Below are 271,396 nucleotides of genomic sequence, written 5' to 3'. Positions count from 1 at the left end.
GCAATGTTTTTGTGTGTGTTTTTTATTTTAAATAACATGTAGGAAGGCAGTTAGTTGTGTAAAAACACAGACCTTGCTCTTATCAATAGCTTTAAGGAAAGACCTTCAGATACTCCCACTGATCTTTGTTAGCACCCACCGAAAGCATTTGCTAAGAAGCTTTCAATCGTTATAGGTGGGTGAAGGAGAAGAGGGAGCCAAGTTTTCAGTGAAGAACTACTACTTCTTAGAAATTCAACAATTAATATTGTGACTAAACACACTGAAAGAAGGAGGCTCAGCTGGGCCCAAGCTCCAAAGCACGACATAGAAATGGTTTAGGTAGATGAAAGGAAGGAGAACAAATTCCAACAAATCCATCAAAATCTGACATCACCTCATTCCTAAAGGATTTACATCAGAGGCAAACTGCATGCAAGGATAAGAATGATTAATCTAGGCTCAGTAAGCTGACAGACAAGTTGGTCAGGGCACACTCCAATTTGTGCTTTAGGTACCCATCCACTTTTGAAGCTCACCAGCTTCAGTAACCTTATTTATTATCCAAAAGCTATACAGGTGCTTCAAACTTATCACTGATCTGCCTAAAAAATACCACAAAAGGTTTTATCTTGGAAAGTATTTTCAAGTAGCTGTTCCAGCTGTCTGTACAAATAGGTAGGTAGGTCCTCTTTTGTTGCTGTACTATCACAATGCTTTGTTAATTGTACATTAATGTTGTCATTTATGTAAATGTACCAGGATTTTATTAACAACATAATTTTAAAATACACAGCTGCTGTTATTTATTCTGCTTTTCTAACAACGAGAACAAACATATTTAAAGACACTTCTGTGGAAAAGGCAGTTGCAGATATATCATCTTAAATTTGGTTTGGTACATATACCTGATGTTATGCTTTAAAACAAGAGAGAGAGAGGCATTCACTTCCCCTTCCTAGGCTTAAACATTTTTGGAAGTAGTAAGTTTAACTTGCATTTTCCCTAGCTGAAGTAAGTTTACCTGCTTTTCATCAAAAAGCACTAGATGGTAGCAGCTAAGAAAAATCCTAATTCTAGGATTCTTCTCTGCAGCAGAAGAGACAGTGAGGGTTAAAGCAACTATGAACCTGGAGGTATTCAGGCAGCCTCAGTAGTTAAACATCTGATTCACTCCCTCCTAAATGCTACCAAGGAAAACGTGAAAAAGCAGGTAACGCTTCCTTTCTGAGTCACCTCCGAACCCCAAAGGCTCCGATGGCTCTGGCTGGTGCTTTGCTGTGGCAGTGGCAGGATTCATGTCAGAGCAAAGAGCATTTAAGAACACTCTGACAGCTGCCCAAAGTCAGGCATGCAGCAGTAGAGCAAGCAAGGGCATTTTTTCATCTGCGAGGTAAGAAGTATACAGGTTTAAGAGCAGGAATCTGAGCCAGAACTATGGTTTGTTTTTTATCCCTTCCCTAAGTTTACTCCATAAATCTTGCAGACCCCTACCACGTTTGGGGATAACGGCTGAGCTGTAACTCTGAATTTGGTGCTACCTCCACAGGACTGAAACGCTTTCTTGGGACGCTAAGCACATTTCAGGGGAAACCATTAATATAGCCAGAACCTGTACTTGGCTGCTGAGAATCTCTTCGTAATTCATTCTTTCCTTAAATTTCCCACCGTGCGTCTAAACAAAGGGACCTGTGCAGTTATCTCTCTGGTGTGGCAAGACCTGAAGTGCAGTTCTATAATAAACTACCGTCATAAGCATTTCTTAGCATTTGATTTACATGATCCCAGAGAAGTCTGAAACATGAAGGGTGCTTACTCTTGTGTTGTGCCATTGTACCAGCACGCTTGGAAACCCACCAGTACAAACACTGACTTGTTCTCAAGAATCATGGAATATAAACAAAGACCTAAGATTCCCCTTGGAACACTTTAACAAGTAGATTAAATATGAATTTCTTACGAAACTAGTTGCATACTGCCTCTATTTTATACAGTGCTGCCCTTGGCTTGCTAGAAAGTAACACTGCCGTTTGCTCAGCTTTGGGGAAGCACAAAGCTTTGCTGGCCATAATTACAGCATTTTGGGGAGCAGAGGAAATAAACGGAGCTCACGTATCTGCCTGAACACACTCAATGACTTCCAGCCTAAAACCTTCTTGGTTTACAGTAAGCCTTTGCACAGCAGGCAAGCACTGGCTAATGTAGCACCACGACTAACTGGCCCTTTGCCCTCACCAAATGCTGCCCAAGCCGCCAGACGTTGCTTCCTGCACCTGCCGTAACAGAGACAGCCAAGGAGACAGACACAAGAGGGAAAAAGATGAGAGCGGCGACTCCCTCGAGGAGCCGGGGCAGCAAGCTGCTGTCGCTACTGCCTGTGGCAGCGAGGAGGACTCAAAAGCTACACGTGCCTCCCCGAAGGGCGGTTTTCAGTGTAAGGGATCCATTAATCCACAGCAAAGAAAATCAAGTATTGCACGTGGCACTGTTTGCTCAAGCAAAAGACAGGCAGAGAAAAAGGTTTGTCTGATGATGAAAAATCAAAGCAGAGCAGGGCGAAAGGCCTTGCTAGCAGCAACACCCAGCGCCAGAGCTGGAGTCGGTTTGGCGCCGTCCGTTTTCCTACTGTTGGTAACTAGAAAACGAGCGGGCCAGTTCACAGCGGCTCGGCTACAGAACTGCGCTCCTTCACAGGGCAGTCAAAGCTCATTGCTTCACTGCACGGGTCGGTCACTCACTAGACCGAGCACAGGATCTCACCCAACACTCCTGTCTCCATATTTAGCTCAGGCAGGAGAAGGCTACCCTCACTACCTCTCTCCATCCTCCCCGATGGAGACGCTAACAGAAAGCAGTCGTCAGAAAACACACACCACGAGGTGCACATAGTTTTGGGCTCTTGCCGAGAGACAGGCTTGTGATTCAGAGACCACATAGGGAAGGAGTAGTGACACAGTCAAACAAAAATCCAGCTGTGGAAGCAAAAAGCCACTCCCAAGGCAATATCACGATGGCCAAATGGAAAAGACATAACTTCCCCTGCCCCTTCTATGCCTTGCCCTTATCCAGGCCACCAACCTTTGCCTCCCAGACAGCTCACTTCTCCCTCACGCAGCTGTGGGAGGCAAGACCCCTCCTGAAAGCACAGCCAGCTCACAGCAGCAGGGAAGATCCTCAGCTTCACTGGTTTTACTTCCTCCCGGATACCTTGCAGAGGTCAGCTCACTCCAGCTGTCAAAATAGCTCACGGGTCTCCAAGCAAGCAGGATGATTCCACTGACAAGTAGGTCACATCTATCCACCACCTGCGGAGAGCTGCTCAGCTATACGTGGCTTTCCCATTTCCCTCCAATTAGCCACAGCACTCCATCACTGCAGGCAAACAAGCTCACTTGGGCACAGGAGAGGAGGAGAACCTGCAGCAACGTGACAGCTCAGCAACCCAGGGAGCACCGAAAAAAGGTCATAAACTGACCTTATAAGTTTAAAACAGGACCCGAGACAGTGAGGCATGTGGTTACTGGGTTGTGCAAAGACCTGTCCCCCTGACTGGGAAGGACGCAGGGACAGCCGGAGCTGGCTCTGCCCGTGGTTAAATGCACGCGCTGCAATTAGCAGCACCGCCAGGCTCCTTCAAGCGTTCACAGCCCCATCTGCAGGGCATCCGCGTACAGAAAGACCAGAAACCTGCTCTGGTCAGAGGGAAGCAGGCTCAAAACGAAACAAACCAACTCACTCCTAAAAATCAGAGATACAGAACTTGCTCTCTTCTCAGCTCCTACGTCGCGTGGCATTTTCAGCGCGCTTCTGGCTACAGAAAGACATGCGTTCCTGCTTTGTTGTTGGATTGCATTCAGCTAGCCCTTACTTGAGCTGGAATTTTAAGCTAGCTTGACTGATGGAAAGCACAGACAGAGGAAAATGTGGTTTGACTAGACTTGTTAAAAAAATGAAAAATAAAAATCCACACCTCTCACTTATTTTAGTATCTGAGGGCTTTTTTCCACTTTGCTGCTCAAAGAGCAATAGACAGGCAGAGGAATCCAAAAAGCTGCCAGGAATCATAAAACGTACATGGAAAACCTGAAAAAGAACGGTTCAACTGTAGCAATAGCAAAATTCTCCTTAAATACAACTCCCACTCAGAAACGGAGGGGCACACACGCAGCTCAAGTCCTCCAAGTCTTTCACAACACCTACAGGACACCCAGTTCACAGACAAGAGCAAGAATTACCACAGCCTACAGAAAGCAGCAGAGGCAGCTCTAGGCAGACCTCAGCTAAATTTAAACTTTTTTCATTTAATTTAAACTTCATCTGCTCAAAGAATCGAGTTTAATTTTGCCTACTCTCTTCCTCCTTGAGTTACAGACAATTTACAAGAAGTCTTGCTGGACTTACAGATACTGTCACAGATCAGCTCCTAGCTAGCTGTCACCACGAATGCTTCCAACGTACTTTCCCCAAGACAGTGCCAGTAATTATGACTGCTGCCTTTAGCATGAGACCGTATTTCCTGAAACAACCAGGAACCTCAGGCTGAGTTAAGGCCGACACACTAACGGCTTCACCACAGCCACGTGTAGATGGGGGTCCCCTGGGCTGGGCAGGTCACAGCTTTGGCACAGTCCCAGCAGAAGCAGAGGACAGTTGAATTCTTTCACTGTTTTATAGCTATTTAGCACGGCCTTATAAATAAACAGAAACTTTGACATATTTTAATATAAATATGAACCTTTTTTGAACTTCTTGGCCATTTGATCCTCAGCTTAACCATTAAAAAACACAAACCACTTTCTGAACCCTAACAGCCCATGGGTGTTCTATAATAAAACTTCTCTTAAACCTTCGTTTTGAACCTATTAGTAGAACTAGAGTTTAACAGCCCTCCTGAGACACGCATTGTAATTTGCACCACTTCTACATTTTAAGGAAGTTCAATCAGCGTTTTCTTAGCACAAGAAGTAACGTGCAATAAAAAAAAAAAAGTCTTCTGATACTGTCACCTATTAGACAGTTAAGACTCAGCACAAGTAAAACACTGCTACACCTGGGTGAACAAATCCAGCAATCTGCATAGGCTAGAGAATCCAAAATACTTCCTGCTGCTGTATTAGTGCAAAGATTCAATACGCTTTAAAAGGATTCTAAAAGCGTTTAAGGCTTTGACTTGCAGTCTGTTAAACTACAGTCAAATCTTGCCAAGCAGAGCATGTGAAGCGGGCAAGCCAATGATATTCCGTCAGTAACCATTTGATACCAGTTCCTTACCTGATCACCACTTTACGAACACCTTTGTTGTCCCTTCCTCAAATGGCTAAAGGATGTGACCAGCTCAGGACAATCCATAAAAACCCCACCTTTTACTACAATAACCATCCTTCAGGCAAACGTGACCAACTTGAGAAGTTTCTGCATTGAGCTCAGCAAAACATTGGGAAACCACAGTCCTACAGGTATCCATGGGAAATGTGTTTTTGATGCTGCAGAGCCCTCAGGCTAGAGAACAGCATCCAGGCCCAGCCTTCCGACCACCACGCTACTCCTGTTTGTCAGAACTGCTCTCCTCTCCCCTGGGCAGGCAGTGCCCCTGAAAGGGCTCCGGCACTAGCTGCAGCCCCTCCTGCCCCAGCCTGCTGTAACATCTCCTGCGGTACAACTTGGTTCTTTTGTCTCTCAGGACCAAGTCAGGCACAGACAGCATCCAGACAGCAGCACGTTGAGCAGACCCTGTCTGCTAAAGCAAGGGGTCGTAGCACTTCACCCCTCTCACAGCAGGGCTGCCACTTACCCTATTTTTAACAATAACAACAGCAAAACCAGAGAGAATTCCCACTCACCTTTACTTCTGGGGACTTCCTGGGCAGCTGTGAAGACCCTCACGCCTCTTGCCTTCTGTGTCTGCTCCTTTCACGACTCCTTTAGAGCTAGTTCAGGGCAGCCAGCCACCACCTCACCCCTGCAGACTACCAGTGCTGCTCCTTCACCCAGCCGGGTGATAACAGGACCCCTCATCAGGCCTTTAAGGGCTGCAGCTGCAGATCGCCCTTCTCAGGGCTCAGCTGCCTCCAGTGCGGGGGATGTGCTTGTTGCCACTGACTCTCACTTAGTAGCCTGCTAACCCAAGGTATGCACAGGCTGTGCTGTGCAAGACCGATGCTTAATATAGATGCTTCATCAAACAGCCTCCTAGGGAAGAAATACTGCCTTTACCTAGGAAGAAACTGTTTCTTCAAGGATTTGCTGGAAAAAGGAGCTGTGAGATCTACAAGTAAATGTAATGCAGCTGTGTATCGGCTGTAGGTAGGTCTCTCTGTTCCACACCTGTAGGGCATGAAGCTGGAACATCAAGACAGTGCACCAGGGCACTCAGGTTTGGGACAGGGACATTCTGTGTCAAAGGTCTGCCCTGCTTTTGAAGCCTCTGGAGTCTGACAGGCAGCAGACCTAGAGTTCTGCAGTCACAGAAAGTCCCAGCTCCAGTCTGGTACATATTAATGCCAGTAGCAGAGCTGGGGAGTACAGTGGCTTGCCTTCTCAGCTGGCCCCCGAGCTCAAAGACCAGCCATCAGTATGATGGTGTCAATTTCCTGGCAACCTTAAAACAAAACTTACCACCAAAGCCAAGCAGCAACTCTAGGTCAGCAGATAACAGGGAGACAGAGCAGCCAAAGCAGCTTCCTCAGCACCTGTCAATCACACTACCCTGCTTCAGAACTAGGAAATGTAAATTGCTGAGCTACAAGAATGCTGAGACCTTGTAAGCAAGTGTGAATGCGAAAGAGCAGCCTCTATTACAGCTGCTTGAGGAGCACAGAAAGTCAGAACTATAGACTGCCTTCCAAAAGAGAAGTGTTCATTGTATACCCTGAACTCCTGTGAGCACGGACCAAATCATGACTGTGAATGGACAACATGGTTAGTGCTCACCGAAGAGCCAGCCTCAAATGAAAAGTCAGTTGTCGTTCACATTGAAAACTCCCTCAGGCTGTAAAGGAGCGGCACTACTGAACCAGTAGCTGCATGTATCGGGATGCGCCGCCATGCTGAACGGTACAGTCACATACCACAGCCTAACACATTTCTATCCTTTGTTGTCTGAACTCTTTTTTAATAAAGACGTCAACAATTAAGATGTGGGAAAGTTTACAGATTGATCTGCCCTCTTTGAATGGACACTCTGTAGCTGCTAAAGCACCCTCATAATATGCCAGTGTGTTGCACAGGGCACTGCTCAAGCTCTGCAGTCACACTCCATAAAAGTCTTCATGGACTGTCTCCTGGCAGTGTCACTGTACTTCCTGTAATATAAATAAACACTTTAAAAAAGCCTTTTAAGGCTTTTCCTTCCCTCCAGCTCTCACCCCTCAAAAGAAAGTCTTTTGACTTAAAGGAGAATAGTACTTCTTAAGTACAGACCGGTCAATTGTTAATTCAAGTTCAATGATTGGCTTTAAAGTCATTTCTTCCACTTCTGCTTTATATCTTTAGTCTTCTTAAATTTCTTCTGTTGCTTGGGTCCTCTTGCTGTTTCTAATTTTCTCTTCTTCTCACTGGGAAACAGGAATAAGATATCTGTTAAAAATACACTAGATTCCCATCCAGCTGGGAAATTTTTGTTGTCAAGGGGGGGTGAGGATCTACACAGAAATTTCTTCAGTCATTTAAACTGGTGCTAGATAAAGTACAAACGAGAGTATGACCTAGATTTTCTAGCGTCTTCAGATTCTCTAACTCGATTCAAATCTCTTAAGATCTTGATTTTTAGCTCTTGCCACTGCTTTCAAGACTTTATGTTATGTGTCCTAAAGGCAATTCATATAGGGCATCTGGAATTTAGAGTACTTAGAAAAAATATTACCACTGTTTTAAGTATACAATTTTGTTCCTGCACCAGATTCTGATTACAGCAAACATGACAGAGCTCTGATCTTCATAAGCACTGACAAGACTCTCTCATTTCTGTAAGGCTTCTGGAAACTCACAGCTTCCAGCATCCATGAAAAAAACCACGAATATGCAAAGGGTGGAATAGAGATCACATAATTACTTCAGCTGTCAGCCCCCCCAGAAAGGTGAAGTAAGCAAGCAGGCAAGTCCCAGCTATAAATCCCCAAGGAAAAGATGAGGAAAGACTCAACACTCATCGAGACAGAAGAAAGAAGATGGATGAAAAGGAAAGAACTGCAGAAACGCAGACTCAATATTTTGCAGGCTTAAGCTCACATTTGAAAGAATAATTCTTCTCTGAATTTGCATTTTCTCCAATGAGACTATCATAGGCTCCCACACCGTGTTAGCTCCCGAAGCAAATGGGACAGTTATGTGGAATGAGTTGTTCTTTAAAAGTGACCCAAGGGAGAAACAGTACCAACTTATGTGTGTGATCAGGATCAAGACTTAACTAGGTCAACAGAAAAAAGTTATGATAAGCAATTAAGTTACACGAAGACAGGACTACAGAGAAACACAGAATTCACAGCAGCAGTCTCACCATCAGAGGAACCACTGAGTACCCAGTAGAGCTCTTGGGTGCTCACACCCTAATTTCTCCAGGAATACTGATAATCTATTAAGGACACCAAGTTCATTTTATCTGCATTCAACTTTTCAGCTTCACTCTTTTGAAAAATGTTATAATAAAGCCAGCCGGAAAGACCAGAAAGATCTCTGTAGAGTATTTAAACTTCCTTAACCTTTTCAAACTGACGACGGAAGCGTTCTGTCCTGCTTTGCTCAGCACCTCATTCCATTCTTCGTCATCACCCCGGATAATATATCTAAGTGAAAAAGGTAAAGGAAAATCCAAGTAAAATTGCTAGCACAAAATTAAAAAAAAATAAGGTGGTCAAATTGTCAGGCACATGCTGGTCTACAAACAAGGCCATGCATCACCTGACCAAATCAGTATTTGGAAATACATACAAAACTAGAGTGGCAAAGGGATACAATAGCTTGTCACGACTCTGTCAGCACTCGCTCCAAACTAGGTCAATAGCAACCAACAATTGTCCCCATCCAATGCTAGTCAGTGTCGAACAAAGTTCTCTCAGGAGCCCCTATTGTAAACATGACAAAACTGTTCTATGAAAGCCTCTCGTCAGAAAAGTAGAGTGCTGAGTACATCGGTTATGAAAGCAAAAAATAAGGTCACAAAGGTTACACTTTCCATAGCAGTGGTGTACACTTCTACTTTGCCCACTAGATTTCTTAAAAGATAGACCTTCAATCACTACAGCTTTAAGCCTGACAACCATGATCAGATCTATATTCACTACATAGATTTCTTTATAAAACTTTGAGGGCTTTTCCTCTTTTCCCCCTCGCCAAAAAAGAGGAGAAGGATGGCTGCGGTGGTAAAGGAAGAGGATGCAAAAAGCAACAGCTTATAATGGAAAGTTAGCTAAATTAGCAGCTGCTCTTAGACCAGCAGTAAGCTTGAATGGTACGGTTTTTCTGCATCAATCTGGGAAAAACTGAAGATCTGCAGTCTTCTTTTGAAAAGAGAAATTACGGGAACAATTGCTATTCAAATAAGCTCATGTTCGTGCCCCTTGTCCGGGTGTTCAAGTACCCTGGAAGTTACATACAAATTTAAGTAGGTAAAGCAGTCATGTAGCAAAATTGAGTGGTTGCTCTCCATCTCACATTCTTGGAGACTTAGAATAGACTAGCCTTTGTTCATACAAGGCTGAACAATACCGGACAAAGCCTTTTCAAATCAAAAGCTCTGTCTCTTCTATTAGTTTTCTATAACCTGCATTGAAAAGTGTTCAAAATAGATTTTTGTCTCTCTGTCCTTATGGAAGAGAACAGAAATCTATTTCTGGGTGAAAAAAAAGGGAACGTGGTCCAAAATGACAAGCATTGTATGTAACACCATCAACTTTAAAAAACTGAATTAAAACTCAAAAAATTCTGGTTATTTGTTTTCCTAATGTGACTGACTTGCAAGACACTTCAAAACACATCCATTTTTATCCTTCTTTCAAACAAGACATCCAGAGATTCAAAGAAGCTTTTATTCCTTTTCTCAGATTTAATAGAGATTAATCTAGAGCCAAAACAGACTTTTCTGGGATGCCAGAATAGTAAATGGGATACATAAGACAAAAAGTGGGAGGAGGAGAGAAGGGAGAGAATCAGCGGCATGTGTAACCCCTGTTGGTCCAGAAAAAGAGACATCTGCTGACACTCCAAGTAAATTGCTGGTTCAGCAACTCAGTATCCTACAAATTGTCCAGCTATAAAGCAGTTAAAAGGCATCCGTGCACATGGTAATTAGTAAAAGCAGCTCTGGCTGGTTGTTCTTTTTCTGTTGGTTTTTGATTATTATTTTTTCTTGTTAAAGACGAGAATATTAAAATTAGCCAGGTACTATTCCCACTGGAGTTGCACACACAGCTAAGCGGGATAGCAGACAACAGGAGCTGGGTATCCTAGTTTGAGGAAACTAATCACTATTCGTAGAAGCATGGGAAGCTGTAAAATGAGAAATAGTCCACAGCCAGGCAGCTTGCTTTATTACTCCATATTATAGAACTATATTACTTCATATATGTACATACCGTACACAGCCAGGATCAAGACTGACCCATAGATACATAGTAAGAGCTACTGCCATGAATAATTTACCATTTAAGTGACAAAAGAGAACGGAGGTAAAAGAAGAATGTGCTCAAGCTCATGTCAGTGGCACTGGGACAGAGCTGAGAACTGATCCAGCATTCCTGTTTGCAGTACAGTAATGACGAGCCAGTGCCAACTCTAACAACAATTCGGTTGCACGGCTCCGCAGACAGACAGATCTCACTGCTGATCCGCTGAGACCCGCCAACTCACAAGCAACACGCAGCTTCCACCAGCACAGCAGCACACGCTTATCTTACCTGGCCACTGCTGAAAATACCCCCTGCTGTTTCTCATCTACTGAGGGTCTGGGATGGCGACAGTGCAACCACAGCCTTGCGCACAAGTCTCAGCAAGATGGGCGAGTGACCCGGCATTCAAACAGGTATCGGGGAAAACTGGATTTGAGACTTATACAGATAAATTCTTACTGTGTAAGGTCCATTTCTTTCAGCTTCCCCACTTCTTGCCTGTGTTTTTCTTGGAATTCTTTTGCAGCTTCTTCCTACAACAGGACAGCACAATAGATGCATTCATTAAGTTCTAAGTGCAACAGTGATCATGTAATGAAAGGAAAATGCCTTTCCCACTAGAAGAGAAGTACATCCCCTAAAACAAATCCCAGATGATCCCGAAAAGCTTATCTCCTTTATGTAATTACATTTTTATGTTATTTGTATACGTATACTTGTAATATATAACTCCAAGAATATCTTAGTAGGTTCTGCAAAAAAATCTATATTGCAGATTAACAAATCATGACTACAAGCATCTAACACGAAGCTGTCAGGTTTTAACTACTGTAAAGTGACAGACGTAATGTGGAATTCTTTCCATCCAAGAAAACTTAGATTACAAGGCTTCTACACCCATGGGAACTCCATGAAGTGTTTACACATGTATGAAGAAGAAAGTTCATAATTACCAAATCATCATTTAAAGATTTCAGTGTTGGCTCCATTACAATATCCTTTGTTGCCACCATCTGTTCCTCCACAGCTTTCTCCTGGACTGTGTTGAACAACTGTAAAAGAAGTAAGCCAACACATGTAAGACTTGCTGATGTTTCTTCAAGGTTATTGCTTTAAAATAAGAAATACTCTCTGTCCCCATGAAACTCTTCTAACCTTGCAAATATTATCAGGCAGTCATTTATTCCTGATGCATGCATTCCATCCTACTGAAATAAAAAAGCTCAAGGCTGCTTCCTGAAGGCAGAATTATATACAGCTTTTATAAAAAGTATAAAACTAAAATCAGTCAGCACTCTACATTACTCGCATAAATGTAGAGAACTCGTAGCTTACAACATACTTTATTAATACAGTAACATTTGGTTAATATTTGCAGCTAAAAGCTGCATATTATTTTTTTTTGTATGTTATTTTCTTCAATATAAGGTTGTTATGCTAAGCAAATCACCTCTCCAATGAACAACCTACGCTTGAATGCGGAAGCTTTGGTACCATATCCCAATTCTTGAGATGGTACCATATCCCAATCCTTGAGAACTGCAGGACCCAGACTCGGCAAGCAATTGCAAGCAGTTGGCAAGCATTCTGTCCATCTCACCATTTGGCAACTCATCATGTTATTCACTTTATCACAGACATTAGAAAGAAAGAAAACCAGACCCAGAACTTTCCAATTATTTCACTGGAATTCAAGTCTACCTCTAAATGACATCGGAAAAGTTTTTTTCAATAAAAGTTGAGATGCCACCAATCCAGTGAACAATCATAAACAAATGGCTCAGGCTCAGCTGGCAACATGGGTCATATGCTCAAGCATTTTGGTCAGGACATTGCAACATTCAAAACCAGAAGACAAGCAGTATTATTTGGGAAAACACTATATAAATCAATGTCATAAATACCTGCTTTTTCCACTGGGATTTTCCCATCTTACAAAGAAGTTTACGGTCAATTATTTGAGATGTGTTAAAGATGCACAGGCTCAGTACTGGAATCACTCTTAGGTCTGATACAACCAAGACAAAGCTTGCCATGATGCTGTTACCTGAACTACTTTGCGGACGATTCTGTTGAAGAGGCCCATCAACTGACTGCTGGGCAGCTCTACCTCCTTTTCCAGTTGGTCCAGAGATTTATGCTGTAGGCCAATCCCCAGAAAAAGGGCCTGAGGAAATGACATATATTTCAGTTACAGAGGCTTTGAGAGCAAACAGAAATACGCAAGATTGACTACACTCCCCACGTTTTACCAAGTCCTTGCTCTACTTGAGTAGTACAAGGCTTCTCTGGTACAAGCTGAAGTTTTGCTCAGATAAACTGGAACACTCTTAAATTATTCTGTAGGTAGCAGGTGCTGTTCCATACTTCCTACAGATAAATACTTTTCTCCTGAAGTACAGTTAAAGAGCCAGAAGATTTTGAGGGGTTTTGAAGCCACAGTTCACACCATATTACAAATGCACGGAGTACTTCACTGAACACACAACAGAATACGATCCCTACAAATTTTATTCAAAGCAAATGCTAAAAGTGGAAGAACACTACAAGCAGGAGAAATCACAAAGAGGACTACAAAACGAGCAACTAACTGAAGCAAAGTTTTTTTTTTAAGATGATATGAAACAGGAAACTAGTCCAAGTATACATTTAAAGAGAGGTGAAGCATGGCTTGTTCTCACAGTGATACATACCGACTGTGCAGCAGAGAGAGAGATATCACCCATCTGGTTGAGAAAAAACATCCTGGCAATGGTAGGTACCATATCCATGATGAGATGATAGTCCACCATGTTGCGAGAGTACATCTCTAATCTTTTCAGGTCATATGGGATGAAAACTGATTCTAATTCAGCACGGCTGATGGCTGATGGGTACAATAAGAAGATAACAATGTCAAGACTGTTCTTCACAGCTATCCAGGATCTCAGTTTTTTAACAAGTTCCTTTTCACATCATTGAGTAATGGCCAACTGCTATCCCATAGGTTTACTTCCCAACACCTTTCAGAATTCAACACAGTAGGTACAACACCGCTATTCAGACTGAGTTGGTTATTCAAAGTCTTCTCAGACAGACATACGTCCATATAAAAAACATTGCAACTGTCAAAACAGACCAGCATATCAACTCAAAGATGCCAGAAGGACTGAAAACAGTCAGGGCTGAGAAACAGAGTCTTCAACTATCTTACATTGGCTTTGCTGTTAAAGAGCTTCATTCCCTCGTAGCAGCAACCAAAACTCTTTCACCAAGACAGATACTAAAAACCCACAAGACACAGTTTACCAAGTTCTCTCAAGAGGACTCCTCTCTGTAAGGCATACTGAGAAAACAGCAATTTGCTTTTAAGTCAGAAGTGACTGTTAGAGCTGTACTGCCTGGCCCCTTTTTTTATACTGCCTGTGTGTTTCCCCCAGCAAGAGCTGCACTGAGCCAAATAACATGCAGTTGAAGTAAAGCCTCTGTCCTAGAAAGACATCACATTCCAACTTCCAAATTTCTGATGACAATGTTCTTCCTAAGATGCTAAGCAAGCTGCTCTGCCTACTGACCCTTGCTATTCAAGGCTTCCCTTTTAATTCCATGCTGGATTTGGCAGATGTCAGTATCCATCCATGTTTTGTCATGCACTTAGCTGTTACAGTCAAGAGCCCTCTAACTTTGGGTAACTTAAAACTTCAATCAAAAAAGCAGGAAAAAAAACAAAACAACACACCAAAACCCCACCACTACTCGTTTTCAGTGGCAGAAAATGTCCTCTTGGCTTTCACTTGGAAATACAAGCATTTTTCTGGATAATAGGGACAAAATGCAGTAACTGACCAAGATCAATTCACGGCATTTCCCAAGAGACATTACACAATGCATGTATTTGAGAACTCTGATAATACATAGACTTCAAACTGCAATCTAACTGTACATTGCGAGCCAGGGTACTCACGTGGTTGTGGCTGCTGTTTGATATTTTTGTTCTGTAGAATATTCAATGCCAACGAGGGAGAGAATGTGCTGAATTGGTAGGAAAGCAGAGAAAGGAACCGCCTCCTAAAATCTACAGGACAAGAAGATAAAATAAATTACTCCTGTGGACCTCTAGAATAAATATCCCAGAAGATTCTTCTAGCACTGGCAAAATCAAAGTTACCTTTCCAGAAGGCAGTAAGCCAAGTCTCCTCTTCGCTGTCCTCTTCATTCAGCGTCTTCAGCATGATGCACGAATGCTCACCAGTCAGGTCATTCTGACAAATAAGATATATTTCCAATGATCCCTGTGAATCTTTTGCACTCTATGCTTAACTGAAGAAGGCAAAGGTCTTTGAAATCAACAACAACTACTCTTGTATCAACTGCTACTGGTCACCACTACCTAATGTAAAACCTATGAACTTCTAGAATTTGATAAATCTCAATGCTGAGGGATTTTGGCTTCTTGAAGTAACCAGTAGCCACCAGTATTGCAAATTGCAGGTACAACTCAAAAGCCAGAAAAACAAAAGAAATATGCAGTGGCATGGGACAAACAAATTATTCTATCCAAAAGTACAACTGCTAGGGCTATTTTTTGTAAATACTTTGAAAACCAAAGAGCAGTCAGTTCAAGGGCCACTTGCATATTGTACAAATGACATATTCATAACCCTCAACAGCTGCACCTTTGCTCTAATTTTTAAGTGCAAACTACTTAGAAGAGCACATTCACAACCCTAAAACTTTAGCTAACTATAGGCCCAAAGAACAAAAATCAAACATAAACCAAACTCCCAACGTAGTCTCAGAAAACTTTCCTGTCCGAATCATATCTCACAGAAACTAATGGAAAGATGCCCAGAGATTTCAATTGGGCTGGATTTCATTCAGAAACAGTATGCTACTTACTGGTGTCTGCCTTAGATAAACTGGCACAAATCCAGCACGTTTCCAAAACCTGGGGAAAGGGAAAAGAGAAAATGTACTAAGAATTATGGAGCTACTGATTCTACAACCATACTTGTGGTTAAATGCAATCTCTCTACTGTACTGTACTGTCTCTAAGATATGCTTCCTCCTTTAAAACAGGGAAACGGGTTTTGACCAATAATATCACAGGTTCCTAAAGGAAACCCTGGGGATGGGCTGAGGATTTACAGTTTACTTCAGAGACTCTGCTCATCATGAGTGATGATTTTTCCTGGCAACTTCTAGGTTTCAGATAGTCACTTGTGGGCCAGAGAGAATCTCAGACTGATTAGCAAAATCCTGCTGATGTCCCTTCCCATCCTCCTGTTCCTTCTTGCATCTTAGTTGTGAACTGATCCTACAATTCATTTTGCTCAGTAAAAGAAGGACTGGTATAAAAAGACCTGCTGAGACCAAACATATGGCATCCCAGACAAAAGAAAGTAGCCAGGCCCCAGAACAACTGCCACTGGCAACCTTCCTCCACAGACTATGGGATGACTACTCATCAGCTGTGCAGGATATTGCAAATTTCAGCAGGAATCCCTACATTAGCACCTCAGGCTCTCCCTACCCCACTACTTGTCCTTCTTTTATCTATCCCACCACAGCAAAAACATAATTAAAAAAGAAATAGTGAAACACTTTATTCTCCCCCTCTGCCTAGAGAGGGATCGTTCAAATGAAGACAGACATGTGAACCATTGAACCACTTGCTTTATAATTTGCAAAGATTAAGACTATTTCACAATAACCATTCAGTTCTGATGCTCTCCTGCACATGAACTTTGCAGCATGTCTGCCACAGAACAAAACAGGCTGCAGTCTCTGTATCTGAAATGCCAAATGGCACCCAGGTGTCTTAACGTTGTTCCAAACGAGGCAGTCACAAATTGGCTTCCACCGCTCTTAACTTCTGTTGAACTCAGTCTCATGTGCTTGTACAGCACACTCGGTCCTCTGTAAGTTGGAGTAGGCCAGCAAGAAACCAAGGTTTTAGGTGATAAATGACTGCTGTGCTTTTAGGCTAGAAACAGGAAGAACCATAGAATCATTGGAAGGGACCTTAAAGATCATCTAGTTCCAACCCTCCTGCCATGTGAGGGGCTTCTGAATTCAGAAATTCTCCATTATTTTGAAACTGTCTCCAAAACTATGGATTCACAACTTCCCACACTGTGGCTGAGAAAGTCTCAGAAACCTATATTTTATAGAATTTGATAATATTAAAAAATATCACATTTATTATAAAATTGTATGTTTTTATAGGAAACTATGTTGTAAGGTGGAGATAAAACTTAAGAAAAAATAATAAATAAATTATTTACTGCTGCAGTTACTCAGTTCCTCCATGGTAAGAAAAGCAAGAAGAAGCTGCAGTTGCTGGTGAGAAACATTTACATTACTCAGGAAACTAACTAGCTTTGAAGTCAGCAGCAGCTCAAGCTTCTACAGGTCACAGGAAGTAGTATTTAACTTCTCCCTCTGTATTACGGGCTGTTCTTATTTCTCTAGCCTGGAAAAACTGAGCAAATAAAGCTAGTTAACTGTTTAGAAGGGTCACAGAGACAACAAAGGGTATGTGTTTGCCCTCACAAGGAGTTTGAGGAAAAACTACCCTAAAGGATGCACTTAAGATCAGCATCAAGATCAAGAAAACGTCTTACAGGAGAAGTGGGCTTGGACCTGTCCCAGTTTTATAAGCAAAGTGAAACACGCAGAGATAAAGAGAATGTCCAAGGGCTAAAATATCTGTATTTACATCTATATACATTATGTTATTTATATATATTATACATAATATATATTAATACATGTAATTTATACAGTTATGTTTTTGCACTGGATGTAACTAGCAAATAGAATAATGTCTTACTTGAGTAATCTTGGTGTTAGGCCATAAGATACTCCTAGATAGTCCAGGTTTTCAGCTTGTCTCTCGCTCAGTTTGAGAAGCAAAGGAGGCAAATCTTTCCGAGGTTTCACGACCTCTTCTAATAAACTGACAGTCTGAAAGAGAAAGTGGAAATGGGTAAGCAGCAATCCTCACAGAAATCTGCAAATTAAATCTCTTATTCTGTATAAAAAATAAATTAGTATTTCCTCCTTACACAGAGAAATCATTATTGAGACTTACAGTGAAAAACAAACAGCTTAGCATAACAGAAAAGACAAGAAATGCACTTAGCTCCATACCTCACTGCTTACGGTTGCAATTTCTTTTGGCTTTTCAATTGTTTTCTCTTCCAAACATGGAAATTTGCCTTCATAATACATCTGCAGTAAAGTCAGAGCTCTGCTGCCATAGCCCATCTGTGAAGTAGGAACAATATACTATAAGCAAAAAGATGTATCTAGTTTTTAAGACAGGGCAACAACGTTCTTTAACAAATCCACTGACAATCATCAGTGCAGAGATCCCTCATTCACTGCAAAAATGCATTTTCTTTGCTACATATCAGCTCCTGGAGAAGGACACTACAGAACCTGGATGTCCAAAATCAGAGAGCCCAGTTGGTAGTTCAGGACTGTGTAATAATTCCTAGTGCTTAACTCTGGCACTCAGAACATGCCGAACACCAGTGTGAACATTTGGTAATCTCACAATACATATCACTGGATCTTGATTGAATACTGCTGCTTGGGATGCTGGCATGCTGCAATGCTGCAGAGTAATTGTGGGAAAATAACTGGAGGGGAATGGGAGAACATTGTCCCCCAAAATTCAGCTACGTCTCAACATAAACTGTAATATCAGAGACACAGTTGCTGCTCCCAGGGACAAACAAGACCTACATAATATCCTTGAAATGTGGAATGGAGTGATACGGAGGTATCACGGCTCATCCTTGTTATCCAGGATAAGGAATAACAAATAAGGCCTACGTAATACCCTTGAAATGGGGAGTAGAGTGGTACGGAGGTATCACGGCTCATCGCTGTTATCAGCGATAAGGGGCGCCTGGTGAAGATGAAGATGAATCACAACTGCTGCCTCAGCAGTGATGGTGAAATCGTGTCCTTTAGCTACCAAATCACACCTCCACCCGCCTCTGAACTGCGACCACCCCTCACGAGAGAAATTTACACCAAGCCTAATCAAGTTATGTATGACTAGAGTCACTCAAGCTCCACCTAAAAGAAATGAACACGGTATAAAATGGCAAAAGACAAAGGGCATGTTAGGGAGAAGTCCTCCACCGAAACATCCGGGATCAGTCGACGGGCTGAACCTCTCTTCTCCCCACCAAAGGAACACCTATTGGGTAAGAACTTTGTGTTGTGCATATTTACTTACTAACACCTTGCTAGCTGTTTAGTATTGTCACTGATCAGTAGTAGTTTTATATTATCACTGCAGTATTTTAATTAAAGTTGTTTTTGTAGTCAGTCACTATCACTGGCTATCTACAAATCTATATTCTGTCATGAATGAAATATATATACACATTTCCGGAGACATGCCTCCTTATTAGGAGTTTGGGCCAGTATTACTGCTGTTAACCTATAGGTGGGCAAACACCCTCCGACTAACTGTGGCTGCCAAGGGAGGGCAAGGGGAGTTGGGCTCAAAGGTCTCGTGGCATTTGGGGAAACTGGTATACTAGCCAGAGTTATCTTCTTGTCTATTGGTGTTGAGTCTCACGCTCTGACTTGGGGCGCTGATAGACCAGTCTTTGACCGCTTAACCTAACAGTAGTGACAAGAGCACTGGTTTGCCACCCACCCAGAGGAAAGCAATGCCCCTCAGCCTGCTGTGCCATCTGTCCACTTCTGTGCATCTGAATTCACTCTGTTACTACCGCTGGCTCAGTCCTCAAGCTTAAAATGCTGAAAACTGGAGCAATTGCAATGTCTGCCCTGCTCTTGAACTCTGCCTGTACAGTCCTTCTCATGGTACTACTGCTGACTATTCACAATAACTGGGTTCCAAAATACTTTACCCCCTGATAATCCGGATGAACTGCAATACGAACAACACGCCCACCAGAGAGGCCCCCAAAGTCCGGATCTTGGAACTGCGTAAGAGACAAATGTAAATTTAAAAAACACAGATGGGTACTCTGGAAATAAGAAATAATGCTGGACTATATCTTGAGTGTAAGTACACAACCAGATCATTCACCTGCTCTGAAACGGTCCAGGGAATAAGATCACCAGAAGCTTTCTTTCCCCTAGAAAGGCTGTTCATGATAGACTGACGAGAAATCTCTCCCTCCATGCATACCTGCCACAAAAGGTAAAAGACCATTAATGGAGAAAAAGTGTTCTCTCCTTCAGTTACTTCACAACAGCAGAATAAAAATTTATAGTCAGTTGCTGCATCCATTATGCAGTATTGACATTTCATGTGATACCTGCTCTGCAACACAATGAGCAAACATCTGTGTGCCAAGAAGCATGCTCTGCTCCTAAAAGCTCTGTCTCAAAAAGCACAGCAGTGGGCCAGCCGGGCCGTGCTGACACACCAGGCATCACACTAAGGTGCAACAGAAGCCTGAAGAGATTAAAGCACAGAAAGCGCTCTACGCATTTTCTGTAGTCCATCAACAGCAAACATAAAACCTTGTCCCACCAACATTTCTCTTTAAATGTCATATGTTTTTAATGTAAATGGGAATTTCTTTTAAGAAACAGTAGATTTAACTAGCTGTATCAAACACAGATAATTAAGAATCTGTATTCTTAAGGAAGGAAGGAAGCATATAGTCAGATATTCAACAGTGAAGGGCTGAAATATTTCTACATCTCTAAGCATGTATATCTAAGGAGTCTGTATTTTTGCAGTTCTACTGCAAATAAAAGGTTTCTGCTAGAAACATGGGATAAGCAGAGTGAACCAGTGAACCAACTCTTCTTGCAGGAAGCTGAAACAGAGGACAAAGTCATCTCTTGAAACAGCAGTTCAGCTCCTCAGAAGGCTTCTCAGCACAAACACATTGTGGAGACTGGGAAGTCTATGCAAAAGGATCAGCATCACAACGTACTTATACAGCAATTAGTGTTAATGAAAGAAAGTAGAGGGGAAAAAATAGCCTTAATACACCATTGTAACACACAAAAAGACACAGCCCTAAGCTACCATCTACTCCTAGATAGTACGCTGCTGTCATAGTACTCTGATAGTATACACTTCTCGCAGCAAAGTACTGCTTCATCGTTGAAAAATTCACTTCATAGATACATGCTGCTCTCTTACCTGAACAACAGCAAGTACTTCTGGTAACGAATTCTGGGTAGGTGGAACAGGTGGCAAAAGGCAAAAAAGATGATGGGCAGGTGCATCAGATAACATCTGGAGGTCATTGGGTGAGTTCTGGTGGGTAAAGACATATCAGAAAGTTGAAGAATTACTCCATGAGAAGAGCTTCAAAGATCAGTAATGTTAGTAGCTGACTTCTAAACAATCCTCTATTTTCTGAATTTAGGGCTATTAATAAACCTGGAACTCATATAATAGTGATGGATGAAGACGCTCACAGGCAAGTTCACAGCTGTCATACTACCAGATAGCATCTGTTTTTCTCAAGTGAAACCTCTTGCTCTCTCATATGTATGGAACTGAACTTTCCATTTTTATATAGCTACTTATCTCAATCTACCACACCTTAAATAATTTTTTTTTTTTGAAGTGTCAGATATTTAGAATTTACGGACTTCACCACTCACATTTACTAGACTATGGTCTTCAAACCTTGAGATGAGTTATTACTCTTTCCAGTAATACTTCTCTTTTGGTTAATTTGAGGCTATTAGAATACAGTAAAGAGAACTGCAAAAGAGGTTCATCACTGATACTATTCTGACAAGCTTGTAAGCTCATCTAGAATTTAGTCTCCAGAATTTCTCAAGACAAAAATATTCCAGATATCTGTAAATGCAGTGTATTCAGCCAAGACCAAGGCAGAGATCTTCTCAGAGAAGGGAGAATACAGATCTGTATACAAGAAGCAACTGAAGCTGTTCAGAAAACCTCAGTTAGGCCAATTCAATTAGACTGTCCTAACAAGCACTGCTACCTCCACAAAATTCCTAGCTGAAATTTTGATAGAAGTTGCACAAGATTTACCTTGTAGTGTGAAGCCACATAGAGCGCCATCAGTCTCTGCAGAAAAACTTCGGATGCTCTGTGGTAACAAAAAAGCGTGTCTCTATTTACATAGTATCTAAACAGAGAGGTTAAGGAAACAACCTCCTTCGAAACAAGGAGAAAGCTTCGTGTTGGTTTAGGAGTAGTATTTTCAATACAGCGTTGAGTTACACACTGGCTTGTGCTCTGAGATTCTACAGCTCCATCTATGAGAATGAATGACTGGGCAGTGCTCATAGCTTTCACACTCTTCATCTGTAAAACTAAATCTTTTATAACTCCAACGAGGACTTCCCTTCATTCAGCCCTTCTTAAGTATTGTCTCTGCAATGTAACTGGAGTTTAGTAATGTCCTGGTAACACACACCATCAGACTCATAAGGCAGCAGTAAGAGCTAAACTCCAGAATTATGGTCTTAATAGACTTTTGCCAAAAGATCACGTCCTGAGGTTATCATTTAGCCAGAGAACCCACTATTAACCAGCTTGAAAAAGCCTCCTTCGCCTGAAAGCAATGTATTCTAACCAGAGCACATTTGAGTAAGGATACAGGTCACAAGCCTCAGGAAGCGGGCAGCCGGAGATAATTCTTGTGATGTTGAGACAGTCCAAACACAGCAGATCATTTAGCCACTTTTCAACTGGGTCACCAGGGGCATATCTGATTGACTCGTGGAGGGAGACTTCATGCAACGTACGAGCTGCAAACAGATTTCAGAGAAGAACATGTAGTGTTGGACGTTACAGCTAGCAAAGAATCCAGTAGGATCAGTGTCCTTCGAGACAGGAGACTGGAAAATCATTACTTGCACAGCTTTCATTCCTTAATAGTCTTTACATCTGAATATCATGAGGAAAAAACAGAGGACAGTTCCTTTATATTCCCATACCACTACCTTCCTACATCTGCAAAGCACATGGGATGCGTGGGACACCCACAGGGCTTGCCTGTCAGCAGCACTGGACATCATGGTTATATGCTGCAGTCTAGAACACAATGGAGTACCTGAGGTGAGTTTAGCTGTAGCTGTAGCTTTGTTCTCTGCTGTCAGGGTGACTTGGGTTTGTGCACTCTGTTGACGGAGCTGCTGAATGAGCTTCAGAGATAAGGATCGACCAGTACCCTCATACCTGAAATGCAGAAGACAAAAGTCTGAAGCAAATCACCGAACAGCTATCCTGAACCATGGGGAAGCTCCAGCACAGAACTAGGCTGCCCTCCAGAGCTATGTGCCATTCTCAGGCCTGTGATGGCCCCAACCATCTGTGAGAACCGCTGCTTTTTGATGTTCTTGCACACAGAGGACAGGGCAGCCTACTCTTTCACTTTCTTAGTCTCATCATATTGGAAAGAAGATGTCATTCTTCCCTCTCTCCTAACAGACTGCAGAATCCTGTTCATATATTTGCTCCTTGTAGCAGAACAGAAGAGCGTTAAGTCAAACATTTAATGAATCCAGAGTGAAACCAAAGGAAAGCAGCAAGTTCAAGTACTCACTCTTGCTTATTTTAAGTTATTTGACAGATCAAGAATTAGCATGACGTGATATAATAGTGTGTAATTTAAAAAGTACTGTAAATACAGAAATAGTCCACTGGCATTTGCGCGACTGCTTTCCCAAGGCAGACAGGTGCTGCTCAAGCCTTACCCGTTGATTGTAGAAGCCATGAAAACAAGATAAGGGCCTAGCAGGTTTTTCACCAGGGGTAGAGGAATGGCAGCAGCTTCATCAATCACAACAAGTTCAGCTTGACCCAGTTTCACAGAATCAGCGGGGTGTATGTACTGCAAGGAATGGGAGGACACCGTCATTGCCAACAGTTTGTCTGGAAATGAGTGAAATGTCAGAGCTGGCAAAGCTGGAGCCCTGAAAAGCTGGTTTTTGTCCCTGTTCTCCACAACCACCAAGCCAGAGACCCAAGACATGAAAATAAATGGCTGGGAAGGGGTTCATGTTACTCTAACAAGGACTAGGTCATACATCTTGTTTTGCACACGTCCATACAAATTTATCTGCAGAAATCATGAAAATAAAGGAAATCTAATCACTAGAAACATACGCTCTTCCTTCAGTTTCTTTCACCTTCCTTTGCTTTTATTTCAAGAAGAAACCCACAAGCAATTAACAAGAGAGCTTTGTAATCTACAAGTTACCCACAGAAAGAAGCAAGATACTTTGTGAAAGCCACTCACCAAGAAAAAAAGCCTGCTTTGAAGCAAAATCACTCAGGACAGTTATGTATCACATAAAATGAACATGCTTAAAATCAAAACAGCATCAGTAAAGCCAACATTTATGAACAAAAAGTAGAAAGGCAAGAGTGCAAAAGAGGCCAGTTACCTGAATAGTCTGTCTGTGCTCCTTGAACACATTCACTCTGACAACAGCCTTGTTAAACTCAGGATTTAAAGACTGAACAATCTCATAGTCCAGATGTTCCTGAAAGAAAACACTGTTAAACAGTATGGACAAGCCAAAATCTAAGAAAAATATCATCTACCATTATCATCAAAATAAGTTTGCTAAGAGTACACCGTTATTTCAGACTCTAGTTAAAAACTCTTACAACAAAAGCTTCAGAGGCCTGAGAACTTATGTTAAAAACTATTTCACAAAAAAAAATTCCCAACTTAAAAATAGAGAAGGAAACATAACTGTACTATGATTCACTTTTGCAGAACATTATTAAAAGGGCTGGCAGGGGCAAAAGCTGGTAGCTAATACATGTAAACAGAAATCACAGATGAGATGCAAAACCCTTCCTAAACAGGAATATTGTGAAAGCACTGTAAAATAGTCTGCTCTCCTTACCTGATACTGCAGTGCATCAAAGCCTTTAAATATGAACTCAAAAAGAGTGTGAAGGTTATCAGGGCTTGGAGATGTGACAAAGATATTGGAGTAACTGCACAGAAAAATAAAACAAGAGTTTAACTCTTTTTTCTAACGAATTCTACATACACATACTAAGAGGGGTTGATTTTACCTAATATCCAAAACACAGCAGATACCTTTAGACACTTAGAATCATAGAATAGTTAGGGTTGGAAGGGACCTCAAAGATCATCTAGTTCCAACCCCCCTGCCATGGACAGGGAAATCCTCCACTACACCAGGTTGCCCAAAGCCTCATTCAACCTGGCCTTGAACACTTCCAGGGATGGGGCAGCCACAACTTCTCTGGGCAACCTGTTCCAGTACCTCACCACCCTCAATGTAAAGAATTTCTTTCTTATATCTAACCTACATCTGCCCTCTTTCAGTTTAAATCCGTTGCCCCTTGTCCTATCACTACACACCCTTGTAAAAAGTCCCTCTCCAGCTTTCCTGTAGGCCCCCTTTAGATACTGGAAAGCTGCTATAAGATCACCCCGGAGCCTTCTCTTCTCCAGGCTGAACAACCCCAACTCTCTCAGCCTGTCTTCATAGCAGAGGTGCTCCAGCCCTCGGATCATCTTTGTGGCCCTCCTCTGGACTCGTTCCAGTAGCTCCATGTCCTTCTTGTGCTGGGGACTCCAGAGCTGAACACAGTATTCCAGGTGGGGTCTCACGAGAGCTGAGTAGAGGGGCAGAATCACCTCCTCCGACCTGCTGGCCACACTCCTTTTGATACAGCCCAGGACACGGTTGGCTTTCTGGGCTGCCAGCGCACATTGCCGGCTCATGTTGAGTTTCTCCTCCACCAGCACTCCCAAGTCCTTTTCCTCAGGGCTGCTCTCAATCCATTCTCTGCCCAGCCTGTACTTGTGCATGTACTTATCTCACTTTATCTGTGATTATTTTGATTTTTAAAGATTGAGGTTTTTTACTACTATAAATAGAAAAACTTGAATATTGGTATATGCAGCAACCAAAATATATAAGAAGAATAAAAAGGAGCGATGTAGGACTGGAAATAACTATATTCAGATCCTGTCTCTGTCTCTTTTTTTAAAAAAAAAAAAAACCCAAAACTCATGGATGCAAATAAAGCCTGGGGGGTAGCGGGGGATCACTCACCCAAAAGCTACTGCTCCAGCAATAGCCAGTCCCAAAGCAGCAGATTTACCACGTCCCCTGGCTGCTGTTAATGCCACAGTGCTCCGCAGAGTCTTCTCAGAAATGGCTTCAATAAATTTCAGAACTGCTTTTGCCTGATGATCAGAAAGGAATTAGAAAACAGAAATCAGCTGTGTTTATATTGCTTTCAGCATTACTTAGGCTAACCACTAGTGCATGTCTTCTTTCCTAGAACAGGAAGAAGGAAGAAAAAGACAAGATGGGAGAGCTGAACATTAAAACCCAGAAGAAAATTGCTGATACTGTCATTGAGCTACCCTGTCCAAGCAATCTCCAGGAAATGCTCTAAGACTGCACCCATCAACGTTCACACAGAGATCTGATTACATGTAAGATGAGACACAAACATCAGTACCTAAGGTGACCTGTCAAGCACAGAGTATCTCAAATTTAAACACCACACCAACCTGATCCAGGGTTTTGCAGCCATCCACCAAAACTCCTACAGGCTGTGTATCCTGCAAGCTCTCCTTCAGTTCTTTCAGCTCCAAGTCCTGCGGCTGGAGGCTATCTTCCTGTAAGTACAGGATTTACCATAACAGAATTAGTAAAGGAAACTTGGGCACCACTATACCTTTGTGATGTCTTCTGATATCCTTTATCAGGCAGAGAAAGATATTTGGAAGGAAATGTTACTACAAGTTGAATATATTCCCTACAAACAGAAAAATCCAAATGGACAGATAGATATTTAACACTATTATTTTAATACATCTTCAGGAGAACGGTTACACAAGAGGTGGGTATCCTGGCTCCCCTGAGCTTGGAGGAAAAAAGGAAAGGATTTTTCATTACGTGGTAACTGAAGAATGCCATTGCTAGGAAGAAGAGATGATAGACAAATTTTCTGAAGAATTTAATTAATTTTTCAGTCTTCAGGCTATGCCAAAATTTTATGATCTTTGTTATGCCTGTCATACGAGATGTACGTATTGCCACACAGCAGGAAAAACTAATGCAGCAGCAACAGATGACTTTAAAACCAATATCAAGATTTTCAAAGCCAAACAATAAAATTGAACACAAAAGCAATAAATTTTAAATAGGAATAACTTCTGATTTTCCTAATTGTCACTTAAAATTCCAAAGACATCAGTCTATCCATCCCACAGATAAGCATGTGTGCTGCTGTCGATATTGTTATAATGCTAAGGGGTTTTTGTTTTGTTTTTTTTAAAATCAGTGCTCTGTTAAAATGTTTTTACCATCTCTCACAAAACCTATGTTGATATTTCTTAGGCCACACAAAACAGTTCAAAAGCTTAAAGCTTTCTATTTAAAACTAGTTCCATTTGACGTTAGTTCACAACTGAAAGTGATAAAAGGATACATTCCTAAGAGTGTGAACTATACGTCTGGCTTATATTCAGTGAATGTTTCCCATGATGTGGCATGCCTAACTCAGAAACTGAAACAACTACCACAGCTTCTAGGTACCAGGTGTCTCCTAAGCTTGTAATATATGTACTTAAGAAGTGTTTTCCCACCCTCCAACCATCAAAAGGTCTTTTTATTTGTCTCATCTCAATCATCCATTGGCTTGAAACCTCTCTATGCTCTTCTGAAACAGCAACCACAGCAATTAAGCTCCACCTTGCTAGGCTAAACAGCAATACAGCAAACCAACAGACACAGACAAGCACAAAAAACAGCTGTGGCAGGAAAAAAAACAAGGAGGAAAAAAAAGACAGCTTCCCATGCTTTACCCATACCAGCTGTAATTTTTGCAGAACATTCTACTGCCTGTCTGCAAGATCATTATTTGATATAAAACAGGGTGAAAGGAAACCCTCCTCTCTTTTTTTTCTTTAACACACCGTGGTCAACTCAGACCAATTTCTCCCAAGTAAAAATGGCTGATGCTGCTTACTGACCTGCGACTGAGGAGGAACAGGTGTGATGTTTGCAACATGACTGGAGATGGGCAAGATATTCAGCTGATCATCAATCACGATGCAATTCTTGCACGAGGCCAGAGACAGGATGAACCTGAGCAGTCAAGCAAAGGCAACTCAGTAAGAGCGCTACCAACACAATTGCATTTTGGTAGTTAATTTAAGCTCTTTTCTAAACCCAGACACAGTATTTACAGCTACAGCTACTTACATTACTCACCATAAAATCAGGATCATCCATACAAAATCGATACCCACTTACCAGGATGCCTCCAAAGGAAAACGCTAACTGAAGACTATCTACCAAGAGAGCTAGAAAGTGACCTCCAGTGCTTAAGCAGGAGGTAGCTGCATAAAAGCATAAGACATGAATCCACAGCAATTGTGACAAACGCTGAACCCCAAAGACTGCAGTCAGTGCTGGTTTGTTCACCCTTCTAATTTCTGACTTCACATAACCACCTGCATGCAATTGTCCTATGGCTAGAGCTAGGGCTCACTCACTCAGTAAGAGCTGCTTATTCTACACAACAAAAGCAGAGAAAACACCTTTACAAGACAGTTCTAAAACCACAGAGAATACTCCACACTAAGCAGTTTTATGTTTTACAGCAGTGCAGTAAGTATCTGAACTTCGGTGCATCCGGAGCACATGTTTCTACAGAGCATTTCAAGAAAGGGACTCAGAATAGTTTACAAACTTGGGCCTACTTACATATACCCCCTGTAACGTATACCAAAATTTTGCATACAATTCCCCCAACAACAAACTGTATTCATTTCCAGAACAGTACATGAAAACTTCACTGAAGCAACCAAGAAACCCTATTCCAATGTAAACCTACATGATGTTTTCCTAATATGAGTATATGATGTTGCTCCAGATGCTTTTTTTGGGCGTACAGTCTAGATCCTTTACATTCTTAATAACTTACCTCTCATTAAACCGTCCTACTACGTCCTGGTGTGCTTCTGTTCTATATCGAGAGTGTACATCCTGTAACAAAAAGAAAAAGTCAAACTGGAGAAGCAACAACAGTAACAGTGACATTTACAAGATTGTTACTCATGGGACAACCCAACTTCTTTTCCACTCTTGCAGTCTCCCTTCCCATCAACACTGCATCCCAGGATTCTGATTTTCTGTTTGTTGTGAAATAGACACGTTTTCCAAATACTTGTTAAAAATGTATTTTTCCCACCAATAGTTTTCACAATGGTCTTATTTATTCCTGCCTGACTTAAAAGTCAATTCTGTCATGTACAGAACATTTCAAACACCTTGGAGATGCTAAGAAAAAATAGTCTATCTCTTTAATTCATCTACTAGCTTTATTACTAACGGAAAGAGTTCCTGCTCTAGAGGTAAGTATATTCAGTGTGAATAGGTCATATTTAGAAATATACAGTATTTGTGAAACTGATCTCACCTAGCAACAAGTCATAAAACACTCAAAAGGCCTATTTATTACTTCACTTTCTGTCAGATGGGCAGACAGCATAAATACTTTCCAAAACTATTGTTTTGGAAGAACACAGTTACATTTGCGAATGACGGGTGTTTATTCCTTGTAACTTAGCAGCATTTCAAGATGCGCAGGTTGGCAGAACTGCCTAAGCATAAGACACATTCAATCTGAGATGAATGAAGGAGCAGAAAAGATGATGGAAGGAAGATCATAGCCCATAACAACAGCAAAACATAACCACTTAGCATCACCACAATGTACCCGTTCACATAAAACAGATGCATTACACTGAGCATACCATGGTCATTGTATAGAGCTGCTTCAGTGAGTTCATAGTTCTCAGGAGAATCACCACGATTCCACCTCCTTCCACTGTTTCAACAGTTCTAGCTAGCAGGTTTGGAGTCAAGGCTTCAAAATCCTAGGAAATACATAAAACTTCAAAGTTGCCTAGAGTTCTCCAGTGCAACTAGCCTCTTCTAAAAGGAACAGAAAACCTAAAAACATTACTTCTCAAAGTTTAATTCACACTTAACATTTGCATTAACCAACGACCCTTTAAAATTCTACCAACAAGACTATCTCGCCCTCACAAAACTTTTAAGATATATGAGGCCATCGTAACTGAAACAACAGAAGCAACAAATACTATTCCTGCAGCATTTAAAGTGAAAGCAATTGATATGAGTGCAATGCCCTTTTTAAACCAAAAGTTTAACTCCTTACCTGAAGTACACACATGCCGAAAGTGTTACCAAGAATCTTATGAGTTTCATTGTAATAGCAGTAGCGAATGTTTGTGGCTGCTATAAATAACTCAAAAGGATCATCATCCTTTATGTTTAAAGTTCCACTTTTAATCTTCTTCTGTAGTTGTCTCATCCTCTTCTTCCGGTGGCTGGAGAACAAAATAATACAGAAGTTTTCTTGGAAAAAGGTTTCAGAAAAATGCACTCAGGCCTACGTTCAAGTCTAACTGGAAGTCAGAGCTCAGTCTCCAATGAAAAATACCTTGGATCACAATTGCTGCTTTCATGATATGTTCGCATGTGCCTTCAGCCCAAAGTAATGGATATCACACGGAACTAGCTCTTTTTGCAAGACACCGCTTGGTTGGAATCATGCAGTTTCACGTAAGGCTTCCTTCCTGACTTTGTGTGCAGACGGTAAGTACATACACAAATCTAAGAATTAAAATTTTAAAAGCTTTTCCAAAACGAATGAATTCTAATGCTTAATCTGCATTCAGTCCTAAATGTCACTGAGGCTAAAAAAGCTGAGAAATTAAAGTTTTGGCCTTTTAAGGTTAAAAAGGTGAGGGAGAGATTGGTCCCAGACAACAGAGTTAGCATTAGAGCTACAGAAAGAAACCAGAAGTATCTAGTGCCGATGTCAACTGTGTTATGAAAGCCAAATTTTAGTTCTTGAAGGCCAAATTTCCTGTAGCTGCTCCAAGAACTAATCTTGTTTCTCCTTACAATGGAATCACGCAACATACACTTAGCAGGCCAGTCATGGAGCTTTTGCTTCACGCAGAGCAGCAACTGCAGCATGAGACACAAGAGGTATCTTACCTGCTAAAGCCCAGCTCCTTTTTGTAACACCATAGGACAGAGGGTCTGGCTTTCACAGTTGCTTTAGACAACATATGATGAAGTATAACCACCTGCCAAAACACAGAAACGTTCATGAACAACTGTACTCATGAGCTAACACTGAAGAGCAAGACATTTTTCTATACTTGATTTTACAGCTATGTTTTCTACAGAGCAATCCTGTGCAAAATAGAAGGATCCCTTGACACGTTGTGAAGATTACATTCCTTTTTACACAGACCTCTGTGTCCGTGCCTTCTCCAGGGCTGCACGATATTGAAGACAATGAATTATACCTATCATTTCCTTAGCACTCTTCTTTGACAGAACCACTAACAACCACACAAAGAGAAGGCGATTATTCCAGGCTAAATACAGTTCCTGGTATTTGACTCCATACTACATTTCGCAGAATGTGTTTCAGACTTCTACAGTTTAACAAGATTTCCTTTTGCACTTTAATCTTCTAGTGGGTTTGGCAACTCGCCTCGTTGCTATGTAGCCTCCACATTCAGTATGCACGCTTGCTGCTTTGGAATCAAACTCAACAGTGAAAATACTGAATACAACCAGACTCAGGTTACGTCCCTCCAGAACTCACCCATCTGCTTCAGCAGTAAATTAATGACAACTTTCTTCTACTGCCACCTGATGAACTCATTATTTTCCAAGTGTTTTTTTATAATTAGTTTATTTTACTCCACCAGGAACTGGAGCTAACTGAATTTACTTATCTAACGTTAGGGCTTTGACGTGCTCTTCTTCCCCTTTCTACTTAAAAAACACAAGTCTAGAGTCTCTGAAGAGAAACGAGTTTATTGGTTAATTTCTTCCATGCAAGGGTACCGGGTAGGTCCAGTCCAAGTTCTGGCGTGGTGACATCGGCAAGATGACCCAGTACATAAAACGTGGCTCGAGTGCAAAACCTAACATCTTACAACAGAAACGAGACAGAAAAGAAGCTCCTGCTAGCCTGGAAATTAAGTACCTTTTGCAGCAGTCAAAGAAAAAACAAAACAAAACAGAACACACACACACAAAAAAAAACCTAACCCAACCACCACAACTGTTTGCCTGCATTAGCTTTCATTTCATGCTCGCACGTTTCTCAAACACGAGACGCTGAGGGACAAGGTCTCCCAACCCGTTTCTAACACAACACCCCGTCGCGTTTCCGCCCCGCGGTGTCACCCGCCTCACGCTGAGGCGCGCCATTGCTCTGCCTTAATTCCGTGCGGTTAACACCCGCTTTACAGAGGAAAAAGCCGGTACCGGGGGATTACCTTTGGGAACAGACCAGCCGTTCCCAAAGGCTCGGTTCAACATTAACACCCGCCCCGCTCCGCGCCCCGCCGCCGGGGCGAGGCCCTCCGCCCGCCGGGAGACGGTTACCTGGTCCTTGCCGCGGTCGCCGACCACGACGAAGAGGGTCCGCTGCCGCTCCGCCACCCCGTTCTCGATCAGCACCCGAATGCGGTTGTCCACTTTCCGGCGCTGCATGGCTGCGGAGCGCTCGGACCGTCCCCGCCGCGCCCGCCCGCCGCCGCCTCACGCTGCACCGACTACCCGGCGGCTCGCGGCACACCACGTGGGAGGGGAGCGGCGCGGACCAGGGCGCGCGCGCGCCGCGCACCGTAACAGGACCCCGAGGCTGCCCCTCACGTTCGCCTGCGCGACGAATATATAGAGATTAATATTACACTTTTTTTTTTTTTTCTCCCCCCAAAGCCGAAGAATTTAAGCTAGTTTTCCACGTTTCGGAAAGTCGCAGTGTAGTTGAGGAAACCCGCATTCATCAGAGCATCGACGGTGCATTTATTAATTCACAGTTTTAGCTGTGTTAAACCTTTCCCAGTACAGGGTCGCTATGGACTGGAACGGGCTCCTTGAGGAATCCCATCGAGCAGCTGGAAAAGCTGTTTTGAAAAGGAAGGCGGCTGTAGCTGGCCGGCAGCAACGCCCTCGGCTGCAGAAGTCATGGGTCAGCAGGCACCCGCACTCCTTTGGAAGAGGTGGAGAGGAGCCACTGGAGCGCAGCTGGAGAACGTGTCACCAGCCGCACCAAGGGCTCGGCTTAGACGGAACGTATTACCGTGAGAACAAACCAATAGAAAGCAATTAAATAACAAGGATTCTCCATCTGGGAAAAACACAGGAGCTCTGGATGCTACTTTTAAAACTGCCTCTGTACCCTCAATGACGTCATCGCGTATACCAGAACAACATACGACCCGCAGACAGCCCAGACCCCTGTGACCAGCTGCATCTCAAAAGCCCACAGAGATACGGACCTCTTCAACAACAGGGGCTCAGAACTTTCACATCTGTTCTGTGCTTGTTTAGTTGGGTGACTTTTCTGTCATTGACTGTAAAAAGGGGATAAACCAAACTTCAGTAGCACCAGCAACACTGATTTTTTTTATTTTGTTTCCAAAGCCCTCGTTCCGAGTAAATCCAGCTTGCAAAACCCAGCCCTGTTGGAGTAAACATTGTACCTTTAATGATTTTATAAAACTACTTCATTTCCACCTACTGTAGTTCTACCTTAGCAATACACCAGTGTCACTGCATGTCCTTTGGCGCTGTTGTGAGGAAAAAAAAAAGAGGGTACTTGGATACCCAGTATTCCCATGGAAACAAGAAGGCAAAGAGAGCACATACACAGAAAATTAACGTATCTTTAGGACACGTTATTATCTGATACTGAACTATGAAATGCCAAGAAATGTTAGTAACCTTGCTTCTCAATAAAAATTGTAACATTCAAGCTCCAGCTATTTTATTAAACCACAGCTGTTTTAAAGTTTCCTATACAAAATCCCAAGTTGTGTAACTGTGGAGCTCCGACAGGGAAAGTTTATCGACTTGGTTAAAGTGTTCAGAAACACTGAATTTATTCTCGAACTGACAGCAAAACTATTGCTAATAACCTAAAATCTGTAACAATCTTTCAATACCAAAGTTGAGCCAAGCTATTTGCATAGATATATTTATTCTTAGCTTTTAAAACTGCCAAAAAAAAAGGTTTTGAACTTAAACATTTGAACAATGAAGTATTAAAACCAGATAACATTGTAGGAAAAGTGTTTAATACCACTGGATGTATTTTGGGATAAAATATTTAAGTTTCAAAATAGAGCAAAAATATGTTAAACCTATTGAATTAATAATCATAAAGGCTGTAGAACAGTATTTTTTGAGGAGGTGAACCCAGGTAAACCCAGTTACTGAGAGAAAACCACCAACGCAACAGAAGCGTAGCAAGACCATTTCTTAAGGTATAGGAATGAAATATTTGCTTAAAAGGGAAGGACATAAAACATTTAAATAGATTTATTTTTCAAGTGTTTACATAAGCCATGGACCAATTTGTTTTAAATGTTGAGTTAAAGAACTGCAAAGACATATATACAGGTACGTTTAAGGCCATCAAATAAATTTAAATCTAACAATTAACTAAAACATTATTCTGAAGACTTATTTTATATGGTAGATGCATTACTAAAATTTATTCTAAAATTGAGTAACTTCAAAAAAAGAAATACATTTTTATTTAAAAGTCTAACGGATAATTACTAAAATTTATATTTATACCAAAATCTCACATGTACTTTTGATCCACTACTGGGTACTTGAGCACATTTTATAGAAAGGAGAAATTGGCCACCACGGTTGGAACTGAGCTAGTTATATCCACCCGGTTATTTTATGAACGTTAAAAAGTGGGGGGGGGGGGGGGCGGAACGGAACCTAGCTTTTAAAATTAACGAGTTAATAACTGCAGCAAGAGCTAACACAGATAAATTTAATTCAGAACAAAGTGTCAAGTTAGGCTGAAGCTTTCCTAATACAGTTCTTTTCAGCACTGCTCAAATTGGCTTTATGATGTGGATTCTGGAAAACAGATTTCCTTCCCTCCATGAAGACCAGAGCTACAGAGTCACAAGCAATTTTAATTGCATTACACTCAAAAAAACCTACAAAAGTGGTTAATAGAATAGCACCTCTTCCCTTAGAGAAACCATTTAAAAAAATCAGTTTCTCATCAGAGACTGCCATACGACACCAAAAGTTCAACAATTCTGAAATGCTGCAGAAAGACGCAGAAATCCAAGACATCGCTATGAAGTTTTCACAGAAGCGTGTGAGGGTCAGGGGCTTGCTTTCACACAGAGGAAGAGACATTAAGTCTACTACTGCATGGTTTTTTTCTCTTTAACTTCAGGCAATTTGAATACAACCTCAAACCCTAAGCAACAAGGTGCAGCAGTTCTCAAAAGCATGGAGCTTTTTCTCTTGGAAAATTCACAGACTGGGATGAAAAAAATTTCCATGTAAAAGCAAGCAGTATTTGCAAACCAGGAAGTCGGAAGGACCTTCCTCATCTCCCTCCACGTGGAAAAACAAATTGGCCAAACAGAAAGCGTAACAGTTTAAGCAATTAGCCTTCTTCATGACTATCAGGTATGCTAATCTAATGTTAAATAATGGAATTTTCCCAAATTTCACATCAAAGCTCCTTCTGTTCAGTTCTGTCACTCACTAGAAGAGTCAAGATGAGACCAATCAAACACTCAGAGGCCGATTTTGTGATGGAACAAAGAAATTTTAGCAAATTTTGCCATTTAGAGAAAATTAGAATTAGAAGGAAACGACACAATTTTGCAATGTTTGAGTTTCCAGTAAAGTTCCAGACAATAATCGGACTATGTTTAAACCCAGATGTAAATAAAGAAATAATCTTTTTTCTAAGATTCAAAAGGAAAGTTTTATTTGTTTGGGATCATTTCTTGCTTGCTCGCTCTTCAGATGAGGCACCGATGTTTCGGTCCATCAGTGGTGAAGAACACCTACCCAACCCATCTGCAGAACTTAGCTGGTGCCAGCTCAAGCAATTAAAACCTTTCAAGTCCCATCCATATTCAACGTGGATGGAATACCGTAAAAACACGTGGATAGATTTGAAAGACTAAAATATACAGTCTACTTCATATAGTCACAAACCTCAACTCCAGCTATAAATTTGTATCTTCAACTGTTTTGATACTTTGCATACACTTTAATCAAGAAGAGTTTCACATGAGCAAGAGGGATCTTTAATTTTTCTAGATATGACCAGCAGCCTCATTAATGGGTGGTTAATAAGCAGTGTTCTCATGTCCCTTTGCATCCACAGGAGATGCGGAATGGAAGAAAACTGAAGAATACAGCACAATTTTGTCCACTGAGCCCAAACGCTTGTATCTCAGATGTGCATTTAGAATGAATAGTTCTTGCAAAGAAGAGGTAAAAAAGTCAACTACTCATCTTCGGCAATGCCAGAACTTCAAAAAAAGAACAGGAGGATCAAGATTTTTTTTCTGGCCGATTGGTTTTGTATTTAAACTCTGCTGGATCACAAAGGTTTTGCCCTATTGCTTTCCATCATATGAAGTTCAACCACTTCTTCCATGTCATTCATCATCTTTTCAATATTTGTCTAGAGTCAGAGCCTTTTCAGTAACTTTGCTCTCTCTAAAGTAGTTACTCAAATGCTATCTGGAGGAAAGAAGGAAGCTCGATTCATTCTCCAAAGACACACATGATGGTAAACTGCAACCCAATCAAAGAATACGCCTGTCTAAATATGGCCAGCAGGACATTTTGAGAAGACACATTTTTTTAAGGTCATGAAGTTCTCTGCGAGTTATATAGTCCCAGCAGAATACATTAACTGGCTATTAACAAGACGTCAACGTTACTCTTCCTACTACTCTGGACGATGTTACGCTTTAGAGATTGCTACACACAAAGACAGTATCTTGGAAAGAAAACAGAGGTTAACTGAAGTCCAGAACTCCCTCCACAGCAAAATTCAAGAGGTGCATTTGTGAACTGTTCTTAAAAAGACAACCTGTATACAGGGAGAATATAGAAGTAAAAAGTAGGACAAAATTGACCTTATGTATGAGACAATAACTCATGATTTCAAAGTTAAATATGTAAGTTGTACGATGTCTAAGAAGGATCCAACTTTCCCAAGCACAGTAACATTAGGTAGAAACATCTGGAAACTCAAGTGATTTATAAATTATTTACTCAAGATTCCTTGTATTTCAGCCAAGAGGAAATAAGATGCTGAAGCTGTAAGTTTGTTCTCAAACACATACCACAGCCTAGCAATATTAGATAATCAAGCCCCTACCAAAAAAAAAAAAAAAATCTGTATCTCCTCATAGTAGTTCTATATGCAAGGCAGCAGTCATAACTAGTCTGTTATGCTCCAAAAAGATCGATTCACAGAAGAATCAAGTAAAATCACCAAGGAGTGCAACTGATGTGTCTACACACAGGCTCAGAAGTAGCACTTTGTTATGGCTGCTCATGCTTCCCAACGACAGGCATCAGGCCTGAGTTACCCTACAGCAGCACCTAACTAGAATAAATGCAGCTCGCCCCTGGCACCCAGAACGGGCTCTGTAACAGAACCAGCCCAGAACTGCCACTGTTTTGCCTCAATATCATCACTTCTTGTAACAGTCTTTGCTCAAAAGTGAACATCTGGGAGTGCTCGTGATCCGGATGTAACCCAGATCTAGAGCTCAGTTACAGAGTGAAGATATTTAAAAGCTCCCCTGAACAGGCCAGAAAAACAGTCAGTGGACCTATGTGCCATACTGTGACTCAAGCCAATTTTTCAGTATACTGTTTATTAGACACATGTATTGAGATTAAAGGAGTCAGTGCAAATTCCCAGATCAAACACATCTTAGGTACTTGTTTGACAGTTGTTATATCTCCCTCTATCAGCATACAGTAGAGCAGCTACTCTAAAGACCATTTTCATACATGAAAAGGTTTACAAAGTTGGATCTCAATTAAGAGGCCTCTCAACTACCCAATGTTTTATTAACAAATTTAAGTTTTTTTAAAAAAACAACTAACAAACCACCAAAATCTAAAGTGGAATGTTCTGATCCATTCAGTGGTCTTTAATTCAGTATGCTGCAAGTTTACTGTCAAACTACAGTTAGCAATTGAAGAAGCATCTGGTGTGCAACGGAAAAAGCTGAATAGCTTGTGTTCTACCAACCATTAAGCTGATGCACAATAAAACGAAGTAAAAAGAATTCACCCTTTTCCTACATCAGTTCAACATTAAAAGGTTTGTCTTTTTATTTTTTCCAGTTAAAAAACAGTTGGGACTATAATCTTGCTAATAGCTTCCTAAAAAAAGACACATAACAGCAACTTCTCACCGGACTGCAGTTTATATTGTTATACTGGTATGGAATGTTTCTAGGCCTAAACCAAAATTGCTGCTTCTAGCCATGAGCATCGTTTCAAGATGTCTGGTGTGTAATATCTTCTTCACAAGCTTATCAGTTCTCTCAGTAAAAACATTTCTCATTTGTGCTCTTCACACAGAACATGGAAAAGCGATATTACCACCTGCTTATATGGAGTTTCAGATTATTTCACAACAAAGTCAAAATACCTGACTAAAGGTCCTGAAAGTTCAATTGCGATACAAAATAGAAATGACCCTTTGAGTGAAAACGACCTTCAGTTCTGTATAGAACAGTTAAACAACATGTGGCTGTTCCTTAACTTCACCTTTCCACAGGTAGGAATTATTTGATGAGCAATACTTAATGAATATAGCACTTTTCTTCTCGCATGTGCTATAGAACGCAACAGAACTACCAACACCTCTATGGAGGCAGCTATCAATATAAATATATTCTCCCCACTGCAGAGAGAGTGCATGTGCGCAAAAGTTAGGCACAAGTGATTTTCTGAAGATTACACCAAAAGTATGCAGTAAAACTTGAATAAGACTTGGTATTTTCCAGCTCCTAGTCTTACGCCACTTCTTCTAGACATTGCTGCCTTGATGAAAAGGAAAGTCCATAAAAAGGAAAAAGCTTCCCAGAAGAAGTCACAGCTATCAGAATAAAATCAGAAAACCAGGAGGAGGGTTTGAATCTATTCAGGAAAAAAAAAAGGCAATCTACCAGGAGAAAAAAACAACACAACAACCAACCACCTTATGAAATGTCACCCCATTACATTAAATTTGTTTCAGTCGTTGAAAACCAGTGTTCCAGGATACAATTTTTATAAACATGTTTTATTTGTCTTGCTTATACCATTAGAACTGTAACTGCTGGCTGTCATTTCCCTTAAAAGGGGAAATCAACTCAAACACATACTGGTGCTTTTCAAAAGATAGCAATTAAAAGGGCAGCAGCAGCGGGCATTTGAGATTTCTTAAAACCTTCAAGGCTGCAGGAAAGACAAAAAGACATGGGCCAAAAGTGTTATGATTATCCATTAGAGATTTCCATCAGTACCGGCATCAGTTATTTAGGTGATAATACAGCAAGGTCAAGTATTAGTGACAGACAATGTGCAGGTCATAAGGAATGATAGAGAATACCAATCCTTACAAAAGTCATTGCTATCAAAGAAACTTAAAAGTGTTTCAAAGAGATACCTAAATACTTCACATCAAATATACAGTGGCCATCCAGATTATATCTCATGTTTGTTGCAAAATTTTGTTCAAGTGCCAAATCAAAGCTTTTTATTTTTTCTTTTTTTTTTTTTTTAAAAAAAACCCACAATTACATTAGCAGTTATGCAAGCGATTTTAAATCCTTAGCCACAGTAAACAGGGCCCTGGTGATGAGGAGTGCTGTAGCTAAGGGTGCTGCTTCTTTGTCAAAAACTGGCTATAAGCCTATTTGTCTATTTAGGGAAATATGCATCACTACGCATCTTTAACTGTTCAGTGCTTCAATTTAGTAAGAAAAAGCTGAAATGCAGTTGCTCTACCAAGCCACACTTCACCTTTTCCATCCTTTCAAGGGAACATTAGGTTTTGTCAACTGCCATCACAGTAAATCTGAACGAATTTGCAGATTTTATCCAAATTTGTTACATCACTTTTAAAAGTCAGAAGTGAGTCTTTGCTTTTTCCTGCCACTTCATTAAACCATGGAGAGATAGGATCACCCTGAAAATTGCCTTTTTTTCTTTACTCTTAGCAAGGGTGAGGAATCTGAATCTCATGTGCAAGGCTCAAGATGATGCTTAGGAGAGAACATGCAGAGTAAACGTCGTTTCGTTCCTTTCCATATCCAGGTAATATAAAGCTGGCAACTGTAGTCCTGTCATTATGGGTAATGAAAATAGTCCCTTTACAACAAACTTCCTGTAAGGGAGAACAAATAGATAATAACTCTTCTGGTAACATGTATAGTACACTGGCCAGTGTGTTTTTGGCGTTTAATGCAATCCTGTGAATTTGTTTTAATTCACTTGCTGAGCATTCATTTGAGGCATCCCTCTGTTTGGTCTTGGGGGCCCTCCACGACCTAGAAAACATATAAAAAGGCACTTGAATAATGCATGAAGTCAGGTTATTTTAAAAAAATTTCTAAAAGCTCTGGTCTAAACCAGGTAAGAATTCCCAGGTGTGTATCTAGACTATATATGGTTCTAAAAGTTCCTTCAAATCAAAACTCAACAGCATGTAACCTGTATTTACAGTTTTCAGCTTTATCCCAATACTTTTTTCCCCCAAGACTACAAAGTGGTAATCATTTAAGTAAAAATGAAAAAAAAAATTACATGTCATGAAGATATGAATGTAAGATTAAAATTAAAATTAAAAGTTTTGCAGTAATTTAAGGAAGAATTGGTTTACTGTATTTAAATATAAATACCCTGAGCTAGCTAATCATGTTTTAACTTCCATTCTCTTCTTCCTTCGTTAACAAAGAGACTGCCTTGTAGCTCACACTCTCAGTATACGAGGATTGGAGGTCACTTGGGGAATCCCTCTCATTTTTGCCTGCATATCCCTGGCAGCGAACTCCAAGATTCTCCTTTGATTATAGTTGGGCTTCCTAAAACATGCTCCCAGTTTCACCACAGCCTAATACTATGTTGAATTTTGGGCCACAGTTCCACACTACAGGGCTTTCAGTAGGTCAAGGGCAGAATTCTTCAAAACAGAACTACCACACGGAGCTGTTGTTTCACAGACAGTGCAATGTACAGCTTCGAGCTGTCCTCACTGACAAGGTGCTCTGGTGATAACTCAGGGTTCTCATGGAAACATCTACATCACGACAGAACATAGTCTCATCACCAAAAATCTACTAAAAAAAGAACTGTGGGAATAGTGTTGAAAATAAAATGTAGAAGTTCAACTACAGTCTCATTATATACATGGGGTGTTTTGTTTTCTTTTCTCAGGTGAAAATGTGGGAAACACTCATACGAAGCTACAGGACAACATAACTCCATAAGCTAAAAGCAACAATTCTATAGGATCAAGAAAAAGATGAGCATGGCATGAAGTTCTGTATCCTTAGATCAAAAGATACCTCCACAAGAGATGCAGTAGGACGTCTTTTTAGCATAACAGAGTAACATACAATTCTGGAAGCTGACAACGAGCTCAAGCCCGATGACTGCTTCATAAGCGAGTCTTACTTGCAAACTACTAATGTACTTAGTAAACAGATCTTAAGTCAGGATAAATCTCGCAGAAAAAAAAAAAAGCTTTCCTAAGGCTTTCATTAATAAAAAGTAACTAAGTAGTTCTGCTACATTTAAAGCGTCAAAAACAATTGTTGTTTTAGCTTATTTCCGAATTATTTAGCTTATTTTCATTCAACAGCCAACTAAACTTCCACCACAAGTTCAAAGCATCACAGTATAATTCAAGTCAGAAGGGATCTCAAGAGGTCCTCCAAGTTCAATCCCTGTTCAAAAAGCAGGGTCAGCTGTGAGGTCAGAGGAAAGTAAGCTTATTCTTCAATTGAGACCTGCTGAATAAGGAATCAGGTCACTTTTAAAATCCAATATTCCAGAAGCTGGACAAAAAACTTCTATAAAGCCCAAAACAATCATTCACTACTCAGGAATTACCTCTAGGAGCTCCCCGAGGTCCACTTTGTCCAGAGCCACGTTTGAAATTCTGTTGATATCCATCCTGAAGCAAAGAAACAAAAAAAAGTTACGACATAAAACCTGGGCATTTTATTGTGCTTCAGGAAGCTATTAATTACCAATAAAATAAGGACTTTTTAAAACAATAAACACTGAAAAATCACCTGTGAATTCAATATATAGCATTTTATTAGTTTAAATTAATCTTAGAAAAATAAATTCTTACACCTATTAGCACCTAGCAGGTGTAACACAATACGCAAATAAAAATTCTCTCTCCAGTTACAGGATGTGTTGTTCAATATAAATAAATTTAAGGAGATGTATTCAGTCTTTGAATTTTTCAAACTACACAGAGGTCAAACAGACAAATTTGCTGAAGGACCTGTCAACAAATGAAGCAACATTCTAATGGCAGGATCAAAATCTGTCATCTCATTTGCTTATAAATACTTGTTTGAGGATATGCAGTTAGGTATTTTCCAGTCGGTCTAGGCTTTGAGCAAACAGCATACTTCCTTCTGAACAACAAAATTCTATGCAGATTTCAGAGTAATGTATCAGCATTGCAGAAGACAGGCAATACCAAACAAGTCTGAAAAGTTAATTTCAATGGATTTAAGTTAAGTTTCTGACAAATTTGTTAAAACAATTATATTTAAGAGAACAGTTCTTTATAATCTTGCTCTAGTCACTAGACTAATTCCTTTAGAGATCAATCAGCCAAACAGAACGCATTTCCTAATTATACCCAGCCATTTAATAATCTGCTATTTCTAAATATCTGTTTATTACCTGAAAGTTTTGTCTTCATGAGCAATAAAAAAAAGTCCTCGGAAAAGTTTTCACTAATAGATTTGAGTGCTCTCGTTGACAGGTACTTTTTTCCTTCTACTTCTAGACTGTCACAACGTAACGGTAGCTTACCCGTTGGTAGTTTGAATAATCCCGAGGAGCATTAAACTGGGGCTGTGTGTAACCACTGTTTGGAGCGTTGGAAAAGGAAGGACGGTAGCCATCATATCCTCCTAAGGAACAGGGTACAAGTCTTTCACTAGGAAATGACAGCCTATTACTTTATGCTATCACATAAAGAAAAGCAGTAACAGCATTTTACCTAAACCTGAGGAAAAAATCCCCTTTAGTAACTACTGTTTACCTGCAAGTCAAGCAAATGTCTGCAACCTGAGTGCTAATACGATTAGGAAAAACAAGAATAAAGGCCTTGTAAGAACCGGGAGGAATTCAATGCATTTCTCTAATAATTTTGAATTTTGATTCACGTAACATTCAATCCAGAGGTAAACATAATACTAGGATCTAAATCTAACAGTTGTGACCTGCAAGGCCACAGCAGCCAAGTCAAGTAAAGAAGTTGCTCCTAAGCCAGGACTCTCCTGAACGCTGAGAACAATGTCTAAGGATGGCTCCAGTCCCAAGAGTCTAACACTTGGAATCCAGATCAGTTTTTGGCAGACAAACAGTGACCACTGCATTCCCTACTACAATCAGTTGTATTTTTATTACACAGGTTTCTCCTCTACTCTGCAACCACATGAGAGGAAGAGAACATGGCAAAAGAACACAGTTCTGTATCCATTAGCCTAATCCCATACCACCTCATAAGGACACCGTCTCTCCCATTCTAACATACGCATCTTCATAACATTGACAACCACGTGTAATAATCTCCAGGAGTTATGAAAGTTCTCTCATTTAACCAAAACTAGAGTATCATTCCTCTGCTCCTGTTAATACCTTCAGAGTAATGACTTTTAGACTATTTTGTTCTTGATTCCTACATTATCCAGCCTATTCTCAGTATAATGAAACATGGAACTCTAAAATACACTGCTTCTACCATTAACTGGAAATAAAAAACCTTTTTGAAATACCAATTGGCATCTGAATTCCTCACTTCATAGTTGTGAAATTTTGGTGGATGTTACTGTGTTTGCTTATACTTGCAACAGATGCCTAATCAAACTAACACTAAGCCTTCAGCACAGAACAGAAAAAAATGCTGCTTTGTTTACATCCTAGTAGGAAGCCTAACCAAATACCTAGAATGTCAGTTGCTTAAGATAGCTAAAGCAAAAAGAATTTTACAAGTTTAAATATCTTAAAGAGATACTACTACAGTATAAAAACAACCGTAAGTCAGTTTAACACTTGGTATCTTGACACAGTGTTTTCAGAAAGAAGTAATTAAAAGTCAAATGAGAGAGTTTAATAAACCTGTTTACCTCTAAATCCATTTGCCGGTCCCCTATAACCATTCATTAAGCCACGAGCTCCACGTGATCCACCACGAGACACTCCTCGACTGTTATAATAAGGCTGACTGTTACGTGGAAATCCAGTATTCTGCTGGGGAGGTTGCTGGTGGTTACCCGCCACTTGATGGGCCTGGTCTGGGGAGCCATGGTAAGTACCAACCACTATATTGGAAGTGGGAAGAAAACATGAAGTATAGAAGTCTGCGTGTGTTTATTTACGTTCTCACATATACTCTCTTTGAAGTCAACATTCGAAGCTTTGAAATACCATTGAACACATCAATAAATGCTCACCCATTCAAAGAAAAATAATCTTCAGAATTAAGTTTCACGTTTACTAGTCGGATATCCCACAATATTAAAACAACCCAGAAACAGTGGAGTTGATTTAAGTCATTGTCAAGGAGGATCTAGTGTAAGTTCAGCAACAAGTATTCCTAACGCAGGTACAATTTTCCTGTGCTGTTTCAAACCCTTTAAAATCAGCAACATGCACTCTGCAAAAAACAATACAAATAAGTTAACTCACTTCTGTAACTTCCTGCTCTCTAAACTGGCACAGAGCCACTTAGAAATCTTTGCTTTCACTAACTACATTCTGTTAGGTGTAGCTGTGCTGACTAAGGTGAGATTGACGGGAACATTGTAACAGAGCTGCTGTTTTGATGCAAGAGCTGGATGGATAGCTTGAGACTGTCTGTACCCTTCAGGTAAGGAATATCACACACTACCTCCACTTCACAGGAATCGTCAGCAACGAAGTGGATTACGAAAGCAATCCGAGGGCTACAGGCTCAGTAAGCATAATAAAGATGGAATTCTGTATGTAAGAGCCAAACAGATGTAAAATTTAGCCTGGTAACAAATGCTGAAGCAAGATCTTAAAGAAAATTTCTAAGTGATAAAGCCCCTTTCGTATGCAGGAAAGGAAAATTTCTCCATCATCCATCAGGAAGTACAACTTTATGTCTACCTCCACTCAGCCACAGAGCGCTATGGAATTCTGCAAAGATCCTCCCTTCTCCTCAACTTCCCATCAATTTGCATGGAAAGCATGAAGTGGTCATTCTTTTGCAGTGTTAGCATGCAGGTTCTGTTCTAAGGCCACTGCATTTTCCGTGTATGAAGAGTTACGCTTACCTAGCCATGATATTAAGTTTAGCATTTAATATTGCATGGTTCACCTTCGACACCAGCAGTCCTCAGACTGTTTTTCTTCCTTGTGCTATATATGGCTCAAAAAACATATAGATAACAATGAAAACTTGATTCTCCCTATTCTCATCCACCCACTCTAGCATTCCAGCTTGCAAGTAAAATAAATTTCAAGATAATAACCATAGAGAAAAAGGATCATGCTCTTTTTCCTTACTCCACCTCCAGTAGTTCTTAGCACTTCACCCTTGCAATCTGTCCTGTGTCCTTCACTCAAAATCCCCCTCCTCATCTGCAAATTTTCTCTCAGTGGAAAGTGAGGAGAGTGCTTGAAGAAAAACATCTTTGTACATGGACTTCATTTTACTGTTTGTTCATTTGGTTTTTTTCTTTGGTTTGATTTTGTGGGGTTTTTTTTTTGAACTTGCTAACTTGGAAAGCATTTTGCCTGCTGTATTCAAATCATGTCTAACTGATCTTAGCAAAAGGTCCTCGATCTTTATGAACCTTACATCACATGTAAGAAGCAGTCCATATTTGCTCTCAATTCTAGCTTACTATTTCCTTTTTAAAATGTCATCTCAAATAGTACAATTATTTTTTTAAAAGCAAATTTTAGGGTCATCCAACCTTAACAATTAGGAGAGCAAGTACTCCACTATACCGCTTTCATCTTTAGAACAATCCTTAATCCCGTTCATGTTTTGTTTTGTTTTTTTTTTTTAAAAAACAATCAAGTGGGAAAATTCTTTTAACAGTAGGACACATATGTATATACATATACACACACACACACACACACACAATGAATTTCACTCCTTGCTGGATGTTTGAAGTGAGACAGAAAAACAAAAAACAGGTATTGTTGAAAGTCTGCAAGACTAGGAACGTTTGAGAATGTGTGACATGCTTTGCTACATCATCTGGGACTTCACGGCCTGATCATCTTTTCTGCTCAAACTATTGCCTTTTGAGTTTTTGCTAAAATAACTTTACCTGTCTGGAGTTGTTCCTGCTGGAGATCTGATTGTTCTACTTGGTGAGGCTGACTGGAGAAACTCTGGTTGTAACTGGCCTGGTACTGATTTTGCTGCTTAAGGGTTTCTGGCTCATTAACAGGAGGAACAGGTGCATTCATGTTGAATACCTATAATGTTAGAGAAATAGCTCTCTGGTCCAATCAATTTTTTACAATTCCTCATTGCATCATGTAAAGAAGTATGCAAGTCTGAGAAACATGAATAACTAAAGACTATTTTATGTCATTACACGACTGATTCCAGTGTTTATGTAACAACACAAGGAATGACTACCAAAATAAAGGGATTCAATATTAATTTACTACTTACCGTTTGCATGGATTGGAATGGAGCTGCATTAACGTTGATTCCGCTGCTATGTAAAGGTTTGCTAGATCCAGCCTGGAATACCTGCGGCTGGGATGCAGTGGGAAGTGATGATGATGACGGGGTCTGGTCTGCATTCAGTGACATTGAAGCCTAATATTAAAACAAACAACATTCTAGAAGCTTTTGAATAATACCAAATATTTAATTTACAAAGGTAATTTGAAAAAAGCGACAAGGTCTCAGGTTCACCTCAACAAATAAGTATTTTCTACTTTAGCTGAACAGTCTCATTGACAACAGCATAATGGGAAAGACCTAGCAGTCTTCTCCCTCATTAACTTGAATTACAACTAGAAAAAACTACAGGGGGAAATGAACAAGTTTCTGGGCTAATTGCTAGCCAATGTGAAAAAAAAAACAACAAACAACACACCACTACACCTCCTAAGCCAACAACACTGACACTTATACGCTTGACATTGGTATGTTACTTCTAACTAAACAGACAATCTGTTAAGTTAAAAGTCTTACTACGAAGGATTCACTGGTCACAGGCTCCAAATTTTGAAATTTAACAGAACTGAAGCAGCCCTATCAATAGGTAACCAAAATTTACAGAATTTTATTTACAAAGAATCATAGACTAACATTTGATCACACCTGCAAGCAGAGTCCTTCCTACCCCTGTGAAATGTGACTTGCCTGAATCTGGTCAATGGATTCTTTCTGTGGCCGCTGCTCTGCTGTGTGAGAAGACTGATACATGGGTTGGGAGGCTGTATATCCCTCACTTGTAGAAGAAACCAAGGGAACCTGACAAAATAAACCCCAAAGGCCCGAAAAGTCAGTTGATGCTCTCACACAGTTTTATAAAAAATATCAGAGAACTCTGGAATGAATGGTACTCTCTAGTAGAAGTATGTGTTCCAGCAAATCATTATAACCATTAAAACTTAAGTACTTTTTAACAAGCAGAGGTTTAACCACCTCATCTTGACATATTCTAACATGCCACACCACCCACTCCCTGCCAAGTATACTTCTGAATCAGCTGGACACATATTAGCTTTTACTGAAGAACATCCTTCTCCTCATTTCCTTATGCAACTTCAATTACCATTACAATAAAGCTGGTGAAAGACAGAGAGAGTAATATGTAGAAGTTTAAGGAGAACTCTAAGCTCATACAGAAATAGAGAAGAGCTGGTTTCCAGGGACTACATTTGCTCATTTTACAGCCTCTGCTCCCCTACAGAGAATCCAGTGAAAAGTCCAGCCAAGACAGTAGAGGACTTCCATTTAAGTTTATTAACAGGCAACTGAAAACGACTGATGTGTGTGTTCACATCACCTTGTTGAACATTCAAAAAGAAAGAGGTAAGTTTAGCTACTGCTTGCAAGATCCCCAAAAGAATCTCTTGCAGCACTGGCTGAGGTAAGGAAAATAAAGAGGGAAAAAAAAAAAATTTAAAAAATCCATTGGAGTGAGTCACAGACACGATTTAACAGTAAAATAAAAGCTAGTGCAAAGAGAACTCTGACCAAAAAAAAAAATTATTCTACACCTACAAAACAACAAAACTGCTGAGAGTACCAGCACTTCAGCAGGTACATCCAGAGGAAACTCAAGGTAAAAAAAAAAAACATATTCCTGTTTCTACACAAATGAGTGACTTAAAACTGGAAGATCTAGTCTGGACAAGACAAAGCAAGTAATTTACACTACCATTACTCTGATATACACAATCTATTCAGATTTTAATTTTGGTTTTCAAACTACAGGGATCAGATTCATTTCTGCAGACCAGCAGAGTCCTTCAGAGATGCCACACATGCTTAACTCAAAATCGGGAAATTCTTTCTTTACTAGCCTATTCAGTAAGAAACTGACACATCCTAATGGAAAGGTAAATACACCACTTGTACATTGCAAAGCATGTTTAAGAGAGCCTACTTAAATAGGAATTTCAGGAAAGCTCAAGTGAAAACAGCATTCAAACTCACTCTGACTGCTCTACAACTCCAGTATTAAAATACTATCCAAGCAAGCAACTGGGACTGATGCTGAACAGTTAAGTCAAAAGAACACCACAAACTCTACAGTCAATCCATCAAATCTATTTGTGGTCTGACGCCCACTCGAACACATACAGACTGCCCTTTAACCAAGTAATTTTGGTTTGGGCATTTCTGTCACAAATAAGCAAATGAAAGATAATTTGCTCCTACCTAAATTTAAAAATATTACTAAACATGGCTTAATATGGACAAGAACACTAAGTAAAGATTGACACATCAAGTTATTAGTCCACCTTGCACAAAATGCAGAGAAATCTCAAGTTAAACTGCTATATTAGAGCAGGACTACACAGTGCAGTATTCCAAACAAAGCTCTTCCTCCCAATCATGAAAGACACTCAAAATTCACCACAGTCACATGGAACACAGATTTTAAGCGATGGCAGCCTAACACACAGGCAGGTGGAAGTCTGCCTGTGAAATAAAAATCACATTCACACATCGAATTTGAAGACTAAGGTGAGCCCCTCAGACTGAAAGAAGTGCTGAGAAGCCCACATTGGGCCATGAGAATGAGCAGCACAAACTGCAACCACTTTCATGCTTGTGCCCTTCAGGTTAAGAGGCCTCTAATTAGAAATGCAGTTTCCTCAATAAACTCGTACTTCAACCTTGAACCTGACAGTTTTCCAAACAGGGTAATGCCTGGTAAAGGCTCTATAACAGAAAATATGCAATGTCTGCATAGCATAAAAAATATGGATAGTAATGCTTATAAGCAACAATGCTTAAGAGATAATGGAGATAACTGATTTCCCAAAATCAGAACTTCGGCTTTTTCTTTGAGTTTCTCATATAGTTAGGAAGTAAATCCTATTATAACATCAGTCAAGACTAAAATAAACTTAAAATCCAAGATACAATTTACTAAACGCGTTACCTGTGTAGCTTCTGGTTGCACAGGAACTTGATTGGGGCTGGGCAAGTCTTGACTCAGCATGAACTGAAGTAAAACAATTTCATTTATTACATAGCACAATCCAACCTTTTCCAGAACAGCATTACCATCTTATTTAACTCAGTTATGTGAGAGCTCATCACCGTAAAGATGATTATGCCTTTTGCATGGCAAAGCCATACTCAAAATACCAACTACCATTTCCACGCAAAGTACATTGGTCCCAGCTATCCAAAATCATCCAGCAATTTCTGAAAGGCTAAGTAAAACTGTATTTTGTCCACTCAAAGTTTAACATGTTCCAGCTTCCAAGCAAAATCTAGAAGCAAGTGAGAATCAGAAGTCTACAAATAGTATCCTTCAAAGTAAAATCACTTTTCCGAGAAAAACACACTTTTAACAGTACTGTATTATTACTTGTGACAACTCCTTTACTATGTAGCAGTAACTGAAGCACTTCTAATAGATGACTTGCAGGATCCCCCAGTATTTATGTTTAGGATTTACCATTACAAACCTGGAGGGCAAACCATTTGTGGCATGTCCAAATTCTGTGCTGGATTCATGGGCTGTGCAGAGACGATGGCAGGATCAAGTGTTTGGTTCTCAAACTCCAGCATAGAGTCCTGGAAAAAAAAAATAAAAATAAGAAAAATCAAGTCCAATTTACTGTATTTTTAAAATATAAACAGTTCAGAATACAGCAAGTGACCAGGTCACAACAGAAGCTTAGTCCAGAGTTACACAATTGCTGGTTTTACTGTACATTTAAATCAATTAAAATACTAAGAATTCCAACATGTTTTTATCACAGTAAAAAATTCAGTCCACATATACAAATTAGAGCTTATCCCACAAAAAGGTAACTGGAGGGAGATTTTAATAGCCAGACAGAACAGGCAGCAATCTATTCTTTCGTCTTTATCCTAAACTAGCACTTTGTAGGAAGAAACAAGAAAAGGAACCTAAGAAGCGTATGCCTCATTTTTACCAAGGTGTCTACCCTTTTCTTTGTGGAGGAGAGGCTTTTTCCCAATGTATTTCATTATCTCCCAAGGCATTTCTAGTTGTTCTAACTTTAGAGGTTGAAGGAGGGCCTTCAAGAAGCAATTCAAAAAGTATTCTCTTCACATGTTGTAGGTATTTTTCATAACACAAAATTTAGAACTAGCTTATAGAAGGGATGTTTTATAGCTGGTCTCACTTAAGCAGAATACACTACAGCACCCAGTGATGCAAAACTCCGCCTTCTCTGTAGATTTATTTCAAACAGGGACTGAAAAGCTAAGTAACATTCTAATTGTACTTTGACAGCAATACAGGTTTGTAGGCTTTGGACAAGATCTTGCCATACAGCACTATACAGTTTGCAAGACCATTGTATTTTTCAAATAAACTAGAGCAGACTCTTTAAATCATGACAAAAGCCAGAAAGTGTTATTTTGTTTCTTTGTTTCTAGTTTTACAATACCACAGTGGGATCATCGTACCTGCATGAAGTTATACGGGCCCTGCATCTGTGCCATAAGGTCCTGTACTCGCTGTCTTCTAACAAGAGGATCTGCTTGAGCCACGGTAGTGAGTGTGTGAGGTTCAGGAACTGGAGGAGAATGTAGCTTGTGTCTGTTGCTGCAGTGAATTTACAACCTAACAAGAAACAAGCAACCAAGTGAAATTTCAGCTTAAGGTAACACTGCACAGAAGTGACTTACTCGTTCTCAAAATGCATGGCTATTATCCAATTAATTATGGATGTAATTACTACAGTGTTCTTGCAGAAAAGTACTACATCCTCCTACAGTCATGCCAGTATTGGAGGCCCAGCTACCGATCTGAGCATTTCACAGGATGAGAAAGTTCAGACTGTGCTCTATTTTCTTTCCATCTACTCTACTCCCTATTAAGAACAGCGCTAACAAAAAATTTGTTCAAAATTACAGGGATTTTTTTAGAGCACGATTTGAGATGTTGACTTATCAACATTTGGAAATTTGAAGAAATTCAGGAAATAGTTTCAGCAATGTGCACACATGGAGATCAATTCTTTTATCGTATCTTTTTGGTAATTTTAAGTAGAGTCGGAATTTATGAGTCTTTAAGACTTCAAAATTTTGAATTTTCACAGTCATGTCTAGACCCAACTTCTCCATTGTTATCCTAGCTAGCTGATTTATGGTTTCAGAGAACAGCATGCAGCATTATGCAACAGGAATACTGCAAGACAGCACTGTGGGGGGCTGCCAGAAGCAGAAGCACCACGTCAGATTTACTAGACATGTTCCAATATGAAGCACATAAAGATATGACAAACAGCAACATGCTTTCAAATACCACCTTATCAAATAGAGCAGAGCAACCAGGAAAAGCTGAACATGAGCATCTAAGAGCATCCACCTTCAAACAGCTTGAAAAAAGATAGTTACAAGGATGGTCGAGCTGAACAAATAGCACTTTCCGCATTCCTAACCAGTTTTGCTCTTCAGGCAACTCCCATAAGTGCCATTTTCAATTTGCATTCATGTCAACAACTGACCTTTAAAAAGATCACATTGTCAATAATTTGTCTATCCGCTTCTCTATTCCCACGAGCTTTTAATTGTTAATAATCTTCCAGATAAACAGGTAAGCATTAAACTTACAGCTGCATAGTAAATTAGCATACACGCACCTGAAAATTCAAAGCACTTATGTAAAATATCTGGTTTCTCATTAGAACTGCAGAAGGTGGCTTTCTGTACAGCAGTCATGAAAAGTGACAAACAGTCCTGTTGTAGACCAGTTCCATAATCGCAGGTCTGAACTTTAAACTCGAACTCTTTCTATCCACCCTCAAAGCCTGTAAATTTTTTTTAACTTCTCAAGAAACCTACAGCATCTTCCAGTATGCCTACTCCTTGCTCTGATTTACAAACATTGTTTGTATGTGACAATCTGCACATGCAATTGCCTCACAAACTCCCGACTCTTTCCAGGACTATATCCCTAGTCATTTGTAAACAAAAAAAAAGAGAAAAAAATCTTTAAACAAAACTAAAAAAACAACCACAATCTACATTCCTTTTCAAGATTCCATTTAGATCCAAAGCTCCACTATAGCCATCCAAACAAAAGCAATTTCACAGTCCCCATGGAAGTATACCCTAAGCTGTCCACAATGCAAAAAATGCACAACTGCTCTGCTGTATTACACAGTTCCCAAACTCGAAAGTATGGACTGTTTCCAAATTAAAAATTAAGCCCTGTGAGTGGAAAAAGAATTTTTAAAATGTTATTTAGATCACATGTATGGACCTCTCATGCATTACCAAGTTTGAAAATGGAAGTAAAGAAAAAAGCAAGCCAGATGAACAGATGAAAACCAGCAGCTATTCATCTTCTACATAATTATTACCAAAAACATTCTCAATTATTTGAGTACTATCATGCACCTTATGAAGTCCAAGTCATTCATAACAATTCAGTATCTTCAAGAAAAAAACAAGTTGATGGAATAATCAAGAACACCAAATGGGCACAAAAACTTTATCACACTTTTTCCTTTTTCACAAATAGTACAGTACTAACTTCAGATGATGCTTATATTTTACTTTTTTTTTTTTTCCAAACTTCTTTTTAATGTCAAAAGGAACTGTTTAGGGTCTATTCCTTTAGTCTTATTATCACTACCAGGTACTTTGACCTATTATAATCATAGTAGGATTAAACTACTAATAAAGTTTCAAGTTTGCATATTAAGTTGCCAGTGGACAGGCTGTAGTTTTAAAGTGAACAGCTTTCTAACTGTCTGGCTGATGAAAAAGATACAGCAACTAGTCAAATACAAGGATCTTTATTCAAAAAGCAAATTATTACCCGACCATACACCTCTATTCATCTTGGGGGCATAGCAGCAAGGTGAAACTTCTTTTAGGAGAGCTGAACCTCTCAAATTGCACGCTCCCCTTCTGACACCCTGCCCCTTGACCTTCTCAGTAGGCAGAGCTGTCCAGGCACAATCAGAGGAAAATAATAGGGTATAGAAGGCCAGGGGCAAAGGAGGAAAGAAGGAGAGGTAAAACCAGAAATTTAATGAGACCACAAACGAACCAGAATGAACCTGTCTGGCAGTCCACAGAACAGCGTTTCCAGTTCTACATAAAATACGCATATGTCCATCCAACCAAAGTTCCATAATCTAAGACACAAAGAACTTTGTATACAAGCAGATTCGGATTCAGGTACTTATTATAAAGGAAGCAGTTAAATAAAATAAAATCAAACACAAAAAAAACCCCACCACCACCAAAAACCACCGAAAACAACAATAAAAAACCCACCACAAACAAAACCCCCACTATTACCAATAAAGGACATCTTCACCAAAATTAAAACATGATATAATCCAAGTGAAAAATACTTTGAGAATTCACAAGCAAATTCTTCAGTTTAAAACTTATGGGAGCGTCATACAGCAATGTCATTGTGAGATGTCATTGCTTCTCAAACCATAAGATACCATAACACAGAAATCTTCAACGCATCACAACTACTTCGGATTATGGAAAGAGAGACGAGTTGTGTGATAGCCTTCCTCTTCAAAACAATGATGGAATGTTCTTCGTAATGTTCTCTTTTGGAATCAGCTTCCAAAATTAACAGCTATCATTCACAGCTCTTAGTATACTAATGTCACAACTACCTTGAGCTCAAGAGCATAAAGGCTCTATCCAATGTGTATCATGATCTTCCCTAAGAATAATTCAGTGCATTCCTGTGAGAAATGGGATCTTGGTGCCAGCAAGGACAGTTAAGAGTCATCTCAAAGACAGTTATTCTCAATCCCCCTTTTTGTGATAAATCTGAGAAAATAAGGTTCTTAATTATGAAGAAGTAGTCTTCAATTCTAAACTTTTCTGAATTGCTCATTTGTATATAGTCCAGAAAGGAGGTCTGAAGTGTATGCTCTTCGCATTGTTCTATGAAAACAAAGCGGATATAATCCAGACTTAGCTGACCAGTAAAGACACGAAAACCAGGAGTTTCTAAAATCAGTGTGATACAAAACTACAACCTGAATTCTTTTACCATGCTAGTACGGTTACTCCATATCATTATTACACCCATGAGGAAGCATCTGAGTTTTCAACTGTGCAATACACAGTCTTACAGTTTAAGATCTGAGGGAAGCACAACAGGCTTGAATCATAAGGACATTTCCTATACTCTCATGTATTCATTCATAATATTAAGAACTACATAGAACTGAACCTTTAAGCTACTTTGGACACCTGGTATAAACATAGATGTAATCTGGATATATTCCAAGTCAGATTGAAGCCAACCAAGCATTAACTTCAAAGTCATGCTTGACTGGGATATTCTTACAAGACACAGTGTTTTAATGTGTGTTTTTGGAGAGTTTCTTTGTTTGTTTTTTTTTTTTTAAAGAATACTTACTGCATTTAATAGCAATGATATTTTAGGGTTTTTTAAGTAAGGGAATAGAATACTATGACAAGATACTACCAACATCATCATGTACATGGCAAAGTTGACTAGCTAGTTACAGAAGCCTCACATTCATTCTAAGTATTATTAAGTCTCTTAGTGGTCTTCAATGCCATAAGATATGAATTTCAGCCAGACTGAATGTAAAAATCAGGCAGATTAGATAATCCTATCAAAATGGCTCCTCTCTTTTTGACCTCCTGAAGAGATTAAGAACATTTACTCCGCTCCTACACTTAAAAGAGTCTGAAGACACAAAGAAAGAGCCTAAAAAAAACACATCGACCGTCTGTAGTTTGCTGCTACAGAAGGCTAAAGTGAATCAAAAATTAAGACTCCAGCACCTGAAATATGCTGCCCATACCTGTTCCTAACAGATGGATACAACCCAAATTCCAACATATCAAACATCTGAATTACTCCATGTGATTTGTCCTTTCCAGTATGTGAAGAACACAATTCTAGTATACCACAATGGACTTGTACGTGAAGTTAAGTCTAGAGTCTAAATTACTAAACTGGGAATGGATCCCAATAGCAGCATACCACAAACATCACAAGTGAACAATCACTCAACTGCAAAGTAGCAACAAGTTAAATACTTGAAGAACTATAGTTCTTGAAAGCAGAGATTTACATACAGACATATTGTAACCTCAAATTACGTACATATGCAAACCGGAGTAGGTATTAGTTGAGATACTAATTTTCAGCTCCCTCTCCACAGAACCACGCAATGAAACACACAACTATACCATGCTGTCAGCAGCTGCGTAGATACACTGAAGTTCTACATTTGCAGCAAAGTTCTCATAAAAAAAATCTTCAAAAAACTTTTAAGTCTCTAAGTCTAAGACTTTTAAGTCCTGTTTTCCCAAGCAAACTACTACTGAACAAAGCAAGTTCTCCACAAACTTAGCCAGGACAGCGTAGTTTTTATTTAGGTACTCCTGAGCTAAATATGTAATTTGAGACCGAGCAACAAGTCCAACCCTACTTACATGTACATATTCTTATATATATTGAGGGAGAAGGGATGCAATACTAAGACCTATGAGTTGCGAGTCAGCGGAAACAGGGATTGCAACTTTACCTGCAGTACACAAGATCTTACCTCAACCGTTTCAACTGTCCACTCATCTACCTGTTCCTTCTCACTACTGCTGAACTGAGTCTCTGCCATGAATTGTCTGTTTACATACTAAATAAAAATAAGAAAGGGTATGAAAGTAAAAGTAAGTGGCATTAAAGCTACACAAAATGACAATCTTTCCAGGGAATAATACCTCAGTTGATCAACTTCAGTTGGTTCAGTAAATTCTTCCACTGGATCAGGTTCTGTAAAAAAGATAACATTTATGTGGAAAAAACAAACAAACAAACAATGAAAAAAATCACGTGGCAGACCTAGAAGATCTAAAGGAAGATCAAAAACTCTCTCCCAATAAAAATTAAATTTTGAAGCAGTGTGATGCATTTTTGCAGTCGGCATTTATCAAAAACATTTACTGTTACGAAGTGCTATAGACTGTTACTACACAGGGAATGAATGGACACACATTTACTCCTGTGTGACATTAATACCTAATATTAGAAGCTTGCTGTATGTTAAGGAAGGAGTTGCCTTTCAGACACCTTCAAGGGGATGGGATTTTGATTAGATTTGAAACTAGAGCCTCAATATTGCTGACTTGTACAGTTAGGTACCTGCTGGGTTCAGAAACAAACGCAACGTTACAAGATAGATGAAGAAACCTGTGTCTCGGAACAAAGAAATAAAAACAACTGGACACTAATTAAGCAATAACAAGGACTTTCAGAGTTTTGAAATAAAATTTAAAAAAATACATTAAATTCTTGGTATGAAGAGTTATGTTTAGTTACCCCAAATTTCAGTCTTCTCCACAACATATTGAAAAGGGAGAAAAAGGCCATGAATCTTTTCTTCAAGTTTGCTACCATACTCTCGAGTTTTTAAGTATGTAAGCATACTCTTAACTTCAAAAACTCTTCACTTATAACAAAGGATTAAACTGGTGGAACCATTAAAAAAATGGAAAAACCTCAGGCAACCAGAATTTTAATCTTTTATCATTTTAACACTACAGACAAACAAGATTTTGTTTATAAATGATAATGAGAAGCTCTACAGGAAAACAGTAATTTTCATTTGCATAAACTTGCTTTTAATTTGTTAGCCTGGGTTCTTTCTTCGGCAAGTGACATATTGGACAGACAAACCCTGCAAGATGTGTTCAAACACAAGTACTACTACATGACTTTGTTCCTTCATTCAGCTGACACTCCACAGTTAAAACACGAAGCCTTTCCTTGTCCATGATGGAAGACATTTACAATGTGATCGTTAGAAAGGATTATGTTCCCTCCAAAGAAATAGCTGGCAAGAGTCAGTCTTGCAGAACTCTTCTGGAACACAGCTCTGCTCTTCTTTCCTCATGGCTCAGAGCAGGGCAGAACAAGTGGCTGACTACCCCTACATATGTTTCCTGGCCACATGCACACCCATTTATCAAGAATGACATTCCTATTCAAAACACCAGTACACCTGAAAAATTCAGACAGGTGGTTTTTGTGCTTAAAGCCACATTTGCAACTTAAACGCTAAGAGACAAGACAGTACAACACGAGCAAATACGGTAGTCGCAGGGGATATTCATATTCTTACCAGCCTCTGCTACAGCATCTTCTACTGCAGGTGCGGGGGCTGCCTCTTCTTCCTCACATAATCCGTTCTGATGGTTATGGGTGCTATCGAAGTAACTAGTTTGAAGAATACGTTCAACCATCTCCTTTAGCGCTTTATCTAGGAAAATGGAAGGAGTTAAAGAGAATAACAGTAACTCAAGACTAATCATCTTTTACTTCCTTCCCAAAGATCCCACATAAATTTTATTACTCTTTTGATGGGAAGATGTTGCTGCCCCAAGCTAGTCCACAGACACTACTGCTACAGAATTTCTTCTGTCTTACTAGGTCATATTAAATAAAGCAATAATTAACTTCCATTCAGAAAAATCTGAAGGGGAAGGAGAACCTTAAGAGTATGTAATACTCTTCAGAAGATTAGTGAAACACTTCAAAGTGAGATAAAGTTTATGAATTTAATTACCATACTTTTATTCCTGCTATTTAAAAAAAAAAAAAAATCTCTGGTTTCTTAGTTTTCAGTTTGCAAAGTTTCAGGAATTCACTGAAGTTTCAACTGTAACTGCTACGTTTGTCATTTCCTCATTAAAAAACCTTACTGTAACTCAATTTCTTACAAAACAACTGTCAGTACGAACAGTTACACAGGTACCACCTTCACGAAGGTTCTTCCCTGACGTGAAGTGGCTCAGAACAGCCTTTGCACTCAGAGCAAGCACAAGCTTGCACTCAGTGCCTCAGACAAATGCTGTCATGTCTTAACCCAAAACTAATCAGCCACAATGGCAAGGCAGCATGACTGACTGTCTAGGCCAAGAAGTAACAAAACAGACTCAAAAGAGAAGATTCACAATGCATGTCTGGCAAGTGATGATCACTGTATGAAACAATACATACACAGAAAAGAGCACAGAAATACATTTGTCCCTATTATAAGACAAAACAAACCAGCAATGGCTGCCAATGACATCACTAAAAGCTCATTCTGAGATCTAGATACAGAATGAAGTCGAGCTGGGTTCTGTAAGAGAATGACAAGGTTTCCAAGGACCGTACATCAGCTTTCTCCTGAGAATTATCGCTATACCTTCTCCTTGCTCCATCTCTTCAAAAAAAAGTATGTGGTACGTATCTTTGGGATCTCAAAGATCTAACATCACAACCACTTCATACTTGAGTTCTTGCAAAACAAATTTTAATTAAAAAAATACTAATCTGGTACTCTCCTAATAGAATTTCATTTCAATGATATAAAAAATATGAAATTCCCTATTCTGTCACAAACAAGAAAAATCTCATTACCATTAAGGCCACAGTATCTTAAAATCTCCTGTGTATCAGTCCTCAATAAAGCAGGTTAGATAACAATTGCAATACTATAATTTCACTTTCTATGAATAGAACACAAAACGTCTTTTAAGAGCTCAATATTACTCTAATATAATACAGATAATTGAATTTTTTTTTAAAGAAGGAAACTTGTTAGCCATTTTACCAACAAAGAAGGCTATTCTCTAAAACTCTCCTATTGATTTCCAATTAAGAGACTTCAAAAATCCCCCATGATACAAGAAAATGCCTAGCAGAGCCAATTTCTTAAGGTCTAATATTAGAAGGTATGTATTTGTGAAAGTTTACATTTCTGCAAGAAAGCAGTCCATTTGCGTGATCACACCCTGATTTACAAAGTTAATCAATCAAAACACAGCAAAACCAGAATGCTTTTTTCAGGAGACAAGGAGGAGCAGAACATCACACCAAATAAGGTCATGCCAGTTTATATATTAGGTCATATTATTGACAAAGCTCCTTGTTCACACACGTTTCCAGAAAACGAAGAGCCGCTACTAAGCATCACCAGCAGCAGAATACTGCTGAAACAGCAGGAACAGACTAAGCTTAAATAGCGAGTAATGCTGCACCAGGAAAACAAAAAGAAAAACAAAAACCACCACCACATAGTAAGCTCATACTTCATTAAGTTATTCTGTAACAGTCCAGTTAAAAAAGTAGCTATTCTAAAACCTCAGAAAGATAATTAACTGCCGAAGTTCTCTTGTATCAGACACTGTATTTCAGTTCAAGCAAAAATTCAGTGTGACATCTCTTTTACAAAGACTATACTTACAGGTTGTTCCACAAACTGGTTTTTCCTTCCCTTCCAGTAAGTCCCACAGGTGAACAGATGCTTGCTCATACTGCTCATTCAACCTTAAAAAAAAAAATAATAAGAGTTAATTTCTTACCAAGTCTTTAAATTACCACAGTACAGATATATCATTAACTGACTGACAATTACAAATGGAAGTACTTTACTGAAGCCTACCTCATGTTCATGTCTCGTTCAGGGCAAACCAGCTTGTAAAACTCATCCAACATTGTCAGTTCCTCCTCTGTCAGTACTGGTACTCCATTTGATCCTTGTTTCAAGTCATTGCGCACTTCATCATCACCCAACTTCTCCAAAATAAACTGTAGCTCTAGTACAGTCTTCAAACGCTTCTGCTCAGCTTCTTCTCTCATCAGCTGCTCCCTGCGAGCTGTCTTTTTTATTGTTTTCTGGATCTGTTTAAAATGAAAAGAAATTTTATATTGCTTAAACTTCGATTCTATAGTGAACTTGGGGGAAAATGTCTTTTATTGGTAAGCAGAGACGGATGTTGAACTGCCACTTAATAATCTTAATATTACAGCAGAATAACGTGTGAAGACTATCTTTTAAGCAGAGTCAAAACTGTGCAAATTAAGACGAACTTTAAAATCAATGCCACAAACCTTGGATCATATTGGATTTTGATCATATTCTTACTTCAGTCTGTACTTTCCATGACTTAGAAGCAGTTCAGTCAAGTAACTGCAGTTACCATGTCTAAAGCTTCACGCGTCAATGTGTGAAGCAAGCTGGGCTTGTTTGAAATATCTGCCTCATTTCTGAAACGTTCTGTAAACACTAAGTCATTCTGATCTAGATGCAAGTGGCAAAAACATACAAAATTAAGTACCTTTTAAACATTGTGGCTTTTTACAACTTCTGGCTTCCATATCTTAAGGAAGACTTACAGCAATTAGAAAAGGCACGGAGAAAGGCAACTCAAATGATAAAGGGGACAGAGTACTTGACTTATGAGCAGAGCCTAAGTCTTGGGTTCATCAATTTGGAGGAGTAAGCATGATCCAGATTTTTCATGAAAGCCACAAAGGCCAGCAGATAACATGAACAGAGCCGTTATTCACCATATCCCATGATAGTAGGAGGCATTCATTGAAACTACTAGGAGATTAGCTTAAAGCAGATAAAGTACTCTTGTTTCTTAGACATCATAGAAGGGAACTCATGGAATGTTTTGCTGGGGAGATAAGACAGTATCAGCAAGTTCAAAAGGGATTTGAACAAATTCTTGGACATGAGGTCCACAGACACTAAAGGGAACACGAATGCATCTACCCTCTAACATTCTCAGGCTGAGGGTCACAGATGACGTAAGGGAATGGATGCCAGATTAAATCATCAGCCTTGTACTATACATAGTACCTTCTAGAACTGCTGTCGTAACAGCGGTCTAAATGCGTCACTAGTCTGAACCTACAGAAGGTTTCTTCCATTCTTATTCTTAATCCAGTCATCTGGCATCCAAAATTCAGCTTGCACACTTTTAACTATACAAAGCTTTAATCTTCTTTTACAAAAAAATGGAACTCCTGACAGAAACTTTGTACATCTGAAGCATCTGAACTTCTTTTTTAAAAAATCAAAGACTTGTCTTAAAATCAACTGTATGAGAACTAACTCCAATCAAGAAAAATTACAACCAACTTTGAACACAGCGCACAAATTTATTACTCCTGGATTCACTTGCTTCTTTTACCAGTCAGCTGACCAGGGAAATATTTCAGGACAAAGTTCTCAGAATAAGAAAGTTCTTTATTACTAACATTCCATAAACATACACAGAACCCTGGTGCAAGACAAGCAATGAAATGGCTTAGCTTAGAGGCCTATAAATTTACAACAACATCAAATGTAGAAAGCAGTTTATAACATGAGGATGTTGATGCCCTTCAAATTATCACAGTCTGTTCACAAACTAAATACACTCATTAGACCAGGCTGCTGCACTAACATTGACTAAACAATGAATTCTACCACTGTTGCTGCTCTTTCCATAACTCATTAACTAACTGTATTACTGCATTTAGAATCCAGTCCTATAAAATAGGTTATGCTTTCAGCTTGCCCCAGAATTAATTCTTCCTTGCAATGATACTGCAGAGGTCTAAAATGCATCTTTTTGTTTGCTGCTCTTGGCACAAGAAATAAAGCAAAGTTGTTCATATAACTGGAACTGTCTATTAAGAGTTTTAGAACTTATTCTTGATTACGCTGTTATTTTACATCCTTGATAAAACACTATCAGAAAGATTACCTCTTTTACTACTATTCAGTTAACTTATCCTTTATGAAAAGGATATTAATCATGTCCCATACCGTAGTTTCAGACTGTATTTGCAATTAACAATACAGCAAGAATCTTGCAAAAGGAACTGCAATGCTTTCAGCTGCTGAGACTTTATACCCTACAGTAATATACAAGAATGAAAGCTCTCAGCCACTTGCCAAAGAGAGAGGCAGGCCTGTGAAATCTCCATTTTCTTATAAGGAAAAGTTACTATTAGCAGTAAGTAGCTGTCTATAATGTTACATGACAGACCTGTTTTGCAATTACACTGCTTTCAGTAGTCAGTTTTTCTCAGAAAATTACATTATTTTTCTTCCCACACGTTTATGTAGCCCACCAGAAAAATCTTTTAGGAATAGCCTTCAGAAAACCTGACACAAACTAGTACACGGAGTAAAACAAAACCGCCAAAGAGACAACACATCATGAGCATTTCATCTCTGTGAATAGGGGTGACTACTGCATCTGGGATTAGTGAAAGAGTTTAAAGCCTAGGTGTTTGGCATTGCAGCTGATAGCCCACATTGCACCATTTGCTCTTTACTTACGTCTTGGCTCAGAGCCATAAAACTCCTCTGCAGTTCTTTAGCAAATTCCAGATTGTTTGTCACTTCCTGGTATTTTGACACTGCATCCTTAAAAAAAAAATTAAAAAACGCAAAACCATGAAAGTAAACCATCATAAATAGAACAAAATACATACTTCCAACAAACAAATTCCCACATTTTTAGCTCCTAAGTGAGACACAGTATCCCTTAATGGGAACACCTGCAACAACGTTAAGTCCAATTTTGATTTTCACTGGCCAAAATACTGAAAAGACTTGTGTATGTCTTTAGGGTTTCTAGTTTCTTAGATAAATAGGCTAAAGCATATGCATATATAAACTCACACGCACGACATTAGTTTAATGTTTGCCTTTAGCCAGTTTCTGACAAAAAATAACTGGCAGGCCAGGGGAATTGGGGAGAAAAGTAATCTGGCAACTCAAAACTGCTCGAGAGATAAAGGTTTGAGAATTAATGCATTGTTAACTTTAGTCAGAGCCAAAATCAAAATGCTACACAGTGCATAATGTTTCCTTCTCCAGAAATCTGTATTATTTGCTATTTTCTTAAAACTAACATTCTGATTTGCACCAAAGCAATCCAAACTCATTAACCCACTCTGCAGTACTGAGAAATTACAGAGTCAACTCAGGGGAAAAAATGACTGAGATTTACTCTCCTGCTGTGACAAAATTAATAATGGATATGTTCTTGGTAAAAACAATTGAGTTGAAGAAGGTCCTACTTTCTTTGAGAAGCAAGGAACATGAACTGTATTTTAGTTGGTTTTTTTTTTCTTACAGATTTCCATCTATAATATAGCTAACTAAAACTTACACATATACACATATTACACGTACATATGAAGTGATTTACAGAATTCATAGTTCTTAGCTGATTTGTAGAAGCGAAGACATAAGTGAAAATAGCAAATACTTTCACTATTTCTCCAACCAAAAAAGACTTTATGAACTGTGGTAGTCAGGCTGTGGTCTTTATAAAACTCAATTCATGAGCTTCTCTCCTCAATATGAAATTTCAGTTATCTTCCGTGTTCATGGAATACAAACCTTCTCATGGCTTATTTTCACAATATGCCATTAAAAAATAAAAATATACAGATCAGTGATATTTCAGTTTTCAGTTGGCACAGAACCACCACAGCAAAGCCTTGACAGATGAAAAGATCACACAGATAAAGGGGAAGAGCTAATTCTTTTAATTGTGAACAGCTGCAGTATTTGCAGGGCACATGTTTTTTTTCCTTCACCCTCTTCAATGCTAAAAATCATCATCAAAATATTGTTGATTACTGAGCATCTGGTAATCTCTAAGTATCAAAATGCGTTTGCATCATACAACTGAATTTAATTTGATACTTGCTTTTTATTTATTACAACTGGAAAATCGATGTTGAGTCAAGTTCTACAATAACCTACTTTAACAACCAGCCCCAACAAGCAGAGAAGCAGCTTATGTTCAGCAAGTCCAGTTTATCTAGAGCGTCACATCTGCTACACTGATAGCTGTGACACACACGTGGATGTAGCTCATTTTCAGAGCCCTTCAGAACTTGGTCTAAGCTACATCTCTAACTAGACTGCACAGTATTTCCAAGCTACCACCAAGTGACTAAGCTCCTGAAGTTCTCTGTGGGCACATTTTCTGCTATGAAAAGGATGATGTCCAGATGTTCCTCTATCTAGTCTTTCAGTTTCTGATTGAAAGAAAAATCAAGATGTTCTAGGCAACAAAAAACTGAGGTTAAGTCAGAGCTTAGAAAAATCTTTTAACAGGAAATGGAATTCCTCCCTTCTTTCCCATCAAGATCATAAACAATTTAACAGAGATCTAGTCAGTATTTTTTTTTATTTATTATTTTTACCAATTGATCTTGATTCAGACGTTCCCCCTTGTTCATTCGTTCCTGGTAATCATCAAGTTTGCTCTGAAACGAAAGAAAAATACTGTTATGAGGAGCCAAAACTCAGGTTGCTGCTTTTTTCTACTTGTGCTAACAAAATTAGGTACTGTAGTAACACAGTAAACACAGACTGTAACAAGTTACACAAGCATGCAACTTCTATGTAGAGATAGTATTCAAGAAAACTTGTCTTCTGGGTTAAAAAAAATTTAATGCTTCCTCGAGACAAATATTTTAACGTTATTTGGCTATCACAATACATCTTCACAACTAGTCTTAATTTCTGAGGAAATACACATTCCTCCTAATGAGGAGAGCACTCTCAACACACATTTCCTTCAGTCCAGAGCTGAACTCAGTTCTGAGTCAAAGCTTATTATCACTGTGTCCCTACAATACCAAAAACATGACTGCAAAAAACCACTGTCAATGCTAATAAGATTCAGAACTGTAATTCCCTGTACTTGCATCAGCTAAGATAGTTTTAAAGAATTTAAACCTGTTTCTAATCCTTTGTGCAAGAATGCCCACCAACACAATTCATATTAATAGTTTCAAAATATTTTTGCTCAAGATTTCTTTTTCATAGGGAGAAACTGAAAAAGGGATCATTCGGTTAATTTTTAGCAGGATTGGTTCTCTAATCTGCTTAAATACAAAACTACACAAAACATCATGAAAAGAAAAGCAAACAGAAGCATTTCATTTTGAATGTAAAATAATTAAAATCCTGATGCAACCACTGTCTCAGAATTTATACTTGCCACAGAGTGACAGGGGTTTTTTTGGGGGGGTGGTGGCCATTGTTTTTTTTTACTATTTTTGTTCCAGGACATTTCCGTTAAAGTATTTTACTGGTAGTATACTAGCTAATTCAACTTCTATGCTCAACCTGAGACCTTTCAAAAAGACTAAAGCCTGTGAAAAAGTTTAACAACAAAGCTCCTCCACTAAAGTATTGGATGCCAAGCATCCCTTACTTGAAACACATAACCACCCTTACGAGCCCTGGTCCTTTTGATGTCACCTAGTGCCAACAGTTTGTTTCTTTGGAAATCCTACAGGTTAGATTTAACACCTAACTACTTCATGTTTCAGTGTATCGGAGCCAGGAATGGCCTAGGCAGTCGAAGTAGTAAGAGCTTCCTGAGCTCCAAAAATACGTTATTGGGAATTTCATGCTGGGGACAGACACTAGCAGAGTAATAGTTGTCAAATGCAGCAGCCACAGTTTGTAAGATATCAAAAAAATACACCTGAAGAGCATTTGGCATATTGGAAATCTATCGTAACATGAAATAAGGTCATTTTACTCTTATACATACCAATTTTAGTATAGATAACGACATCGTTGGACAATCATAAAAGTAGTTTTCATTATTTAGGAGATTGTAGCTGAGCTGTGAAGTCAAAAGGAACGGTAAAGAGCTCAATGCCCTAGTGCCAAGCCAGTCGCTTAAGGTAGATTAAATCCTACAATGAACTGACTTTGCAGACAAAAATTTTTTAAAGTTCCTGTTTGCTCAAGCCACTTACTCCCATGCTGCAGATTATAATTCCCTTGGTCATACTGATGCAATTGTTTGTGAGGCTGCACAGTAAATTGACTGCTAATACAAGCCAGTTCAAATAGTGCCTACAAAAACACATTCAAAAACCCTCACACAATTTCTCTGATGCAGTTTCCAACACAAATCCATAAACAATAACAACAGTAAAATAAACAGGATAGAACATCAAATTCTAGAACACTACTTAGATCAACTTTGTAGAAGAAAACATATATTGCAAAATTATGCTGCAAAAAACTCACATAATTCATGTTGGTGGTTAAGGGCATAAGGGAGGGAAGAGACAAAAATACTCTAAAAAACTAAAATTGCTTCTGCATCGTTTTTCCATGCAGCCTTACTCCAGCACAGTTGGTATCTTCAGATTAAGCATATTGCAATGACATTTTCAAGGAGTGCATAAGTTTTTCTTAAATGGTCAACTACTCTTAGGTCTAATGTAAATGCTTTGTTCACATTTATTCAGCACTTCATCAACCGAGAAACAAAGGGTGATATGTCTATTTCTAACTGTTAGGAGTAGAAGAAAAGTTACTTCTCTTTTCCTTCCCTAAAGGAAGGAAAGAAAGGTAGAAGCAGAGCAAGGAAAGCCCTTTCAGCTGCAATGCAGAGGACAAGCACATGTGTATTTAGTTATTTGTTATCACAAAGATTTCAAATGCCAAGAAAGCATGTTTTCTGTCATCCCAAAGGCACTGAAATATCCAAATGCTGCATTACACGAGAATATTAAGAAAGCAAAATACCTTCTTTTTTATCTCTGTCAACTAACAGCAATCTAAGAGCAGCACTAGTGCTGTAAAATAACTGCAGTAAAATTCCTCCTTCGCAACCTACTGCAGTGTCTGCAAGTAAAGATTTTCTTAATTTTACCCCTCCTTACACAATTTCATCCTCACTCACCATAGATATACATCTTGAAGCATAAAGCTAAACCAGCAGGAAAAAGAAAAAAGTGGCAAGGTAAGCACTGAACAGCTCATGAGTCAGCAGACCCCAGTTCAGCTGACAGCAAGCAACCACGCTTCAGCTCTTTTTCCAGTGAGATACCTCAAGTATTTTGGAGTTCCCTAGGAGAAAAGCACTACACATAGGCTATCAGGTGGGTGCAAGGGGAAGGTGGTAGTGTTCATTGCTTGTATGCCCTGGATTTTATTTTAATAGGAATCCAAAACTGAGTTACTTTATTATGGTAATAACAGATACTTTCCCTTCACACCCAAGTTCTCATCACCTAATCTGAATTGCCTCAAAAAAGTCATCCCAAAGCAGAAAAAAAAATGCAGTCACATGAGATTAGCTTCAAAAACAATACTGATTTTAAAAATGACTGACTACTCAGCTGTGCTAGTAGTGCTACAGTCATTTACAGTGCTATGCTATAAACTGGATCACCAGAATGATCTGATTAAAAATAACCCTTAAAAAAGGGGGCCAGGAGCAGGAGGGAGGCACTATATTTAACCAGATAATTTCAATGGTATGGTTTATACCAGTTACAGCAGCACTACTGTACACGACAAGCTGCAAGGTGGAAGGGGAGCAGGTAACCTCCTCAACCAGCTGAAGTAAACATTTTGTAATACACACTTCACTACAAACAAAGAAGAGATGGAGGGGACTATTGCAAGTCTGTTTTCTGAGATCTCAAAAATTGCATATATTTTTTTTTTAACAGCAGTAAGCAATTAAGATAACCCAAAATTTAAAATAGCTGCCTTATACATTCCCCACTGAAGTAAAAGGAAAGCCAAGTTATGAAACAGAAGTTTATTAACCTGTTTTACATTATATTTGACCTCCACCGTAATCTCCACACTCATTCATCCCTTTAACTTCCCAGCAAAGACTGCCCAAAAATGACTAAATAAAATAAAATAATCAGGTTTCCCACCTCCTCAGAAAAATAGGCAGAAAAAAATCAAAAAGGTAAACCACTTAAAACTGTGTCAGGAATGAAACGACTAAATAAAATAAAATAATCAGGTTTCCCACCTCCTCAGAAAAATAGGCAGAAAAAAATCAAAAAGGTAAACCACTTAAAACTGTGTGAGGAATGAAACAAGGAAGCTCAGAACCTCTCAAGAAAACCCAGTTCTCACATTTGCTGCCCGAGTACGCTTCCTATTACATACACACCTAATAGAAGTCCCAAGAACCTGTTTCAGTGCTGAGTTATAATCAAGAGGTAATGAAGCATTAACATCAATACTCCAGAACACGAAACAGTTACAGGCCTTCTGTTTAAACTGAATTCATTTTTGAAATAACAGTTGTAAATATTCTTATGGGTTTTTTTCTCTGAAAAATTCTGGTAAGTTTGACAGTTTAGAAAAAAATACCCGTATTAGTTCTTTAGCAAGTGATAAAGACATACCAATTCTGAGACTGCAGTCTCATGATCAGCTTGCCCCAGAGGACACCAATCACAAAAGAGGCATCCTCCTGCTCACATTCTTGACCCTTCCCACATGCCACCAAGGACAGCCATACAGGCATCGATTGACAGCTGGGTCAGGAGCCTGATCCAACCAAACACGTTCATTGACAGCGATCCAAGAATGGCTAGGAGTGGGACTCACTCCTTCCCAAAGAAATGATGAACTGATCGATATGTGCAATCTTCAAAACGTAAACCTTTTAAACTCTGATGAGCTGACTACAGAGAAAAACAATTGCTTCTTCAGTAACCTGAACTAAGTTAAGCCACAGATGAGTAAAACTCCTAAAAGTTTTGGTGGCTGCATATATATGTTCTCTTTGCAAATCACCGTACAGTATTTCCTATACAATCACTACGAATCCACAGTTGACTACACTGCAAGAGACTTAGATTTTGTTCTACACATCGTTTATGTTCCAAATGAGTAACTTCTACAATAGCGAGTTCTAGAACATAAACTGGATTCTCCCAACACATTTTGTGTACCTTTTCTTCTGAAAGAAAAGGAAAAGCATCAACAAAACATCAAAGCACCATCTGAAAGACTTCAATAACTAGATTTTTCACAGCTTGTAGGAGTCATCATGAATCTAGTTAATAGAACTTGCTATGGGAAATAATCCCTATGCTACATAAAACACCTAAAAGCAAACCAGAGCAAGCTGAAACCACAAAGTACCAAACATGTAATGATTTCACAGATAAACCTGCTCGGTTTGAAAGAGATGAAGCTTCGCTCATCTCAAAAGAGGTTTTAAAGAAAAAGTTTGGCTTTCCAGACACAGTTTCAAATTAATTTTATAATTTCTTGGTTTCAAAATCATGTTTAGTCTCCAAAGATAAATTTGAAATCGAGCTTCACAAGGAGAGCTTCTGGAGAGACACTCACAAGCCTCGAACATCCAAGCGGCCCAAATAACAGTGCGAAAGCACTTAAGAGTGCTGCTACTGACGGGCAACTTGAACCGTGGCAGTTCCCTGCGATCATTAGCTGCACCTACAAAAACAGAAAACTGATCTCAGCTTTTTCTATAAGTTTGTAACAGTTTCCTATGGGAAATCCAACATTTTACTGAACCAAGTCAGATCAACTTAAAATATCCATCTACTGTCCCAGCGAAAATTCCTGTCCAGTAATGACAGAGGCACTTTTTAAGTATTCGTTTTTCAACCCAGTCAGGATTACACTTATTTGGAAATTCAGAGACAGGCTGATAAGGCAACGGCATCTTAAGTTACAAGCTACAGCTAAGACATGCTGTCTTTTTAACTGTATACACCAAGTTCAAGTCATGTCAAGCAGTTTAAGCTAACATGCTTACTCCATATTTACAGTTGCTCAAGAATAATCTTGGCGATCACCTGCCCATACCCAAAACCATATGTTAGCAAATAACTGTTTTTGCATAGCTCATGCTGTATTACACAAGTTGAAAAGAAAAATAACTTTGTTTTTCTAGTTGTCATTATATCAAGACACAAGTGTGATCTACAATCAATTGACTTAATTCGGAAAGGTTTTTCCCTCTAAAAAACAGAAAGCAGAAGGGGAGGGGAGAAGAAAATGCAGGTCTTAGTGAGGTATTTTCTTCTAGGGAACTCGGAGAGGTAGCAGGATGCTTAACCTCAGACATGTAACAAAAACCTAGAGTACTTCATGCAACTTTTAAATTAGCTAAGCTTGCCACATATACTCAAGTTGCGTGTCTAAAGGTCTTATACAGAAAATACCCCTTCAATTACCCCCTCCCATGCACACAACTAACTAGTCATCTAAGAACAGAGGAAGAAAATAGGATGGCATTCCTATCATTTTCTAACATAAAGAGATCACAGACTTTTTCAGGCCATGTTTTCACATACATTTATGAACAGCGATTCAATTTATCCTGGCCCCTCTTAACACAAGCAATACTCATCCTTTCAAATAATGAGGTCACTTTTAGGAAGAGAAAATGAAAGCATAACTAACAATTCAGTGTTTATAGCTTAGGCAGACACATTCAAAATAGTATAAACTAACTTATAAATATTATGATTTGAAATTATGTATGTTGACGGTCACATCATTTTATGCTCAGTGTTTAGAAGGAAACATGACACTAAATTTACTTCAAATTTTCTAGTTTCTTCATAAAGAGTGACCTTTCATCAACTAAAGGCTGCATATAACATTTAAAACCTAATACAAAGCAATTATTTTTCATCCTTCGAAAGCATGTGTTTAAGAATATTTTTGTATTTGTTCTCAAATACACAGCTCTCAAAATCATCTCTACTGGCCTTCATTACCAGCTGCTGAGAAAGAAAGGATTAAGCATTCAACTAAGCAGAAGTTTTCAGTGATATTTACTGCATTTTTCATGCATTCCTGCCTGTACAGTATCCAGTATGATTTTGATTTCCGGATGGTTAAAAAAAATAAAAAAATGTGTTTTTGTCAAAAGATTCAAAATTAAGAAAGATGAATGAATTTGTGTACTTAAGTAAACTTAGCAAGTAGTAAAATAAAAATACTGATGCCCATGTGTACAATAAGTTTTGTTTTCAGGACCCTAAGCACGTAATGCTCTCTTTACTAAAGAATGTGGATTTACTAAAGAACCATTGATTTCCTCACCAAGGGAAAAGCTCAAACTCACAAATTAGTAACTCTGCTTTAATATACAAGAATAATTTATCTCATGACTTTTATAGTGTTTACATGAGAGTCCTACTTGAGTAAGTTTCAGAATTTCTTCAGCCTGTTAAGACTTAAAAGAAATTTTGAACTTTAATTCACCTGTGTGAGAACACACCCAGTTTTTCTTTCTCAAGACTTAGCCTTTGCCTTTTCTTTTTCAAGTCTACACTGCCTAGCACTGAGTACCTCAAAAATAGATGCTCTAAGAAATTTTAATGAAAGATCTTTGAACAGAAGCCATTACAGGAAAAAAAAAAAGGCACTTCATCCCCTCTATTCACTTGCTATGACACCATAGTTACAAAAAGTGAAAGAGGAGCCACAGATACACAAAAAACCCCCAACAAACCAAAACCAGAAATCAACCCCAAAACCCAGGGCCTTTATGAGAGCAGCACCACCAATTTTAGAGTGTGCTTATTCTCCATATTACTTCAAAGTATAGAATAGATTAGAAGAATGTTCACCTGGTAATTTCGGTTTTTAAAATACACATTCTGAACATCACAGAAAAATATTTTTAGAGGATTTTTGTATGTTAGCTACAACAATCATTTCAAACCATTTCACTTTATTGAAACAACTAGAGGCATACAGAAAGATATGCATTCTTTCTCAAGTTGAGGACCAGTGTTCTTGTGTGCATGTTCATATATATTAATGACAAGTTTAAGACAGATATATTATCCTATCTATACACTACAGTATTCAGAAAATGATCAAGAAGAGATCCTTCGATTCTAAAACTTATCTAAAAACCTCCTGGCTTGCTGCTTTTTGCAGCTTTGTTTTTAACACCCAGGAAAATCCAACACTCGTTTTTTCAGTGGGAAACTACACTGTGCACATATTTACAGGTAAAGCACAGCTTGTTTCACTTGCAACTCACTTATACAGACTAATTTACTGCTAACATTTCCACTTCTACAAATACAGAATTCTAGTCTAGACTACGGGGAGCTAAAGTGCTAGTTAAAAAAAAAATAATACAAGAGTAATTGTGCCTATTTACTTCTATGAGCAAAAAGAGATTTAGGGCTTCAACACAGACCCAAAATTATTTTTTACTATTCCCTAATTTTACCTTAGTAATACAGTGTTTTGAAGCAAGTCTTTAAGCGACATGCATGTTAGTATTTTTCTGACGGACACCTCACGCTCTGTAGGTTGGAAAGCCCTCTGAGGCTCGTTTAATCTACCAACACCGAGCACTGAGTGGGTGCCACAGAAACCCTAAGTAACCACGACACCCCTTCTCTCTTCTGTCACTACTCGAACCTTACAAGGACCACGGATTTAGTAGCTGCTATTTCTAAAAATAACTGTTTAAAGGCCGCTTCCAGCTGACCTAAGACTCCCAAAGGGGTGAGCTTAGGGCAATGAAAAACGAGAGATGAAAAAATTCCTGGGTGGGGTGGCCGGCGGCCCCCGGCTTTGTGCAGGCTGCTCGCACAATGCAGTTCCGTCGGAGAGGCTGAGGCTGCCGCCGCCATGTTAGCTCCTGCTTCCATGTGCACGGGCTCTGAGGGGAGCCCGGCGCACCGCACTCTCTCCACGCAGCTCGCCTCTCCGGGGCAGGGATGGGGAGCGCTCCTGCGACCGGGCTGAAGGGGGGAAAGCAGGGAAATCGGGGGCCGTTCGCTGCGGCGAACCGAAAGCGGGGCTGGGCAAGGCCTCACCGAGGCAAACAAAAGGCGGAAGGGAGGGGGGAGCTGCGCCGCCGAGGGGTCTCGCCGGGAGCGAGGAGGGGGGCCGCGACCGGCGGGCTAGAGGGAGGCGGCAGCCGCGACCCCTCCGGCCTCTGCCTTCTGCCGCTGCCGCACAGGGGTGGGGGGGCGCGTCCGGCTGGCTCCTGGGGCCGCGCCGGGAGGGCGGCTGACAGAAGGGGCCGGGAGAGACCCCCGAAAGGGGAAGGGAGAAGGCCGGGAGAGAGGCGCTCGCCCTTCTGGAACCTTCCAGCGGGCGGCCCCTGGGGGCGACGTCGGGAACAAACCGCGCAGGCCGCAGGCTCCCTCTCCCCGGGAGCAGGAGGGCACGGCTCAGGGGACCGGCCGCTGTCTCGGCGGCACAAGGAAGAGGAAGGAAAATAGGATGGGTCGGTTCAACGTCCCTTGCGACGGCCCGACGCCGGGGACAAGGCTCGCCACAAAGCGGGGGCGTCCTGGGGTAAGGGGAGGGGGTGAAGAGGGTGGGCGACCGAGGTGCCCAGGGCCCACCCTCGCGGTAGGGGGGGCGGTCAGCCCGCGGCCGCCGTCCGAGGGGAACAGGAGAGCACCTTTTTCTTCTCCAGGTTGCGCAGCTTTTTGTCGATCACTCCCAGGATCTGCTTCATGGCCTCGGTTTGCACCGAGGTGATGCTGCCGCCCGATGCCTGCGGGGCGGCTGCCGCTGCCGGGGCCGCCTCACTGCCCGGACCCGCCTTCCCGCTGCTGCTCGCCATAGTGCTGTTGGTAGCCGAGGGCATCTCTGTGTGTGTGTGAGAGAGAGAGAGAGAGAGAGAGGAGAGAGCGAGGGCGCGTTACGGGGGAACGGGCCGCCGGAGGGGACACGCGGGAAGGCGCGCGCGCACACAGCCGTTTCCCCACGCCCAGGGCGCGCGCCCGCGCGCGCGCGAGAGCGAGCGAGCGCCGCACCTGCCGCGCGCGCCCGCCCACCCCCCAGCGAATTGACGCGGGCGGCTGGGCGGGCTCGGGGCGGTCACGTGACCGGCAGCCCCGCGCCGCCGGCGGCGCTCGCCAAACCAACGGTCGTTCCCGGAGCTCGGCTCTTCCCCTCCCCCACCCCCCCCCTCCCGCCGGTGTCCGGAGGGCTTCGCCACCCTCCTCACCGTGTGCGTGACCGGCCGGGGACGGGGGGGGGGGGCACTCAGCACGCTGCGCGCTCGGGAATGGCCGCCTCAGCTGACTCGGGCCCCGCCACCCGCGCTGCTCCTGCTACCTCTGCACAGCGGTACTGGCGGAGAGGACGAGGGCGCGCACGCCAGCGCGAGAGGCGAGGCGCCCGGGAGCGAGCGGCGCGGGGTCCTCCCCGCTCGCGAGTGTCCGCGGAGAACGCCTGAGCCCGCCCCTCGGCGCGCTGCGGCGCCGGCTCTACCCTGTCGGAGGAGGCGCTCCACAGTAGCGGCGCCGTGTCGCGGCTCGTGTCTGGCGGGTCTTTCAGGCGCGCGGCTGGCGCCTAAGCTCCAGACACAATAGCCAGGCGGGGCAGCCTTTCCCGGGCCGGCGCCTCCGGTCCCCTCTGGGCCCGAGGCTCCGCACCGAGCCGGGACCGGCCGCGGGGAGGATGGGGCCGGCCCTGGGCTGTGCCGCCCGTGAAACAACCGGCGGCGCGGGGCTGGTTGTGGCCGTCTCTGAGGAGCGGGGCGCTGGTGGGCCCTGCCTTGCCGAGGCGATGGGTCTGAGGTGGCGGCGGGGTCTCCGCGGGACGGAGCCCGTCGTACCGCTCCCGCCTTCCCAGGAGCGAGGCCTTTCCCGGTATAAGCGTGACTCCGAAACATGTTTTTTGCCTATTCATGCCTTTAAGGCACGTCTCTAAAACTGTGGGAGGGTTCCGGAGAGGTGGCGTGCCACAGGTGTAATTGGGCCTTAATAACTGCATTTCAGTCACTGGAAACAGTTGCCTCATTTGTCTTTCACACTGGGATTTGTGTTAAAGGTGCCTGCATCTCTCTCCGAATGCAGTGCCTGAATACTATGTAACACGCTTGATTTTAGTTTTTCACATTTCTATGACCTGAAGTTGTGCCATGTCTAGTTAGCACTTGCTGAACATTTACTATGCTGACAAGAAATAATTACTTCAGTATTTAAAGACATTATATTGAAGTAGCATCACGTTTTCTGTGAAGTAAAAGAAACTTTTGAATGAATGTTACGCCTTCTTAGAGAGGTACAGCTTCAAAATGAAACGCCACCACTTTGAGCAGGCTGGAGAACTAAATAATGTTGGAGAGATTTTAGTATTTATTCAATTGTCTCTCTAGAATTAAGGGATGGTAGACTTTGGGAATCTAAGGCCCTGAAAATTCAATTCCCAGTAACCGAAGTGTAATACCAGTTTAAGATTATACCTGTACCATTGCTTTTTAAAGCTGAATTTTTATTTGATCTGTTTAATCATGGATCCAAACATCAAGTACATTGACACATGAGCGAGTGCAGTTTCTTGAACTGGGCCAACCTAATGATTCTCCACTGGGAGAGAGATGTCTTATTACCCTTCCTCACCAAATCGCTACATACAATCATGCATTCCTTACCCTTGTTTCCATTCTGATTCTTACTTCTCAGGAGTTAATTCAAGTTGATAATCCAGCAAGAAACTGCCTTCTTTGACCTCATGCTGTAGTGGTTAATTTCGAATGGTCAGATTTTTTTCTTCATGCCGTCTGTAAATAGCGCTTGTTTTGTTTCTATTTTCATGTATGCCTGCATTTTCCGTAGCAGCTCAATGCTTTGTCATTTTGTATTAGATTATTTGCTTTCCAAATCACCTCTTTTTGCATAACAGGTTATAAGACAAGTGTAATAAATCACCCAACCCAATTAATTCGGTTGAATAAATGAACTACAGAAGAAATATCTTCAAATATTGAAAGTCCATTTCTTTTCACTATTCACAAAGAAGATTTCGTTAGTATTGTTGTGTTTACAATATTTCATTTTTATGCATTTACTTCTCCAAGCCCCTTAGGTGTTGAAATCACCTTATTCCCAAGTCAAATGCAGTTTCTTCGTGAACATGTGAAGCACATTGAGGTTTTTTGACCACAAAATACTTCAAAATAACACGGAATTGTTTGATTCATTCCTGCTCATTTCTCCTTTCTCTTACATTGTCGTTGCAATTCTGCATAAGCTCTGGGCACTCAACAGCTTAGGCAAGTTTTTCATAGGTTCCTAATGAAGTTTGTGCTCAAAACTTGTATTCCCGAAGAACTAAAAAAAAATCTGCAATAAAAGGAAAATCAGCTGATGGGAGAACGGGTGACAATAAATTAAGAATATATGTTGGACCAGAATAAAGCCCTGATCTTGTCCATCAGCATGAGATATTTCTTCTTTGTTGAAGAGCGTAACACAAAATATCAAATGTTAATAGTCTCAAAAAAAAAACCCCAAATGCTTCTGAGAGCATTTATTAGATGAGATTACATGAGCAATAATTACATTGCAATTACTGCATCAAAGCTCTTCATAATTATGCTGGATGCCTTTTTGGTTAGCTAAAGATGGAATTGACACTACCGCTAAGTTTACATGCTAAAGCATACGTTAAGTACAAGCAAAACATTACATACCTTACACCAGGACTGCAAAACGGGGACTTCCATATTATACTTAAAAAAGGACTTGTTAATTTAGCCTCACTAAATTCATTTAAGGGATTCTTACCATAACATGGCAACTTTGTGCCAAAAATATCTGTCACTGTTGCATTACAGCATAATTCACTGTCAGCACGATGCTGCAGTCGCTCTGCGTGGTCCCCATACCTGATCTCCAGACCCTTCGGCAGTCATTCGGAGCAGCCTGGGAACAGCTGAAGCACGTGGAGTTCCCTAATCTGCAGTAAAGTAAAACTTCTGTACTTCCAAAATTCACTCAAAAATAGCTTTTGTGCAAACAAACTGTACTGCATAGTCAATCTCAACTCTTAAAATATCTCTTAATTCTTAAAGTGCTTATAATTTTAGGCAAGTCACACTGTCATATGTTCATCTTCCTCTTTCACACCATTCCTCAGAAAACTGTGACTGCACATTCATCGTACTTCTGTGACAGCAATATTGATCCTCAACGCCTGACAGAGAAAACCCTACGTAAGAATTCCCCACCATCGAAGAAAAGTTGAGACCTCATCCTCTTTCCTTTAAGGAAATGTTGAACCACTTCTGACATGTGACTAAGCTTTATCCTGGCAAATTCTGGTATGACAAACTTGTAATTAGCATGTGGCTTTCAACATTTGCATTTCTTAGAGATAAGTACCACCTTACTTACCACATGTGCTATGATCTCCCTGTAAATCTGGATTCAGGTCTCTTCACCTTTGACTTCTTTGATGTTAGCTAGCTGATTGAAATCACACTGCTGCATAATTATGGTGCAGATCAAATCTTTTTATCTGTAGGGAGCTGGTTTTGTATTTCATGGTTGTGAGCTGTGTAAATGAAGGTCAGCTCTGGAGCTGCTGGTTTTGGAGTCACATTTGTTTAGTCGTTACAGAGAGGAAAGAGAGGAGAGAAAGTACCCCCAGCAAAAGTGTATGTAGCACTTCCACAAAGGTGAACATTTAGACCACAAAATTGCTCAAGATGGGGGAGGCCTCCACCTCCCGACAGGCAGTGTGGGGATCCAGATTCAGGAGGCACTTGGCTTTGCTCTTTGTGTTCCAGGGAAACATCTCCCATGCTAGATTTCTCTGGGTTTTCATTCATCATTATTTTACGTTAGTCTGAATACACCTTTTCTGTCTGTTTCTCAGTTTCCAGCCCTCAGATGGGCAAAACCAGAGACAGATGTATTTAAAACACACGTAACCAGCCAATTACACGAAAAAGAAGACGGAAAGGAAGAAAACTTTAAGCTTCTTGTTGTAATCAGGGCTTAACTGTTGTATAAATATTCTGTGGGGACATAGAGCTTCACTGAAGTACTGTCTCAGGCAGGGTTTTTCTGATCCTCCTTTTTATCACTTTTGTTACGCTTGACACACTTTCCCAGCCCTTCCCATTTCAGATTTTCTCTCTTTGCCCAGCTGCTTGGAGACTTTTGACCATGACAAGTCTTGCCACTCCCTCTGGGGAAAATCCTACAGGGAAGTACTACCAGTCACCTGCCCTGGTGTTCTTTCTCCAGGAAAGAAAGGAAGAAAGGAAGAAAGGAAGAAAGAAAGAAAGGAAGAAAGGAAGAAAGGAAGAAAGGAAGAAAGAAAGAAAGAAAGGAAGAAAGAAAGAAAGAAAGAAAGAAAGAAAGAAAGAAAGAAAGAAAGAAAGAAAGAAAGAAAGAAAGAAAGAAAGAAAGAAAGAAAGAAAGAAAGAAAGAGAAAGAAAGAAAGAAAGAAAGAAAGAAAGAAGAAAGAAAGAAAGAAAGAAAGAAAGAAAGAAAGAAAGAAAGAAAGAAAGAAAGAAAGAAAGAAAAGAAAGAAAGATAGATTGCTTTTCCCCAGTGTCCTGAGAGCTACTTCCAAGCAAGAGTGAGGTCTCATGTTAGACCCTTGTGAGCTCCAAGGACGAGCTGTGCCTCGCTGCAGCTCTGCCTTGTTCTGACAGTTCCTATGCAGGCAATCACAGGAGACAAATGGAGACATGCTCGTGTTTCCCCAAACCTGGTACCCCAGCCCTGTGTCCTTCCATCTTCTTATTACCCACTTCTCCAAAACAGCCACCAGTCTTACATCTCCCCAGCTTTCCCACGCTGTTGGTGTCTTCTCTGCTTCCCCAAACCAGGAACTCTGACCCATGGTGCATAGCGTTCTCTCCTTAATTGCAGTGTTTGCTCCCTGTTCATATTCAGAATTGTTCTCAATAATACAATGAAATAATATAATGGATAACTTCTATTTGTTGTGTTGGGTTGTTTTTTGTTGTTCGTTGGTTGGTTGGTTTGGTTTTGTTTCTTTTTTTTTAGTTCTTTTGGTTCTTTTAGTTCCTTTTTGGTTCTTTTTTTTTATCCATAAGGCTAAAATGAAATTTCCCTTCTTGCATATTATCACAGATCTGTTCATCAGTCAGTTCCCTGACTGATCTCATTGAATGTTATGAGACTTCAAGTGCCAGTGAGAACATGACAGTAAGAACAGGGATAGAGGTAATCATAGCTTAATTTGAAAAGCAGATCCTGTTCCACTGGCGGTGCACAGAAAATAAGAAGTACCAACCTCTATTTCCAGTTCCCAGATGTAGTATACAAGGATTGTGGTTAGAAAAAGAAACAAACCAAAATACTTTAATGTATAAAATATCAACATTTAAACTAGAGTAATGAAAAGGAGTCAACAATATCTTTAATTGCCTTTGAGGTTGCCAAGTTACTTTGGAGAGTAGAACAGTATCTAAAGCAATGCCAGCACAGAGCAGGAGTCCTGTTTGGGAATGGGAGCCTGGGAGAATCTGAACTTTCACTCAGTTTTACTGCCTTAAGAGAATCTCACTCTGCAAATTTCAAAAGCCATGGTTCCTCCTGCTTATCAGGCAGTTTTAGAAAGTTATCGCTTTGTTTTTATTTAGGTTTCCTTTTCCCAAAGGAATTTGCTCAGAGGAGAGAAATTCTCATTCTATCTAAACCCACAGGCTGGGTAACTTTCATAATAAAATTAAACCCAGACAAAATAAACATCTCGTTGAATAAGGATTGAAAGCTCAGTATATGCTTTTGTCTGAATAAAATTGAACTACAAATATTTTGTCACAAATGTTAAACATGGGTGTGTTAGCAGCAAGACCAATAAAAAATTCAAAAGATATTTAGGTTCAAAGGAGATTAAGCGATGTCTAGTGGTATGCTTAGTCAAAACTAGAATAATTCCAATCCAATACAGCAAAAGTTGATTAAATACCACTAAATTATATATTTCCCTATATAGCCATTGATGGGAAATAATTATAAAACCTGTTTCTGTTTCTACTGGTGTCACTCAGTTCTTTGGCCCTTTCATGAAGCAGTTGTTTACAAAAATCTTCAGCTTACAGAATGAGCAGGCTGGGACAGTACTTTGCTACATAAACTATATGCAAAGTAGATCAGACATTAATTTTAATGTACCAAGTCCTGACACAGGAAGGGATGAGGTTGGTCATACCTACCAGCAAAGAAGTCTCAACACTGAAAAGCAACTCAAAACTGCTTAGGGCTTTATATTTGCCTGAATTAACTCATTTGAATGGCCCCAGCTCACCACGCTGTCCAGACTGTTGAATGCCTGTCGTCCCTCTAATTTACTTTTTCAGTCATCCTTTTGTATTTGTAAATAATATCAAGTAATTTTGTTTTTATTTCCTTACTGTTAAGCAAAATATTGGGTAATGTTGTGACAAATTCTGCAGCTCCAGACAAAACATCTTCCAAAACAGCAATTTCCTATGCAGTTGTTGTTTTTTGGTTTGGTTTTGTTCTGGTTTGTTTTTTCACCTGTCAGCCACTTTGCCCCATTCTGTGTCACTCCAGTTTAAATGGGTATGTCGCAAGGCTGTAAATCAAATTTAGGCTTATCATGGTCTAAGTATCTTAGACCTCTACTTCTGGAGAACATCTAGAGTGGTCGTCATCCAAAACTTGTAATCAACTTAAAAAAAAAAAATCTTTTTTGTTTCAAAAAGCTATTCTCTGTAACTGTGGAGATAAAATGGCACTTATGGAAAGGATATTCAATCCAGTGCTGAAAGATATTGTAAAAATCAAGTCAGAGGCCAAAGATAGTGTCGGGGAGCAACAAGGGCCAGCCTGTCCTGAGGGAGGCCAAATTTTACTGTAGATAGAATAGGTGACGTGGGGCTTGTGATGTGTCCAGTACCAACTTTTTCTCTTAATTTCTATGAATCTGTGAATGGAGGAGTCCAAATAATTCCTAACAGTCAAACAGCCAGATCCAGCTACTGCCTGCCTACTTAGCTCTCAGTAAACTTGTGCCTAAACTCTTCATCTCTTCAGCTGATTGGGCCATGCATAGCCATTAGGAAGACAATGGGTTTTTTCTAATGATACTGATAATTTATTCATAGTCACAACCCATGGTTTCCAAGTGAACCTCAAGATTGCCAATCAAACCTCATACTCTCCAACTGGCACATCAAAATCTTCCTGCATATCACGAACATAAGGAAGGTAAAGGAGGAGTAAATTTGAAAGCAACTTGAAGGTGGATGATGACTGGTTGTTTTGAGGAATCCATAATGCTGACATAGGACAGGCTGGACTCAGGATGCAGTTTAATCCCAGGATGGACTACTAATGGCAGCCTCCCAGTCAGGTTATTGTAATGCTTCATGGTTCTTACTAATAGAAAATTGTCCTTGCGTGTAATCTGAATCTCTGTTGCTTCAGTGTTGATGCTGCTGCTTCTCATCCTAAATATCCTGAACACAAATACGAGTTTTTTCTCTTTGAAGTTGTCTTTCTAACACAATATGGTAACACAGCTGTATTGCTTCACAGCGTTCTTCCCTAGGTCAAGTAATCCCAGTTACTTCGACCTTTCTATAGAGTTGAAGTTTATCAGACCTCTGACTATTCTTGATGTTTTCCTCAATGCTATCTCCAGTTGGTCTGTGTGTACCTTCAAATGTAGTGATTAAACCAGGATACATTGCCCTAGATGAGTCCTTATTAATGATGGTATCATGATACAGTTACATGATGTGTCTCACAAGATACATGCACCTAGACATGATGTTTACATTTTCTGCAACAAAATCACACTGTACACCGAAGTTCAGCTTGCAATTCATTTCCACCTCCAGATCTTTTTCTGCAGAAATACTGGCTAACACGTTGTCCCCCAGCATGAGTTTATGAAGTTGCTTGTTGCTGCCTAAATGGACTTGTCCACTGTCGTGGGTTAGGCCGCTCTGGCAACTAAACCCTACACAGTCCCTCTCTCACCCTCCCCCACCCCCAGGGATGAGGGAGAGAATCAAAGAGGAAAATGAAAAGAGACCCGTGGGTTGAGATAAGAACAATGTACTACTACCACTACCAATATATATATGTACGGATATGTACGAGGATAAATATATACAAACAAGTGGTGTACGGTGTAATTGCTCACCACCCCTTGACCGAGGCCCGTCTCGTTCCAAAGCTGCAATCCCGAAACAGATAAATCCCGATACCGCAATCCCGGATGAACGGGAGGCCCCAAGACAGAGAGCGAGAGAAAGAGAAAACACTCTCAGAGTCCAAAAGTGGGAGTCCCAGAAGGGCAAAAAAGCCCTTCTTTCCGGCTGACCCTCACTCTTATACTGGGCATGACGCTGCATGATATGGAATTAGAAGTCTGGTTAATAAAGTCCATTGGGAGACAGCTCTCAAGGGTAAGGGGGCGCAGGAGGGATGGTTACTACTCAAAAAGGAAATTCTGGAGGCACAGGAGCGAGCTGTCCCTGTGTGCCGGAAATCGAGCCGCCGGGGTAGAAAACCAGCTTGGATGACAAAGGAGATTTGGGAACATCTCAAAAGAAAAAGGGATGTCTATAAGTCTTGGAAGAATGGGCAGGCATCCAGGAATCAATACAGGGAGGAAGTTAGGGCATGTAGGGAGGTAATCAGGGGGGCAAAAGCCCAACTGGAACTTAGACTAGCCAGCTCTGTAAGGGACAACAAAAAGTCTTTCTATAAATACATGAATAACAAAAGGAGGGCTAAAGATCACCTCCAGCGCCTACTGGACACGGGGTACGTTAGTCACTAGGGATGAGGACAAGGCTGAGGTCCTTAATGCCTTCTTTGCCTCAGTCTTTAATAGTAAGGTTAGTAGTTCCCAGGTGAGCTGGCCTGTGGTGTCTGAGAGCAGGGAGGGAGAGGAACGGGTCAAGGATCTGCTTCATTGGCTGGATGCCCACAAGTCTATGGGGCCTGATGGTATCCACCCGAGAGTCCTGAGAGAGCTGGCGGATGTCATTGCCAAACCTCTGTCCATTATCTTTGGGCAGTCTTGGCTCACTGGGGAAGTTCCGCTGGACTGGAGGCTGGCGGATGTTACCCCCATTTACAAAAAAGGGCGGAAGGAGGATCCGGGGAACTACAGGCCTGTCAGTCTGACCTCGGTGACAGGCAAAGTCATGGAACAGGTTATCTTGAGCACTATTAATGAGCACACACAGGTTAACCAGGTGATCAGGCCCAGTCAACATGGGTTTATGAAAGGCAGGTCTTGCCAATCCAACCTGATCACCTTCTATGATGGGGTGACCCGCCTGGTTGATGAGGGAAGGGCTGTGGATGTAGTTTTCCTTGACCTTGGTAAAGCCTTTGATACAGTTTCTCATAATGTTCTGGTTGAGAAACTGATAACTGCTGGCCTGGATAGGCACACCCTCCTTTGGGTTAAAAACTGGCTGGATGGCCGGGCCCAAAGAGTGGTGGTAAATGGGGCTAAATCTGGCTGGAGGCCGGTCACCAGTGGGGTTCCCCAGGGCTCAGTGCTGGGTCCAGTTCTGTTTAACATCTTTATCAATGGCCTGGATGAGGGGATTGAATGTACCCTCAGTAAGTTTGTGGACGACACCAAGCTGGAAGGCTGTGTCGATCTGCTCGAGGGTAGGGAGGCCCTTCAGAGGGATTTGAACAGACTGGATCGTTGGGCTGAGGCCAATGGCATGAGCTTTAATAAGGCCAAGTGCAGAGTCCTTCACTTGGGGTATAAAAACCCCAAGCATCGCTATAGGCTCGGGGAAGAGTGGCTGGAGAGCTGCCTGGCGGAGATGGACCTGGGGATGTTGGTTGACTACCGGCTTGATATGAGCCAGCAGTGTGCCCAGGTGGCCAAAAAGGCCAATGGGATACTGGCGTGTATCAAGAATAGTGTGACCAGCAGGAACAGGGAAGTGATCCTGCCCCTGTACTCGGCACTGGTGAGGCCGCACCTGGAATATTGTGTCCAGTTTTGGGCCCCTCGCTTTAAGAGAGATATTGAGCTCCTGGAGCGAGTCCAAAGAAGGGCGACTAAACTGGTCAAGGGGCTGGAAAATAAAACTTATGAGGAGCGGCTGAGGGAGTTGGGGCTGTATAGCCTGGAGAAGAGGAGGCTGAGGGGAGACCTGATTACAGCCTACAAATACTTGAGAAGGGATGGTGGGGAGGTGGGGGAAGGGCTCTTTACATTAGTGTTGGGTGATAGAACAAGAGGAAATAGGTATAAGCTTAGTCAGGAGAGATTCAGGTTGGATGTTAGAAAGTATTTCTTCTCTGAAAGGGTTGTCAGCCACTGGAATAGGCTGCCCAGGGAGGTGGTTGAGTCCCCATCCCTGGATGTGTTTAAGAATAGGGTGGATGATCTACTTAGGGATATGGTTTAATGAGGATTAGGGACGGTTGGACTCGATGATCTCTAAGGTCTTTTCCAACCTAGAAATCTATGAATCTATCTATGAATCTATGAATCTATGAATACTAATTGGCCAGTTTGGCCCTCGATCTTAAGTTCAGGTACAAATCGTAGGGAGAGTTGTGGACCCCTTGTCCCAGCTATGCTCCCCCCTTATCCTGTTGCGCTCCTGCACACTGGCAAAAACACGGCAAGCTGAAAAGTCCTTGAGACCTCAGTGCCAACTATAAACATCAGCTTGCTATCAACATTCTTCTCAGAGCGAGCATCTGAGTAAAACCAAAACACGGAGCTCTTCTAACTGCTAAAAAGAAGAGCTAACTCTGTCCCAGCTAAAACCAGGACATCCACATTGAGTTTCATCTTTTTTTTTGACCATTTCCCTTTTTGTCTCCAAGGTAATTGACTTTTTTTTCTCACAGCCTTCATACCTTCTGTTCTACCATCTAGGTCATAATAAAAATATTAACTAGCATGGACACATGAACAAATTCCAGTGATACCTTGCTTCATACCTCCTTTCATTTTGGCAGAGAATGCTGGCAATTATTCTTTAAGACTACCTTTGCACCCACTTTACAATAGTTTCATTTAGGTCCTGTTTTCTTTGCTTGCTCATGAGTTGTGTGTGAAAGTATTAGAAGCTTTATTAAAGTCAGAATATATCATCTGCTTCTCCTCTGTCCATGTGATATTCTTCATGGAAGGAAATTAAATAGTTGGACACAGTTTGGTTTTGACAAATTTGCATTAGCTGTTACTCATCTTCTTTATTTCCCAATCACTTAGGATGTTTCATAAATAAAGGTAGAGCATCTCTAACTTAATTTAGAAAGACCTAGTATACAAGTGACTAGATCAACTTGTTGCTTTCCTTTCATTTCTCAGCTGAAAAACTCCTATTGCAAGCTTTCAAATGGCAAAGGTTCTCCCAATGTGAAAATAGAAAATAGTGCTGATGTGTAAGTCCCTGTGCACTGAGATGAGAAGATGCCTCTTTACAGTCTGACTTTTGTGTACTTGTTTATACTGACCTGCTTATCTCAGGCTCCATCATATCATTTACACTTCTTAACCTAATGTCTGTTTTCCAGTACAACGCAGTCAGAAGGGAAGAGGAGGTACTTAGAACCTCTTATACAAAATACTCTTACATGGAAAAGAAAAGTGTGCTTAGTAAGCATGACTAAAAGAACTGGAAGCTGCTGTAAACAGCAGCATTTGAAACCTCTGCACTTAACCAAGGACAGATACAGGTTGTACATTGCAATTCCACTGTACAACATTTAAGTCCTATCTATGTAACCAGGAAGTAAAAGAAAAGAAAATTGCAGGATGTTTTGTGGTTCTTTTAATATCCTATTTAAGCACAAATGTCCTACCTTTCAAAGATTTTGAGGAACTACAGTTTTAAGATTCACAATATATTGACCATATTTAAATAATTGGCTGTCTGTCTACCTATGTATCTATCTACTGTGGTAGTGTCTACCTATCTGTTTGGAAGATAAAGTAATAATATAGAAGACATTTCCTCGCAGTGGGTAGAATTGAACCTCACAAGCAATAGTTGCAAGAAAAGAATGCAGAAAGCCTTTATCCGTGTAGGGATAAAATATCTCTAGTCCAGAGGAGAGCAAGGATGGGTTGATAATTCTCACACTTCAGTCAATATTTGAGGCTCAGCTGGGCTATTTTGAGGAAGACTAATCACAGACCTTATGCTAAAGATCTACTCTGAAGAAAAACAGTGTCTTTTGCAGTCATGAAATCAAGGACTCTTCAAGTCAAAACTCTTGAAGTCCACTGGGCATTTATATTCCCCAGCATCCCAGCAACGAGTGGGTTATAAATGTCTTTGAAGAGCAATAGAGCTATTCACCAGGCAGCTATCTGAGTCATAAACACACAGGGTAAGACCCTACTGCAGCTGAGGACATAAGAAATTTGGAAACAGCTCCCTCTAAGGAGGCCTAGTTTATCTGAGGACCAACCCAAGATTTTAAGGTTTTTAAAAAAACAATTTTGATTCACTGACATTAGTAACTAACATATTGCAATAATAACATGTTACTCTCTGAGAATTGCAATGACAGAACAATTACCTAATTAGAATGTAAAATTAATTACATCATGTTTTAATTACTTAATAACTGAGAAATTGTCATCAGGATGAAGGCTGGAAAATGTCATGAAAAATTATCAGGGAGTGCAGTTTGCTGGTTAACAGAAAGTTTTCCTTGCAAACATGGAAGCAGGCTTACATCAACGCTTCACAGACCCACCACTGAGATTCATTTTGCATCACCACGTCTGTACCAGACTCTATTTGGGGACAGGAGGCCTTGTTAGACCTGCAGAGCTAAAGGCAAGAGCTGAGACCTGTGGTTGGCAACAGTAAGTAGGACAGCTGCTAGAGAAGGAAAAAGCCCTGGTCCAACAAAGAGCTGAAGTGGAAGTGGAAGATGAGACTGGAGAAAGAGAAGCACTGAATTCCAGTCACTTTGGGACTACAATTTGCTGCCAGAAAATCAGCAAAGGCTGGTGTAATTTAGGGCTATGCTGGGCATGTTTAGTGATATGGCAGGAGCTAGTTTGGTCCAGATCTCAAGAGCCTGCAGAAGTGCCATTATTTGGCAGATCATGACTCACGCTGTAAGAGATGTATGGCATTGGTTGCAATGAAGGAATACCGCATCAAAATTAAAGCTGCCAAATATGTGATTTAGAATAAGTACTAGGAGTAAAATACTTACCAAGGACCTTATATGACCCAGGATTTTTGTGTAGGATTGCAACTTGGAAAGTTGCTTCAGACTACTTGAAAAGCAGTCTAATGTTTAAACTGATGGTGATGATTAAGGAGATAACTGTGATGAGAAAGACAGATGAACAAGAAGACAAAGTCTCTAAATAAACAGAGTAGACAAAAAAAACCCCAAACATTCAAATAACATGTGTCTGTGAACCAGTGTTTGTTTTTGCAAGACAGGTTGCAGTTAACATTTGAAAAGGCACATAAATAATGCTTCATGCAAATATTCCCTTGGACACCGGCTTGTGATCTATTAATTAATCAAAACCAACACAAGCATTTTGTCATTACTGTCTGTGGCATGTTCTTTGCTTTAATCTGTCCTGTGGTCTTGGAGCTGCCAGATTTCCATAACTGGGTCACCTAGTTCTTTCTCAACTTTGCTGTCTGCTGTGAAATGAAAAATTAGCATTTTCTGTGACTTACATTCAGTGCTTCTATGAGGAGCTTGAATGACTGTTCTAGAAAGTAAGGAATCCTGAAATATGCGGGAAAATTTGCTAGAAGGAATGAATTCATATTTGTGGATAACATGAATTTTCAGTGACCAGTGACCTTTGCAAATACAGCCTAGGATGAAAATTGTTAGTTGGCCAAAGAAAAAGAAAAATGTTACTTGATGCATAGGAATGATATCAGACTCACTCTTTGTACTTTGCGTAGTGAAAACCACTACTCTAGTGCCTAATAATAAATTATAATGAAATATTATAATAATTATAACCTTAATTTAAAAATCTTTTTAACTCGGAGATACGTGAGTCATTTTGAGTAATTTATTAATTTAAATTGAGTTGAAAAGGTGATAGGTGACATTTACAGTATTTGCTATTTTAACCACTAGAGAGCGTTCCAGAGCTACTTTAAAAATCCATTTTTAACTAATTTCTTGAACTCCGAAGCAGGAATGCTCTGAGATGCATGGGATAGTCACTGGAGTTTGAAGGAGGAATAGGGAGAAGTCTCAGAGATGAGCTCAGTTCTGAATTCTACTCACCTACACATGCAGTAAAGAAGAGTATGATGAAGGAATGGAGACAATCCTCGAGTTTTTTCCATTCTGTCACAATTACCCTCAGCAAGTGACATGCCATCAGGCGTACACATCCCCAGTGGTAAACAGCACATCAGAGATGATCATTAGGAAAAAATAATCTTGGAAATGTTTGTCCTGAAAGTTGTATTTTTAAGGTCCTGTCCTCTTAAAATGCTTGTTGTGCCTGACCTCTTTCAGTTTTTACAGTCCACTAGATAGAGTTGCAAGTGATTTACCATAGAAGGCAAGAAGACAGGAGATTGTTAACCTTCACCTGGCACTGCAGGTTTAATGGACTTAAGATGCGTTAAGAGGAGAGGCTTGGACACAAACCTGCAATGTCTGACCCCAAGCCAAAGCTGGATTCTACCACAGCCCCAAAAAAGACAGGCCAAAGTGGCAGAGTGAGGATTTGAGGTGAAAGGCAAAACTTTGGCACTGTTTGAAGTAATGTCAAAACTTTCACTGACTGCCACAAAGATGCATTTCCTCCTGAGGCCTTTGGAGTTGACAGATAAGGATCAGAAATGTCTTTTTTCTAACAAGACATCTCAAAACCCTGTGACTACAGGTAATTTTTACGCTCAGGGAAACCTGAAATCAAGGAATCAGAGAATCACAGAATAGTTCAGGTGGGAAGAGACCTCAGGAAGTCTCTAGTCCTGTCTCCCAAACCTCCAAGGTTGGACGCTGCACAATCTCTTGGGCAACCTGTGCTCCTTTTCATAGAGTCTAGGATGTTGTTGGTCTTCGTTGGTGCCAGGAACACTGTAAGCCTATGTTCAGCTCACTATCCACCAAGTGAGTCAGGTCCTTTTCAGCAGAGCTGCTCCCCAGCCAGTTGATCCTAGGCTGTGTGGTTGCCAGAGGCTCTTCCTTCCCAGAAACAGAAGAAACAGTGGTTCCACTGTTGTTTTTTTTTTTTATTCTCCTACATGGATAAATGTGTATGTATATCAGAAAAAAGTAATGAAAGCCTTCTGTTTGAAAATTATTCCAGCAAGTCTTAACTAGACTTCCAGAACCTCTCTTCAAGAAACCACTGGGTTCATTTTTAATTCCTAGTGTACAGAAATGTACAGATTTAGGAACTTGTTCATCAAGCTCAGAGGAGTCTTTATATTTGCACTCAGCACTTTTGAGGCTAATATATCAGTAGCTTAGTTTTCAGATTTCTAGAACATCAGTGTCTGTTGTAGATGCTGAGATCATTTGGAAACCAAACTGAGCAATGATTGCTTATATAAAGAAAAATTGTGTGGCAATCTACATTTCCTATGCATTACTGCTTCTGCTAGTCTGAAAACCACCTTCTTACAAGGTCTTCAGGCAGGAAAGGAAGTTTTTTTCTGTGCTCCATATTAGTGGCAGAGTTATTTGCAGTATAACCAGAAGTAGATGCAGCAGGACCTGTTGTAATCAAGATCAGCCCAGTATTGAACATGTCAGTATCCTTGGCCTTCCGTGTAGGGTTGGGTTTGTACTGAAAAAGAGGAGTAGGGATTTGTACCATTACAATCAGTGAAAGTCAGAGCGAGATGTGAATCCAATGGCAAGATTTTTGCTTGGGTCTGATCTTCAGGGCTTGTTAATAATGATGTTGAGGAATCCAAAGCTGATTTTCCTTTCGGTAGGTCTGTTCTATTTCTGCTGCAATGCTCTGCTATGTTTTATCCACTAGAAGGCAGAAGTGAGGTTTTAGGAGCACATTTACCAAAAAAATTGCACAGCAGGAAGATTTATAGTGAAGTGACTGCTGCTGTTTTTCTGTGGTTTCATCATCTTCGGTCTACCAAGCACTTCTCATTTTCAAGAATCCCAAGGCCTTCACCAACTTGACCTAACATAATCATTGCACACAGAAATCATGCTATCTGCAAACGGTAGCTCAGCGGTGGGCTGCGACAATTCGCTGCCTCACAGGACATGCATGGAAGAATATATTATTTAGCCGAAACTTCAGGGGGAATTTTAAAAAGCAGATTGTAATTAATTGAGTTGGAATTTAGCCAAGGCAGAGACTCTAATATGTCTTCTTTCTTGGCTCTTTTTTTTTTTTTTTTTCCAGACTCAGGAGTCGTATAACACCCTTGTCTACAGCTTATACTTTTGTCAAATCCATTTCAGTCCCATTCCAATCAGAAACGTCTGGCCATGGGGCTGTGGGTCAGTTTAGCCCTTAGCTGTGTGCGTGCATGAATGTATTTGACGTTCTCCCATGTGGGTCCCTTCTCCAGGATCCCTCCTCATTGTCATGTTTTTCCACCACAGCTGGTCCCAAACCTTGATTTGGCATCTTTGCCTCCTCCTAATTTCTCTGTCATTCCTACTCTATGTAATGTCTGCTGCCTTTGGAGGAACTCCTGCATCAGCAGTGGTCAGATCTCTCTTATTTAATGCAGCCACTTCTGGCCTATAGACTGTTGGCGCTCTCTTTCAGTACTTACACGATTTCATGTTTTCAGCTCTTGGCTAAGCACGTCTTTCTACTTTTTTCTCCTTTTCCTTAGCACCCATTCAACTCCCTAGGCATATATGAAAAAATGCCTATTCATTCCAAGACAAATGCTTTCTCTTATTGACTGATTTTAAAACACAAGATGACTGCAGCAATTTTGTCAATTAGCACAGAGAATCAACTTTGGCTCATTTGTCTAACAATTATGCAATGTCATTTGCATAATGTGAAATTTAGATCTTCCATTGTCACATGCTTCAAGTCATTTACTATCCTAATGTCCATCTGAAGTACATGATGAAAGCGCTAGTGAATTCATAGCCCTTTGTTTCCTACCAGACTTGGTTTGAACCAGTTGCTTAGTTCTCTGCCAATTCCTATAGCACTGCAGGAGTTCCCAGCGTTTCTACTACCAGTGTGCTTATCTGAATGTCGTATCATTTTTGCTGCCTTCTGTAATGGCTCCTTCCAAACAAAATGCCTTCATAGCATCAAGGAAAATAACGAGCACTTTTAAACCTAATTCTTCCTTTTTTTTCCATCAACTGTAAAAATACACATATCTGATTAATGCAAGTTCATCCTGATTTGAAGCCACACTGTTTTTTCTCTCACTGCTCCCTCTAAAACCATCTTTGAGCTGTTGACTATTACTTTCGTGAGATTTTTTCTCCGTACTGACAACAAGCTTTCACCTCCATAATTATTGTGATCAGCGGGGACATCCTTTTGCCAGGATTGGGACAACTATTGCCTTCAGCTAGTCACCTGGTAGTCTCTCTCACTCCCAGAACTGTTTGTATTTTTGTACATGCTCTGCAACCTTTCTCATTTTTAACTGATTCACTGCTCTGGTTGTTCTTATGATCCCAGCTAAACACTGATTCAGCACTGCCTTACAAGTCAACAAGTCTGTTCTTGGAAAGTGTCATTAAATCAATCATACACAAAGATGTTCACCACGCCAGGGCTATGTTTGATCCTTCATGCTTAGTATACAACCCATTTCTATTAACTCACAGTAACAAAGTCATTGCCTTTAGCAGGTGGTTCTTTGGGGTCTTCAGCAAGTACTGATCTTCTTTAACATGTGAGATATATCGAGACCACTGTGCAGGAAAGCACGGCTTAATTCTTGAAGCAACGTCTATTACAGTTGGGTTTTTTAGACGGAAGGATCATACTATGTTAGCCTTTCAGATTTCATTCCCATGACCCTGTTCACTGAATTCCATGAAAAACAACAGTCTGGGTGTACTTAATAATTTAGGGGGCAACTATGAAATGAAAAAACCCACTACTGGGACACTTCCTTTTCTGTGTCTGTCGGTTAGTAGTCAAACAGTTCAAACAAACAGGACTTTTTTTTTTTGCCTGGTATGTATAGGAACGTGCTCATTATTTGTACAAGTATTGTCAGATCCAGTCCGAAATCTTTGTATATACCAGGTTTTAAACATCACGGCAGCAAGTTACATAGATAAACTGTTCATTGGTAAAAAAAAAATAAAAAAAAATCTTTGGCCATTAAAAAGACAGATTTTCTTTCAGTGTCATAAAATGTCTTCTACTTTTGTACTATGGCGAGGGCAGATGCGACTGCAACTTTGACTTTACTGTGACTTCTCCTGTTGTTCATTATTATTCACATCTTTGTTATGGGCAAAAAATTTAGCACTGAGTATTTCTGATTTGAGTTCTAAAGTCCTTCTGTGTATTGTTCCTATAAACATGGTTGATTCTAAAAACAGATGCACTCAATTACTTCTGAGACAGCAAACCACGTGGTTTCTTTTCATTGTGTTCCAGCTATATTTTTGATCTTAATCATATATAGCATCTCATTCCTTAACTCTTCTCTATTCTCTCTGCTGGCTCCCTTCACCTCCTTTCATTTTTATTCTCCTCTCCTCTCTCCCCCTCTCTTCCCCTGCCCATAATATTTTCACTTTCAGAGCTCTAAAAACCTCTTCCCTCCCATGAACCCCTAATTTGTTATATCCGTGTGTGCCTTCAGAGAAGCTGCTGAGCCCCTCCAGCTCCCACTGCAACAGAGGTGAAGGTGGTCAGCAACCTGCAGAGCAATTATTTGGGTTTCTCAGAGCTTATTACATTTTGTACACTCCTCTTTTTCACTGTAAATGTGAAATACATAGGTGACACATACTGTGACATTTAACAGAAGGGTGTCCTTTCCCAAAAATAAGAGAAAGGGACCCTCAGAGGTGACTTGCTTAAGGTGGATGTCTCATTATGCAGGGCCACAAGCTGTCAATTCTGTGTTCAGGATGGGTTTAGAGAAAAAAAGAGAGCAGAAGAAATACCCAAGTTCTTGTTTTTCATTCTATTCACAGGCCATTTCTCGGTTGGTTCCGTTGCTATCGCTTTGAAGTCTATTTTACACACCCATGTGAAAAGAGCGTTTGCGTCTCTGTGGAGGCCGATAAGGATGCGTGAGAGGTGGTGGTCTCACCCCACCCGCTGACCACACAGCCTTTCCCTTTCCTCCTTCTTCACTCGCTCTTTTTGAGATGCCAGGACATATGGGAGGAGGGATAGCTCTCTCCTTATTATCATTATGCTGCAGAGAAAGCACTCGGCAACATCTGCCTGATATTCACTAGCTGAGTTTATACCTTGTGTTTCCAGCTCTGTTGTTAAGTAACTTTATCAACTCCTTCAGCTGCTCTTCAGTGACACACGGGGTGTCCACTCAGGGGACAATTTTGCAGCATATATGAGAAGCTCTAAAGCTCGATGCATGCAGAATTTCGTGAAAGGATGGCCTGGCCTCAGGTGGGGATGGTAGGTTTGGGCCAGCAGTATTGCATATTTATAGTGATTGCTGTCGCTACGTTTTCAGCAGTTTCCTTCATCAGCCAGGGATGTGCCAGAAATATCTTTTCATCCTCCCACCATCTCTTCAAACATTTTTACCCTCTAAGAAAGGACCCTCAAGGGAATACCATACACAGAGCTGACTTCTTCTCAGCTTCCCACAGCTAGGATCTGGGGTGGACAACAACCAGCTGTCTTCTGGGAGCTCATACCATCACAGGTACCCTCAGCCTTTGAGGGGAGCCACTTTGGATGGCCAATAGGCAGGCAGGCCATCCCATACTCCCAGCGATGAGGCTCTTAGTCCCTCTGTGCTAATCCAGAATGTCACCATGAGCCCCTTCTCTTCCCAAAGCATTTTTTTTTTTCCTCTAGCAGGGTGTCACAGGTTTGTAACCCTTCTTTCTGAATATTTTGTTCTCCATGTAGCTGTCACTGCACTGGGTAGGTGATTTTATTTCAATTGTATATATTTTACCGTTCTTAGACTTCCATCATGGTGGTTCTTTTAAATACTAATTTTGGTTAGAGTAAAGTGATTATCTGCCTATTGGTATCAATACCATGTATGCTCCTGATATGGAACCGCTTAGGCACATAACCAAGAGAATTTGTGCAGCCCTGTTGAGTTCTGCCAGAATATTTGCACGTTATGAGACTCTTTGTAGGACTAGGCTTTCAACTGCAAATGTTTAGGCCAGTGACTCTTTTTTATGGCGTGGCTGATACAATAGGCATACACCTGACAGTTGAAGTCTCTACAGGCTGCTGTGATGATATATAAAGACACTTAGGGAACAAGAGAGGAGCTGAAATGTGGTCCAGGTGATACGAATGTTTCCTTACGTAGAAAAATCTCCCCCTTTTTGCTTAGAACAGACATTATCGTGGTCTCAAAGGGAGTCTTCCTAAATTAACATTGGCTGCATAACGTAAACAGAGACAAATCTCACCTGACTCTCTTTCCTGCTATCTTATACGACCATCAAAAGGGAATCTGTTTTCCTAGATGTGTACAGACCTATCAGCCCGCACTAGGAAACCTTTAATTTTATTCTGAGTTTTATCACCAAGTAATCTTTCAAGTATTTCTGCAATTGAGCAGATGTTTAAGAGCCAGGGACAAGTCTAGCATTGAAGAAAAGATATTTTCAAAGTAATTTTGGGGAACCTGACAAGGATCTGTTACTACTGGATGCTAACAGTGTTTTCTTCCTCTTTTGATAGATCTGGTCATGTCAAGAAAAATCTCTATGGACTTGGTTTAACAAAGGCATGATGGATCTGACCCTTTGTATTCTCTACTGTTAAAGCTAGAAAAACGTTAGCTTTTTACTCTGTTGCTATCTTGCCAAACATCATTTTACTCCCAGGAAAAACTGGCTTTGTATCATGTTAGTTACCTACCTGGGCTTTTATCTCTTACCCAAGCATGCCAACTTTTTTATTCCTTTTATATTGCCAAAGTTTTTGATTTATTGTGCCTCTGTTATTTTGAGTTACGTTATTATCTTGAAAGAAGATTTTCCTGATCAGTTGCCATAATAAACAAAGGTTTCATTTGCAAATCTGCCTTGGGTGATTACAGACATTAAGGACATTTGGATCCCTATTGCTCATGATTTATTACAAATGACAGTGTATCTATGGGACACATAGTTAGCAAATTTAGAGGGGGAAAAGAGCTTCTATCCTAATTAGGCTGGTGAAACTAAGTAGAGGGGAGAGTCGCAGAAATAAGAATGTTATTTCTGATATTATAATGAAGAAGAATCTCTTCAAAGAGCTCCCCAAGAATTTCTCTGTTTGTTTAAAATGTGCCTGCTTGTTAAAAACAACCTCCCAGGCTTGCTGGTACGGCTATTGTTAATTACTGACTCATCTCGCAGAAAGCTGTTTGAAGAAAGCTAAGGATTTTGATTCTTTGAATAATATATGGCAGAAATAGCAAATGGGAAGCCTTTCAGGTTCCTGCTGTTGAATCAGGCCCTGGAAATGCCAAATATAATGCTACTGACAAGATGGAGAGCAAGCTTGCTCCTATTGAATGTACAGAATGGAGGGAGATGTCTGACAGTCCTCCCTTGGATACCTCAGTGGAAAGGAGAAGTCACAACCTGCTGCCTTTTTACTATGAACCTGAAGGCCTTGTTTTGTGGTGGGATCATGTGCTGCTTACCACCACGCTAGTGCTGGTACAGAGTAGCTCAAAGGAGCTTTGCCATGGTTGTGTCAACTTTGAGACAGGGACAATATGTGAGATATCTGAATTTAACTGGGTTGAAAATTCCCCCCCATGTTTCGCCTTCCCGAAAGACTGAGCTAGTTCCCAGAGATGCTGGCTACAGTCCAGGGTAGGGAGAGCTGTCGTGGGATAGCTGGTGGATTTATGATTTTAGATATACCTACTTTTTGGGATGGCTTTCAGCTACACGATTGGAGTATGGTCAAAGAATGCAACATATCTAGGATTTTCTGTGGTGTTTTGTTTATACAATTTCATATAAACACCAAAATAAATTTTGGAAAGCCCTGCTGATATCCTTGATGCTCTTGTTTCTTTGATTTTTCATTGAGTATAAAATGAATTTTCTCTTTGATTAAACCTTGACCCTGTTTTTTCATGAGTTGCAGCCATAACTATTTTTTAGTTTTAGAAGTACCTTTCATATTTATAGCAATGGATTCAGGAGAAGAATCTAGTCTTGTATCTTCAGAAACTGAAGGATGCACTGCATGTTTTAAGTTTACACCAAAATATGAAATCCCAGCCTTCTTTTTTACCTTCAAGACTGTAAGACATGGATAATTGTTTATAGAGGGTTATAAAAAAGTGTTTGTGCCATCATAACTAAGCCAAAAGTTCAAACTTGCTAATCCTCTAGTGGACATTTCTAACTTGGTGAAATGTTAAGAAAAAAATCATTAAAGATATTTTCTTGTCAGTATGTCTCTTGTTTTTTAACTTCAGCACAGAATGTGAGACCAATCTGACAGAATGATTTCAAACGCAGAGTACTAGTGCAGTACAAAATATCCTAATGTTTTGCTAGTTGAACTGTTCATTTTAAAAATTGTATTTCTTAATTAACGTTCTTCCCACCAAATAATTTATTCCATTAATTCTGATGTCCTTCTTTGTAATTTTACCTCGGCTGGGATCCCAGTGTGATAGATGCTGTGCAAACACGAGTCTGAGATGGATCCTACACAAATAGTTTCCAAGGACAAGCCAGGCAAAAGGTGGCAGAATGGAAGCAGCATCATTTGACTACGCAAACGGAAAACTTCCAGCGGCAGATGAGGCAGTCTTCCCAAGATCACCCTGGGAACCTCTGGCACAGCCAAGAGCTGAATTAACATCTACTGAGTCCTTCAAAGATGATCCTTCTTCACCCCATCAGTTTATATTCTAATCCAAAGCCAGTGGAAGGGACCCTTTGATTTCAGTGTTGTTTGAACAGTGTCCCAAATGGCCCCCCCCAAAATCCATTGTTGTTTTCCCAAGCAATGTAAAGATAAGACCTTATCCAATGCAGAGAAGAATTTTAACCTCTATTTCTGTCAAGTTGTGCCTAGAAGTTCAGATAAAGCATGGTAGATCGGCAAGAGCTCTGCACCCTTGCTGGCAGCCAATGTACTAAGAAACCAATTGATTTTTGTCACTTCTTGTTATTAGCCATGTCTCATACAGGTTACATTGGTATCATCATTCTCTCTTTTTGAACTTTGCAGTTTGAATTCAGACCTGGTTTGTTTGTTTGTTTGTTTGTTTGTTTGTTTTTTCTCAGCTCACATCTTACTTATAAACAGAATACTTAAAGGGAAGTCTTTTTTTGACAAATTCTGTGATGCTATTCTTGCAAATCCAATATACAGACTTGAGTATCAAATATGCAACTTTACTATTACCACACTTAGCCCCTCTGGATTATTATAGAGTGGAAAGGTTTGAGACATTTTGGAGTTGAAACAAGACATCACAGCTGTCACTGTATCATCAACATCAATTTTATCATGTATAAAAAAGCCTAAACATATGGTTAGACTCTGTAGTGTAAATCTATTGACTTCAGTGAAATTACACCAGCCATAAATTTAGGCCATTAGTTTCATCTCTTGCAATAAGAAGATCCACTGTACTGATTTTGCATTTTTATCATTCTCATCAAGGCAGTAACCAGAAACCAGCTGAGGCAGAAGCTAAAGTTTGTAGCCCATATTTCCAAAAGCAAAGACCCACGTTCTCTTCCTCTGTTCTATTCCTACTCTAGTCCTTGTGCATTTGCAACATCTAATTCTTACATTTGGAAAAAAAAAAAGCCACCCTAGAACCAAACCCAGAGGTTTCTCTATGGTTTTGTTCTGAAACCTCCCAGTCAAAGCTCTGTCCTGGCAGTCAGTCTTCTGTAATCCTACACAGCCTGTCCAGAAAGGCTTCAAAGCAAATATTTACAAAGTATATTGAAATGCCCATGTTAAGTCTGTTTGGTTATCAGCTAATTTATTCTCAGGAGTAAAACCCACACTTGGTGAAGTCATCCTGAGTAACTGGGCATCTGAATAATTTTTTTGACAACTATTCCAATTTTTTTGGCATCTGTAAAAAAAAAAAAATCTTTCAAGTTTCACTAGATAGATTTGTCATGTCATTTGAGATTCCTTCCGTATTTGAAAAATTCCACATCAAAATTAACTTATGCAAGAATGCTTTTTGTCCAGTGTGTGTTTCATATACTTGTTCCTCTGATCTAGCTGTCCACTCTTGCTATTTAGCTTTTACCCAGCCTTGTTTTCTGTATTCACCTGTTGCATCCTTTCTGGTGCTGTTATCAAAGCTTTTCCAAAACAAAGTCTATCTGCTCACTGGATGGTTAAACCATACCACTACCATGGACCCTTGGTTCCTGCATCAAACCTGGGATGCTGTTACAATTACAAATGCAGCTCTAAGAGTCTTGATCGCTGCAACAGGAATTTTCATTCCCTCCCTGGTACAATTTTACTGCCAGACACATGCAAATGTCAACCTGAAAACCTTCCATGAGCAGCCACGGAGATGACAGATGGACAGTGCTAAAAGGGTGACGGTGAGGGGAGAGCAAGTTACAAGTGGCATTTTCTTGTCACGTTATGAGCTTCTCTCCTATGAAATCAACAAAACAGTCCATTTGTTGCTAAGATGTTGCTCGTCTGTGGCTGTGTCTAATCAGAGTTAATTATGGCAAGATGAGTCTCTGTAATACTCCTGGTCCCCGAGCTCTGAAGGACTCACTGCTTTATTCTGTAACTTCCACTGCCAACTTCTGGAGCTGCCTATTGTCAAGCACCAAAAGGTAGAGATTGTACAGGATCCCTGGCAAGCAACACAAAGTATCCCAGCTTAATACTAAAGCAATGACTAATCAGAGTATCCCAGGAGGAAGCTTTGCAATAGCTCTTGCAAGGGTAATGAGGACAATTTTCATAGCTGTGACATTTTAAGCCAAGCAAAATGCAAGCACTCTTGTTTATTCTTGTTTGTTCTTTCCTGGAGCAGCAGGTAATGCAGATCCAAAAGAAGAAGACTCTTCCTGGGAGAAGGATTGCACCAAGACAGATTGCAGGAGGAACAGCCACAGTTGTTGTTTTATCATAGCAAGACTAATAGCTAAATTCTATTAATTGCTGAACGCTGTTTTGTTTGGCAAATACAGGAAGCAGTTTACATGGCTACGCGAGTGCTCTGGTTCACAGCCCTTCTGAAATAGTATTATTGTAACGGGATAATACTGATTAAGGATAGTTCCCTGAGGAAGGAGGGCCTTTTGATGACTGAGTCATTTCCTTTCCCTGCTCAACTTCAGTAAGATAGCACTTCTCTCACCACAGACACACACCCTTTGTAGCCAGAGACTTCTCCAGTGAGGAGTTCCAAAGCACACGCCTCAGCCTTAGGTGGAAATGCCCGAGTGCGTGAGGCCCAAAGAAAGCATTGAATAGCCATAAATATGCCAGGAGTCCAGGCACAGACTATTTTTTTTCCCTCAAAATCTTCTGTTGGCCAATTCCCTTTCAAAACTGCAGGATAGTACTGGTTTTGGCTACACTACTCTGCTGGAATAACCTTTCAAGCCTTCAATCTTTGGTTTTGGTTCTCATAGAGGTTTGGCAAATTAATTTGAAAATAGTGATGGGTTTACCAGCTAAGCAAAGGCAACACCACCTCTGCAAACCCCTGAAGTACAGTCTTCTGCTTCTGGACGTGGTCATCTGCCATCAGTAAAGACCTGACTGAGGCCATCAGCTCAGTTAACATAGGCCAGAGATCTGTAATAGAAAATGCCGGTCACTCCTAAACTAGAGCAAATTCAGATTACGGATCTGGAGGTAAAAGATTCCATGTTCTCTTACAGCTGATGGGCACCAACAAAATCCCAGCTCCCAAACCATGTAAGCAGCGGGGAATCCTGATCATATAAGAACATGATAGATAAGAACAACCCTCAGTCCCTCCTATCTCTTTGATTTTTGTCACATGTTGCCGTGGGAGATGCTTGAATGAGCTCAAGCTCTTTCTTACGGCTTAGTAAGAAAATGTTCCTGTTATCACTTCTGAGCTAAAACTAGGTTCTTCTAAATGTTTTCCCTTTTGAGGTACAGTAATTGCTCTCCGATTAGGCAGGAAACTGTACCAGCATTATTGCTCGAAAGGAGCCAGCGTTATCAAAAAACAACACATCAGGGCCTGTCCTCACAGGAAGGGAATCATAAGTAATCAGCAGCGCTATAACACAATTGGCTGCTGGTCCCTCCGTGCAAAGGGGATCGAGTGCAAAAAAATAACTTTTTAAAGACTTTTGCTTGTGGCCAAAGTATTTTTAAAAAGCCCTGGTTCCTCTTTGCCTCCGTGCTTGGCTTCTCCAAACATTGCTGTATTTCCTCAACAGAGCATAAAAATAGCTCGGCACGCACAAGAACGCAGCACGGGGTCCTTCCACCCAAAGGGTTATTTTGCAAACCGGTGCCCTCCCTTCCCTGAATGCTCCACCAGTTTGCACTGGGAAAGCTGCCCTCATCGGGCAATGTTAATCAAGGGAAAAAACTGCCCCAGCATAGCACGATGATGAAGATCCTTGGGTGACGCAGTTCCTACGCTTTATTCCCTTTCAGGTTACCACCCTCAACAAGAAGAATTCTAGTAGCTGTTTCTACTCAGCTGAGTCTATCCTCAGGACAGGCCTTATGACAATCCCTGATGGATCAGAAAAGTAAGTAATAAAACAGAAAACAAAAAATTCTGTTAATGGACCATTTTGGAATGTTCTAATATTTTGCCATTTGGGGAAGAAAAAAGAAAATATGTCAGCCTTGAGCTGTCAGAGAAGAGGCTGGGAAATCAGGTAGCGTCAGGGAGAGAGCTCACATTTTATGCTTATCATCTGTCCACGGAAATAGAAATAGTTGTCCTTCTATCTCTACTTTTCCTGTCTGTTTTTTTCCCATCTATTACACATGGAAGTGCTCACTGCTTAATTGAGCCCCACACTAGCACAGCAGCAGTATGCAAAGGGATGTGATCACATCCCCCAGCCCTGCATCTCCCACGCAACCTCTTAACCTCCATCTCGGGAGCCTAGGCTGCCAAGAGTTCAGTGATACAAAGTCTGAAGAGCCAAAGTAAGAACATCCTCTTTGCCAGAGAGTCACGATTTCCCCGGCTGATCTGACCTAGAGGTCATCACCCTTCCAACCTCAGCAGAAGGCTTTTACCTCAAGGGGTATTGCGAGTACCGAGTTGCTTTTACATCTCAGTTGCTCTCCCTGAGATGACTTTTGTCAGTTCGGTTGTTTGTTTTAGTGGTGATGTTTTTAAATTGAAGCCTGTGTGCCCAGAAGGCACGTAAAACAAGAGGCTTTTAAAAGCCAGAGGATAAATAAAACACAACCTTGAATAAACAACAGGCTTTTGTCCTAATTTCCTTCCATTCCTTAATGGATGGTGATAAACTATGTGCATTTCTCACTATATTAATGCCATGATGACAATAATACAAAACTCACGACCTCACAACAGCAATGATTTGACCAAACCGTTAGCTTTTAGACAAGCAATTGTTTCATTCAAAGTGTTTTGTAGGCTATCATGGTCTATTCAGAATGCTCCTTTCTCTACCCCATCATAGACTATTTCATCAAAGAAAACTGCTAGACCCATTTGGGGATAATACATTTCATAGAAAAAAAATCTTGTTTGATCAAGTAACATGCACATTGTGTGTTTCGTTACTGATTTTATGCTCACCACTCTGTTACTAAATAATACTGCTTATTTTCTGGATCAAAACCTTTCTTGGTACGTAAGACTGTGGCTAAAGGAAGTACGATATGTTGCTTTTCTTTTTCCTATGCAGAGCAGCAACAAAGACAAGACATATTATTTTCCTGACCTAGGAACATGCTTCTGAGTACGGTAAGAGAACTGGAAGAACATGCCAAGGAGACTTCTTTGGGAAGTAAATTCACACTGAATTAAGCATAGACCATGCCACCGCTTTTGTCAGCCAGCACTTCAGGTCTGATTATTCCAGAAGAGACAACTGGTCCTCATTTTGCTGACTGAACTGGGAACAGGAGTTCTCATCATGGGCTGAGCTGAGACCCTCACCCAGCAGCAGAGTTCAGAACAACTGTATGAACCACAGACTGATTGTAACGATGACATTAAGCTCCACATTCTCTTAGAGCCTCTTGGTGATTGTCCCAAACACATCACACACCTTGGCAAGTACCCCTGTCTCCACATGACTGCCAGTGATGTCTATTTCACCCTCATCGTCCCTCACTGTTATCTGCAAAAGCATCACCACAGCTGCATTTGTGCCTGTTGTCCTCTCCAGTTACTTCCACCTTGATGGCCTTTCCTTTATTGTTTCTGGTTGTTCAGTGCTCACACTGGCCCATCCTAGAATCACAGAATCATAGAATGGTTTGTGTTGGAAAGGACCTTAAAGTTCATCTAGTTCCAACCCGTCTGCCATAGGCAGGGACACTTTCCCCTAGATCAGGTTGCTCAAAGCCTCATCCAGCCTGGCCTTGAACACTTCCAGCTTCTCCGGGCAACCTGTTCCAGTGCCTCACCAACCACAGAGGGAAGAATTTCTTCCTTAGATCTAATCCTGGAAGACTATGATTAATTCCTCCTTTCACCCAGATATATGTATATATATTTGTATTAATGGAAGAAGCCTGAGAATTACTACATGAAGGAGAAAGGAATCTCTTGTCTGCATTTCTGTCCCTCTCTTTTTGATTATAACTAAATCTGGATGAGAAGAGACACTTTCCCATATCCAAGAACAGATACAGCTGTTTGTAGATACAAACACGGCGCTTTCATCTTCCCAGTACCAGAAGCAGTGCCAGTTCTGCCAGCTGAGCACGGCTCCAGTACGAATACATAAGCTGCTAGTGCTAAATAAATGCCAAGACCTGCATTTAAGTGCAAGAACTGCTCCTACACAAGCTTCTCCTGGTATTTCACTGGTGCTGGAACTAACAAGGTGCTTTTTTAGCACTTCAGCTCGGTGGGGATTGGAGCTCAAGTCCTGGATTTCTGCTTCCAGATCCAGGAGTCCACTGGCCCCATTTGTGCTCTAGACTCTGTCAAGGGCAAGTCAAAACAGACTGAGCACCCACCCAACGTTTTGTTTTGAGAACATTCCCCGGGTAAGTCACACCCAATTCATTTTTCTTTCTGAAAGTCTCGAAACAAAACATGCTATACTCCATAATATAAACACACACACACACACTGAACACAGCCAGAAACCAGCAGCAAGCAAAACACGTTTACAGAAAAATACAACTTTGGGCAAGTCTAGACACAGACAGCATTCATTTTGCATTTGTATATGCTTAATGTTTATTGCTTAGCGATGGGCTACACGGTTGAAAAAATATTTCTCCATTGTGTTGAGCAATTCTCTTTTGCCTATTTAGGGACACGTATAACTTGCACTAAAGGGCAGTGATAATTTTCACAATCAGGTTTAATTTTGGTTCAGAAACAGGCAAAAGATTAAAACAGGCCAATTCATAAAAACACAATAGAATTGTAGAATCATAGAATGGTTAGGGTTGGAAGGGACCTCAAAGATCATCTAGTTACGCCCCCCTGCCATGGGCAGGGACATTCTCCACTACACCAGGTTGCTCAAGGCGTCATCCAACCTGGCCTTGAACACCGCCAGGTATGGGGCATCTACAGTTTCTCTGGGCAACCTGTTCCAGTGCCTCACCACCCTCAGAGTGAAGAATTTCTTCCTTATAGCTAATCTAAATCTCCTCTCTTTCAGTTTAAAACCATTGCCCCTTGTCTTATCACTATATATCCTTGTGAAAAGTCCCTCTCCAGCTTTCCTATAGGCGCCCTTCAAGTACTGGAAGACTGCTATAAGATCACCCCAGAGCCTTCTCTTCTCCAGTCTGAACAGCCTCAACTCTCTCAGCCTGTCTTCATAGCAGAGGTGCTCCAATATTGCACATAAAATGCACCACACATCCAGGAATGAAAGCTAGGAATTAAGAGAAAAAACAAAAGCACAATAGTTTGTTACAAGAGAAGCAGATGAGGATCATCCTAAATAGAAGTAATATTTGGCCACCTGTTGGTTTTCCTAAAGTATTGTTTTCTCATATAGCAAGAAAGGATGCCAGATCTTACATTATCAGAAACAAAATCTCTAAGCATCCATGTGAGAATCAAGCAGGGTATGGATTCAAGCATCAAAGAGAAGACAGCGTGGGTTTCTTAAACTCTAATTTAGAGAATTAAAAGGAAAGGATCTCAGCTTCTGCAATGTAAGACAGGCTGAAAAAAAAAGATTTGTAATCTAAAATTAATATAGATTTCAATCGTGAAGGAAAATTAAAGTTCTCATGTGCTCAGGATCGACCCAGAACCAAAAGAAATGGGAGCTGAGCCTTCCCCTTCCAGTCACAAGCCTTTTCTCTTTCATCCCTACAAGCATCTTGAACATTGCAACGTGCCCTCAGCTCATCCTTGGGAGCTGACGGCGCTCAGCACGGCTCATGATCAGGTCTGTGTTATGACAAATTCTCTCAGTTATAACGATTTGGAGAAAAATATTGTTCATGGGCTACATAAACAATTTCAATTGACTCAGGCACCCAAAATGTGCTTTTTTTGTTTGGCTGCCAAGGTTGCTTTCTCGCTTGCTAATTATGTTTCACTTTACCTTTCAGCAAAAACAGGAAACAAAGCATCCATTACTCAAATGACAACTTTTCAACAAGCCAACATTTCAACATCCATTGTGTAATTTCCGACCTAGAGCCAGCTGGGAGCTGAGTGCCTTTAGAACTGTATATCCCCTCTTACAAGGGCTTTATCAGCCCCTCGTGCTCCTAAATAACAGGGCGCAATGTTTACAAGTCTGAAAATCGGGCCAGAGATATTTGCCACTGCTACCCCCTTCCTGAAAAAAACCCGATCTGTAAGACAAGATTTCATGAATCCTACAGAAGACCTTTTCAAGGTTTTTTTGCTTTCTCCAGCAGACTGGCTGGCAGCCACCTCCTGCACTGCTCTCTGACTGATGCCCATTTTCATGGCATTTCTTTTCCGCTCTCCCATATGCAGTAACAAGTTTCTTCTGCTACCGAAGCTGGTTGCTCAAGTCAATGCGGTAGAGGTCCAATATTCCCCTGCTGCTGGTGCAGAAGATAAAAGATGGAGGGAAGATGGGAACTGTCACTTGTGTGTCGGGCAGCCATTGACTTTATGGAGCCATCAGTCCAACTCACTGGTTCGTTTTCTTCACAACTGTGCTCAAACCAGCTTTTCATATTCTCGAGGGAAGTTCAGTGTAAATGTATTTGCAACTTTAAATGGTCATCATCCAAGTCAGTGGAGATATAACGTGGCACAAACAAAGCATCTTCAAAACTGTGGTTACAGATGTACTATTTTTCTTATGTAAACACTCTGACATAAACATTGTGGATTTATCTCCATGTCTGCAAAGCAACCTGATGAGATTCTTGAAGCAGGTTAAAATACGGTCTCTCCTCCCTTACATAAAAACATGGTGTTACCAAGCCGCAGCACCAGCAGAACAGGCTTGGGCTGAGGAGTGCACATATTTTCCTTTTACATCTCTGTTTCTTTAGTGCTGGTACTGCTTCTAAGCTCTGATGTGCTTTATTTTTAACAAGTCTTGTGAGTTAGATTTTCCCCACCCCAAGATGAGCTGCCTTTTGTGGTTTCAAAACACACTATCAAAACCACCTAGAATAGGCGCTGTGTGCCATTTCCCAGCTACGTGCGTGGAGAAAAAGCTCTTATTCCTCTTGTTCAGCCAACTGAGCTGTAATTGGCAAAGCAAGCGATAGGTATATACCACATTGTGGGAGTGAATGAGGATGCCCTTTAAATTACCTATAAAACCCTTTGATTCAAACTGCTGATGTTGCCATAGGCAATTTGCTAAGCTTATTGATCATCTTCTGTTTAAATTAAAGTTTGATGTCCTGGAACAGGCTATTCAGCACAGAGAGCTAATGGGATGGGATGAGATACAGGGAGCAAGAGCAACACATGCACACAGGGGAAATGGATTGTGGTCAAAAGAAAAAATAATTAAAAAAAAGAGAGGGTTATATGCTGAATAGGTTCCACAGATCAGTTAGCAATAAATATCGTGGTAATAAAAGAAGCCAGCGTGGATATTGAAGGTAGGGTTTTTTGCTGTGTAATTAAAGGAAATCGGGCAGCTTGTTAGAAATCTAAAATTTCAGAGAAAGGAGGTAAAAAAAAGAGTGTCAAGATTTATTATAAATATCTGCATACAAGCTTAGTCATTTCTGCCAGAAATTCAAGCTCCCCCAAGTTTTTGGTAAGTTGAGTTAGATGTGAGACAGTACAGGCAAGAGGTGATAGGCTTCAGGTAAATGTTGGCCAAGGCAGCTCAGAAAAGGTTGTCCCTAATAGCACTCCTGTGGCTGCATGTCTGTCTGTCTGTCTGTCAATCAATCATATAATTGTTCAAACTCAAGCAAAACAAAATCTTTAGAAGGAAGAAAAAACAGGCTTCCATAAAGAATGAAATGTATCTTGCTGGAGCTGTACCCAGTGGGTCAGAAGTTTTTTGTCCCCATGAACACGTAGCTTCATTTCATGGTCTTAGACTAATTTTCAAACTTTCAAATATTTTCATTGCTCAAGTCCACAACTGTCCTAACATTAATTAAATGTACAAACTTGCAGAAGAAATATCAAGATAAATTCTGTATTTGAGCACCAAAGGTGTAACTGAGAGCACAATTAAACTCACTTTAAACTCAGAAACTGCAAAATCAATCCTTACGTAGAAGAACTGAATTCTGCAGAGCTGTTAAGCAGGGGCCCCTATCAGAATGGTTTGGGAAGTCTTTTGAAATCACAATTTCTCTCTAAGCCATAGCAGAAGCATCACAGTAGGGCTGGGGTTGTACAATGTGTGTATGGGGATGAAGAATTTTCTTACTTGCCTAAGAGGCAGGAGGACAGCAGCTACTTACTAAGCTTTTAAGTACAACCTAGGACTGTACGAGTAGATTTTGCCCACACCGATTAGGAAGTAATTTGATAACCCCCAAAGCTTATTAAAGTCTTGATAAGTAGTGATCCTTTGACATGTATGCTAGCAAAATCTCCTCAAGACAAACTGGCTGCTGCTGTTGATTTTGGTAGGAAATTTTCAGATGCTCTAATTTTTCACCAATATTACTGTAAATATATAAGCCAATGATTCCTTCAAAAAGGAAAGGCTTGCAAGATAGGAACCTACTTCTGAGCCATCTAAAAATCCCAAATTTTTGTTAGTTACTGAGCCCATCCACTCGGCATCAGTTACAGGACACGTTAGCAACTTCAGCTTGCTGGCTGGGGTGAGGATCTTGTTCCTCCATGAAAAGCCACTAAAGAGACCTATATAGGCTTGATCTTGCCTCACATGTGCACCATAAATGAAGCAGCTCTCAAGCTGCATCTCTACATTCAGTTCTTATTCTTTCTATTCTCATCTGGGGGTGATCATCCCTCCTGAAATCATTCCTCCTTGTGATTTGCACTGTGGGCTAAATCCTCTACATCTGTCTGTGCTGCCACATTCTTCTGGGATGTACATTAATAGAATTACAGAATCATAGCATGGTTCGTATTGGAAGGGACCTTTAGATGTCATCTAGTCCAACCCCCTGCAATGAGCAGGAACATCTTCCACTAGATCAGGTTGCTCAGAGCCTCATCCAACCTGACCTTGAATGTTTCCAGGGATGGGACACCTACAATTCATCGTTCTCACTTCACTGCAGCTGAGGTGAAAAGTAACCTGGGAATCTTAAACCTGGTTAGGTCACTGATACTGGGAAGCAAACGTTCAAGCCCTCACTCAGAGCAGAAACAGAACTCTCTCTTCTACATTTACATTTTATTTCAGCAAATAAAATCATTGTGGGAAGACTAATCTTGTAAAAATGCAATGGGAGCGAAAGACTTGCAGCCCTAAACATCTACAATCAGATATTCATCAAGTTTCCCTGCCTGACCAATGTGTTTCCCACTGTTAACCATCCTTTGGCCACAGCAGGGAGTGTACCTTCCCTGAATCTGCAGAAAATCAAGCCCAGGTAGTCCTCGCAGCTGTTAGAAACCTGATTTCCACACGCTTGAGAGCGGTTGGTGAAGCCAGAGTCCTGGGAAGAGCACATGGAAGAAATGGCAGAAGCACTGCCAAGGCAAGCAAGGAAACCCAGATATCTACATCTTCTGAGAAGCCCAGCGTGGACTGTGTGGCATGGGAAGACGGTTTTACAATTTCCGCTACATTTTGTGTTGCTGGGTGGTCCAAACTTGCCCTGATTCCAATTTTAGCCATCTTCATATTTGGCGATAGAGAGATACCTCTCCTGCTTCCAGTCGGTCCCAGGAATAGTGTAGAATGGCTCATGTTGTTGCAAAGAGAGGATTTTCACTGTTAAGCGATGACGGCGTTGCCTTATGTCTGATCCTGATGCTTATGTTACAGCAGCAAACAAGAAGCGGTCTCACGCTGCATCTCCTTTGGCTTGGAAAGCAACAGGAACACAAGGAGGGAAGAAATCTGGGAGTAAGGATACAAAGACTTGTGACAACAGTGGTATGTCCTACTCTCCTTCACCTACAGTGGTGAAGGTAAGAGGCAGAGGTTTGCCGTAGTGGAAAGCATAGTGGAAATAAGAACTGTAAGCTATTGGCTACCACATCACCCCAAGTCACATAGCTTCTTGCCCACCTCTGCTCATACGGCCCTGGGACAAAATACTCAACCGCTCCGTGACTCAGTTTCCTGCTTTTGTATCCATTCTGTATAAATACAGAAAACTATGAGGTTTAAACCACTAACCCTTATTTGCTGCAAGAAGTTGGAGAGACGTGTGGGCAAATATTTCAGTCATTTTCTGATATAGGTCCAAGAAGCCTGAATGACCCAACCGCAGCCTAAACCCTACCCTGCAGATGTTTTACAGCCATCAAACCTTCACCGCTGATATATTTGAGCCCATACCCAGCAAGCTGGGCTGCCCAGGACGAGCTATCGCCGGAAGCCATCTGTGCAAAGGCAGCCTTGGCAGGAAACCCAGCCAGGCCAGCAACCATTTATTATTATTATTTCTCTCCCTGACAGTTTTCTCTTTGACACTTTCCCTAAATGACACTGGGGAGGAAGTAAGTTGTCAATTGAAAATCATCACTTATTATTAGCCGTGGAATGCAAAGTACTTTAGTTAAGAAACTGATGCGTAGCAGATTTGCATTTATTTCCTGTAGGTGTAGTTAACAGGAAAGCTATCTGAAATAGAAATAATTAGAAAACTATGGTGGGTGCTTTTTCTGACAAGAGTAATTTTTTTCTGGCCAGAAATTCATGCTTAGTGTTTTGGTGAATTCTCGAAAACACAGAATGGTTAGAAAGAGAAGAAGAGAACGGGAAAAAAATCAATTAGCGGGCCAAGTCTGATAAAAACTTTAAGTGATTCACAGAAAAGCAATAGTGCAGAAGGTACCTGTGAGATCTCAGTAGGCACTCTCCTAAGAAAGCAAAGCCAGTCCCTCCTTCCAAATTAAAATGATGGCTTTTCCACGACTAAATAATGACTGAAATAGCCATTAAGTCTATAGGGAATGGTGGGAAGAAAATACAGAAAATGATGCTGAGATCACAAACTATCATACTGCTCATAACAATCGTTGAAATATTATGGGAGTTATCCCATCTCGGAAATATTTTTCCTCTGCCCAGGCCACTGGCTATGTAATTATTGTGTTTCCTATTATGTAAAATAACCAAAATCTCTTTAGAATATTCCCTGAGCAATTGCTATTCTTAAAATCTTCCTAGATTGAACCTGAAAGTCTATAAAATAAATCTAAAATCTAAAAAATCTTAAATGTATAAAATAAGGTTTATCAATTACAGCCAACATTATAAACTTCGGCTGGCTCAAGCAGAGACGGAGGGAGAAATGATGCCAGAGCAACATAGCAGGGTTGGCAAAAACTCTCGGCACAGAATAATTCATCCCAGCAAAATTGCGCTTTTGCCAACAGAGTGTGTTTCACCCAAGTGAGGCTGGAAGAAACTCCTCCAGAGGATGCTTAAGGTTTAAGCTAGAGCTACAAAACCAGTATTTTGCTGGTGCAATGTAACAGCATAGGCAGATATTCCCCATTTAGGTCTGCCCCAAGTTTCCTGCTCAGCAGGTAGCAAAGGAAATAGGAAATCAGATGTCAGGAAGGCAGTGAAGAAATCTCCTGAGTCTAAAGGGGAATCTCCCGAAACAGTAATTCCTCCAGTAAACAGGAACGTTGGGCACCTTCCTGCCCTGCCCCAGCATCCGCAGTCCTCGCCGGCTGCAGAATCACCCAGCCACAGGGGAGGAGAGGGGAGAAATTGTGCAAGAAGCTCAATCGGCGCCGAAATGAGGAAGGAAATAACGCGTTAAATGATTTAATTTTCTAAGTTCGCTTTGTTCCTTACAGATAGACTTAGAATCGGAGCTGATTACAGTGCCTTGTAGCCCTGGAGGGAAGAGGGGCACAAGAAAGCTGGTTAATATTCAAAGATCACCTCCTCCAAGCTCAGGAGCGGTGCATCCCAACAAAGAGAAAGTCAGGTAGGAACACCAGGAGGCCCGCATGGATGAACAAGGAGCTCCTGGACCAACTCGGACACAAAAAGAAGGCCTACAGGGGGTGGAAGCAAGGACGGGTAGCCTGGGAAGAATACAGAGCGATTATCTGAGCAACCAGAGATCGGGTTAGGAAAGCTAAAGCCCTGGTAGAGTTAAATCTGGCCAGGGACATCAAGGGCAACAAGAAAAACTTCTATAGATATGTCAGTGATAAAAAGAGATCTAGGGAAGATGTAGGCCCTCTCTGGAAGGAAACGGGGGACCTGGCCACCCAGGATATGGAGAAGGCTGAGGTTCTCAATGACTTCTTTGCCTCAGTCTTCACTGGCAAGAGCTCCAGCGGCACAGCTCAAGTCACAGAAGGCAAAGGCAGGGATTGCGAGAATGAAGAACCGCCCACTATAGGAGAATATCAGGTTCAAGACCATTTTAAGAATCTGAAGGTGGACAAGTCCATGGGACCAGACGAGGTGCATCTGCGGGTCCTGAGGGAACTGGCAGATGAAGTTGCTAAGCCACTATCCATCATATTTCAGAAGTCGTGGCAATCTGGTGAAGTTCCCAATGACTGGAAAAGGGGAAACATAGCCCCCATCTTTAAAAAGGGGAAAAAAGAAGACCCAGGGAACTACAGGCCAGTCAGTCTCACCTCTGTGCCCGGCAAGATCATGGAGCAGATCCTCCTGGCGACTATGCTAAGGCACATAGAAAATAAGGAGGTGATTGGTGACAGTCAACATGGCTTCACTAAGGGCAAATCCTGCCTGACTAATTTGGTGGCCTTCTATGATGAGGTTACAGCATTGATGGATAGGGGAATAGCAACTGACACTGTCTACCTGGACTTATCCAAAGCATTTGATACTGTCCCACGCGACATCCTTGTCTCTAAACTGGAAAGACTTGGTTTTGATGGATGGACCACTCGGTGGATAAGGAATTGGCTGGATGGTCGCGCTCAAAGAGCTGTGGTCAACGGTTCAATGTCCACGTGGAGGCCTGTGATGAGTGGTGTTCCTCACGGGTCGGTACTGGGGCCAGTGCTGTTTAACATCTTTGTTGGAGACATGGACAGTGGGATCGAGTGCACCCTCAGCAGGTTTGCAGATGACACCAAGTTGTGTGGTGTTGTGGACACGCTGGAGGGAAGGGATGCCATCCAGAGGGACCTTGACAGGCTGGAGAGGTGGGTCTGTGAGAACCTCATGAAGTTCAACAAGGCCAAGTGCAAGGTCCTGCACGTGGGTCAGAACAATCCCAAGCACAAGTACAGGCTGGGCGGAGAATGGATTGAGAGCAGCCCTGAGGAAAAGGACTTGGGAGTGTTGGTGGATGAGGAGCTCAACATGAGCCGGCAATGTGCGCTGGTAGCCCAGAAAGCAAATCATATCCTGGGCTGCATCAAAAGGAGCGTGGCCAGCAGGTCGAGGGAGGTGATTCTGCCCCTCTACTCAGATCTCGTGAGACCCCACCTGGAATACTGTGTTGAGCTCTGGAGTCCCCAACACAAGAAGGACATGCAGCTGCTGGAGCGAGTCCAGAGGAGGGCCACAAAGATGATCCGAGGGCTGGAGCACCTCTGCTATGAAGACAGGCTGAGAGAGTTGGGGCTGTTCAGCCTGGAGAAGAGAAGGCTCCGGGCTGATCTTATAGCAGCTTTCCAATACCTAAAAGGGGCCTACAGGAAAGCTGGAGAGAGACTTTTTACAAGGGCGTATAGTGATAGGACAAGGGGCAATGGATTTAAACTGAAAGAGGGCAGATTTAGGTTAGATCTAAGGAAGAAATTCTTCACTCTGAGAGTGGTGAGGCAGTGGAACAGGTTGCCCAGAGAAGTTGTGGCTGCCCCATCCCTGGAAGTGTTCAAGGCCAGGTTGGATGAGGCTTTGGGCAACCTGGTGTAATGGAGGGTTTCTCTGCCCATGGCGGGGGGGGTTGGAACTAGATGATCTTTGAGGTCCCTTCCAACCCTAACCATTCTATGATTCTGTAATTCAAATGCGCGCGGCGTCCCCCGCGCGGAGGGGGCGGTGGCGCGGCGGCCGCCCGGTTGCCATGGCGACGCGCGGCGGCCGCCCGGTTGCCATGGCGGCGCGCGGCGGCTGTGCCCCGGGCGGCTCCTGGGGAGACCCCCCGCGGGGCGGACACTCTCGTGACGGCGGAGCCCCGCACCGGGCAGGCCCGGGCGGCGGCGGGCGAGGCTGCCGCCGGCCATGCCAGTGCTCGCGCCTGATGCTGAGCAAGAAACAGGTATCCCGAAATCCCCCTCTGAGGCGCGGCGGTCGGAGGCCATGGAGGAGCTCGAGCACACCTGCCCCCAGCCTCGCCTGACTCTGAGGGCACCAGCTCCATTTGCAGATGAAACAAGCTGTCAGTGCCAAGCTCCCCATGAGAAGCTAACCATTGCACAAGCCCGCCTGGGAACACCAGTTGACAGACCTGTCAGAGTATATGCAGATGGAATATTTGACCTCTTCCACTCTGGCCATGCTAGAGCTCTTATGCAAGCCAAAACTCTATTCCCAAATAGCTACTTATTAGTAGGAGTTTGCAGTGATGACTTAAACTCACAAATTCAAAGGCTTCACTGTGATGAATGAAACTGAGCTATATGAAGCCCTCAGACACTGCCGTTACGTGGATGAGGTCATTAGAGATGCACCCTGGACACCGACATCTGAGTCCCTTGAAAAACATAAGATTGACTTTGTAGCCCACGATGACATCCCATACTCCTCTGCTGGCTCGGATGATGTATGCAAACACATAAAGGAGGCAGGAAAGTTTGTACCAACGCAGAGAACCGAAGGTATCTCCACATCGGATATCATCACAAGGATCATCCATGACTACGATGTGTATGCCTGGCGCAACCTCCAATGAGGATACACCGCCAAAGAGCTGAATGTCAGTTTTATAAATGAGAAGAAATACCACTTTTAAAACCAAGTGGACAAAATGAAAGAAAAAGTCAAGAATGTGGAAGAAAAATCAAAAGAATTTGTTTACAAGGTGGAAGAGAAGAGCCATGACCTCATTCAGAAATGGGAAGAAAAGTCCGGGGAATTTATTGGCAACTTTTTAGAGCTTTTAGGACCCGATGGAGCCTGGAAGCAGGTGTTCCAGGAACGAAGTGACCGAATGCTCCAGGCTTTTTCTCCCCGGCAGAGCCCAAACAGCAGTCCTACGCGAGGCTGTTCTCCATCTCGTTCTCCATCTCCGCCCTGGGTCTTCAATAAAGCCTCTCCTGCCTCTTCTCCAAAAGCTGCCTCTGCCTCCCTCAGCAGCATGAGCGAGGGAGATGAGGATGAAAAGTAAGATAAAGATATATTTTTTTAACCATGAGACAGAAGAACAAGCTATGAACTCAACTGCTGGATGGGGAGAAGCGTGAGGAACATCTAGGGTATCTTTGACAGCAGGCATCGTGCTCTGGGAGATGATGCTGAAAACAGACTGGAGCACAGCAAGGGAGATCTCAGGAGGAGCTCATCCCATCCCTGCTCTCTCACGGTGCCTGGAGGCCTGCTTGCCAGACATGATACTGGGGACTGACAAAAAAATACACACCTTGCGCTGGCTGCGAAACCCAAGCCCTGCTAGGCTCGGACAGCATCCAACACTGCAGTACTGCTGTGCTCTCCCTCTCTGTTTCTCAACAGATCTCTCTTGGTGTTGAGCCATGCTTGTTGGCACAAACACCACCTTTAGAGCTGCTTTCTACTACCCAATTAGAAGGATGTCAGCGACAAGGCCATCACTCCTCCTGCAGCTTCTGACAAGCCTGGACACCGTTATACTGCTGTAGAAGATTAAAGGAGTCTTGCCTTTGTATTATCCAGCAGCTGTGAGCTGGCCAGAAACTAATTCCCCTTCCTGATGAATGTGTATGTGGAACAACTAATAGGCTCTGTAAGCCTGTCTTCATTCCTTATTAAAAGGAACACACTCTCTAAAGAACAGAGCTGCCTAATACACATTTCTCCCCCGTTTCTCCTTTCGCCAAGCCTCAAGAGAGTTGCAGTTCCTGAGAATTACAGACTTTGGGGAGTGGAGGTACTTTCTAGTAGTTACAACAGGACTGGGCATCAGAAATCCTAGATTCTCTTTAATGAGTCATTTAGAAGGGATGGTGATTGCATTCGCTCTCCAGCAATTGCTTTCTGTGCTGCGCGTCCTCTGAAGCTGAGGAAGGAGTGGGTGCGTGATGCTCTTACCTCTAGATCGCTGGCTCAGATCTGCTCGAGGCTGGTAGCAACCGAATCTCGTTGTGCTCCAAAGGCTCTTCCGCAGCCGGCGTGAAATGAGTTGAATGACAATCCCGTACATTAACTTTACCACTGAGCATAAAGATTACTGGGTAGTATGAAAGAAATGTTGCTTTAATCTCCCACAGCAGTACAGAGGTGCTGGGATTTGTCAGGCGCTGGCAGGAGTGATGGTCTGGGGGGGGATCAGATCTCAACAGCATCCCAGGCTGCATCAGAGACTGCACTTGGCCCATTAACTTCCAAATTCTGGCTGCATTACACAGGAAACCTGACTGACGGAATATGTAGAGCTGAAACACGACTGAAATAATTGATTACCTCTAAATTCCATCTAACTCCCCAAGAAGTGGAACAAGCACACACAAACTACTTAAAGCTTGTAAATTTGCTTAGCGTCAAATAAAGTGTACCTACTTCCACTGGTGTAAATCTGGAGTAATTCCACTGAAGTATAGGAAATGTAAGGTCAGTGGAGTTGACTAGCATTAAACTAGCATCGTTGAGAATAATTTTTTAGCTATAAAGAATGACAGATAAATGTCTTTCGAATTCCTGACCTCACTGTGAAAATGAAATACAAGACGTGGAAACTCTTTGAGACCAATAGAAACGTCTCCGTCTTAGATCACAGAATCATCATAGAATCATAGAATCATAGAATGGCATAGGCTGGAAGGGACCTCAGAGATCATCTAATCCAACCTCCCTGTCATGGGCAGGGATGCCTCTCAACTAGACCAGGCTACTCAAGGCTCCGTCCAACCTGGCCTTGAACACCTCCAGGGAGGGGGCATCCACAACCTCTCTGGGCAATTTATTCCAAAGTCTTACCACCCTCATACTGAAGAATTTCTTCCTAAGATCTAACCTAAATCTGTTCTCCTTCAACTTAAACCCATTTCCCCTTGTCCTATCAGTGGACACTCTTGTAAAAAGACCCTCCCCGCCTTCCTGTAAGTTCCCTTCAGGTATTGGAAGGCAGCTATTAGGTCCCCCTGAAGTCTTCTCTTTTCAAAGCTGAACAATCCCAGGTCCCGTAACCTGTCCTCGTAGCAGAGGTGCTCCAGCCGCTGGATCATCTTTGTAGCCCTCCTCTGAACACACTCCAACAGATCTATGTCTCTCTTATGGTGGGGACACCAGAACTGGACGCAGTATTCGAGGTGGGGTCTCACAAGAGCAGAGTAAAGGGGGAGAATCACCTCTCTTGACCTGCTGACCACAATTTTCTTGATACATCCCAGGATGCGGTTGGCCTTCTGGGCCGCATGAGCGCATTGCCGGCTCATGTTGAGCTTCTCATCTATAAACACCCCCAAATCCTTCTCTTCAGGGCTACTCTCAACCCACTCTGTGCCCAGTTTGTATTTGTGCCTAGGATTGGCCCGACCCAGGTGAAGGACCTTGCATTTTGACTTGTTGAAGCTCATGCAGTTTGCACTGGCCCAATTCTCAAGCCTATCAAGGTCCCTCTGGATGGCATCTCTTCCCTCAAGTGAGTCACGGCACCACACAACTTGGTGTCATCAGCAAACTTACTGAGGGTGCACTCAATGCCGTCATCCATGTCACCGACAAAGATGTTGAACAGCACTGGACCCAGAACAGACCCCTGAGGGACACCGCTTGACACTGGTCTCCATGTAGACATCGCACCATTGACCACAACTCTTTGAGTGCGATCATCCAGCCAGTTCTTTATCCACTGAGTGGTCCATCTGTCAAATCCATGTCTCTTCATTTTAGAGACAAGGATGTCATGTGGGACAGTGTCAAACGCCTTGCACAAGTCCAGGAAAATGACATCTGTTGCTTTACCCACGTCAACCAGCGCTGTAGCTTTGTCGTAGAAGGCCACTAAATTAGTCAGGCACGTTTCTTTTTTTTTTTTTTTTCTGTTGTACACTCTTTATTTTTCATGTGGAGCTTGGCCGATAAATAGGACTGAATTAAAGCAACACTCATGAAAAATAAAACCCAACCATGACTCAGAAGTGCAAAATTGCCCTCTACTTGTCCAGAAACAATAAGGTTCTGGTTTGCTGGAGACAGCACATGGATATTGGTGTCTGTACCAGCAGGGCAAAGGCTTCAGCTTCTTGATACCCTGAATGCAAAAGGACATCTGATACAGTATATAGCGTTGTCGCTGGGTAGTCACCTGTGCCTCTAAGAAACAACTTCCATTAAGAAGAGGTCACTGGTGAGTTTTCCTCCAGTTCCTATTTACAAGTCGTAGTGCTGTCTTCTGCTTAGCCATTGAACAAGGGCTGCTGAACAGTAATTGCTATGAAATTAAAACAAAAAAAACCCCAAATGGTAGAAGCCAAGAACAACAAAAACCTGCCCACCTCCATTGCGTTTGAACATGGCTCATCATATAAACGGCACCAGTAGAGAGCAGACAGTTCCTGTGGTGGTGAAGTGGTTTGTGATGTGAAGACCTAAGACTTGCAAAGGGTCAGAAAAACTAACAAGTGCATCCAAGGTATGAAATTACAGTAACAGGTTGCCTAAGACTGAGAAAGGTCTTAATTGCATCGTCCCATTGGGTGCACAGCTGGCAGCAGCTGGACTAGCTCTGGCTCTCCCTTTGCACTTTTCTAGTGAAAGCAGTGGTTCATCCTATTCCCTGCTCATCTCCTTTTGCAGCTCTGTGGAGAAGGAACTAGCTTGCCTCCAGAGGACAAAGCCTACCACAAGATACTATGTATTCAGTCTTGTGGTAGTCAGAGCAGTGTCCGGCAAAGTGTTGCCGATGGAAAATCAGTTACCCTGTAGTGGGGGAGGCATGAAAGCTGTAGGGAATGAAGAGAGTGCAAGGCTGATTTGCTGCCTGCTATGAGGTTCTGTAATTTACCTGCCTGGAAAACTATCTGGAAGGGAAGGAGTGAAAGGAGTTGACCTACTATGTCACTTGGCGAGGGCAGGGATGGTAGCCAGGGAAGGGAGGACTGCTGCCAGCAGGTACTACCACCCCGTGTGCTCAAGCACTCAGGTGTCTTGCTCCTTCACAGTTTTTTTATTCCAAGAGCTGCTGAGAGCTTTCCCTCTCCCAGTGTTTCCTGTGCTGCCTGCACAGGGACCCAGCGAAGTACTGACACTGATGGCCACAGCAGACTGCGTGTCCTGATGGGTTTGGAACTCCAGGGAGCGGTGACACAGGGGCGATTTCGCTGCTGAAGTCCCCTGCCCAGGCTGCCTGGGATCTGTGCCCAGTAGGCTGCCGGTGGGATGGATGGACAGAGAGTGGCACCAAAGCTTGTGCTGGGCTGGAGAGCCTCGAACGTGCCATGCACTGGGGCAGGCTTCGCCAGGCAAGCTGGGAGCAAAACGGCATTGTTGCGTCGCAGCCCTATGGCTGCAATGTGGGCTGGGTGCTTCCTGTGGTGCTCTGAGCTGCGGGGCTGGGCAGCCTTGGGGACTCAGGAATCCCGCAAGTCTGCAGCCCCCTCACTGGTGCCGCCTGTGGGACTGAACGGTGGAGCCAGGTGTCGGAGACATGCTGAGGTTACCCATAGCTGGTGGAAAGCCATGGCAGAGAAGACATTGTTTGACCGGAACCAGAAGCAATCGGAAGCTTCTCTGCCAAAAAGAGGTCTACTGTGTCCTGGCAATGGGACTCGAGCTCACAAATTGGCTAGAAGATGGGAGATGCAAGAGCTGGAAGCACTGGAAGTATACCCACCATGGGTGTGTTCGCTGGTCCTCCAGTTCTCTCACTCTGTACCACGTAACCACCAGCACCTTCCAGTGCTACCTGCCGTGTTACTGAGACCCAGCCACCTAGATCCACCAGCACCTCCTGTGTCAGCCCCTACTCCTCCGAAGACACTACAAAGCAGCTGCAGAGCTGACAGAAACTTCACGCTGGAAAATGCAGGCAACTTTCTAACACTGGCTTCACTTAAATATTAACGTGAGATGTTGAATAATTCCACCTTAATGGAAGTTGTCTGAGTGACTAAGTCAGCCGAGACCAGCTGATATGCATGTGATACGAGTTACTGCACCTGAGTTTCACTGTGCTTAGTTAACTTTAGAACTGAGTCGATGAGGAATTGAAACCACAGTTTAATCTGAAAACTCTCTGCCCCTGTGGTTGTGGAATTAAATGCCTGCTCTAAATATAAATAAAGGCTGAAGAACTCACTGCTTAAAATATCTGGGGAGACAGCTGTAGCACAGGCAGGATGAGAGAGAGGCACCTGCCCTCAGATAGGATCTCTGGCTGGAGCAGAAAATGCAGGCAAGCATGCCCGGACTTTGTCAGGCTTTGCCGTTGTTCCTGCTTACCAGAAAGAGAAGCCGCAGCTTCGTGGTGATAATCTGAGTAGGTGACATCGGAGTCTAAATGTCCCAAAATGGGCTAAGAAACTAGAAAGGAGAGCTCCAGGGAAGGGTGCACTCCAGAGCAAAATGTCTGTTGTTCTTCTTCTGGATGTATTTCCAAAGCAAGAGTGGCCCTGACCACGCCAAGTCCATACAGAGCTTCTGTAACAGCAGAGAAACAAAAAGCAGCAACGGATGGTGGTGACCAGATGGGATGGGAAAGGGCCGAATACTCTGCCAGCAAGCCTCTTGGCATCCCAGATCTCCTTTGGCATGCACCTGACTTCTCCATGTCCTGCTAGAGCTAGATGGCACTCCTAATAGCTGTATGGGTGCTCCAGAGATGAGGCAGGTACTTCAGAGCAAGGAGGAAGGATAATAGGCAGCTGCCGGCAGCGGATTCTCCCATGGGTTGCACGTTGCAACCCAGCACAGGCAAAAGGATGGCACCAGGATACTTTCAACCCTCGTAGACAAGGTCACAAAGGGCCGTAAGGGCCCTTATATTTTAAGAATGGGCTAGGATTGATGAATACTCTGACAAATAGAAGAGTTCAATAGGGCCACTGTAAACAGGAGATGTAGTAACAGCGTGGAAAGATACCAGATACAGCAACCAATGCTGTTTTCTCAGTTAAATGATGCTTACCCGCAGACTTGCATGCACGGAGAGGAAGCCAGACGATTCATACCCACAGCATTTAGTGGTAGCTAATAATTTGGTCATTGGTGGAGTGCAGCGTGTTTTACTAACATCTATGGTAACTGGAAATTTACCCATCCAATTTTTTTCTCCACCCCAGCCACAAAGGGAGATCACTCCAATTATTTTTTCAGACAGAATTAAGGCTGATGTTTACCATTATCTCCCTGGTAACCCTCTTCTCATGACTACATTATGCAACGTAATTGTAAAGCTGCCTCAGCTCGTTGGGGTTGTTATTAAATGCACTCTGCTGCTTTTTTCCCCAAGGTCAAGGTTAATAATTAGGTGGCTGGTATGCCTGCAACAGAGCTGTGCTATGTAGGAAAAAAAACAACTGAAAGGACATATCAGACTTTCCCAAGTGAGGAAATTTCTGTGGAGCATTGAAAGATCTACTGAAGGTCAGCCAGTGAGGTAGGGTAAATTAGTGAATATAAAGTGGTCCAGCACGATGGTTTATGGATGAAGCTTGAATGGACTCACAGTATGGAGCATGTTTGATGACTCTCTATAGGGAAGGTGGGAAAGTGAGCAATGAGATTTGAAGGAGAGTTCCAGCTTCTGAAATGACGAGATGGACTTGGTTCCTCTCCACTGCAGTTTTTATTTGAGCAAGTGTAACAATACTGAATTGAGCTGTTTGGGTTTTTTCTGACCATTTTTTTCCCAAAGGTCTGTGGTACTTGCACATGAAGTATAAACACATTGTACAGTCCCCTGGCCATGTATCTTTTGGGGTGTGCATATGCCTTGGGATGGGACAGCAGGAGGTCTCACTGTTTCCGTGGCCAGTCAGTGGTACATCCAGAAGCGCCAGACAAACACGGTGGTTTGCCTGGTTGAAGTTTGGAGGCTGAAAAAGGAAGATGCAGCCAGGAAAAAACAAACTGAGGCATAAAGTCTTGTCCAAGTTCTCTACTCGGTGGCAGAGCAGGAAGCAAAACTCATCTCTCCTATCTGCTGCCCATTAGACCAGTCTGCCTCCTTGGTGGCACCAGGATGGTCAATGTGAACTGAGTGATGCCAGACATCCTCATTAGAACTACCTCCTATGACATTTAATTTGGGACGATTGCTTTATGGCGTGTTAAAGCCCCAGAAGGAATTAAAAGCAGAAATAGCAACATTACATAGGGGAACAAGAGGACTGATGTATTCCTGGAATGATGTTAGACTTTCTGGTAATATTGCTGGCTAGTGCCAAGGTTGCTACTTCGATCCGGAGACTCTCAGACGATAACATGGAATAGTGTGTCAGCCAGAGCCAGCGGTGATCTTGAAAAACTACTTATGTTTGGGAAACAGCTTGGAAAGCAGCAAAAGATGAAACTACATGACTGACAAGTCTGTGTGTGTCTCTGTGTGTTTATAAATACATGCACGCACACACAAATGTGTAATTATATACAGATTACATATACACGCACGTACCAATGTCTGTATATACATAAAAATACGTAAACATAGAAATACGTCTATACATATGTGTGTATGTATATATGAACACAGGAGCCTGAGCTACAGTTTCTGGTTGCTCTACGACTCCCTCTGAAATTCTCCCTGAGGGAATTGCTTTCCCAGTCCCCGCTTATTTTCTAAACTACAAATATTTGTGGGTTCGACTCAAAGCCCATTTCGGTTCAGATGTGTCCCTCCTCTGACGTGAACGGGTTGGGATGAGATCTTTAATACTAAAGTAAAAATTATCCTTCCCTAGTGCCCTCCTGGGAGGATTCCCATGCACAAGCATAGGAAAGAGTACTTACCACAGAAAAAGGTGAAATAATTACTTGAGAGGACTATACTGTAGAGCACCAGCCTTATTAAAACTGTGACAGGGTAATTGGATCTGGCTTGTGGGCGAGGCAGCAAGGGCTCGATGTGGGCAAGAGAAATCAATAAAAGAAGAGAGAGGAAATGGGGAGGGGGAACCTTTCACATTTTTACACTGAAACAGCCCTTCCTCTGACTGCCTGTAACTTACTTTTCATCATCCGTGGTGTGACCTGCAGTCGAAGATATCTCTCAGCTATAAACACAGAGTTGGTGTTTTGTTTTTTTTTTCTTTTTCATATTGGTTGCCTGTTGAAGAAAATCAAGCAAAACAACCCAAAACTTTGTAACCGCTCAAACTTCTTTATGCACCAGGCTTCTTATCTAATGTCTGGACCTCACAGTCCCAGGGCAAACCTCATCCTGAGTGCGGTTTTTATTGTTCTGGTTTGTTTTCTTCCAGTTCAAAGGAAAGATTAACCCCCCAAAAAAGAGAAGTGCATCCTTTAAGTCCTCTGAATCACACTTTACCAAAAGCCTCCAAAGTACATTCGAGTTAGCACATGTGGTCATCACTTCAGAAAAACTCCTTATCCTTGCTATTGCCACTTCTGCCCTCAAGAAAACCAGAAAATATGCTAGCTAGGAGAATGGTGTGAAGTCTTTGATATGAAAAAAAAAAAACAAACAAACACAGCACTTGTGAAGACTGTACAGACCGGACCAGAAATTACTGGCTAAAAAAGAAAATTCCACATCCATGAAAAGGCAATAAATACATACATTTTTCTTTGTATTATGTGGTGCCTTTCATGTTGTTAATATTATACAGCGGCAATATGAGTAACTCTTGATGTGGCATTGATTCTCCAGTGGCACAATCAAATGTCCTCAACAGTGGCTGGTGTATATTTCTCCTCAAGTGCTCTCTGTTCTTTAACAGAGACCAAGGTCCCAACTCATTCTGCAGTGTCAAAGCTGTGCTCAAAAAACCCAACCCAACCCAAACTTCCCACTTCTTCAAAGTGTCATCCAAAGGTCTGGGGTGTCAAAGCTTCAGTCCAGCATGTGGTGGGAAGGAGGAGGATTCTTCCATTTTATAAAGAGGTAAATTGAGGAACGGAGTGGAGCAGTGATTATTCTAACTCCAAACGCTGGGTCAGTGGCAGAACACAGCCCCAGTCACAGAAATCCATATTCCCCTTTGCCGCCTTTCATGTTAATCATTCACCTTTAGTTGTGGTCTTGACTTTTCTATCCCACAGAAAGCGTTAACAGAAAATCTAGGCCACCGTCACTGAGATTTAATTCTTGTATCGATGCAGAGGCTTCAATCTTCATAAACTGCATTTTAGGCAGCCAGCATTCCTGGCTATTAAGGGCAGCAAAGTTAATCTCACTGAACATAGACTTCTCTAAATGAGCATGACTTGAAATAGTTCATATTATCCATAAGCTCTAGGGGGAATAAAGCTGGGATATACTAAAGAAATAAAGGTAGGAGCAACCTGAGACTGAGTGGTGATGATGATGATGATGATCCTGTGGCCTCGAAGGAGCAGACTTCCAAAACCAAACTAAAAATACTGAGTCCAAGAGGGAATGTTTCTTTGGAAACAGGCATGTTGAGCTATTTCTTTAGATGACACCACTCATAGAAATGATGCACTTTTTACATCAAACGTTCTTTTTGAGAAATATCTAGAAAAGTCCAGCCAACTTATTCATGCCATGTTATTCCAAGCACTGAATGCTAAATGAAGAGAATAACAGCAGATTTGATCTCAGCCGTGCTCCAAGAATTAGTCTATAAAATGATCTATATTAATAAAAGTTAATTGAAACCAAAACTCATCCCTCAGGATTTTCAATCAATGAACACAAACAAAGCTGTGCTAAAAAGTGCTGGAAAATACAGTTTCACAGAGAAAGGGACAACGGAAAGAAAAGCCCTCACTAAAAATAGTGCTAGTCTTTTTGTCCCTGTGCAGGAAATGTCGGCACCACCAATTCTAGCACTGAATAACCCTTTGTCTTTGGGAACGTTATTCAATGGGAGGCAAAAGTAAATCAACAGCAAATTCTGCTGAGGGAAGTAAATATTTGCAGATGGAAAAATTGAGGCAAAGAGGTATTAAGGGATTTGCCCCAGATGAAAAAAAGAAGTCACTCTCGATTACTGGTCATGTCTTCTGGTGGCACACAAGAGTCCTCAGCTGGAAATGCCAAATTTCACTGTGCAGAGCAAGAGTTTATTATATGTAAACCCAATAAATGGAAGTTGAATCATCCTCAAAAAGTGTATGTCTTTGTTCCTCAAAGGTATTAGAAAATGCAACTCTTGGTCATCAGGCTGAACACCTTCTTGCTGGGCTTTTCACTGCAAATCCAGGGGAATCAGCACTAAATGCCAGACCAGAAATGAGAGGAAAAGGTGCTTCCAGAAATGCTGCTGGCAAAAAACAGCCCCCAGCAGTTTGGCAGACACCTGCCAGGCCAGGATGCTGCTTCTTGGCAGCTTCTGTTCATCTTCTGCCACACTAGCGCCTGTAAAGCCAGGTTTTGGTCTAGTTTGAAACCCAACTTGATACGTGGTGTTGCCTGTTGTTCAAGGCTTGTTCAAGGTACCCTGACAAGTTTAATCCTCCCACCACGTTTTCTGATTACTGTTTGTTTAAGCACATCAAGTTTGAGCGCTGTCCTATTAAGCACAGTGAAGCAACACATTTATTACATTATATCCCAGCAAATTGTCTGCTTTTTTCCACTTTTCTTAGCTCACGACTTTGCCTGACATCTCCCTTTCCTAGAACAGAGAGGAAACAAGAAATAATCTTGCGGCTTTCATAGAATCATAGAATGGTCTGGGTTGGAAGGGACCTCAAAGACCATCTAGTTCCAACCCCCTGCCATGGGCAGAGAAACCCTCCACTACACCAGGTTGCCCAAAGCCTCATCCAACCTGGCCTTGAACACTTCCAGGGATGGGGTATCCACAACTTCTCTGGGCAACCTGTGCCAGTGCCTCACCACCCTCAATGTAAAAAATTTCTGCCTTAGATCTAATCGAAATCTCCCCTCCTTCAGTTTAAATCCGTTGCCCCTTGTCCTATCACTACACGCCCTTGTAAAAAGTCCCTCTCCAGCTTTCCTGTAGGCCCCCTTTAGGTACTGGAAAGCTGCTGTAAGATCAGCCCGGAGCCTTCTCTTCTCCAGGCTGAACAGCCCCAACTCTCTCAGCCCGTCTTCATAGCAGAGATGCTCCAGCCCTCGGATCATCTTCACAGTCCTTCTCTGGACCTGCTCCAACAGCTCCACGTTCTTCTTATGTTGGGGACCTCAGAGCTGAACACAGTACTGCAGGTGAGGTCTCACAAGAGCAGAGCAGAGGGGCAGAATTCCCTCCCTTGCCCTGCTGTCCACGTTGCTTTGGATGCAACACAGGATATGGCTGGTTGGGCTTCAAGCGCACATTGCTGGCTCATGTTGAGCTTCTCAATTTTGATTACAACTATTTTAGACGAGGAGACAGGCGGTGTCTGCCGGACCCTTTGAGTGATTCCAGCACTATCACAAGTACTGTGCTTAAAGATCTGACTTTTTCTAAGAAGTTTGTTCCGGATCTGGCTGAAAAGGTCGACAACAAAACATACAAATTGTCCTCTTCAGCTTCTTTACTGCATGTTATTCCACTGTTCTTGTGCGGAAAAACTTTCTGCATGGTAAGAGATTGATCTTGCAAAGCAGAGTGTTCTTGGCCTGTCCAGCGATGCATGTACTCAACTATCAATATGAGAAACATCTCATTAGTTTCTGGGAGGTTCTCTACTAGACCTGAGGTAGTCTGAGGAAAGCAAGGAATACAGGTGTTGCAAAAGCTTAAAAACCGATGTTTTCCAATAACCAATGGTCACTGTGTATCATAAGTCCTCATTTTTACGTCGTTTTTCTAAGGAATTAAGTAATCCCTTATATGCCAATGTTGATGTGTTTGTCCCTCACCAAAACTTTCAGACCAGCTGATGTCTTTTAGACAGACAAAGGGACAGAGGTTTTAAAGATATTAACTTCCTGTGAATTTTGGAAAAATAAATAGAAGGCAGGCAGCATGCCAGTATGTTTGCAATGTATGCACAACTGTGTCATCGGAGACCAGAAAATTTACCTGGCATTATGGAATTGTTCCTATTATTCCACCAGGAGCTATTCAGAATATGATTACCCCAATCATCAGGGCAATTTTGACTCAGAGTTTATACTTTATTAAACCTTGAGACGCAGAGCCACAAGAAACCAAGCTCATAGAAATGTCTTTTTTTTAACATGTTCGAAGTCCTTGTGCATGTTTTTGATCCACCTTTAAATTTAATTTTTAAACCAACATAATAAAGTTCATAGAAGATTTTTTATCTGAGAGGGTGGATGGGGTGTCTTGCAATGGTTTAATTATTCAGTCTTGTGGAAAGGTTTACATTTTACAGTTCTGATCACAGTGTAAATACATTAGAAATTAAATAGTCATCATATAATTCAGTCCTGTCTGCAAAAACCTAACAAAAGAGCCTTTTCCTTTAGGAGAAATAAGAGTGATTGTCATACTGTAATAGCTTAAAATACATCAGAGATAATGTTTTTAAAGAATAAGAAAGATGTGTTCTAATGACCAGTGATGGCTTGAAAGTATTGTGAGAGCTTGGTTCAAAGACTCTTGAAATGAATAACAGTCCTTCTGCTGACATTACTAATCTTTGAATCGAGCTCATTAATATATTGCAGATATTATAACCCTAGCTGCCAAAAAGCGGAAAAAAATAGAATGTAGTCATAAAAATAGACATCAAATACATTTCTCCTCTGGAAATTGATACAGAAATGAAGTATTTCTACTGCTATTCACTAGTGCTTTGTTACAGATATTTTCTTACTGTTTTTAAAGAAATTAACAGGGCAAGCAGGTCATCTCCTCCAGCACTCTGCCTCCAGCAGCGGCCAGTATCTAATGCCACAGAGGCTGGGAAATGCTGGAATTGCTGTAACAGTTTTCACTCTGGCACTGTAAATCAGTCCTTTCCGGGATGTGCTGTGCTGATGGAGAGGAGGAAAGGTGGGAGGGGAAACAGAGATATTGAGGCAAGACTTTCCCATCTTTAGCTTCTCTGTGATTAATGACAGATCGATACTTCGTACTCGCCGACTTTTATAGCTCATTAACATCAAGCGGCGTCGAGATATAAATTTGTTATATTGCTTGCCAAGAAGTAGGGGATGTCTAGAGGCAGGCACGCACGAACGTTCACTAGGGGATATAAACGAGACACAATTTAGTTGACCAATTTGAATCCTAGGTAGCAAAATAACACTTAGATCCTTCACCTGTGGATCTCAAAGGACCGTACAAAGATATGTGTGCGTGTGGGCGTGTGCATATACATGCGAAGGAAGGAGAGGGAGAGGGGAGAGACGGTGACTGTCGCTTTGGTCCTGCGTAGAGCTGAGGAGCAACCAGCAAGGCGGAACCAGGCACTTATTTTTTTCCAGCCCTTGAGATCATTTGCAGGTTACCTACCGACCTGAGCATCCCTTTGCCCACCGGGACAGTGTTAATAAACCTCCTTGTAATGTGAAAATGCAACGTCAGCTCCCAGCCTCGGCTCTGGGGAGCCCCAGCTCTGTCTCTTTAAGAAACCCAGCGAGTCGCGGTGCTGCTGTTTGTATTGCTAAATCCCCAGGAGTCCAGTCAAGAAACGGGCAGCTGTCTCTTTAAGTGTGATTTCCTTCTATTGTATTTGAATCGTGATCAGAAAAAAGGAAATGAAACCAGAGACCCGGGGCTGAGCCACGGAGTAATCATCATCATCACCATCATCATCATCACCACCATCATCATCATAGTGCTGCCGCTCTCCCCATTTGCAGCATACCCACCCGGCTCCCGGAGCATGTTCAGAGCTGCCCAGGCAGAAAGCCTGAGCGGAGCCCAGGGAGCTCCGGGCTGAGGCAGCGGTGGCAGCCGAAGCAGCCGCTTCCCACCCGCCGCCGGAACCGCAGCCGCGGCCGCGGGAACTGCCCCGCCGGCCGGCGCGCAGGAGGAGCGGAGCGGGGATGGGAGGTTAGACCCCGCGGGGCAGCCCTGCGGAGCCTGAGCCCGGCGGCGGAGCAGCAGGAGCGGCCCCAGCCCACGTTTCTCTCTCTCTCTCTCTCTGGTGTTGCAGGAGGAAATCCTGTGAATGTCATTGGGGGGCGGAGGGGGAACTCAGCCGGTGAGAAGGCTTCGAGAGCAGACAGCCTTGGCGGGGGCAGCGGGGGCAGATCCCACCACAGGCACGCTACAAAGGAACAATCCCTGCCAATGTCATCGGCCATCGAGAGGAAAAGCCTCGATCCTTCCGAGTAAGTGGCCTCTTTTTTCTTTTTTTTTTTTTTTTTCTCCTTCCCGGCTCCCCCCCACCCCTCTCTCCCCGGGAGCCTTCCGATGGCCACTCATCCTCCCCACCGGAGCCACTTCACCGGCTCCGCCGCCACCGGCATTTTGCGCCCTGCAGACCCCTTCCCGGCGGCGGAGAGAGGAGGTCGGCAGCAGCCCCCTCCTCTCCTTCCTCCCGGTGTCCCCCCCATCCCCTCGCCTGGCCGTGCCGACGGAGCCGCCACAGCCGCGCCGCACCGGGGGGCAGCGGGCAGCGGCGGGCAGCGGCGGGCGGGCTGCCCCAGCGCCCGCGCCTCCCCTGCTGTGGGCATCGGCCCCGGCACGGGGTGGGGGGCTGCTGGTGGGGTGTAGGTTAATGGGAGCTCCCAAAGTTGTGAGAAAGAGCAGCCGGGAGCGGAGAGGCTGCAACCCCCACCTCGGGGAGGGCATTTTCCAACCCATTCGTCCCACCCCGGCGTGCTGGGAACGGCTCGGGGACAGGGAGAGCATCCCACTTTCCAAATCCGAAGATGTTGTGGGATTTTTATTATTTGAAGGGACCCTCTCTTCCCCATCTTTGATCTGCCTAAACTCGCTGTAGCCGATTCTAGTGAAAGGTCACAGCTGTTATCTGTGGGTGCCCAACTTCCACATTTTCATAATGCAACTTTCAAGACCTTGTATAAACTGCTTCGGTGGGGGCAGGGTGTTCTGCAAAGGACATATAGGAAGACTTGATTGACGGGGTGTAGAAGATGAGAATTTCCCTCCGTGGGTTTCCCACTTGGGGAAGAGACTGGCTCTTGTGTCCAGGTCCGGGCTTTGGGGCTGAGCTCCGCAGCTGTCTGGCGGGCATCCCGCTGGCTGGAGGCACTGTAATGTGGGGTAAAGACAGAGCGTCATGTCAGCACTGTACAGGCTAATAACTGCACTTATGCTCATCTGGAATCATGATAAGAGAGGAGAATAAAAAAAATTATAAAATCTCTGTTTTCAGATAGCGCTTAGAACATTGCTCTGAGTTAACTTGACTCATTCGTGGCTTGTTTCCTGTGAGATACTAAAAATGCCATTGCTTGAAGCCCTGAGTGAACACATGGGAACCGTTTCTTTTGTGGATGAAATCAATTCATTCTGTGTCGCATCTGATGTTTCATACGTTACATTTTCTCTTACTTTATACTGTTTTCTTACGAAACGATAGTCCAAGCTCCTACATATATGATGTCCAGCTCTCAGCTACAAAATTTTAATAATCCTTATTTACCTACCTTGTGTTCTAGTGACTTAAGTACTGGCTTTGAAATCTATGGACGTCAAGAAGCTAATGCATGAAATAGCGATTCTATTCTGCGTAAACATCTGCCAGACTGTTCTCAAATTTAGGGCTTTCAGAGAGACCTGGCTTGTGATTCCTGAACACCCGTAGATGAAATATTTTGAAGTACATCTGAAGTTTCAAATAATGGGTAGTAAAGGATAACAATGTGCATTTCCTTCTATTGGAAAGCTCTCAAAACTTGTCGAAGTGGAGCCCACAGGTTAGGAAAAAGCGTATGGGAATAAACTTTGTAAAACTAGGGCCTAATTACATACAGAGTTCCCCATGATTTTAACGAAAACTCATAGGACGGAGAGCTGGTAGGGGAGGGATGTTATGACCCAGCTTTCGGGGCACAGCAGTTTAAACTTAGAAGAGTGAAAACCAGAAGAGAATATATTCAGATAATATCTTAGTGCTCAGCTTGTCTAAATAAAAACTGCAGGATCAGTTTCTCAGCACGGAAGTTCTTGACCAGTTGTCATTTCTCCCTGCTGAAGAAAGTAATTTTTGCCGAGAAAACCGCTGACCCAGTAAATAAGCAGTAGTAATGTAATTTTTTCCTGTTGCCTGCTGGAAACTGGGGTAGCCCTATCCTTCTCCATCAGTGTAGGTCTCCTCTGCCCCCACCAGCCGAAGGGATGACAGAACAGCGACAGAAACAAAGCGTTGAGGGACTCTGTGCTAGAGCGAGAACCTGATAACGTCTAAAAAAATCAGAGGCTCCACTCTACCAGATACTGAGCACTTTGGTCATCATCCAGCAAAGCTAGACACGGATTTAAAATTAAGCAAGTTCTTCCAGGATTGACCCAATAGTCTTTTTATTAACGACCCTGGCGTTTGGATGAGGCCCTCAGTGGCAGCACCAGGTCACTGCAAACCTTGCAGAACTGAGCTCGAGCACCTTTCTTTTAATTTTTCGCTGATTTTTTTTTTTTTGGCAGAACTTGTAAAATTACACAAAAAGGCAAAGACAATTTCTTAAGAAAGTAGATTTGAAGAAAATTATCGCTTTATCACCAGGTCTTCCCAGAAGCATCCTAGATTTCAGAGCTTTTTAAAAAGGGAAAAAACCACTCTGCATAAATAGTCAGTGCTAGTATGACAATGCAGACTTGTGCCTCTTTTGATGCTAGGATGTGTAAATCCCAAATAATTGTTTGAGCTATGTTGGCATAGACCCATCCCAAAGGATTCATGTCCTTAACTAAAGGGAAAAAAATCCTGCAGTTAAATGAGATAAAATTCTGGCTCTATTTAAAACAGCATCAAAACTTAAATCAGCTGGGCAAACAGTCTCATCTGTTGTAGTTACTCATTTCATGCTGTTCAGAGAAATGACATCCCCAGACTTAGTCTTCAGATTTACATTTCCCAATGGAAAGATGACTGCGTGTAAAATCCCTCAGGTGCCTTTTCTAGTCCTTTAGCCCTTGGTGAGACAGAAATTCCCTTTGCTTCCAGCAACACTAACAGTCAAAGCTTTGTGCAAGCTCAGATTTACAATACGGGCTCATATATTTTTGGGTTCATGCACAGATGCTGGGGTTCTTCTGTAAGTTATAGGTTAAATCCAGAGGTTATCTGTGTTGATTAGGTCACTTGGAGTTGTTTATAGGTAAGTCTTACAATCTTGGGGGGTGGGGGGGAAAGCAGTTTTGATTTTTTTTAGCAATGAAAGCATTGCTAAAAGAGAATTAAAGATGTGAAGAATAGAGTGAGAACTTTGTGGTTGTTGGCGATCGTCAGCTTGCACAGACATAACCAGTATTTCTATGAAACAGTGAGTCCAGGCAGCTTTTTGAATGTACTTTTGAAAAACGACAATCTTTAATTATGGAAGAATCACGTTATGGGAAAAGTATTTCTTTTATAAAAATAGCATGAATTGAGACACTTGACTGAGCAATTCGTGTTCTGTCCAGTAGAAGAAAAATTTTGTATCAAAGACACTCAATGTCCTAGCAAAATTGTAGAGGCCTCTACAGCAATGAATACACATGATACAGAGATTTTCATGTTTATGCATTATTCTTTGAAGAAAAATGAAAAAAATAGCAAATTTCTGCATACTCTTGTTAACTCCTTAAATTTTGAGCTTTTTTTTTTTTTTTTTTTAAAGCAAAAGAAGAGTGAAGTCCTGCTCCCTCTGATGTCAAAAGTGGATAAATCGTTTACTCCACTGGCAGAAAAAATGAGGATGTGATCCCTGTTCTAACTTGACCAATCTTGTGTTTTTGTTTTTTCTTCTCCTCCTCATTCGGATGCTTTCGGAGTCCATTTTTCCTTCTCCAACAATTCTTTCATTCCCTCAGGGAGCCGGTGGATGAAGTCCTCCAGATTCCCCCTTCGCTGCTGACATGCGGTGGTTGCCAGCAGAACATCGGGGACCGCTATTTCCTGAAAGCCATCGATCAGTACTGGCACGAAGACTGCCTCAGCTGCGACCTGTGCGGCTGCAGGCTCGGCGAAGTGGGGAGACGGTTGTATTACAAACTGGGCAGAAAGCTCTGCAGAAGGGACTATCTCAGGTACATGGCTTCCCCAACCTGCTTGTTTTCCCCTCGCTCCCCTTCTTTCTATCCTTTCAGCTTGGCTTAGTCATTTAATTAGTACAGCTAGCGAGCAAAGATCCATAAAGGATTTGATTTTGCCTACTCTTATACGTAAAGCCTTGCAGAGTTCACTGTTGTAACACAGCACCATTTGCAAGCTCAGGTTTACAATATAGCTCATGTTTTGGGAGTTCCTGCACAAAGGCTTTATGGTAATGCCGGAGTTCTTTGGTAAGTTATAGATAAATCCAGAGGTTATCTGTATTGATTAGGTCACTTGGAGTTGTTTGCATGTTAAATCTTAAAAATCCTGTTGGGAAAAAAAAGCATTTTTTAATGAAAATGAAAGCATTGCTATGTGTTGTGGACAAGAGAGAATTAGTTGAAAATGCAAAGCATGGAGTAAGAACTCCTAGGACTTTGGGGTTGTTGGCATCGGTCAGTCTGCACAGGCATATAACCTGAGAGCTCCAGGTGAACCGCACAGTGTCAGCATAGGATTCTGCCAAGTAGAAATTGGGAAAAGGTGATGAATTTCAGCAAGCTCCCCCTGAGCTGACAATGAACTGGTTCCCCCAAACGGTTTTAAGAAGTTCTGCGCTTCTCCAAGCATTACCTTGGAGCTGAAAGGTGTATAAAACCAGGTGCCAAGATTGGCGACTGATGAAAGATCATCATTGTTCAGCCTGGAAAGATCATTTCATTCTCTCATTTAAGAACAATGTTCTTGAATTCATTTTCCTGATGCAGTAATATCAACTCTATAAGAGATGCTCGATTCCACGAGCCAGTGGGACTGCTGTACCTGCTTGCTGTCTGAAGCCACCACCTTTTATAGGCCGATTGGTCCCTGTCTTTTTCTGTGTTGCTGGTAAAGCTATCCGGGACACTTGGAGCAGAAAGATGCAATGTGCTGTATGTTTATTGCAAAGCTAGGGCCAGTACAGGAAAGTTTGCTTGCACTAATTTGGATCCACTGGATTTTTAGCGTTCTTAAGCCTGGTCCTGAATAGACAAGAATTTGCATGTTTTGCTGAATCAGATCTTACAAATACACTTCTTACAGGTGTTTTCATTAACATCTCTCTGCCTCTCTGTTTTACCAAAATTTGTAAGCAGAAGGATTCAATTGAGTTTGAGATATTTCACAAAAATTGGTAATAAAGGATCTTTACACTCTTGATTACAATGAAAGTGTATTGATCTTGGCTGTGCTGGTTGTGTATCAGTTCTTCTAATGGATCCCTAATGTCACAGGAGGGCTGTGGAACAGCATAATGGTATTTGATATTTTTTCAGCTACCTTACTGAAGGCTAATTTACCTGCCCATAAAACCAAATCAGAATCTCAGAGGAGTTCCTAATTGTGGCGTCCCTGAGCTTTACCAACAGGAATTTTGGAAACTAAGGACTGAATTCTCCTAATGGGGCTGCTTGTAAATACTCCACATACACAACAGTCCAGCAGTTAGTTTCCAAATACTTTTCATGTTAAAATGGAAGCAACAGAAAGTATGGCAATAAAATTTATGTATTTTCTTGCAGTGAAATTCAACGTTTTTATTTATTTAATAGTGCAACATACAATATCTTCCTTTCCTAAACAAAAATTTAGCAACCTTTGAGTAACCTTAGTATTACTTTCGTTGGGCAGAAGTAAACACTGACATCTCCTGGTAGGCGAAAGAAATTATGTCTTTTCCCCTAAAGGTCTCTCTTAATTTAGTAGGCATCCTTTTTCCAGTTCAGAAGATGATACGAAGCAGGCACAGAACTTGCAAGAGCAGTGTAGGAGGTGGAAAAAATCTTTCCTGGGTTAGTATGGAAACTCAGAAGTCAAACTCAATAGGTGTGTACATTGAACAAGTAATATGCAGCATTTCTCTCCCCTTTTAAGAAAAAAAAAACCACAACATATTTCTGCTTAATTATTAATGATTTGACTTACAAACTCTGTAGCCAGCAGACTGCTTAAAAGACTGGTGTTCACCCATAGCTGAGTATGTCGTACAGCTCCAGCTGAATGGTGGTGCATGTTGTGAGGGGAATACGCATCTAGTGTGTTCGTTAGAGGCTCCTTTTAATAGATAATTCCATCATGATCTCAGCAGGGTTTCTCTATGTGAATTAAAGAGCAGTCCAGATCATAAAATTGTTTGAGCTAGCGTAAGTATCTAGAAGGCCTTAGCATGTAACCTTCTGAAACTCACCAGGAGTGACTTCATGGCTACAGAAATGTTTAGGTTTGAAAGAATCTCCAACGTGGAGGCATTGACAAGAGACAGGGGAGTCTTAGCCCATGGCTTGTGTCAAGTCCTTTCTGAAAACTGCAGTAGCAACAGCTGAAGATAGGCAAAATTTATCAACTGAATGGTAATTTCTGTTGATCACAGAAGTGGAAGTATGACACAACTTCATGCTATGATCTGAGGAACCTTTACTCCTCCTGAAGCTGCTCAGCAATTCAGGATAAGGTCATTGATTGGAGAAGGCAATTATATTGAAAACAGACAAGGACCTTGGACTTTCTACTTCAGTTTTTGGTGTTGCAAAGTTTAGAGTTCTGCTCAGCAGCTTTCCATGTGACCTCCACTATATAGCTTGGCAATACTATGACTAATGGATCAAGGCACTGATACTGTGTTCTTCATTTGATTTGGTTTTTCTCACCTCCCCAGCCAAGGAACTCTGCTCACTTCTCTGCTGTTGTTTTAGGCTTTTTGGCCAAGACGGCCTGTGCGCCTCCTGTGACAAGCGGATCCGGGCTTACGAGATGACCATGCGGGTGAAGGACAAAGTGTATCACCTTGAATGCTTCAAATGTGCTGCCTGCCAGAAACATTTCTGTGTTGGGGACAGATACCTCCTCATCAACTCAGACATAGTATGTGAACAGGACATCTATGAGTGGACTAAGATAAACGGAATGATCTAGCAAAGACATGCCTTGTAGTCTATAAAAGACATCTCACGGGCGACACCAATGCGTAGCTGCAGTGAGGAGAGCATCACTTGAGCTATGGACTTTCTCTAAAACAGGGGGAAAATACCACGGAGTCAGCCCTTTGCAGACAGTGCTACGTAGAATCTAAACTACATATAGGTGAAGAAGGGAAACTGAAGCTATAGTAGATAGACTGACTTCTGTTAACCAAGGCGCATGGACAATAACTGACGTCAGCCGTGTAGGTGAGATTTGGGGAACAAACTCAACGCAATACCGAATTCTCATAACTGGAAAAAGAGTAGGGACTTCTGTAAAGAGATGTTATGACTTTGTCACCTGCAGACTAGGATTGTGCAACTGAATTTCCTTTTCGCCTTTTAGTTGCTGAGTTTAGATGACAGCTCCTAATGTAGGCATGAGGAAGAACACTGAAAGAAAAGGGCCGTCACTCACTTACTTGGTCATTCCATATGGCCTTACACTTCGGGTAGGAGAGAAAGAGGGAAGAGGGTGGGGATTATTTTTGCATGGATATTTTTTTTTTTTTGAACAGTGCATCCTCTAGTCCCAAACTCTTCTTTAAAAAAATCCTGCTAAATCATTGTTTTCAGGCACTGCTGTTTTAAGATGAGATGTTCCACAGATCATTTCTATACAAATATAAATCTAAAGAGTTGTTCAACTATTTTATTAACTTAGATTATATCGATAAAATATTTGTTGTGTGTAGTAAGACTCTGCAACTTTAATAAAAATAACAGAAGATTTGAGTGTTGTTATTTCCTTTGTTTTTTTTTTTTTGAGATGGGCTGGATTTTTGTTTGTACTATTTCTTTCACTGTTTGTAGCAGAGTTTCTACACTTTGTCTATGGCTAATGCCTGCTGGATCCACTTATGGTTTTGTTTCAACACAGTAATGTGAGAACATTGAGGTCTCAGTAAGCCTCGCAGAGATCACACTAAGGAGAAACTAGATAGTGTTGTAGGAGAAATTAGACAGTGTTGTATGACACTGAGGATCTTTGGTGTTTATGAGGATGTTTTGAGACTGGTGGCCCACAGACAAATGCATCTGTGTGTTACTTCACTATAAGGACAGAGGCTATCTGATCTCACAGGAGATCATGTAAGATTAAGGTCTCCTAGAAAGGTAGCTCGTCCTGATTTTGCTCTGGATGATTGAATCCAGTATAATATCACTAGAACCAATCAATATTTGCTAGTATTTAGAAAGAATTAAGTTCAAAGCCTTTCCTGTAAAGACTATTGTCACTTGCCTCTTAAACAGAAGCAAGTTTCTTAGCATTACAGCAATACTAAGAACATGAGAAGTAGGCAAAAATGGACATTCAGTATCTTACTCCCACAGAGACAAGTAGTGGGTGTTCAGAGAGCAACCTCCATATGAAGCCTTTCCAGCTTGCAGGAAGGTCCAACAAGCTTTGTGTGAGCTTGCCTTCAGACTACTCTGCTTAACACTGACTCACAGACATCCTCCATGAGTTTGCCTGGTTCCTTTTTTTTGACTCTTTGGCCTCCAGAAAGTCCCAAAACAATGATTTTCACAGTTTAAATCTATGCTGCGTTTATTTCAAACCCTCTTGCCTGATAACTTCATTGGTTGACCATCATTGTTCAGCCTGGAGAAGAGAAGGCTCTGGGGAGACCTTCAGGCAGCCTTCCAGTACCTGAAGGGGGCCTACAAGAAAGCTGAAGAGGGACTTTTTACAAGGACATGTAATGACAGGACAACGGGCAATGGCTTTAAGCTGAAAGAGAGGAGATTTAGATTAGATCTCAGGAAGAAATTTCTTACATCGAGAGTAAGAACAGGATCAGGTTGCCCAGAGAAGCTGTGGATGCCCCATCCCTGGAAGCATTCAAGGCCAGGTTGAATGAGGCTTTTAGCAACCTGGTCTAGTGGAAGGTGTCCCTGCCCATGGCAGGAGGGTTGGAACTAGATGATCTTTAAGGTCCATTCCAACCCAAACCATTCTATGATTCTACATTGTGAGAGATAATGGTAATTTCCTATCACCTTTTTTTTCACTACTCGACTTTGATGACCTATATCGTATTCCCTCCGCCTTATCTTTCCTGAGATGAATAGTCTAAGTTCCCTCTTGCATGAAAGCTGTTTCACGCCTCTGATAATCTCTGTTTCTCATCTCTGTAAGTTTTCTGGTTCTACGTTATCATTTTCAAGAGTGTCACTAGAACTGCATGTTGTGTTCAAACATACCAAAAAAACAAAGCTTGTAACACAGTTGAACAAGTCTGACAGTCTGCTCAGAAGATGGTTGGCATCTTTATTCACCCCATCAGTACTAACACCTAAGAAATAGCACCTAAGCATATGGATATCTATTTCTCTGATTATTTTCAATAAACCTGTCACTGAAGGGATCTCACATCTGAGCAGCAGCACTGATCACTGACAACATTTTACATTTTACAATGGATATTCCGAGACCAATTTTTTCTTTTCTTGCTTCTGTTGTCACAACTAGCATTGCAGGCAAAACCTTTCAATCTTATTACCCGTGAAATTGGAAACAATACGTAACGAGATCATACTTGAGGAGTATAGTTTGAGGGCTCTGTGATTCAGCTCTTCTCAAGTGATCTGCTGACCTCTGGAGGCCACAGGCAGCTGGTTATAATTATAATTATTAGCCTAAAATGTATTCTCACTAGCACAGACAAGAAAGCTATGTACCCAAGGAAAATACAGCTACCATCTCTCTTCACTCTCAGCAGCTCCTTTCAAATATTTGATCCAGCTAGAAATGCAGTCTCAATATCCCTGTGAGTTCACACAGCTTGGTGGATGTAGCCAGGATGCCAATGCAGGGTGGAGGCACACAATTCATTCTTCAGGTGGGTGAGTGGGAGCACATACACACAGTGAGCGTTGTCAGACAAGGTAGTGCCAAGAGTTTTGTGGCAGGTGCCTTTAAAGCTTTCCAGGTCATCGTGCCCTGCCATGTCATTGCGATGTCCCTCTCAGAGCCCCTCTTCTTTGGCCCCTTCTCCTTTCCCTGAAAAAATTTACCTTGATAGCACTATTGTATGAGCAGGGCAGAGGAGTGCTTACAGCTTCGTGAACATCTACTAGTTCACGGCGAGAAAATTTTGCAGCTGATGACAATCGGCTATACAGCTGATTTTTCTGTAGTCAAACACTTAATGATGGAGATGAACAGGTACCAAAGGGAGTATCGTGCACTGGGGAGACTGGACTTCGCTCCATCTCGTGGTGCTGCCAGGTGAAGGGTCTCTGAATGAAGACCATGCATTTCAGATGGCAGGTAGCCATCTGCTGATAGTCCTAACCGTGCAAGGGGAAGAGGGAGATAAAATGAGCTTCCCCTTGACCAGGTAAGCCATGATTTTGACTTTTAGAATGGCTATGAAGAGGTTTTGATCTCCTACAGCATAATGGTATAATTGACTCTAAAATAACTGCAATCACAGAGTTACACCAGCATAACAATAGCATCGATGTGGTCAGAATCAACAGGTATCATTACAGGTAAGAGTTTTGACACTTGTTCCCTAAACCCTTTCCAGTGTAATTTTTCATCTTCCTCAAGCATGCTGCAGAGCTGATTTCCATCATTCCACCTCACGGAGAGGTTTGACTGAAAATTTAGTGTAAGGTGCCTAGTTAACATCTGGGTTGAGATTAGGTAAGAGCGTCAATAGTCCAGTGAGGCTTTGTGGTTTTGCACTAATGAGAGCAAGATCTGTGTTTTGTTCCCACGTCAGAAAGTATTTCCTCTGTGACTTTCGGCAAGGTAGTTAAATATTCTCCTTCTCAGTTACCTGCCTGTGAAAGAGAGCTATTATCACTTATTCTGTAAAATTTTTAAAACTTCCTAATGGAGATAAAGTCATTGTTTTAAGTAAGGTATTATTTATACACGAAAACACATTTTTAAACCTAAATGAGTGTATTGTGAAGGAAGAATGCTTCAGTGTCCACAGTGGATATTCCCATTTTATTATAAAACCAACCATTTTATCTAGTCTATGTAACTTCAGAAAGAGCTTAAGCTGAACTGGAAGACGACATCGTGTGCCACAAGAAGAGTCTCCACTTAAGCAGTAGTATTATTCTACCTGTCTAATCATACCACTCTGCTGGTGGACTTTTCCCTGTCAGATTCCTAACTCTTGCTTTCCAGATCCAGGAGAAAAGAGAACAGATTTCTCTTGGAATTAGTGTAACCAACACTTCACCTCTGTCCTCATCTCAAGTACATTCCTTACCGTAAGGACTCTTTCCTGAAATAAAAAGAAAATACAATGTTCTGAAAACAATGGCGAAAATAAAAGCAAAGATAACCTAAAGGCATTGGCAAAAAGCAAAATAATCTGAATATGACTTCATCAGCTGATATTCAAACGCATTGTCCTTCATATATTTTCAATAGCAGCAGTATTTTAAAAGGCATATCATCCTTCAAGATTTCCCTTCTTTGTCTCCATTATTCAATGTCAGGGTAGGAAGATGAGAGCATTACCATCGATATCACTTTTTTAATTCCATGCCCTTGAATAAGGGCAATAAGAACCCCGCGTAATAGAGTTTTCAGCGGAGAGAGTAAATGGGAATCGGTTGTTAATTCAATTCAGGATATAGAAGCTGTCTCTCCCTTCTCTTTTTCTCAAGGTAATACTGTGCCTCCAATTGTCATTATACCCAAGAATCAAATTATTTGAATTCTGGACACATCAGCACAAAACCAAAGACTCCCTGCCAATTTCGTAGCCCGCTTGGAAGAGAACATCAGAGAGCATCACTCATTTATACGACTGCCAGCCTGAGACTGTAAATTCAGAAAACAAGAAGGCCTCAGGTGCTGCACTTTAACATGTCTTTCTGCTCCTGAATCACCACCACCACCCCCACCCCCTTACCATCCCCGTCACATACAAGGTAACATTTTATCTCTGAAAGGCAAAGCTTTCAAGCACCTGCCAGGGTAAGCCTAGACTCTGTATGGCCTGAATGTGAATTGAAAATGAGACTATTAAGTATATTAATTGATAATGGTCACTTGTGACTTTGAAGGAGATTCATGACACTTGGAAAAATAATCTATAAAGATTGTTATTGCTCTAAAAAGACAGTGCTGCATCAGCTTATTTCACTTGCAGCAGGTTCATCTCTTTTATAGAGCGTACGGCACTGCAGGCAAAGGGAATTTTAATAGCCACTGGAAAAAAAGATCTATTCCTCTGTCCCATGACAAAAAAGAAACCATAAAAAGACACAGAACAGAGAGACTGAGATACGATTTCAGAAAACATTTAAGGAACTATAATTAACTTAAGATTCAGAAGTCTGTCAATGAGATGAAGATTAAACTGGCAGAAAGTTGAACCTTGTTTGAAGCAACTTGTTCCCTCCTGCTGTGGGTTGTTTTGCACCAGGCTAATGAGAAGGCATAGCTCTGAAAGGTTCCGAATAAACCAGCAGATCTCTGACAGTTAATTAATAAACACATTTTGCAGGAGTATACCATGTTCTGGTTAACGCTTTCCAAGCGCCTTGCAAATGTTAACACGTTAATGCAGTCCTCTTTCCTTTTCCAGGCTACAAGCCCCACTCTGTAGGTGGGGAAACTGAGGCACAAAATGAACATGACCTGCTTAAAAATCACACAGCAACTCAGCCAAATTACTGCGAGAGCAGAAGTTACATCTCTTGGCTTGAGTGTGACCATTCAACCACAGACCATTTGGCAGTTGCTGAAGAAGCAGGTATGGTACTGCATGGCCTGACCTGTCCAATGGTGAGGATCTCAGATACACTCTGAACATCAGAGAGCTGTCTCAAATAGCATTTTATGCGGATACTTTCTATGAATTATGCCTGACAGTGGCATACATCCCTCCCTGCATGACAGACAATCTGGTATCTAAAGCTCAGTCATGTTTGTGGAATCAGGAGTTAACAGCTTGTGGGGACATTTGGGCATGGCATGGTAAAAACCCATGAACTTTGGCTAAAATAAATGCATTTGATGACATCTATGGCTTATTCTTCAAATACAGAGAGCAACCCACCATTTCACAATCTGTAGCACTACTCAAGCAATGCTTGAATCACCCTTAAGCCCCCTTATCCATGATCAAAAAGCTCCTGTTAAACTGTTTCTCTAATAAAAATTTAGTTTTCAAATATTTAATTTTTGGGAAGTGAAAAACAGATCGCGCATAAAAAACTCATTTGAGATTTTCAGGGAAGAGATTTTGTTTTTTTAATGAAAACACTGAATCATAGAACGGTTAGGGTTGGAAGGGACGTCAAAGATCATCTAGTGCCAACCTTTTTGCTAAAAGCAAATACATTTTTTGCTGAATGCTTCCTGATCATCTCTGCTCTCTGTCATATTCGGGTTATACTTCTACATCGGCATAAGGCAGCGAAGCTTGTAACCAACTGCCAGAAGTTTGATTTCTGCCAAGGTGCTGGAATAGGGGAGCAAGGAGGGATGCTCTGACAGTAGCGACTGGGGCAGTGGAAAATAGCCGTTGCTCTGCAGTGCTCAGAGAGGAATAATCTTTTAAAGCCATGACCCAAGAGAAATAACTCCTTTTGTAGTCCAGTAGCTCTGTGCCGACTACGTCTCACGATTGCTGCAATGTTTCCTCTTCAGGGCTGTATCTTCCTGAGATGGTTGTAAAAGCTTGCACTAAGAAGGCTAAGAAAGAAGCCTGAAAAGCGAGGCACGCTTTTGTTTTCTTGTTTTGGCGAATCACTGCAGTCCTCTGTCTAAAAGACAAAAAAGTAAAAGCATTTCTCTTACTTGAAAGCTACCACACATTTGCCAGGCTACTTATGGCAAACATAGATGTGGAAGCAGTGGTGCGGCAAAGCAGCAACCCAGTGTCTGAGATACAAGCAACGAGGCAAAAGCCCCTGGATATAACAGCTGAGAGTTTAGAAGATTGTAACCCACTGATGAGCCTCATATTAGTGAAACACTGTGTCATGATTCCTGCTCCCTGTGTGCAGCTTCCACAACCTCAGATGTCATCAACAAGATGTATCTTCTTGTTCTATGGCAGTAGATTTGGATGCTTGTTAGCAAAGGGAGTAGCTCTTCAACCATGACAGCTGAGCCCTTGACTTCAGTCACTAGCCTTCTGGCTTTTTTAGATGCCAGATACTGGGCTGGGATTAGGGGTTTGGTTTTCTTTCCTCCTCAGATCTGTGTCTTGAATCCCATATTAGATAACTTTACCAATGTATTTCACAACAGCTTCAAACTGGTTTTGAGATACAGATGATTTACATTTATTTTAAAGAGACAATCACCATCAACCTGAAATTGTTCTACAATAAGACACATAGTCTGCAGTCTGGCAATATCCCGAAGCATCTTGACAGCTACCCAAAACAGTGCTTAGATATCATGTGCATATCTCATTAAAAAGATCCAAGACCTGCAATCATCAACCTAAGGATGTTTTGCAACACAAGGAAATTCTTGGTTGGCTCCCTCACAATGTGTTATGTGTTTTTCGCGGTCGGTAGGTGCGAGCAAGTGCCAAGTAAGCTGTGGTGCAGTCACCCTGGAATTCTTGGACCTGGACCAGCAGCGAGTTTGACCCAACATGCATGAGAAGCGTGTTGTTCAGCTTATAAGGAAACTGAGAACGTGCATCAGCAAATACAGTTTGTTTATCACGTAATAACTGTTTTTGAGCAGTACAAGCAAAAAGAGGCCGGGTCTGCACTAGACAGATAAGAGCTCTTACTAAAAAAGGACGACCAAAGGTCACACCAGGCCTCCTGGAAACTTCAAAAGAGAAGCTTTCGGTGGGAACGGATGACTAAGGGAATCGCAAAGGGCTTCTGGAGTCTTTTATCTTCGTGGTACCTCTTCAAATCCAGCTCAACACTTCAGTCATTTATTGTTGCCGTCATCCGATGAATATACACTGGGCTCAGCCTTGTTCCTACTGCACAGGTGTTTGTAGCCAAAAAAAACCCCAACGCTGTGGCAAACTGGCCGCCTTGTTAACAACCTCAGCTAATAACCTAAAGAAAGTGCGTGGAGCTGAAAAGTGAGCTGCTATCTGGTTCGTACAGATGGGTTTTTTTTTTTAGGCCAGGAAAGACTCAATAGCAGCAGAATTTTCTCTAGGGGTGCCTTATTATTCTCCATGTTCCTCAGGTAAAGACAGACGTGCTGAGCTCCCACACTAAACAACCAGGGTTCCAGCACTTTCCACAAGATCATGAAATATTCCTCAGTCCTTGCTTTCAGCAGGGTCTTTCGCACATCCCTTAGGTCATGAATCATGCCGTTGCATTAGGAATCACACACAGCAAAAATGCTGGAAGCATGGGAAATTATAAATATTCCCGAGGCTTTATGACTGCCTTTTTTGACCAAGTTAAGTTTAAAATTAGCAATCTTGGGTCTCCTGTGAACTTCGTCAGTTCTGTTCTCCGTCAGTATTGATCCACTAATATGTACAAAACCTGAAAGCAGGTACTAGCATTGCTGGCCTGTGATGAAGGCACCTACTGATTATCCACTGCATTGAGTTTCTCTTCTACACTATCTGCTTCATTTAATGTCTTTGTTAGCTCTTGGAGGCAAGAATCATGTCTTTCGATGCTATTCACACTCTGTAAAGCAAGTAAACTTTATTTTTGATACTTTCATAGGTTAATGTTTACATTTGCAGCAGTATCTTATATTTGATTTATGTGAAAGTGGATTATATGAAAGGAAAACCAACTCTGAGCTAAGAAACCCTGGGAAATAATAAAACTTGGGTATGCCAGTTTGTGTCAACATGGAATCTTTCATCTGAAGAAAAAAGCCCAGTATATCAAAATCACTCTCTAAGTGGGATTTTAAACTCTGCAAACATACATAAATATTTTAGACCCATTTTGGAGTTAAGAAGCTGAGGCAAAAAGATTCGCTAATAAAAAAAGACAAGCCTGAAGTCACAGAGCACCTTGACTCAGAGCTGTACCGTGCAAGATAAGGAAGGACCAGCAGTAGCTTTTTTGACAATCTGAGGCAACCAATGTAGACGAGGATCCATGTAGGGCCATCTGACAATCCCAGATGGATCAGCCACAGTTATATTGCCAAAGCACTCCTTCTCCAGCTCATCTCTGCATCAGGACCCGCAGGGGTCAGAGGCACGTGGACACGAGGCTGAAATTCAGCTGGCAACTTTCTGCATGAAGGGACCTGCCTGGATCACTGCCTGTGGCATACCTTGTAGGGTCCAGAAGTGCGAAAGCTGGGAGTAAACTCCAGCTATGGCTGCTTCGAGTCCTTCCCTGTGACCACTAGATAAAGTCCAATGATTGAACACTTGGTCATTCCTTTGACTTCTTTTGACCTTGGAGCTGTCAAGGCTAATTTAGCGTCGTGTGAGAGAGACCCAGGAGGGGTGCCGTCATTGGCTGTGTCTACGTGGCAGAAACGAGGAAGGGATTTTTTTTAAAACTGTCGTTTCACTCTGTCAGAAGGCAGCCTGAAGCTGTATTCTGACAGATATCCCGTCTATTACTAAAATGTCTGACAAGCTCCCATGTAATACTGAGTTTATTCACGTACACATTTCACTGAAGTTCTGGCTCTGATCCCTTCAGCTACCTCCCTGTCATCTTTCACATCTCACCTGAGATTTGCTCCTGTGAAGTCTGAAAAGTGATTTGGTTATCAGTTCGTACGTAAATCCCCCGCCTTTCAAAGGACTGCTGAACTATCTTTATGTGTCTGTGATTCACTGGAGTCACTGCACGATCACACAGCTCCTGTTTTTAATTTTCTTACCTTACTTCTTCCTTGCTCTTTATTACAGCCACTCATTGTGTGCGGGTTAATTTTGGATGATCAGATTTCCAAGCAGAGGTTGTTGCCTACTTGTTCCTGTGAAGCCCTGACCTAATTGCATCTCTGCTACAGTAAAGAACAAACCCAATAATAATAGTATAATAACAATACACATTTTCTGGACGTCAGCTTCTTTCTTACTACCAATTCCCCAAGCTGTCTACTCCTCTCAAAGTCTGAGTTTTGCCCATTTATTACTGTCCATTTAGAGCACTAAGAAGCTGGTCTTGTGAAACATAAACCATACCCTGACCAAAAATTATTGCACATTAGGTAAATTTCAAGAGACTCTCAGCACCCAGTGGTAAAGATCCCTAGAGTGTAGTTTCATTAGATTTTTGAGAAGTAAAAATAAATGAAGGATGCTAAAAGCCTCATCATCTTTCAAAGATTAAACATGAGATGGGCGAAGGAATCTGAGAAATTTTCAGCCTCAGGAACACCTCTGATATATTTAGCCATTTGGGCTCTAAGACTGGTGACAATGGAAGAAAAACTAGGCTCTGTTATTGAAATGGAAAAGAACCCTTTATGTCTAAATTGAGCTAAAAAAATGTCATGCTAACTTTCTTGTTTCCACAGTTTGTGCAGCTGTCAGTTATTTGATGGAGAACGCAAAGCCTGCTGGGGGTAAAACATTTAAATACTACAATTTTAAGTAGTTTTTGTTTGCTTTTTTTTTTTTTTTTTTTTTTTTTTGTGGGGGGGGTGGTGTTTAATTTGTATTTTGCAAATGTTTTGTTCAGCTTCAGGAACAGATATTTCTCTTTTATTCTGCATTCCTCCCAAGTGTTAGGATATCGATCACGAAAGGAAAATGACAGCTCTTCGAAGCACTCTTGAGGAGCCCCTAGCCTAACCAGCATGGATAATTAATTTTTGTAACTAACTCCTGCAGAACTACAGGCTACTCCATCGTCATAAGCCCCTGAGTAACATTGCTCCTGGATACATCCACCCGTGCTGCAATCACAGATCTGACTGCTGGAAAGCCTGCCTGTTAACTCTCAGAAAAGAAACAAAGATCTAGAAACCTCACGAGCCATGGACGTGGAGCTATCCTCATCCACCCATTGCAGTGTTAGCCATGGCGGAAATTTAAATGCCAACCACCTTCCAGACGGTTTAAGCTAACACGGTTATTTGGGAAGAGCAGTAGGTAGGAACAAGAATGGTGGTGTGAAGACTTAGAGGCGTTTGTGCTCATTGGCCATTTGGGGCAGGTATAGTTCAAAATGTAAGAACAATTTCGAACTTTTGAAAGGCGATGTTACAAATTGTTCGTTTTTGAAATGGAAGATGATCATTGCAATATGTGATTATCAAATTTGACAGCATTGTAAATTTTTATGCATTTTCCGCTTCCTTATCAAAATCTTGAAGACATCTTTCTAATTCTTTTTGTATTTCCTTGTGTTACAGTTTCTACTTTGTTCGTAAATCTTGATTATTTGGCCTCCTTTGCACCCACTGAATTATTTTAATTTGTATTTAAGAAAAACCAGAAGTGTTTTAATTGTTTAAGGTAATACACGCTTTACGTTACACATAAAGGATAATATATACAGGAAGCGTATGACATGAATATGTTTTAGTCTGTCTCCTCTTGGCTTTCTAATCTTTTTCATACTATATGATGTTTCATACTGCTCTGACAGACAAATGTTATTTAGTGCTGTGGGCTGTCACTCAGAATGCAAAGGAAAACTCAGATCATGACGTGATATTATACCAATAATAGTGGGATTTAAACACTAAAACAGGAGCAAACAGCAAATGAGAAAGAAAGGTAAAGAAGGAACTTGAGAAAGAAAGAAATACAGAGTCCAGTTTGTACAACTTTATGAAATACCTAACTTGTCTGCTTGAGGGATGAAATCCTCCCCAAAATACACACACCTTATAAGGAAGGTAATGTCTCGTGTCGATTTACATGGAATTACATCAAACCAAATGGAGCAAAATAGGAGCAGAAGAAGATGAATTCAGCCATTGAAACAATGTGAAAGAGTTCAAGTAGGATTTCGAAATGAAAGTAGAAAGTGTCACAAAGGAAAAGAAGTCCCATCAAGACAATAATAGAAAATTAAACAGTAGATTTTCATTATTTGCAATAAAAAAGGTAATAATTGACAATTGACAACCAATACAAGCCTTAGAACTACACAAGTAGTAGAAGCAACACTATGTAGGCTTTGGATCTATCTTTTGTCAAAACCTGACAGAAATACAAAATCATGTAGCTTCTCTTATCTATTGTTAGATTTTCATGGACAATGAACACAAATATAAGTAAGAGCATTTTAGTAACATTTTAAATATACCTTAAATATTCTATTTTCTTCCCTACAGGAAACTTTACAATTATACAAGTCATAAAGGACAAAAATCTTCCCAACAGCTAGCAAAAACGCAGGCATATAACCACTAGCTTGTCCCTTTTCAGATCTTATTTGAGTGATGTTGCTAAGACAATCAACTATTTCAATAACACACTGCTGGTGTCTGAAAAAGAAGAAAAAAAGGATTACTGGTCTAAAATCATGCAGTAGAAACAATTCCTTCTTTCACATAAGAATATTTAACTCACTAAAAGGGAGGGACATAAAAAGAGTAGATTCTATTTTTTTCTGCAGCTGTCAACATATAATCTGATTTTTTCCATATAAAATGTAATCTATTTATCTATCTCAGAGGATGCTTGTGAAGCGTAATTCACTGTTTGTGAAACGCTTTGGGATTCTTAGCTTTACAGGACTAGAGCGTTTTAAATTAATTATTTTTGTGACTATATTGTCTAACAGTTACTTTTGCTGAGCAAACCAATTCTGCTTGTTGAGCTTGAAATGTTTCATCTTTCACTCAACTCGAGATTTTTGTGGGCTAGCTGATGGCCTGAACCTGGCAGGTCTGTGGTCTGTGGCTCAGGAGAGGACGTGGCTGTGGGTTTGGGTTCCAGAGATTCCAGCAGAGACAACACTTGGTGCTGCAGCCATGTCTGAAACACTGGGCTTCTTCACACAGACCTGGGAGCTTGGCAGCACAAGACCTCAGGTTTGCAAAAATTTCCAGATTCCTATTGCAAAGTCAGGACTCAGAATCCTCCTTGAAGGTCTTAGAGGAAACCAGTTACAGGGACAGCGTTCTGGAAAAGATGGTTTTCTGAATTGAATTAAAATGAAACGGAAATACGCTTTCTCTGATAACATCCTTCTTTTCAATAAAATGCGGAGGAAACTTTTTAAAAAGTTATCTATATATAAAAAAGATATTCACCTCAGTAAGTTTATTTCCCATCTATGCGTAACATTACCTAAGTTCAGTCCCAGTGGATCCTAATCATCCATTAGAATTAGTCTACGGAGACTGTTCATATAAGCAGGTTCGTATTTGTCTCACCAGTGCTGTTCTAACGTTAATTCTTGTTCCTTTGGTCCAGAGCAAACTAGAAAGCAATTGCGAGCAATCTGATGTCGGAAGTAGCCAGTACCCTCACCTTCCAGGGATGCCCCTGGTCTGATCCGGCCAGGACATGCCCACATGAAGATTCCGAGGTCCGAGTGCTCCAGCTGAACACGACTGACGGCTGAGGCGGCGCTGGAAATTGCGGACGGCAGCGCGCCCGCGCCCCCGCGCCCCCGCCCCGCCGCTGCCCGGCCGCCGCCCGGGCCGAGCGCGGTGCGGCGGCGGGGCGCGAGGCCGCCGCCCCCGGGAGGAGCGGAGCGGGCCGCGGCCGGCAGGGGGCGCTACGCGCCTCCCCACCCACCCCCCCCCCGCCGCCACCTCCCCCTCCCCGCCCCGGCGGCTGACAACGGACCGGCGCGAGGGGCGGGCGCGTCCCCGGCAGCGGGCGGCGGAGCCGCGGGACGTCTCGCAAGATGGCGGCGCCCCTAGACATGGAGCCGTCAGCCCTCAGCCTGGAGCTGCTGCCGACCGACCCGCTGCTGCTCATCCTCAGCTTCCTCGACTACCGGGATCTGATGAGGTACGGGCCGGGCCCGGGGCTCCGCCGGATCCGCCTGAGCCGCGCTGCTGGAGGGGAGGAGAGGGGAGGGGAGGGGAGGGGAGGGCCGGGCCGAGCCCGGCCTCGGCGGGGGGTGGGGGAGGCAGCGCCGGGCCGCGGGCAGAGGGGGGGCCGGGGGAGCGGACCCCCCCGCGGCGCGCCTGAGGAGGCAGGCGGAGGGCGGGCGTGCGCTTGGCGGGTGACGGGGGCGGCTGCGGGGGGCTGCGGGGCGCGGGAGGGAAGAGCGGAGCTGGCGGGTGGTCCCGCGGGAGGCGGGGCGGAGCGCTGCGGAGGAGGGAGGCTGCCGTGCCGGGAGCTGCCGGCGGCTCGGGGCGGCACAACTTTTCGGTGCACGGGTCGCTGTGGCAGCGGACCGGGTCGGGGCCGCGGGCTGGGGAGGGCTGTGCGAGCCGCACCAGGCAAAACACTCGCCACTGTGTAGGGAAAGGGTTTGGCTTCTTCTGGAGGAGCTGCTGTGTGGAGAACACCTCCTACAGCACCCTTCCCTTCCAGGAACAGTGGCGTTTTTCGTGTGTTTTTTTTTTTTCTTTTTTTCTTTTTAGTTTTTGTTTGTTTGTTTGTTTGTTTGTTTTTTAAGCAAAAGGGAACGTTCCTTGTGGGTTTTGGTGTTTTGTGGTTTGTTTGTTTTTTCTCCCCATTCTCTGTCGGTTTTGTCTGTAGCTAAGTTACAATTTAGAGATGAACCAGTACTTGAATTTGTGAGATCAATAGTTCTCTGAAACTGTTGTGTATCTGTGGGCAAACAAAGGGCGGTCTTGCCAGTAAACGTGTTCAATTACTTGAATGAGCTGTTGTTTGAGGAAAACCAAACGAAATTAAATGAGGCTACTTTTCAGGCAGAAGAAAGTGAATGAAAGTTGCAAGCTCCTCTTGGACAGTTTGCTGGATAGCTGAAGAGTTGTGAGTCATAGAATGCAGATGAGAGTGTGTTTTTAGCTAAAACCTTACCAATGCAGTGCAAGCACTAACGGTGATTGAAATCATAGTATTTAATCGAAGAGGGAGAAATAGGTGTGAATAAAACAGAATATTATCAAAATGGTTATTGTTTGGTTCCCCTCTGCCCCGTAAATAGTATTCAGAAAAGCTAAAGACAGCAGGGAGAGTTCTGTTAGGATGACAGCAAAAAAGAGATTAAGCAAAAATTGTAACGATTGTTACAAGTGCAATATGAATGATTTAGTAATTGCTAGTGATGTAGTAAGGGCACTACCTATTTTTGTTACATATGTGACAAAATGAGCTAGATTTTGCTGTGCAAGGACAATTAAGCACTGTGTAGGTTTCTTATTTATAAGGTCAGTAACAGCAGTTTTGCATTACTGGCTTTTTGTAGTACTCAAAGCATTGCTTACATTTGGTTTAGTGACATATATGTGCTCTGACCATTACAAACATTGCAGTTTCCCTAGTATTCCACAGGTTGGTTAGCCTGGTCATGGCCCTTAAATAATGGAAAAACTGACAGGTGACCAAATATTTGTGTAATTAATGAGAATGGCTTTAATTGAATCTTTGATCATGTTCGATGCCGCAGTGATGTCTTTCCTGCTAGAAATTACAGGCTTGATTGATAAACACAAATATAATAGATTTCTATGAGAGCTTTGGGATATTTGTGTTCCATCCCTGCCCTGCTCCTCCAAAAAGAAATATCACCATGTCATGTGTCATGAATGAAGTTTTTACATGGCCAAATGTCAAGGTTTGAAGTGAATTCGTTTATGTCATTGCGAGGGGGAAGGGTAATGGCAGGGCACAAAAGAGAATCACTTTACTTTGTTGAGGTTGGCTTTGAAATACTAATACAATACTTGTTTAAACAGCTTATAATGGATATTGGGGAGGAAAAAAAAAGAGATAGAATTGAACAGATAAATATGAATAATTCTGTAGTCTCAGTGTAAGATGTTTCGTCCAGCCTTGGATTTCAGCTGATTTTACTTACCAAAGACAAGATTGAGAGGCATCTTAATTTGAATATGTAGCTATGTCCATTCACACTGTTGGTCTTTCTTACTTACCAATTTCTGGATTACACTGAAAAAAAAACCCCAAAAGCAGTAACTGGAAGCTTAAGTTGGGTAACCTCCTTTTGGGGTATTTAGGTGTTAATCACAACCACTGCACACACACATTAACTGTTAGAACAAGCTACTAGAGGAAGTGATGTTGCCACATCTAAATTGGTGATATCTTTTGGGAAGTTTCTTGAAAGCATAACTGATAATTCAGCTCAAACACAGAAGAAAAAAGGTTTATCATCTGGTGTTCAGGTTAGATTGAATGAGGCAATAGTTTCTTTTAAATTCTATGAATCTTTGAGTAACACAACACAGTTGTTCCCTGTGCTACTGTACTGCTCTGCGCGTTGCTGATGCTTTGCCACACGTTCTTATTCATGTAAATACACTGAAATGTCTTGCTGTTGATACCAGTTGTACATTCCAGCAAGGCTTTTGAATGATAAATATGGGAACAGATTGTATTTGATGGCACCTCCATTGCTTCTTTTAAAGAACAAGTTAGCAGGCATTGGGAATACAGGTTAGCTTTTGCTATCTCTTTGCATCAAGCAAGGATCAACTTAAATGATTTCTGAGGACAATTTTAGACCTACATCCTACAGGTTTTTTAATACTGTATTTGTAATAGTGCTGCGTAGTGCAGGATATGATTCTTTTAACTTCCTGAAGTAACAATGTTACCGGTAATATAATGGCAAGAGCTTATATATGGTCTGTGTTAGAGTGAGCTTGCAGTACTCATCTCCAGGTCTATCATCCTTTGTATTTTTCCCGTGTCTGACTTTGTTTTTAGTCATAAAGTTTGTTATATAAACAACTTGAAGTGGAAAGTAACTTTGTAATACTCAAACTGTGTAGTTTCTGTAGCTTATGTTTGAGTTTTCAGTAGTATGGAAATAGTGGAAAAGATAAGGTAGAGACTGACCATCCAGATAAGAAAGTGATTTAAATCATAATAACTAGGCTGTGCTACTGGAATGCTTCCGCTGGTGGAGCGAGTCACTTCGGAATCTTTCAGACAGTATTTATGATGACGTAGGTCTACAGGGTGACCTGCTTTACCAAATTACTTAATTGCTGACAGTTCTCGAAGTGTGTATTAAAAAAAAAAAAGTAGTTCACGACATACGGCTGTAATGAAGACTTTTAACCATTGTAAGCACAGCTCTGAAAAGGACAGCTAACTAGCTTTAAAACTCTGCTTATTTCATGAGAATGCAATGTGTAACATACTGGTCAGTATTTATCCCCGTTTATTTTGCTACTCTTTTGCAATCAAATTTAATGATTTTTTTATTTATAGTTGCTGCTATTTAAGTCGAAGATTAAATCAGCTATCGAGCCATGATCCATTGTGGAAAAGACACTGCAAGAAATACTGGCTCATTTCAGAGTAAGTGTGGTTGCTTTAAGCCTTTTTTTCTGTGAAAATGAGGCTTATGTTATTGTGCTGTCCATTTATGTCCACATTACTTCTAATAGCTCTTCAGATTGAATTGGTATTCACCAGCTTCACACTGATGAAAGGTTAGAGGTATCAAAACTGCTAATTTCCAAAAAAAAGCTTCATGAATGTACAAGTGTTAAAAGTTTTATGGATGGGTAGGGAAGAGGTGCCTGTTAATGCCTAGGCTGAAGGACAAGCTGCAGCTTGACCTTATCAGACACTGGATATTCTGTAGAGGAAAGTAATATTCTGAGTACTGTAAATATGAGGGGGACAACATGATGATTGTGTCAAGGGTAGACATGACTGGAATTGTAGAATAGTTGAGATTGGAAGGGACCTCTTGAGATCCTCTAGTCCAGCTCCCCTGCTCATGCAGGGTCACCTAGAGCAAGTTGTCCAGCGCCGTGTCCAGGGTCCTGTCAGTGAGTACTGCTGAGAAGAGTCTGGCTGCATCTTTACTCCTTCTCATCAGGAAGCCTTGGTAAGATCCCCCTGAGGCCTTCTCCAGGCAGAAGAGTTCCAGCTCTCTCAGCTTCTCATGTGAAAGATGCTCCAATCCTGTAATCATCTTTGAGGCCCTGCGCTGGACGTTTTCCAGTACACCCATACATTTCTTGTACTGGGGAGCCCAGAATTCGACACAGTACTCCAGATGTGGCCTAACCAGTGCTGACTAGAGAGGAAGGATCACCTCCTTTGACTGCTGGCAACACTGTCCCTATTGCAGCTTAGGATACCGTTGGCCTTTTTTTCTGCGAGAGTGCATTGCTGGCTCCTGGTCAGCTTGTTGTTTACCAAGACCCCCAGGTTCTTCTCAGCAAAACTGCTTTCCAGCTAGTTGGCCCCCAGCACGTACTGGTGTCCGGGATTACTCCTCCCCAGGTGCAAGGCTTTGCATTTCCCATGTTGAACAGGAGATTCTTCTCTGCCTGTTGAGTTCGCTGAGTGGCTGCACAAACGTCTGCTGTATCTACCACTCCTCACAGTTTTGTAGCATCTGCAAACTTACTGAGCATGTACTCCATCCCTTCATCCATGTCATTAATGGAGATATTAAATAGTATTGGCCTCAGTATTGAGCCCTGGGGTCCACCAGGAGTGACTTGCTTCCAACGGATCACATTTTGGGTGTGGTCGCTCAGCCAATTTTCAGTCCATCTCACTATCTATTTATAAACCCATGTTTTGTCAGCCTCTCTGTGATGATAGTAACAGACAGACAGTGTCAAAGGCTTCACTAAATTCGAAGTAAACAACATCCACTGGTCTCCCCTCGTCCATCAAGTGAGTCACCTCATTGTAGAAGGCTTTCAGGTTGGTCAAGCATTATTTACCTTTTGTAAATCTATGCTGGCTGCTCCTGATTACCTCTTGTCTTTCATGTGTTTGGAAATTCTTTCCAGGAGGATTTTCTCTGTCATTTTTCCAGGGAATTCATATTGGGCTCTGTAAAAAGTGTGAGGTGGTGTGCTTTTTAAAAAAAGTTCACTTTCTGTTCTTCTTGCTCACGTTTAACTCAGAAGGTCTATTAAGTGGAAGCCAACAATAAAGGTATCAATCCACATCTTTGCTAAAAAGACGTATTTTTCTCAAGAGCTGAGAAAGCTCGTGGAGTTGACTGAAATGAATTAGCAACCAGTTTTGTTGCTATTCATCCCCTCTTTGTGTCCTGTTTTCTAGACAATATTTTTCTTTTTAGACTGTAAATTGTGAGCAGTATTAACTAATTACGACTTCAGTGATCAGTTCTGTATATTTTTCCATTATTCAGGTTACGCAGGTACTCCTTGTATTGTGCAAGTAGCCTAAGATGGCGGAACAGCTAGTGATAAGGAGTTAGTATATATACATAAGTAAATGGAAAAGATAATTTAGGAAAACATTTCAAAACTTGTAGTTTGCAATCTGTATGATATCATATGGACTGTATTAAACATCAACAGCAAGCAAAATTGATCCACAAAGATAAACATACTGTGCCTATTCTAATTATATGCAGCTTATGAAGATGTAACACAACTTGTGAAATGTTGCCTTATTCTCTGCATGAAAATGCTGAGTGATAGTCTTACTAGAATCCAAACTAGAAAGGAAAATCTGATGGGAGGCAGGGAGAGAAGTTAAGGAAATGGGAAGTTCAAGTGAGTACCTGATGCTTTAGAAGAGGAACTTGGTGTGTGTATGGAAGAAGTTCAGGGGGTTATAGGGCCTTGCTAAGGAGAACTGACTCTGTGGTTGGTCTCCAAGATGCTGTCTTCTCCGTAGCCAAGAAAAACTGAGTAATGAAGGCTGTAGGTGATTTCTACAAATAACATTTGGAGCGTGAAAATATGCTGAAACTTCTGTCACCTGCTGAGTCATTATTCACTTTGGGTTTTTTTCTTTCACGTCTGGTTTAAGATTAGTTTAGCTAACTTCCCATGTTAAACTTAATCTACTTCTTTTCCCCTCCACTCTTCTTCACGAAGTAAAATTCTTTTCTTTTTAGAGCTAGAGAGATCTTAAAGGTGATATGAAGACTTCTCAATTGCTACATTTTTATTTGAGTGAACAAAGCTATCTTTTGGATTCAGCATGCTGATTGGAGTTTGAGGAGTTGAAATATGTCCTAACACAAAGATGCAAAGGCTGCTACAATTTGGAGGCGAGCATCCTTTGCCGGATGTTAGTCAGCACTTTTTTGGCAGCCTGTCCTCCCGTAGCCTGCTGTTGTGCCTGTGAGGAGTACTGAATATGCAGTAATTCCTTAAGAAGCTGACTTTCCAGATCAGTGCGCAGAGTTCATTGAACTGTCTGATTTGTTCCTTAATCCTTCTTATTGGATAAATAAAGGACTTTGGGACTAATGCAGTAGATAAAAAAAAAAAAATAATTTTTTTTTTAAGACCTTCTCTGTATGTCTGTGAAATGTGATCTGAATTAACTCTTCACCAGTTCTAAGATCTAATAACAGACAGCACTCTTGTTTAGAATAATACCGTTTCTAAATTTTCTCCTGATAGTAAGTACCCCAAATGTTTCCTAATTCTGTTCTAAGTTGCTGTTGAATAGATGCTGGAATTAATTGAGTTTGTATAGCTTCATGTGGCTCAAAGTGTTCCTGGCTTAATATTATGCATACTGTTTCTGCCAAATAACAAATATTAACTTTTTGGTTTTAGAAGTCAATCTTTTTAGGCTGATATTTAAACTTCTTTTCTTCGTATCCACTTAGAGAGGAAAAAAGTCAACGAAATCAGAGCTGGAAAGCCATCTTCATCAGTACCTACTCTGACCTAGGAAGATACATCCGCTACTATGCTACATTAAAAAAAGCCTGGGATGACCTAGAGAAATACTTAGGACAGCGATGTCCTCGGATGATTGGTTCTTTGAAAGGTACGGTGCGATGTAATACCTGTTTTCTCTAGTAGGTTGGCTGATGCAATGTTGTCTGTTATTAAGTTTTATACTGTTTTCATCCTAGGTGTGTGCCTCAATTACTGAGAGCCCTGAAATTCAAGTAGACTTACTTTCCCTTCCTGACCAGTAAATATGTATAGTCCTTGCCCAGTTACTAGCGGTCCATAAATTCTCTGAAGATTTCTTTTCAGAGAAGAAATGAAGATTTTTATTGTTTTTTTTTTCCTAGTGGCCAGTCTGTTGTCTTTATCTCTGGACTATCAGGAAATGAATGCGCTTTTACTGCTTTTGTCTTTGGTGGCTATGACTGATTTTTTTTCTGTTTGTTTTGTGGGTTTTTTTTTTTTTTAGTTTAATAATCCCATTACTTCAAGGACCTGGGACCTGTTGGTGTGATTTTATTTGTGAGATTTTCTTAAGACCTAATTAAAACACTTCTACATGAAAACAGGCATTTTAAACTAAAGCCAAACAAAAGGGAAATACTGTTGTTCTTCCTCTTCTGTAGGTCTCACTGTGTTCTTCTAATGAAGGTCAATTAGTGGCCGAACAAGAATTTTTACTTTTTTTTTTTTCCCTCCAAGGTTGTTTTCAAATTAAGTTTGTGTTTTAATACTTGAAGTACTTCCAGTATTCTGGTTCATAAGACATACAGCAAGTTTGGGCTTTTCTGGTATAGGGACAAAATAGCTCTTACATTTTCAGCTGTACTTCACTCTTCTGTATGAAATTGACTGTTAGATCAAGATGTTTGATTTAACAGGATCAGTGAAATCAAGAGAAATCTATAGAAATGACCTCTTTCCTGTGTAAATCTTGCATATTTCTTGGCTTGCCAGATTCTTAAGTTTTGTGAAGTATTTGTGAATAACAGAAAATGATTAGAACTTAACACTTACTGTTTTCTTTAAATTTTTTTTTGTTTGTTTTATTACTTCTGTGTGTGAAGGAATGTCTTTTTAGGAAAAGGCCGAAAGGGTTATATGTAGTGTGGACTCTTGTGTAACACAGGCCATAGTACTTGATGTAGGTATCCATGCCTTGATTTCTGTAACTTCCATGTAACTCTGTCGAAAATAGACTAGCTAGTGACAATATTGTGGGGAAAAAGTTCATTTCACTTTCTGAATACTTTCTGCTTAAGTCCGGCCTGTTGAGATTTTGTTGGATGAAGATTGGTGCTGTATTAAGTAATCAGTTAATGTAATCAGCTTCCTTTCAAATTTATGTAGTATTCATTCTGTGCCACCTAGCATACAATAAAGTCACCAGATATTGACGGGAGTCCATGTTCATTTGATCAAGGCACTTAAAAATTCCATGTTTTGTATTTGAAATACTTGATTTTTAGTGATTCTGGCCACTTGCATGAATTTAATCAGTGGAATATCCTTGAGACCATGCTAGTAGACAGTTGTGTCCCAAAGTCTGTCAGTTCACTTTCTTTGATTTATAAGTGGCGAAATACTTTGAAAGATATAATCCTTTTGTGATAACATTAAAAAAAAAAATCCATAATGCTAAGATTTCTGGGGCTACTTAAAATTCTCTTTGGCTGTTGAAGACATGCTGTTATGTCTAGAATGTAGCTAGGTTTGACTGTATTTCTAGTCATGCAGCTCTGATGAAATGATGTGAAAATTTTAAAGGAGGGGTCTTAACACAAATTCGAATACTCACTTTTGTCAGAAACAGCATACTGGGCACTTGGGGCTGAGTAGCAAAGCAACATTAAATCTGAGAGTTTCGCAGGAGCAGCGGTTCTTGATTCCACCTCCAAAACTGCCACTTAATACTCTTGTTTCTTTCTATACACAGAGAGCGTGCGGGAGGAAGATCTAGATGCTGTGGAAGCACAAATAGGTTGCAAGCTCCCTGATGACTATCGATGTTCATTTCGCATTCATAATGGACAGAAGCTAGTTGTTCCTGGGTAAGGAGCGAAAACTGCATACCAAGTTATTAATTCCTTTTGTATTTCTTGGATACCTTATTAAAAAGATAAGATGTCTGCTGAACAGGATAGATGAAGCATTAATTGTACTGTAACTGAGTGACTGCTTGGTAACACTTCTAGAATTGGCTATCTTCTAGTCTCAAAAGTAATTAAAAACACAGTGTAGATTTTTAATCGCTCAAATTACTCTTACACTTCAGTCCTTTTTCCTAGTGAAAACCTTTTTTTGGTAATAACTAAAGCTTCCAGCTGTTAGACTTTTAATCATACCACTGCAAGTTGCTCCCCTGAAGTTTTGCTTTGTATTATGTGAGTAAATTAGCCTCTTGCACTCTTCAGTTTCATTATTTAATAACATTTTTCTTTAAAATGATTAGGGAATAACTTTCAAACCAGGTAGTCATTTTAAGTAGAATTAAGATGTCAGTTCTGCAAATTAAGTTTTCTCCGTAGAAGATTTTACAATTTTATGTGGTTTCAGCAATTAAAAACTCCTTTTACATTAAGATCAGAAGGCAAATGACCAAACATAATTTCTTATCTTCCAGCTACAGAAAAAGTTCACATGTCAGCACTTTATTAAGTGCTGCAAACACCAGCAAAAGGTGGAAAGCTGGGGCAAATCACTGCAGTGTCTGTAGGGGCAATGTATTCATGTTGCTCTACCAAAACCTTCACTAGTAAAGAAGGTGCAGCTTCCTCCAATTCTAGTGTTGTATGTGCAGAAGAGATATGGGAAACAGGTTTATGCAACCATAAGGATGCCTTCTAGTTCTGTTTCTTTTCCTGGAGATACTTTTTTTTAGAGAGGAGATAGGTGCCCTAATTCTGTAGACTTAGAATAGAGCTCTGCAGCTTTTGTGCTTCCTGCTCTTCCCACTACTTTTTCACTCCCACGAAGCCTCTTCTGTCCTGCTGTGCCCGTGGAAGGGCTGAAGGAGCCTTTGGGCATGCCTTTCAGCTTGAACAACTGCCAGAGGGCTGCGGTCCATTGCTGTGCCCTCAAAGAGGGGGCCTGAGCCTTACACACAGGTCAACAAACTTTCTTCATGAAGCGCTTACTGGGGAACTAGTAGGTCTGACGTGTGGGACCCTGGAGCAAGAAAGGCTGCCACACTGCAAGTGGAAGGTGTGGTCCTACTGTTGGGGACAGGCTTGCTTTCTTGTGGGAGATGAACACTGGAAAGACCAGGTGTAGGTAGTGGAAGTCTATGTAGCAAGTTGTTGAAATATTAGGTCAGAAATGGAGGAGATTTGAGACTAGTTGTCATTGTTAGATGCTTCAGGTTTCTGTATTTACATGTTAGCATCACTTTTTAAACTGAAGAACATGCTAATTCCAGACAAGACTACGTAAGGAAAAAGAGGAATGGAACCTGTTGCCCAAGATGGGAGCAGTTTATATCATGCTGACGAGTGGCAGCTTGTGCCTGAGTCACTGCTTTCATAACACCAGTAAAAGCTTAGCGTCTGCAGGAGCTTGCGTCTGAGAACATCAGTGAAAGGCAAATTAGAAGGGAGTATGGGTGGGGAAGTCTGTGTACTCTTATTGCTAAGCACACTGCTGTAGTGTGTGCCCTTATAGTTGATTACTTTGATCATATTCCCCCTTTTTATCATTCTGCCATTGTCTGCTTCTTTATTACATCAAGTGTAGGTTGCTTGTTTTTTTTTATTTTCACTCTCTCTCTCATGTAGCCCAACATTCATATCAACATTAACTTTAGCTTCTGATACTTACCTCCATTCATAATCTGTTATGTATTTCAGATCAGTACTACTTTTTTCCAAATTTATATATTCTTTTCTTATGTATAGAGAGGCTCCTTTTACTGTCTGTGTCAAAACCAAACAAAAAATCTCATCCTTTTCTGTGATGCTTATAAAAAACTAGAAGAAAAAATTAGAAAGACAGTTGATGGTCTTGCTGTGTTGTGCTAGTGAAGATTGTCTTATTCTTTCCTTGTATGTCTGTTCACTCATGTCTGTATGCCTTAGTTTTTATACTGAGATTACAATCTCTCTGACTCAGTGGTTACTTTGCATGTTTACTTCTCAGCCTTTTCTCAAAAGCATAGACCACCTTACTCACTGCAGTTTTGATCAATGACTGTTACTGTAGCAGCTCGGTATTCTAATTCAAAAATCATAAATGCTTTGATAGTATTGAAATGAACTTGCACAAAACTTGAGATTCAGAGCACTGATTATTATTATATTATGCAACTGTAGGAAGCTGCATCAGCTCTAAGTGGCTTCTTTGAAGCAGTTGCAGACATGGCAGGAATCACTAACACAGTTTAAAATGGTGCTTTGGAATGCACAGAACATACAAGGAAGTGTTCATCTTGGAACCATCATGCCTCCCTTTGTGAAGGCTGATGTTGCGAACTAATAACCTAGTTCAGCACATGGATATTACTTATACTTCATCTAATATGCATCTAGAGCATTGACAGAATCAATGCTTAGAAAATATTTAAAGCTATCTTTGCATTGTGAGTGGTATCTTCTCTTTATCTTTCCTTTTTGTTGTTGTTGTCTGTTAAGTTTGATGGGAAGCATGGCACTGTCGAACCATTACCGCTCTGAAGACTTGCTGGATATTGACACGGCGGCTGGAGGTTTTCAGCAGAGGCTAGGTCTGAAACAATGCCTTCCTCTTACGTTTTGCATTCATACTGGCCTGAGTCAATACATGGCCCTGGAGAGTGTGGAGGGACGAAATAAATACGAGATCTTCTATCAATGTCCAGTAAGGAAGATATGTTTATACTTGTGAATGTACTTTTCTAATGATCAATGGTGTCCCTTTGCATGTTATCAGATACCTGAAATAGCAGAAAGTGAATACTAAAGAGATCATATTAGTTTGTTACTTGCCCCTGAGTTGCCATTCAGTTTTCATCAAAGCCCACAAGGGGAATGGTTAGTAAGTGAAAGAGAATTACACGAAGTTGTTAATGGCTATAACAGTGTCTTTAGGTCCATGATGGTGGACAATATTCATCCTTATTGGAAGGTGTTAATTGAATTTGTTCAAACTATGGCAAGTATATGCTCTTGTCCCTGTTTCTGTAAGGAAGAAAAGCTGTTCTGTTATGGAAGATCAGCACCTATATATATCTCTTCTCCAAGATATGTTCAATGTAAACTTACTACAGTAAATGATACCCTTGGTTTGTAAGCAAAACTTACTCTCCAGTGAAAGAACAAGTTGATTTTCAACAGCTCTCTTGTAGAACATAATTATTTGAGTATTTTTCATAATTCTTAACAGCTGTAGTATTTTAAGATAGACATACTGTTGGTGGTGAAGCTTAAGGATATTATACCTAACAAGACCGTAGTGCTCTCTTTCCTTACGCATGCCCTCGCAACCTCAAAAAGAAAGTGGGGTGAGTCAGGGGTGTTTCTTGAAAAAAGATGGGGGTCTTCATCCTGCTATGGAATTCCTGGCTATTTGTTTTCAAAACATGTAGCAATGAGATTTCTAGGGAATGTCTTGATAATGAATCACCTGAAGGATGTTAAGATCCCCCTTCGCATTATGCTGAGTATTTAAACCTTCTGGATAATGCTTGGGAACTTGGAAGGTTACTTACACACATCTGTGTTGGTTCATCCGTGGACAGCCCTGCTTGTTTCAGGGGGGAATACGGTAGTACAGCAGCTGGGATTGTTTAGCCTGGAGCAGAGAAGGCTCAGGGGAATTTTATCAGTGTTTATAAATACCTGATAGCGGGGCGTAAAGAAGTTAGAGCTTGACTCTTCTCAGTGATGCCTGCCCAATGACAGAAGAGGAGGCAGTGGACACAAGCAGAAACACTGGAAACTTGATCTGGATGTACACAAAAATGTTTTTCTGTGAGTGTGGTTGAACGCTGGAATGAGTTACCCAGAAAGGTTGTGTAGTCTCTGTCCTTGGATAGGACATCATCCTGGGCAACCTGCTCTAGCTTACCTTGCCTCAAGCAGAGGGATTGAACTGATGATCTCCAGAGGTCTCTTCCAACCTCAGCTGTTCTGTGCTTCTGTTGTAAGGCAGTATTTTTGGGGATCTTGTTTCTTGAACGGTGCATTAAATCTGATTTTATATGCATGAGCCTTAGTGGAATGTTCAAGCTGATATTCAATGATTACGTGAGCACTCGTGGGGACAGGCATGTGTGTTTTATATATTTGAATATCTGACTGGGAGTATAACAGTGTATTAAGCAGCCAAATTTTAGGTTTAGTGACTATAGGGAAAGTGTGTTCCCTGTGTTATATTTCAGGTTTTGAATTTTTACCTTAGAAGTCTAATACTCTCCTAATACATCCATAACCACCTTTCTCTTTTAGGACCAAATGGCTCGAAATCCATCTGCTATTGATATGTTCATTACAGGTAACACTTCAGATAAACTGTTCTGCAAAATGTTTCAATTGCACTGTTTGGAAAACACATGTCAGTATGATTTGAACAAAGCAAGCGTTCTAAATTTTCTGTGCTACTTGTAAGACTAACCTACTTCAAAACACCAGCGGTTACTTGAAATGAGATGCAAGTTTTCTCTATTAGAGCTTATCTTTCTGTATGTTTTGTATACAAATCATTCCCTGTACTAACTTGTCTAACAAGATGAGCAAAACCTTTAACTTAGCCATCATGGAGGTGATGTAAACAGTTATTAAATACAACACCCAAGTAGACAGACAGATTTTTTTTTTTTCCCCTCCAGTAGTTTTTGCAACCATGTTAGAAGTTGAAAATATTTTGCATCCCTTAATGAAATCTAATTAACTATCAACATAAGTGCAGAAGAAAACTGTTCTAAACTTTTGATTTGCCTGATTGCTTTGTTCAAAGCATAAAGGAGGGAAGGGGAAAACTGCGTAGTTGTTGTTTGGTTTTCTTGTGATCTGTTGTGACCATCTGTCTGACACGTACGTTGACTGGAGTAGTGTTTTGGTTATTTCTTTTTGTTAATCCACTGGAATCTGGTAATTGTGGCTATGTCTAAATTAATTCCTTTCACTCAGTGAGAAAGCAGATGTGTAATAAATGTTACCAGAATTAATATTAAAATTTAGCCTTGCACATTTCTTAGGAGATACGTGTTAATACTACAGTGAGAAACCACACTAGGCAATGCTATACGATTGCTGGTTTGGGTTGAAGGTAGTCAAATTCATAGCCACGCTAATTTTAGGAAACCTTTCTGTGAACTAATTGATTGTACGAACTGATTTCAGTGTGAAGTAGTCAACGTGTTACCTGTTTTACAAAGGTCATTGCAGAAGGCATTGTGTGCTTTAGATCCATCATAGGAAAGATACGACAAAAGCTCAAGAGTTTGGTTACTTGCTTCTCTCCACCCGAGGATGATGTAATACTTTAAAGCTACCCTATGGTGAATTGATGTTGCTGCTCAAGGTTGCTACTTGTATGCAATCGAGTCAATGGTGAGGTGATCTGACATCATATTTAAATGTATTCCACTTGGCCGAAAGGGTTAATCTTGGCTTATCACAGAGCTGAGAGGAAGTTTCATATACAGCATTTATTTTGTAATTTTTAACGTGACAGGTAAATTGGTCCGCTTTCTCCATTCGGAATTACTTTATACAAGGTTTGCATTTTGTGGATTAGTGGTAGAAAGGAGGACAATAAACTTGGAGTTCCTTAGACTTCCAAAAGATCAAAGAAGAGTACACATAGGTCTTGCTCAAAGGCAGCGGTGTTAAGTACACTTAATCTAACAGGAGTGGTAGTACTTGATAACACATCAGTGAAGGTGAGGATAATGATTTCTTAGTATTTCAGCTTAAATCCAGGTTTGTGTCAGTGATATTGAGAAATAATTGAAGAACTCTACTTTTCTGTTGAACTCTATATTGCAATGCTTGGAAGATTTATGACTGAGAAATTCTTTTACAGAGAGCCAGTATCTCTTGTATGAAACTCTTGGAGAGTTAAATGTGACAGCTTGACTGTCTACTTACAAATCAAGCTGTTCTTAATTAATGGCTGTAGGTGTATGTAAAGCTATTCTCAGACAAGGACTGCAAGGTATTAAAATCCCAGGTTCTTTGGAATGATGTACAGCCTTAGTCTTCTGGGTTTGTTGCAGAGGTGCGGAGTATGTCTAGGACTTACCCCTGTTTTTAAGGAGAGTGGAAATTCTCCAACTTGCTAGCATGTTTCTTAAAGCTCTGTTGATACAGAAACCTGAATATTAAAACTAAGTCCATAAATGAACCAGCAGGCTTGCATGCCTCTTGTAGGAAGAATAGCTGGAAATATCTATACAAGTAGTATAGACCACTATACTTATCTTCTTTCCCAGTCACAGCAGAGCAGTCACGAGCAGAAACCCAGATGATGAGAGACACCAGCACTTGAAGACCATGATTATAATGTGAAATACTTAGCTAAGAGATTGTTTGTCTGTTGTGTCGTTTCTGGAGTATGCATTCTTAACTCTTAGTTCTTGGTTGGTTTTTCCAAATGATCTTTGTTGGTAGAATGGACTGGCATATTGACTGACTCATCTAAGTAAGTCTGAGAGCTTATTATAAAAATATTCAAAGCTTTAAACTGTTTCCTTGAAGTATTTATTGTAATGTGCTTAGTGGTAAATTTGCCTGTCCTTATGAATACTTTTATTCCTTGCTATCTAGGTACATCTTACTTGGAATGGTTTACATCCTATGTAAACAAAGTTGTAACTGGTGGTTATCCTATCATCAGAGACCAGATTTTCAGGTATTGTGACTGGGATTTACAACCTCACTTCAAGGTTTTGACGCTTCTTTTAGAGTGCTGACTTCCTTACAAGTATTTCTGGGTATCCGATAAAAAAAGCTGATGGTGGAGAGAGGAGAAAGGATGTGAAACTTATTGCAGATAAAGCTGTAAAACAGGATGCTTCAAGAAACTTTTTTTTTTTTTTTTTACCAGAAGCTTCAGAGTTTGTAACTTTGCATTAATGGTCCAGGAGTTCTGCACTGTAACTGATCTGAAGCTTAGCTAATGGCTATTAATATTTATTATTATTATGTATAAATTATATAAAATAATATAAAATATTAATAAGTAATATTTATTCTGCTTGCCATGAATGCGCTGCAGCTGCAGGACTGTGCTGAGTTATTAAAACAGCAGTTGTTTCAGTGAACAGATCTCTAAAATGACACTGTTGAATATGTAAACAAACAGGACTTTTCTGATGTTTGAATCTTCATGCACTTTTCTTCTAAATATAAGCAAGAACCTTAATTCTGACAAACTAAGATGCTACAGAACCAAGTTCCCGGTCTGTAAATTAATTTTCTGTAGTAGTTGCTAGTTTCTGTTTTTAAATAGTATAATGACGCATCCTTATTAAACAAGTGTGTCTTAATTGACTTCAGATCAAATTATACACCCAGTTAAATACAAGCATTAATGAAGGTACAAAGAGACCCACAGCTGTATGAGTTTAGGTGATGGGGAAGTATGTATACATCATGAAGACACTGCATACATCCTTTATTTAATTGTCAAATGACAAGAATTCCTTGTAATCTAGCACCACAGTGCTCTTATTAGTAATGAACTTACGGCTTTATTAGTAATGAACTTGCCACTTTACGTGTTTAGTTTCCGGTATTGAATATACAGAGCTATTTGCAGAGTTGATGTTTTCCTTTCTGTAGGTATGTGCATGATAAAGAATGTGTTGCTACCACAGGAGATATTACTGTTTCTGTGTCCACATCTTTTCTACCTGAGCTCAGTTCTGTACATCCACCGCATTATTTCTTCACTTACAGAATCAGGTAAAAATAACAACTGAATTAACTCTTACAACACAGGATAGACCTGTGTAATGTTCAAAGCATCAGTTGTTGCAAATTTATGGACAGCATTCATAAATGTACTTTAATGAATAGGACATGCACAACATGCTGTACTACTTAATAAAAAAATACTAAATCATTACCTGGTCCGGTATACAAAGTACCAGTCAAGTTGGTAATTGGTTACCTCCAGAGGTGGGTGAGGGAATGTGATGTAGAAAGGGGTAGATAATAATAGATAGTGAAACAGAGGTGTGAAGATGGATCCTGACAACTGATTCCTATACTTTAGTGGGGTTTTTTGCCCAGTCTACTTTGAGAGAGATCCCAAGGACGCTAAAACATTTCTTAAAATGGATGAAAGTAGTTAGATAACCATTAAGTATGCTGTTTGGCTTCTAGAATTGAAATGTCCAAAGATGCTCTTCCTGAGAAGGCTTGTCAGCTGGACAGTCGATACTGGAGAATAACAAATGCCAAAGGTGATGTAGAAGAAGTTCAGGGTCCTGGAGTAGTTGGTAAGTAAAAGGCTGCTTTTATGAACTCAGTAGAGGGAGTGTTTTTGTATTTAACGTACATGTTATGAAAGTTACGTTATGAGCTGTTCATCATGGTGACGGGGGGTAGTAGTTGTCTGGGTTGTATCAAAATCATTTTGTTTCTTGAAAGAAGGAGATATGTATCCATCTGTTTTGTCTTTAAAGTTGTTTTGCAAGGGATGTCCAGTACTCAACTGCTCTTCAGGCAGTTTTTTAACATCAGTAATTGCCCAGATTTGGATTGGATCTTTTATGCATCCACTGGAATATAAAATGATCTGCCTGAGTATGTTGTGGAATGCAAGTGCTTTTGCAAACTGCTAAATTGTGATTTGACTTCAGTCCTTATTATTGTGATCTAATATTTTGCCGACAGGGGAGTTTCCAATTATCAGTCCAGGGAGAGTCTATGAATATACCAGCTGTACTACCTTTTCCACAACATCCGGATATATGGAGGGGTATTACACTTTCCATTGCCTCTACTACAAGGACAAATTCTTTAATGTCGCAATTCCCAGATTTCATATGGTGTGTCCGACATTCAAGGTGTCTACAGCACGAATGGTAAGCAGAAGTGCAGTGGTGCTTATCCTATTTTTTTTTTCTGTCTGAGCTCTTGTTTTCAGAGAAGACTTGCATTAATTTTAATAGGACAGTGTGACTGTGTGTTTAAACTCCATAGTCATGTCACTTTACAGTTTTGATTCTTTTATTGAAAATTGCTCTCTCTTTCTGAGCCATTTCTCAAAAAAAAAAGTTGTCTAGAAGTATCACTCAGTCTGAGACTTTGGGAATTTCCCATTATATCAATTCTTTTCAGCTTCTGGAATGTTTATCAATGAGAAGACACTTCTGGTGCAAAAATTACAGTACTGAACAGTATTCAGATTGGTAACTGTGTAAAACATGATCCAATTAAGACTAAGACTAGCAACTCTAGTAATCAGTCTTTGTAGGCAATTGCCGTGTATCCTCACTGCCTTGACATGTAATGCTACCGGTTTACTTGAAGACCCTCGGCCCAAGCTTTCATAGGATGCTGTACAGGGCTGTACGTCTTCCTCTTCAAGTCCTCACCTCTGTCTGGTATCAAGGTCAAACCTAGTTGTATCAGTGAGATCAGGGGCCCTGTAGTTTCTCGACAGAGGTAGAATGTGACCGTTTTGTTGCCCTGTGTCTGAACACAACTGCCTCTCAGGATGCACAGAAATAGTATCTCTGTGTGTATGTATGTCTATTCAGGGCATATTTCTGATTATGCAGACTACAGCAGTGTTGAACTTTGTTTGCTTGGTTTGCTTTAAGGAGCTCTCAATTCTTAATTTGGACCTAGAAACATGGCGTTGCATTAGCGGTTTAGATTTCATAGTTCTTCCAAATATTCCATCTTGGTATGACCGCACTGTCATCTGTTTTAGCCATAATGGCATATCTGCTTTCTTCAACAGGGAACGTTTCAGTTAAGGACATTTTAAAAATGGTAGGAGTCTGTGTGATGTTCATTAGTTCTCACTGAAAGTACATTTCATAAAGTCACTTAATGACTTTGCAAATCAGTAAGATATTTAGCTTGCTGTTAATTATAACGTGGTTTTAGTTTGGAGATTGCAGGTGAACTATATAATTTCTTCCTTTGCTTTGGCACGTTTTAAGAAGAATGCCTTTTTTTATTTTATCACTAGCATAGCCCTTATTTAGTGACTAATTCAGCTAGAACTTGAAAGTTTTTCCGCAAGCCCTGAGTCTTTCCTCAGGGGTAGACATCTACTTGTACACCTTCTCATGTTTTTCCAGGGATTTGAGACACTCTTACTACCCATAGCTCTAACAGTAAGTGCCTGCAGATGTCGTGCTTCTAACAGAAAATGGCATCTCTTAATTCTTTCTCACGTTTATGGGAGCTGTAACCTCCTTCCATTTAGTTGACTGTGAAAAATAATCTACTTTTCTCTTTTGCTCTACCTACTACCTTTTAAAGGTAGTAATGACCCTTTGTTTTTAAACTAACTTTTAATAAAAGACAACAAGAGCTGCCAAGAATATCTGAGTTGTGGCTTTACATAGTTGTACATATGAAATGCTGATGGCTGATAGATATTTACTGAGTTAAAGGTCAAATTGTTTGGCAAAACAATCTGTATTGCAAATTAAACTTTGTAATTGGAAGGAGCTGGTTTTAGGACATAGATCACAATGTCTGCTTCAGCTAATTGACGCAATAATCCAGACCAGATTTTTCTAGGCAGTTGTTAGTGCTTTCTTAAAACTAGCTGGAATGGAAGATTTTAATGAAATATGGGTGTATTTTGTATTAGGAAACAAATCACAATGAATATGCAGTGGATGAAGATGAAGATTCCACAGACACTGATGAGTATGAAGATCGACGTAGAGTGATGGACATTCCTGCACCTTCTGGACGCTGCCCACGTCATACCTGATGGGATTTTTATCAAAACAAAATAAACTGTTTTCAGAAGCTGAACTCTTTGGGGCTAGTGCATAAGAATATTTCTGACTATTGTAAATGAACTTTCTGTTGCACATCAGGGCAACTAGCATGAATGTTGGTGCCAGTTCTAATATTCATCGGAGTGTAACTTTTTTTTTCCTGGTTTGGAAGTTGGGGGGGGTTGGGGGTGCAGGGGGAGGGAGGGGAAGAGAAAGGTGTTTGGGCTTTGTTCACTTTTTTCTGAAGTGCGAAACAGCTTGATAGTTTGAGGTAATCATATCTTACATTTTTAAACTATTGCCTATTTATGATCATATTGCAAATATGGTGCGGGGGATTTGTTTTTATACAAGCATTGAAAATTAGCAATAGATAAGATGGAAAAAAAAGGTGTATACTATTGTCCTTTCTCATGAGTTTCTACTCTTGATTAACTCCTGCTAGGAATGAAACTTGCTGTTTGGTCTATGTATCCCATTTGGGTGAGCTCAGGTGCTCTTATGCTCTTTTTTTAATTAACATAGAAATACCAGAAAATTCTGGTTATCAAATGCATAAATTAGGAATGGAACTGGCCTTATTTTTAGACAATCTGTCTTTCAGCTTAATTTTATGCGAAGTGACTCTGATTGGATGATGCCTTTTGGAATGTAGGATGCCTTTTGGAATGTAGTGTACATGCATAGTCTGCCAATCGGTAACCAAGAAATTTCTCAATGACTACAAAGTATAAATTTGTAAATATGTTTTGGGTTTTTTTTTTTCTTTATATAATGTTTGCTGTTCAGATTTTGTCATAGGTGACAAATTTATGTTGAAGTATCATGTTTCTCTAAATCCTCTGCGAACTTTTGTAACTACACTTGAATCAAAAAAAGAAAAGAAAAAAAAAAAGGGGAGCCTGGCAGAACACCACATGACTAGAAACTTTATATTTAAAGAAGTATCTGTTTGCTTTATCACTTTTATTTTGTTTCCATTGTCATTAATAAACAACTTAACTGCCTCCTTTGCTCTGGAGTGCTACATGGGACTCTTCCTGCCAAGGCTTGAGCAATAATTGTGTGACTAGCATCGCTGTAGTCAGTTCCTCTCTTTGACATCCAGAATTAGTAGCTCCTGTGAGGAAAACTAGTATATTGTGGTTCTGACTGAATGTTTCCATTATTGACTAGTTACTGCTCATACAGAAAGCCTGTTTTTGTTTTTTTTTTTTACAAGTTGTGGTATTAGATTCTCCATGTGCTCATCTTTCTCTAGTGCCATGCAGCATTTAGATCTTCCACGGTGGTACAAGGTAGAAAAATACTGAGTATGACCCCTGCAAAACATCTAGAGAAGAAAAAAAAAAAGTGTTGTCTCTCTCACAGAGGTCTGAACAGCAGAGTGAATTGCTGGAGTGGTTTAAAAGTGTCCTGGTTTTAGCTGGGACCGGGTTAGCTCCTCTTTTTAGCAGCTAGAAGAGCTCCGTGTTTTGGTTTTACTCAGAGGCTCGCTCTGAGAAGAATGTTGATAGCAAGCTGATGTTTGTGGTTGGACGTGAGACTCCAAGGACTTTTCTGTGTGCCGTGTTCTGGCCGGAGTGCAGAAACACGGCGGGATAAGGGGGGCGCGTAGCCGGGACAAGGGGGACACGATTCCCCTTGTGATTTGTGGTGGAACTTAAGATTGAGGGCCGAACTGGCCAATTAGTATTCCATATCATGCAGTGTCATGCCCAGTATAAAGGTGAGTGTCAGCCGGACAAAAGGGCTTTTGCGCTTTGGCTCTTTCGCTGCTTCTGCTCTTTTGCGCTTGCTGCGCTTTTGCTCTATTGCCTTTTTTTTTCCTCTCTCTTCCAGTATTCCCACTCTCGGAGTACTTTCTCTCTCTCTGCCCCTCTCTATTTTGGGGCCTCGCGTTCGTCTGGGATTGCAGCTTCGGGATGAGACAGGCTGCGGATAAGAGGGGGTGGTGAGCATCTACACTGTGTATTAAATCATCTGCATTAAATTGTTCTTATCTCAACCCACAAGTTTCCCGTTTCTCCTTTAATTCTCTCCCTCTTCCTGGGGGTGGGGGAGGGGGAGTGACCAGCTGTGTGGGTTCAGTTGCTGGAGCAGCCTAACCCACGACAGTCTTAATTAGCGCCCAACGTGGGGCCCGAAGGGGTTAAGATAAGTAAAGTAAATTGCTGTGATCGGACATTGGGTTTTTTTTTCCTGGATGTTGCTAGCTGGAATGTTGTTTCTAATGCTTTCGTATATGTTACTAGAAATCTATAATTTACTGCCTTATCTGCCTTATATGATATTAGGTGGAATGTTTATGCGGTTTTCTGGCTCTGGTTGTTGGACTGGCATGAAAAGCATGTTATCGGTAATTAAGGGTTTTGCTATACTGTACGGTGTAACACTGACAAGATCATCGGTGCTGGGACCGATCTGCCTAACCCACGACAAAAAGTATTTCCATTTCGAGGATTCCTTAGTATTAACTGTGAGGGGCAAATGTCATGTTTGTGGTGTAATACTTTTTCTTCACAGAAATCCGTTCATCATCTGTTAAAAGGATCTGTGGAAAAAAGGGATTTAGTGCAACTACAACTTATTCCAGTGCTTCTAAGTCTGTTGTGTGTTTTTTTTAAGGACAGATAACTCTCATGGTCAGAGCCTTGCTGGGTACTTTACAAGGATCTATATGTTCTAGTTACATGGCATCAGCTGAAGGTCATAAGGCTCTACAGAAACACTCCCAGTGCTTGGCGATTTTACTCTTCTCGGGGAGTAGTTCTCCCTTGGGTTGTTAAAGAGGAAATATAATTATGGCTTACTGTTGAAGAAGCCAAGATACAGGACAATGCTATTCTGTCAGCTTCTGAGCACTGTGATGCGAGAGTTTGAGGCCTCTGATCCACAGGACTTCTGTGAGTTGTGCATATATAAGATCACCAGGTACAGGCAATGACATGTTGCTGCTGTTGTACCAAACATGTATGTATTTGTCACAGGAAAAAGGTTATTCCATTGCTTCAGGCAACTATTTGAGCCTCACCCTACCCCAAACCCTGAAGCTCATGCGAGATTGGTACAGAAAGGGAAGTGGGTGGAAGAAAACAAGGGCTCAGTTATGTCTGCCAGCACTGCTGGACAGTAGAAATCTGCACTGAGAAAATGGGAGAGAATTGACTTCAGATCCCGCTTCAGAAGACAGTGCTTCACCAGTGCCCTGACTGATCCAGTGATCAGGTGTTGGGTAGATGTCCTGGTAGCTGCCAGGATAACTGGGTAACCAACCCAACTGCGAAATGCTTCCTGTGGTGGGTAGAATCTGTGCAATGTGCGCGCACGGACTGTAACATATCTATGCCCTTCTCTTTGGCCGCCATCCTTCAGATTCAGCCTGAAGTTCTGTCAGCTTCTCCTGACTCAGGTCCCACCTGTTTGATGCTGATGCCTGGCTAGGATTTCTGTCCAGGTAAGATAAGCCTTGTTGAACATCTATGAATTCAGCATATGGTTAAGAACCTAGCGCATCCAATGCAAGTATGTAACTGATCTAGTCCTTTCCTTGTGCGTGGAAGAGGCCTATGCTGACAATTGCGCTGTAGGATTCTTTCAGTACTTTTGAGGGCTTTTGCCAACTGGATGGTTTAATGGAGAGAACCTTTGGCTACCATTTCCTCACTCTGGCTGCATCATGCGAGAGGAAAAACAAGTAGTGTGCCAGCCAGTGTGGGGAAAGAAAACCCAAACCAAACCCGAAAGCTGCTCTGCAAGTTATTCCAGTGCTGGATTTTTTTTTTTTTTCATCATTGTTTAAAGTAATTTGTCATCATCTATGCAAAGAATGTAAGGTGGAAAATTCAGGCCAAGTTGGAAATATCATTCATCTGTGACAATACAGTTAAATGTATCCTCTGTATGGGCAACTGTTCCTAGATTTTGGGAAGGGAGAACGTAACTGTTCAGTTATGGCTGAAGTTAAGTTCCTTGTTCCCAGTTCCTCATTGCAAATTCTAAGTGAATTAATAAATTAAGGGATTTTTTTTATATCAAGTCTTAATTAAGTGGATTCTTACTTAAGAAGTTGCATACAATAACGTGCAAGCATTTTACTCTTGCATTCCTTGGCTTTTATTTACGGCTTAAATAGAGGTAAAATCTTAGAGGTATTTGTAAGATCATACGCTGAGCTGACTGATAACCAACTACTGTAACACACCAACAGAATCTGATTTAATGTCTGAGAGGTTTAGGGTCTGCTTTAAGTTTAACGAAGGAACTGGCAGTTGTGCCATGGTAACAATGATAAATCCAGAATAGCTTTTTAATCACTACTGCTAGTTACAGGTATTTCACATCGGAATCGGGTACTGCTTATTTAACTACAAGTGGGGACGCGTGACAGGCATGCTTTGGGGAGAAAGTGTTGGAGGGTGCCGAGTGTTTAATTGCAGTCCAGCCAATCCCCTTTCCTTTCCCATTGCTCTGTCCAAGGAAGCTGGAGGCCACAGGTCACGGAGGCTCTGGGCCCTCTTCCCAACCGCCTTTTGAAACCCAGTTTGCAGAAGGGAAGCGCGGTGGGCACAAAGCGCAGGTTTAGCTGCTGGGATAGAAATGAAGCGTAGGACAGCTACGCTTAACGGAGGGTGGGAGGAATCTCTCCCTCCATCCGTCAGACAAGCCCCATGAAAAATCCTTAAGAGTTGGTGCAACGCTGCGTTGTGATACGCATACCTACGTCATGTGCACCTGTGTATAGAGGAGAGACGCATCCGTAGAAGTTTGCCCGGCCTGTTCAAGCACTGCGCAGCTAAGGGCCGCTCACCGTTCCGCAGCACCGCTCTGCCGCCGGTCCTCGGCTCCCGGCGCTGGGCTCCGCCCCGGGGGGGTGGGCACAGCCCGGAGAGGCGGCACGGCCGCCGCAGCCCCCCCGCGCTTCCTCCCGCCCAGCAGACGGTGCGGGGCTGGTCGGCAGCGGGCTGTCGGGGTAGGTGAGGGGCGGGCGGGCTGCTCCGGCGCTGCGGCGGAGCCCCCTGCCCGGGCCGCGGGAAGCGGGGTGCGGAAGGGGAGAAGCCTGGCGCCCACCGTCTCGTCGGGGCGTAGGGGGACCGGGGGAACAGGAGCCCACCGTCTCGCCGGGAGCCTGGCTGTGCGTGCTGAGGCGAAGCGGTGGCCGGCGCTCCGGGGGGGGAAGCAGAAGGGCAGGTCCTGGGCGATGTGGGCGCGGGGTGCGTGTGTGGGGAATAAGAGCTTTTCCTAGAAATTGGGAGGGATGAGGGGAAGGTTTTGGTGGAAATCTGTATTTATGCCGTATTTCTATACGTTCCCGGGTTTTCCCCGGGACTCAGTCACGCCGGCGGAGCGGCGGCACCGCAGTGCGCTGAGCGGGGCGGGCTGCGGCGCCCCGAGGTGCGCGGCCGAGGCTCCGGCCGCCGCCCGCCGGGAAGCGGGGAGCCGGGGCTTCTGCGGGGGGAATGCCCCCCGGAGCGACGGCTGGATCGCAGCAGCCAAGGTGGGGAGGGGTGTGGGGGGGTGCAGATGCTGCCTGGGGAGTGCTGCAGCTAACTTAAAAAAAAAAATGGGAGGCAGCCAGGTTGCATCTGCCCGGGTGGTTGCTGGCTGCAAGGTATCTCGGCAAACGAAGCGGTGCAACCCTGAGCAGCTGCTAAAACGCCTTAGTCCTCACAGGAATGGGGCTGGTAGTCCTAGTTACCCTTTTCTTGCCTCTTTCTGCTCTGAGGTTATGATGAAAGTAGCAGCCTGGTCTTGGGCATGTGCTCGCTCCCAGGTGGGACTGCAGAGAAATTCCAGAGCCAAGGCAATGAGCCTGTCTTGCTGTTGCAGTTGCTCTTTCTTGTTAGGGAGATTGATCGGATGCTTCATTTAAAAGAGCAACTTAGACACTTCAGTTCAGGAAATGTTTTCTGCTTTTTGTGTCTTTTAAGCCATGTTGTGAATTGCTGTCTATGTATGTTTTGTTTGTTTGTTTATTTTTTTAAGCTAACATTTTACTGTTGTCTCATCTCTTTGTAGTTCAGAAGTACAGAAAAAATTACTCATTTTCACAAAAATAGATTGTGAAAAAATAGATCAGATTACTCCTGTCAAAGCTATTATGCTGGCTATGATTTTTATTAATCTGCCTTATATTTATTCTGGTCATGACTCGGTTTTGCTAAAAGGCAAAACTGCTTTATTCTGCTGACACTGTTGTGTGACTGAAGGCTCCTGGAAGATGGAGAGGTTCCCAGGGAGAGCCGTTCTGGGCAGCAACAAGACTCTTGCTTTAACCACCAGACTAGGGGCACTCCTGCAGATTCATGTCACTGTGGAATGAGCCTCTGATCTTGGAAGGCTTCTTATAAAGTTGTTTACCCCAGAAAGTCATCTCATTCTGCATAATATGGTTTTGTTTTTTTTTTAGTTTTCCTGCTCAACAGTAGGTCATAAAGGTAAAAAAACCCCAAAACTGTTTTTTTTTTTGTTGGTTTTCTCACACACCTCCACCCCCCACTCCCCAGTATAAAAATTAACTAGACTTAAGTTTGAGAAGAATTTCAGCATTGTTTTTACCATGAAGCTTTCTTTTCAAGCCCACAGTCAGTCTTCTGGGAGGAAAGCACTCCATCCCAATGTGATTGTGGTCTGCCACGCTAGGCACTTAGCTGCAGATAGAAATAGCTTCAAGCAGAACTACAGGGTCAAGAGCAGCAATGTGACTGTTTCACTGCAGTCTTATCATAAGTGAAACTCGGTATCTGGATGCCTTTAATTCTTTGGGACTTTCAATCCCACTTGGACTCTGAAAACAAACATGAAATCAGGCCTTCCTAGCACAAGTATGGTCCCTTTCTCCTTCTCTCCCCCCTGTATCTCCTTGATACTTAGTCTGAATAGCCTACTCTCTGCAATAGCAGAGATTTTTTTAGTGGTAGATATTATTGTTTGTAGTTCAGACTCTGCGTGCAGAAGTCTATCCAATAACACCTACGGTAAAAAAATTCCTGACTTTCCTATCTCACTGCTACCTATGGATTACAGTAATCGTGGAGGAGTCGAGCCATCGCTGCAGTCACTTGGTGGGTTGCTGCATCTCTGTCCCTCACTGACAGGGAGAAATTTTGGGAGAGGAAAGGCAAAAGCCCCCTTAGTGCAGAAAAATCTCTTGCAACCCCATGAGAGAGAAGAAAGGAGCACAATCTGGCTCCAGGGTTATTGGGGAATTGCTGTAAAAGAGAAGGTATTGGAGACCTAAATGGCCTCTCTTTTTGTTCAGGTGCATTTGTAGCTGTCAGGAATAGGGAGGCCTCTTGAATGGTGTAATCAGAGGGGAGAAAGGAGAGTGATCTACAGGCTGTCCAGGGCTCAAATCTCAGTTCTCCAAATTAAAACCCTGTTCTCAGAATAAAAACCCTCTCTTGGAAAGTGCTAAATTACTTTTCTCTCTTCCCTTTTGCTGGTTTTCCTGGCCAATGACTTCAGTTCAATACCGAATCAAGTCTCAAAACCTTATATTTTGCTACTTCCATGTAGCTTTTAAATAGAATAGACATGTAACATCTGTTTGTGCCTTCAAATTAGGGAAGAAGCATGATCAAGATGAACTGCATCCTGGTAACCGCCTGCATTGTTCTGGTCGCTTTTTGTAGTTCTGGTGAGTATAATGCTGGTACTTTCCTGATGACAGGAGCTGAGGAAAAAATGTCGGAGAAGGAAAAATAGAAAAAAAAAAAAAGGCCTGAATTATTTAATACCACTTTGGGGCATGACAGTGACCATTGAAGCAGGGCTTAGTTTCTGTTGCTGGTTGTCTTTCGTCAACAGAGAGAATCAGGTGCAGGGTATGATGCTGCTTAGTATGGCAACAGACCGTTGTGTTTTGCTGCTAGAAAACTGGGATTCCTGTTGTGTAATAGGAAACCAGGTGTATAGCATGAGAGAGAGAAATGAGATGAAATAAAAAAGGGATAGAAGAAAATTCTGCTAAAAGTGTCTCTTGTCTGTCTTTTTGGAAAAGGCAATCTTTTAAGAGCAGATAAAAGATAAAAGCATTTAATATGTTATTCTGCAGAGACATAAAGGTAAGTGTTTTTAAAAATGATGTAAATGTGTGATTCAAAATCTTCCTTTCAAAATGACAAGTCTCAGTTTGTACACTGTCAAATACTTGTATATTTTAGCTGAAGTCTTGACTTTAATAACCAGGCATATGTTTTGTGACAATTAGATGCAGATAATGCTGCTTCCTTTTTTTTTCCTTTCTAATGCTGCCGCTGTTTCAGTACTTTATTATTCAGTAACAATAAACCCCTGTCTTCTTAGGTTATACCCTAAGGTGTTACCACTGCGAGAACAGCCCTTCCTTGTGCAAGACCAATAGTACTTGCTTACCAACTGAAGATACTTGCTTGCAGATGAAATTTGGTATGTATAGTGTCCTAAAGACCTAAAATAAACACGCTTATATCAGTTTTCATTGCCTGTACGCTTCTAATCTGGCATTAGGATGTGTTTCTTAGCGCCACTCAAAAGAAGGTTGCGAATGCTTTTGAAGGTCATGCTTATAATAAATTGATATATTTTGACTTCCAAGCAACTGATGAAAGATAATGATTTAGATAGCTGATTTATACTTGTACAAGTATATACACGGTTATCTGTATATGTACTTGTACAAGCGTGTACACACATATCTGTATATCAAGATTTTAAATAAAAACAACGAACAAAATCCCCACCACCTAAGGGAGCTGGAAACAAATAGGAGACAGCAATGACTTTAAAATACAAAACCTTTGCCCTGGACTTGTTACACTTTAAAAACAGATAAAGCATGTGTAACTCTAGAAATAAACCTGCAGATGAAGACTCAGGCATTTATGAATTGACACCATTGAAATAAATTATCTTTTCCTGAGCGTGACGTCACCTGCATATCAGGAAGATGGTCAAGGATATTCAGGGCATAGAGTTACTGTTCTAGTTGTTAAATAACAGTCAAGTAACTTGTTTACTATGCGTGACAGGAGTTTCCTTGGAAAAACAACTACCACGTTAACTGAAAGTCTCCTGCTTTCCCAGCTTTTTCCCTTGGCCCTAGAAAGACTCTTGTGCTGGCTTTGGACAGCGGGAACTAGGATGGGATGGGGCTGTCCTGTTCCCCATCATTGTCCCTGCTAAAGCTCATGACTTGTTGTGGAGGAGGGAAAATTTCTAACACTGCTGGACCAGGATGCCGCTCTGTGCTGCTGGCATCCTAAGGGATTTTTCTCTTTCGCTATTTCCTTTGAGCCTAAACCTTCATGAGCACAAACTGTAGGCTTTGTAGTGTACAGCCTATGGCGGTTGTCTGTTGTCAGAGGCAGGAGTTGAATAATGAGGACAGGCTGAAAGAGTTGGGGCTGTTCAGCCTGGAGAAGAGGAGGCTCCGGGATGACCTTATAGCGGTCTTCCAGTACCTCAGGGGGCCTACAGGAGAGATGAGGAGAGGCTATTCAGGAGGGCCAGTTGTGATAGGACAAGGGGTAATGGTTTTAAAATAGAGGGAGGTAGATTCAGATTGGATATTAGGAAAAAATTTTTTACCATGAGAGTTGTAGAACACTGGAACAGGTTGCCCAGAGAGGTGGTGGATGCTCCATCCCTGGAGACGTTCAAGGCCAGGTTGAGCGAGGCCCTGAGCAACCTGATCTAGTTGGAGATATCCCTGTTCCTTGCAGGGGGGTTTGGACTAGATGACCTTTGAAGGTCCCTTCCAGCCCTAACCATTCTATGATTCTATGATTCTATGAATACTTGAAATGTCAAGCTGGGGAAGATGGGAGGCAAAGTGTTTGATCTCTGGTTTCATAGAATCACAGAGTGGTTTGGGTTGGAAGGGACCTTAAAGATCATCTAGTTCCAACCCCCCTGCTGTGTGCAGGGACACCTTCCACTACACCAGATTGCTAAAAGCCTCATCCAACCTGGCCTTGAACACCTCCAGGGATGGGGCAGCCACAACTTCTCTGGACAACCTCGTCCAGTGCCTCACTACCCTCAGAGAGAAGAATTTCTTCCTTATATCTAATCTAAATCTCCCCTCCTTCAATTTAAAGCCATTGCCCCTTGTCCTGTCACTACAAGCCCTTGTCAAAAGGCTCTCTCCAGCTTTCTTGTAGCCCCTTTAGGTACTGGAAGACTACTAGAAGGTCTCCCCGGAGCTTTCTCCAGGCTGAACAAGCCCAACTCTCTCAGCCTGTCTTCACAGGACAGGTGCTCCAGCCCTTGCGTCATCTTTGTGGCCTCCTCTGGACCCGCTCCAACAGCTTCATGTCCTTCTTATGTTGGGGGTCCCAGAGCTGAACGCAACACTGCAGGTGGGGTCTCAGAAGAGCAGAGTAGAGGGGCAGAATCACCTCCCTCAACGTGCTGGCCACGCTTCTTTTGATGCAGCCCAGGTCCAGGGGAATGAATGAGAAAAGAGGAGGACTCTTCTGCTCTTCAAATTCTCTCTTCTGCATGTTGCTTCTGGAAATGAGGCTAGTCATTGAAGGACAGGACTTGTCTTCAGCAGTAAAACTAGCTTGAGTTACTGAGTTTCTGAGCTTTGTGGAGGGAGAACGGCCATGGTTGAAGGAGGATGCAAGAACAATGAAAGTTGAGCTAGATGGTGATACACTGTCCTCCTCTGTCAGGAACTCCAGAGAAGGTACCACTGGAGCTGGGTCCTGTGTCTACCAGTGGGTCATTTGGACTCAACTGGAAGCACTGATTAGCTTGAGTTAGAGCTATAGGTAAGAGCTACAAGAGAGTGCTGTGGAGGCAGGACTATGGCTTGCTATCACTGTTTGCACTGCTAAATTCCTAGTGAAGGCAAATTTGGAAATTTCTAAACACTTGAAGCTAAAAAAGCAAGTATGTGACAGTCTAGGCAGTGATTCTCTCTCCGTACGAAAAATGGTATTCCTTTCAATATTCTCTTAACTTGTTTAATTTTTTTTTTTTTTTTTTTGCAGGTAAATTGAGAACTTCCTCCTGCTGGAAGACATCCCAGTGCAGCATGAATGAAATTGCCGAATTCTTCCAGTTGGATAATTTTGATTTCTTTTGTTGCCAACATGACTTGTGCAACGAGAGCGCAATTACTGAGGTTAACAAAGCAGCCTTCAGTATTGCCTCTGTACTGACCATGTTATGGATGCTTCTGTAATAATCCTGATTTGTATGCTGTACTTTCAAGCTGAAATTATACAAAATCATTAACTCTTTTCTGAATTATACTTCTCGCATTTTCAGTTCAGGGCAGAAACATTACCTTTTAATTTTAAATTCTGTTTCCTAACATTCCATCTGTTAAATTGCTGTCTCCATTCATGAGAAGGAGACGTATGTTGTTGCCAGTTACAGGGAGTTTGGGTATTTTGGCCTGCCCTATTCATGGGGAAAATAACATGTTATGAAGTAGCATAATCTTGTGGAGAACCTGGGCAAACGTCAGTAGGCGATGTGAAAGAGAAGGAATACTATAGGATTTATGCTGGAAAACTATCATTTCGTACCATGCCATAAATTGTAATTATTTTTTGTTGGGATTTCTGTGAGGTTGTTCCGGGTTTTTTTTTGGATGATCCTTTGTCATACACCAAGCTATGGATTTGCCCTCAACACAAGGAGTGTTGGATCATAAGTATAAACTTGCTGCAGTCTTCATGATGAGTATGGAAATGTTTAGTTTCAAGTGATGCAGACTCTTTTGTTCCCATCACTGTAACGTTTTTTTGGTGTGGTTTTTTTTTTTTTACAAGCTAATTATATAACCTTGTAAGTACCATTATTTTGGGAGAAAGCATCTACATTTCTTAAACCAAAAACCAAAATAATGCTGTAAGTGAGAAACACTTTTCCCTCTTTTTGTATTTCTGTGAGCACGTAGACAATGCGTGCCAGCTGCTTATTTTTTTTTCCTTATGCTTTTATCCATGTCTAGGATTTTAACTTAGCATGTGCTTTGCACCAAGTATGTATTGGTATACTGAAAATCATTCATAAAATGCTAAGGAATTGAAATGGCACATCTAGTTTATTTTCCCACATAGTTAGCTTTTGGTTATTTGTTGAAAACAGTAACATGTAAACTTAACCCTTCAAGCTTCCACCGAAGAGTATTAAACAAAACCTTGCAGAACTTCATATTTTGACTTATGCAACTCTATAGATCCAATACAAGATATACGTGTATTTATATAGCATGAATAAAAACCGCTTCGTTTGTATGTGTAACAGGTCTGGAGCGGAAATATTCTGTATGTTGCTCTGCCTCAGTGGTGAAGTCAGACCTTTGATACTTTGCCGGTAATTAGGGACCCTCTTGGACAGGTACGATGTCAAATTCTCCTTTTTCTCTTCTGGAGCTCTTGGCCTGCCCCTGCAAGAGTCGTGGTCCATTGCCAATGGCATATTCTCTTTCTGAAGACCCTTGCTTGTGCTCTGCAGGGTGCCAGTGACACCAGTTCACCCAGTCATAACGAGGGTGTTAATCCAAATCCATGTTAATTAATCCATGTGAATACAATCCATGATGTATTCTGCAGCATATCTTTTGGTTAAGCTTATCTTAGCTATGAAAGCTTCCTGGGATCTCTCCGATCACTCAAAATATGGAAGTCATGCTGTCTTTGATTAATAAAAATGTCAAAAAAAGAAAATGCAGAAAGTGTGGTTATTTATTGGCACGCTGTTTATGGCTGGATATAACTCATCATTTCCATGTGAGATGTGTCCGCGCTTCCTATTCAGAGACTCAGTCAGTGCAAGTAGACTTCTCTCCCTTCTTCTCTGGAGATGGGTGCTATGTGTAGTCGGTTTGTTTTGGCAGAGTGATGATTTGCTTAGGGAGCTGTTTGATAGGACAAAGGGTAATGGCTTTAAATGGAAAGAGGGTAGATTCAGACAATATAAGGAAGAATTTCTTTATGATGGGGGCAGTGAAACAGTGGAACAGGTTGCCCAGAGAGGTGGTAGATGCCCCGTCCCTGGAAACATTCAAGGTCAGGTTGGACTGGGCTCTGAGCAACCTGATCTAGTTGAAGATATCCCTGCTCATTGCAGGGGTTTGGAATAGATGACCTCTGAAGATCCCTTCCAACCCAAACCATTCTGTGCTTGGAAATGAGGAGAGTTCATGATCATTGTCTAGATGAATTGACAATGATGTGGCGCTGAGGGGGAAGCAGCAGAATATGAGGTTCCTCGGGCTCTTCTACTTGAGAATTATCTCCTTGGAAATAATATCCCATGATCCGGGGGGGGGGGGGGCGAGGGGGGGAAGAGTTCTTGCGTGACTACTTTAACAGCTGAAATGTGGCAGGTAACGTGCTTACTGTGATGGCTCTAGGAGCAATCTTGTCTGCAGTTTTCCGCTATTGCATGTTTTCATTCTCCTTTGTACTGATTAGATTTCTTTGTGGAAGTATTGGTTGTTTCTTCTCCTCCCCACCTTAGTCCTTAGCTTTAGTTAACCTCTAATATCTGTTTCAGGAGGGAAAACAGTTACATAGGATATTTCTCAAGTTGTAAATGATCTTACTAGAAACAGTTTGCTTGAAGTGTGTGGCCAAGTTGAACAGAAAGCAGTTTATTTTATATTTGTGAAGCCAGACAACTGGAAAACAGTATTTTCCTCCGTCACTGGCTAATTACAGTTTGAGCCTTTTGATGTGCATTCTCAATCTAACAGATGCTAAAAATGGTGATTTGATGTTGTGCTAGAAAGAAGAAAACAGTCTGTGGTTTCCCACTGTCTTGTCCTTCCATCTTTTTATTTCTCATCTTACTAATTTCCCATCTGATTAAGAAAAGCAGACACTTAAAAGGCAGTAATTTCTGCACAGTGACTTTTTCCACTGATGCACTACCATTTGTCAAACTGTTGCTTGTTTTAGATGAAAAAGTGGTGTTAAAGCACTGACTCAATATACAGTCACATGAAGGTTGGGACAGAGAAGGTATCATCTTGTGTTAGACAAGCTGATAGATCCCTTATGCTTAAACCATTTTGTTTGCAGCGTTTTTGCTCTACTATATTGTCAATGTCTCTCTTTTGGTGGTTGGCACTTCTAAGCCTGTTTGATTGCTGTATGTAAAATATTCATTTTTTGTTCTATTTTCATAAGTGCAAAAAGAATCTCTGTTTCGTCTGTCTGATAATAGTTTGAACAATCATTTTTAATATTTGGGTTTTGATGGCCTTGAACACTTGCTTGTCTAATCTATCATATTTCTCCTTTCTTTGTCTCCTAGAAGCAGCTTGAGCAACAAGTCCTTGTGTTTTGCACTCTAGAAGGTCACTTCTTTTGTAAAGATCAACAGGGACATGGTTTAATTTTTGTGGTGAGAATGCATGTAGCAAAGTAAAAGAATTTGCAGAGGCAACTGCTATGACAGCAGCTAACTTAGAAAAAAATAGGTTTCAAGTGGAAAGCATCCCTTTTGCCACTCTCCTGGGAAAGGCAGATTAGTAACATAGGCTGATTCTCATCTTATACCATTTACAAGCTAAATGGTGATGCGAGGTCTCATGGTTTGGTGTAAATTTGCATCTTCTAAGCCTGCGTGGTCTGCCTGGGGAACTCTCTCCTGCAGAGTTATCAAACAGCTACTGCTGCTTGAACATTGGCTCTTCTCCCACTTGGTACTGTATTACATCCAGATTTGATGGCCAGCCCTCAAAGGTGAGTAACCAGAACCATTGACACCTTAGATCAAATATATTTCTGTTTAGTGATAGTAAGACAACATAGTCCAGGGTGCCCGTGATCAGTTCTGCATACAAGATTGCATCAGTGCAAATAGTTGGTTTTGCTTTAAGTTTGCGTACATTTTAAAGGCAGCTCCATCTTTGCTCCGAGTTACAGAGCAAACAACCCTTATTGCTCAAGCAGGGCAACCTACAGCCAGTTGCCCAGAACCACAGCCAGACGGCTTTTGAATATCCCCAAGGATGGAGACGCCACCACCTCTCTGGGGAACCTGTGTCAGTGCTCGGTCATCCCCGGTCCCAGGAAAAAAAATGTTTCCTGATGTTCAGAGGGAACCTCCTGTGTTTCAGTTTGTGCCCATGGCCTCTGGTCCTGTCACTGGTCACCACTGAAAAGATCCTGGCTCGGTCCTCTTTGCACCCTCCCTTCAGGTATTTAGAGACATTGATAAGGTCCCTCTTTGAGCCTTCTCCAGGCTGAACAGTCCCAGCTCTCTCGGCCGTTCGTTTTAGGAGATATGCTCCAGTCCCTTCATCATCTTGGTAGCCCTTTTTTGCTGGATTCTCTCCAGTATGTCCAGGCCTCTCTTGTACTGGGGAGCCCAGAACCAGACACAGCACCCCAGATGTGGTCTCACCAGTGCTGAGCAGGGGGAAGGATCACCTCCCTTGAGCTGCTGGCAATACTTTGCTTAATGCAGCCCAGGATCCCATTTGCCTTCTTTGTGGCAAGGGTACATTACTGGCTCGTGTTCAACTTGGTGTTTACCAGGACCCTCAAGTCCTCTTTCACAAAGCTACTTTCCAACTGGTTGGCTCCCAGAATCTACTGGTGCCTGGGATTATTCCCAGTCTTTGGGTGGGTGTCACAAAATGGGGCTTGAATCCCAGGAACTCTTAAGTTTAGGCCACACTCACCGGGGAGTGCAGGTACCAGGTATTTTGAGTGGTTTAGCTGTGGAAGATACAGGACAGTGCAAAATATTTTCAGGGTAAACTGCTCTATTACTGTGCAAATGTGCCTATTGCTCTCTGCAGTGAGGGCTGGTAACTTGACACTATTGTCTGGATTTTTTTGTTCTGTTTTGGTTTTTTTATTTTTAATTATCTAAATGGTTTGTTCTGTTCTGAATTAGTGGCATGACTAAAATCTCATCCTTAGCTGTTTACTTTTGAGCATGCTTTTTTTTATGCCAATGCACGTCATTTATATACTAATGGCCATCTAATCATCAAAGAGTATTCCTCGCTGCATCTGCTTCTCAGTATTCATTGCTCTCATAACTGTAAGTCCCATTTTGGAGGACACAAGTTCACAAAGGACTTATTTCTCCCTACAGGCATATGAAGGTGGTAGCAAATGGAAGCTGCAGTAGCAGCAAGCAGCATGTGCAGAAATTCGTTCTTGTGATCTGTCTCTGCCATTAATTCCTCCTTCATCGCCTCACCCTGCTTTCTGCCTTCTGCATGGTGGCGACTAGCTGTCCTTTGGCTCCAACTTGGGCATGCAGAGCTTGGAAGCCCCGTGGTACTGGGGGAAGGTGGAGCTGATACACCTGGTTGGTAGAGATTTTGCTTTATCCTGTTTGAAGTCCTCCTCTAGTTTCACCATCACTCATCAAAGATAAGGTAGGATGTCTCCATGCTATTTCAGGATGCAGGAAATTGTGAAAAGAAGCAGATGCATGAGAAAAAACAGATAGGCAGAGCAAGCAATTTCCTCCCACTGCTTGTTGGAGTGAGAGGAATGAGGAGGCTGACCAGCGAGGCGCTTCTATTTTGTATAGAGGAGGAGGAATTGCTAAGATAATAGAGCACTTCCAAGACAGAACTGTGCATTAAGTAACTCACTATTGCGCTAACGGGGGCATCTGGATACTGCTTATATAAATATTATAAATACAAAATGCATTTAATAACAGCAGCATTCCTCCAACTGGAAGAGATTTTAATGTGTCTGAATCTTTATGTGTCTCCGAGGGGCTTACACGTTGCTGGTAAATACAGTACCTCCTAGGGTTGGCATCATAGCAGAGAAGTTAGGCTGCAAGCTAAGCCTAAACATTCAAGCCAGCGTTATCTGTAAGATGCTCATGTGTGTTCAGGCAGAAACTTATACACTGCAGTTTCTGACTCGATAACGCCGTGTTAATATTGCACTAACAGGACTGTGGAAACAGCATTCTGCATTTCAGGGAGAGAGAAAAGAGCAGCTAATTGGCTGTGGGATCCCCTGAAAGAAGTAGGTTGTCTTTTCCACTCCCATTTTTCCAAGAATAATTTATACATTGAGATAAAATAAAGATCTGCAGATGATTGGATGCTCCATCCCTGGAGACATTCAAGGCCAGGTTGGACGAGGCCCTGAGCAACCTGATCTAGTTGGAGATATCCCTGTTCCTTGCAGGGGGGTTGGACTAGATGACCTTTGAAGGTCCCTTCCAGCCCTAACCATTCTATGATTCTATGATATTATCTTTATGGGTTTATATGCTGCATCGATTACAGTATGAAAACTTACAGCACAGGAGAAAAACTGTTCTGGAGCCTAGAAAAGTGAAAGCTTAAAAATGCTTTTGGTTTCTTTCACTTAAGTGGAATGAATAAAAAAAATGTTTGGAGCAAAGTTTTGGAAAAGAAATTTTTCCGAGATGAGAAACTAACTCTAGAAGAGTCAAGATGATGACATAGATGTAAACATGAGGCAACAGAGACCTAAATACAGAGCATTTCCCCAGACAACACTGATATGCACATCCCCATGTATGAGAGCTGAAAATTCTGCAATTCTTGCTTCCTGCAGAGACTACAGGGCAGGCTCTACTTTCAGACCAATCTTTCTTTATATGCAAGCCATCTATATTGATGTCTTTTTGCATATACCTTCTGTTTCTGCTGCTCTTGATTTTACCTCAAAGGCCCAGATGTTTAGGTATGGATGAGGATGGCTGTGCTGTAACAACAGCTGTTAGCAGAATTTCAATATTGCAGATACAATGCTGAAAAATCTCTGCTCAGAAATGAAGGAGCAGGAAAAATTACTTGAATACAGATGGACTTAACGTTTTGGACTATTACATCTGAACTCTTCCTCCTGCATATGAAAATCTCCATGTATGATCCAGTGTTGGTTCTATTTAAGTGGTTAGGAGTCTTGTATTGACTTAGGTGCTCCCAGGATTCAGTTCCCGGCACTGATCTGAGTCTAGCTGAATTACTCTTGACATGCTACTGCTGTTCAGGAACAATAACTCCACCATTCCTCACTGCACAGGGTTGGTCTGATGCTTGATGCAATTTAAAACAGCCACTTGGAGCACTTTGGTGGCACATTCATTCCTGTTTTCTTCTTTCTGACAGCTATTCAGAGATGCTACTTTGGGGCAGGTTTGGAGAAAGACAAACCAGGCTATGGAGATACTGCAGGATGAGGCTGAAATCGTGAAGGTTACAGGTTGAGCAGCTGGAGGTTGTGGTCAGGTGCTCCTCTGGTATTTGTTTTGGAGACTGCTGCAAACCTAAATTGACTGAAGCAAGACAGTGCAAACATGACTGTCTACCTTGTGCTCTGATGGATCAGGAGGACTAGTTGGTGAGTGTAATGAGAATAATGGCTTAAAAGTTTCCTTTGCTTTTTAAAGATTCAAGTTTCCTTTGGGTTTCATTAAAATGCATCATATATTTGAATCACTAACTAGCCCAACAGTGTCTTGAGGGCGCGACACTGCTTTTTTTCCCTTTTTGTATGATTCCCAAAGAAACCTTTATTCACCTGAGCACTCCACGCCGTATTCAAGCCTGCAGTGCTGTAGCTCATTTCATGCTCATACTCCTATGTCCAATGATGCAAATGTCTTCTGGAGAACGTCAGGCACCCAACATCATCTGCTGTCATATTACTAAATGTTCAAGGCATGATGAGAGCACGCGCAACGCAGTGTAATCATTTAGCTTGCATCCGAAAAAACTGAAGCTGGAGTCTGCAGTGTTGCACCAGGAAAAGATTAAAGTGATTAAAACAACCACCACATCTTGAAATCTAATCACTTTTAAAGTCTGATGGGTTTCTTCCTTCCTGTTGCCGGACATTTTAATGTTGTAGTGTCCTGTAAATTAAGGCTTATTCTCTGTTCCATGTGCTATAGGATGAACTGATGCTTGTCTGGGAAACGCTGGAGCTGGAGCTGGGCCACACCAGAAGCCAGACAGTGCAAGCTACTGCTAGGAAGCTGCAGTTTGCACACAGGAAAAATGACTACCTAAACTCTTACCAAAGGCAAAATAAGAAAGCTGCTGCTGTCAGACACAACGTACAGCTTACTTTTGTACTTATGAGCATGTTCCACTCCACAGAACACTGAAGGTGGTTTTCTTTTTTTCTGCTTAGAAAAAGGATTTTCAATCCATTCCTCTCCCTGCAGGCAAGATTAATATAACTATTGTTATGAAAATTCTCTTCCCTGACTATAGAACAACCAGTCTTTGTAGTATGAAAGTGTTTTAACATTATTAATATATATTAGTTCACATTATACACTGTAATGTAATGAGGTAGTGGAATTTTACTGGAGATGCTGATATTGTTCATACTTAGGAATATCAAACTAAAGGACAGTCCTGGAAAGAAAGACTTTGCTTCCTGGAAGCTTAGAGCTTTCCACGGAGGATAAAAGATGGTCCTGAACAACCAAAATAATGCCAGTATTGTGTTGTACCTGAACATTTGAAGGGTAGAAGGACCCTGTGTAGAAGGTAGAAGCACTACATTTGGGGTGCCCCAATTTGCCTGGGACACCTTGTGCACATCAGCTATTTACTTTTGGATTTCTCTGCTTTGCATCCCAGCCTCTCCCCTCAGTTGGCACGCGATGTGGGTTTTCGCAATGCTCTGAGCATTTATACCCTTACTGACCCTGGACACCTCCACTGAAGGAAAATTCCTTCTCTCTACAGCGAATTTATCAGAGGGCTTCATCTTTTCCTAATGTTTAACTTCATCTTCCTTGCTGACATTTCAGTCTGTTACGATCACTGTCATTACACGCAGGAGATATTCTGGTCCTTTTTGCAGGATCACCTTTCTCCCCATACAAAGTACCGCCAGCTCCTTCAGCCTTTGCTCGATCATTCTGTTCTCTTCCACTGAATAATTACCTTTATCTCACTTTTTTAATTGCCTTGGGGGGGTCATTCCCCCCCCTCGGGTAACGCTTTTTATCCGGTTTTATTTGCTTGCCGAGGTCGCATTTTGCACAGTTTGCAGCCCGTTGTACTCCAAACCAGCCGCAGGCTTTTGCTGGGAGGAGTACGACGCCTTCATCACCTCCGCGGGGCAGGTGCCGTGGCCGGAGCGGGGCGGGGGGACCGGACCGGGCGAACGCCGGTGCCGCCGGCGGGGGCCCCGCACGCCGCGGCTGCGGGCGGACCGCGCTCCTCCGCGCCGCCGGGGGGCGCTGGCGCCGCCGGGTGGCGTCTCCTACCGGGGCGTGGCGGATGCTGCGGGGGCCGCGCTGAGGAGGTGGCGGCGGTGACCGGCTGAGGTGCGCGGGGCCCGGCCGGCCCACCGGAACCCCGCAGGTGAGTGGGGCCGCACGGCTTCGTTCCGCCGTGTTCTGTTCTCTTCCCGCCGCCGGCAGGCGCTGCTGGGCCTCGGCGGAGGGTGCCGCGCCGGTCCGGGGCGGGGTGTGTGTGTGTGTGGGGCGGCCGGAGCCCCTTGGCGGAGCAGGCCGTGCCCGAGGAGGTGGGGCGGGGTGGCGGCTCCCGGCCAGCCCGACCTCGGCGGGGGTTTGTGTGGGGTGGCGTCCCCTGCCTTGTGCCTGCGTCTGAGCCGGTCGGAAAGGCGCTCCCCGCCGCGGGGCTGCTGGGCTTGAGGCGGTCACCGCGGCGAGCCCCGCCGAAGGCGCGGGGGGGAGGCGGGGGGTGTCGCGCACCTCCAGCCGCAGGCTGCTGGTAGCGCTGCGCTGCAGAAGCTGCAGGCAGAAGGGACTGCAGCCGGCTGCGCTGCTGGAAACAGCTGATTCTCGGCGCTGCGTGTGCACCTGTGGTTCCGGTACCTTATTTGTCCAGTGGCGGTGCACTATAGAAAATAGTACTTCCCGTGTTGTATATATTTTTAAGAGGAAAAGGTGGTCAGCGTCATTAAGAAATAGTGTTTATAACAGACACCACTAATAGCTGTGTAAGTGTACTGTTATGTTAACTTTATAGAGTGCGTGTGGTTTAATTAACACGGCTTCAGTGTTTGTGCTTCTTTGCTGTATGTCATATGTTTGTGCAGTTTTTATCGAAGAGCTTTTAAGTCATAGATGGTACAGATTGTTTGAAAACGAGTTTAGCTTATTCAGCAGAAGAACCAACATCTTGGCAAGCCATCGAACAAGGACAAAAGCAAAAATGTGCGGGTACAATAAGAAAATAATTACATTAAAATGCTTTTCTTTCAGTACGTGTTTTTAAATCAAAAACTTTTCCTAGGAAATGGATTTAAAATAATAAAACACTTGAGTTTTTACACACTTCTGCTATTGTCTGCTTTTTTGCTGTAGTCTTGTGAAAGAGAGGAGAAAGGGGACTACCATTACCTTCCTTGGTAGTAAGAGGAGTGGAGTTCTGCCTCAGTGTTTTCTTCCATCGTCTATATTTGTGCAAGAGAAGGGGGAAGACCCTATCTTAATAGCTTTGTAGTACTAGAGAACTCAAATGAGTGCTCTTTGAAGCCATTTTTAATATCAGAATACACTTTCAATAGATGCGGGGAAAGTTATACAAATATGAGTAGATCTGTGGAAGTTGGCAGACTGTTTCTCTGCCGGATAATGTCTAATTAGGTATTTGTAACAATGCAGTTAAATATCTTACTGTATAGATTGCTCACTCTCAAGCTGTGAGATTTCTGTGACTGCTTCAGTGTGAGCTGCTACTGAAATCTGTCCTGCCTGCTGTTGTGTGCTCCTGAGTGCCCCTTGTACTGGGGCCCTGTGATATCTGACTCAGGGGAGTTAAGTAGGCTGGAAACTACCCAGATGAATAATACATGATTAGGTTTTTTTTTAGCTGGATTTGGCTGCAGCTAGTGCTGAGACAACAGAGTGGATGAGTATGAAGGCAGAGGTGCCAATGGGACTTTTCTTTTTGGTAACATCCCCTTATGATAAGAACTGAAACCTCAGTTGTACTTTTAAGCATCAGAAGAAACATGTTTCATAAAATTAAGTGGGCCTCTGGTGTATCTTGTAGAATTTGTGAAAGGTTTGACTATCCTGCCTGTTACTCTTCAGTGAAGAAGAGCTTAACAGAAATGAATGTGTAGTGGATGGCAAAGAATGCTTGTCAATGCAGTAGAATAGAAGAGAATCATTTAGGTTGGAAAAGACCTTGAAGATCATTGAGTCTGACTGAATATGCAAGACGAAGAGCAGGATGAGATACTGGCAGTGATGAAGCAACATGAAACCTTGAAAGTGAGGGTGAGCGGTTTGAATTTACACGGGAAAGACAAATTATCTGTCACTGTGAAAACTTCAGAGAATGCAGCCACAGATAATTTGGACTCCCTGCTTCTCTTATGCTTGGTGCCTGATAATGCTGTGTCCAAGACATAAGCTGCCAAAGGCGGGAAAATGGTGATAGAAAACTTAATTGAATTGTGTTTAGATGTACTGCAAGGAGAAGGGATCGAGTTGAGCAATCCAGCATTCTGATTGCAGCTTCGCCAGCTTCGGTACTTTAACTTGCTGTCTCTACCCCAGAACAAAAGCAAAAACATTGGTTGATTTCATGCTGAGTAAGGGAAGTCTGTTCAGTTTTGTTTCCCAGCTTGATTTGGAAAAGTCGTCAATATTTAGTGTCTCTGATGTAAATAAAAATACTTCAGAAAGTAAAAGTTGAGGTATTCAGATAGGAATGCTGGCACGTGAAGTGAGGAAAAGTGATTGCATCAGAGCTGCAAATGAGCTAAAATATTCATAAATTATATACAAACCCACCACCATGTTACATCTAATGAGTCATTTTGCCCTCATTGTGCCTGAGTAACCTGTTTGTGTATCTAGAAATGAACTTTTCACTGAGAATAGATTTGATGTTACGACTTTGGAGGAGTTCTGAGAGGAGGTTTTTTTCTTTACAAGTTCTGTAATTCCTGTCCCCAAGACCGTGGCTCCTTTGTTGATTTTGTTACAAAAGGTTCTTTACATGATCTAGTTTGGCCATGTAGATAATACAGGCCGTAGATTGCAGTCTGTGATTGCTGGTTTTAGCTTTGAAATGATAAACAGCTTTAAAAGGAGCCTGTGCTATCACTCTGCATACTTTTTAAGATAAGCTATGTGCTAATGTTTAATGTAAACTCTTTTCAAAATCCAGGTCTGATCTGTGTGTGCATATTTCATAAGTCTGTAATATAAATTAAAAAGGACAGATCATTTTCCTCTGGATGTTGCTAGCTGAGAGTGAAAATTACTGAACAGGTAGAGCTTCTCTTTTCACTTCATGCTGCTATTGGGAATATTATCCAGAGGTCGAGCAAGATATGTTAGTCTGCTCTTAAGATTGTATCTCCAAGACACAATTTGGAATTTACTGCATGGGCTCTTTTGTAGACTTGTCCATTTTTTTTTTCTCAACCAAGTTTGTCACTATTATTCAGTAGAAGTTTTAACCTTTGAGCTGCCTTGTACCTACTCAGTCTTTAGGATTTTGCTTTTTAAAACCTTCTTGTGGTTTACAATTGTGTTATTAGGAAGCTACAGCTTTCCATGTCTGGTACTTCAGTGCCATTTAGAAATTTGTGGTACTCGATTGTCAGCAAAAGAAGCAAGGAACGCTTGCCATTCTGGGGTTTCAAATGCAGGTATTTTATATGCTGATCAGTGACCTCAAGGGTTGCAACACTTGTTTTGTTTTTCAGATATGCAGAAGTTGCACAGCTATTAAAGCAGTTTGGTGTTTAATGTTTTTAGTCTTTATCTATGGTTTTATAGAAATAGGCATTGATATAATCCCTGTTTATTACAGTGCCAGACAGTGTTTAAGCTCAGGTTAAATATTAGCAAACTGTATGTGGTTTGTATCTTCTGTTTTTATGTGGGAGAAGCAGCTATGCTGAATAATGCTTTGTAGCATTTACTCTTGAAAGACTTTGGATTATTTTTGGTAGTGTCAACATTTTACTGACTAGCGGTTTTTAGAGAAGGCGTATAATGCGTGTGTAATACATAATTAATTCTCAAGAACTAGTAATGTGGCGGAGATCAGAGATACTGTCACAATTGAACAAACAAATTAGTTTCAAGCGTTTTACAGTGAAATACTTAGAAGTATGAGTTAATGTGGTATTATTTAATTTATTTTTTCATAGCCATCGTGAAACTATGTGGAAATGGGGTAGTGGACATGATTCTCCTTCCAAAACAGTAGTAAGTATGAATTACTATTAAAAGAATATTTTCTTAAGAATTTCTGACTTGGGGAATCTTTAATTGATGATGTACTAATCATTTGCATTTGCTCTTTTGTAAATAAGTTGCTTAACTAGTTTTGCCATGACTCAGTTTTAGAGCTCTAAAAGTCAGGTTGGGTTCTTGCTTCCTGTCTGCTTGGTATTTAATCTCTCATGTGTAACACAGCTGCTCTATTTCTCTTCACTGTGCTTATCTTGATTTAAGAAAACATCTGTAGGAATTGCATAAGCTTTATCCCAATCGTATTTTTTTGTGTATAGTATACTCAATATCAATGTTTTGTTGCCACTAGGTTCAGTAACACTGCTAGTGGTTGTTGTGACACAAATCCAGTAGATGAGGAAATTCATCGTGCTTTGATGGTTTTTGCTGTATTTCAAACTGACCAGTTTCTAAGGTTTATAATTTCCTGTATCTATCAAACTTGCCAAGAACAGGCTGGTATAGGTACATACCATATATGTAAGTTTTAGTATTGTACTCTAATAATAGATCTGCTGAATATGTTTTAAAAAAAAAAAAACGCAAAGAAACACCAACTGAAGCCTTTTTGCAGAAGTGGTATTGTCAGCACTGTTTGGTTTGTTCAAAGTATACTTAACGTGCGCAGGGTGCGGGCTCACACGATGCAAGAAGCATGTCGGTGACGGATTTGACTGAACAGCTGACAAGTACTGAACAGCTGGTAGCACAGCTAAAGGAGCTTGTCAGAGAGAAGGATGCTGAGCTTCGAAATAAAGATCTTCAGTTAAAGGTACCGTGTGTGAATTCTCTTCAAAAAGACTGTTTAAAAAACCCCTTCAGTCCTGTTTATCATGAACCGTTTTTGTAGATACAGGCTTATAATCAGTTATAGCAGCTCTAGGAACACAGGAAGCGTTGCTCACAATTAGCTTTTACGGTTCCTGGGTGTTACCGCTTTTTGCCAGTGTGTCATCTGTTCCAAAATTATAATTGGGTTTGGGTATTACACAGGCAACATGTGTTCCTTGCATGAGCAGATGCACTTAATAATTGCGAGAGACAGACTGACTTTCCGAGAGCTAGGGATGCATGGTCATTTTAGGCTAAATATGGGGAAAGATACCATCCAAATCATTAATGGACATTTAGTGAGATGCCAGTTTACCTCAGACTGAATTTCTGTAGCTAATTTTTTATTTCTCCTTCCACTATCTATATCTTTTTGTTATGTAATGATCTTACTATTAATACTGCTATATATTATCCTCTACTTTTGACTGCATTAGGAAGGATGGAACTAGAAAGAATTTATATGTGATATCCTGAAGACTTTTGAGGGTTTGTTATTATTTACTCTGTTGTTCTTTAAACAGTCATAAGGTTGGTGTGTTCCTGCAACAGATGTATTTTTACACTTTTTAAAAAAATGTCTTCTGTGGATGTGACCTGCCAAGAGTTAAAATACTGACTTTTCTAAAACTCACTGTAAATTAAGTCATCTCTTTAAACCAAATGAATTAGTATTATGAAGATGTCTTTTTTTTTCATTAAAAAAAAATAATTAACTCTTCTTGTGAAAAAATGAAGCCCTGAATTTGTATTGCTATTAAAAAATAGGAAAATTTCTAACATTATAATGCCCTGGATTCTATACAATGATAATAACCGTGTGCAGAAAGTTTAAATAATGAAAGGAAGGTTGTTTCATGTGTACAGACCTGTTGCATGTGAAATTATAATGTCTTTTCAGAGGAGAGATTTTTTTGGTAACCACTTTAGATTTTTTTTTTTAAATGGAAGAATTGAAGGATACAGTTGTTCATGCAGCCAATTTAGTCCTTCATTACTTCAATGCTTGTAGGAGGAGAAGGAATCTGCTGATGCCAAACTTTCCAAGTTGAAGCTGCAAAACAAAGCCAAGGTTGCATCGTTAACCTCACAATTGGAAGAACTTAAGAAACAGTTATCAGAATCAGGAGGCTTAGAGACAAAAGCAGAACAAAAAAAGGTATGCGTCTTTACATTTTAAAGCAGACATAATTTCTGTAAGGCTGTAGACAGTTTTACATACTGGACTCAATATGTGGAACTGAAGTTCCAATTTTGAGCTGCGTCAAATTGGGATCAGGGTAGGCTGTGTGTGTGCTGTCAATCCATCTGTATATTTCTATTTTATTCTTCTTTTATCTCTCTATAGGAATTTAGAAAATTCTACATTCTTTTCAGATCGTTTTAGTAAAAAAATTCTTACTGATCTTAATCTTATTAGCAGCTCAGACTTTTAACACCTGTGAATCAGGAAGCTAAGTTTTTAAGAAGAAATGAAAACAAAACCTAACTTGTTACTTTAATGTCCAGCATAAAAATGGAAATATAAAAATGTCCTTGGTGGCAAAATGCGAATTAAATGTAGGAATGTCTCATTTAAGTGGCCAGTGTTTTATCGGTAACAAAGATTCTTGGATCTGTTTGTAGTAGCGCAGTTGTGTGAGTAGACTTTTATTTCTTCAAAATAGCGTATTTTGAGTTCATACAACTTCTAAAATAACTTTAGTGAGGCTTTAATCTAGGACATTTGCTTTTTTAAAGGTATGCTGAAAGGGAACAGAAACAGATCAGTTTGTTGAAGTCCATAGGTCTCCTCAAAGACACGCAGTATTTATGCTTCTGATCTATTTTGCTAATAAAATGTACTTTTAGCAATTGTACTTGATTTCTTTTGTAATGGCAAATAATTTCTATAACCAGTAGTTACACCTACTGGGGAGACATTGTGCTTAGGAGCAGCTTAATTTACACTTTTCGCCCCAATAGTCCTTTTTTCCCCTCTGAGTTATATGGAATACAGTTGTCAGATTATATGGGTTACAATTGCCAGAGGAAATGAATGCCCTTATTGCACTTTCGAGTCCACTTTGGAGCAATAATTATCATTAATAATTTAAGTATGAAGATTTTTACAAGCTTGGTACAAATTCCGTGCCTGCTTAGTCTAGCTTCTACATGGAATATGTAGTATATAAGAGAACTGAAACACAAACCATGAGTAACGTCCGCTTTTTCTCATCAGTATTATCTGAATAGGCAGAGCTACAAAAGTCAAGTGTTGTCTATTTACAAAATGGAAAACTCTCTGTTTTTGCAGACGTCGAAAGATGGTGACCAGGAAAATGCTGCGGCAAATCGTGGGAAAATATTAGTACTGAGAAGGAGAATTGAAGAACTAGAATCTCAGATCACACAAAAAAATGAGGAGTTACAAAAAAAGGTGGTGTTTTATATGATGCTAAGCGTGTGGGTTTTCACATTTGTGGTGTAGGTTTGTGTTTAAATATATTTGTTTAAACCATATTATGTATTTAGTTATATGGTACTTTGCGAAACAGATATTCTGAGAGTTTTCTGTTGAATAGACAGAGAAGAGAGAAGTTTATATGCTACATCCTGCCCAAGCAAATGCAGCTGTTGACTGTGGAAAGTGGCAGGAATGTGAATGCTGCACAATTTCAGAGAGAAAAGTTCAGTAATTAAAGATTACAGTTAAAATTGAACCAGGTTATAAATTTCATTGTATTTTTTTCAGTATCCTAAAACAGGCAATAAGGAAATAATTAAACCGTTCTTCTGTGCTGTGGATGGTGGAAGTATAGCTTGCAAGCGATGCTCTCTTCTCATTTTCAGAGTGTTGAACTGGAGGCCCAGCGCTGTCGTGGGGCTGAAATGGACGCTATGCTGGCAGAGAAAGAAAAGAAGTTAGCTGAAAGAGATGCTTATATCATCGACTTACAGATTGCGTGTGGATCAAGTGGTGTTGCCAATGAAATGGTCTTGCCCAATGAAGAATTGAAGGTATATTAGCAGCTCAAATATAAAATCTCCATAGAAGTTTCAAGGAATGAACGAATTCTGGTGTGTTATAGAGTGGATCCTTCTCTGAAGTACAAATCCTTTGCAGTTATTCATGTGAAAAAAATTCTGTACTGATTATTTTCATTTGTGTTAGTAGATCTATATTTACTTACTACTTTTGTCTGTAGCATTTATTTGTATGAGTCTCAGCTTCAGAATCTGCTGACAAATTTCTTTCAAATTAAAAGCTAAACGTGGATTTCGAGTTTAGTGTTGCTTTAACTGAGGGAAGGGCTAGGAGGGGGCTTCATAATGGTTGCTTTATCTTTTTTCTGGGTCCGTTTTTCTAATTGTATTTTGATTTGCATTCTGAAGAATCAGCTGGCTGTTAAAGAGTCATCACTACAAAGCATGCAGATTCTAGTTCAGAACCTTACCAGGAAAGTTGGAGACAGTGAAGAAAAATGTAGCTTGTTTCAGGAACAGATTGAGAGTCTTAAAAATATTCAGAGCAAAGAAAGAGAGCGTTTCCAAGGAAAAGAAGCTACATACATGGAAAATGTAAGTAAACGCACTGTAACAATATTCACATTCTTTGGTGGAAGAAGTGGCATCTTGGCTCTAGTGATTCTATCTCAGTAGTTAAGAAATGCCATTTTTAATTTTGAGTGATTCTTGAATAAAGATCTATATGATGATCAGATGAAATGAGAATAATGAAGCAGTAGGTGGTTTGTGCTGGTGATAATTGAAAGTTTTTTGCATGAAGGGAGTTTAAGGATGTGGCTGGTGTTTGGGCATGGAGGAACCAGCGTGTAACAGAGTGAAATGAGTTGCGCAGAATTCCAATTGAAGAACCTCCAAACATCTCTTTCTTGTAGCACTACACCTGAAGGTGCAAAAACGCACACGTGCAATGGCTGGTAGTGGTTTTGGATTATTGTAATAATTTTTTGCACAAATGGCTATTTGACAGATCACTTTCACTTGTGCTGTGAGCTAGCTGGCACACTTTTTAGCATGAGAGCATGGAAAAAAAAATTATTTTCCTCCTGACTGAAAAACAGCTGAAGAAGTTTGGTATGCTTAATGGGAAACTTTTCTAGAAGTTACCAGCTGATTAATAGGCCAAGACAAATAACAGCAACTTGTTAAATAATACTTAAAAAAAAAAGTGGAACTGGGGAGCGTGTTATCCAGTCCTTGATGTTACCAGGCTCTTCCAAACTCTTCCAACTCCCTTGGAAGCTAAATCTCAGATTTTAATGTGGCGTGCCTGACCTCTCAGCAGTTGAGTTCTATGACACATGAAACTGTTCATCTCAGTTATTTCCCGCATCATTTGATGTCTGAGTTTATCTGTAACAAAAGTGCTACTTTTCATCCTGAACACGACCACACCTGTTCAGCAGCACACAGAGAATTAGTTTTGATACAGAAAAGAGAGAAAAAGACAAACAGTTGAGACTGTAAAAGCCATTTAGGTGACCACAGTGTCATTACTCAGATAGAAATCTGGGTTGGACTTTATGTGAGTTTATTCAGAATATCATGAGCGAGATTCCAAAAGTTATATCTAGTTCTTATAAAAGTGTAAGCTAGCTGACAGAGACATGTTGGAGGTAGAATACAAGTTTTTGAGAAGGAGCCAGCTAGGTTTCAAAGCTGCCATTTGGGCTTAATGGATGGAAACTTGCTAGAAATGAACATTATCAGTGTCACCTTTTAGAAATCTCCAGAACAATGGCATGCAAAAAAGAAAGGTGAAACATCTGTGATATTAAACAAAAATGAATGGTACCGTGATTCTCGTTAGAAGTTTGTTATTGTGGAATTGAGACAAATTTTCTGTAAGTGGAAAGTTTGTCTGCATGTACCACTGACATCAGTAATCACTGACTGATTAGTATGTTTACTGTTAAGTGGAAGCAAAATTCAGACTTAAGATAGAGTACATTACCTTGCTGTACCTTTAGTTAGACAATTCAGTGTGCTTCTACTATACCTTTGAGGACTGGTTTCGTACTTACTTTCTATGTTTTTAGGTACGCGTGTTTCAAAATATTATTCAGGAAAAAGAAAAGGAACTGGAAGCACAGAGAGAAAAACATGAGCAGGAACTCTTCAAATTAGCTGCTAAATCTGATGCAAGTGCTGACCTAGAACAGGTATGTTGTTTTGGAAACCCAATAGCTTGGTTTGACTTAGTCAGACATGGGTATTTGGAATCATGTAATTACTAACCTCTGCAGCACAGTTCAGGTGTTTAGTTGGGAAAATAAAGGTATTTCTTTTCTTCCTCTTCCGAAAGTTTTAACTGCTTTATTGATTGCTTGATTTTTTTTTTTTTTTTTTGCGCCAGCTACTGAAGGCCCTGAAACAGAAGCTCCATGAAAAGGAAGAAGTCATGTTGGGAAGGACACAGGTGATAGATGTCTTGCAAAAAGAACTGGATACGAAGGACCAGCAATTGAAAGTAAGAAATAGCGTGTGTGCACAACTACACTCATCAGGTCAAATGCAAGTTGAAAAAACTGTTTGGTTGTGCAAAAAGATGATTCTGTATAATATATAATTCTAATATATTTAGGCAATTCTCTGGGAGGCTTTAACATGTGCTAATAATGCAACCATGGTTGTGCAAACAAATATTAATTCCAGTTAGGAAATTAATTTGAAGGAGAGGTGAAGTCCATAAAATATAAAACTGTCAGCTCTCACCCATAGTTTGTCTTGATTCATTTTGGGAACTTGCCATGTAGGGAAGGCTTTTTGCTGTCAAAAGATCTTAGTTTCTCTAATTAGAGACTGCAGTGAGCCCCAAAACCGAGGCTTCCTCCCACGCCAAGAGAGTGTTTTTCTAGTAGCTTGCCTTTCCTTTTGCTGTTTCTATTGATTACAAAAGCAATACCTGATCAAGGTTCTTTGTGTTTAAGCATCTAGCATGAGCTCTGATTATAGTCTTTGAGTGGTGCTGCTTCAGTTCAACAATGTAGAAAAAGGATGTTGCAGTCTCTCTGGCTTTTGAAACTCTTTGCTGAAACAGACACGTTATAGCCTGTCTGGGACGTGCCAGGTCCGACATTTTAGCTATACTATTTCTAACAAATTTTCAATTTACTAAGAGGGCTGCCAGAATCAAAATCTTACTAGAAGTAGTTTCAACTATGTACCCAGGTTGATGTCCTGCTCAGGTAGTTAAGATCCATGGTAGTTTTAAGCCTGTTTCATTTGTCTTTCCCATTTGCTATGCCTCCTGCCTTATGCAGGGTTTTGTCATTTTGGTGTGTTTTTTTGTTTTGTTTTTTCATTTGGGTTAGATGCATCTTCCTACAGTGATGCTCTGCAAGAACTGATGGTACCCGGTGCTAGTGCATTGAGGGGACAGAAGTGCACACCTTGAGAGTAGGAGGAAGGTTTAACTATGACAACATGAACTTGAAGCATTTTAAACTGTAGTGGAATCTCAGCTTTAGTATTACAATAGCAGGAGACCTTGCTTTATTTGCATAAGCAGTTTTAACTGTATTTTGGAAATGTTCCTTCTGCTGTTCTGCACAACTTCTTTACTTGGACAGTTTCTATTCCTAGGTTTATATGTCTTGAAAGAAGTTTTTTGAACAGCAGGTCTAATGTGACTGGACTGCTCTGCTACAGTGATACATAATCTTTTCTACCTCTTTATGTATTGAAATAACTAATGTAAAGGCACTAAAAGCACTAATGGAAAACTAGTTAGCAACAAAATATTGTGAATAAGAACTAGATAAATTTACCAACTTTAACTGATATAGGTAACATCTGAGTGGCATTCTAGTGAGCATTCTTACTCTTTGGGATCACTGTTAGAGATCTGTTTGTTTGTTTTTTTTTTTTTTCTTTTTAATATTCCAAAGAATCAAACATTCTTTTTTATTCCATTTTCAGCTATGGGAGAGGTTGCATGTAGTTTACACTCAAATAGTGATGCTGTTTTTCTGAAGTCCCCACTTCTGTCTTGGAAAGTGAGAGCTGAGTAGCTTTTGTAGTAGAGCCAAGTTACCAACAATAGCCCTGATTTCTGATTAGAATATCTGTAGGAATACAGATACAATATTTGACAGTGGTACTGAAAATACTTGACATAAAAATGTAAAGGTTTTGTTATTTTTTTGTTTTTTTTTTTTTTCTTAACAGGAGATTAATGAAAACCTGAAACGTCTTCTGTCTGAAAAAGAAAACCTCCAGTCTAAACTGGATGCTGAGAAACATGTAATGAGAGCCCAGTTAAGAGACATGATGGAGAAACATGAGCTTGAAATGACAAAAGTTAAGGAGAAATATAATGCTGAACTACATGAAATTCAAGAGAAACATGAAACTGAGCTGCAAGAGAAAGATCAGGCCCTGTTTCAGCTCCAGAAACAAGTAGAAGAATTAAGTGGTAGTGGACAGACTAACTCAAAAGAAGTTAGAGACCTGGAGTCTATAACCAAAGAGAAGCTGGAAGATTTAGAAGGTAGCCTGTTTAAACAGTTGTTACATATGAAGGGTTCCTTTGGCCCATAACTGTTACCTGTTGTGTGCCAATTTCATACCTGTTGCAAGTAAAACCACGTGAAATTTGGTGGAGCACTTACTGCCACACTAATTAGTGTCTTATGATTAAATACTATAATAAAGAGGGTTATAGGAATACCAAGATAATCACATGAACTGTAAATTTCTCACTATGTTTCTTAGTGTTATATTTTTCTTTAAATGCAATTGTCTTATGAAAGTGTATAACTTCCAGTTGCTAAAGGAATTAAACATGTCTTGTATTAATTGATCTTCCTAGGGTTTTAAATGATTTTTCGTGTCTTGTTTCTTAGTACAAGTGAAATTGAAAACAGAAGAGGCCAGCAAATCTGAAGCAAAGTTTCTGAAAATGAAAGCTTGGTCTAAATCAAGAATCAAACAACTGGAGGATGAACTAAAAAATGTATGTGTAACATTATGTTTAATATTACATACCTGTTTTTAAAACTACTGTGCTTAGAGATTTGACTGAAAAAAGTAATATATGGGGCAAATAGAATATTAAAATAATTTATTCAAAGTATTTTTTGTATGAATAAATGTATAAAAGCTGTATGGACATAAATTGTTGATACAGGATGAATTTTAACAACAAATAGTACAAACTGATATTACAAGCATTCAGGAGTAAATTTGTTAGAGATTAGCTAGTTTATTGCACTTTCAAGTATTAAAAAAACAGTTATGCTAAATCTTACTAAAAATCAGGAAAAAAAGGTAGCACTGACTTTGCTTTGTTTCTAGTGTTTTGGTGCATTTGAAAAACTCATAACTATTTATTCTTTTAGTTTTCATCAAAGAATAATGACATATCTGCCTTAAACAATCGTATCTCAGAATTAGAAATTGAAAATGAACAACTACAGTCAAAACTGCAATCGTTACATGAAATCAGAACTCAAAATGGTAAGAAAAAATACCTATTTTTCTTTTGCAGATGATTCAAAGTAGAGAGACAAAGATAAAGGAAGCTTTAAATTTCATTTTTTAAACGTGTGTTTTTTTAAAAAACAGATTCAGAAGTAAGTTCATGCAGTTTTGAACAGTAGCATGCAGTATTTAAGTCAGAGTTCCAGCTCAGCTTTTCCTTCCCTGAATCCTCCTGTGCATAATACTTGCTGCATTTCAGCTTAGGCAGAGTATGTATAAACTTTTCCAGGAAGTGGAAGAGGCATCTTCTTAGGAGGAAAGATGAGACCAAACATATTTGGAAAATTTTCCAGAGTATATACAATAAACTTTTGAGAGCAGTGAGTTTCAAGTGAACTAAGAATTATCCCAAATATTTTTCTTTTGCAAGAGTTTGAGAGACAATTCTTGCTTCAAACCTCAGGTAGAGTAGGGCTCTGTGAGAGATTTTTCTGTTTCACTTGGCATTATTTTCTATGACTTCCTGTTCATGGAAAACAGTAGAATTTTCAGTTCATTAGTCTAAATTGTTAGGTTAGATTTAAAGTACTAATCAATATTTAATAGTCAAGAAGTCAATTTTGTGGGTAGATAGACAGCACAGCTCAACAGAGGTCCTCTAACTGAAATGAGTTATCATCTAAATTTTCATTTTGAATATTTATTTTAAATTTTTGTTGATCTTAGTTTTGTGTCCTAATGAACCCAATTTATTATGTTTTTGTAGAAGAATTGCTGACTAAGCTGGAAGTCTATGAAGAGCAGCAAAGGAAGTTGCAAGCTGATCTTGACCAAGTTACAAAGAGGGCAGCTTCACAGGTTTGTATGAGTTACTAATTAACTCTAACGTGCTAATTAGACTTTGAAAAGTGTACTAGCTGGATTTTGGAGCTGAAAATTCATTTAGTGATATATCATATGGAATTTTCAGTGTCAGTAGCTATTCAGTTGGATAACAAGCTGACAGGTTTTGAATTACCTAAAAAGATTGATTTCCACTTACTTTTCCAAATACCTTAAATTGTATTTTTTGAAAGAGCGTACTATTTATTTAGTTACAGATAACATGAGTCATCAAAGTGTGGCTGTTATTTTGTGTACAATGTGAATAGCTTTCAGAAGGAAGGAATAGCTGTTACCTCGACAAATGTACAGGTCCAGATAGCAAAGTGAGAAGACTCAGAAAACATTGCTAAAAGGCTTTCGATGGTTTAACAGTATACATTAATCACAGCAGTTTTTTGCAGCCCTAGCAGCAGAGCCAGATGGAAAGAGTTAATTATGTTTTGTTAAAAACCCCTGTTTTTTCCAAATTTTGTGGAGAAGTTGTTTTGTTTTTTTTTTTTTATAAGAATCTTAAAATAGGTTTTATTTTGATAGGAAGACACAAAAAAATTTATTCTGTTCACAGTAAAAAAGTTAACAGAGATTTGTTATCCCACATAAAGACAGTTGAATATTGTTTTACTTTGAAACATTGCTAAGATGAAAATGTCCAACAATAATATTTTGGTTAAAGCCGTTTTTCGTTTAAAAATATTTCAGATTAAAAGCACAACTGGCAGTAGCATTTTTCGTACTTTACAAAGCGATGAGGCTTGCTTTTTACATAATCTACGATAGCAATTATCGTCACTTTCATAGATTTTGTTTATGCTGAGTTGGAATCATAGAGTCATAGAATGGTTCTCATAGTGGTGAGTTGTAATCGATTGTTTTCTCTGTGAATGGTTTGCCAACTTAAAATGTTATTTACATTTGCAGTGGGATTTGGTAAATATATTTTCATGTGCGATTTCTCTTGTTAGGCCAGTGAATCGGGTAGTGTGGATGAATTTCAGAGTCAGCTCTTGGAATGGCAAGAAAATGTACCAGAGTCGGAGGAGTCCCAGGATCAAGTCAGAGAAGAGAAATCTGTTATGGCCTTGAGAATGGCTCAGATTGAGGAGGAGAGAGAAGGTGAATTGTTTTATTTGCGGTAAAATTATCATGTTTATAGATGTATATGTGTGTTTGATAGCACGCCATCATGACTCGTTTCTGTAGTCGTAAGATTTGTATAGCTAGTGAAATTGCTTAAATGTGCAATTTCTACTTTTGCCTATTTCCATGAATCTGTTTTCCGTACGTTCATCTTTTGTGTATGGTTTTTATAAGTAGGTGTGCCTGTTCCATTTGCGATATGAGTTGCTGCTCCATAAGATTGCTGGAATTCACATCAAAAGCTTGTTGTCTATGTATGAATGATTGATAGAAAATTCACCACTGAAATATTAAAGCCGCCTGCCTACAATAAGCAGTGAAGGTGTAGGGAGCTATAGTGCTGGTTAGAATTTGATGAATTAATGTGGTGCTTCAGTAAAATGTACCTGAGACAGAGTTTCTCTTTAAATATAATTAATGAGAAACTTTTCTTAGAATATTTAGTAATCTGCTAGTAAACGTCACGTGCATAGGTCAGCTGAATAGCATTAACTGGCAATGGCTTGGAGCTAGTTAAAAATACTAAATTACCTACAGAAAGTAACGTTTCAAGTAATCTCAGGTTTTATAGTTTTCTAAATTATTAATAAAACAGATGATGAGACAGTGAAGCGGATTCTGTTAAAACTTACGAAAGTCTGATTACATTTCAGATAGTTTTTACTGCTTTTTTCTATGCCATCTAGTACTGCATTATAATTTTTGTCCTCTTAGTTAACTCTGTGGGGCTTAACGACAAATTTTATTATGCACAACCTCCCATCATAATTAACCCAGTTAGTTAATTTGAGCCTTCTGTTTTTAATCTATGATTGAATTACTTTTCATCTACATCATCACTTTGGAGGTTCAGTATGTAAGCACAGAAGTGTTTTAAAGATCACGTCTCTTCTTTTTGAGCGATTTACACATGTAATGCTTTGGAATTGAAGGGAATAATATTCCCTTCATTAAAACTACCTGTTATCTCCTCTGTGGTAACTACAGATCCACATGCAATATTAATAACCATTGTAAAATTTCATCTGTGTCAGTCTGTGTTTAATTTTGCATTTTTTTCCCCTTGGGATAAGCATGACCTTTCTGTTTCTTTTTTCCTGCCGTTACACCTGATGAGCACTCAGCGTCCCTTCCCCCTCCACTCCTACCCTACACTGCGATCTGGTCAGCCAGAGAGAACGTAGTTTCCCATCAGTTTTGTGCATGCAGGTTCCTGCAGCAATGGCAACTTGTAATGTACTGTTGCTGGTTTCTTCTGTCATTGCTTCTTTTGAGGAAATAGCCAACAGTACCTTATAAGATTTGCCATTAATGGTATGTGGTTTCTAGCAATACATGTAACAAATGCTGGTTTTACCTTGATTTTTTTTTCCACCTTGCAATACCTGTTTCTTCATTTATATTAACCAAATCATCTTTCTTCATTTTTCTTTGTAGTAACAGCTGACTCCATATTTATGCTGTAACCGTATCTAGAGAAACGTTTCTTGGCTTGCTGCAAGTGGTTATGACTAAGTGAGGATCAAATTAATTTAAATATTTCTAGTAGTACTTGAAATTCAATAATATTTAAAAAACCCCCTCAATAATGGTCCATCTCATAGACTGCAGAGCTTTGCATGCATTAATTTTAGCTACCAATATTTTAAGCAATATATAAACCCACTGCTCATTCCATCATGGTCTATGTCGATTTGCCATATGTGGCAGTTGTCTCTTTTGGGTTGAGTGTGTGGGAAGCTACAAAAACATAGAGGATGACAGTGTTGATTACATTTATAGACTGGGACTTGTTTCCTCTCCAAACCACTAAAGACTGTGATATTTAGTGTGAATAGTGACACAAGGAAATATAAACACGTCATTAGTTAATTTAAATGCACTGTGTATCTGAAGAAAAGTGTTCTGGGAAGTTCTTCAGTTTTATGTTAGATATAATTGCAAATGAAAAGCTCCCTAAGCTGCTGTAAAACATTAGAAGATGTATTTAGTTACTAATTGTTGTTACAGCAATGCTGAATTTATCTGAAAGTGTTTTAACACTTGCCTAAGTGTTCCAAATAATTCTAAAGCTCTGATTTTTATATTTCCATTTTTCATGTGACAATGGTAATTTCTTTTTTTCATTATCAAATACGTAGGAGCCTAAATACTCTGGATTCCTAAAGAACAGTGTGTTATTCATTCTGATTAAACTTAAAATCTGATTAAACTTAAAACCAGATTATCTCAGTTTCAGCTTCCAAGAAACTGAATTTTATTTTCCCCTCCAAAGAAGGGGTAAAGTTCTTACCTGGAATGATGCTTGCTCCTTGACTTGCTTCACTGACTTCAATGACAGTTCTTGTAAACAGAGATTTAAGGCATGTGATCAAAATTTGACATTATTTTTATGGCTTTGAAGAAGTATGTATAATGTTTTTTTTAAATAAATAAATTCTAGAATCTATACTTGAAAAAAGCCCAAAAGTGTGTAAAATGAATGCTGACAGTGCCAGAAGCCAAGTGTAATTAAAGCCAAAACTAAAATTCAATTTAGCAGTCCTATTTTTTTTTCTTTAACTCTTTTCCTCTAATCTTTTCTGACAACATGTTAAGTTATGTAATTTTGAAATATTACAGGAAGAACTTAAATCTAGTAGGTGTTACAGAATTCTGTGTTAATGAAATTTGTGGTATAAGTAATCCTTGGACAACTCAGATGAAAGCTGAGTGTTCCCAGTAGGGCTGGAACTCCTAGTAGTTTCTGGTGTTTACCTCACAGATGCATTGACATATGTTCTCTGAATTTTGCATGCTGTGAGGACAATTGCGGAGTGATGTGGTTAAATTGAAAGCTAAATTTGTAATTATCTAATTAATGTAATTTTCTGTTACAATATGGAGCCACCTTTACTTTCATTTCTTTTCACTGGCTGTTCTGCTTTGTCTGCTTTGCATGAAACATCTATTTTCTTATCTGTTACCCCAGACATGTTTTGTCCTATCACAAAACAGATGGGAATGTACTTTAAATGAAAAATCATTTCTAACAATGAACAGGATGCATACCTAAGCTTTCATATTCTGAATTATTCAGTGTGTTTGTTTACAAGTGATTCTGTATTTGTCTTAAAAAGAATGGTGTTATTTATGATAAGACGGTTTGATGCCAGTTTGCAGTGTAACACATGCTTGTGACTTCCTCAAATTATCTGGCTTTGTAGCTCATACTAAAATTAAAGTTGAAAGGGACACGTCATTTTCATAAAAATGAATGTGATTATTCAGATTATTAAAACTACAGCTGTCTCAGCTGAGGCCTTTATCATACAAATTAGGTATATTTTAATCTGATACATTGAAATGAGATGTAATTTGGCGTTTTAATTGGTTTGCATTTTTTTTTTTAGTATCAGCATAGCCTCACCCTTTCTATTCTCCTGTATAAAGTCTTCATTTAGAGCTGGTGAAGAAGTGAAGTTAGACTTCAGTTTGCTTCTTCTTAGTGAGACATGCAGACTTTATGTTCTACATATAGTAATGTTGGAGGGAAATCACAAGGTGAACGCAATGGATTTCTTCTTTAATCTTATTCCTGTCAGTCATTCGTAGGCACTTCAGTCTGTCCCTGGTTGCTTTTCATGTAGTAGTGTCTGATATAAATGTAACTGCTTTCCTGTGGCACAAAACTGATTGAGGATGACTGGTTCTTTCCTGGCTGCTCTGATCCAGCCATGGTCTCAGGGCAACAGGAGCTGGAGGAGGAACTGACCACAGTTCAAGGAATGGGCAGGCTGCAGCACGCAAGAAGAAAAAGCAATCAGACCGGCAAGAAGCTTCAGGTGGGTTAAAAATACAAAAGTTTATTTTTACTTGGATGTTAATAAAAAGATGGAAAGTACTATTATTTGTATGGTGCTTTACATATTAAAGACTTAAGAACTTAGGTTAGTTATGTAACTGAAAACTTTGGTAGCTTCAGTGGTCACATATGTACCCAGAAGATGAAAAATTCCAATAGCATCACAGCTCTCTATTCCTTGAGTAATGAGTCTACTTAATTTTACATTGAAAAATAATGAGCTTCCCTCTGGAGTCATTCACATGCTTGAAGCTACGTGCATGCTTAATGTTTTGAGGCCATTTTTGGTTTAGATACAATCTTTACAAATCTGTTTGTTGGTGGAGCTTTCCTGGATAGTTAGTAGATAGTGTCAGCTCGTTCAGGTGTGCTTCTAGGTAGTTGGTGCTGTAACTTGCAGGAGAGAATGGTAATCTTTTGTAAGAAGAATTAGGATGCCGTTGTCACATTAACATACCATTGGTGGAATAATTTGATGAGGTAGCTCTGGTATTTTACTCTGAGATTCAGAGCACCCTGTTAACTGTAGAAATCAGGGAACTGATTAAGGTATCCAAACATAGTTGTACATTGGCCTTTCAGATGCCTGAGGATGTCTTCAAATGCCTTGCAGATACCATGCAAAACCTGTGGGAGACTTGGCTTTTCTGTAAATAATAGCTGGAAGCTGGAGAGGTTACTGTAGCCTCCACAGCGATCCCATATACTTACATTTAGGCACCTGAACCGCTTGCTGAGTTTTAGGACTTTTAATTGAAACAACGCTTTTAGTAATAGAATATGTATTTTACCCTTGCTTCATTTCTTATTTTAATTAAGCTTCATTCTCATGTTTTGTGCATAGGAAGAATACAACTTTGATAGGAAACAATGCTTTCAAGAACTGAATGTCACCTCGGATAGCACTGATTCAGCTGAAGGAGAAAATATGGGAGGTTGGTGGCCAGAGTACACTTCACCTAATGCAGGTGTGATAGCGACTAGACAGTTTATTAAAGCATGCACAGCATCTGTATTTTGTGTCTATTTTTGTTTTCAAATTCAACTAACAACCCATTTGTGGTGTATTCTAATCTTTGTTGAATTTTTTTGGCTCGCGTTTTCTTCCTTTTCATTTTAAAGCATGTGCGTGCTAGATGAACTGCCTAGTTTTGGTTCAGAAGTAGAATATAAGTATGATGAAACACTGGAATTGGTTGAGCTTTGGTGCCCATGAAATATCCTGTGTGGCGAGATCATGTGTTTTTTAAGTTACGAGTCTTGTTCCTGTGAATGTGTTTCCAATGTATATAGCTGTTATGTTGCAAAACAGAATTGCATTCCATGGCTGTATGCTTTTAATTTAAAAATCAAATTATTACATTTTTAATGCAAATGTTTTTATATCGGCGGTGAAGGCTGAAAATATAGCTTATTGTTAAAATGGAGTAGACTCACTTGCAAATTTTGATACAGCCCAGTTTACTTTGTTTATTAATAAGTGCCTAAGACCTGATCCTGCAATCACAGTTAGCTTGTGATTAAAGTAACATGAGCCACACTATTGATTGAGCCACAATATTGTTGAGAATATTTCTGCTAGGTTCTCTGAGTTCTTGAGCTATGCAACTTTATTTTGGTTTTTCAACAGTTAAGGATACTTTTGCCGTCTATTTTTTGTAAATGTAGGGCGTCAGGCATTTCCACTGGAAATGGTTGAGATCTGATTGTGCCCAACACTGGTGGGCAGTTGAGTAAAAAAAGCTGAAACCATTTTTAGACCAGGAATTTTAGTAGGCCTTTCTTGAAATAATCTTTCTTCTTTGACTTAAGTAGGTTTACGGAGCGTGGTTGAAGAGTTGGAATTGGAAAGAAATCAACTGCAGGAACAGATTCTTTTTCTAGAAGAACGTTGTCAGGATTTGGAAGACAGATCGCAGCTTCAAGGTAGAATGGAGGCTCTTCAGGTGAGTTTTTGTAGTTGTGTAAAACCTGATTACATAAGAGAATAATTTTATTCTCTGTTTATATTCTTATAATCATAGCCCACAGTAAGACAAAAATGTCAATTTGCAACTAGTGAAAGTGTCTGAAGCCTACTTTATACTTAGTAATTATGTTGGCAGAGAGTATATGCATACTATATTATGCTCTGAAGTTGAAGTCTTATCACGTCTGTTCAGTGCATGCAGAAACTTGTTTGGAAGTAAGCTTTGTTATTTGTTTTAGAAATATAGTAAAAGGCAATGTGATTTTCATTATTCTTTGTAAGGGTCCTTTGTCAGAGGGTCCAGAATTAGATTTTGTTACTACTAGCATACGTCTCTTCCTTCTTACATCCCTCAAGTTTCTTTTCTATAAATGTGTGTTGTATATTATTTTTTTATATATATATATACACGCACACGCACATTTATGGGAAATAAACTGCATAAATAAAGAACAATAATTAATAATTTAACATTTATTTGCTAAACTCCAGATATTAATTTGAGAAATATATATATTGTAAAATTCTTCAACGAAGGCACCAAAAGGAACAGTAAAGTAAATATTTATCAGAAAACTTATTTTTAGTGTTGTCTGACTGACAAGTTACTATGTTTTACAACTTGTAAACCTTATTTTCACTAAATGGCACAACTGATCTCTTACTTAAACTCTTTCAGGCTAGGTGCATTTCTCATAGTTATATGTTAAGTTGCACTTATATAACAAAGAATAAATGATTTTAATATGAAAGACAACCTTATATTAATTATTGCTTGAGAATCTTGTAACAAAGCCTTTCAATACAGGTAACGTTTGGTGTAGATGAAGAAGGGCAGCTGTTGAGGGCGGTACAGGTCTGTTCTGCCTCCTCTAAAATGCTAGCTTATCTTCATTAGAGGTGACAAGTTTGCCATGTTTGTCGTATTTGCTGTTGATTCTGAATATGTGTTCTGCTTTTGGTTTTTGCTTGCTGTCTTCAGATTTTTTTGTGGTTTTATTTTGGAATTGGTGCAGTGGATCTGGCTAGAGTAGGAGATTTGTACTGTGTTTAAAAAACCAACCAAACAAAAAACCCCTAACAACTGTGTGAATGAAGCTTGCTTCCTTTTTCTTTTCTCCCCAATCCACTATATTGCAGATTTTTGCATTCCTTCAACCTGAAAAAAATAGGCAAAAACATTTGCGACTTTGATACTGTCTTCAAACCGGTGTGAAAGTATTTTTTCAAAGCAGTAGCTTCTGTTAAAATAAGTAAGCTGCCTTAACACAGTATGAGTGTGTGTGGTGTTTCGGGTATACAGCAATCATCCTTAAGTTCATGCTATCATAGCATTGCTGAAGAAGGTATTTCTGAAAGGTGAGTAGCATCTATTTGAACTAATATCCCATCTGAAATTGTGATATTAGTGTTGTATTCTGCACTGATACCTGCTAAAGTTCTAGAATAACCGACTCTTATTACTGTGTAGGATGTAAATCTCCTGAAGAGTCAGATTTTCATGACTCCAGTTATCTCATGCTATTCTGGGTGTTTGTATGTGGTAATGGTCTTCATTATTGTTTTGTTGCAGAACGAAAATGAACGTTTGCAAACTCAACTCACCCAATTCCGCAACCAACAAATGCGAGATGCAGAAAAGCATCAAATTCTGATCTCTAGCTTGAATGAGCAGCTTAAAGGGTAAAACAAAGGTTCTTTACAACTCTGTACAGGATTAGCTTTCTTTGCTTTAAGATTAAACTTCTAATGAGAAGTATAATCTCTTAAAACACTTGAAAATAGTTACTTGATTCCTGCTTCTGTTTGTGATAATTGTATTTTTGTACTTGGAAGTTTAAATGAAAAGGGTAAAAATAATTATTATTTTAGGAAAATATTTTGGGGCTAGTAAGTCTAGAAAGCTTAAAACAAGCTTTGTTTTCAAAACATCTAAATATGTATTTTCTTCTTAGATTAAGTGACAGAAATAGCTTCCTTGAAAATTTGCTTGGAGAAAAAGAACAAAAAATGTTGAGCATGACAGAAAAACTGGAACAAATTGAAAATTTGAGGAAAACGCTTCAAGAAAAGGATCTTCTGAACAAAGAGCTTGGTGAAAAGTTCATGCATACTGAGCAAAAAGTAAGTTAAAACTTATTGTTAAATAGTATTTTAAATTTATTAGAACTGGTGAGCATTAGCTGTAACTTTCTATTTGTGTCCCAGCAGCAATATTGCTGTTTTCCCTATTTAAAAGTTTTCGCTCTGTTTATGTATGGTTTTGTTCACTTCATGTATTTGCTTTGTTTTAAGTTGAGTGTAAGGATTTCTTAGACCCAACACAGAGCTTTGCATGAAAGTATTTATGTTTTAATCGGGGTGATAAGTTATCCTCGTTTATTAATTTCAAAGTATAAACTCCACTGTTGTGTAAACTCAGTATTATAACTCTAACATCACAATTTTATTATCATTTCATATATTTCTATCACATTGACTTTTGTTTTTAATGCTAAGCTGAATGAAGCCTTAAAGAAATGCAGTGTGTATGAAGTGGAGAACATTGAGCAGAAAACAGTCATCAGTGATCTAACAGAAAAAGTTGCTACTCTGAAGGAAAAGGTAACTCATTAAAATAAATTAAGAGGAGAAATTTTATGTTCTTTTGACAGGACCTGTTTAAATGTCAGCAAAATAACAGCATTAGCTGCTTAAAATTTCATACACTAAACTTCCTCTATGCTAAAGTAACCTAAAGAATAACATGATTATCTTGCGACTATACAGTTGGGTACAAATGATTACCTTAAATACTCGTTATACATGTGAAGTGTAACTTCCATTCTCCCTCTAACATATGTTTGAAGTATTCTTGTAACGTCATTTTCTTGATTTTTTTTTTTTTTTTTTATTTTATTAGTCTTTGAAACAAGATGGCGTGGTAGAGTCTATGCAGCTGGATCTGGAACAGACAAATGAAGAGCTTGACAAATTGAATACAAGCCATTTAGAGGAAAGATCTCAATTTATTCAAGATCTCCAGAAACGTGAAAGAGAAATTGATAATCTTAAAGAAGCACTGGCAGAAAAAGACAGGGAGATGTCTGTCCTGTCTTTGAATATGACAGAATATTCTGAACAGGTTATCATCCTAAAGCATCAAGTGCAATGCAAAGAGGAAGAAATACGAGAGATGGAAGAGGCTTTATCAAAGGCTGAAAGGGAAACTCATTTACTGAAAGAAGTACAAACAGCTGACGTAAGAGATGCAAGCGTGAAGATATCTCTTCTTTCTGAGGAGAGTAATACAATGAGACTAGAGCTAGAAAGAGTTAAAGTTGAGAGTGAAGCTAAAACCAAAGAAAATGAGGAATTAATAAGACAAAGCAGTGAGAACAGCATTACAATTAAGGATCTCCGTTCTGAAATCAAGGCCAACAGTGTCGCATACCATAACAAACTTGCGGAGTGTGAGTCACAAATTACTTTGCTGAAAGAACAAATTAGTAAGTCATCTGAAAAACTACAAGAAAACGAGGATAAACAAAGAAAAGAAACTGAATATTTGAAATCTCAGCTTGAAGAAAGCAGTACTCTAAAGGAAAAATGGAACAATTTGCTTAAAGAGAAAGAAAGTGAAGCACAGACACTTGAAAATGAGTTGAAGTCAGTTAAAGATTCTTACAACAAACTGGTTTTGGAAAATGCCAAAAAAGATGAAGAGTTGGCTGAGTTATCTAAGAAGCTTGTAGAACATACTGAACATCAGGAAACAATTAAAAAAGACTTACAAGAGAAGCAAGAGTTCATTATTTCATTGGAGCAGAAGCTTGGGCTTTTGGAGCAGCAAAATGAAGAGACTAAACTTAAATTAACTGGAGATCTGGAAGCCAAAGAGACGTGTTGCAAAGAACTTAGTAGCCAACTAAATGAAATACATAAACAAATTAACAAAATGGAAATAGAGACACAGGAGAAAGCTTCAGCTAATAAGCAATTACTGGCAGATCTTGAAGGGAAAGAAGAAAAATTGACAGAGCAAATAAAAGCAAATGAGTATTTGAGAAAAAGTATAGATGTGGTGGAAAAAGAGAAGGAACAACTTATCAGGGAAAATGAGAATTTGTCCAAACTCCTGGATGTAAAAGAGTGTGAATTGTTAAAGAAAATCCAGGCTGTGGCGGAAATAGAGAATAAGTTATCTGTTAGCACTACTGAGTACGAAAAAACTCTTTCAGTACTAAATTGTGATAAAAACACTCTGGCAAAAGAGATTGAAAAACTTTCAATACTTGCCGAGCAAAAAGAAAATTCGGTTGCAGAACAGCTGCGGGAGAAAACAAAGGAGTGTAATGTGCTAGCTGATCAGTTGTTTGAAAGCAAAGAACAGACACAACAGTTGCATGAACAAATGCAATCACTTCTCATTCAGCTGAAGGATGCTAGAGACAAAGAAATAAATAAGGAAGAAATGTTAAATAATAAGCTATCTGAATGCAGTAGCCTAATCCAAGAACTCAGCCACAATAAGGAAAAGAATTTACTACTGCAGGAACAAATTCAAAGTGTAACTTTGGATTTGGAAACCGTGAACAGGTCTCTAGAAGGGACAGTTCTTCAAAATGATTTATTACATGAGGAAGTGGAAGCGAGTAAGCTTCGTATTGTAGAGATGCAGGATGAAATTAAAAATCTTAAAGATGAAAAAACAAAGTTATCTCAGTTGATAGAAGAAAGAGACCTGACTGTAAAAAGTCAGAGTTCAGAACTTGAAAAGTTTCATAGGCAAGTTTCTGAAAAAATGGAAGAAAGTACAGTGTTAAATGATCAGCTACAGCTGCTAAGCAAAGAAGTGGATGTGCTTAGGCATGAAAAGGAGAACGTTTCAAGCTTATTGAGTGAGAAGTCACGTGAATGTGAATTTCTTCAGTCACAATTGGTACAGCAACAGTCTGAAACTTCTTCAGCAAGGCAACAAGCACATACAGCAGCTCTAGAGAATGAAAAATTGAAAACAGACATTGAAACAGTTAATGTTATGGTAATGAAAAAGTCAGATGAAGTAGCTGCTTTAACTTCACACTTGTCCCAACAAAGTCATAATATTTTAGCTCTGAAGGACCAAATTGATGGCCTGTTGATTGAAAAAGAAAACTTAAAAATTGTCTTTCAAGAAAAAGAAACTCTCCTTTCTGAAAAGGATGCTTTAATTAAGCAAATGAAAGATAGTAAAATGGCAGGAGAAGGGCAGTATATGCAAATCATTTCAGATCTGCAAAACCAAATACAAGCCCTAGGTTTTGAAATCAGCCAGGTTACACACACAATGCAGGAAAAAGACAATGAATTCAGGAGGCAAGCCCAAGAATTAAAGATATTAAAAGATAAATCTGAAGAGTCTGATGTGCTTAGGGTTCAACTGTCTGAGAATATGGAGATTATTTCTGACCTTCAATATCAGCTTAAAAATATGACAGAAAAATCATCCCAGTTGAATGATTCAATTATACAGAAAGATGAATCTTTAAAACAAAAGTTAGATGAATACATAAATTTAAAAGCACAGCTTTCTGAGGTACAGGAATCCTCTGTTTTGCGGGAGAAACAGTTAGAACTTTTAGCCTCTGACGCAGAACAATTAAAAGTACTTGTTTCAGAAAAAGAATTAGCCATCAGCAATATTTCATTATCCAGTGAGAATTTAAAGATGCAACTTAAAGAGAAAGAGGATGAATGTGAGGTCTTAAAGAAACAGGTGGTAGAGCTGGAGGACGTGAAAGTGAATTTACAAAAAGAAATACAACATCAGAAGAATGTAATAATTGAGATGGACCAGTCCCTATCAGAAAAGGAATCATCTCTTACAGAAAATAAAAGTCTGCTCAGTTCTCTGAAGGAGCAATCAAGGAAAGATGAAGAGAAGACAAATATAATTTCTCAGCTCCGAAGTCAGGTACATGAACTAACAGAAGAACTACAAAAATCTAAAGAACTAGTCCATGAGAAAGAAAATGCCTTTTTGTCTCTTCAGGAGAAAATTGAGGCACACTATAAACTAAGAACTGAGTTGAATGCAGCTCTTGGGAAAAAAGAAGAAGTTATTGCTGGACTGCTCAATTCTTTAAAGGAGAAAGATACCAATATACAGTTGGCAGATAGCAACGTTAATGTTCTTTCTAGTGAGATTGAGGTTCTCAGAGAAAAATTAGAGAGAAGTGGTACAGCCATTAAAAACCTTACTAAGGAATTTCAGGAAAAGACTGAGAAACTTGATATTAGTCAGAAGAAAATTGAGTCTTTGACTGTTGAACTTGACTCTCTTAAAAATGAACACCAAAAAGCACTAGACCAAATAAGTGCATGGGAAGAACAACTACAGCAAAAAGAATTGGCTGTGGAGTCTCTGCGTGTGAAGTGCACTGAACAGGCTGATAACATAGCATGTTTGAAGTTAGAGTTGGACAATGTAAATTCCAAATCATCTCAAGACTGCCATGACAATGCACTTTTAATAGGTAGTCTGCAGTGTCAGGTAGAGTCTTTAGAGAAAGAAAAAACTCTGTTGCAAGAAGATGCTGATAAACTGATGGCTGAAAACACAGAACTTCATGCATCTCAGAATCATTTGCAAAAGAAATTGGAAGAGCTCAGGGAAATCAATGAAAAACTGGAAACCAGTGAGAATTACTCAAGAATGCAGATAGATGCTGTCAAACTGCAGATGAAGACTGAAACAGAGAAGTTACAGATGCAGGTTAGTGTGAAGGGTGAAGAACTTTCTAAATTAGAACTTAAATTCGAAACTCTAGAACAAAGTCTACTTGAGTCAGAAAACAAATGGGTGACAGAACTTGATAGGGCAACTTTACAAAATAATAATCTTACTGAGCAATTGAGCAATTTAGAAAGTGAAATGACATCAAAAGATAGCAAAATCCAGTCTTTGCAGCAGGAGCTGGATCTTGTAAAAGAGGAATTAACTCAAAGCTTATCTCTGTTACTTAATAGTAGGCTTGTATGTAAAGAAAAGAGGGCACAGACTTCAGATTCTGAACTGCAGCTCACTGATAGTAAAATTCAGTTGGAAAAATTTTCCACTCTGATAACCACTATTTTGAGCAAAGAAACAGAAAGAGAACAATTAGAACTGGTGCTTTTAGAAAAACAGAAAGAAATAGACATCATGAAAGATGAATTAAAAGGTTTCCAGTCACTTGAGAAGCAGAAGGAGTTGCTGCATATTGATACTGAAAAGATGAAGGACCAATACAAATCTGAAATTGAAGGTCTGACAGAAGAACTAGTCACAGTCAAAGAAACGTTATGTAAACAACAGTCTCTCTTGCAAGAAAGGGAAGAGTCTTTTGCAGATGCAAATAAGCAGATTGAATTTCTTCAAGACAAGATAAATAAATCAGAAGAAATAGGAAGAACCAGTCAAGAAAAACTGCACGTTGAAGGTAAAAAAATAGCAAATCTCCTTGAAGAAATGGGAAAAAAAGATCAAATGATAGAAAACTTAACTTCCCAGGTAAATCAGCAAAAGGATTTAATTTCTAGTCTGAGCCAGCAACTGAAAGAAAAGGACTGTTCTGTTACCCAGATCATGGAATCACTGTCTAATGAAATGTTGAATTTTTCTGCAGAGAAAAATACATTAAATACCAAACTGCAGGACCTTGAAGCTGTTCATAATAGTTCTGTAGGAAAACTAAACCGAGTATTGCAGGAACTCGAGGATTGTAAGAAGGAACTGGAACACAGTCAGGTTATGCTAAGCAGTAGAGAAGCTGTGTTTAAAGATCTAATAAGTGAAAAAGAGGAGATGCAGTTTAATCTTGAGAAAATGGGCAAGGAAAAAGAGAATCTGAAAAAGAAACTTCAAGCAGCATTGATAATAAGAAGAGATCTAATGCAAAAAGTTGGAAAACTAGAAAAGAGTGGACAGGAAGAAATAGAAAAAGAGCAAAAAAAAGCAGAGGAGTTGTTGAAGAAAGTTAATGAGTTAACAGACAAGCTGAAACTAGTTGAAGTACAAAATACAGATTTTGAGTCTCATCTTGGAACTTTGAAGCAACAACTTTTAGAAAAAGATGCCAAAATAAATGATTTGACTGAAATTTTGTCTGCAAAAGCCTCTTACTTAGAGGAACTTCAGGACAATATTACAGAACTAAATGATGTCATTGCTGAAAAACAAAATATATGTGAGCAGAACTTAAAATCTTTAGAGGAAAAGGACTGCATGCTTGCTCATATGCAATCTATGCTTGATGAAAAAGGCAGTGCGTATGAAGAGGAACGTTCTCAGCTGCTCTTAGCTCTTGAAAAGGTGAAGTCTGAAGTTAAGAAGGAAGAATTGGTGAAAAATTCCAGTTCAGGAGAGCCTGATTCCAGTGGTGGGGATAGGAAGATTTGTCTGGACCTCAACAATGACATTGATGTCATCAATCAGTTGAAAAAAGAAAAAGAAGCCTTAGAGAGGGAGCTTTTGGTCAGGAAAGAAGATATAAAGAAATTTCAGAAAGAAAGAGAAGAGCACACTAAACTTGCAGCAGATTTTGATGAACAAAAAAACCACCTTGAGAATCTCAAACAAGAACATAAAGCACTCTGGGAAGTTCTTCAAACAAAATGTAAAGAACTTAACTTTAATCAGTTAGAAAAGTACCTTCTAGCGAAAGAGTGGGATTCACCTAAAGCAATGCTGGGAGAAGCAGCAGATGATCTAAGGAATTTGGAATCAGACAAAACAAGAAGCAAGGGTGAGGTTGCATCCTTAAAAGAGTCTGAAAACATGATCACTTCAGTGGCAAGTGAAGACACTGAGTTAAAAGAAATAAGAAGTAATTATGCAAAGCTTCAGGAGGAAACAGAAATGTTAAAGAAAGAGTTGAGAAAAATATCGGTTGAATTTGGTGATGAAAGAGAAGAAATGGTCAACTTAAACTCTTTAGGACAGCGGGAGCAGCAGCAATATAAGGACAGCTTGTTGGAGGACATAAAGCAGCTACAGAAAAAGCTGAAAGCGTATGAGGCTGAGGCTATAGACAGTAAGACAGCGCTCAAACGTGTGAATAATGAGAAAGCAGCACTTATTAAAAAAAGTGAAGAGGATTACAAGATGAGCCAGGAGAAACTGCAAAGACTGAGAACAGAAGCTAAGAAGGAGGTTGCAGAAAAGAATGAGGAAATAGCAGCATTGCGTTGTTCGCTTACGGATTTCAAAGATAAACTTGATCTGGAAAAGAAATTAAATGAAACTCTAAAGGGGGTTGAAGAAGAAGCCCGCCATTACAAAACAGCATTTGAAGAAATGAAGAATGAAAAAGACAAACTTGTCAGTTGTTTAGAAAAGTCCAATTTGGAAGTAATTAATATGAAAAAGGAGGTAAAACATTTCAGTGACGAAAACAAAAAGCTGCTGACAGAGCTGCGTGTGCTACATGAGAAGGCTGAGATGAGTAGACCTGTGGGGTCATGCAAAGAGTTTAAGGAAGAAGATAATGCTGAAAAAGAATCGGGAGAGTTTTGTTCGGAAAGTAATTCCTTTCAAGGAAAGCTGCAAGGTAAAGGCACCTGTTTTCAACTATCAGAGACTGATTACTCTGGGAAGGCTAAACTAAGAGAAGCAACAGAATGTCAAATCCAGAAACAAATGCAAATGATTGAAGAGCCCCTGGCAAAAACTGCAAATGTAAATTATTCTAAACCACAAGAACAAAGAACTATAGTAGAAGAGAAGTCCAGAGAGCACTTTCAAAGGAAATTGCAGGCGGCTTTAATATCACGTAAAGAAGCCCTGAGAGAAAATAAATGTCTAAAAGACCAGATTGATAAGCTGATATTGGAAAGAGAAGAACTGGTGAACAAGACAGGGATGCTCGAGCACTTGTTAGAGCTAGGTGGAGAAAAACAAAGTTCAAGTACTGTTTCTCCTTTGTCTGAAGAGGAGAGCCTTGTTTCTGAAAATGCTAGACTGTTGACTGAAAACGAAAACCTCACTGCGGCATGTGAAAGTCTTAAATCCACCATGGAGACTATAGTTCAGGAAAAAGAGGCCTTTTCTTTCCAACTAAATACTTTAAAAGATTCTCAGACAGTTGAATTAACAGGATGGAAGGCTAAACATAGTGAATTAAAGCAGGAGTATGAATCCCTTCTTCAGGCATATGAGAATATCAGTAGTAAAATAGCAGATATGAGGCAAGTTATTGATCTCAGTAGGGAAGAGAAGCAAGAGGCTATTCAAAGACTCAGGGAAGGAGAATCTGAGAAGGAGGCTCTTGAGAAGCATTTACAAAAACTCATTGATGAAAATGAGGTTATTAAGAATCAAATGAAACAGCTTGGTGAATCCAAGAAACTGGAAGTTGATGAATTACAAAGTAAAGCAGAAAGGCAGATACGTGAGCAAGAGGCAAGGGTGCAAGAACACCAGGATCATCTTCATGAACTCACTGAACAGAATCATCAGCTAATGGAGGAAAATGAGCAGCTGATACAAACTTCTGAAAACTTAAAGCAGGCTTTAGAGAAAATTCAGAATGAAAATGATATCCTTCATAATGACATCACTGTAACTAAAGCAGCTTTGGGAGATCTCCAAGTTCAAATGGAAGTGTACCAAAATGATATGCAATCTAAAATCAATGATGCATTATATGTGAATGAATCATTGTTAAAGGATGTTAATGTGTTAAAGGATAAACTCTCTGAAAAAGAACAAAAAGTGCTTTTCCTAGAACAAGAAAGAAAATTAATTTCAGAAAAAGTGAAGGAAACTGAAAAATCTTTGGACCATAAAAATAATTTTCTAACAAAACTGGACATGGAATGTAAAAGTCTTACACAAGAAATTGTTAATCTAAATGAAAAAGTTAAGATTTTAGAGGATGATAAATGTCTGTTACAGGAAGAATTAGAAAATGTGCAAGAAAGTTCTTACAAAGTAAAGAATGAGAGAGAATTTCTTGAGACAGAATTGCTTAATCATGTTACAAAAGTTGATCATCTTACTGACAGAATGAAATCAGCACAAGTACAGAATAACTTGCTGTTGCAGCAACTGGAAGAATTAAAGGCAGAAAAATGTAATGTGATTAGAGAAAAAGAAGAACAGCAGTTACATCTTGTAAAAATGTTTGAGGAGAAGGTGAAAAGTGCTCAGAGGGATAATAATGGAAGTAAAAACAAAACGAAAGAATTGCAAGAACTTTTAAAGGAGAAACAGCAGGAGATCAACCACTTGCAAAAGGATTCTATAAAGTTCCAGGAGCTGATCCTGGATTTGGAAAGATCTGTGAAACTGTCTCAGTCAAAAAGTGAAAAATTCGAGAAGGACTTAAGTAATACATCAGAAAAGCTTGCAAAGTCAAATGAAGAAATACATCATCTCAAGGGGAAGCTTTCTTCACAGATGAACTTGTTGGATCAGTCAAAGAATGAAGTGGACAGGCTTATAGATGAGAATCTAAATTGGAGAAAAGAACTTAAAAAGAAAGAAGACGAACTACAAATTCAAAAGAAAGAATATGAGAGAGAATTGGAATTTAATCTTCAACAATTAAAATTGGTTCACAAAAAAGAATTTTTGAAACTGGAGGAAAGACATGGTGCTCTTGAGAGAGAAAAAGACAGGGCGATTAGTGAGATTCATGGTTTGCAAGAGCAAGTTAGCATTAAGGACTCTCAAAACAAGAAACTTCAAGCAGATTTGAATGCAGCTTTGGCACGATTAGCTGCTTTTACAAAGTGCATGTCCTCTCTTCAGGATGACCGGGACAGGGTAATCACTGAAATGAAAACCTGGGAAGTGCAGTTCAAAGAGGCCATCCAAAATAAAGAGAAACAGATAGAAGACAGTAATAAAAGAATAATGTCTTTACAAGATGAATTGAAAGACAAAATCACTCAGATTCAAGAACTGAATATCAAATATTCTGTGGTAGAGGAAACAAAGGATGAACTGCATTTGAGGCAAAAATCTGTTGATGTACAACGCTATGAAGAGCTCTGCAGAATAAAGAAAGAAAATACGTTTTTTGTTAAGAGGCAGCAAGAATTGGAGAGTGTTCTTCAGTCCAAAGAAGCAGCTTTGCAAGCGCTCCTTAAAGAAAATAATTCTCTTAATCATCTCATAGAGAATAGTAAAAGTGCGGGAAGAGAGATAAAAGCTCTGGAAAGTAATTTTACAAGACAGGAACAAGAATTGCAACAGCTTCTAGCTGAGAAGGAAAAAATTAATGCTGAATTGCAAAAGCAGATTACCATTTCTGAGCAAATGAAGTTCATGCTAAATAATAAAGACAGAGAAATTTCCTTACTCATTTCTTCAAAAGGTGATGAAATTTCTGACTATCTGACTCAGGTACAGGCTCAACATAGAAAACAAATTGAAGAGTATGAACTTCAGTTAAGGTCTTTGCAGATAGAGAGACAACAATCTTACGAGTCCTGTCAGAGAATGGAAAATGAATTGAGAAATCTGCAGATGAAAGCAGACAAAGTTGGTGAAGATAAGTCTGCAGTTGCCAGTGAAATAGATGCCTTTAAAAAATCAATGTCATCTCTTCAGAGTGATCGGGATGATCTTTTTTCTAAATACAAAGAGCTGGAACGTCTGCACCAAGATGTCTTAAATCAGCGGGACAGTCTTATAGTTGGCAATGCAAGTGAGAATAATGCTTTGAAACAAGAATTAAGGATGCTTCTCAATCAGATAGATGATCTTCACTCTGAAAATGCAATGTTAAGTGCGCAGCTGATTAAGTATAGAGAAGATCTTAACCATGTTTTATCTCTGAAAGACCATCAGCTGAAAGACTTACTTAAGCAGAAATTGGATTGTATTAAAAGCCTTGAACAAGAAAAATACGATCTTCAAAAACAAATAAAAGAAATGCAACTTTCCAATGAATTGCAGAAGGATACTGCTGTATCTTTGGAACATGAAAATAAAAAGTTAGTGTCTAAAGTAAGTGATTTAGAATCTTTAATTGCGTCATTGAACAAAGAAAAACTTGTTTCTGAATCTGGAGAGAAACTACTGATTAGTGATAGTGTTCAGAAAAAACAATGTGTATCAAATGGACAGTATGGAAAAAGTCTTCAGAAGAAGATTCAAGAACTCCAGAAATCAAGAGGCAGAAATACTAAGGATGCAGATGAGGAATACGGTCAGACTCTTTTGACACTTGAACATCGAGATGAACCTGATGTTTTGGCAGAGAAGATGATACTAGAAGTTCAATCTCAAAATAGTGAGCTGAGGTCCCAAAACGAGGCCTTTGGGAAAGCAATGACTGCTCTGCAAAATGATAGAGATAGGATAATAGAGGACTTTAAGGTACTTCAGAGCAAATACACATCTGAACTCAAGACTGAAAAAAAGAAAGGAGATGAACTTGAAGCTGAATTGGATGGCTTTAAATTACATCTTATCAATATGCTCAAAGAAAGTTCTCTTCTGAATCGGGCTATTTTTGATGCTGCAGATAAGGTTACACTTGATCAGATTGCTGATGAAATTGGAAATCTCTGTAGGACATTAGTCAGTCGAGATGTGGAGGTTAGCAGGCTCTCATCTGAGTGTGGGAATTATGTTCACCAGATTGATGCGTTTTCCAAGGCTATGGCCAGTCTTCAGGATGACCGAGACAAATTGCTGCAGGAACTCAGCAATCAGAAGGTAACTTCTGAAAGAATACAGGGCACAGCTTCATTTCCCATTGCTTGCAATAGCATCAATGAGATAAATTCCTTTAAAAGTAGTTTGGATATACCTCAGAACAATAGGGAAAGATTGGTAAGTTTTAATTAGCTACATCACTTTGATTTTTTTTTTTTAATTGTTTTTTTTTTATGCAGAGAATGCTTAGAGACATTCATGAATTCTGGAGATTAACTTTGTAAATTATGTGAGTGGTAAGCAGACATTGTGTGACTAGAGAAGGCATGCTTACAATTTTGGGAGTTTAGGTAATTATCCTGTTAAATGTGAACAAACGGGAGAAAAACATTATTCTGTAATTAGAGTTCTAGCGCAAACAAAACTTCAGTCATATAGTTCGTTCCAGTTCACTAATCACGTTTATTAAACATAGGCTAAAGAAGGAGCCAGCCTTGCAACTGTTGAAATATCAAAACTGAAGACCAAGGTTGATGATTTGGAGAAGGCGTTGCATCAGACAAAAGCCTTCCAAGCAGAAACTGAGAGAGAGATTGCATCATACCAGAGTGAGCTTGTTGGATTAAGGTATAAATGTTAAAATTAAAAAATAGAACATGTGGCTGTTGTTTAGAATTCTTCAGTGACCTCACAACCTGACGTAAAGCTGACACAAAATCAAAACTATGTATAGTTTAGCAGGAAGTAGGATAAGAATATTTCTGTATTGTGCGAAATCGACTTCCGCAGGGTTGTCTTTGTTTGTGGTTGTCCTTGTTTGTTTATTTGACGATCTCTTTGTTTATGTAACATTTCAAGCAGTCTTAATTGAGTGTTTTCTGTTGGTGACTTGGATATATGCAACTACAGTTTAAGAATCTTATTTCAATACTTGGTATTGTATTCTTCTCAGTGTAATGATTGATATGGCTGAACATTTCGCCCCAGATGTCTTTTTTTAAAAGAAGTCTGAGGTGTTGCATATTTGGCCCAACTACATGTGGAAAATTGACTTCATTTCACATTTTAGCATTATTTTTGTAGTTTCAAGAGTCCACTTCAGCACTGATCACATCTTGCATCATCTGTGATAAATGAATATTGTGACACTTTGGGCCTAATTCTGTGAATGCCTCATGAGATCTGCTTCAAAGAAGGCACTAGATGTTTTTGAGGGGCAGTCATTGGAGGCAGATCAAGATTTGGTCATGTTAGACTGCTGTTTCCTTCAAGCTTTTAAACTTGTGCAGATGATTGAAGTGCGAAAGCGTGTTATGATCAGTTCAGTGAAGATAATTTTGTTTGAGTTCGAGGCCAGTAGGCGGTATCCTAGTGCCTTACTGCATTTTATTGTCTGTAGTGCCATTTCTAGATCTCTAATTAAAATCTGTGTAAGATAATATCTGTTTTATACTAGAAGCTTTTGGGGAAGGAGGTGTAGATCAAAAGGCCCTCCCCACATTTACCTTTGCAAATATGAGAAAGTTAGCATGAAATATTCAAACCTGATTCTAACTTGTAGACTTAAACCAGTCTTTTTCCAATTTTTTCCCCAAACTCTCAAAACATATATTAAATTGAATTCAAAAGGATTTAAATTACTTTTATGCCCTTTGTGATATTGCCTGCGTGTGACAGCAGTTTCTGGAGATGTGTCATGTTTGTTTATTTCCATGTTCTGAGTCTAGGGTGTTCTTCAAACTTGTGTACTTGCATAGGGTAGATGGAGCTATCTTGAGCAGCGTTCTACACAGCTGCGACCTAGAGTTGCTTGGCTGCGCAAACTTATTTTTTAGGTAACTGAAACATTTATTGTGTTAACAGATGTTGGTATCTTTACAGCTAATGAAATTCTTTCGTCTCCAAGCCAACGAAGTAAATGTGACGTTTCCAGGCTTTGTTTTCTATTTTATTTTTTTTTTTTCCCAGCAGATGTTTTTAAACTGAAGTATGTATTGAGAATGTTCATTTAGTGTTCCATATTTGCATATAGCTATTTAAAAAATACCATTATTTATTTCAGAAATAACAGTAAGTACAGCTTTATCCTTTTTATTGACTTGTACATAGTATATCATCATTTAACTTCTAGTCTAATGTTTTATGTTCAGAATGGAAAAAAAACTCCTCCTCTCAGAGACCCAGGCACTGCGAAATCAGTGTCAAACCACAGTTGCTGAGAAAGACCGACAGATTGCAGAACTACAGAAGCTGCAGCAAGACTTGGTCGTTAAGAAATCGATCTCCGCTGGCAGCAATTACCCAGTCAAGGTAAAGAAATTAAATGTAGTGGGAGGCATGAATCTACTTCCATCAGTTTATTGTATTAAATTTGCAGCCTAGTTCCCAAGAGAGAGCTATACAGCATATGATAGTGAAGTATGGAGGGCTGATGAGTGGATTACCATTGTAGCTACAACCTATTATCAGGGACACAATTTTAAAGAGGATCAAAAAAGAACTTGGTAGTTTACATTGACAACAGTTTTCAAAATTTCTGTGCTTGATGCTAACGAATTAAAGATCTAATAAAGTTAATTCTTCAGAACCTAAATAAATCTCTAATTACTGTAGATGAGAATAGCACCTAACTGGGAGGAGAAGGGAGAGAGAGGTGTTCCTAATGGAAATGTTCTTGTCCTTCCCCTGAAGCAGCTGGAGTTGGCTTCTGCCAGGAACAAAATACTAGATTTAGAAAGGCAGCAGCTGAGACTGGCAATTGATGTCTACTTTTGTAGGCTATCATTGAAGGTTCAAGGAAAGTGTTATCTTAGAATAATATTCTTATTTGTCTTTCCTGTGCTAATGGAAGTAAACCGTATTCCTTTTAATTTAATGAAAAACATTATGTTAGTTGGTCAAGTTTGTGTCTCGTATGCTCTCCATTTCCTGTGATTAAAATCACAAATAAAAGGTATTGAACAGTAAAGTCTGTTGGGTTATGGAATATTTTATGTGGTAGAGTCTTTATTTCATGTTTGTATGGGAAAATAGATTCCATAAAGCATTAGAGATGGCACACTTCCCTCCATTATTGGAAATTAACATCAAAATCTTGACCTGCCAGAGATAAAGAAGGCCAAAGCTATTGAATCAGTGATAAAGTTGGGTGTTTAGGTTTTTTTTCAGAATAGACTTTCAGGTTTAGATTCTAATTTACAAAATAGCTGTTCTTCTACAAGTCATGAATATCATACAAGACTAGTTTGAAAATAATTTTTGAAAGGTGTTTTATATTATTTTAAAATTTTTTCTTTTTTTTTTTTTGATTCACACTATTTGTAAATTAAAAGTTAAGTTGGGTTGCCTTTTCATGGTAACTTTTAATTGTTATTTTAATTGAAGTATGTAGGTTGAAGACACTAAGGAGAAAATATTTTTTCAATACAAAGACTCTTGCAAATGTGGTGTTAACTTGTGAGATGGAAATGATCTTGTGAAAAGGAAATTATTAGGTAGTCCATATGTATATTTAGTGTTGGAGTTGTATATTATTTAGAGAACTCCTATACAGTTTACCCTGAATATGCTAATACTTTTAAAGGTTTTAGAAACTGCCTCCCTTGCTGGAAGTGCAGATACACTGGAGGAAATGAAACATGTCTTAGCTGAGAAGAATCAGCTTCAAAATGAACTGCAGCGCTGTCTTCAGGAGATGCACCAGAAGGATCTGCATTGTCAACAGATTAATTCAAAGGTAATTTAGAACAACAGCTGCAAGCCTAAAGAGCTCATACAAATCTGAGCTGATGTCAACATAGAAATACTGCTAAATTGGCAGTGTCTTGTATGATTGAAAGTTAGTTTGCTTTAAAAAATATTCTTCAAAACAACCCTGTTGGCTCAGACTACAAATTGCAAACTACATGTCAGTATTGTCTTTCTGTCAGGCTTTCCTGGCTTGTTATTTGGCTGAGAGTCGTTTATTTCAGTCTGCATTCTGAAGACATTGATTGAGGCACTGCTGAACTTCTACTCAAAATATTTTTCACTGTAGACAGAAAGACATGTCTGTCTTAGCTGGAACAAGATTTTAGCTATCTCGTACCAATTTAAATACCTCAAAAATGTTTCCTTACAAATTTTTGAAGACTTTTGTGGCTGTTAAGATAGTAAGAATGTGTGTGTGTGCGTGCACATGTGTGTTTGTGTTCAGTTTTGTTCCCAAAAGTTTGTAAACAATCTTGGAAATTTCCTTAATGTTTATCTCTCTTGTGTGGTTTGGTAGTTAAAGCAAATTAGGTTTATGTTACCTTTCCTCTGACATTGTGTCTGTTTTAAGTCCTTCACCCAAACATTTTAGAAACTTTTAATGATTTTAACCAAACTTTGAAACAGGTGTAGAAATCTCAAGCTCTTGCAAATGAAGATGAGTGTTTGGCTACTGGATAGAGACCCAAATTACAGTCTGTTTTTCGAAAAGATGAAAACTTGACTGCTGAGCATACCTGGACTGCCTGGTGAACGTGTTTATACCACCAGGCTCTTTGGCTATATGCCTTGTCCTGAAGTAGCAACTAGGTATACTGTCTTTTGCCAGGTGGTGATATCTTAGCAAACACAGGGAGGAAGGCATCGTAGAATCATAGAATCATAGAATGGTTTGGGTTGAAAGGAACCTCAAAGATCATCCAGTTCCAACTCCCCTGCAGGCAGGGAAACCCTCCACTACACCAGGTTGCTCAAAGCCTCATCCAACCTGGCCTTGAACGCTTCCAGGGATGGGGCATCTACAACTTCTCTGGGCAACCTGTTCCACTGCCTCACCACCCTCAATGTATAATATTTCTTCCTTATATTTAGTTTCTGGTTTGGGCGTAATGATAAAAGAGAAATCAGTACTCAGGTTTCATTATTTCCACTGCTCGTAAAACAACTAGTTAAATCTTACCAAGCTGTGACCTTGCCAAAAAGTTGATGCAATTTTGAAACTAGAACTCAGTTGTTTTCAACAGCAGGTCTCAAATCTGTAGTAATTTTCTGGAGGAGATAACTCCTAATTTTTATTTGTTTAAATGTTTATTTCTTTCAGGTTTTGCAGTCAACAGAAGAGAACGCTATCTTGTCTGCCCAGTTGAAGACTCTTTCGCAGACTCTAAGGGATAACCAGCTTCATTACACTGACTTGCAAAATCGTTATATAAGACTGGAGAGGGAATATCAGACAATGCAAGTAACATCTTTCCAAGGCACTGTTCAGGTAAACACGTATGTGGAAATATATTTTTTTTTCTTCTGTGCTTACACTTTTCTGGTTTTCATGCTAAAAATGAAGTAAATAGTTTTTGTTGTACTGATTTAGTACTTTTGCTAGCCCATGATGTGCTGAAGATAACTGTCTGTATTGTTGTAAAGCTGTTTTTGACTTTTCATTTAAGGAAGCTGTTTATACATATTTTTTTTGGTTTTGAAACATCATGGTCTACAGCTGACAAAGATATTGGGCGATCCCTAATCACTGGATCAGCAAAGTTTAGTGATAATTTCACATCAGTTATGAATTACTTTGCAAGGTGTTTGAGTAATATTTTTAGAAGTGAGATCTATATCACCAGTTCAGCATCCTTTGCCAACCCTTCATCCAGATCTGTAAGCTTATTCCTTTGTGATCTCTTTATTTTTAAAAAGATTTTCTATGCTGCCTTGGTTATTCAGTAACAATACGATAACCTAAAATATCATATGGATACATAAATAAAACAACTCTTACTCTTCCATAAAAGGAAATAAACACCATCAAGAAGAACTGTAAAAAATACACGAATAGCTGCATTACTTATGAAACTGCAGTCAGTGCTGTATTACTATGTGGATATGTAGGTGCATATCTTCCGCTTCAGACATTGTTCAGAGATTGCAGTGTTATGCAGTGTACATGTATCCTTCAAGTCCTGCAGCACACGCAGGCAGTATTCTTCATCAGCTTTCTGTTAGAAAACAGGTTTGGAAAATTGCAGCTCCGGAAATTGAAAGATTAAATGGCACAAAGAGTGCTTTGTTCCACTGCTTTTGTGGTGCTTATGACTTCTTTAATTGAAGTAAAGATTTTTAGCAACTAGAAAAATGGTGACTGGCTTTTTTCCCCCTTTAATATTTCCTAGGATGAAACTAGAGCAGAAGTTCCCCCTGGAGCACCTCAGGAAAGATCTGCGGTTGTTGCTCAAATAGACAACACGGAGCTAAATGAACTCCGCAAAAGGTCAGGACTGAGAACATGTATTAGCAATATTGTTTTGCTGACAGCTGTGTTGTAAGTGTGAAAGTAATGCTTTTCTATCCCTCTAAGGCATTTTGAGGAAAAAAGGAAAGAAGTGGATTTACAGTGAATTAAATGAATCATATTCATGTTCTTGAATTATTACTATTATCTGGTAATATTTGTGGTTTGTTTCTGTAAAGATATATACTTACGGGTGACTTTATTTCAATCTAACGCATGTCATTATAATGAAGTCTTCGTCACAAAAAAGGACATTCTTTAATAACAAAGAACAAGAAATTAATTCTTCAAGTACGTAAAATACTGATTTCAGTTTTCATTTTGCCACAGGCTTGCAGAGACTGAGCAACAATATGATTCAGTGCAGCAGGCTCTCTCACAGCTGACAGAAACACTGTCAGAAGAGAAGAGGAGGAGAGAAGCTGCAGAAGAGGCTCTTGGACTCTCTGAGGAGCAAAGTAACAGGTAAAATACCTCTATCTGTAAAACATGGGTTTTTTTTTCTTTTGAAATGAAAGTGTCTGTAAAACTTCTTTGTCTTTCCTTATACTTTTGAAGTATGTGACAGTTAGATTGGTACATTGAACCCTTATGTGGATATGAAATAACATGTTCAGAGAGCCAAAGCCATGTTTTGCTTCTGCTTCCCCTTGGACGAATGCATGGTGAGGTTTTCATTTACTCTATGCCTAGAGTAAATGCAAAGTATATTACAGAGCTGGGAAATGGAGTGTCAGATTTTTTGTTTGCCTTTTATTTTTAGTGAGAGTTGTGATAGATTTTTCCTATGGGTGTTAGATTTCTGAGCAAATAATAGAACAAGAAAAATAATAGAACCTGTTTATGAGTCCAAAGTACCTGAAGCAATGAAAATGCATGTGTAACTGTGTTAAAATCTTAAGTCTAACTCTGTGGATCCAGTAAATGTTACGGGCTTTGGGATTTTTTTTTTCTGTATTTAATTTCTGGCTTCAGATGTTGGACTCAGTAGTGAGTGGTATTTCTTTTGTTCCTGAGTTAGAAAAACATCTCACATATGGCAACTTGAGTACAGCCACTGTTTAGATTTAAAATATCATTATCCATTTGCCTACATAAAGTGTCCATCATTACCATCATCTGAAAATCACTCTTCAGTCAGATAGTGATGATGGGGATTATTCTGAGTAAATAAAACACCTGAAGGAGTAGATTGCAAATAGAGACTGAAAAAGACCTGACAACATGAACTAAGTCTTACTGGTTTTTGTGGGGACCTCCCCTCAGTAACGTAAGTGTACAAAATAGTGTTTCTTATGTGAATTCGGTACTTTAAAAGCGCAGATAATTTAGTGCTCCATTGCCTCTCTTTAATTTTTCTTTAGATTTGAAGTAAGCAGTTACAGGTCTGCACCTAGCGAATACACCGTTCAGATGGAAACTGAGGAGGAAAGGGAAGCCTTAATCATCAATCCTAGTGAACATGTTGTTGTGCGAAAAGTAAGTAAATGAAAGCCTTTAAAAACCCTGATCTATGAGCTTCTTGAAAGTGGTGTGCATATTGCATACTGCTAGTTGCAGACGGGATTGAAGACAACACAGCTCTATCTCCTTCATGCTACTCCTTTCTTTTTCCTGTCTTCCCTCTGCTATGCCTTTCTTTCAACTGTCATTCATTCTTGGAGCGGAGATTTCCCTTCTGAGTGTCTGGGAGTCACTGGTCTTGGTTTGTCCTCTTTACATGTAAACATTGGCCTGGAGCAGCTACGTGTCTAATCTGCCTTGCCTCTGAAAAGTGGGCTGTGAAGTACACTTTTCTTATGTTGGATACTATGGGGATGATGGACCATAGAGACATCCATTCCAAGTAGCAAACTACTACTGAGACTATGTTTTACTGAAAAAACATCCTTAATTTTTTTCTGTTTGAGTTGTGGATGGTGAGTCAAATATAGGCAGCTGTGTAAAGCATGCCATATAACGTATGTCCAAATTAAAATGTGAGTAATCATGTTTATATTACACATGTGGCCATTAACCAAAATGTGTATGCATATAATTAGGCATTTTCATATCTAGTATGCATCTCCCCTTTTGTTAATGCTGTTCTCTTTGGCCTTCAAATCATTTGCGCTTGCAGCCTGTGCTCTGACATCCGTTGCTGCATCAGAGGCAAGAGATTTATAATGCCTCAGAAGCATAAGCTGCAGTGGAGCTGCTTCTTGTCTGTGTTCATGATTACTTATTTGAAGTTTTTTGTTTCCTAACCAGATGAAAGGAGGAGCCCTTTCCTTCAGAAGATGGCTTCGAGGGCGAAGTCTTTACTGTTCGAAGCTGCTGACCTCCAGAGCAAAATCCCGCTATTTATTCCTCACATACCTAGTTACACTACATCTTGTTGTTTTACTGTGCCTCACTGGTGTTCTCTGAATACACTGCATTTTCTGGGTAAATTCTTTCCCTGTAGGTAATGGTGTGCCAATTCAAGATAATAGACTTTTCACATGCTGCTGTTAAGCTATGCACTGGACACAGTTGTATATATTCTTGTTACACTACGTGAATCTTGAGCTTCTGAAAAGAAATTTGTGTATATCACAGTTGCTCCAAAGTTGACTTGAATTGCTCTTAAACAGTGGAATATTATATTTGCTAAGGAGAAGATATTCCCCTCTGTTTGCCCTATAAAGAAACTGCTGCATACAAGTTATTTAATATTGTTTGTGAGTACATAATGATTGATTACTACTGAATGGGTTGTAAATGATATCTTTTCTATATAAATTTTATTTTAAGAGTTAAACTATAAATTTTAAAGGAATATTCAGCTATTACTGTTTATTGGCTTCTTGATTATAACAAGAAGTTTTATAGAGTGCAATAAAGGAAGAACTACTGAATTTTTGATTTTCTTTTTTTTTCTGAAAATAAAGATTTAAGAAGGTTGGTCTTTGGCCGTTCAGTTTGTAATGGCTCTGACAAGGTGCACAGATATGTGCATGGTAATGAGGTAAGCTGACAAGTAAAGATTCAGAATTGAGATGACATGAAGAAATTATTTTAACTTCTTATATTCCTTTACTGTTGTTTAAAGGTGCTATTTCTGTAACTTTTCCTGTGGGGTTTCTTTTTTTGTTGTTTTATGTTGTTTTTTTTGTCTTTTTTTTTTAATTCACTTGCAGTTCTTGTCTATTGGGTTTAGCTACTGCATATCTTTAGTGCAAAATGTTACTCAGCTGCTCAACACATGAAATTCAAGCTTATAAAGACGCAACCTTATGTATTTTACATACTTGTGCTTCAAGCTACAAATAAAGGGTGTGTTTTCAACTAGGAGACTACAAGAAGCTGAAGATTTGCATTCAGCTTCTGTAGACACGTAACAGAGTGTTATGCCTTGCATATTAATACATCCATGTTTTGTTAACCTGCACAACTACTTCTCTGATTGAAAAAATAGCTTACTTGTGAAGACTGTGGCCACTGGAAGCTAGAATGTTGTTTTTGCACCCTGTATTGTTGGTTGGTGTTTGTTCTGTCTGCGTTTCTGCTCACATCTGTGTAAAATGGAGATGCAATCAAAACAAGCCAAGTCTAAGGAAGCAGGCATAAAGTCACAAAAAAAGAAGTAGATGTTTGATTTCCTGTTTGCTAGACTAAAATCCTAAAAATCTTGTGGGAAAAGAAAAACCTAATGAGTATGGAAATAGATGGATTCCATCAGTTTTACTGATGGGCGGGTGCAAGGTTGACTTGGAAGAGATGTTAGTGAACTGAATTACCTGCTTAAGGTCCAAGGATTCTTGTGTGCGAGGTCTACAGCACAGTCACATGACAGATAAGGAAGAGGGGTTGGTTGACATTTGCGTTTGCAGGGTTAACATTTGCCAAATTGTATCTGATGTTCTGCATTGCTTGTTTTGTCCTATGGAATAGGAAATACTACCAGCCATAGCTACCACTGAAAGTAAATCCTGTAAACTTTCGTCTTTGGATGGTTCTTTAATATATCTTAGTGTAGCAAAGGTCTGGATTTCTATATAAACCCAATATAATTGGTGTCTATTTTTGTAAAGTGGTAATGGCTCGGCTCTTTTGAATGGCTGATTGCTGATTCAGTCGTTGTTTTCGGCCATTGTGTCACCCAAGTGCAGAGATAAATCGGCTATTTTCAGTCTTTGCACCACGCAACCAGACAACAAGTACAGTTGAAACAGGAGTACTGTACATGGTAAGACTTCTCCCTTTCCAGCTTGAAGATGGCCGTTAACAGAATGATAGCGAGCTATTCTTAGCTAATTGTGTTGTAATGAAACAGAACGCTTTCTGATGACAACAGTGGACCTACAAATCCTTCCAGTCTTACTCATGTCATATGAGGAATTTTTGTCTTCAGGGGAGAAAACAGCCCTCTGTCATGAGGCATCGCAAGTTAGCAAGTGGGAAAGGATCCAGAGATGTTAGAAATTCTGCCCTAATTTATCCAGGCCTTTGTGCTGTCACTGTGATAAGCACAAACAACAACAAAAAAGTTTCCAAAAATGGCTTGACATGTGTAGATAGTCTGTGAACTCCATTCCAGAAGCTGATATAAATGTAATGGAAGGTGAGATCATGTTATTTAAGAGGCTTTTACAAATCATCACCATTTCCTGGGTAAGTATTGCCCTGAGAGGTTTTTCATGTTACAGTTTGTGATTTTAATGCTTCGCTTCACTTGGTCTGAGATCTTTTGGAGATTTACACACTTGCTGGACTTGGATGCTGGTTGCCTCAAGCTTTGAAGGAATTCCAGAGGGTCTCCTGGTGGAAGGTAATTCAGGTTTGACTGCTTAGTTGCAGGGAGACATGCAGACGTTCTTCATCGCTGGCAGGGTCGGTAGGGTGCAATGAAACCGTCTTAATTTGTCCGAAACTTGGAAGAACACTTCAGTAGTTTTTGCCGTCTGGACATCAGGCCTTATGCAGAAACCAAAAATGAAGTTCTCTGTTAATTGTATTTAATTTCACACTGGGAATTAGACAAATAAAAATAAAAGGAAATTTAGGAAATTTATTTGGGAACTTCATCTGCTGACAAGATTTCCAAATAGCCGTTTTGTGAAAATGGTTATTAAACCTATAAAGTCAGCAGCTGAAAAGCAATAATTCAATCAATGAAAATTTTAAGTAGTGCTCTTTATCAGTTCTTTCACCTTGTAATTAAGTAATGATATTGAAAGCAAGAGGATTTTTTTTTAAAAAAAAGAAAGGGAGAAGAGGAAATGAACAAATTCAGCCCTTGATTTTATTAGGAAGTGCTGGAGGCTTCTCTGCTATCTAATCGATAGTGAGTAAAAGTGTAAACGATTGCTGCCAGCACTCCAAAGTGTAACTTGCACAGATCAACCAGGGTTTCCCCAGGAATTTTATTTCTCTTGAGTGTGACTGTACTGACTTTAGTTTTACATTTAAAGCAATATATGAAATGCTGTGTGTATGAATGAATGGGAATATTATTTCTCACCATGGAGGATTAAACATCTTGGTCCTATTCAGCCTTTTTAGATGCTGAGCTCTCAGAGCTTTGTAGTGTTTCTCTACTTGAAAATTCCCTACTCCTGAATTTTGGTATCTCATCTGATGTATTTAAGAACTGAGTTTCTTTCCATTCACATCTACATTGATGGAGTCAGAGTCTGGGTGCAGTTCTGTAATGCTGGATACTGCTGGGAAATGGTTGGTTTATTGCATTCTAAAAGTCTTTTCTTGAGGGTTTTAGAAGAAAATAACAATTCATGGCAACACGAATGAATGTTCTAAAACATCAGCTACTAGAACTGATGGTTAAACATTCCTATATTAAAGCTGTTAACAAATTTATGGGATAAAATTATTCTGCTTCCTTAAGCAAAAAGGAATCTTTCAATCCCAGACACATCAACAAGAATTAAAATTATTTTTCTTATTTAAATTAATGTCATATTTTTGAATTATGCTTCCATTTCCCCTGTGAGTGTTGGGATTAGTCGTGTCACAGCCTTGCTTCGTAAAGCATACGGGAAAGGATTGAACAGGAACTTCATGCAACTCAAAACTTTAAAAAACCAAAACTGTTCCTGTTTGTAAATCTCCAGGGACTTTGGTATGCTGGTGGGGATCCTCTGAAGAGCGTGAGATATTCTGAATTCCACAAATAGGACAGCAGGAGTTGGTTGCAGGGCAGACCTGGTGCTGGTGGCTGTTCTGCCACTGCTCCTGGCCTGTCTGTGCCTGTAGTGCTAAGGTGGGACTGTGATGCCATCAGAATTTGGGTATGTTTTTGCATTAACTGCAAAAATGTTGCTTAATGTGTTTTTGCGTTGTTAGGGAGAGGCCTTGGCTGGACAAGTGCTGTTTTTAATTCCTTTCCCGTTTCTGAGGTACCTTTCCTTACCCAGTGAAGTTACCAGAGAAGGAAAAATAAAATCCTTCCCTCTCCTCGACTGCCTAAAGAGGCAATCATACGCTCCTAAAAATAACCCAGGAATCTGAAATGGGAGTCTTGGTGAAATTCAAGCCTTCCCTCAGTGGGAGTTTTGCCATGAATTTCAATGCGTTCAGGACTTCGTCTGATGTGTTGGCCAACCGCTGAAGTTGAGTTGTTCCTGGGCAGTTGTGCCAGCTGTTACCCAGAATAACCACTTCGATAAGGTATTTACCACTTACAAATACGGACTAGGTCCTGTAGTGAGCACTTCACATTACAGAGTAGCTGTCATTTAAAAACCACACACTGAACGCTTTCCTGAAGCCTTTTGTCGCAGTCATTTTTAGTTGGTTGGTTAAGATTGATGATGACTCTCTAAGAAAAAGGCAAATTTAAAGATGCCACTTGGGAACAACTGTGGTCTTTGAAGTAATGGACGTTCGGTGATTCTTATTTACTGTTTGAGTACTGACATTATAACTGGTAGGTGCATCTGATCAATTCATTTTGAACAAATGAAATTTCTAGAAGATAATTCTGCCTTGGAAGAGATGGGGTTATACTTGCTTAGGCCCAAGCAGAGCTGAATGTGTAGCCTCCAGCTGAACTCCTCCTGTGGGCATGAGGCCAATTCACAGAATATCTCAGAATTCCTTGAGGCCACAGCAGAGGAGATGCCTCTTTTGGAAACAAAGGCTGAATGTCCTGATTAATTTGCTTCGGTAAAACCTATTCAAGCTGTAATTTATGTGAATACTTAAGATGCTTTGCAAGATCGGGGCTTTAGCATAGACTTTACTCTTTGCCAAAATTACTCTTTTTTTACAGCAGTTTGCTGTCTAAATGATGGAGAGTTGCTTCTGTCCTATTCCATTCCATCTGCTCCCCCTCTGCCCCCTCCAAATTACTGGTTTACAGCTAGAATTGTGAGGCACTATGTGGGATGACGATGAAACCACTGCTCTTGTATGCGACAATGGGTCTGGGCTTTGCAAAGCTGGATTTGCAGGAGATGATGCCCCGAGAGCTGTGTTTCCATCCATCGTTGGACGTCCTCGACATCAGGTTGGTTGGTAACAAAGTGGCAGTGGTGTCTGGTTTGAATGGTTGTTTTGGGTTGGTTTTGAGTTTTGGGTTGGGTTTTTTTTTTTTGAGAATTTAGACATGGCAGTGATAAAGCATCAGATTTATTCTGGCAAAACTCCCGTCAGCCTTTGTAGGAGTTTGACTTGTTAACTGGAGGATTGAGTTGCATGTCTTTAAGGTAAACTTCTTGATCCTTTGGAAAAGATGTTCTTCAATCATAAAGCTTTGACTAGAGAAGAACATAAGTGTTTTAATGATACGAAGGTGTCTTATGGAGAAAAAAACAACCAACTTGTTGGTTTAATTAATACTTGCTATATCAATACAAAGAAAAAAGATAAACAGAACATTGCTAACATGAGAAACCAAACAAATAATAGTGATAAGTTCATCTTCTTGTTCCATTAGGCAACAGTATGGCCCAATAAACTTGCAAAAAAAAGTCTGTAGCACATCACTTTATCAACTCAAACAGGACGGGAAAGGATAAATCTGACTTTTCTTGACCTTGGAGTTGGTCTTTCAGCTTAACTAATTTCCTAACACTTAATTTATAAATAGAAGACGCAGATTTTTGTTCATTTTATTCATACCTGAGTCAGGTTTTAATTTTCTTTTTTTTTTTTCTTCTTTTTGACCGTTCCCTCAAGTTCTGTACGTTCTTTTGCTGAGCCAAATAAACCTGGTTTGACAGGCATTAAATACTGAGCATTTTGAAGAACGCATTTTAAACCTCTCCATGAATTGTTCAATATCAGTGGTTGAAAAACACTCTTAAATTTTCTTTGGCTTTTATTAGTGATTAGAGCTGGCACACAATTTTGCACAGTTAAGCAGCTCAGCAGCTGTGTTACCAAATCCATGAAATTAAAACGTATCCATGACAAAAATTAAATATTTTTATGCTAGTTGATGAATATTTTACCTCACATGTTGTTTTATTATTTGGGGCAATTATTATAGGCTTCCTAATGCAAACATGATAAACTTAGTAAAACCATTATTTAATAAGCGAGTGTTGTAGTTTAACCTGGCTGTCAACTGGACGCCATGCAGCTGCTCGCTCACCCACCCCACCTCCTGGGGAACAGGGAAGAGAATTAAAAGGGAAAAAGGGAAGGGGACACATGGGTTGAGATAAAAGCAATTTAATAATAATAATTATGTAAAATTAAAAGTAATAATGATAATAATAATACATGAATATATATATAATGATAATAATATATAGAAACAAGTGATGCACAGTGTAATTGCTCACCACTTGGTGACCAACACCTGTCCTGTCCTGGCAAGTGATCCTGAAACAGATAAGTCTCAACACGGCAATCCCAGACAAGTGAGAGGCTGGAAAAGAGAGCGAGAGAGAGAACTCGGAGATACCAAGAGAGTCCCCTCAGAAAAGAGAGATCCCAACTTCCTAATCAACCCTTATCTATATACTGGGCATGACATGGCATGATATGGAATATTCCATTGGCCAATTTAGCCCTCAATCCTAAGTCTAAATGCAAATCCTAAGGAGAGTTGTGAGCCCTTTGTCCTGGCTTTACTCACCGCCAGCCTGTTGTGCTCCTGCACAGTGGCAAAATCACAGGAAGCTAAAAGGTCCTTGATGTCTCAGCACCAGCCATAAACATGAGTGCGCTATCAAGCGTTCTTCTCATAACAAATCCCAGACTAAATCCAAAACACGGAGCTCTTCTAAATGCTAAAAAGAAAAGCTAACTCTGTCCCAGCCGAAACCAGGACAGTGAGTTTTCTTTTAGAAAATATGTCTCTGTTTCGTATAAATTAATACCTTTTTTCAAAACATATATTTTTCAAAACCATTTCACTTCCAGCAAGGAGGAATAATATCACCACTATTTAAAGGTAATAGTGGAACTGCATAGACACAAACCGCAAACAAATATGTGAAGTAAATCATAGAATGGTTGGAAGGGACCTTAAAGATCATCTAGTTCCAACCGCCCTGCCATGGGCAGGGACACCCTCCACTACACCAGGTTGCTCAAAGTGTCATCCAACCTGGCCTTGAACACTTCCAGGGATGGGGCATCTACAACTTCTCTGGGCAACCTGTTCCAGTGCCTCACCACCCTCAGAGGGAAGAATTTCTTCCTTAGATCTAAGCAAAATCTCCCCTCTTTCAGTTTAAAGTCGTTGCCCCTTATTCTATCACTACATGCCCTTGTAAAAAGTCTCTCTCCAGCTTTCTTGTAGGCACCCTTTAGGTACTGGAAGATTGCTAGAAGGTCTCCCCAGAGTCTTCACCAGGTTGAACAATCTAGGGACCCGAAAAGAGATTGTATCTTTTTCACCTACAATTCCTTCTCTTTGTTCTTTTCTGCAATGACAAATGACTCATCTCTTGTGGAGAACCATGAGTTTGCTGGTGCTGCCCTTGACTGGGCTACTACATGGACATTAGTTGCACCGAGCATGAGAAACCTTCCTTCCTTTTTGAAGCTGCCTTACTCTTTCTGGTGGGTTGATAGGGGATGGTAGTACAGAGCAGGTGGTTACCGATAAATTCACGTTATAATTCCTTGCACATTTTCAGGGTACGTTCTGGAATGACAGTAGCAGGTCCAATACGTCACATGACCTTTTAACTTAAAAACGATATGCTCTCTCTAATGTGCATAATATACTGCACTAATCTTAGAATAATATCCTTTCCAGGGTGTTATGGTTGGAATGGGTCAAAAAGACAGCTATGTAGGGGATGAAGCACAGAGTAAAAGGCATCCTGACGCTGAAGTGTCCCATTGAGCACGGAATCATCACAAACTGGGATGACATGGAAAAGGTTGGTGTTTATTTTTAATGTAATTTTCTTGAGGCATCATCTTATCCAAGACTTTCAATTTGCCATTAACCTTCTTGCAAACCAAAGGGAAAATCCTTGAAGAATTTGTCATCACAGTATAGGTAAAGGGATAGTAGTACAATATGCTAGTACAGGAGTTGATCAAATCTTGGCACTTCTAGAGTTACTATTCTTTTTAAAAGTAAATGCTTATTAGTCATCAGATTTGAAAGTATATTGTGAAAGTGTTTTATCCTTCATACATACTGTTTTCAGTCTTGAAGTTCATACTGAGGCAGAATGTTTGACAATGATAGAAAGTAGCTAAAGTGGAAAAAAATTACAAGTTATGATTCATCAGAGGTGATATATTAAAGATAGATTACTGAAGTTGGGAAGAAAAGCTGTGAGGTGGAGGGGTGATTTTGCCTCTTCAGTACTTGCCGGCATGAACAAGAGGATGGGTGATGCCCATATCTCGTATTGCATATGACATTCTCACTGTCAATTAAAGAGGAAAAGACAGATTGGGGCTTCCTGTCCCTGTACTAACTCTTTGAGAGAGGGATTTCCCTCCCCTCCCCCCCCCCCCCCGCCCCAAAGCATGTTTTTCTATTGCCAATTCCAGTTTTTAATGTCTAGATGGTGAGAAGGCATCTTTATTCCCTATGTAGCCCAACTTTCTTGGAATGCGGCCAGTACAATGACCTCTCAGTGAAATGCCCACTTAAGGATGTCCCAGAGCAGGCGCAGGTGGTGAGATGTGCTCCTGGCAGGCACTGGAGAGGCAGGAGAAGGTCTAAGGGCACTCTCACTCTGATATCTCATATGTCCTGGTCTCTTCAGGAAGCATCTGAATCTTGTATGTGGAAATACTGTACCTCCTATTTAGAGGCAGGATTGCAGTTCAGTCCCTTGTCGTCTCCAGGTGAAATGGTCAGTTACCGTGTCATATTTATGAACCCAAACTGGTAAGTACAGAGCATTCCATGTGAACAGACCAAAGTCGGTACAGAAGCAACAGGAGTTCCTCAGTTCATATTTGGAAATAAATTGCTCACGTACTCCTCTAGATGGAAGCATAGTGTTTGCATTTAATTATTTCACTGCTTCCTGGGAGGACACCTTGCTTGTTTCTGCAGAGTAGAAAGTCTACCTCATATACCCCATTACGTTGTTCTTGCTGATCATTTTCCTACTGTCTGCATTCAGCAAGAAATTATATTTCCTTGTAGGAAAAAAAAATAAAATAAAATGAAACTGGAGGTCACTATTTTATGTTCATCCCTCAGTGATTGGTCTCTGCATCTGGAAATTGTCCTGTGTATAACACATGCTGGTATGTGTTCTTTCTCTAGGTAGTGCTGGATGCTAGAGCAGACTATCTAAAATCTAGTTAGGAAAAGGAATTTGAAAAGGTAAAAAAGGTGATGTGTCCTTTACCGTAGTGTAAACCCATGGCTAGATTGCTTGGTTTTAGGGTGTAACGTGGTGGAGGCTTCAGGCAGTACCGTAATTCAAATAATGGTCAGATACTATATGAGTTCTTGTAGTTTGAACTTTCCTTCTCTTTGTCATTTAAATGGATGAAGGAATTACTTGTAAAAGTGGGTCCCTCTTAGCCCAACTTGCTGCCTTCTGACAGAAGGCTTGCAACATGCTGGCAAAGATGCCCCAACGCTGAGTTGTGCTTGGACTTCTGGCTGAGCCCAGGAGCAGAGTGGGACAGAAAGTAGAGGCAGCTGTCAAGTGAATGAGCAATGAGCAACAAAGAGAAAAAAGAAGCAGGAGAAAAAGGCAGCGGCAGGGAAGAGGCAAGAAACGGCGTAACTTTTGTGATTATTGCAAATAAGAAAAGAAGCTTTTTTTTTTTATATACATGAGCTTCCCTGATTCGATCGTATATCTCAACTTCCCCTGAAGCTCTGTATCACACGCACATGTGCACATGCTCTTACGGCTGAGCAGTTTGCAAATGCACTTCCTAAAGTTTTGATGCTACGAGAATATCTTTTATATATGCATGTATATTCCCCCTTGTCCTTCCAATTTTTAAACCTGTTGCATGGTTTTAATCTGGACCACAAATTTCTTTCCAATGCTTAGAAATCATACTACTAACTGCATCATGATGTAGAAGAAAGAAGAGAGTTACTGGATGACGTGCCAAAAATGGGACAAAGGCACAACAGTCCAGTGCCCAACTGTCCACATGTTACAAAAAGAGGGAGGTCCCCAAAAGATAAGGCTGAGCGTGCACGTGTGCGAGAAACAGCGAGAGCGAGGATGCTGCAGGACGCACGGACGTCCATGTGAATTGAGAGGAGAACATGTAGGCGATGAAACGAAGCGTTCATCTTCTGTGCTTCGATTCACAATATTCAAATCGGGGCTGCTCTGTTTTCTGCTGGATGATAATACAGGGCATTGTACATCACTATTAATTTGTTCCCAGCAACTGAGCTGGCAACGTGTGGGAGGGAAAGCAGTGGGATGGAGTGTTTTCTGGCTCTGGTGATGATGTAAATGTTTAATATAAGTGTTGGAATAATTCTTCCTCAGTAATTTCTCTTCGCTATTGTTCCTGCTGCTTACATTGAATTCTCATGACCTATAAAATTCAACACGGAACTATTTTTGTTTCTTGTAGAATATTATTATCCATTAACATTATGGTTATCATTAAGTGGAATCTAATGAGCTGTACAGTGCCCAGTTGTGTGTGTCTGGTTTTGAGGAAAAACCTGCAAACTGCCCGAGGTTTAGGCAGGGTCCTGCTTTATGAGTCCGGCTTTGTTCCTCGCTGCTTGAAATCACCAGTACGTTGTTAGTAAGCGCTGAGGTTTCCTTCTCTTCCCTTAATTCTTTCCTGTATGAAATGGCAGTTGTTGTCATCGTCGTCTTATTTCTGATTTATATATTTTTAAAAACTTTTATGTGATTACTTTATGTTTTATTCAACTTCTCTCTGTATTCTAAACCTTCAAATGGAAAATGGCCTGGCATCCTAAGACTCAGTTCTGGAAACATTTGATCTATTTATTTATTTATTTACATCTTTTTTTTTTTTTTTTTTAGGACTAATTGAAATAGTTGAAATTATTTTTTTTTAGGTCTGATAATTTTCTTAATGAACAATTCCATCTCTGGACAGCTCTTGACTTTGTAGGCTCTTCAAATTTAAAGAAGATTTTTTTTCCACTTAAGTTTGTTCTGGAGCATAATAATACTTATTTCTAGGATATTAATCAGCTAAACTTACCCTTAAAACTCTCCTGATGTTTTGTGCTCAGAAATAAGCTTGTTGAGTCAGGTAAAGCTGAGCTAAAAAGAGGGAAAAACAAGAAATAAGGGTAGGAAAGAATTAAAAGAGAAGATAAGAAATATTTCGTCGTGTTACTGAACAGTCTGTCTTTGAGCCGGCATCAAGAAAAAAATCCCTTCCATTCCTCGCAGCCGTAGTCCTCAGATGATCAAAGCCAGCATCACTTGATACAGGTAGCACCTTCCAACGTGAAAAAATATGACAGTACTTTACAGGCTGTGACTAAGAAATTTAGTTACTCTATCGTGAGAGTTTGATTCAGGATTTAATGGATGAAATATCTGTGGCATAAAAGGCCTTTTGCTTCTGTGCAAATAATTAGGTTTCTAAAGAGTGTCTTGGCAATGACGTGCAACTTTATCAATCTCCAAGCAGCTTGAAGCGGAGAAAGACGTCTTTCCAGGTCTAACAGTTCAGTGCTTGGCCCAGCTTCTGTATTGGAGCGCTGGGGGTGGGAATGACCCAGTGCCGCTGTTTCGAGCGGATGATCTATGCTCTGTTTAGGGAATCCTAACTGCGGAAGGACTCCGTTGTGTAGGTTATAGTCTATTGTTACATACAGTAGAAGCTCAATGATTTTGATTCTAAAATAGAGTTGTATTTGGCAGATTCGCTCTTGAGTGCTTTCGGTGTGTTTTAATATGCCTGTAAAAAAAACCCAATCGCTCAAGACAGTATTTGAAAAGCTTTCTGTGTAGTTCTGTGGACAGAAGAATTGGTTTTCACAACACTTTTCTGAAGCGATTTTGCTTTTTAGATTTGGCATCATTCTTTCTATAACAAACTCCGGGTTGCGCCAGAGGAACACCCCGTCCTGCTGACCGAGGCCCCCTTGAATCCCAAGGCCAACCGTGAAAAAATGACTCAGGTAATCGTGAATGTTGTGCCACAGATCACTTTTGCACAGAAGCAGCTAAAAATAAATAGTCCCAGGTATTCAACTTCTTCCTCTGGGAGATAATCCTGTAAGATTTGGTGTGGATTAGCATGCTGGATAAGCCATGGTGAGAGAGCAAACGTTTCTGTTGTTCATGCAAGTTCTCTGGATGGTCCTAAAATTTTTTATACTTGCGTGTGACAGTGAGCTATATGGAACTAACCTCTTAAAAAAGTAATTTTCTTTGTTCACAAGACTCTGTGTGTGCCCAGTTGTGGAAATGGGGAAGCTGGAGGTTAAGGTGGCTTCTGGTGCTGAGTTCAGTGTGTAGATAATGTCAACCCAGGATTCATGCCATTTTTTTGGATGGAGTTAGGAGTCATTGATGTATTTAAACCTGGGGTTTTCAAGCGCTGTATCGTGGGTCACACAGCAGCTGAATCACACTTCTGTGTGAGTTTTTGGATCAACGATGCCTTTCATGTGTCTACCTCTGACCACCAAGACTGCTCGACTTGTAGTAGCCCAACTGCTTAGTTCATGCTGTGCCAGCTTCTGCTTTCTACCCCAAATACCATCACTTTATCAACACTTTTGCATCAGAGAAAATACTTATTGTATCAAAATCACTGCCTTTTTAATTTTTTTTTTTTTTAAGACTTGAATAAAGATGTTTGAAGGCCATCATGCAGACAGCTTTGTGGAACTCCCAACTGGAGCATCTCTTCAGCGATCAGGGGCAAAGTGTTCAAAAGCTGGACTCTTTGTGCTGGCTTGGGAAAATGGGTTGTGTGAAGCATTCAAACTTAAATGATGCTTTGCTAAACACTTTTGCACATGACATACCCAGTCTGATTTAGCAAACTCAGATCAGAACCAAAAATCAGCTTCTGAGGTCTGTAGATTTTAAAGCAGCATTCTAGCCAAAAGTCCATGTTATAAATTTAGCTGGTGATGTAACCAGAAGTAAGTGTGATTTAAATACAGATATAAGTATAAAATCACCTGGGAAAATCAGATGTGGCACTCTACTTCCCTTCGTGCCCACTTTTGGCATATATTTAATAGGAAGATTATGCATCAATTTAGCAACAGTGTAAATAAATTAATTAAGTAGTGAGCTTAACAGCACACGTTACTGGGAGATAATACAACTGGGAGATAATAAACAACAACAGACCCTAAGAAAAGCCTGGTTTATAACAACCAGGGGGTGTGGTTCAGATAGTAGACATGTCTAGGACTATTTCTCTGTCATTATACTATAATGATAAGTCCTGGTTTTGAGATTATTTAAAAGTTTATTGTTTATTACTGATTACATTAAAGTCATTACATTAATTAACTTTGAAATATTGGTAATTCGTGTATTCTTTAATTGAAAGCATACTTTTAATTAAAAGTAGACTTCATTGGCAAAGGTGTTAGCTTATGAAATCCAAATTTTAAGCTTAACTCCCTGATGCCAGTGGCTCTGACAGGTACAGTGGTGATGGTCAAGTCACCATCCCTGGAGTTATTTAAAAGACGTGTAGATGTCATGCTTAGGGACATGGGTTAGTGGTGGACTTGGCTGTGTTAGGTTTATGGTTGGACTCAATTATCTTAAGGGTCTATTCCAACCTAAACGGCCTATGATTCTATGAAACGTGGTCACAGCAGAACCACTAGTGATGGGGTGGCACTGCCTGGGGTACGTGGCATTGGTTTAAGGAAGAATACAGCACATAACATTGTCTGGAGCGTGTTCACTGTGTGCCCTTCACAGTTTTCTTTAGCAGAGCTCCAGTGGAAGTCCAGCTGGAAACAAAAAAAAAACTGTAGTGTATCTGCCAGAGGAGATGGAAGGAACTGGAGTTTGTTAGAGTAGAGGAGGAGAGTGATGAGACAAGAGAATATGGCTAAAGTGACCTTAAAGAGAAAAGATAAACTGTTATGTTTGCTGGGGAGGCAGAATGAGATGTAATGGGTTTGAACTAGACCAAGTGAGGTTTCAGCCTGACACCGAGAAAACTCTGATAATAATTAGTATGGTGTATCACTAGATTTGTTTGCCAGAGGAATCTGTGGATGCTCCAGCAGAGGAATTTGAGACAGAACCAAAGCTGTGTCAGGAATGGCTGATTCTTCCTTGAGATGGGAATATATAGATTATTCCTCTTGACTTCTTCTAGCTTTGTCCTCTACAAATTTTTTATATGTGTGTCTAAATACATATATAGATAAAACCCTTAGATTGTTGCATCGTTGCAGTCCTGCCATCAGAGTAAAAAAGTTATCCCAAGGTATCATCTTCAATTAATATTATGAGTAAAAATCTGACTTAGTCTGAGGTTAATGGAAAGATGTCCACTGACTTCAGTGATTTTTTTTTTTTTTAAAAGTGAAATTCTGAAGAAAACATAATGTACTGTTCACAGAAAAGTCACGGTTCAGGAGGCCACTCAGGAGTATTAACTGGCAGTATTAATTTTAAAAATTTAAAATTTACTATCTCTTCAGATACTCTTAAGTGTAGATCCTAAAGGTTTTCAAATTCTTCATTCCAGATTATGTTCGAGACATTCAATGTGCCAGCCATGTATGTAGCGATTCAGGCAGTGCTGTCCCTGTATGCATCTGGAAGAACAACTGGTGAGTCTTTCTGGGAGTCGTATTTTCTACCTGTTCGTCTCTGGCGGACATGTATGCCTGTACGGGCACGCACACGGATATGTGTTGGTTGTGATGCAACTGCTGTGCATTAAGAAGAACCGGTAGCCATATGGGATCTGAATACTTGCCACCGTGGCAGGTAGGGGTGTAGATTTATGACTTTATGCTTCAAAAGCTCTCAAAAGTTGAGACTATGTCTCAACTATAGGAACAGATGAAAGGCTGTATCTTAACAACATTGTTCCAAACCCCTGGTTCCTTCTTACTTTAGACCTACCTCTATTGTTAAGCTCCACTCTCATGAAAAAAAAACCCAAACAAGTATTCAGTATCTAAATGAAAATGTTTCATTTAAATTTTGAATTTCAATCACCTAATGACGCCTACATTAAGCGATCATTAGAATTAGCATAGGGGTCTCTTCTTTTTGCCATTTAGAGTCTGATCAAGCATTGGGATGATAAATTACTTCTTAGCAACCCTTCAGTCTTCATATACTTTGGAAAAAAATTAAAATACCATCTGTCTCTGTAGCCTGATGTCACAATAAACTTTTGTACAAAAGGATCACCATCTTACAGGAATTATGATGTCGTAAATACTTGTTTTATGTTTAAAAATGCAACTATTTGTATGCATTGTTTGTATCAGAAATGCTTTATTCATTTCAAGTGGAAAACGTACTTCATTTCCTATCCAAGAATATAAGTAACATGACTGTGCACGGATAAACCATTGTTATATTTTCTGTAATGGAGTGTTTTATTTTAATGGCAGATTCAAATTTTTAACATCATAGATAGATTTTTGTTTAGAGTTTGTACATTATATCATGTCTGTAAAGTGATAGGGGTCTCCTGAAATGAAAGCCTCTGCATCCATGTAAGATCATTATTTCTGGCATCCATTGAGCAAGAACAATACAAGCAAATTGTTGAATGTTATAAGGCTTTTTTTTTTTTTCCCCAAACGCAGTTGATGCTTAGTTTGTGCTAACAATTTTGTCTCACGTGAGCAGCTCTTTAGTTATAGAAATGACAGAAGCAATTTTCATGGGAGCACCTTTGTTTGTTGTTGCTTGTTTCAGCAGAGAATATGGAGTATGTGGAGACCGTACATCAGTGGAAAGTAACCAGCTTCTTTTCTTTCACTTTCCAGGAATAGTTTTGGATTCTGGGGATGGTGTCACACACAATGTGCCTATCTATGAGGGCTATGCCTTGCCTCATGCCATCATGAGACTCGATCTGGCAGGCAGAGACCTGACTGACTATCTCATGAAAATTCTTATGGAGAGAGGCTACTCTTTTGTCACCACTGGTAATGAGCTGTGCTTTGGATGCACTTTGCATACCTTTGCTTTGTTAGTTGTCTTATTGTGCAGCAAGCATGTGCCTGGTGAGATGCATAAGGATCCCTATCGGTAGGTTGGCCTGGGAAAAACAGTTCATATCAGCTGATGGGATTCTCCTGACTTTGGCTTTTGGCATATATGCTGAGCATCAAGGACAAGGATGCCACCTCATGAGGAAATCTTAAGTTCCTGGCAAATTTAACAAGTTGTTGTGTTTGATCATACCTCTCCCACAGACAAGGGAAAAAGTTAGTAGCTGGCAATGGATGAACCTCTGGAGATTTGATCAAGGTTTTGTGATACATTAAATCATTAATGTAAACATTAATGTAAACATTAATCTTTACAGTATTCTGTAGTACGATATATCTTTTATTTGCCAATGAGGGAAATTTGATAATGCAAATGGAAAGTAACATTGTTGAGACAAGAGAGAGGTCAGAATCCGATGAACTGTATGTCATGGGTTAGGCCGACCCCCCCACACACAGCCGGTCACTCCCCCTCCCCCACCCCCAGGAATGAGGGAGAGAATTAAAGGAGAAAATGGGAAACCCGTGGGTTGAGATAAGAACAATTTGATACAGATGATTTAATACACAGTGTAGATGCTCACCACCCCCTCGTATGCGAAGCCCGTCTCGTCCCGAAGCTGCAATCCCGGACGAGCGCGAGGCCCCGAAATAGAGAGGGACAGAGAGAGAGAGAGAGAGTACTCCGAGAGTGGGAGTACTGGGAGAGAGGGGGGGGGGGGGGGGGGTGAAAAGCAATAGAGCAAAAGCGCAGCGAGCGCAAAAGAGCAAAAGCGGCGAAAGAGCCAAAGCGCAAAAGCCCTTCTGTCCGGCTGACCCTCACTTTTATACTGGGCATGACACTGCAGGATATGGAATACTAATTGGCCAGTTTGGCCCTCAATCTTAAGTTCCACCACAAATCACAAGGGGAATCGTGTCCCCCTTGTCCCAACTATGCTCCCCCCTTATCCCGCCGTGCTTCTGCACTCCGGCACACTGAAAAGTCCTTGGAGTTTCACGTCCAACCACAAACATCAACTTGCTATCGGCATTCTTCTCAGAGCGAGCCTCTGAGTAAAACCAAAACACAGAGCTCTTCTAGCTGTTAAAAAAGAAGAGCTAACACTGTCCCAGCTAAAACTAGGACACTGTACGACCGTCATGAACTCAGGGAAATGCACATGAGAGAATCTGTGTCCTAGTGTCATACTGTATGTTGATTAAAACTTGTTGACTGTCTGCAGCGGAACGGGAGATTGTGAGAGATGTCAAGGAGAAGCTTTGTTATGTGGCTTTGGATTTTGAAAATGAGATGGCAACTGCTGCTCCCTCCTCCTCTCTTGAAAAGAGCTATGAGCTTCCTGATGGACAAGTCATCACCATTGGAAATGAACGATTCCGATGCCCAGAAACTCTCTTCCAGCCATCCTTCATAGGTGGGACAGGACTTTTCTTTCTAGGGACTTGTCAAAACAATGAAAAGAAGAATTTCTTAGGAAGTATAGACAACCTTCAGCTGTAGGAACTGAGGTATTTATCCTCAAATGTCCTTAGAAACATGCAGCTTCTATTGACTTTATAAATTCTTTAGAAGCTATGGACACTGCTGCTATCGCTGCTGGACAAAAAGATGCCTCTCAGTTTAGAAATACCTGAATCCTAAGATAGTTTCAATCTCTTATAAATAGAGTAGAGTTTCTAAGATGATGTTTTAGAGTACTGTCAGAAGATCATGCTTTTTATCTTGACTAGCTGATACATAACTGCACAGTGCTGCTTATGTGAGTTTTTTATCTAGATGCTGCTTCCATTTACCATTTGTTATATTAATCTGTAATTTAATCATACAGAATCAAATTGTACATTATTTTCCAGTAGTTTTATCCGCAGTGTTAAAATTCCCATTCTATCCAGTGGATGACTGACATTTTACTTAACTCATGCTGCCCTCACAAATTTCTCACTTTCCACTAAAATTCTGCTCTTGAGGACTGAGGAAAATGGCTGCAGGCAGTTTGGCATGATTTCTGTTAAACTAAATGGTGAAGCCAGCTGCGTTTGTGTGTAGAAAGGAAACCATTCAAGCATTAATATAGCTCCAAGTTCTGTATTTGAACATCAGCAGGAGAAATTCTCTTTAGTAGACAGATGGATTCGGCTGCCAGAAATATGTCAGAGATCAGAGTTGGTGCTCAACTGTGGTCAATATCATAAATGTAGCAATGGAAATCAGGATTTCTTGTCTCACAGATCTTTGTCAAAATGTGCATGTTAAGCTAGTTAAAAAGTCTGGTACTTACGGTCCGGAGAATACAGTTTGAACTTTATCAGTCTATTCCTTTTCTTTAGCAAAAAATAGTACCAGAAGTGAACTTCATTGTACTAGCATTCAGCTTAAAGCAGCACCTCAAAAGCAAGGTAGCTCACTGAAATGCCATTTGGGCTTCTACTTCTAGCTAGCTGCATCATAAAAGGTTATAAAAATAGCAAACTGTTGCAGTAATGCCTCATTTTAAATTTTTCCTTAAATGTTTGGTGTTTGGGTTTTTTTTGTGTGGGTTTTGTTTTTGTTTTTTTTTTTTAACTTGAGGAAGTAGAAAACTTAGTATGAAATGATAATGGGGATCTTTCTTCCTCACAAGTGTATTTTGCTTGTATAATCACTATGCTGAGATTACAAAGTAGGTGAGGAGCATGTTCTATCTTTCTTCTTCCTCTCCTAAGCATCACACAGCTTTTTTTTTTTTTTCTTCTGGAGTTTTCTTAGGGGAAACAGCTTGGACTGGTGAGCCTTCCTTTCATTTTAACAGTAAGAAGAAGAAGGAGACAAAGAGAAATAACATATTGAAACTTCTTTCCACTCAGGGATGGAATCAGCAGGTATCCACGAAACCACTTACAACAGCATCATGAAATGTGACATTGACATCAGTAAGGATCTCTATGCTAATAATGTCCTCTCCGGAGGAACCACGATGTATCCTGGCATTGGCGATCGTATGCAGAAAGAGATTACAGTTTTGGCTCCAAGTACTATGAAGATTAAGGTAATTTTGAACACCTGTGCTTATAATGAACGAAGCTTTTGTTGGGAAGTTAGATCTTATAAACAAATAAAAATGTCCATAGGAGAATGTCCAGGTCTTGCATCCCAGTCTTGATGTTAGGAGAGCCTGGACAGCCTGCTTAATTAGTATCTCTTTTCCTCTTACCAACCAAAGCAGGATTAAAAGAGAGATTTAGGAGGTACTGGAATAAAAATAGTTGCTGAAGCCATGAGAGTTGATGAGGTAATTTTGAGATGATGCAAAACAACAGTTAAGGAAGAGAGTCCTGTGGGATTCCCAGTGAAACAGGGCTGTGAGGCAGAAAAGGGCTACTTGAAAGATACTGCAGAAACAACAAGACAGGTAGGGATGAACCTAGGGAAGATGGAGCTGTAAATACTAAAGGGGGCATGAACAGCTTGAAAAGACACGAGGAACATTATAGGCTTCAAGGCATAGCTCTCAGTGAAAGGAGTTGGTGAAACAGGATACAGAGGGCCACGTGGACCCAAAGTAAGTTCCCTGTTCCTTGCAGGGGGGTTGGACTAGATGACCTTTGAAGGTCTCTTCCAGCCCTAACCATTCTATGATTCTATGATTCTATGAAAAGAGTGAAAGAATAAATCCAAAATCCAAGCAATATGCAAAGTCTGCAGCTCGTTAGCTATTTGAAAGGACCCTTTCGGCTTGTGCTTAAGACAATGCATAGTGAAATAGAGGGGCCCTTTGTATCAGGCAGCAGATGGCATGCTCAACGGACATGACACGGAGTGGCAGGACTGGAAACAGGATCATGCAGAAGAAGGGGTACATCCAGGGTACTTACAATCCAGCGTCTAAGATGGGAATCAGCAGGAGGTCTTCTAACTCTACATGTAGTGCTTAGCTAGATACACAATGCCAGTGTATCTCAATGTTTTGGGTTTGTTGTGTGGGTTTTCTGTTTGTTTTCTTTGTTGTTTTTTTTTCCATAAAAGAATTTCTTTATCCTTAAAAAAATGCTCAGACCATTCTGTGTAGTGTTGTCCCAGTGGTCTTTATTTAGAGCCCAACTAGGTTAATGTTTCAAAACTTGCATTTTCTTTCATATGTGCTTTTAATTTTTTAGGAGCTCTGTTACTAAAAATAGTAACAGATACGGGCCATCTGCAGATATCTCATTGGCTGCCATATTTGTCTGCTCATAGTAACGTTATAGTGTCTCTATCAATTTGAGTTGGAAGACAAAACATGGCAGCCTTTCTACCTCTTAGGTGCTTTACTTCCTTGGAGTTGTGCTTTTATGATGAAAAGACTTTCTCTATCCATAGAGATGTTTACCGTGTTACCTGCTTGTCACTTTATTTACAACAGATTGCACTTCTCTTCTAGATGGTTGCACCACCAGAACGTAAATACTCTGTCTGGATTGGGGGTTCAATATTGGCATCTCTGTCCACTTTTCAGCAAATGTGGATCAGTAAAGATGAATATGAGGAAGCTGGCCCCTCTATTGTCCATCGCAAGTGCTTTTGAACACTTCTATCATGTACTGTCAGCGATAAGTAGTGCTGTTTCTCTACACATCACCTGCCCTCATTCACCCCTGAGGGTGGTTTGGCTTTCTTCCACAACACACAAATAACAGGCTGTGTGGATGTCATACGAATTAGCAAATTCTAATTTTTGATGCTAAAACAAGACTAATATTTCAGTGATGGGGGTTTTCCAAGACTAATAACAGTAGTTATACTCTACATTTTTGTAAGTAGAGTGCTGTAAGTGTTGTGCTGCCATTTCTAAGTGTTGTGCTGCCGTCCAGGAGGTGCCACACATCTGCGCTGTGTGTCTTTTGCTAATCGATGGTAAGTCTGAAGTACACACATCAGTGATTCTTTCAAACTCAAACACAAGGCAAGATTTAGGTACCAGAGGAGGTTTCTTTTATGCAGTGAAGTGGTACACAGGATTTTTCTAAGGGGGCTTATTTTACTCAGGATACAGCGGATTAATGTGGGTACTGATGTGCACATGGACACCGATTCTTTCAGTACAGCTTGTATGGGATGTCTTTCCTTGGTATCCTGCAATTGTTTGGCAGGAGACCTTTGTCTCCCTGTGACCACCACTTCCCATCAGTAAGCAGCTTCAGCAGGTGACAGTACTTCTAAACTTACAGGTAACAGGTTAATTTATTTTCTGTTATTGCTGTCTTCATCTCTTTTCCTAAGCAGTTAGGAAACTGATGTTTCATTTACTTTCGCTATGTAAGTGCTATGCTAAGCTAATGATTACAGAGTAAATAATAGCCTTTTGAATATGTTATTGAAATACTCTGGGTTTAATGGATCAATAAAAGTGTAATTATCCCTGTAAGGCTGCTGTGGCTTACATTAATTTCATAGTGACTAGTTTATTTGTTAAAGATAAAATAATAATTAGTAATTTATATTTTAATCTTATTACAAGAAAGGTTTCATTCCCTCTGAGTTTTCTAGTGAAGCAATTTAAAAATGAAAATGGAGTTGTTTCACAGTTTCTATTTAAAAAAAAAAGTCTTCCTGGATGACAAATCTTCATAATATTCTGTATGAAGATTAGAGTCAACTATGAAGATTTTACTGTTTCAGATACCAGGCAAATGTGTTCTATGATTCTGTAAGCCGTAGATTTTGAACTGATATGATGTCAAATTCGATTTAATCAAACCTGTCAAGTTCTTGACAGTAAACACAATACTCTCTTTCCAAAGATGGGGAAAAGATGTGAGTTGGATTTACAGTCTTGTGAAAATGCATCTAGGGACTGTTTCAAGGAATCTTTTTACTACTGCAAGTTCTAGCTCAGGGTGATCTTATTTCCTTATGCAAATGATCTCTTAATGGTGAAAGCTGAAAGATGTGTAAAGGAAGGATTCTTCAAAGGTCTGCTGTAGCTAGCACTACCCAATAAGTAAGAGATTGATTTTTATCTTCATTCAGACTTTTGAACAGCAGTCAGTTCAAAATTGCCTGTGTCTGTGTCCTCTCAAGCAAATGGAAATCATTGCAAATTTCTCACCTCTGAATGAATTTTACTTTATTATCTTGGTCTCAGCTTATATGAGCTCATTGCTTAAGTTGATAATAAATCACCTTACATTTCAGAACAGTGCTGTTACCTGGTCTTATCGCCTGCCTAAGCAGCATAACTTACATTTTAATCTTGACCTCTTGTAGGTGTGATGTTCAAGAGCGTAAACCTAGGTACTTGGATCTCTGGAACTGAGTTACCTTTGCAGTCCTCTGTAGTATCAAAGCAAAATTCCATTCAGTTTGCTAATAATCTACTTGTTCTTGTTTCAATATTAAAAATGAAGGATCTTCTTTGTATTTTCTATCATTTTTCTTAATATATCCTTTCAGTATGTACCTATAGCTTGTTAATCAGGGGGAAAAAAAAAAGAAATATATTGAGAAGTGTGTAATTTTTTTGTAAGTGGCGAGGGAGGTACACATTTACAGCATTTTCACATACCTGAAAGAGTTCTTTGGGCTTTTCTTCTTCCCTCCCTTTCTCAGGTCTCCTTCTCTCATTCTCCACAACAAAATTCTCTTCAGTCCTTGGTTGGCGTCTCTAGCTCCCGGCACAGCTGGGGCTGAGATGTGAGCTCTCAATGGTTAGAATATGAATCCTCATCCTGCAGCTGACTCCTTTTTCAGTGTGGAAGAGCACGATTATACTCTGAATACCTCCCTAACAATCTGCATGTGAAATCTTATTCAAAATCCACATGCATTTTGAAAATAGAATTAATTATGTGCTAAGAGCAAATACAGATAAAAATAAGTAAAACTATTAAGCTGTTTGTGTGATTTGACAAACCTCTGCTTCTCAGAGGAAATTGCCTTAGCCACCATGCTAGTTCTGCTTTTCTGTATGTTACAGAATCACAGAATGTTAGGGATTGGAAGGGACCTCAAAGGATCATCTAGTCCAATCCCCCTGCCAGAACAGGACCGCCTAGATCAGATCACACAAAAACGCATCCAGGCGGGTTTTAAACATCTCCAGAGAAGGAGACTCCACAACCTCTCTGGGCAGCCTGTTCCAGTGTTCTGTTACCCTTACTGGGAAGAAGTTCTTCCTCATGTTTAAGCAGAACCTCCTATCTTCCAGCTTATATCCATTTCCCCTTGTCCTGTCATTGGATGTCACTGAGAAGAGCCTGGCTCCATCCTCATGACAGTCACCCTTTACATATTTATAAACATTAATGAGGTCCCCCTCAGTCTCCTGTTCTCCAAGCTAAAGAGACCCAGCTCCCTCAGCCTTTCCTCATAAGGGAGAAGCTCCACTCCCTTAATCATATTTGTGGCCCTGCGCTGGACTCTCTCAAGCAGTTCCTTGTCCTTCTTGAACTGAGGGGCCCAGAACTGGACACAATATTCCAGATGCGGCCTCACCAGGGCAGAGTAGAGGGGGAGGAGAACCTCTCTCGACCTACTAACCACACCCCTTCTAATACACCCCAGGATGCCATTGGCCTTCTTGGCCACAAGGGCACGTTGCTGGATCATGGTCATCCTGCTGTCCACCAGGACCCCAGGTCCCTTTCCCCTGTACTATGTTGTTGTATAGAACACTATAGCAGCTGGAATTGAGAGTAGGGGATACCCCATAGCCAAGAAAATAGTTCACAGTCTTCTCCAAACACTCACCTGATATTCCCAACTACTCCTTGGTTACCATTTCACTTTAAACCCATGGAGGTGTTAACATTTATACTCAGTGATACCTAGGCATGTCTTAATCTGTAATCTCATGTGGAAAACTAATATGGCTGATGGTAAGTATCCTAAACTTGAAAGAGCTTCTATGGATCGTATTTGTGCAATATCAATGATGCCACCAGTGCCAAATGTTCAGAAGTCATCTAGGTCTGGAGAATGTCTTTGCATTTCAGTTTTCTAATTTAGTAGGTTTTGTGTCCTTAATATTCACTCAGGTTTTGCTCCCTACAGCCATACAGGCTGTAAATATAACCTTTAAAAAACCAAACAAACAGAATTTCTCTCACCTTTTGACGTTAGGGCTCAGAAGACACCTCCCCACCAAAATATTGTATCTTGAGGTTCATGATAAATCGTGGCTTTACCATATCATATCAAGTAGACCTCATGGGCAGAGGTAGTCCAGAAATTTTTAATCTTAAGAGCAGATTAACTTGATAGAGAAAGAAGAAAGATCATCTTCTACAACAAGAATTTTAGGTAAGAGCTATTTATATTTTTAATAGATTCTGTTGTTTCTGTAAATAATGTCAGCTTGCGGATGAAACACTCCAAAGGTAGAACGCTTTGCTTCTCAGAAATTTAAGATAGAAAATAGAAAGCTACACATAACTCTTTGTATGGCTGTGGGTGATCTACTTTATTCAGTCCATGATGATGATTTGATCATATTTTTCTAAAAAGCAGGTGGATTACTACCAAGCGAATTTGCGTCACTATTTTACTTCAAAGTAAACATATCAAGATCATTTAACTGCAAGTTACCTTGAATCATGAAAATATTTGTGTCTTCGGAGCACAAAGTAAGAGTTACTGTTATAAACTGTCAAGGCGGAAGGAAACTCAACAGCTTGCTCCATACAGGCCAAGAGCGTGTCATGTCCTCACTACACACAAACTGGTATGATGCAAAGGAAACACGTTGTATTGGTCAGTGTTTGTGGCTGTCTTGGAAACAGTGTCTTCCAGCAGAAATACTAATGGTAATGACTGTTCTTCATCAGTTTTCTTTAGTTACAAACACGTAAACTGTTCTGCATCAAGAGTGCGCCTTTTCCTGCTGGCCAAAGATTTCCAGTGGAGAGCATAAGGTAAATGGCAGGGACCTACTCCTCTTCCCAAAGAAGAATCCTCAGCTACATTTGGATCATTTGGGCAAAGAATCTTCTCCAACTTCAACAGTGAGCCATGTTCAGTCGTGGATGCTATATCTGCGGTTTTTTGAATGTATGTTATTTTTTTTTCTGTGTATTTGCAAAGTAAAATACTTGAAAGTTCTCAATATAGGTTTTGCTTAATGCCACATCTTTTTATTTGACCTTTACTAATGCAGTCTTGTATCATTTCAAAATGTGGTCCTTAAGATCATTTTTCTAGACTGTATCCTTGATTATTTACCTCCTTCCTTTATCCAAGAGATGCATGTCTTCATGTTGAAGACCCTTTCATAGCTTTAATCTGTTTCCTTTTTTTCCCCTATCAAATGGTTGATTATGCTTCTGAGCAGCTTCTCTTCCAAATCAAGCATGCGGCTGCTTTTTTTTTTTCCTTTCACCATTGTGGAGCAGCTCCCTATAAACATCTTCACAACTTCAGTCCTTCTAAATGCTTCTATAAAACTTTGTAAGGTCTTGATGTCTCCAAATCCTAACCAGAAATAGAAGCTCAGATGGTATTCTATCAAATGTTGCCCTGCCTTTTGCCACCCCAATGTTATCCCTTGTCTTAGATTAAAAAATTCTCATGAACAGGAACCAATCTTACATTTTATCTTTGTACAGCACCTTTTTTAATCAGGTTTTGGGCCTCGGTTGGGCAGTTATGCAACGTAGGTGTATCAGAGTTACTACATGCTTCGAGGCTGTCCATTCTGCACTCCTTAACCTTGTTGAAGTGGCCTGATTCTTTCACTTGCTCAATTTCTTTAACAAGTAGTAGCATAAAATAGCTCCGAGTGTGTGAAGCATTGTGTTTGAATGTAATTCTTGAAAGTAAAAATACTTTTAAGTAAGAATAAGACTATTTTTCAGACTGATATTTTTTTTGACTGATATACTAAATCTATACGGTGTCCTCATATTGCGTATGAGGTTCATCTCAGAACCCTGCTGCTTCATGTTCATTCATGCGAAAATTACTGACTTCCATATGTGTAAACTAGCATAGCTGCAGTTGCTTCTGTGGACATAATTTATTAAACCCTCTGAATATTTGACATCTGGTTTTCAAATGTGAATGCTATCTCGCAAGAGATTTCTGAGACTTCAGTCTCCTGTAACGCTACCTTTCAATTACGCATTTTGTATCAGTGAGGCTTCGCTGTTAAACTATATGGGATCTGAGGTGAAACACTTATCATCAGTTATGTCACAGATCTTGAGCTTTGCTCGTAAAATACAAACACTGTTTTGAAGGTTTCTTTTGGGGGCTTTTCCCTCCATTTTTACTTCAAAGTTGTACTTGTCTTGAAATTTTAATTATAAGTTGGGAAATTAGTGAACTCAGTATTACGACTTTGCTGACATTCTAAGAATCTCTAAACTCTTAGAGAGTTCAGAGTCAGAGGCACTGTTTTGTTTTGTTTTGTTAAAAACAAAAAAACAAACAAGAAAATCTGTTTTAAAAAGCAGTTGAGATTTGGAGACACAAAAAATGCAAGCACTTGAGTAGCTCCAAATTTCAAGGTATTAGAAGGGAAATGGAAAATCCCAAAACTAATCATTAACCTTTGATCAAAATAATTGTTGGTCATTTTAACTGGGGATAGTGGGCTACAAAAAGCAAATGACATCTGCTTTACCTCACACATGCAGGATAGGGAAGGAGGAGAGAAAAATGTGAAATGAAAGCAAGCCACCTTTGTAGAGAACTTCTTGAAATCACTGGGGGCACCATACTTGGGATGAACTGACCCTTTTTTTTCTTTCTGAAAAGATTTTAATGAAAGAGGAAAAGGACCTGGTAATCTTTTACTGCAAAGGTTAATAATATAAAATACTGATGAGCGTTTTATGTAAGAAGCAAAGCCTGCAGATCTCATTACCTGGGCCTCCCAATTGTGCATTCACGTCCAACAAAGAAGTGGAAAATACATTTGACACATTTAAACAGTTATAGTGGACAACGTTCACATTTCTGATTCCATCCCAGTGCACTTTTCTTGTTACTAGATTATAAAAGACCACTGAGGTCATCCAGGCTGTCTTCCAGCCCAGGCAAGCGTGTTCACTCACCAGATGCTCCTAGCTAGAGACATGTGTCTGCAATGAACATCAAGGTGAGGGCAAGATTTGGGTCCCAATTCATTGAGTAGTAATTGCTGTAAGTCATCTTTCGCTTGCATCAGTTTTAGATAAAGATCTTGATTTCTGTTGCAAATCTACAGCTAGAAAATCTGCAGAGAGGTGCCAAGTTGTTGACTGTATTAAAGTGCGACAGCGTAGCCAAGTCTTCATCGCCTTGTGGGTAGGACCAGTTTGCAAAGCGTTGTATAGTGAAAACCACCCAAATTACATATTGCTCTTTAACTTGGGTTTTCAGAAAACAGCAGTCTTGAGAGAAAGACGACAAGAATCGTAATGTAGTGACAGCAAGCAACGAAAATTGCAAGCCTTGACATGAATTAAATTTGCAAAGGTGGAAGCCATGCCCAACAACATGACAAGCTAATATGGAGGAGAATGAGATTAACGAGTTGAAATATCTCTTTCCTGTTTAAGGTTAACCTCGGGCAAGAATGAGCTTGTTGGTGTAATGTCTTGTTGAAATTTAATATGGAGATGTCTCCTGGCATGTACTCGAAACACCCTACAAACAGCGATATTGATCTGACCTTCAATTAATGTGAGAGGCCCTTTACAAAAATCAGATCTGTGTTTGAATGGCAAATACCTTTAATATTCTGAGGAGAGTGGAACAATATGAGACGACAAATCATCAGGATTATGGCTTTCTTTAATTATAATTTTATTGCAGACTGCTTTCCCTGGAGCAAAGGACCAAAAACGTGGTGTATCATTAAAAAATCATGGAAAAGATGTCAGTAGGTATAAACAACAAATAACATATTCGTACAAAAGGGAGTTACTTCAAACCCATTCCTGCTTTCTGTTGCCACGTTTTTCAGGTATCTGTTGTCTTTTTGGCAGTGAGCTAGAATGAACGCTCCCTATCTTTGGTGTTTACACAATCTGTGGGTATCTTTCCTCTTTCACTTCCCACAGAGCATCCTTTCTAATGGCCAGCCTATGCCTCCCTTTCTCCTTAATGAGTTATCCCATATTGCATCTTACAATATGAGATCACAAGGCATTTGCACTTACAACTCATTGCTACCAAGACTACATAACAAGCTGAGTGGTCTTGATATAGCCATACAGTTTTTAGTTAAAAAACCCCACCTTGTGTTTTTTGTTTGCTTGTGACAAGAATAAAAATTTGTCAGTCCACTTTTCTTACAGATACTTTTTCTTTAAAGCAGCCTTTTTCCATCTAGGATGTTGGCAAATAACCTTTCTTAGTCATGAATTAATATATAGTTTTGCTGATGTTGATGTTGATATTGAGCAGTTTTCTATAGAACTGTTCATGTTCCAGGTGTGAATTTTGCAGGTTTACTCTCTAATTGATTTCTCATCTGGTCCAGAGAAAGTTAAGTTCTTAGAGGACTTCAAAGCCTCCTAATTTAACCAGAGAAGAATTTCAGCCAGTCATAGCTTCCATTGGTCTGTAAAACACCCAAGAAGACGAACAACTAGGTCAACTTGACCAACTGGACCCCATGGTTTGATGACTCATAGAGCTGGTGGTGATGTGGCTGTGTTAAACCTGCTCCCAAGCCACAGGACCTTATGCCTTAAGAACCATCCTTCTCTGACAATTTGACATTGGAAGCATCACTCCTATATACAAAAAAAAAAAAAAAAAAAGAAGGAAAGAGTGAAGACGAGCTCCAGGCTGCCTAAACTTACCTGGTTGGTGCCACTCAAGTTCCAGACAACAAACCTGTCTGCTCACTTCCTGCTGTGGCTTAATCTTACCTATGTTATCAGATGAACCTAGGATCTACCTACTCCTCTGGAGAAGATGGATCAATTGAGTCAAGCTTTGCCATACCTTCAAGGTGAAAAAGCATTAAACAAGTGCTGAGGTCTGGGCTTGGATTCTTATTTTTGGTAAGATTAGAAAAATAACAAATATCAAAAATCCTCTTATGATTTCTTATATAGACTTGTATATAAGACTTGCATAGCAGTGCAAAGGGGATGTATGGAGTTTGTCTTGGGAAAATATCACTACTCTGCGCCTTTTCCTGCTCCCATTCCAGTTACTGAATATTTTGCTGTTGTCCTTGTTAAGTATGAGAAGATGCGGTTCTCTGAATATGTGTGGTTCCCTGTAAAGCCAACGGCTGTTAGGGCTGGTGAGGAAGGTTTCTTAATGGTAGCCTTTTCACTCTGGTAGTCTTGTAAAGAGCATTTTGCATTGCAGGTTGCACACTAAATCGGTTGCTTGGCTCTCACACAGATTTGCTGAATTAACTTGATGTGACCCAAAGATGCAAAGGGATTTCTTTCATTAATGGTGCCGGGATGCTTGGGAGAACACAAGATGTGTTTCCTAGACAACAGCCAATGTTACTGTGTAACTGGAAGAAAGTACAAAGGCTGAAAAGACAGTTTATGAAGAGTAGGGATCAATTTAGGAAAAAAATCTGAAAAGAAAAATTAAAGTGCTTTTTACAAAATGTAAAACACATCAAACAGAGAGACCTGCTGTAGAGTCTGCGAAACAGCTGTGATGATCTCAGAAATAAAAAGCCTCACAAAAAAAAAGCAAAGAAATGCAGTTTTAAAGCACAAGTACATCACCTCCTTAAGTCTGTACACGCTGCAACCTTAAAGTCACAATCCTTATCTGACTTTTTTTCCCAAAATAAAACAATCAAGAATGATAATCCTGATGGAATAAACACAGATGGCAGCTCAGAGTGATCTCGCTCAGCTGAAGTTTTACTTCCAATTCTGTGCATGGTAAATAAACGTCAGCTGAACTACCATCTCTGTTCTGGATGCTCACGGTAGGAGGACTGATGCAGACTTTTGGTTAATATTTAAGTGGCATTCCTGACAGCAGAATACTGTGCATCAGCTTGAGAAACCAGCTTGTATCTAGCCCTGTGGTTCATTTTTGAAAAACAGTTTAGAAGCTTGGATGCATCATTCGTCTGCTTTAGTAACTTGGATGCATCATTTGTCTGCTTTAGTAGCTAGAAAAGTATGACTTAAGTTTCCCTCATCTGACTATTTTTAAATGACTAAAAAGAAGATTTTTTTTTTTTCTGTACTTACAACTATAGCTACTTGGGCTAACCATTGCTCTAGAGAACTATTTTAGGATCCTAAAGGTGTATATTTTTTGAGGTTGCCATTGCACAGACATCCAAGCTGATCTGTTGGCTTGCTGCCATCAGAAAGGCATGGTATTTTTCTCCCCTCTCCCCTCTTCTTCCTCATCTGTGGTGATTTTTTTTTTTTCATGAGCTGATTCACTAACCTGACTGAAGAAAAATAAAAAGGCCTTTTTTTGTTTTGTTTTGACTAGTTAGCTTTCAGATGGGTTAGTGAGTTGAATTGTCTTTTGGATAGTCCTGGCAATTGTCAAGGCTGACACAAAGCTAAGTGATGCAGTGGGAGATGGAGGGGGAGTTGGCTGCCCCTTTCATTAGCAGGACACTATGGCATTGCCCTCCTGTTTCATGAAACTGCAGCATCAGGGGAGAGAATTTATTTGTTGCTGAGAAACAGGCATTCTCATGTATGTCCAAAATTCAGTAACACCTCTTTCTGTAGTCTTGGACCAGCACCCTTGCATCCTATAATTCATCTGAGGATTTTATAATATTTTACAATTAATTCTTGTGAATTAAGTAACACGACAGGAAAAAGGAAATGCTACACAATCTTCAGGGTGGGCAAGGAGGAAGGGAACTACAAGCTAGTCAGTCTCACCTCAGTCCTTAGGAAGATTGTGGAGCAGTTTCTCATGAAAACTGTTTACTGAAACATGAGAAACAAAAATTTGAATAGCCAGCATGGATCTACCAAGAGCAAACCATGCTTGACCAACCTGGTTGACATTTATGATGAAAGGACAGGTTTTGTGGATGAAAAGAAAGAAATGAGTCATATTCACTTTGACTTGAGAAAGGTTTTTGGTACCGTCTTGCACATTATCTTAATAGCCAGATGAAGGACATGTGAACTGGATGGGTAGACTGTGAAGTGAGGAAAAAACTGGTTGAAGGGCAGTGGTCCATGATTCAAAGTCTGATTGGCATCTGCTTACTGGTTATGTGTCTTAAGCATCAGTACTGAGGCTGGTCTTGTTTAACATTTTCTATGATGACCTCAATCATAGAATGGTTTGAATCGGAAGGGACCTTTAAAGGTCATCTAGTCCAACCCCTGCAATGAGCAGGGACATCTTTGACTAGATCGGGTTGCTCAGAGCCCCATCCAACCTGACCTTGAATGTTTCCAGGGATGGGGCATCTACCACCTCTCTGGGCAACCTGTCTCAGTGTTACATCACCTTCAGCTAGATGGTGGGCCATAATGCTGCCTCAGCAGATTTCCAGGTGATGCCAAATTAAAGAGGGTGAGTTGATGTGCTGGAAGGCAAGTGTAACATTCAGAGGGGACTATAGATGGGGAGAGGCTTAGGGAACCGGGTTTGTTTAATGTGAAGAGGATGGAGGGAATCATGTTGTACTTTTCCCCTGCCAAAAAGGTGGGGATGGGTGGGTAATAGAGAAGAAGGAAACCCTCCCCAGAAGTGCACAGTCGATGGATGAGAAGCAATGGTCACAGGCTGAAAAAGGGGACTTCCAATGGGAATTTAGGAGAAAACTGTTCATCCTGAGTGTGATTAAACACTAGAATATGCTGCCTGGAGTGCAAAAGGGATCTTCAGCCTTAGAGATTTTTAAAACTTGACTGGACAGTGCCATAAGCAACCTGATTTAATTTGCAAGGTAGCTCTGCTTCAAGCAAAGGGTTGGACCAGGTGAACTTCAATGGTCTCGTCCAGTCTAATTTTTTCTTCATCTGTGATTACTTTGCTTCTTTTACAAATGCAGGTTTATTTGTCCACTTGCCCAAGGTCTTGGAAAAGAAGTATCAGCAAATCTGAAAACAGATACCAGAACAACTGGTAATAATTCTGTGTTTTAACCATGAAACTGTTTCTCCCACATCTGTGTGTCTCTTTTTTCCACGCCAGCATATGATAGACAATTGTTAAGCCACTGCTGTTGCTGCAAAACTTGATTTCAGTTCTGTTTATTAAAAAAGGAGAATTATTGGAGAAATAGTAGCAAACACCTCTGACTTTATTGCTTGCTTTTAATTAATATCTTTTTGAAAGTATTTACTAAGCAAATATCACTCTATGAGGCTCACATTGGGCAATTATGTTGGCAAAATTGTTCGAAATAAGAGGTTACATAAACGTAGAGCTCTGGGACGCTGCAGTTGATTACGCTGCTTGCTTGATAGGGTTTACTCTCCACTGCCTGCCAGTGGATGTCACACTTACACAAAAATGGCATAAGTAATGAGCCAAATTTCTACTTCCATTAAAAAAATAATGTTCCTGCACTAAATCTTTACAGTCTCCTGAAGATAAAGATTCAACTTCAGCAGGACTGTAGCCTGAGGAAAGACAACAAAATTCAACATAGACTATATATTCAATGAGGATTTATTTTCTGTTTTATGAAACTAGACTGCTGACTTCCTAACAGATGCAAGCAATTTGACTGGGAAAAATTATCAAATTTCTCTATGAGAAAAGCTTTCTCTGCTGTTTTATCAGTGAACTGTGTCTATACAAGGGAATTCTGTTATAAACAGAGCTAAATACATATAGCTCAACCATAGTAATGTTTTCATCATTATTTCATTATCAGAGCAATGTGGTCTCTGGATTTTCTTCTAATTCTTTCCATTGTGGCTTTATGTGTTGTATCTTAGCAAGATATCATGGCACAGCTATTGCAAGGCAATAAGGTACTGCTGCTGTTGGGCTTCTGTGCCCTGAAAAAAGCAGTGTCAAGATTATCATGTGAGATTGTATTAAAATTGCAAACTGTTTAAAAATGAGCCCTACTACAAATGGTACTCCACTCAGAAACTGGAGTATACAAAATTATCTTTTAAAGATAGTTTATCTTTCAAAACTTTTCTTTTAAAAGAAGTTCTGGGTACTAGAGAGATTATTCCTATTCCCTGAGGAACAGGATACGATTTGCTTTCTGGGCTGCCAGCGCACATTGCTGGCTCATGTTGAGCTTCTCATCCACCAGCACTCCCAAGCCCTTTTCCTCAGGGCTGCTCTCAATCCATTCTCCGCCCAGCCTGTACTTGTGCTTGGGATTGCCCTGACCCACATGCAGGACCTTGCACTTGGCCTTGTTGAACTTCATGAGGTTCTCGCAGGCCCACCTCTCCAGCCTGTCAAGGTCCCTCTGGATGGCATCCCTTCCCTCCAGCGTGTCCACAACACCACACAACTTGGTGTCATCTGCAAACTTGCTGAGGGTGCACTCGATCCCACTGTCCATGTCTCCAACAAAGATGTTAAATAGCACTGGTCCCAGTACTGACCCCTGAGGAACACCACTCGTCACTGGCCTCCACGTGAACATTAAACTGTTCACCACAACTCTTTGAGTGCGACCATCCAGCCAATTCCTTATCCACCACGTGGTCCATCCATCAAAACCATGTCTTTCCAGTTTAGAGACAAGGATGTCATGTGGGGCAGTAAAAAATGCTTTGGATAAGTCCAGGTAGATGATGTCATTTGTTCTTTCCTTATCCATCAATGCTGTAACCTCATCATAGAAGGCCACCAAATTAGTCAGGCAGGATTTGCCCTTAGTGAAGCCATGTTGGCTGTCACCAATCACCTCCTTATTTTCTATGTGCCTTAGCATAGTCGCCAGGAGGATCTGCTCCATGATCTTGCCAGGTGTGTTGCAACTCTGTTTGCTGTGTGTAACTGACAAGGTGAGCTTTCTCGCTCAGTCTGTTAGCTCTGACGACAGCTGTTCCCTTTGGCAGGGATCTGTGTGTGACAGAGCAGAAAGCTGAATCCAGTCCCCTTGAGCTGAGGGATCATGTCCGCATATCCTTCATGTTACTATTGAGTGAAACCATGCTGTAAAGTATATCAGTTGCCTATGTACCGTTGATAGGGCAAGAAGCAATGGCTTTAAACTGAAAGAGGGGAGATTTAGATTAGATCTCAGGAAGAAATTCTTTACAATTAGGATGGTAAAACACTGGAACAGGTTGTCCAGAGAAGTTCTGGCTGCCCCATCCCTGGAGGTGTTCAAGGCAAGGTTGGATGAGGCTTTGAGCAACCTGATGTAATGGAAGGTGTCCCTGGCCATGGCAGGGGAGTTGGAACTAGATGATCTTTAAGGGCACTTCCAACTCAAACCATTCTATGATTCTGTGATTGAGGCCGTGATGAAAAGGGATGGCCTTGAACGCAACCTGAAGGGAACCTTCTCATTTAGGTAGGAGGACAGACCAAGAAATATCTTTGCATCCCGTGCTGTCTGCTATTACCATTAAGTATTGCCTCCTGGCCAGACTGATGTCTCTGGGGAAGGACTTCCTCCATGCACCACAATGGCAGAACCCTTAATGGAAGGGAGTATGGATTGTGTTCCCAGAGCCTCCTGCTTTAACAATGCAGATATAGCTTCAAAATGAGGAGTAATATAAAACTAAGACTTCTGACATTTAGCAGGGAAAAAGATGCTAATTTGTATAGCGATGCGTGACTGAACTGTGCTGCTTTGAGAGGAGCATCTGATCTACTGACATAGTCCCTTGTCAGAAGATGCCAGAAGAACTGTATTATCAGCTGTTACAACAATGGTAGCTGAGGTGAAAAAGCCGTTTCTATCTTGATAATTGGGTGAGGACTTGTCTAGCAATGCAGCCCAATAAAGGGGAGGATTTGGGAAGTGGAGTTTGACTGTAGGAGGGAGGGAGGAGGGTTGTCAGCAACCCGAGTTCAACACGAATTTAAATGAAACATTGGCAGTGATGATGAAAGGGACATTTCCTGGTGCTGAAAACTGCATTGTAACAGAAATTATTTTTTTTGTTTCTTTTGGTTTTCTTTGCAACATTCCTGAAGGACTTGGATATACTTAAATCAGTGATCCCACAGGCAGAAGTTTTGTATTTAAACCAAAATCTGTTCAGACCAGGTAGAGGTGACAGCTTAGTAGGGGAGGGAGGGATGGATAGAGACTGAGCTATTTGGGCGCTATATTTTTGTTAGTCTTAATGTCTAATATAATTCTCCCACTCTAAGTGGGTAGCAGTTTAAGTTTGTATCAAAAGGGGATACATGCAGCAGGTTGTAGATACTGTGATGTTACAAAGCATCTAGTGTAATAGAAATACAATATTTTAAATAATATATTTACAATATAAAGGAATATGTCCATTTACAATATAAACCATCTCATGAATTCTAGCAGTTAATCATGAAAATGAGTTAGCAAAAATAATTTTTATAAGTAATATGCTGAATTTCAGTGACTGAAAGGAAATCACCCATTTCCAGTTGTTTATTTCACAATCAACAGAGAAAGAATAGTAAGTTGCAAATATTTCTTTTAAATTGAGATTCATTTAAAAAACAGTCTTCACCTCTCCAAATCAGATAAGCAGACATTAAGGAGATTATAGCATCTGTTTGATATAAATCAGCCTCTTGCTTGAAAAACACATCTGCTTCAATAAGCTTTAGGATAGTTATCAAGACCTACTAAAAAACATCTCAGAGACCGCAGTGTGAAATAGCTCCAGGCAAAGATATCCTGAATTATTTTTGCATGTTTTCTGGTATTTACATATATCATATTTTGGTAAATTATGTTAATATTTTCCTTATCAATATATCAGGAATCATAGCTTCTCAATTATTTAAGTTATAAAGTCTTCCTTTAAATAACAGCGTCATAAATTCGTCCATGTTGGAAGGGGTTTTGGGAGGTCTCATGTCCAACCTGCTGCTCAGAGCAGGGTCAAGCCCGAATTCACATGAGGCTAATTCAGGGCTTTGTCTAACCAGGTCTTAAAATACGCCAAGGACAAAGATTTCATAACCTCTGTGGGCTACCTGGTCCAATACATAATTATTCTCAGAGGGTTTTAGTTTTTTTTGTTTGGTTTTGTTTTGTTTCATTGGGTTTGTTTGTTTGTTTGTTTTCTGTTGGAATATGGAACATTTCCTTAGGAGCGCTGAGAAGGGAACTCCTTTCTATGACAAGTCTTGAACCTGAGTTTACTGGAAGATAGTGATGCTTATTTTGAAGGCAGAGATAGCAAAAGAACTTTCCCAATCAAAGAGCTCTTGTGAACTTTTCCAATCAAAGAGCCAGAGCAGCTCTGTCCCCTTTCCCTCCTCCACTGCCACGCTCTTGTTACACCAACCCAGACCCTTGCACAGCCCAGTGGTACCTCCCTAGCAATTCTGTTAAACTTCTGCGTTAAAAAACATATGAAGTTGTTTGCTGCTTTTATTTCTCTCACAATACAACTTGGCAATAATGTAGAGTTTTTCATTGTCATTAAATAATGCAGATGTTAATTAATTAATCATGCTCGCATATCCCTCTATTAAATTGCTTGTCTGCTAAAATTTATCCTTTCTATTCCCTAAAGGTGTTTTTTATATCAGCGAGGTCTTCTGTTAATCTTCTCTTTTCCACAGCATGTTTAACCTTCTTTTGCTTATCATTTAGGGTCGTTAAGGCTTATTATCTCAGTTATCCTCTCTTGAACCTTCTATGTTGTCCATTTTTTTTTCTTCCTCTAACCAGAACTGTGTATTGCCCCAGATTTTCTTCTGATTAAGTGTAAAAAATCAGGAAAAACTGAATCAGAGTTAACTCTACCAGGAGCCAGATTGTAGAGTCATTCTCAGGAATTCAGACTTGACTTTCTGGTCCTTACCAAGATGCAGTGCTATCTGCAATTGCCTTGATTTTTTTTTTTTTTTTTTTCTTAATAAGATTTGCCACTGTGTGCTAATTAGGCATTTACTAGCAAATTATCTCCAGTTTATGTGGACACATGGTGTACATGCTTCAAAGAGAAAATTAGAAATTTTGACACAATGGAAAAAAGATTCTAAGAATGAATCTCAAAATTATGATCAATAATGAGAAACTAAAGAAGTTCAACCTACTGCAAGATAAGGTAACAGACTAAACCTGTAGAACCTCCAGGAAGGAGATTGGAGAGAGGTCTGAAATCTAACAAAGGTGCTACAAAACCCAGAGTTCGAAAACTGGAGACAAACTAATTCAGAGTGCATTTAAGATTCACTGAGAGTAATTAACTATCAGACCAATTAACCTATGGACATAGTGAATTCGTTAAAGTATTTAAATCGAGTAAGTATTTTTCCTAGATATATGGTTGTCCAGCCAGAAATTGCTGAGTGAGATTCTTTGTTATTGCATTCTATATGAAGTAAGAATAATTCATCACAGTCTCTTTCAGCCTTAAAATGTAAGACTCAATTTCATTTTTGTGTAGTTTTGTGTTTTTTTTTTTTTTTCCCTTCTACCTGAGGAAGTGGGTATGGCTTATTCCTGATTAAACACAAAACATCACCTTTCTTGGGATTCTTGCCCACAAACATTCCCAAGTGCAGAAATACGTCTTGTCATTCAAGACCCTTCACTCCCTGGGTGTCCTGTAATGTAAAATCTCTCTTAATTTATTCCTGTTCTTTAATATTTCTCTTCCACCATAACATTGCATTGACTGAAGCCGGATTGTTATGGTTGCTCCCCTATTAGTGTTTAACTTCCAGCTGGTTATTCTGTCAGCAGCATTTCCTGCAGGCCATGTCATTATACCCACAGATTCTCTCCCTGTAAAATCTTGTCTGTTATTGCTGCTTCTTCAATGAGGCAGGACGAGATTTGGTAGGCAAGCTCTCTGTGGGTAAATGCACGCTGACTGTCTGCAATTTAGGTATAATTTGCTAAATGCTCCATGCCAACTATTTTCTGCTATTCTTATTATTCAAATCATGCTTGAGGAGCCTTCTAGTTCTGGGTTTTTTCTTTTTTTTTCACTTTATAGCCATAATAAATGTAAGACATACTTCATCCTGCTACTTCTGCCCATTCTGTCCATCCCAAGGAATCTGTTATTGCTATTAAAGCCATATATTAGTGTTACCTGATTTCTGCCTAGTCAGAGATTTGAATTGTCATTTGCTGCTCTTTTTGTTTTGTGTACAGTCCCTCCTCGCTCTCTTTATGAAAACCAAGTGAAGGATAATGAGGCTTTATACCTCTATGACAACTTTCTTCCATTTCTACCTTTTTTTTTAATTACTCATTTTTCTGGATTTTTTTTTTTTTCTCCATAAACATGCCTCTCTTGTCTACCTCTTCCTCCTCGCCTGTAAGCACATCCTGCGTTGCAGACATTTGGCCCCCCTTAATTCTCATGGCTTCTACCAACAATGGGCGCCTTTGGTGAGCAGCGGGTTCATCTGTTCCTCAGCATTATGTGTTCCAGCTCTTTCATTTCACTCAGGATTTATAGAGTTGAAAGCTGTCAATATCCTTGCTATAAAAAAAAGGTATTTTAGTGATGTCTGTAAAAACAAAGAAACAAGCAATTCCCACCCTCAGATGATAGACTTTTGCACTGAGTAGACAATTGTTTTTCTCTGTATCTCACGTCCACACTGCAGGTATAACATCTCTTCAAGGATAGGATATCGTAGCCTCTTGCTAATGCATTGATGACCCATTTTTATTTTGTATCATGCTGTTCAAAGACAAAAGAAGGTGAGACCATCTGAGAGAGCTTTCATGATTAATTGGTCTGTGCTACCTGTCCCAGAATGCAGATTGAAACTGGAACGCTCTGTCTCCCAAAGCTAAATTCACAGAAAGCAGCTGGGGTTTTTTTTCTAATAAGCAGCAGAAATGCACACCTGCCACTTAATATGTGAATGATCTTTAAAATACTGGGTTGTTTCCACCAGATCAAAGCAACAATGGCTTTGGATACAGTAATTTAAACCCATTTACATCCTTTTCCCTCTTGTCTATCACAGCCATAAAGAGTCACTTTTAAGAATGATGCATTGCCGTGCATTATGTGCATGTTTCAGTTTAAAGCCACTGGCAGTAGCTAATTTCCATTCTTTTGACTGTATGAGATCATGTCTTGATAAACTGTTCATTTGGCACGTGAATAATAATGGAGAATCAAACTAGCTACAGCACTTGTACCATCATTGTGGTACTTGAGCCACTTGCTGTTGTGTGTGAATTTGTTTTCCAATATCTACACGGTGAGAAAAGTGATATTCCCTTTACAGAAATATATGCACACGAATATGCAAACGCTTAGATGTCCATGTAAAAGTAACATTAAAAT

At 40.4% G+C, this 271,396-nt stretch overlaps 7 protein-coding genes, 1 long non-coding RNA gene and 1 pseudogene across 13 annotated transcripts; 6 read left to right on the top strand and 3 right to left on the bottom strand.

The window, feature by feature from the left end:
• Positions 1-6,188: 6,188 nt before the first annotated feature.
• NAT10 (N-acetyltransferase 10) lies at positions 6,189-32,129 on the bottom strand. Its single transcript, XM_086613069.1, has 28 exons — positions 32,022-32,129; positions 30,609-30,700; positions 29,761-29,932; positions 29,333-29,455; positions 28,501-28,562; positions 27,545-27,659; positions 26,078-26,185; positions 25,611-25,744; positions 24,423-24,516; positions 23,952-24,050; positions 23,259-23,395; positions 22,616-22,740; positions 22,160-22,310; positions 21,589-21,685; positions 20,719-20,835; positions 19,645-19,746; positions 19,463-19,537; positions 17,715-17,831; positions 17,395-17,528; positions 15,459-15,507; positions 14,728-14,821; positions 14,524-14,634; positions 13,274-13,446; positions 12,628-12,747; positions 11,534-11,632; positions 11,040-11,113; positions 8,676-8,759; positions 6,189-7,532 (listed from the first exon to the last, which is right to left on the bottom strand). Exons 1-28 carry the CDS (start codon positions 32,127-32,129, stop codon positions 7,439-7,441), a joined length of 3,060 nt encoding a protein of 1,019 aa, XP_086469195.1. The 3' UTR covers positions 6,189-7,438.
• A 6,592-nt stretch (positions 32,130-38,721) lies between these two features.
• Positions 38,722-73,663, bottom strand: CAPRIN1 (cell cycle associated protein 1). The gene is given in 21 exon segments (XM_086614186.1): positions 38,722-39,991; positions 41,556-41,619; positions 42,504-42,604; positions 43,823-44,017; positions 46,007-46,157; positions 46,360-46,509; positions 47,062-47,172; positions 49,319-49,354; positions 49,356-49,381; positions 49,854-49,962; positions 50,827-50,946; positions 50,948-50,983; positions 55,938-56,024; positions 56,110-56,120; positions 56,123-56,161; positions 57,510-57,647; positions 59,619-59,701; positions 59,817-60,055; positions 62,496-62,582; positions 64,382-64,444; positions 73,393-73,663. Coding segments are annotated over 21 exon segments (2,100 nt in total). The 5' UTR covers positions 73,582-73,663; the 3' UTR covers positions 38,722-39,926.
• A 39,075-nt stretch (positions 73,664-112,738) lies between these two features.
• On the top strand, positions 112,739-113,843 carry LOC104369905 (choline-phosphate cytidylyltransferase B pseudogene; annotated as a pseudogene).
• Positions 113,844-127,831: 13,988 nt separating this feature from the next.
• Positions 127,832-137,396, top strand: LMO2 (LIM domain only 2). Its single transcript, XM_086613861.1, has 3 exons — positions 127,832-127,997; positions 131,650-131,865; positions 134,605-137,396. The coding sequence occupies exons 1-3, from the start codon at positions 127,957-127,959 to the stop codon at positions 134,822-134,824; spliced, it is 477 nt and encodes a 158-aa protein (XP_086469987.1). The 5' UTR covers positions 127,832-127,956; the 3' UTR covers positions 134,825-137,396.
• A 6,098-nt stretch (positions 137,397-143,494) lies between these two features.
• Positions 143,495-148,352, bottom strand: LOC147528536 (uncharacterized). The gene is made up of 2 exons (XR_015222218.1): positions 148,221-148,352; positions 143,495-147,869 (listed from the first exon to the last, which is right to left on the bottom strand). It is a non-coding gene; the product is annotated as an uncharacterized LOC147528536 (long non-coding RNA).
• A 208-nt stretch (positions 148,353-148,560) lies between these two features.
• FBXO3 (F-box protein 3) lies at positions 148,561-168,438 on the top strand. The gene is made up of 11 exons (XM_086612727.1): positions 148,561-148,709; positions 152,079-152,168; positions 155,440-155,603; positions 157,446-157,560; positions 160,135-160,339; positions 161,929-161,974; positions 164,251-164,335; positions 165,268-165,390; positions 165,814-165,929; positions 166,327-166,517; positions 168,269-168,438. Exons 1-11 carry the CDS (start codon positions 148,603-148,605, stop codon positions 168,392-168,394), a joined length of 1,368 nt encoding a protein of 455 aa, XP_086468853.1. The 5' UTR covers positions 148,561-148,602; the 3' UTR covers positions 168,395-168,438.
• Positions 168,439-175,979: 7,541 nt separating this feature from the next.
• On the top strand, positions 175,980-179,580 carry LOC104374467 (CD59 molecule (CD59 blood group)). Its single transcript, XM_009980588.2, has 3 exons — positions 175,980-176,043; positions 176,712-176,813; positions 179,387-179,580. Exons 1-3 carry the CDS (start codon positions 175,980-175,982, stop codon positions 179,578-179,580), a joined length of 360 nt encoding a protein of 119 aa, XP_009978890.1.
• Positions 179,581-188,655: 9,075 nt separating this feature from the next.
• Positions 188,656-233,036, top strand: LOC104378144 (uncharacterized). Of its 6 annotated transcripts, none has more exons than XM_086614087.1 (30): positions 188,656-188,703; positions 192,485-192,542; positions 193,198-193,341; positions 194,413-194,559; positions 195,697-195,819; positions 196,233-196,400; positions 196,776-196,961; positions 198,446-198,568; positions 198,763-198,876; positions 200,577-200,898; positions 201,254-201,363; positions 201,749-201,866; positions 202,597-202,688; positions 203,678-203,828; positions 207,567-207,676; positions 208,541-208,631; positions 209,512-209,642; positions 210,474-210,521; positions 211,239-211,348; positions 211,621-211,789; positions 212,165-212,269; positions 212,568-223,337; positions 223,753-223,904; positions 225,428-225,587; positions 226,861-227,013; positions 228,349-228,516; positions 229,418-229,515; positions 229,867-230,001; positions 230,901-231,015; positions 231,787-233,036. In XM_086614087.1, exons 2-30 carry the CDS (start codon positions 192,498-192,500, stop codon positions 231,943-231,945), a joined length of 14,517 nt encoding a protein of 4,838 aa, XP_086470213.1. In that variant the 5' UTR covers positions 188,656-188,703; positions 192,485-192,497; the 3' UTR covers positions 231,946-233,036. The 6 variants fall into 6 exon arrangements, with proteins under 6 accessions (XP_086470213.1, XP_086470212.1, XP_086470209.1 ...); XM_086614086.1 differs by having other exon boundaries at positions 209,509-209,642; XM_086614083.1 differs by having other exon boundaries at positions 208,541-208,664; positions 212,568-223,454.
• A 3,863-nt stretch (positions 233,037-236,899) lies between these two features.
• On the top strand, positions 236,900-252,651 carry LOC104373116 (actin, alpha skeletal muscle B-like). The gene is made up of 7 exons (XM_086613782.1): positions 236,900-237,028; positions 243,947-244,057; positions 246,616-246,700; positions 247,880-248,041; positions 249,334-249,525; positions 250,955-251,136; positions 252,508-252,651. The coding sequence occupies exons 1-7, from the start codon at positions 236,900-236,902 to the stop codon at positions 252,649-252,651; spliced, it is 1,005 nt and encodes a 334-aa protein (XP_086469908.1).
• Positions 252,652-271,396: the final 18,745 nt, after the last annotated feature.

The sequence above is a fragment of the Tauraco erythrolophus genome, chromosome 6 (assembly GCF_009769465.1).
Source record: "Tauraco erythrolophus isolate bTauEry1 chromosome 6, bTauEry1.pri, whole genome shotgun sequence".
NCBI classification, from domain to species: domain Eukaryota; kingdom Metazoa; phylum Chordata; class Aves; order Musophagiformes; family Musophagidae; genus Tauraco; species Tauraco erythrolophus.
This window is presented reverse-complemented; position numbering and strand designations above follow the sequence as displayed.

Coding starts and splice junctions, on each gene's coding strand:
- LOC104374467 (XM_009980588.2), top strand. CDS start 175,980: ATGATCAAGATGAACTGCATCCTGGTAACCGCCTGCATTGTTCTGGTC. Junction 176,044..176,711: donor GGTCGCTTTTTGTAGTTCTG/GTGAGTATAATG, acceptor CTGTCTTCTTAG/GTTATACCCTAAGGTGTTAC. Junction 176,814..179,386: donor TTGCTTGCAGATGAAATTTG/GTATGTATAGTG, acceptor TTTTTTTTGCAG/GTAAATTGAGAACTTCCTCC.
- NAT10 (XM_086613069.1), bottom strand. CDS start 32,129: ATGCAGCGCCGGAAAGTGGACAACCGCATTCGGGTGCTGATCGAGAAC. Junction 14,635..14,727: donor GCTTACTGCCTTCTGGAAAG/GTAACTTTGATT, acceptor CTTGTCCTGTAG/ATTTTAGGAGGCGGTTCCTT. Junction 13,447..14,523: donor CAAACAGCAGCCACAACCAC/GTGAGTACCCTG, acceptor TGTACCCATCAG/CCATCAGCCGTGCTGAATTA.
- FBXO3 (XM_086612727.1), top strand. CDS start 148,603: ATGGCGGCGCCCCTAGACATGGAGCCGTCAGCCCTCAGCCTGGAGCTG. Junction 161,975..164,250: donor TATTGATATGTTCATTACAG/GTAACACTTCAG, acceptor CTTGCTATCTAG/GTACATCTTACTTGGAATGG. Junction 166,518..168,268: donor AGGTGTCTACAGCACGAATG/GTAAGCAGAAGT, acceptor ATTTTGTATTAG/GAAACAAATCACAATGAATA.
- LOC104373116 (XM_086613782.1), top strand. CDS start 236,900: ATGTGGGATGACGATGAAACCACTGCTCTTGTATGCGACAATGGGTCT. Junction 246,701..247,879: donor TGCATCTGGAAGAACAACTG/GTGAGTCTTTCT, acceptor TTCACTTTCCAG/GAATAGTTTTGGATTCTGGG. Junction 248,042..249,333: donor CTACTCTTTTGTCACCACTG/GTAATGAGCTGT, acceptor GACTGTCTGCAG/CGGAACGGGAGATTGTGAGA.
- LMO2 (XM_086613861.1), top strand. CDS start 127,957: ATGTCATCGGCCATCGAGAGGAAAAGCCTCGATCCTTCCGA. Junction 127,998..131,649: donor AAAAGCCTCGATCCTTCCGA/GTAAGTGGCCTC, acceptor TCATTCCCTCAG/GGAGCCGGTGGATGAAGTCC. Junction 131,866..134,604: donor TGCAGAAGGGACTATCTCAG/GTACATGGCTTC, acceptor CTGTTGTTTTAG/GCTTTTTGGCCAAGACGGCC.
- LOC104378144 (XM_086614083.1), top strand. CDS start 192,498: ATGTGGAAATGGGGTAGTGGACATGATTCTCCTTCCAAAACAGTA. Junction 193,342..194,412: donor ATAAAGATCTTCAGTTAAAG/GTACCGTGTGTG, acceptor CAATGCTTGTAG/GAGGAGAAGGAATCTGCTGA. Junction 196,401..196,775: donor TGCCCAATGAAGAATTGAAG/GTATATTAGCAG, acceptor TGCATTCTGAAG/AATCAGCTGGCTGTTAAAGA.